We start from the raw sequence: 279,360 nt of genomic DNA, 5'->3' as shown, positions 1-279,360 counted from the left end.
CACACCCGGCCGGGGGAAGAGCGACCACGTGCCCTGCGCAAGGCCCGAGCACCCAGTCTTGTCGAGGGCCTTTCCCTGCACTGTCCCTTTAAAAGCCTTTTGGCTGCTTAGCCCTCCGGCCGAGTCTCACAGCCTCGAGTGAAATCACAACCCCTTCTGGGGACGCGCCAAACGGGCCACCCGGTGCCCTCTGCTGCTGTCTCCACGTCTGTCTCTCAGTGCGTTTCCCCTCAGTCTCTGTCCCCACTCAGAATGGCACCTCCAGGGCTTCGCCTCCTGAAGGCCACTTCCTCAGCCAGCCTCTCGGTCGGCTCCCTCTGAGCTCTGCCCTGCACTGACTGCCGCTCTGCCTTGCAGCTCCTTTTGTAGGCATCCCTGGCCCCTGATAGGCTGGTTCCTCTCTAGCTTCCTGGAGGACTTATTTATGGCTCTTTCTGGGCTCAGGGCCTGTCCGCCCTGTCAGAGGGCCCCTACAGGCTAGGCCTGGCTCTGGTTTACTACCATCGCCGGGAGATTTCCTAGGTCCCATTCTGCCAATGTTGTCTGTTTGGAATCCAGAGGCCAGGAATTGGTTAATTATCCGTGGACAGAGCGGTGTCAGACCCTCCCGGTAACTCTGCACACAAGGCAGATAAGCCGCCGTACAACTGTTTAGCTAACTTTTCACTGAGACCGATGCCAATGCAATGCAGGACATCACACACTGCTGGGATCCCCACAGCTACACATGGCGAAGAGGAAGGCCTGTTTTCCCCAGCCCAGCCTTCCCTAGCTCTGTAGGAGAGAGCCGAGGCAGGGGGATGCCGAACAGAAGGGTCTGTTTTAAAGGTCTGTGGACTGAAATATATGCAAAGTGAAAATTTTAGTCAGGCAGCCAACTATTCTGAAATTGCATCAGAGCCTGGAGCAGCCCCAAGTATCTTGAAGACTTTAGTGCCTTTGACCTTCCCTGGAGATGGATTGGCCTGGAATGCAGCTCAATCTCTTTGAAAATGTATGTTGCATTGTACGATTTTTCCCCATATGTTTATAACATCTTGCATCACTTAGTGTGTTTTCCGTGGAAATTTGGCGGATTCCCAGGCTGTCAAGCAGATAACGTTTGGAGGTCAGATTTTAATGGCAAACCCTTCAGACACAAGATAGTCGTGCGTCAGTGGACCTTCCACCCTGACCATACAGCAAGACTTATAGGCAGTGGGGGGAGGGAAGTGCTCAGGCTGGGGGGGGGGGGAATCGAAGGAGCAATGTTGCAAGGACAACTCTGTGCCATGGGGAACGTCTACACCTGTGGCACCAAGTCTCAGAGGCAGGGTCAGTTGACTGAGCTGCACAGCGCTTGAGCTGCGGGGATAAAAATACCAGCGTGGCACTTCCTGCTTGGGCTGGAGCCCAAGCCCTGAAACTCTGCAGTGGGCGAGAGTCTGCACAGGATCCTCTGCCTGGACACTCACAGAAATTAATAAGTTTGCTGCCTCCAAAGAGACCCAGCAAACCAGCATGTCAGGGAGCTAAAGACTCTTAGGCCATGTCTTCAGGCGGTGGAAGCTCAACACTGCTGTGATCGATCTTCAGGAGTTTGATTTAGCGGGGATGGTTGAGACTCGCTAAATCAAACTCAGAGGGTGTCTCCCACTGGCAGCCGGTAATCTAGAGCTGTGTGTCTTGATTCGACCTTCCCCTTTAGTGTAGACCTGCCCTGAATTCATTTTAATACACAGCACTTAAGTGGTTTTGTAATAAAACAAGAGGGCTGCGTCTAGATTGGCATGATTTTCCGGAAATGCTTTTAATGGAAAAGTTTTCCGTTAAAAGCATTTGCGGAAAAGAGCGTCTAGATTGGCACGGATGCTTTTCCGCAAAAGAACTTTTTGCAGAAAAGCGTCCGTGCCAATCTAGACGCGCTTTTCCACAAAAAAGCCCCGATCACCATTTTTGCGACTGGGGCTTTTTTGCGGAAAACAAATCTGAGCTGTCTACACTGGCCCTTTTGCGCAGAAGGGACTTTTGCCTGAACGGGAGCAGCATAGTATTTTCGCAAAAAGCACTGATTTCTTACAGTAGGAAGTCAGTGCTTTTGCGGAAATTCAAGCGGCCAGTGTAGACAGCTGGCAAGTTTTTCTGGAAAAGCAGCTGATTTTCCGGAAAAACTGGCCAGTCTAGACACAGCCAAGAAGTTTATTAACAAAGCACAGAGATTTCAGTGATACAAAACAAGAGAATGATTCAGGTCTGGTTGCAAACAAACAAACAAAAACCAGGCTTTCTAGAGCAGGGTTACTCAACTTCGGAAGCCTGGGGCCACAATTATACTCCCAGCACATGCCGAGGGCCGCAACTTAAGTGTGATTGTATGAACATGCAAATATATGCAAATAGCTTCTTTCACACTGACAGGCATGAATACAAAGATTAAGGCAAGACTACACAACACGCAGGCCCCATTTAAGTCTGTTCTGCTGATATAAATAAAACGCAATATTTATCCAATTTCCACCCATATGACAGCACTTTTCATGAGCAATGATAGTCCAGGATTTTAACTACTAAAACATGTCAACCCAAACTGTACCGTGGACCGCAAACAAACAGGTCGTGGGCCGCATGTTGAGTAGTCCTGTTCCAGAGACTCTTTGCTACGCTGTGGTGCAGATTCTGTCTCACAGCATGATTTTTGACCGGCCTTCTCCTGCTTGGTTTGCTGGATGACTTTGTTGCCTTACATGTAAATGTACTTTAAGGGTATGTCTAGACTACAGGGTTTTGTCAACAAAAGTGGACTTTTGTCGACAAAACTACACCTGCGTCTACACAGCCGCTGAGTTGTGTCGACGGTGGTAAACCTCATTCTACGAGGAATAACGCCTTTTGTCAACAGAGTTCTGTCAACAGGAGGCGTTATTGCATCTACATTGTCCTTTGCGTCTACACTGTCATGTTGACAAAGCGGCTTGCTTTGTCTAGATGCTCTTCGTCGACAGAAGCTTTGTTGACAGTATCTGTTGACAAAAGCCTGTCGTCTAGACGTACCCGAACTGTTTTCTGCCTGCACCGCTGCGGGTCCAAGAGGGAAATTCACGCTCCTTTGTCTAAGTTCATGCTCTACCTCCCAAAGCCATTTTACGTATATTTCTCCAGCACACATCTCTCCCTCTCAGCACACATCCCACAAGGCTGTGCAGCACCAGCATTCCCCCAGTTTGCAGACGATCCCTCGCATGGCCCCTTTGAGGTCCCCCTGAGGACAAGTGGGTTGGGGCAGTGAGTGTGTCAGGCCGGATGTGATTTGGGGCCTTCCAGGTGCAAAGGAGAAATACTGCCCTAAATGGCGGCCACTTCCCCACCAGTGGAAGGAGGCTAATAGTGCCCCGCAGACAGTGCTAGAAGGCTGAGAGAATGAACGTTTACACAGCAGCCCTTCCCGTCAAAGTGCTTGCAAGCAAGGTGGGGGTTTAAAACGGGGCATGCATTCCTCTTGCTTGTGTCTCTAAAGGTAGGTGGCCACTTGGTGTGGACTTTCCCACACTGTTTGTTTGTTGCCCTTTGAAGTTTGTATATAGCGATTCAATGAGAAATCTCTGAACCTGGGCGTTGACTGACAAATTACCTTTGGCAGAACAATGTTTCTGTTGTCATGTAGCTCTTGAAATGTGCACAGCCCTGACTCTGTCACTAAGGGTACGTCTACATTGCACGGCTATGTCAAGATACTGGAGGTATCCCAAAATAGCTACCGTGCAGCTACACAAGCTGCCCGTTATTTCAAAATAACAGGCATACTGTTTTGGTATCCCTGTAACCCTCATTCTACGAGGGCTTAGGGATGTCTCAAAATAGCACATTATTTTGGAATTTGGCATTGTGTAAATGCACCAAATTTCAAAATAAGCTATTTCAAAATAAGCTATTTTATTGTGAAGTGCAAATTGCATATCTTATTTTGAGTTTAGGGTGCTATGCAGATGCACTCTAACATGCAGAATGTAACTGGAGTGTTTCTTTATACCCAACACAGCCAGAGATTTTTTTAATTCGAGATGAAAATTGAGATTTTGGAGGACAAGGCTGCAGCCTGAAAAAAGAGATGTGGTTTCATGCTGCCATGCTCCCAGGGCCAGCCCGAGCCATTCATGCACCCTGGCGCATGCACGGCCCCACCCCAGGCACCCAGCGCATGTGTGGCGCTGCCCCAGGTGCGCAGAACATGTGTGGTGCCACCCCCACCTGGCCTGGCAGCCCCACACAACGCCCCCTACAATGGGGCACCCTGGCAGTAGCCCGGTCAGCCCGTAGCTTGGGCCGACTCTGCATGCTCCATCTGGGCGTACGGGGGGTACTTTTCTGGAATGGTCTGAGAAGGCCTGCAGGACCCAGACCTCATGGATGAGAGACCCCCCAACAATGTTCCCTCTAATTTTTTCCATCCATGTGTGGAATACATTGTGTACATGCACCGAGATGTGTGGATGTGCTCCGCCTGTAGAAACACACACTGCTGGCTGTGGGCGCTCTTCTAATCAGCTGGGCAGCATCTGACGCTCTCCTGGTGGCTCCCCAAGCGCTCAGCTTGCAGGAAAGCCTGGACCCCTGATCCCTCTGCAGTGGCATTGGGGTTGACTTCGCAATGTCCAATGCAGCCATTAGAACAATGAAGTGAACATTTTCAATCACGTCGAACTGAACAGTTGCTGTTTTTTCCAAAACAAGCTTTTGGCCTGGCATTCCCAGGGAATCTGGACATGCCAGTTTTCCATCTGGAAAAAAAGAATGGAAAGAATTGGACATGTCCTACACATGAGGGCTCTGGCCTGCATAGGGATATAGGAGCAGGTGCAGGATCTGGAAGGAAGTTGTGACCTGGGGCAAGGGGGCGGGGGAAGGAGGATGCAGAGGGTTTGGGTGGTGACCTGGGGCAGGGAATTGGGGTGCAGGGTCCGGGAGGGGGCAGGGGTGCAGCAGAGGATTCTGACCTGGGGAGGGGTGTAGGAGCAGGTGCAGGGTCTGGGAGGAAGTTGTAACTTGGGGTGGGGTGGGGGGGGAGAGAGGAGGATGCAGAGGGTTTGGGTGGTGACCTGGGGCAGGAGATTGGGGTGCAAGGTCCGGGAGGGGGGAGAGGGGCAGCAGAGGATTCTGGCCTGGGGAGGGGTATAGGAGGGGGTGCAGGGTTTAGGAGGGGCATTTTTCTGGAGACTTGTTCATGCTGGGGTCTCTGGCTCAGGCTCATTGGGGGCATCTGCAATGCACTGTGGGATTCCTGCCATGCAGGGCACGTTGTAAAAGCAGCAGGTCTGCAGCTCGGAGGTTGTTCTCCCTGAAGGTTTGGACACCTGCCACACTGTCACCCAGCACTGCTGGCGGTACCTGCTGGATCCTTTGCCACATTCCCCGAGCAAGCGGCTCTTGGCTCTCCACATTCAGAGAGCCAGTCCCTCGCTGTGTCTGCAGGGCCGCTCCTCCACTCAGGCCTTTGATAGCCCTGGCACGTCAGTTAAATCCTTGTCCCGCTCACTTGGCCCCAGTGCCAGTCCCAAGGGCAGAGCAGGTTTTGCAAGGGACCTTAATAATAATACAATATGTGGAGATATACCATCGCCTAGAGCTGGAAGGGTCATCGAGTCCAGGCCCCGGCCCTCACAGCAGGACCAAGCACCATCCCTGACAGATCTGCCCCAGACCCCTAAATGGCCCCCCCTTGATACTGACATGACCCAATGGCCATACAAAGCTTGGCCACAACCCTGCGTGCCAATATCCCCATTTTGAAAAGAAGGAACCGAGCCAGAAAGACGAGGGGCCAGGTTTGTACAAGTATTTGGTCATTGTGCTGCTCAGGATTGCAAGGGCTAAGGCCGGGTCTGTACGAGACCCGGAAGGTTGGCCTAAGGTACGTAAATAACGTAGCTGGAGTCAATGTACCATAAGCCGAGCTTGGCACTTTCTCCATGGTGGGAGGTCGATGGAAGCAAATGCTCCCATTGACTTCCCTTACTCCTTGCAAATCAAGGTGTACCAGTGCCGACAGGGGGTGCCCTCAGTGTTTGATTTAGTGGGTCCTTACTAGACCCACTCCATCAAATACCAGAAGATTGATCTGTATTAAGTACAGATGTGGCCTAAGTGTTGAAAATGGAGTGGCCTGGGTACGACATCCAACTCACGAGGCTCAGGTACTATGCTCCAGTGTCTTCTCCGCTGGGCCTTGGGTGCATGTTTCTGCAGCTGAATGTCACGAAGAGAACCCACAGGTACATGAAACACTTTCCCATGGAAGCAGTCGTTTCAGCTGCCCCAGCCACATGAATGGCAGTAGGGTTACCTGATGGCTTTCAAAAAAATACCAGACACACATGATCTCAGAACAGGAGCAGGGGGACCGGCCGGGAGGGGAGTGGGGCTAGTCGGGAGGGGGTCAGAGGAGCGGAGCTGATCAGAGAAGGGGGGGAACCGGCTGACAGGAAGCAGGGCTGACCGGGAGAGGGTTGGGGAGAGCGGAACTGTCCGGGGGCAACTGGCTGATGGGAAGCAGGGTGTGACGGACCGGGCCGTGTCTGGGCACAGCTGAGGGCGTCTGCTCAGGGCAAATTGCTCGAATCCGGGGCTCCTTACAGCCCCCCTGACTGGCGACCTCTCCAAACAGGCCACAAACCAGTCTCACAGAGCGCTTCAGCTGCCTGCCTGAAGCCTCACGAGCAAAACCCCTCCGATACCCCAGCAATATCCGTGCCCCAGATGGCCCCAGGCCTCATACACAGGTGGGGGGTCCTAGCACCCAATCCCACCTACCCCGAACAAGTTCTGTCCGGTTCCAAGAAACCAGCCACAGATCCCTGATCAATTTACCCTCTGGATCTTACCCACAAATCACGCTGGGCCAATCCTTTAGAATCTAACAACTAAAGGTTTATTATTACAAGAAAGAAAAGCCTGAGAGTAAGGTTATTAAAGTACAGTACGTTACATGCACCGAATCTCCCAGTCCTCGATGCAGGCTCTAGCAGAGGTGTACAGCTGCTGGTTTAAAAGTTCTTATTGCACATCCTAAGATCAGGATGGGTTCACAGGTCTTCCGAGCTCTTCAATCCCTGCAGTGCTGCCTCTGGGATGAAGTGCTGAGCTGAGAACAAAATGGCATCGACCGCATGGCCTCTTTATACCTCCTTCCTGGCCTCTTCTTGTATGCAGCAAGTCACCTGGTCAGAGGCCAATCTCTATGTTCCCTGCTGGCTGCCCTCAGGTGACAAATCCCATTCTTTGGGTGTGTCCATAGCCTATTGAGAGCCATTGTTCCACAGGGCTTTGCTACTCAGCCTGTCCATAGCAATGCTTAACCACATTCAGAGAAATATTCAGCTTCCACACAGATTACAGATTCCTACCTACACACACAGACATTATACACTCACATAAATAGCATACATAAGATCAACATACAATAAGCTCCCATTAAATACCCCACATGGCTCCCTTTATACCAATTTCTGGGGCCAACACCCCCACCTAGGGGTGCAGTAGCGATCTGGCTGCTTCCCTCCAATTCGGTAATGTGACACAGGGCTGGCCAGGAGAGACTGGGGGGGATGGGGACCGGCCGGTGGGGAGCGGGACTGGCCGGGAGCGGGGGGGGGAGGGAGTGGGGCTGGCCAGGGGAGATAGGGGGAAGGAACCGGACGGTGGGAAGCAGGGCTGGCCGGGAGGGAGTCGCGGGGAGTGAGGCTGGCTGGGAAGGAGTCGGGGGGAGCGGGGCTGGCCGGGGGGGAACCGGCCAATGGGGAGCTGGGCTGGCCCAGATCCCAGAATGCTGCCCAGGCCGCACACGGGTGAGTCCGGCCCTGGGGATTCCATCCTGCCCCATCTCCGCCCCCCTCCTCTCGACTGCGTAGCTGCGTACCACCTGGCTGGTAGACACAACTACATACTGATACTCATGATAACAATGAAACGTACTTAATTAGACAATACCAGACATTTCTATAGCCGGGATTTTCTCAATTTGTTTCCCGAACAAAAATACCGGAATGTGCGGTTCAAAACCGGACACCTGGCAGCCCTAAATGGCAGTAACTGCTCTGCCACATCATGCCACGGCACAGGAGGGGTTGTCACAACAGCAGGAGCACACGTTTCTGTCTGCCCCCTTGCACGCCAGTCTGGGTGGCCTTGGAGCCGGCTGGGTGGCCCGCTAGGCTAGTGACAACACTAATGGAAAACAGAATTTAGAAACGCGAGACAATAGTGTGTGATTGTGCAGACGGCAGGTGGGACCAGCTCGCGCTGCTCCCGGGAATGCCCCTTTCAGGACTCTGGGTGGGGCCTGCCCATTCATGCTTATGCCATGACTGTGCGGGGCTGTTTTGCTGGCTGGCGATGCGGGTGCCTGTGCCAAGGTGCACGGAGGGTGGAGCGACAGAGACGGTCTTTAGACCGAAGTGCAGTGGAAACTTTTGAGGCGCTGGCTCTGAGCCAGGATCCCCCGGGGCCCCGGAAAGGCTGTCTCCGTGCGCATGGGCCTTGAGGGATGTGGCTTCCAGCAGGCTAGCTTGGAAATGCGGGATTTGCCACATGGCAACATGGCCCTGTTGCTACGGCAGCGTGTGGGGGGAGCTGCGTTTGTCAGGGTGCCTTTGGGATTGAGCGTCTCCAATGCTCAGGGCAGGTGGCTGGGCCAGGGTGTATGACGGGAGGGCTGTGGCAGGCTGGCGGGAGAGTCCGAGTTCTTTCCCTCAGCCCTAGGGGGATGGATCCAGCTGCCACGCTCAGGACTCTCTGTCCCCCTCCGTCAGTGCCCCGGTGAAGGAGTGGGGTAGGCACAGGCCGCACCCACTACCCCTTTCCTGGCCTTCTGCAGGCAGGACCATGTGGGATTCAACTCCTGCGGTCCCGGCGCGACCCAGCCACGGCAGCACGGCGTTCCCATGCCCTCTGGGTCTCCCTGGCCGCTTGGGCTCCCTGAGGTTTGCAGCAAGGCACCTTTGTCTGAGCGTTCCTGGGGCCGGGAACAGTTTCCTTTTATCTCCCCTCCGGGCAGATGTGGGTGATCTGCTGCCCCCGAACGCTGCCCCATGTGCCCAGCAGAGCAGAGCTGTGTTTGTGCACAGCTGGGGCCAGCCACGTGACCGGGGGCTCGTGTGACATGGCCGAGGACACACACAGACCGAGTGAGCCCTGTTTACACAGCTTGGCAAACAGGCCTCTCTCGGTGACCCCCGCTGGCAGGGGCCCAAACCCAGCCTGAGCGGGAGGAAATTCCTCCTGGGCGTGGGAGAGGGGAGCTCCCGCCATCTCTGCAGTGCCCTGCGGGGTTTCAAAGGCTGCCCGGTGGGAGGCCAGGCACCAAGGAACCTGACCTACTTTGAGCAATTCCTGGTAATTGCCAGTGCTGTCCAAACAGCAGCAAATCCCTTAATCGCCCCCAGCTGCTCTGCCCAGCCACGGAGGAAGCCCCTCCCGGAAGGGGCTGTGCTCGGCCCAGAAAGGCCAGTGGAAGAGGCACAGGCAGGAACGCAGTCGGGGCATGTCCAGCACAGGGCCGGAGGCGGGTGGGCGGGCTGGCGAGATGCCCCGGGGCTGCTGGAGAGGCGTGTGGGGTACATGAGGTGGGCATGGGGTTGCCAGATGGTTTTAACAAAAATACTGGACACACTTGCCATGACATCACAATCGGCATTCCATCTGAGTCAGAACACACCCCAGTTCTATTGTCTCCATGTGTTTCCCGAACAGAAAGCTCCAATGCTGGACTGCCCGGTTCACAGCCGGACACCCGGCAGCCCTAGGCGGGCAGCATGGGACGGCATCCGGCTCCAAGAACAAGCCACTTCCTGATCTGGGAGTGAGATTGTGCAGCTGGGTGCAGAACAAGGGGGTCTGGCCTCTCCCTCCAGGCCTGGAACTCAGCTCCGGGCCGCAGGCCAGGCTGGGAACCCGTCAGCTGGGAGCAGGGGCAGCCTGTGGGCATTGTTTCTGGCCTGGTAGCTCCATGGTGCCCATCCCACTTGGTCGGTGCCCCAAGCGAGCGAGCATGTTCTCATGCGGGAAGCGTGGGGGATCGTCCTGCCTCTCTGATGCTGTGCCAGGCCAGAGTCACGGGCCAATGGGGGCTGGTCCGCGGGCAAGGCCTAAAACTTGGAAACAATCAAACCGAAGGAGCATCCCCCAGCGGGTTCCTGGTGCTGCTGCGTTGCCGGAGGCGACGACTGACCTGGCTGGAAACAGCAAGACCCACTCGCCTGTCCGAGGGCTGCAGCTCCCCTGAAGCCGGCGGCCCCGAGCCGCGTTTAACTCCTAACGGGGGGGACTGACTCCACCAGGGCGCCTGAGGAGGCCTGGGCCATGGCTCTGCTCGTGCGGGAAAGCCCTTTCCACGCCCTCTCCTGGACTCCGCGTGCCAGGTGGGATCGACCTCACAGGACGAGAGCCGGCAAGGGAGGCGCTGCCAGCAATGCAGTGATCTTGCCCCTTGGCCTCTGTCAGCTGGCCTGCAGGGAGAACGAGACGGCAGGGTTGCCGCAACTCTTCAGCCGTCTCCACTAGCGGGAGACTGGGGGGCGAGTGCGGCTGGAATTCACGACTGGAGTCAGTTGACTCAAAGAGCCTTTTTCTACAAAACGATGTGTACAAAAGCCCCCCCCCCCCGGTTTTACACAGATTCCTTTTGATTGCCACACAATTTCTGGCCAATGGGAGCCGAGAGATTTTGCTGGGGCCTGGGGGAAGCAGCTCGGGGAACCACAGAGAACAGCCAGCTGCTTTGAGCAGTCTGGGGCTGCTGGGCAGGAGCTCCTTTGGTAAGCGCCTCACAGCCAGATCCTGCCCCTGGTACCCCACCCCCTCCTGCACTTCAACTCCCTCCTAGACCCTGCACTCCAATCCCCTGCCTCCTTCACCTAAACTCCCTCTCCCCCCTACCTCCAGCCTCCCTCCCAGATCCCGCACTCCCTCCATAGAAATGTGTGGCCCTTGACCACATACCAAAATCTTGGCGTGCCCCCCCCATAAAAAACATTGCCCCCCCACCCTACACTCTCCCGCCCTTTGCTGCCCGAGTGAGCCCTGGCCGCTCTGATCCCAGTGTGTGACTGGAAGGCGCGTTTGAAAGGCCAGGCTGCCAAACGCCTGCTCGCGCCGGGAGGCCGCTGATGGTTCTTGCTGCCCCCACGGTGCCCTCGGGGGGCTGGCAGGCCCAGGCGGGACTGTCCATTGCCAGCAATCAAAGCGAGGGGAGAGCCCTGCGTCAGGCCGGCGGAGGGGAACCAAAATGGCGGCCGGCAGCCCCCACGAGGCTCTCTAAGGAGGATTTTTAGCAACATGGCGGGTTTTAGTCTGTGAGCGCTGAACATTCCATGAGTCCTGTGTTTAATAAATACCGCGGGGGCGCCTAGGAAACTGAATGGGGCTGAATGAACGAGGCATGCGAGACATCTGAAACCCATTAGCCGGAGCAAACTGTTAGCGAAGCCGGAATTCTTCTCCTTTGAAAATATTTATACATTTCCCTTTCATGTCAGGCCAACCTCCTCTTTGGGGTTTTGTTCCCCTGGAAGGAAAGGTGTGTCGGGGAACTCATGGGGGAGGGGAGGCACATTTTTGGTTCCGTCCCAAAAGGTGCAGCCGGGCCATGCAGCTGCAGAAACGTGCTGTTCTTTCGTGGAGTGAGCCCAGCGCGGTGGAGTCCCTGAGCCATGCAGCCCTGGCCTCCGGCGCTGCCCATCCTGCGCCGGTTGTGGGGGAGCAGCGCCCTGAGGCCACGGCGACCTGCCTCAAGCGGGGAGTGTATGGGGCCTCCCGCTAGCAGGGCTCAAGCTGGCTCTGAGATTTGGAGGGGCAGTGTAGCAAGCAGCCAGCATCGCCTTCGGCGTATGGACAGCTCTGTGCAAACCCAGGGGAGGCCTCACCCACATCACCCAGGGGTGACAGGACCAATTTGTGGGGGAGAGGGGGGCCGCAGAGAGCAGCAGCCCCCCCAGTCCCAGCACCCACACGCTGATGTCAGGCTCTCTCAGACCTCGGGGAAACAGGCCCCTCCCCATTTGGAGTGATGCGATGGACAGAGAAGGAAAGTGGAGGGAAGTTTAAAGGAGACAGGCAGGGGTCACCGGAAGCCACCCGCCGCCCCACTGTGACCAGACGTCTCTGCCAAAGGGGTCCATGTCCCAGTGTGGCTGGGATTCAGCGTTAACGCAGCTCTGAGGGGCCCGGAGCGGTTCGCGCCTCATAGAGCCAATTTCCTCAGGACTTAGGGAGCCCAAACAACCCTGGTCACGTTCAGCAGGTTTCCCTGGCAACCAGAAGTGCTGGAATCTTTTTTTTTTTAATGGCATCTTAAATTCTGCAGGAACGTGGGGCCCCGAGGAAGCTGAGGAATGGTGCGGCGGCCGGCCTGGCTCTGCTGGCAGATGTGTTCCTGGCGCACGCTGCCAGGCGCCGGAGGGAACCGGGAACGGCCACAGATGCCCCAGACCTTGCGGTTTTCTCCTCAAGTTTCTCATCTAGGGGGAAGGCCCCAGCCGTCCTACGGGCAGCGCCCCCCTCAAGGGAACACGCCTGCCCTCTGGCCCCCGTTCCAGCTCCAGGCCGTGCCTGGAGAGCCCGGAGGGGTCTCCCAGCTCTAGAATCAACTGGGCAGTTTCCAAAGGGAGGCCTAAGCCCCGCAAGGCCCCCCTCAGCCTCATCCCAACAGACCCCTTCTGCGGCAGCAGGGCAGAGCGCGGCGGCCCCGATCCGGGAGCTGTTTCCAGCCACCCGCCGGCCGACACAGTAGGGTGGCCTCCGCTAGGGCAGCCCTTAGGCAAGTGCAACTTGTGGCCTCCTTGTGGAGCATTTGGGGGAATCATGAGTTACCTTCGACCGGCAAAGCTCTTGCCCAGCGCCCCGGGGTCTGCCCGGGGCTGGGGCCAGGCTGCACCTCCCTCTGTCTGGGGACGTGCGTGTGTAGGAGTCGGCTGGGGTATCGTTTTGGCTTTGGGCGGGGGGCTGGACTCGATGACCTCCTGAGGTCTCTGCCAGCCCTGGGATCACCCGGGGAGGCAGCCCATCGGGTGCTGCCAGCGAACAGGAAAAAGGCTTTCTTTGTTGTCTCCCTCCTGCAGGAGAGACGAATTCCTTCCTCTCCCCACCCCCGCCCCGCTCTTCAGCCTCCTCTCCCCACTCTCAGCTGTGCACGCGCTGCTGCAGACTGGCCTGCCGACACAGCACTCGTCAGTCTCCTTCGGGCCCCTTTCCCAGCCCTGCACTGGCGCAGGGCTCACAGGCCTTGTGCTGTGCAAGCTGCGTCGGGGGGCTGCTGGGCCAGCTGCCTCTGCCCACACTGCTCCCAGAGTCCTAGGCCAGGACGGCGGCAGTGCCCGAGACGCAGCGTCAAAGCCCCGGCTGCACTGCCGCTGTAGAGCGCTAGCACTAGCCCAGGGAGCTGTGCCGCTGTGGGCTGGTCCTGGAGTCCGGGACTTACCACCCACCCTTCTAGCCCATCGCTTTTCTAACATCGCTTTTCGGGTCACGGAACCCGATTTTTTTCTGAGTCCCTGAAATGGAAGTTTTGGGAACCGATAAATCGTCCAACTCTCCTGCCATGCTGCTAAGCTTGTAAAACAAACCGCATGGCAGGCCAGCTCCTCCTTGCACCTCAACGGACGTTTCTCCTGCCTTTGGCCCCTGCCAGCGCCACCCTCTTGCCAGCTGGGCATCAAGGGACGATGAAACCTCGGTGTGTCTTGCAGAGCCGTGCGTGTGCTCGTTAAAGCTGCTGCCGCCTGACACAGCTGAGGTGTCGCCTGGCTCCGTTCTTCAGCCATGATCTCCAGTCATGGGTTTTTTTGCCTTTTGGCCCCAGCACCATTGGGTGGACTGGATGGTTATTTCTGAGTAGCTCTTTGGGTGCGTCTAGACTACAGGCTTTTGTCGGCAGAGGCTTTGTCAACAGATACTGTCAACAAAGCTTCTGTCGACAAAGAGCGTCTAGACTACAGCCAGTTCTGTCGACAAAGCAAGCCACTTTGTCAACATGCGAGTGTAGACGCAAAGGACGGTGTTGATGCAATAACGCCTCCTGTTGACAGAACTCTGTTGACAAAAGGCGTTATTCCTCGTAGAATGAGGTTTACCGCCATCGACAAAACTGCCAAGTTCTGTCAACGTTATGTTAACAGAACTCGGCGGTAGTGCAGACACAGCTGTAGTTTTGTCGACAAAACCCTGTGGTCTAGCCACACCCTTTGATAACACCTGCTGGCCAGCTCAGAGGGGGCTGGGCTGGGCTCCCCTTCTGAGGAGATGTGCTGTGGGCTATTGGGCAGGCTTTTACCATGCCTCTGGAGGGACAAGGACACGGCAGAGTAACCCCGGGGCAGAGTAGGGAATACGCTGGCCCAGGGGCACCTGGGGCCTGCCTGGTCTGGAATTCAGAGGAGCAGACAGCCCACGTCCCCCTGCTGCCAGCTGCTGGGCTGGAATTGCTAGGCTCTGCTGCCCACCCCAGATGTGAGCCCACAAGGTGCTATGGCTCGTCAGTGCTCTGACCACTAGGAGATGTAGTCTGGGGGAAGGACTCCTGACACAGGCTGCTCTTCCTTTTCAATAAGGAAACTTTGGTTTAGTCTGCACATCTGGGAAGTCTACAAATGTATTTAACCCTGTCAGGAGTGGCCACGGCTGGACCCATTTTAAGACCCAGAAGCCCACCTGGGTGGTGAAAGTTCTTACATCGTCCTCTGCAGCACAAAGAGATGCAAGATTAGCTTCGTTGCCTGTTGGGTCTGATCCAACCTGTCACTCTCAGGGTATGTCTACACTACAAAGTTAATTCGAACTAACAGACGTTAGTTCGAATTAACTTTCATAGGCGCTACACTAGCGCTCCGCTAGTTCGAATTTAAATCGAACTAGCGGAGCGCTTAGTTTGAACTAGGAAAACCTCATTTTACGAGGATTAAGCCTAGTTCGAACTAGCTAGTTCGAATTAAGGGCTGTGTAGCCCCTTAATTCGAACTAGTGGGAGGCTAGCCCTCCCCAGGTTTCCCTGGTGGCCACTCTGCTTCCTTCCTTCCCCCTCCCCCGCCTGCATCCCCCTCCTGTTCTGAAATGTGATTTGTCCTTTTCATATGTGTTCATTTTTTTTAATTGTATCCTTTGGTATATATGGTTGTGACTATTTTCTTCCACTATTTGATCTGAGGAAGTGGGTCTGGCCCACGAAAGCTCATCATCTAATAAACCATCTTGTTAGTCTTTAAAGTACTACATTGTCCTGCATTTTGCTTCAGCTACCCCAGACTAACACGGCTACATTTCTATCACTATCCTGCAGCAAGGAGTTCCACAGGTTGACTCTTTGCTTTGGGAAGAACAACTTTCTCTTACTAGTTTGAAGCCTGCTACCCATTCCTTTCCTTTGGTGTCCTCTAGTCCTTCTTTATGGGAACTAATGAAGAACTTTTCTGTATGCACCCTCTCCACCCAACTCCTGCTTTTAGAGACCTCTATCCTGTCCCCCCTCCGTCTCCTCTTTTCTAAGCTGAAAAGTCCCAGTCTCTTTAGCCTTTCTTCATATGGGACCTGTTCCCAACCCCTGATCATTTTAGTTGCCCTCCCCTCTCCCAGCCTCCCAGTCTCCCCCAGTTTTGTTCAATAAAGACAGATTCCATTTCGGCCAGTTTTCTGGAAAATCAGCAGCTTTTCCAGAAAAACTTGCTAGCTGTCTACACTGGCCGCTTGAATTTCCGCAAAAGCACTGACTTCTTACTGTAAGAAATCAGTGCTCTTTGCGGAAATACTATGCTGCTCCCGTTCGGGCAAAAGTCTTTTTCCGAAAGACTTGCACAAAAGGGCCAGTGTAGACAGCAGAGATTTCTTTTCCGCAAAAAAGCCCCAATCGCGAAAATGGCGATCGGGGCTTTTTTGCGGAAAAGCGCGTCTAGATCGGCCATGGATGCTTTTCCGCAAAAAGTGCTTTTGTGGAAAAGCATCCTGCTAATCTAGACGCTCTTTTCCGAAAATGCTTTTAACGGAAATCTTTTCCGTTAAAAGCATTTCCGGAAAATCATGCCAGTGTAGACGTAGCCACACTGTATATCGAGACAGAAAATTTGTAGTTATCCATATATTAATAAGTTAATCAGAAAAAAATGTGAATGATAATTGATAATTGTTTAGGAATGAGTCGATATATCCCCAAAAAGCCACAATCACACAATTTGATGAAGATTGTCATACTGGTTAAAAGACTAACCTGGTTTATCAAAATAATAATATATAACAAAAGCAAGCAAGAAAGAAAAAAACAAGAAAGCAAGAAAAAAAGAGGAAGCTGAGAGCAACTAATATAAATGAGAAGCTAGAAATTGAAGACAATTGATAAGGGAAGCAAAAGGACACAAGAGAACTATTTGTCCATGTTGTCCTTAACTCTGTTGACCACAGATTTCTCGTGTGTCCTTTTGCTTCCCTTATTAATAACAATAATGCAGAAAATGCAGAAGTGTTCAATACGTCTGTATTTGGGAAAATAGATGATGTAATCATATTATACAATATCATTCTTTCCATTCCACTTGTATCTCAGGAAGATGTTAAAAAGCAGCTACTAAAGTTAAACATCTTTAAATCACCAGGTCCAGAGAACTTGTATCCAAGAGTTTTTAAAGAACCGGCCAAGGATCACACTAACGTGTCGATATTGATTTTCAATAAGTCTTGGCGCATTGGGGAAGACCCAGAAGAAGTCTGATGTTTTGCCAATATTTTAAAAGGTTAAGTGGAATGATGTTATCAGAAGACTTTCGGTCTGATATTAATGATGAGCAGGATAATGAAGTGGCTGATGCAGGAATCCATCAAAACAGGTTTATGTAAAATGGACCCTGTGTGACAGGGCGCCTGCCCTGCACTGGCCCTTTAAGGGCAAAACTCAGGCCTGGAGCAGGGGCTGGAAGCAAAGACCCAGCTGAGGCCCTTAGGGCTAATGAGAGCCCAGCTGGGGGATATATAAAGAAGCACAGTTTGCTTTGGAGGGGGGGCAGTGAAGAGCTGGCAGCAGAGGAAGCAGGAGGCTCCCAGGAGGGAGGACTGTATTGGGGCAGCTAAGGCACTCCCTGGCTGGGGGCCTGAGGTAAGGCCCGGGGCTTGGAGGGTGGTAGCAACACAGGTAAGCAGGGCAGCAGATATACCCCAGTGCCGGTGATGAGTGGCCTGTACAGACTGTAGCTTGCCCAGAGATGGGTTAGGTGAAGACAGTCAGTGGGTCTCTGAGGCATGGTGGGGAGCGCACACCCTGTCAAACAAAACTGCTAGCTCTTTGATGGGATGACAGCCAAGCCCTTACCTTGCTGTAAGTTAGGATCAGAGGAAGCCGTATCCCAGATTTGGTGGTCCTAGCGCTTCCTGTTTAGGAGGAGTTCTTAAACAGATGGATGGACAGACGGGCTTGCTGGTGTGCTCACAAACAAACTCTCTCAAACATAAATTTGGTCAAATTGGAGTTCAATCTTTGGAAGAATCTGGGCTACAGTTTGAGTGGAAATCTTTGAAGACATACATCATCTTAGGCAGTCTATTTATTTTTATAAATGCTCATTAGAAGCTAGGGGCTTATGCAAGCTCTCCATGTCTAGCGTTAAGTATTGGCTTGGCCTTACGCCCATTAACTTTTCTTGGTTTATGGGTACTCAGCCGACCAGGGATCTGGCCATTAGTGATATGGAAAAGACTAGCTATGTATGTAGCTTTTTATATGTTTCAAGAGAAGAAAGCGCTTCAATAACCATGCTTCAATAACCTTCCAAGGATATGAGCCTCTCCCACTGGAATAAGTGATGCGCTGGATCAGAACTGGTCTGTAAATTGCAAGCCACCTGCATACAGAACAGCTGCCCCAGAATGTCTCTGTGTTTACGGGACAGATTTCCCGGGAGCTCAGTGCACTGGGCACCTGCTGACTGCAGAACAGAGCTGGGTGAACAATTCTGGTTGAAAGTTAAATTTGCTGAAAAGTGCGTTTTCTGGGGGAACCAAAAGCATTTGCAAATTCAAGGCAGTTCAGCAAATGGTCTGAGATGACTAAAAATGGGAGGGGAAGAAAACTTTGCCACTTTTTGTCTCCGAATGACCAGTTAAGAAGTGCAAGTTGATTTGCCTTAAACAAATGACCCCTTCTCCCCCCCCCCCCCCCCCCCAGGAAGCCCCCCTCAAGAAAGAGTTGTGTGGAGCAAAACAAAATGTTTAGTTTAATGAAAATGAATATTTTGTTTTGATTTTTATCTCAGCAGGAAAATCAATTCTGTTTTAGTTTGAAACAAACCTCGCCCATCCACCCCACCGACCCTCCCCGTTTGGCCACCAGACCAAAACCCACTTTGTTCAGCTCTCAGGCCGAGCACGTTTGGAAATCAGGCTTTGAATCTCCATTTCTTGATTTCTGCCCATTTCCTCCAAGGTATCTGACTGCACTGACCCTGAATCCTGTTCCTGAGTATTCCCGAACCCTGCCTGATCTGGATCAACCCTGGATTTGATTCCACTCCATCTTTCCCATCCTTCTAAAAACATTTTATCCTATCAGAAGTAGAGCTGGGATGGATGGCGGGGATCAGACACAAGGTCAGGCTCAAAAGACAGCCTGGACCTCAGTCTGAAATGCACCTTTCCTGGCTCTCTGAAAAGCCCCACTTGCTTTGCTATGCAGATGTTCACGGGTTGCTGGGCTGTTTGTGTCTGGGCTTGGGAGCTGGACTAGCACAGGGACGCTCGAGGCACTTACTGTATTTCCAGCCTGGATGGGAACCAGAAAGCCCCGACACATTTCCAAGCCAGACTCCAAACCAAAGCACGTGGAACATGCTGGATTTTGGAGGCTTTATCAGGGTCAGATCTGAGAATCTTGAGGTTCCTGGTGTCTTCCTGCAGTGCGAGTGTCCCAGGTCCCTGACACTGACCCATTCTCCCTGGCACGGCGTTGGGCTTTTCAGTCTCTTTTGTCTCTGTTTTACTGGCGCTCTGGTTTCTCCCCATGGCTCTGCTTTCCCTGAGACGGATCTCCAGAGAGTCTGCACCAGACACACACTGCCCCGGGCAGGCAGGGATTTCTGATGGGGCATGCCAGGATTTTGGTAAGTGGGGCAGGGCTGCACGCTCTGTCTCACTGTCACACACAGCCAGTCTGTGCGGGTACGTCTACACTACAGCGCTAGTTCGAACTAACGCATCTAGAACTAAAAACTAGTTCGAACTAGCGTTTTGCTAGTTCGAACTAGCGCGTCCACACTGATTGGACGCAGGGGGGCATTTAAGGGCAGCTGAAACCAGTTCTGGCAGGGCATCAGGTCAGCAGTTGCTTTGTGTGGCTGCTGTCTGAGGCTATCTGAGGCTCGAGCTTAAAGGGACCCCCCTGGACAGCCGGTTCTCAGCTTTTCCTGCTTGCTTGCCAACCTCGCCGAGGGACAGCAAAGCGTCGGTCTCTGTGCCCGTCTGTGTCGGTGCTTCCCTTCGGGGGGGCCGCCGCAGGTGGCAACATGGAGCCACAGCTCGCCCTGCACCTTCTGGTGCACATTCTGGACTTGCTGCTGCAAGCCTGCCAGCAATGGCTCGAGGCTGCCTGGCACCACCTGGGGAACGTCAGCCCCCTGCCTCTCCACCTGGCCGCCCTGGGGGCCATGGAGGAGCCGCGGCGGCGCCCCGGCACTGGCGTGCCCCGCCGCGTCTGGCGTCTGGACACCAGCAGCGACTGGTGGGACCGCATAGTCCTGGAGTGCTGGGACGACCGACAGTGGACCCAGAACTTTAGGATGAGGAGGGACACCTTCCTGGAGCTCTGCGAGTGGCTCGCCCCTGCCCTGCAAAGAAGGGACACTCGCATGAGGCCCGCCATCGCCCTCCAGAAGCGGGTGGCCATCGCCCTCTGGAAGCTCTCCACGCCGGACAGCTACAGATCCGTCGGGAACCAGTTCGGCGTGGGGAGATCCACTGTCGGAGCAGTGCTCATGCAGGTACGGCGCTCGTCGGCCACCGAGCCGGGGGGGAGGGGGGCTGCGAGGAGGGGATGGGCCGCCCCAGGGACAAAGGGGGGGGGGGGCGGGAGGAGGCGAAGGCGCCCCGCACCGGAGGGGTCGGGCTGTCCCGGCCGTACTACACGCCGCCAGGGGGGTTGCTTCCGGGAGTGGGGCGCGGGGCACTGCCAGGGCACGCACGCTCCCAGCCACCCGTGCGCCCCACTGATTGGCGCTTTGCTGTGTCTCTCTCCGCAGGTGGTCAAGGCCATCAACCGGGTGCTGCTCTGCAGGGTGGTCCGCCTCGCCGACCCGGACGCCGTCATCCGGGGATTCGGCGCCCTCGGCTTCCCCAACTGCGGGGGGGCCATCGACGGGACGCACATCCCCATCCGTGCCCCGGAACACCAGGCGTCCCGGTACGTGAACCGCAAGGGGTACTTCTCCGTCATCCTGCAGGCCGTGTGTGACCACTGGGGACAGTTCACGGACATAAATGTGGGCTGGTCCGGCAAAGCACACGACGCACGGGTGTACCGGAACTCCTCCGTGTGCCAGCGGCTGCAGGACGGGACCTTCTTCCCCGACCGCCACATCAGGGTCGGGGACGTGGACATGCCCGTCTGCCTGGTGGGGGATGCCGCCTACCCACTGCAGCCGTGGCTCATGAAGCCCTACACGGGGCACCTCAATCCCTCCTGCCAGGCCTTCAATAACAGGCTGAGCAGGGCCCGCATCGTGTTGGAGGGGGCCTTCGGGTGACTGAAAGCCCGCTTTCGATGCCTCCTCACCCGTCTGGACCTGGCCGAGCACAACATCCCTCCCGTGGTGGCGGCATGTTGTGTGCTCCACAATTTGTGTGAGCGGAAGGGGGAGGCTTTCCTGCCAGCCTGGATGGCTGAGGCTGACCGCATGGCTGGACACTACGGTCAGCCCCGCACCGCCGCCGTCCGGGAAGCCCAGCGGGGGGCCATCCGGATCCGGGAAGCCCTGCGGGAGAGCTTCCAGGTGGAGGAGGAGGAGGACTGACCTCTCCCTGCATGCCCCACCGGGGCCTTCTTCCACCCTACCCCTGCCCTTCCCCTTTCCCCTCCCTACCTACTGTCAAATAAAGACACCTGTTTTTCAAACAAAAACGTCTGTTTATTTCACAGAACTGGGGTGGGGGAGGGAGGAATGAAGGTGGGAGAAGGGAGGGGGAAACCTGGGACGAGGGAGCTGGAAGGGGAGGGGAGGGAAGGGAGGAAGGGAAAGGAAAGCTCAGGGGTGGGAGTCCGGCTGCCTCTCCCATCTCGCCACACTGCGGGTCCAGGGGCGTCGGTGGGGAATGGTTGTGGAGGGGGGGGCAGAGGGGACAGGGGGTGTGGAGGAAGCAGGAGCGGAAGCAAGAGGAGCAGGGGGAGCAAGAGGGGGAGCAAGAGGGGGAGCAGGGGGAGGAGGAAATGGAAAGCGGTCGAGCAGGCTCTGGAGGTGGCCTCGCAGGGCACGGCCCTGCTCCTCCAGGGCCTCCAGACTCCTCCGGCGCAGCCTGAGGTCCTCCTGGACCCAGTGGTCCTGGAGACGGAGCTGTCGGTCCAGGAACCGGAGATGCCGCCTCTGGTAGTCCTCCTGGTTCCTGGCTGTCCTGCTTGCCCGGGCGCGGGCGGCTGCTGCAGGCAGTGTGGTGTGCCCTGCAGGCCCCGGTGCTGCAGCTGTGGTGCAAGAAGACCAGCGGTCAATTACCCCAGGGGCCCAGGTGTGTGAAACCCAGCTCCGCTCTGCAAGGCTAGGGCCCCTGCAGGATCCCCAGCTGCTGCTCCGTGGTGGGCAAGGCCCAGGCGCACGGTCCCGGGGCTCCCTCTCGCCCCAGCCCCCTGTACACATAAGGGGAACACAAAGGTACTCACAGGTGGACGCCTCCCCGGCCTCTGACGATGCAGGCGAGCAGGTCTGTGGCGTGCCTCGGGGGTCCCGGGTCCTGGGCAGGCTGGCGGCAGGCTCCTGGCTCTCAGAGCCCTCTTCCTCCTCCTCCGTGTCCAGGAGCGGTCCCTCTGCCCCGGGGTCAATCACGTCCCGGGGGGCAGGGATGGCATGAGGCCCCAGGATGCGGTCCAGGGCATGGAAGTGGGGGCAGGCCTCCGGGTCGGCCCCTGGCAGGCAAGCCCGGGAGTAGGACTGCCGCAAGTCTTTAATCTTGCAGCGCACCTGCTCCCGGCTGCGCTGGTGGCCCCTGGCGGCCAGGCTGGCAGCCATGCGTCCGTAGACGGCCGCGTTCCGGTGGCTAGTGCGGAGATCGTGGACATTGGAGGCTTCCCCCCAAACCTCGATGAGGTCCACGATCTCCGCACTTGACCAGGCGGGCACCCGCCTTTTGCGCCCCCGGGCAGGCTCCCGGGAGCCGCCAGGCTGGTCCTGGGGAGCAGTGGAGGGCTGGGAGCCCTTGGATGGCTGGCTCATTGTGTGGCAGGTGCAGGCTGTGCAGGCACGGGTGCTTGCAGCCTTGCAATTGGCACAAAGTGAGTAGCCAGCCCGTGGCCCTTTAAGGGCTCCGGGGCTGGGAGGGGGGCAATAGAGTTTCCCTGGTGTTGGCCAGAGTGGCCACCAGGGAAACCTGGGAAGCCTTAGCCTCCCACTAGTTCGAACTAAAGGGCTACACAGCCCTTAGTTCGAACTAGCTATTTCGAACTAGGCGTTAGTCCTCGTAAAATGAGGTTTACCTAGTTCGAACTAAGCGCTCCGTTAGTTCGAATTAAGTTCAAACTAACGGAGCGCTAGTGTAGCGCCTAGGAAAGTTAGTTCGAACTAACTTTCTAGTGTAGACATACCCTGCCACACTGTGCCCCCAGCCCCTGTCACAAACTGTCTCTTGTTCACACTCACACACTCCTTCTTTCTCCCTGTAGTCCCAGGCCCACCCCTTCCACCCGAGGCCTCACCCCTTCTGGGAGGCCTGGAGCTGGCCCGTCACCACTTACCAACATTTGTGAAGTGCCCCCCGCCCGCGCTCTAGTCCTGCAGCCCTCAGGAAATTGTCTCTGAGCACAAAGCAACCCTCCCTGACGTCTCAGAAGGCCATGGCCATCGGGGCTGAAATTGCTTGGAAACAAAGAGCCGGTACACTGCCAGTGGGGCGTCCCGAGCGGCTCTGGGGGGTGTAACTGGTGTAACTTTCACCCCTGGCTGGCCCCAGACTCCCTGGCAGCTTTGCTAGGCAGACCAGGGAGAAGCGAAAGTGAGAGAGGGTGAACCTCCCCCGCAGAACGGCTGCGGTCTGTGGCCATCAGCAAACACAAGGGCCCTGCTCTTCGCAGCTCAGAAAGGAGCCCCCCAAAGTGATGGGAATGCAGGAAACAGGCGCTAAGCATTCCTGTGCTTGCTTATCTCCCCCCCACCCTGCGCGAGGGCTCTGCTGTGATGACAAGGAGGAGCCAGGCAGAGCCGGCGTGACTCATGTCTGCAGTGAGCGGGGCTGGAAACCCCTCCGCACGCCACACCATGGGAGACTGGCCTGGAGGCAGGGGTGAGATGGCTTCATCGTGCTCATCGGCACCCTGGGGAATACGACCCTAGAGAGTGCTCATTTAGAACATGCAGCAACCCGTCGTGCTGGGCTTTCCGTAGCCAACCCGGCCTGGTGCGTTTGCCCCAGTACAACAGTGCTCCTGAGTGTAACACACACAGACGAGGGTTCACGGATGCCGGGGACGTCCACCACACCACTTCGGTGCCCCCCATTCACATTGGCTACGTCTACACTGGCATGATTTTCCAGAAATGCTTTTAACAGAAAAGTTTTCCGTTAAAAGCATTTTCGGAAAAGTGCATCTAGATTGGCAGGATGCTTTTCCGCTAAAGCACTTTTTGTGGAAAAGCGTCCATGGCCAATCTAAACATGCTTTTCCGCAAAGAAGCCCCGATCGCCATTTTCGTGATCGGGGCTTTTTTGCGGAAAACAGTACTGTGCTGTTTACACTGGCCCTCTTGCGCAAATGATTTTGCCCAAACAGAAGCAGCACAGTATTTCCGCAAGAACACTGACAATCTTACATGAGATCGTCAGTGTTCTTGCAGAAATTCAAGCGGCCAGTGTAGACAGCTGGCAAGTTTTTCTGCAAAAGCAGATGATTTTGCGGAAAAACTTGCCAGTCTAGACACAGCCATTGTGTTGGCAGATTTCAGAGCCAGGCACCCAGCACGTTCTGCATTTCCTGACTCACCCTGCACTAAATGTCAGTTCCCTGCTTCTGGGGCAGGGCTCTAGGGCGCGTGTCACTTTTGCTCATGGGGGTTGGAGCAGCCAGGGTTTCCCAGGTCAGCACGGTCTTTGCTCCATGGCAGGTTTGGCCCATGATCTGTTCTGACCTCTGTGTTATCTAATCTGCTTGGGAATGTTTCCATTCAAGAGCCAGGAGCTGCTTCTGTTGGTGTTTTCCTTCCTTAGCTGAACACTCCCCCTTCTCTGGGATAAAGCCCTTGCACCTGATCCCTGAGTCATTTACACTAACTAAGGGCTTGTTTTCATTTACCATGAGATCCACCTTGCAGAGATCAATCTCCTGGGGGTTTGATTGAGTGGGTCTAGTAAGGACCCGCTAAATGGACCATTGATCGCACTGTTAACTCTGCTTCTCCACTGGGTGGTGAGGAGGAAGGGAAGTGGCAGGGAGGGTGTCCCTGGCCGTTGTCAAAAGCTGGGAATGGGCGATAGGGGAGGGATTACTGGATGGTTCCCGGTTCTGTTCACTCCCTCTGGGGCGTCTGGCACTGGCTGCTGCCGGCCGACCGGACACTGGGCTGGATGGGCCTTGGTCTGACCCCGCCTGGCCGCTCTGATGTTCTTACTCACCATGACCAGAGAAGGCGCTGTCAGTTCTTCATCTTCCCATGGCAGGAGTGCTGCCTCTATTAGTGTCACTGCAGTGACAAAAGCTGATTGATCGAAGGCCTTTGGACCCAGGACGTTATTCTGCCTCCAGGGTCTGCAGCATTAGGGAGAGAGGGATGGAGGGGAAAGATTTAAATCAGGACGAGAGCACAGATATACCCTGTTCTATTGTGTCACGGGGTGTCTGGTCCGCGCACCCTGCTTTCGCAGGCCCCTCTGGGCAATGCAGGGTGCCACTAAATTCTGAGCCTCCTGGGCGGAGTGGGGGGTGCGCGGTCTATGCCCACCCTCTTTCCAAACCCCAACCCAGGGCCCTAACACCAAGAGTGCGACTCTCAGTGGTCGCAGGGGGGCATAGACCCCAAACATGCCTGCTCTTGGGGTTCACGGCCCGCCCTGGGTCTGGTCCACTCCGCTGCCGGTTAACGCCCAGCGTACTTACCCTCCGCTCCTGTCGTCCCTTCGCCTTCCGTGCTTCCCCTCCACTGACTTCCCTCGCAGCCCCCTCCGGGTTCGCGCCGCCTTTCCCCTTCCGCATTCCACCCCCTCTCCCTTGGTGCCTCCGTGCCCTTTATACTGCTCGCCCTGCGGTGGTTCTCCTCACCCCCGCACTTCCGGGTTACCGCCCCGGCACTCTCCGTCACGCCTGTGACGTCATCAGCGCGCTCGGGCGCTTGGTGATGATGCGCTCCCTCCCCGTCTCTGGGCGTTCCCGGGGCCGCTTGGCTCGTGTCGCTAGCTCCCCCTTCACCGGCCGCATCCTGCGGTGTCGGTGAGTGACGGGGTTGCTCCACCCCGACACACATCTCCCCCCTTTCCCCAGTTCTTACACTCCCTGTTTGCTTGTTACCCAGCATCCGTGAGAGGCAGTCTGCATTCAGGTTGTCTTTACCTGGTTTATGTTTTACTTCAAAACAAAATGGCTGCATGCTTAGATACCATCGGAGGATTCGCGCATTAGTGTCCTTCATATTCTGCATCCACTTCAAGGGCGCGTGGTTGGTCACCAACGTGAAGGGGTTACCTATAAGGAAATAGCGCAGAGAGTCTACTGCCCACTTAATGGCTTGCGCTTCCTTCTCTATTACGGCATATAATAGCCGCAAAATGGCTTCCAGCTGCTGTAGGTGGTCTTCTCAGGAGTTGCTGAAGACGACAATATCGTCTATGTATGTGGTTGCGTAGTCCTGGTGGTCCTCCAAGACTTCGTCCATCAGTCTTTGAAATGTGGCAGTTGCTCCATGCAATCCGAACGGCATGGTGACGAAATGGAATAGTCCGAACGGGGTAGCGAATGCCATCTTTTCTTTTGACGCCGGTGACAGGGGTATCTGCCAATAGCCCTTGGTAAGGTCGATTGTCGACAAATACTTGGCACGTCCTAAGCGCTCTAAAAGTTCGTCCACCCTGGGCATGGGGTACGCGTCGAATTTGGACACCGCGTTCACTTTGCGAAAGTCGATGCAAAATCGTATGGCTCCATCCTCCTTTGGGACTAATACGATCGGGCTCCGCCACTCGCTTCATGATTTTTCCACCACTCCCCACCGTATCATATCTTGCAGCTCTTGCTGGACGGTGTCCCATAGCTTTCTGGGGACGGGGAGTACCGGGTCTCTTATCTTCTGAACATGGTCCATATTGCTCTCATGGCATACTAGTGTTGTCTTCCCGGGTCAGCTCATCAGGCTGGCTGCCGATTGTCGCAACACTGCTTGGAGTTGTTCCTGTTGGTCACAATTTAGTTCCGTACCCATGGGGCTAGCCGCCCAGGTGACCTCTTCCTCTCCCCATGGCCCAAACTCGATCTCAGTATTGAGGGCCTCTGCCAGGGGGCCTCCCGGGGTATCCATCGTTTTAACAGGTTGACGTGGTAAACCTGGCTCTGCCGTCGTTTACCCCCCACTTGGACTTCGTAGTCCACCTCCCCAATCCTTTTGGTTACCCGGTAGGGCCCTTGCCATTTGGCCAATAGTTTAGACTCTCCTGTTGGCAATAATACTAATACTGGGTCGCCTGGTCTAAAGGTCCTCGTTCGCGTTCCCACATCGTAATGGCAGGCTTGTGCTTCCTGTGCCTTTTTCAAATTCTCGTGGGCCCACCTTCCTATCGTTTGCATTCTGTCCCGCAATTTAATTACATATTGGACCGCCCCTAATGCGGTCGAAGCTTGCTCTTCCCACCCTTCTCGTACCAGGTCTAGTATTCCCCGAGGCCGCCGACCATACAACAGTTCAAACAGGGAAAACCCCACCGAGGCCTGTGATACCTCCCGTATCGCGAAGAGTAGGGGTGGTAATAACTTATCCCAGTCCCGTGGATCGTCCTGTACCAGCTTCCGCAGCATTGCCTTTAGGGTCTGGTTGAAACGCTCAACTAATCCATCCGTTTGGGGGTGGTAGGCCACTGTGCGAATCTTCTTCACCTGTAGCCACTTACATAACTCCTGCATTAGGCGGGACACCAGGTTTGTGCACTGGTCGGTCAAGATCTCTTTAGGAAGACCGACCCGTGCGAACATCTTCACTAACTCGTCCGCTATGGTGGCGGCATTGGTCTTACGCAAGGGGACAGCCTCTGGGTAACAGGTCGCATAATCAACTACCACCAATATATACTGGTGCCCCCTTCGAGTTCGTTCGAGGGGTCCTACAAGGTCCATGCCCACCCGTGCGAAGGGCTCTGTCACCAGTGGCATGGGCACCAGGGCTGCTCGGGGCACCCGGGCTCCGGCGGTCCGCTGACATTGCGTGCAAGACATACAAAAATTCTTAATGTCTTGGTACAACCCGGGCCAATAAAACCGCTGGAGCACCCGCTGCTGGGTTTTCTCCGTTCCCAGGTGCCCGGCCCAGTGGTTATTGTGGGCCAACTCCATCACTTGCCACCTATACGCCTTAGGCACGATCAGCTGGGTTTCTCTGTTCTCCGCCCCCGTGATCCGATATAATCTATCCTCCTGGATCTCGAAGTAGGGGCCCTGTCCATGTCGCTTGCCTACCCCTTCGCCACCTTCCCTGGGTACTAGTGCATTTTCCCACGCGTGTTGCAGCGTCGGGTCCTCCCGTTGCAGGACCAGGAAATCTCCCGTATTGACCTCCAGGGCCATCACCGGCCCCTGGGGTTCCTCCATGCCCGCCCCTCGCTGGGGTGGCCGCGTCTTGTCCCCTTCCTGGGTTACCCATACTTCCCTTACGTCCCCCCGGCCATCGGGGTCTCTCTCTCCTAGGAGTCGCCTCAGCTCGGGCCAGTCCGGGCCCAGCAAAACGGGGCAGGGCAGCCGCGGCGTCACCGCCACCCGTAGCTCTCCACCCTGTTGTCCGTCATGCAACCTAACTTGGGTTGTCGGGTACGGCTGGATGTCGCCGTGTACACACTTGATCCATACCTGAGGCAGTGTGGGCACTACCCCTCCTAGGGCATCCCTTCTCACCAATGTCTGTCCACACCCTGAATCCAACACGGCCTCTACCATTTCCCCGTTCAAACGCACTCGCCTCGTTATACGGGCTCGGCTTACCTCTTGCCGCGGGCCCCTCCTGGGGGTAGGCTGTCCTTACATGCAGCCCATCATGGGGCACTCCCTGCGAAAGTGGCCTTCCTGACCGCACTGGAAGCATGTTGGCCTTGGTGATGGGCCCGTCTTGCCTTCCGGACTCCTCTCGTCGTGGTTCCAGGTCTCCCTCCTTTCGTGACTCTCGGGGCTACGCCACACAGGGGCCAGCCGTAGATCTAGGCCTCATCCCGGGGGGTTTCTTGCGCTCGTTCCCTCGCTGTCCCGCCCCTCTTTCCCTCGTGGGCTAGGGCCTCCACGTCCCACCGGGTTGGTTCCCGTTCCTACCTTGCCGCGGTCTTCTAGTCCTTCCGCCGCCAGGAAATGCTCCATTAGGGTTACTGCCTCTTCCAGGGTCCCTGGCAAATGTCGGCGAACCCACCGTTGACCTTCTGAGGGGAGCACCTGCAAATACTGATCCAGTACTACCAGCTTGGCCACCTGAGCCGCGGTTTTGGTGGTGGGTTCCAGCCACCACAACCCCGCTTTCCTAATCCATTGGGCCACCGCCCAGGGTCATTCCCCCACTATGTACTTGGCCGCCCGGAACCTTTGCCTATAGGTCTCCGGTGAAATACCTAACTGGTCGAGTATTGCCTCCTTGACCTTGTAGTAACACAGGGAGGCCCGGTCGGACAGGCCCCTATAGGCTAGCTGTGCCGGGCCGGAGAGATAGGGGGCGAGTATAGTGGCCCAGTGTTCCGGGGGCCAGCAAGCCGCCGCTGCCACCCGCTCGAAAGTTACCAGAAACGCTTCCGCGTCGTCCTCCGGCCCCAACTTGGCGAGCCTAATGGGGAGTCGTGAGTGCGCCGTCATATCATCGTCCCCTTCGGCGATGGGCCCGGCTACCCTCGTTCCATCCTTCAACTCCCGTACCAGCTGTCTTTGCTGCTCCCGAAATTCGGAGGTTAGTTGCTGTAACGCCTCCGTTTGTTGTTTCTGCAGCTGGCATTGGCTATCCACCAGCCACTCCACAATCTTGTCTGCATCCATGGCGCCTGTATCTTCTCGCGAGTGAAGAGACAGAAAACGAAAACAAAGCTACCCTGCTTTACGTGCCCTATGTCACAGGGCCCCAATCACTGCCCACATTCTCCACCACGTGTCACGGGGTGTCTGTTCCGCGCACCCCACTTTCTCAGGCCCCTCTGGGCAATGCAGGGTGCCACTAAATTCTGGGCCTCCTGGGCGGAGTGGAGGGTCCGGGCCCACCCTCTCTCCGAACCCCGACCTTGGGCCCTAACACCAAGAGTGCGACTCTCAGTGGTCACAGGGGGGCATAGACCCCAAACACACCTGCTCTCGGGGTACACAGCCCGCCCTGGGTCTGGTCCACTCCGCCGCCGATTAACGCCCGGCGTAGTTACCCTCCGCTCCTGTCGTCCCTTCGCCTTCCGTGCTTCCCCTCCACTCGCTTCCCTCGCGGCCCCCTCCGGGTTCGCGCCGCCTTTCCCCTTCCGCGTTCCACCCCCTCTCCCTTGGTGCCTCCGTGCCCTTTATACTGCTTCCCCTGCGGTGGTTCTCCTCACCCCCGCACTTCCGGGCTCCTGCCCTGGCACTCTCCATCACGCCTGTGACGTGACGTCATCAGCGCACTCGGGCGCTTGGTGATGACGCGCTCCCTCCCCGTCTCTGGGCGTTCGTGTCGCTAGCTCTCCCTTCACCGGCCGCATCCTGCGGCGTCGGTGAGTGACGGGGTTGCCTCACCCCGTGTCATATTGCCTTAGACAAGAGCTTGGAATCAGCTCCTCCACCAGCTAAAACTTGACTGGTCTACACTAGGCAGGTGGCCAAAGTTAGCCATGTTAGATTGATTTTATAATGAATGGGTCTGCACCCCCCCACACACTGATTTTAAGGACTTTTAAAATCAGTGTTGATATTCTACCTACCGCTAAATTCGACCCACTAATTTTGTCCCTTAATCCACTTAACGTGTTCTATTGATATTGGGTTGTGCTCATTTTCTTGGCAGAATGGTATGTGTCTTACACAATATGCAGCACATATAATGTTGGTATAGCCCATTATCAACCCAACATGTCATCTCCTCAGAGAAGGACAGCAGGTTTGTCTGACAAGGCCCATTTCCGTAAGGGCGCTAATTATATTCCTCTCCTTTACGTCTGTGTCCATTGAACACTACATACAAAGAACACAGAACTAGCGCGGCCCTGCCATTCGCTCTCGGTTACTCAGGAGGTCAGAAAGATCATCATAATGGTCCCTTCTAGGGACCGTGACTCCATGGGATGAACTTGGAGCATACTAGCTGTGTCACCAATAGAACAGAGCTTCTCATGGTGCTTTTCCATGGACCACTTGCAGGTCTGGCCTTACCATGAGGTGAACTGAGGTGGCCGCCTCAGGTGCCAGACTGTGGTGGTGGGAGGGAGGGGGCACCACTAGGACCCAGAGTGTGGAAAATTGTGTCTGCTGCTGGTGCGTGTGTATTCTCTCTGCAGTCCCATGAGAGGCGAGAACAGGAAGGAGGCAGAATCGAGACCTTTCAAAGTTTTGGCCCAAGCGAGAGGGCGTGGGGGCGTCATTTGAACTTCCCACCTTGGGTGCCAAAATGTTGTGGGCCGGCCCTGCCCACTTGAATATTGCTGAGGGTCTCAGCAGTCCGGGTAATGATCTCTCCAAATGTTCATCCCTTAGCCAACTGTTGTAAAGCGCTTTGGAGAAAAGTGCTCTATTTAAAACCCCCTTCATAATTCATGCGTGTTTGTTCTAGAACTAACAGCGCCCAACTCTTATTTTAATATGAGGAGGGATCTCTCCGCAGCCTTGCTGGACATGGGAAAGTCACTTCTTGCTCAGGCCACTGCAGCCCTGCACATCCCAAATCACCCCCATCCCTCCCCACCACCCACTCCAGCCTACCTCTTATTCTGCCCAAGGCCACTGCCTCACCTTACATGCCCAGGATCCAGGCACCTAATTCATGCAGCCATGCCTGCAAGCCACTGATTAGGTGGGTGGCCCTTCATTCCTAGGTGTGCACCTTCCACGGACCTATCCACGGACCACCTGAATGGCGCTCGTGGATCCGGTCTGAGCACCTCTGATGCAGAGCTTTCCGCCACCGCGCTGCTAGCTTGGCTTGCACCCTGCCGTGCCCCTCGCACCATCTCACATGCATTGAGCAAGTAGCGTCACGTGCCGTAAGCGCTGTCAGAGTCCAGGGCAATGAAGGATGAATGAGAGACAGACACCTGGGAGAGGCAGGGAGCTATGAAGTAAGAGCCCATTACCCAAGGCCCTTACACATTCAGGGGAGACAGATTTGCTGCTGGCACTAGGTCTATTCCCTCATTAAATCAAACAGGAAAAGAGAGACCCTGGAGGTGCCGGGCTACAGACAGGCAAGTCACTCCTGGCCAAATAGTGACATCAGCCGACGGACAAACTCACAGCTGAGCGGAGCGGTGGCGGCAGCTTGCGCCCAACCTCAGCCAAGAGAATAACAGGAGAAGCCCGTTTCCAGCAGAACACAAATAGGAACAATAATCCCAGGAGGTCACGATAATGATGCAGATCCCTGCAGGCGGGGAGGGAGCTCCAGCCAGACAGCCTGAGTCTTGGAGACATCCTCTCTGTGTGTCTCTCCCAAGCAAGCCGCAAACTGGACGGTTTTCCTGTCCCGCCGCGGGCCAGCCAAGAGCCCTGCCTCCCTGCACGGCCTGGGAATTTGGAAGTGGCTGCTGGCATCCAGTGCCCTGCTGGACATGGCTCTGCTCTCACCACAGCTGACCTCTGCATGTTTGGCAGGAGTATTTCAGACCAGGCACTGCTTCCCCGGGAGACGCCTGCTCTGAGACAAGGCCCTTTGCTTTCCGTTTTCATTTCCCATGTTTCTTGGGAGTTCATCAGTGTTTATTACCACCCCAAGAGAAACAGGGGAAAGTCCCTGCAAACACTATGACTCCTTTCTCTGGGTAAATGTCAGGCTCCATTCTGGTGGCCAAAAGGATGGGGAAATAAAGTATTCGGTAGATTAATGCTTTGAATTTTGTTCATCACTGGGGTCTGCTGCTGAATTAAAACCTCTCAACGCACAATGCCACAATCTCTCTCGAATCCTCCAATGAGACTTTTCAAGTCAATTAACAGTGCACTGCTGTAGACTTAGAACTACTAGCCTATAATTCCATTTCACAATTGGGCCACACCCTTTGCAGAACATACACTCAACTTCACCCTTTGCTTCTGTTTGTGTGTGTTTGTTTTTTAAAACTTTTGAATCCTTCCTCACGGAGCAGGAGAGGGACTACATTTCCAAGCTCTCCCTTGGCAGCTAGGGGCAGGAAAGAGGGGGAGGAAAGGGAGAAGCTGTGGGACCTGTGCACAGCAGCTTGCTGTGAGTGGGGAGCTGGCTGCTAGAAGGGGTGTCCCTGTGAATGGGGAAGGTGTGTGCTTAGGGAGTGGGAAGCTCTCACCCCCTCAAGCCTTCCCCAGGCTGGCTTAGGTCTGGTGGCCTCCGGACTTTCCAGGGGACTAGGGCAGTAGAGCGAGACCTTGGTCAGTTGCCAGCCCCTAGGAGACAGGTAGCATGTCTCCCCTCATTTGTCCTGCTCTGTAATCTAAACAGGCTAACGCTGGTCGACCCTCAGAATTTCCATTCCAGGAAGAATTCTGGCCTCTCAACATTTATTTTCATCCTAAATCAGAACAGAGTCAGAATTACAAAATTTGCAGTGAAATGAAATTTCTGGGGAACCCGCCCCCCCCCCCCAGGTAGTTTTCAGTCAAGTTGAAGTGCTTCGTTTCACCCACAGTTTCGTCTGGTCTAAAGCTAAAAATGATCAAATTGAACCAAAATTCTTCAGTCATATCGGTGTGTCAACCTAATTGAACTGTTTGGATAACATTTAATCAAAAATCTAACCAACATGCATACATTCACCTGGGACAGTTCAGTTTTGTCGAATCAACATTTTCTAAGAGAAAACTGGTGGGCCTGGATCCAGCCCACGACCAAAATTGGTGAAATGGCCCCCTGGTTAAAATTATTGCCTACCCCGATCTAGACCATCCCTGACAGGTGATCTTAAAAATCTCTGACGATGGAGATTCCACAGCCTCCCGAGGCAATTTATTCCAGGTTTAACCACCCTGACAGGAAGTTTTTCCTAATGTCCAACCTAAACTGCCCTTGCTGTACTTGCAGCCTGTTGTTTCTTATCCTATCCAAGGAGAACAATTTCCCCTCTCCTCCTCGTAAGAACCTTTTAGGTACTTGAAAGTTGTTATCCTATCCTCTCTCACCTGTCTTCTCTCCTCTAGATGAAATAAACCCATTTTTTTTTCAATCTTCTTACATAGGCCATGTTTCCTAGACTTTCAATCATTTTTTTTTTACTCTTCTCTGGACTTTCTTCAATTTATCCACCTCTTTTACAAAATGTGGCACCCAGAAATGGATGCAATTCTCCAGCTGAGGCCTAATCAGCGCAAAGTTGAGCAGAATTATTTCTCATGCCTTGCTAACCACACTCCTGCTAATACATTTCAGAATTATATTTTCTTTGTTTTTGTTTTGTTTTGTTTTTTGCAACACCGTCACACTGTTGACTCATATTTAGCTTGTGGTCCACTATGACCCCTCGATCCCTTTGTACAGTACTCCTTCCTAGAAGGTCGCTTCCCATGCCATATGCGTGAAACGGATTGTTCCTTCCTAAGTGGAGCACTTTCCATTTGTCCTTATTAAACTTCATCCTGTTGACCTCAAACCATTTCTCCAGTTTAGCCAGATCATTCTGAATTATGACCCAGTCCTCTAAAGCACTCCCAGCCTCTCCCAGCTTGGAATCATCTGCTAACTAAATAAGCGTCCTCCCTATGGCAGTATCTAAACTAAAGGAAAGATCCAGAATGGATCCCTGCAGAACCCACCTCGTTATGCCCTTCCAGCATGACTATAAACTATTGATAAATATCTTCTGGGAACAGTTTTCCAACTGGTTTTGCTTCCACCTTGTAGCAGCCCCAGCTAGGTTGGAGTTCCTTCCTTGGTTTATGAGAAGGTCATGCAAGACAGTCTCGAAAGCTTCACTAAAGTCATGACTCCCCCATCCACAAGGTTGCTGGACTAGAGGTTCAACCTGGAGTGACGCATGAGTAGCCGGGGGGACTGTGCGCAGGGCCCAGAGGCAAGACCACACGGCAGAGGGTCAGTCCCAGGACGCGGCTGGCTGTTCTTTGCCTTGCCGGCTGGCCTCTGACCTGGCAGACGCTTGCTCTGCGGTGATAGTGAAGAAGTGTCTGCAGAGACGAGCTAGTCGCGTGAGCCGTTCTCTGGGCCGTGGGGAGGGAGGCTACAGCGAGTCTGACATTTCCCAGGAAACGGCGGGATTGCCTTACCGCTGGCAGCACAAAGAGGCAATTTTCCTTCTAAATCAGGCAGCAGCTGCAGCCAAGGTTCCACTGTGAAATCCCACGGCACTAGCAGCGTGGCTTTTTATGAATCAACTCTTAATAAACGTCCAGCGCCTGCATCTTTGCAGCAGCCCCTCTTGGCTTTGATCTGGATTTGCCCGCGCTCAGCACGGCTGCTGCCGCCTGCCAAGCTACAGAAGAAAAAAAGGTTGTTTTCCTTAGGTTGGAAATAAAAGGTTGTTTTTTTTTTTCAGGGTTGGCTGCGACGCTGCGTGTTATTCATCACTGCCTCAGCCCCGTGCCTTTGCTCCCATCCAGAGCGCACACGGAAACACTTTCCCTGTGGTTTCCCTCCTCTGTGGAGTCAGATTCCTAGAAAACAAAAGGAATGTCGCAACAGTGCACACCAGCGTGGAGGCCTGGGGGTTTTGGCTCCCGCACCAGGAAGGCAACTGTCTGCTAAGCATGGCGGCCTGACGGCACCCGCTGCTGCCCTGCGCTGGGATTCGATGCTGTGACTGGCGTAAGCCATTGGATTCTTCTCCCCGGGAGATGCTCTCTGCTCAGCCTGCTCCACTGGAATCCCCACGTGCTCCGTGCTGCCTTGGCCACATGGACAGCAATTGGGAACAGCCCTGACACCGTAGGAGGCTGAAAATACTCAGCATAGCAGAGGTAGCTACCGATCCCCCAGCTTACCTGTGCATCTTCTGTAGCTTCCTTCTTCACTGCCTCATCGCCTGCCCCCAGAGCCAGACTGGGGCCCTTTGATGTCATAGAACTCTAGAACTGGAAGGGCCCTTGAGAGACATCGAGTCCAGTCCCCTGCCCTCAGGGCAGGACCCAGCACCAGCTAGAGCAGCCCTGGCAGGCGTCTGTCCAACCTGCTCTTCAATATTCCCAGTGCTGGAGATCCCACAACCCCCCTCGGCACTCTTGCTCCGGCTGGGGAGCAGGAGGGACCTGGCTGCAAGGGATGCTGGAGGTGTCCTGAGACAGAGCAAGGCTGGGAAAAGGCAGGCAGAGCTGGGGAGCCTAGGAGAGCTCCCAGGCTGCAGAACCTGAGGCAAGGCCTGAGGGCACTAGGGCTGCAGGGAGGCAGCCAGGACAGGCAAAGACAGTGGGCCCACACCCCCTTCCCAAAGAGGAGTGGCTCGTTTCAGGCTGCAGTCTGCTCTGGAGGCAGGGGCTGGATGACGAATGGCCGTGGGTCACTGAGGCAAGGTGGGGGCAGGGGGTTCCCTGGGAGGGGAGGACCCCAGAGTGCAGGGACATGGAGCTGAGCCAGCAGAAGACTGCACCAGTGGCTGGGGCACTGACCGGCTTGCCGAGCGGCAGGGGGGACTGGTCTGGCTGCAGCAGGGGGGCACCTGGTCTCCGTGGGAAACCGGGCACCAATGGCTGGAAGCTGGTGCCTGGACCTAGACACTGGGACACCTGAGGAGGCAGGAGCAGGGAGTTTGTCTGTGTGTGTCCGTTTGTTCAAGAACTCCTAAGTGCTAAGAGCGAGGGCCACCAAGTTTGCTAGGTAGCTTCCTCTTCTCCTCATTTAAAGCCGCGTCAGGGTTTGGCTGTGCCAGGACAGGCGATGGCCACCACGGGAGTTCAGAGGGTATCACTGCATAGCTTGGGGGTGTGGATTTTCTACCCCCCGAGTGCCGCAGTGGTATGGACCCATGTTTATAGTGCAGACCGGGGCTCAGGATATGAGTTGCATGATCGGAGGCTGGTCATGGGGGGCTGATAGACTTGCTGGGCCCCTGAGCAATATGGGAGGTGTGGCTCTGCATCCCTGGAAGAAGTGGGGCCTTTGGCAAAAGGGGTGGGGTCAGGGCAGGGCCTGGAGCACACCTCCCCCACTCCAGCCAGCCCGGCGTGTCCCCCCCCCCCCCCCAGAGTGTGCCAACTGATGCTCCGGTGGTGATTTAAAGGCTTGGGTTCCAGGTGCTGCTGCTGTAGTAGCACCAGAGGCCCCAGGCCCTGGGGCAGTTGCCCTTCAGTCGGCAGGCCTGGCTGGTTACGAGCCGCTCAGGCTGGGACTCACAGCAGCAAAGTGGTGTTTCAACCTCTCCCTGGTCCGGATTGCAGCCTGCGCCCCAATGCCACGTGACGTCCACGTGGACGACTCCTGCAGCCCTCTGCCTACATGCGTCACGTGGAGAGTCAGTGATCAGCCACTTGCCGGCTTTCCCATGACTCCCGAGGTGCGTTCTGGATAAAGATTAGCACCTGCTCTGTGCAGGGTGAGAACAGAAGGGAGCTAGCGCTGCACCATTTCACTTAGACGCCGTGTGTGCGACACCGTGAGTACAGACTAGCTAGAAATTAGCACCACGTCATTACATGGATTAAAAGCTGGTTCTCAATGTCACTGTGAATGGGGACTCCAACCTCAAATGGGAATATTTCCAGTGGGGTCCCACAGGGATCCTTCTTGGCCCTACCTTATTGAGTGTCCCAATTAGAAGAAGACCTAAAATCATCACTGGTGAAGTCTGCCGTTGAGCGAGTGGAAACACTGACGAGGCCAGGTCAGACCCAGCGCGGTCCGGCTCAGTGGATAAGACGGGTGCAAGCAAGCACTAGGCGGTTGAAAGAGGTGAAATGGAAAGTTCTCAGTGACTGGAGGAAGCTGCTGGACCTGGCTCTTACTGTCGAGTTCTTGCACAAACGGACTCGCGGACGGGACGGACAGGCAGACGCACGCTGTAAGAGAAAGGGCCATCGAAGGCTGACCTGACTAGTCTGTAAGTACCACCGGGCGGGACACCTCAGTATGAACGGGCTCTTGGGGCTAGCGGGCACAGGCTGGGCCTGGAAGCTAGACAAATGCAGGCTGGAAATAAGGTGAGAATGTTTGGCAGCGAGACTGAGGAACCAGGATGGATTTTTCCCATTGCTGAATCAAGACTGGCTGCTTCTCTCCAAGGTCTGGCCTGGGAATCGCTTGGGGGCAAGTGTCTGGGCTGTGGCTAATGGGAGGTGCTGATCACAGTGGACCCTTCTGGCCTTGGAATCCAGGCCTCTGGGCAGTTCCTTTGTGCTGAGCTCTCTGGGAGGCTTCGGAGTAACCCTTCCCACCCGGCACACGTGCAAGTGGGCCCCTTCTGGAGTTCACTCCGCCGGGCTTCCCCAGGGCGGGAATTCCTCACGGGGCCCTGGAGAACTGATCAGTCACCTCCTTTCCTGGGACGTCGCAGGGACTGTAGTCCCTCAGGGCCTTGGCAGGGCAAGGGGATGCTGGGAGAGCCGCGCTCCCAGCTGGGAAGAGAGGGGAGAAAGTTGGTGCCACTCATCTGTCCCCTCCCCCACTCCCCCGCGCCTCTCCTGCTATGAATGCCAACATCCCAGGCAGAGAACCTGGCTTTGTTTGCCTGCTGGGCTGGGTCTGCTTGGAGTTGCGATTCTGGGCTGTAACTTACTGCAAACAACCTCCCAGCTGCTGAGCTGTGATTCTGCAAACGGCTCCCACCCAAAGGCACCAAACAACCCATCGTCGGAGAAGGGGGGACAAATGGGGATTCTGAAAAATATACACAAATGGCAGCAATTCCTTGCTGCCGGTAAGAAACTTTGGGTGACCAGCCCTGTGATGGATGGTGGGAGGGTGAAGAAGGTTTTGCTGTCTTGCTGGGATGCCGAGGTTCTTGTGTTTACTGGGCTGAAAAGTGTGAATGTAGAAAAACAAGGAACAAGCTAAGCCAAAAGGGTACAGGGAGATGTGCAGATGTTAGGTAGAATAATAAACTTCTTAACCATCAGGCTATGTCTAGACTGCAAGCCTCTTTCGAAAGCGTCTAGACTACAACCAGTACTTTCAAAAAAGCAAGCCGTTTTTTCGAAAGAGAGCACCTAGGCAGTCTGGACTAATTTGCATTGCATAGCGTCTTTTTTCGAAAGAGCACTTTCAAAAAAGGGCGTTATTCCTCGTAAAACAAGGTTTTCCGCGGTTGAAAAACCTGCTGCGTTCTTTTGATTTACTTTTGAAAGAATGCGGCTGCAGTCTAGATGCAGGGGACGTTTTTTCAAAAAACCCTGTAGTCTAGACACTCCCTCAGAGTGAAATGTAAGGAAAAGCCCTGTCTTCCCTTCCCTTGCTATAAAGGGGGCTGCATCTCATTGTATGGCACCAGCAGAGATTCCTCAAACAGAAAATTGTCAGTTTAACATGCTGGGTTTTGCGGGTCAGCAAAATAGACATTAACAGAGCCGGCGTGTGGGGTCGGATTCTAGCATAGGTGGCATGCTGGAGTGACCACTTTCCATTGCAAGGCAGATTTAAAACAAACCAAAGGAAGTTCTTCACACAATATGCAGTCAACCTGTGGAACTCCTTGCTGTGAAGCCCAGGACTTTAACAGGTTCAGAAAAGACCTAGATAAATTCATGGAGGCTAGTCCATCAATGGCTATTAGCCAGGATGGGCAGGAATAGTGTCCCTAGGCTCTGTGGCTACGTCTACACTGGCATGATTTTCCAAAAATGCTTTTAACGGAAAACTTTTCCGTTAAAAGCATTTTCAGAAAAGCACTTCTAGATTGGCAGGATGCTTTTCCACAAAAGCTCTTTTTGCGGAAAAGTGTCTGTGGCCAATCTAGACGCGGTTTTCTGCAAAAAAAGTCCCGATCGCCATTTTCACGATCGGGGCTTTTTTGCGGAAAACAGTACTGTGCTGTTTACACTGGCCCTCTTGCGCAAATGATTTGCACAAGAGGGCTTTTGCCCAAACGGGAGCAGCACAGTATTTCCGCAAGAACACCGACAATCTTACATGAGATCATCAGTGTTCTTGTGGAAATTCAAGCGGCCAGTGTAGACAGCTGGCAAGTTTTTCCGCAAAAGCAGATGATTTTGCGGAAAAACTGGCCAGTCTAGACACAGCCTATGTGTGTCAGAGGCTGGGAACAGGTAATAGGGGAGGGATCACGTGATGACTCCCAGTTCTGTTCACTCCCTCTGGGCATCTGGCATTAGCTGCTGTTGGCAGACAGGGTACTGGGCTAGATGGACCTTTGGTCTGACCCAGTGTGGCCGTTCTCATGTTCTTAATCCTTCACTTGCCTGCTCTACTCCAAGAGCATAGCACAGCAGGCAGGAGTAAAAGCCTAAGCAATGTAGAAAGGGGATTTAATGAATTACAACTCCACAGGAATTTCTCCCTGGGAGAGGAAGGGAAGGAAGCAAAACAACCCATCACAGATTTTCAAGGGTATTTAAGTGTCTGAAGCGGCCAATGGTCACCCAAGGGGCTTCCAGAAGTGCCCTTGGTGTCTAAGGGTATGTCTACACTACAAAGTTAGTTCGAACTAACGGACGTTAGTTCGAACTAACTTTAATAGGTGCTACACTAGCGCTCCGCTAGTTCGAATTTGAATCGAACTAGCGGAGCGCTTAGTTCGAACTAGGTAAACCTCATTTTACGAGGACTAACGCCTAGTTCGAACTAGCTAGTTCGAACTAAGGGCTGTGTAGCCCTTTAGTTCGAACTAGTGGGAGGCTAGCCCTCCCCAGGTTTCCCTGGTGGCCACTCTGGCCAACACCAGGGAAACTCTATGCCCCCCTCCCGGCCCCGGACCCCTTAAAGGGGCACGGGCTGGCTACGGTGCCCGTGCCAGGTGCAAGCCTGCCAGCACCCAGCTAGCAGACCCTGCACCTGGCACGGCACAGAGCCACCCACCCGATGCCCCCCAGCCCACCCCCTCTTGCCGGGACCAGGCTGGCGGCTCCCGGGAGCTTCCCCTGGACTGCAAGAGGCGGGCACCTTCCTGGGCTAGTGCGGACATCGTGGACCTCATCCACAATCTCCGCACTAGGCACAGGAAAGTGGCCGTCTAGGGCAGGAGAGCTGCCAGCCTGGCCACCCAGGACCAGGTGTGCATGAAAATCAAGGGAGTCCACTGAGACCCCCGACACTGAGCCCTGAGCTTACAATGGCCGTACTGGGTCAGACCAAAGGTCCATCTAGCCCAGTAGCCTGTCTGCCAACAGCGGCCAACCCTAGGGACCCTGGAGGGGATGGACCGAAGACAATGACCAAGCCATTTGTCTCGTGCCATCCCTCTCCAGCCTTCCACAAACTTTGGGCAGGGACACCACTCCTACCCCCTGGCTAATACCACTCCATGGACCCAACCTCCATGACTTGATCTCACTTCCCTTTAAACTCTGTTCTAGTTGTAGCCTTCACAGCCTCCTGCAGCAAGGAGTTCCACAGGTTAACTATTTGCTTTGTCAACAACAACAACAACTTTCTCTTACTAGTTTCAAGCCTGCTACCCAGTCCTTTCCTTTGGTGTCCTCTAGTCCTTCTTTATGGGAACTCAGGAAGAACTTTTCTGAATGCACCCTCTCCATCCAACCTCTGCTTTTAGAGACCTCTATCCTGTCCCCCCTCCATCTCCTCTTGTCTAAGCTGAACAGTCCCAGTCTCTGTAGCCTCTCTTCATATGAGACCTGTTCCCAACCCCTGATCATGTTAGTTGCCCTCCCCTCTCCCAGCCTCTCTCTTCCCCTCTCCCACCTCCTTTTCCCAGTCTCCCCCAGTTTTGTTCATTAAAGACAGAGTCAATGTTGGAAGAAACGTTATCTTTATTTTGTACATCAATAAGAAGGGGGGCTAGGGAAGGAGGTGAGGGAGGAATGGGGTACGAGCCCCCGATGGGGAGGACTGGGCTGGCTCTGCGGGCTTCTGGGGGTGGAAGCTCTCCTGCAGCCCCCCAATTACTCCCTCTCCCCAGATGGCAGGCTGCGGCAAGTGCAGCCGGGCTGATGGCCGAGTGGTGTGATGTGCCCAGTGTGGGCACTCAGGGCACTCCAAGCCAGAACTTCTTTGGAAGCGGGGCACCCCTTAGAACTGTGTGTCCGGGGTGGGGGTCGGGACCCTTTAAGCGCAGCCCTCGGCTAGCCTGAGACAGCATCTCCATGCTCTAAGTCCTCCTTTTATGCCCTGCCGGCACTGCTTCCGGCCATCCTTAAGCCCTGTTCAGAGTCCACTCAATGTGGACTTACTAGTTCGAACTAGCAAAACGCTAGTTCGAACTAGTTTTTAGTTCTAGACGCGTTAGTTCGAACTATCTTAGTTCGAATTAACTAATTCGAACTAAGTTAGTTCGAACTAGCACTGTAGTGTAGACGTACCCCCACTCACACAGATTTCTCATCTTTGAGCATCTAGGCATCTATCTGCATCTTCAAGTGCTTGTGCCTTTACGAATCTGGCCCCTTGACACCTTGGGGATGGGCACCCTGGAAATACCAGACTAGAACAGAGTTTCCTGTGGCTGCCATTCGCCCTAATTTGCTTAGCCCTTGAGAAAGCAACATTTAATCTCTCGTCACTCCACTATTGCACAGCATGGCATAAGGGCCCAATCCTGCTGCTCTTGCTCAAGCGAAAGGCGTATTCAGTTCAGTGGGAGTAAAGCTTGCAGGATTGGGCCCCCAACCAGACCCTGTAAAGCACAAAAAACTGCCTGCCCTCTGGAGCACTGTCTGTCCCCTCTCTCCTAGCTTGCTGTTAATTAGGCCAAGCATGGTTTGACTTCTGTAAAGCTAGCAGGGGGCTGATTGCTGGGAGAGAAAAGAACAAAGGGGACAGCGAGGACCTTGCAAAGAGGCAGGAGAAGGCTGAAGAAGCTGCTGTTGCGGAGCAGGCCTGGGGTTTGTCAGAGGATTTCGACACCTCTGTGCATTGATCCCTGGGTTGCATGTGGACTCTGAGTGGGGGAGGGGGAGTGTAAAAGGGTAGCAGAGCAGGGGCAGATATGCTCTTAGGACAATAGAAAGCCCCAATCCTATCACTGGGCGCTTTGCATGCAAATTTTCCGGCTCCTTTTGGTTCTGTTCAGTTACCCGTCCCACACTTCGCTGCTTTTCAGGAGTTCATGGGCGCTCCTTTGGCCTATTAGCGGGTCTGCACTGGATTTTCTGGGGAGAGTTCTGGTATTTCCTTGCTGCACAGCACTGGTGGCGTTTAGTTCCTGCACAAACCAAGGGTGTGCAGAGACACACGTGAAAAGAGTCCGAGGTGTGTGTGTGTCTGTGCACACGTGCTTTTTATTGTGCAAGAGAAGGCATCAATAATCATTATTGAAACAAGATGGAGAGGAAACCTGCCTTGTGCACCGCCAGCAAATCCAGGCCAGGAAGGGATGTGTGAGGAGAAGAAAGAGCGAATCTAAAGCTATCAGCAGCCGACTGTGGAGAGTTAATAACACATTTTGAAATCTCAAAAATTGGGGTTTGGGGACGGGGGAGGGGTTAATGTGGCGTTTGTCTGATATCTCTGAGCTGGATCATTTCGCTCCAACCTCCCTTGATTATCCCTGATCAATTGCAGTAAAACATCTGGCAGGAAATGTCTTTTACTTTCTCCTTTCCATTGCTCTAATAGGGGATCATTTTTCCCTCCTTCCAAAAAAGAGCAACCAATCACCCCCCCCCCGAGAGTGGATTCTCCCCCCCCCCCCCAGTCTTTTGATGTGAAATCATTGTTACTAATTTTCTTCTGCTGCCTAAAGCTGGGACCAGCAGCCAGTCAATGGAGTTGAAGCGGGTGTTCAGCATGAGGTGAACCAGATGGGTCTCCAACACACAAGGAAGGGTTTGGTGGGAACTATGTCCGCATTCAAAAGTCTCTTGCTAAACTCAACCTCTCCCCCCATCCCCCCTCCTTGGAGTGAAAAACTTTTGGCTCAAGAATGCAGTAGAGTTGTTCTCCTGTTCCTCCCACTCCTCCTGCACCCCTTCTCCCGCGACAAGGCCCTCCCCCTCTCCAAGCTGGATTCGGCTGCACCTTTTTTCTTTTCTTCAGGGGTGAGGGCTTTACTCCCTGCTTCTCTGCCCAGATCTCCACTAAACAAAGGAGCTCTGGGCGCATCACCGGCTCCAGGACAACAAGGTATTTAAAGACTAAATCCAGCCCTCTGGAAGTGGCTAAGGGGATGCTTCTCTCTCCTCCTCCCGCTCTCCAAGCTAGCTTGCAATGCGCTGCATTTTCTCTCTTTCAGTTTTCCCTCTTTAGGTCTGACACCCCGCTTGAAATCTCTTTCCTCTTCCCCTCCAGCCTGTCCCAGCTCCCCGAGTCCTCCCCGCCTTGGGCACTGTGCGTGTCTTCCAAAGAGCGCTGGGCCGTCTCCGCGCTGCAGAGCACTTGGGAGCTTTTCTGACTCTGGCGAGGCTGGAAACGACTTTTCCATTCGCTCGTTTGAACGCTTCCAGGGGAGCGCGCCTCGACTGAGGCTCAGGGGTGCGCCTCTGCTCGCGCGGCGGAGCGCGGGGGTCGCTCCCGGCCCCTGGGACCCGGCTTGCGCGCGTGTGGGGCTCGGAGATCCCCCTTTGTCTCGCGGGAGCGAACCCCCTCGCCCCGCGGAGGAGCAGGCTGGTGCCGGGAGGGCAGGTCCTTTGTCTCGCCCTTTGCTCTGCGTCCCGGCTCGCTCCTCGCGCGGTGGGACTAGGGCGCCGGAGCGCGTGGCCTCGGGAGCCCGGCGGCTCTGGCCGGGGCGTGCTCTGGAGCCGGGAGTTTGCAGGCACCTTTCGGCCTCGGCGGGGCTGCTGGGGGCTGGCTGGAGCGGGAAGGCGCGGGGGGGGGGGGGGGGCTTTCCTGTGGGGAGGGGGCCCGGGGGTGCGCGATGCTCTGCGGTGGGCGGGGGGCCAGCCCCAGGGAGTGAGGGCGGGGGGCAGAGCTGCTGAGTGTTTGCACATGCCAGGGCGGGGCTGGAGGACGAGGGAGGGGGCGCTCGGCGGGGGGGGGATTAAGCATCTCGAGTTTCCCACACTGCCTGCCCCTCTCAGCGCAGCCCCACTGCCCGGCTCCGGCCCTGCCTCCCCACATGCATCCTGAGCTCAGGACACAGGGCCTCAGCCCAAGGCCCCCGCCGGCCCGGCCCTGGCACCCGCCTGGTGTCCACAGCCCCAGCCCTGGGGTGGCGCCTTTCTCCCCTCTGCTCACCCTGCCCCTTTGCCTGGGCCCTGCGGGCATGGGGCTGGAGGGGGCGAGGGCTGCCAGATGGTTCCAACAGAAATCCCGGACACGCTTGACACGACACCACAATCTGCATCCCCCTGAGTTCGAACACACCCCGGTTCTAGTGTCTCCATGTGTTTCCCGCACAGAAAGCTCCAACACCGACCGGACTGTCGGGTTCAGAACCTAGAAGGGGCGGACAGGCACAGAAGCTGAGCCACTGAAATAAAGCCGCTGGAGGTGTCTGTGGGCTCCAAATCCCTGGCTTCTTGGCTCCCAGTAACATGGGCCAAATCCCTCCCCCCACGCCCTCCCCCAGCCACGGCCCCCAGTGACACGGGCCAAGTCCCAACCTCCAGGCCCTCCCCCGGCCACGGCCCCCAGTGACACGGGCCAAGTCCCAACCCCCACGCCCTCCCCCAGCCACGATCCCCAGTGACATGGGCCGAGTCCCAACCCCCAGACCCTCCCCCAGCCACGACCCCCAGTGACACGGGCCAAGTCCCAACCCCCAGGCCCTCCCCCAGCCACGGCTCCCAGTGACACGAGCCGAATCCATCTCCTCAGGGCCTCCCCTGGCCACGGCTCCCAGTGACACGAGCCAAATCCATCTCCTCAGGGCCTCCCCTGGCCACGGCTCCCAGTGACACGAGCCGAATCCATCTCCTCAGGGCCTCCCCTGGCCACGGCTCCCAGTGACACGAGCCGAATCCCTCTCCTCAGGGCCTCCCCTGGCCACGGCTCCCAGTGACACGAGCCGAATCCCTCTCCTCAGGGCCTCCCCTGGCCATGACCCCCAGTGACACGGGCTGAGTCCCTCCCCGTACGCAAGCGCCCCGGTGTTGAGGCGCCTCCTCCGGGTGGCTGTCCAGGCAGTCTGGGCTCAGTGACCCAGGCCGTGGCAAAGTGACTGGAGCTGTGGCCTGGGACCCGGGCGTGGGCTGTGTCTGGGGACATGCCCAGGCCTTGTCTCCCACAGGCCACAGCACAGGTTGATGCCAGGCAGACGCTCCGGACTGAGGGCAGATGCTCTGACGCTGGCCTGTTTGCAGACCCAGGTGCCCTGTGCCCACCCTGGGCTGCCCACCCTGGGCTACTCCCCTTGCTGGTGCTAAGGGACACCCCAGGCCTGCTACTGCTGGACCCCACCATCGGCATTACAATCGCCCCCCCCCCCAGCTTTCATGCTGAGTCAGGCTGACACCCCCTCCCCCCCGCACCTGGTCTGGCCCCGCTCACGCACGGGCTCTTCCCTGCCACTCTGTTCGCTGCTCGGCCTAGAGCTCACGCCAGCCCCTGTATGGCCCAGACGCCTGCTGCTCTCACTGAGGCCCTGCAAATGCCAGCCCAGCCCTAGCCCGTGACATGGACCCTCATCTCCCTGGCCCAGGGACGTGCCTGCCATTCCAGCTCATGCAGACCCTCCACGCTCACCCCCTCTCCCCACCAGTCCCCGTCAGCCCTGGGGAGAGGAAGGGGATTTCAGGTGGAAGACGAGGCGCTGGGAACATGGCTTTCAGGGCAATGTACTGCCCATGCCTCTCTCCATCCCAGCCCCTGCCCCTCCCGGTCGGACGGGCACGTGGAGCTGGGAGGATGGAGCTGGGGAATTTGGCAAGCCGGAGTGGCCCCAAAATACGAGGCTACTTCTCCTGGGAAACCCCTGAATTCTGGGGGCCTGCAGCAACCAAACCTCCGGCCATGCTGCAGAAATTGGGTGCCCCTGTAGGTGGGCCCAGGGGGCGCAGAGGGAAGAAAGTATCTGCTCTCCGCAATGCTCCAGAGGGAGCTGCCTCTGTCCGTGCCCAGCTCTTGGGAAAGGAATTCTCTGGCAGCGGCTGTGTGCGCGAGCGTGTTAGCTGGAACCTGAACAAGAGAGCCAAAGTCAGTGCAATGTTATGACCTCATGCTATGAATGCGGGGGAGGGGGTCGGGCGCTGAATGATCATTTTAAAACTGTGAAAGCCCTGAAACACGTGTGTCTCCTCTGCCCTGTCTCTGCTTTAGGCTCAGAAGGGGCCCTCGGTGTTTGCTGCCAGAGTCCTTCCTCCAACAGCAACTGGAAGAGGCTTTCAGGGCAGCAGAGGGAACCAAAGACTCGGTGCCATCATGGGGGTGTTGTGGCTGGCCAAGTTCATGCTGGGATGTTCAGCGCTGTTGTACATGGAGCAAGCCCAGGGCCAATATGAAGGAGACTTGCAGGCAGAGAGATTTGCCGGCTATGAGGAAAGGCAGCCAGCAAACCGCGTGCGGAGAAGAGGCCAAGACACTTTACGAGGGTATGTTGAACCTTCATTTCTTTTTATGGTCGAGAACTTGGGCTGTCGATGCAGCATGCGGGGTCTGCAGAGCGGGCCGGCTCCGGGCTGTCGATGCAGCACGCGGGGTCTGCAGAGCGGGCCGGCTCCGGGCTGTCGATGCAGCACGCGGGGTCTGCAGAGCGGGCCGGCTCCGGGCTGTCGATGCAGCACGCGGGGTCTGCAGAGCGGGCCGGCTCCGGGCTGTCGATGCAGCACGCGGGGTCTGCAGAGCGAGCCGGCTCTGGGCTGTCGATGCAGCACGCGGGGTCTGCAGAGCGAGCCGGCTCCGGGCTGTCGATGCAGCACGCGGGGTCTGCAGAGCGAGCCGGCTCCGGGCTGTCGATGCAGCACGCGGGGTCTGCAGAGCGAGCCGGCTCCGGGCTGTCGATGCAGCACGCGGGGTCTGCAGAGCGGGCTGGCTCTGGGCTGTCGATGCAGCACGCGGGGTCTGCAGAGCGGGCTGGCTCTGGGCTGTCGATGCAGCACGCGGGGTCTGCAGAGCGAGCCGGCTCCGGGCTGTCGATGCAGCACGCGGGGACTGCAGAGCGAGCCGGCTCCGGGCTGTCGATGCAGCACGCGGGGTCTGCAGAGCGGGCTGGCTCTGGGCTGTCGATGCAGCATGCAGAATCAGCAGAGCGGGCCGGCCACTCCCACCTGCGGCAAACCCGAGAGGGGCACAGGAATCAGGCGAGGGAGAGCGGACACAGCTGCTCTCCCTTGGGTCAGAGTGTCCCTGTGGCAGGGTCTGGAGATTTTCACACCCAGCACTCCAGCGCCAGTCCGGATCTGGGCTGTGCGGTTGCAAGATCTCAGTGTCTGGTGGCTGCTCTGGTCTGGTGGCCGCGCCCAACAGATGGTGGTTCTCAGAGGACCCAGGTCACAAAGCCCAGCCTGGTAATGGGCTCTTACTGGCAGCCAGGGCAGCGGTGCCACGGGAGGTTGGGGCGCAGTGGCAGACCCCTATGAGGAGCAGGCACTGCCACTGCCCGCGCTGCAGCTGGGGGGTCAGCCTGGCACCTCCCCCCATCACTACGAAGCTGCCTGGCTGGGAAAGCTTTTGTGTGTCATCGTGCGGAATGGGAGCAGCCCCAGGGCTGTTCTGAAGGCAAGTTCCTCTCCCGCTTGCCTGGGAACACTGCTGTCACGGGTTCATGTTTCCTGGACGCAGGCCCTCTGCACAGACACGGTCACACAAGCAGCACCTGAACCACAGGGAGCTGGAGCCCAGAGGCTGGCCAGGGGAGGGACCCACTCACCACCAGGAGGGGAGCCCTAGGGCCAGCTCTACCCCTTCCTAGAGTTTAGGCATCGGTTGCCACTTGCTTATGCCGCCGTGTGATTCCGGACGGATGGACAGCGGCTGCGGTGGCGGCATTTGGCTTGGAGCCTTTTCGGAGGGGAGCGGGAACTCGAGGCACCCGAGGGCTTTGGCAAACGTGGCGGTGTGTGTGTTAGAGCCCCACGCACTGGAGGGGCTCGCTGTTCCTCTTGTGTGCAAATATAAACAGCTGGCCCTGTTTTTCAGTGGTTTAACCTGTTCAGGCCACACAGTGAGTTTGAGGCAGCATGAGGGACGGAGAGGAGGGCTGCTGGCTCCCAGTTCCTTGCTGGGAGCATTGGTGCACACAGCCACCTCTTTGCATTTCTGTTCTGTTTGCTTAATAGCCTTTGAAGCTCTCAGCGGGATGAGAGGCCCTGGGGGGGAAGTGCCAGCTCTGATTAGAAAAGCCTGTGGAACTGCAAACGGAGGTGCCCATCTTCGGGGATTACTCCTTGGTTTGGAGGCGAAATGCAGGAATAGCGTTGTAGAAGACAAGGAGGGAACTAGAACACGTGGAACGTCTTCCCAGAGATTCTTGGATTCAGACTTCTAACCCTCTGGTCATTGGAAGAAGTGGGCCGTGCCCACGAAAGCTCATGATCCCACCTCCATGTTTTGTTGGTCTCTAAGGGTACGTCTAGATGACAAGCCTCTTTCGAAAGAGAGCGTCTAGACTGCAAGCAGATTTTTCTAAAAAGCGAGGCGCTTTGTCGAAAGGGAGTTTGGACGCTCTCTTTCGAAAAAGTACATTTTGCATTCAATAGCGCCTTTTTTCAAAAGAGTAATTGTGAAAAAAGACGTCATTCCTCATAAAATGGAGTTTACGACTGGGCGACATGACAGCATAGAGGAACATCCCTCTCTTCCCCAACTTCCAATCAAAATATATCCTGACGCATCAGGATTGAGATCTGTTGCCATTTCTTACTGGAGATGATCCTCTTATTCACAAGAATAAAATCTAGTTGTGAATCATACTGAGAACATGCAAGTGGCCGTACTGGGTCAGAACAAAGGTCCATCTAGCGCAATGTCCTGTCTTCAGTGGCTAATGCCTGGTGCCCCAGAGGGAATGAACAGAACAAGTGATCATCATGTGACCTATTCCCAGCTCCTGGCAGAAGTTTAGGGACATCCAGAGGAAGGAGTTGCATCCCTGACCATCCTGACTAATGAACCTATCTGGCAGGAACTTACTTCTCTTTTGAATCCAGTTAGGCTGGGTCTACATTGGTGTGATCTTGTGCAAAAGCGGCCACTTTTGCGCAAAAACATGCTGCCTGTCTACACTGGCGGGGAGTTCTAGTGCAAGAACACTGACATTCTAATGTATGAAATCAGTGCTTCTTGCACAAGAACTATGATGCTCACAGTTGCTTTTGTGGAAAAACTTGCCAGCTGTCTACACTGGCCGCTTGAATTTCCGCAAGAACACTGATGATCTCATGTAAGATTGTCAGTGTTCTTGCGGAAATACTATGCTGCTCCCATTCGGGCAAAAGCCCTCTTGCGCAAATGCTTTTGCACAAGAGAGCCAGTGTAGACGCAGTATTGTTTTGTGCAAAAAAGCCCCAATCGCAAAAATGGCGATCGGGGCTTTCTTGCGCAAAACCGTGCTTTGGTGGAAAAGCATCCATGCCAATCTAGACGCTCTTTTCCACAAATGCTTTTAACGGAAAAACGTTTCCGTTAAAAGCATTTGCGGAAAATCATGCCAGTCTAGACATAGCCTATTTGCGCAAGATTATGCCAACGTAGAAGTAGCCTTACAGTTTTGGCCTTCAGAACTTCTCCTACCACATAACGAGCATGTGAAGGCACTCAGATGCCTATTCCCTTGCTCTGGTCTGCAGACACACCTGCACCAAAATAACTAAACTAAACTAACTTCATTCATTTCTTTTGTTGTTTTGGGGCAGGTTTCTCTAGCATTGATTCCTTGTACCCTGTATCCACTAATTCTTCTTCTTGCCAGACTAAGGGTACGTCTACACTACAACATTAATTCGAACTAAGCTAATTCGAACTAACGGATCCAGACTAAAAAACTAGTTCGAATTAGCGTTTTGCTTATTCAAACTAGCATGTCCACATTAAGTGGACCCTGAAGCGGGGTTAAGGCTGGCCAGAAGCAGTGCTGGCAGGGCATCAGAGGAGGACTTAGAGCATGGAGATGCTGTCTCAGACTAGCTGAGGGCTGTGCTTAAAGGGTCCCGACCCCCACCCCGGACAGACAGTTCTCAGGGGTTCCCCGCTTGCAAAGCAGTCCTGGCTTGGAGTGCCCTGAGTGTCCACACTGGGCACATCACAGCACTTGGCCATCAGCCCGGCTGCACTTGCCGCAGGCTGCCATCTGGGGAGGGGGGGAAATTGGGGGGCTGCAGGAGAGCTTCCACCCCCAGAAGCCCGCAGAGCCATCCCAGTCCTCCCCATCGGGGGCTCGTACCCCATTCCTCCCTCACCTCCTTCCACTTACCCTTCCCTAGCCCCTCTTCTTGATGTACAAAATAAAGATAACGTGTCTTCCAAAATGGAATCTGTCTTTATTGAACAAAACTGGGGGAGACTGGGAAAAGGAGGTGGGAGAGGGGAAGAGAGAGGCTGGGAGAGGGGAGGGCAACTAAAATGATCAGGGGTTGGGAACAGGTCCCATATGAAGAGAGGCTAAAGAGACTGGGACTTTTCAGCTTAGAAAAGAGGAGACGGAGGGGGGACAGGATAGAGGTCTCTAAAAGCAGGAGTTGGGTGGAGAGGGTGCATACAGAAAAGTTCTTCATGAGTTCCCCTAAAGAAGGACTAGAGGACACCAAAGGAAAGGAATGGGTAGCAGGCTTCAAACTAGTAAGAGAAAGTTGTTCTTCACAAAGCAAAGAGTCAACCTGTGGAACTCCTTGCTGCAGGAGGCTGTGAAGGCTAGAACTGGAACAGAGTTTAAAGGGAAGTGAGATCAAGTCATGGAGGTTGGGTCCATGGAGTGGTATTAGCCAGGGGGTAGGAGTGGTGTCCCTGCCCAAGGTTTGTGGAAGGCTGGAGAGGGATGGCACGAGACAAATGGCTTGGTCACTGTCTTCGGTCCATTCCCTCCAGGGTCCCTAGTGTTGGCCGCTGTCGGCAGACAGGCTACTGGGCTAGATGGACCTTTGGTCTGACCCAGGACGGCCATTGTAAGCTCAGGGCTCAGGGCTCAGGGTCGGGGGTCTCATTGGACCCCGTTGATTCTCTTGCACACCTGCTCTTGGGTGGCCAGGCTGGCAGCTCTCCTGCCCAAGCCAGCCACTTTCCTGTGCCTAGTGCGGAGATCGTGGACGAGGTCCATGATGTCTGCACTAGCCCAAGCGGGTGCCCGCCTCTTGCGGTCCTGGGCAAGCTTCCGGGAGCAGCCAGCCTGGTCCTGGGAAGAGGGGGAGGGCTGGGGGGCATCGGGTGGGTGGCTCGATCCATGCCAGGTGCAGGGTCTGCTGGCTGGGTGCTGGCAGGCTTGCACCTGGCACGGGCACTGTAGCCAGCCCGTGCCCCTTTAAGGGGTCCGGGGCCAGGAGGGGGGCAGTAGAGTTTCCCTAGTGTTGGCCAGAGTGGCCACCAGGGAAAGCTGGGGAGGGCTAGCCTCCCACTAGTTCGAATGAAGGGGCTACACAGCCCTTAATTCGAACTAGCTAGTTCGAACTAGGCTTAATCCTCTTGGAATGAGGATTACCTAGTTCGAACTAAGCTCTTGAACACTTTCACACATGAGTAACTTTACTCATGTTAAAGAACTTCAGCAGGGTAGCTGAGTTAGTCTGTACCAGGAAAAACTTAAAAAACAACAAATAGTCTAGTAGCACCTTAAAGACTAACAAAACATGTAAATGGTATCATGAGCTTTCCTGGGCAAAACCCACTTCTTCAGATGTTAGAAGTTCCTGTGCAGGGCTATTCTGTTTACGCTCTCCTTTTATGGAAGTTGCCTGCCTAGAGCTGGTTTGAAAATGAAGAAAATGCAGAACAAATTATTTTTTGGCAAACATTTTAATGTCCAGATATTTTGCTGATAAATTAAATATTTTGATTCAGCTACAGTGCATCATAGCAATTGTTCTTTAGGGCTGTGTCTAGACTGCAGGATTTTTTCGAAAAAAGTAGCCTTTTTTTGAAAAAACTTCACCTGCGTCTAGACTACAGCCGAAATTAAATCGAAAGAACGCGGCTTTTCTTTCGACGGCGGTACTCCTCATTTCACGAGGAAAAACGCCTTTTTTCGAAAGTGCTTTTTTGAAAAAAGGCGTTCTTGAATGCAAACAGGGCTTTTTCGAAAGAGAACATCCAGACTGCCTGGGTGCTCTCTTTCGAAAAAGTGGCTTGCTTTTTGAAAAGTACTGCTTGCAGTCTAGACGCTTTTTCGAAAGAGGCTTGCAGTCTAGACGTAGCCTAGGTGACACATGCTCCCTGTCTTCTCTATAAACCAGCCATCCTGGTTGGACTGCATTTCCCATGATGCACCAGACTATCTCCTTGGAGAGGGTTCAATACATTGTATGAATCCCTGTCCATAGTGCCTCATGGGAGATGTAGTCCTGCTGTGGAATCCAGCCCATTAAGGAGTGTGGAGACAAGAGGAAATGACTTTCAGCCCCCTTGAGGCACCATGGCAACATCTCCAGAACAAAATATTTTGTTTTTCAGCTAAAAATACGGCAGTTTTCAAGTATTTGGGTATTTTTAATGAAAATTCAGAGTTTACTAGAGAAAGTGGATACTTCTTGGGGGAAAAGTTTTGTGAAAAAAGCCACACTTTTTTCTCAGAAAATAATTTTGTCAATGGAAATTTTTTGAGCAATTTTTTGGTACTAGTACTGCACCATCAGAGCACTCCAGCCATTTTGATAGTATGAATTTTATTTAGAAACCCCCCTTTTTACATTACATTTTGCACCGTCCATCCTGAAGAATTGCAAAATATTTTGTAAAGTTGAAACATTGTTCGCGGGCAGTGCCGCACCGAGCCATAGTTGCACCCTGGGCAACGGGCGCGCGGTGCATGCGCGGCCCTGCCCCCGGGTGTGCGGCGCCCCTTACCACTTCAATCAGGCGGCCCCCATAGGTTGGCACCCCGGGCAGCTGCCCGGCTAGCCCCCCCCTATAATCCAGCCCTGTTTGCAGGGGTCAGTTCACCCATCTGAAATGAACATCAGAACATAAGAACGGCCACACTGGGTCAGACCAGAGGTCCATCCAGACTCCCAGGCTGTGTCTACACTGGGCCACTTATTCCAGAAAATCAGCCACTTTTCCGGAATAAGCTGCGAGCTGTCTACACTGGCCCTTGAATTTCCGGAAAAGCAATGATGCTCTACTGTACAAAATCAACTGCTATTCCGGAAAAACTGTTCTCCTCCCGCTTGGGCATAAGTCCTTATTCCGGAACACTGTTCCGGAAAAGGGCCAGTATAGACAGCCCTGTAGTCTTTTCCGGAAAAAAGCCCTGATCGCGAAAATGGTGATCAGGGCTCTTTTCCGGAAAAGCGCGTCTACATTGGCCACAGACACTTTTCCAGAAAAAGGGTTTTTCCGGAAAAGCAGCCTGCCAATGTAGACGCTCCTTTTCTGGAAAAACTGAAAACGGAATAGTATTCCGTTTTAAGCATTTCCGGAAATTCATGCCAGTGTAGACACAGCCCCAGTGTCCTGTCTGCTGACAGTGGCCAATACCAGATGCTCCAGAGGGAGGGATCACAACAGGTAATCCAGACAAACTGAGGCTAGAGACACCATTCCTACCCATCCTGGCTAATAGCCAACGGTGGACTCTCACCTCCATGAATCTATCTAGCTCTTTTTTGAACCCTGTTATAGTCCTAGTCTTCACCACATCCTCTGGCAAAGGAGTTCTGCTTCTGGGGTGGAACACTACAGGCATGTCTACACTATAGAGGGTTTTTTTTTGAAAAACAGCCGTTTTTCCGAGAAAAAAAACCCCTTCAGTTACATCCACACTGCAATCAGGTTCTTTCGAAAGAAAATCAAAAGCACAGGGGTTTTTCTGGCATTGGTAATCCTCTTTTTACGAGGAAGAAGCCTTTTCCAAAAGAACTCTTTCAGAAAAGGGTGCGTGTGGTCGGGGGAGAGGCAGTTCTTTTGGAAGAAGAGGAAAGAGGAAAAAGCACAGGTTTCCCTGGTGACCATTCCAGCCATAGTAATCACAGCTTAAATGCGAGATAGTGTCCATTCAGTGTGGATGCTCTCTTTCAAAAAGGCAGGTCGCTTTTTCGATGTGCTTTGGCAGTGTGGACGCTCTGTCAGAAGAAGTTTTTTCCGAAGATCTGTTCTGGAAAAGCTTCTTCTCAAAGAAGCCTGCAGTCTAGACGTAGCCAGGTGACCGTATACGACAAAAAAGGAAGCAACATCCTTTATCCCACGGAGTTTTGGGAAACTGGGTGTAATGATCCTGGACTGTCAGGGAGAGGTCTTCTCCAGCTCTGACTTCAATGAGTTGGAATCTGAACATGATATAAGGATTCTACTCCAATTCCTCTGAAAAGTGCTCTGGCAACTTCAAATGTATTTGGGCAGAAGCTTCCGTGGGCTGTGTGATGACGCATTGGGGTTTTCCCGTCTCCTGCACCCCCGAAATGGCACGGACAGATTTCACCAGCCAGTAGAATAGAGGGAGTTTATTGCTTCTCCAGGATACAGCACAGCACAGATGCAATCTGGTTACAGGAACTGGGGCTAAGAGGCCTCAGTGCCCCCCCTTGAGATGGGGGGTGTCTGGGCCTTACAATCCCAGCCCCCCTCCCCAGCTCCTTCTCTCCTGCTTCCCAGACCGAAACTACCACTCTCTTCCAGCCCTGCCCCCCAGCCAGGGCAGCATTCCACCTTTCTTTGTTTCTCTCCCTGGGGGGTAGCTGGTCAGACAAGTTTGGAGCCCCCTTTGCATAATGACTCCCCCTGCCCTGCTGGGTCATGCTACAGACAGCAGAGGTCGCCCACAGCCCCAGCAAGGTACCCACACTACGTCACAGGCTGCAGCCCACTTCATCAGATGCATGAAGTGGAAACTTCAGTTTGGCAGGGATCTAGACCTGTGCAAAGACGGGAGCGTTACATTATTATGTGGAGGGCCAGTGCTAATGGGGCCAGTTCAGTCCGGGTGGACGTTGCCACTCCCAGCAGTTGATGAGAAGGTGAGAATAGCAAAAGGAGAAAAATTACTTTCTGTAGTGAGCCAGCCACGGCCAGTCTGATGCTGTCAGGTTGGCCGTGAATTCCAGCTCTGCCGTTTCGCACAGCAGTCTGTTTTAGAAGGTATTTTGCTAAAATGTGGCAAGTTTCTAGTCTGTTGAGTCTCTCGCTGAGTCTCCAGGGAGGGTGAAGTGCTCTCCTACTGGTTTTTGAATGTTACCATCCTTGATGTCTGATGCGTGTCCATTTATTCTTTTGCATCGAGACAGTCCGGTTTGGCTGATGTACGGTGCATTGCTGGCACATGGTGGCATAGATCACGTTAGTCGATGTGCAGTTGCATGAGCCCCTGTGGCAGTTCTGGGTTGGAGCAGTGGGGTGGGGAATGGGCTGTGGGCAGTGCTTACCAGGGGGCCTCTGTCAGCTCCTAGGCAGAGGGGCCAGGTGGCTCTGTGCTGTGTGCACTGCCTCTGCCCGCAGGTGCTGTCCCCACAGCTCCCATTGGCTCCCATTTCCAACCAATGGGAGCTGCAGAGCCAGCACTCAGAGCAGGAGTAGCGCAAGGAGCCTCCCTGGCCATCTCTTGACCTCGGAGTGTTGCTGCTTCTGGGAGCTGTTTGGAGCCAAGTAGGGACCCTGCCATTTCCACCCAACTGGGCTTGTGATGACCCTATGACAGGTTGGGTCCCAGGGATCCCCTTGTGACTATCACCCAGTGTGCTGATCACGCCACTGAGCTTGCCTACCTGTCCTCTGTGGCTCGGCACCACCCTGTCCTGCTGCTCTGGTCTCCCCCAGCAAAGGCACTGAGCTGAGGTCACAGCCCCCCAGCAGAGCAACACAGTTGCTGACAATAGCCCTCAGTTATAAGCATAGTCCCCAAATAGGGAAAGGGGGGGAGGTTAACCCCCCGGATAAATCCGTCTTACTGTGGATAAAAGTTTTACACGGAGAAAGCTCAGAAGGTTCACCTTCTTTACCAGTGAAAGAGAGAGATGCCTAGTGGTTGTCTCCCTCCCCTGTAGTAATTATTCACACTGATTAAAACAGATCAAAGCAAGCTAGTAATCTAAAATAACTAGAACACATCAGCTAATCCTAGTATACTACGGCTATGTCTAGACTTCACTGTTAAATCGGAAATAGATATGCAACTTGCAGTACGCAAATTGCATCTCTTTTTTATTTACTTTTGAAAGAGGTTCTTTCGAAATTTGGTACATCTACATAGCACCAAATTGCACAAGAAAGTGCTCTTTTGAGCCATCTCTCATTCTTCATAGAATGAGGTTTACAGGGATGGCGAAAGAGCGCGTCTGTTCTCTTCGAAAAATGTTTCAAGAAGACGTGTTCCTTGGACGCAGCGTTGCTTTTTTGGGATACTTCTGGCTCCATCCTGCCCCACACCCAGCCCCTCCTGCTGGCTCCCATCCTGTCCCATGGCCCAGCCCCTCCTGCTGGCCCCCAACCTGCCCCACATCAGCCCCTCCCCGGCAGACTAGGGGGCAGCCAGAGGGAGATGGGCGCAGTTCTTTGATTTAGGGCTGCTTGGCCCCCACACAAGGCAGGGCAGGAGGAGTCATGATGCCAGCGAAGAGTTGGGTGCAGCGGTGCTCAGCTCCACCATACCCCCGGCTCACCCTGGTGTATTCCCAGCCCACCCCAACACCCTTCTTACATTGGTGGAGGAAGAAAAAAGAAAATCATAATCGGTAAAGTCTTCAAATGATATAAAACCAGGGGCTGGGATGCGGGGGCTCAGAGCTGGGGTTAGGGTGTGGGGGGCTCAGGGCTGGGATTGGGGTGCGGGGGGCTCAGGGCTGGGGCTGGGATGCGGGGGGCTCAGGGCTGGGATTGGGGTACAAAGAGCTCAGGGCTGGGGCTGGGGTATGGGGGGCTTAGAGCTGGGGTTGGGGTGCAAGGGGCTCAGGGCTGGGGCTGGGGTGCCAGGGCAGTGTGGGGACTAGGGTGCGGGCAGAGCTTGTCTCTGGGACGCCCTGGAAGTGGTGACCTGTCTCTCGGTTCCTAGCAGGGGTGCGGCCAGGCTGCGCTGCCCAGTATGCACTGTCTCCGCCTTCCGGCCCCGCCCTCACAGCCCATTGGCTGTGGTTTCCTGCGCACCCCAGTTCCCCCCCCCCCATGCTCAAGCCCTCCAAAACCCACCAGCCTCTCCGGCCTTCGCCCTGCTTCACAGGCAAACAGTGCCTCCTGCTGATCCCCCATTGGGAGCTGTGGCATCGGCCATTGTCTATATGCAGGCAGCTAAGCAGCCTCCCCTGCCCTGAGGGCTTCAGCAAAAGTCTCACCCCCATTCCCACCACTAGGCACTGGGGCATTTTCTGGGAAACCGAGGCACACACCGTTTTCATCTAGGGCAGTAAGACTCACATGCAACACCCCAAGGTGAATAGGAAGCCTAGTTCCTAGGAATAGGAAGCCTAGTTCGAACTACCTAGTTCGAGCCCCATGTAGCCGCGCTGCACGGGGTTCGAACCAGCGGGGTTTTAAAAATGGCGGAGCCCCACTTATGCAAATGAAGCCCGGGAAATTCAAATCCCGGGCTTCATTTGCAAGTGCGGTATGCATACATTACCCCGCTAGTTCGAACTAGAGAGAAGCTTGAAACCAGGATCCCCAAAGAATTGAAAGAAGCAAATGAAAAGCACCTGCCATGAATTATTTTTTAAAGCCTCCTCATTTTATAACTCCTCTGAAGCCTGATCATTGCACATGTGGGATGGGCCAGGCTGCCTTCCACATCTTGAGATGTGGCGTGGCATGAAGGTCAAACCAGAGACACAGTCTCTGGCCAGTGAACCCCTGAAGTTTTTAACCACCGGGAAAGGGCGGCCATGCCAGGGCAAACTGGAACCAGACATCAGAAGGTTTTTGGAACTGTTGCCTGGCTGTGGCAGAAGCCTCACAGTAGCCCAGACTTTGTTTAAAACAAATTAAAGATTTAGAACAAACCAAAGGCAGGAGTTCGTCACACAACGCATAGTCAACCTGTGGAACTTTTACAGGGTTCAGAAGAAGAACTGGATAAATTCATGGAGGTTAGGTTCATCAATGGCTGTGAGCCAGAGTGGGGTCCCTGGCCTGTTTGTCAGGGGCTGAGAATGGGCAACAGGGGAGGGATCACTGGATGATTCCTGGTTCTGTTCACTCCCTCTGGAGCACCTGGCAGGCAGGACACTGGGCTGGACGGGCCTTCGGTCTGACCCAGTCTGGCCGTTCTGATGTTCTTATGTTATTCTTTTGTTACACGTTACCTCCAAGTATATCAGGCCTTGAACCCCAGGCGGAAGTGGAGTTGTGCCTGGCTCGTTTTCTCTCTTCTCTCACCACAATTAACAAGTCTCAAAGGGGTAGCCATGTTAGTCTGTAACTTTAAAAATGAATGGTTCTGTGGCACCTTAGGATGTGTCTACACAGCAAAGTTATTCTGAAATAACTGCGAGTGTCTACACAGCAATTCCATTATTTCAAAATAATTTCAAAATAATGGCTGGCTTATTCCGACTTCTGTAAACCTCATTCTATGAAGAATAACAGCAATTCCAAAATAGCTATTTCAAAATAAACGCTCCACTTCTGCTATTTCAAAATAGCACTGCACCAGGGCCATTCTAAGTTATTCCTGCTGGGGATCTGAATAGAGATGGCATGTCTACATTAGGGGAGCCTGCATTGGACTCATTTTTGAGGCTTTCCTGCAGTGTAGACGGGCTATTTCGAAATAACTATTCCAGAACAGCTTATTCCGAAATAACTGAGCAGTGTAGACGTACCCTTAGGCTGTGTCTAGACTACATGCCTCTGTCGTCAGAGGCATGTAGATTAGACACATAGGCAAAGTCAAATGAAGCCGCGATTTAATTGATCGTGGCTTCATTTACATTTACATTTACATGGCTGCCGCGCTGAGCCGACAAACAGCTGATCAGCTGTTTGTCCGCTCAGCACGCTAGTCTGGATGCTCCCCTGCTGACATCAAAGCCCTTTGTCGGCAGCCCCGTTATTCCTCGTGGGATGAGGTTTACCGGGGCTGCCGACAAAGGGCTTTGATGTCGGCAGGGGAGCGTCCAGACTAGCGCGCTGAGCGGACAAACAGCTGATCAGCTGTTTGTCGGCTCAGCGCGGCAGCCATGTAAATTTAAATGAAGCCGCGATCATTTAAATCACGGCTTTCATTTGACTTTGCCAAAACAACAAATCTACATGGCTCCGTCGACGGAGCCATGTAGTTTAGACGTACCCTTAGAGACTAACTGAAATCTGGAGTATCATGGGCTTTTGTGGGCAAACTCCGCTTCCCCAGATGAGGAGCCTGAGTAGAAATAACAGCAACCAAGTTATTTATAACAGAAACAAAAAAGGTACCTGTCTATTGTACGACTGGTGCTAATGAGGCTAATTAAGTGGGCTGGAAGTGTCCCATAATGTATTCATCTGCAAATTAGACACTGTTTCCCTGAGTGGACCAAAGCCATTAACTTTTTGTCGCATTATAAAACTGGTCTCCACCCTGCGTTTTTACATCTAAAGCTCAGCGTGCTTGTGATACCGTCGACATGTTTGTGTTAGTCGCTAGGGTGCACAGGACTGCTCATTGTTTTCACAATTAACACGACACGTGCTGGTAGCGAAGAGCAGGGCCAAAGATTTCCCATCCTCTCCTCTCCTCCCCTGCCATCCCCATTCGTGCCTGGCCCAGATGTCGCAGCAACCAGAGTCTATTAAAGCCAGGAGTCTGGAGTGAGGGCACATCATCTGTGGACTCGGTGCATGAAAGAGCCATTCTGAGCTGTGTTCAGTGCAGTCAGATGGGCCTGAAGCTCCTTAGCTCCTTGGCTCATGTGCACCTCACCCATCACCCCTATTGCAAAGACCGAGATCAAAGTATTAACAACAGTAGAAACAAATGTGAGGCAGCAAACGGAGGCTTTTCACGTGGGGCTCTTATTCCCCAGCCGTTCTTTGGAGCCTTGATTTAGTGTGTGTAGGCCATTGATTTTGGACCTCTCAGCTAAACTGGCCTATCTTGTTACCGGTCGCTAATGTGGAAGGCAAGATTCTGTACGGCAGCCCCTTCTCTGGAATGGACGTTAGTAGGTTTTGGGGGTTTTGTTCCGACATGGGAACTGGTTTGGAAGTTTTGATTTGTTTCAGAGGTTTAAGAACAAATGGATGGAGGAGTTGGTGGTACTGCTTTCCAGATGATGCTGTTGTGAAATTCCTGGAAACACATTATATATTTAGTCTGTTTTCAAAGAAATGTCTTCTTTGTGGTTGATTCCTTTGTTTATATAGTGGCTTTTAATACAGTTTTGCCCAAATCAAATTTAACTTTACTTACCATTAATTGAAAAAGCTCCGCAAATGTACAAATAAGCAGCTTAAAGGAAGAGGGGTGGCAAAGAGAGGTGCGTAGACAGAGCTTTTGTAGAAACTCCCCACTAAAAAAGCTGCAAACATGACTGTTTTGCGTACTAGGCAAAGGAGCCTGAATCCAAAAGTGAATAGGGGTTTAAAAAAAGATTTTTCTCTGCATTTTTCCTCATTCCTTTTATGAGATTAAAATATTTCCCGTCTCTTTAATCTTGATTTGCTGTTTGACTAGTGCAGGAGACAGACTTGGCTTTCTGAGACCCTGTCTGTAATAATGAGAATGTTATCAAATGTTACAAATGGTAGCAAACAGAGGGGCTCCTTGTGATGTAACAAAGAGAATGTTATTAAATGTTACAAATGGCATTAAATGGAAGGGCTTGTTGAGATGAGGCCTAGCGATCAGTCCTACAAACCCTTACTGTGTGCCGTAGCCCTGCTGAGAAAGGCAGGACTAGTCCTGGCCAGAGGAGTGAGTGGTCCTGGTGACTGATTACTGCTCTATCGGTTTGTTCTAAACTCTTTTCTGCTCTCACCCTTCAGTGTGGGACGGGTTTCAATTTGTCACCTAAAAAGGAAAGCTCTGGTTGGGGGGTGGGGGGGTAGAATGTGTTAGAGGATAGACAGAGAAATTCTTGCTGCCTCTGTATGAATGCATGGAATCCCTAGATCTTGAATGTGGTCGCTTCATCTCAAAAAAGATACCTTAGCCTTGGAAAAGGTTTAGAAAAGGACAACAAAAGTGAGGAGGGGTTTGGAACAGCTCCCATATGAGGAGAGATTAATAAGCCTCTGAATGTTCAGCCTGGAAAAGAGGAGCCTAAGGGGGGAAATGATAGAGGGCTCTAAAGTTATGACTGGTGTGGAGAAAGTAAATAAGGAAGAGTTATTTACTGGCTCCCAGAATACAGCAGGTGAAATGTCATCGGTAGCAGGTTTCAGACAAACAAAAGGACGTTTCTCTTCACATAATACAGTCACCCCATGGAACTTCTTGCCAGCGGATGTTGTGAAGACTGGGACTTTAACAGGGTTCAAGAAAGAATTAGATACATTCATGGAGGTTGGGTCCATCAATGACAGTGAGCCAGTTTGGGCAGGAAGGGTGTCCCTGGCCTGTCTGTCTGACTGGGTGATCACTTAGGGGCTCGTCTAGATGACATTCCTCTGTCGAAAGAGGAATGTAAATGAGCCCGATCGAAAGTGCAAGTGAAGTGCAGATTTAAATATCCCGCGCTTCCTTTGCATAGTCACGTCCGATCGCTGTTTCGAAACAGGGTTTTTCGAAAGTGACAGTACAGTCTAGACGCGGTTCTTTCGAAAAAACCCACCCCTTTTTCGATAGAGCCTGTACTCCTCATTTTTTCAGGAGTACGGCTTCTTTTGAAAAAGAGTTTTTTTCCCAAAAGAACCGCGTCTAGACTGCGCTTTCACTTTTGAAAAATCCCTTTTCAAAACAGCGATCGGATGCGAATATGCAAATGAAGCGCGGGATATTTAAATCCGTGCTTCATTTGCACTTTCGATCGGGCTCATTTACATTCCTCTTTCGACTGAGGAATGTCGTCTAGATGAGCCCTTAGAATCCTAGAACGCCAGGGCGGGCAGAGACCTCAGGAGTCATCGATCCAACCCCCTGCCTGTAGCAGGACCAGCCCCAACTCAACCATCCCAGCCAGGGCTGTGTCAAGCCGGGACTTAAAAACCTCTAGGGATGGAGATGTCCCCCTCCCCAGGGATCCCATCCCAGTGCTTCCCCACCCTCCTCGGGAAATACTTCAGGATTCCCTGTTCTGTTCATTCCCTGTGGAGCACCTGGCATTGGCCTGTGTCTCAAGACAGGGTGCTGACTAGACAGACCTCTGTTGCAAACACCGAGATCAAAGTATGAACAACAGTAGAAACAAATGTGAGGCAGCAAACGGAGGCTTTTCACATGGGGCTCTTACTCCCCCAGCCGTTCTTTGGAGCCTCGATTTAGCGTGTAGGCCATTGACTTTGGACCTCTCAGCTAAACTGGCCTATCTTGTTACCGGTCGCTAATGCGGAAGGCAAGATTCTGTACGGCAGCCCCTTCTCTGGAATGGACGTTAGTAGATTTTGGGGGTTTAGGTTTTAATCTGACCCAGTATGATGGTTCTTACATTCCTATGCTATCCCCCTGTTCTCCCAAGACCCCCCACCCCCGAGGGCACATCCCCCACCCCCAGGCTCTGCCAAGGAGTGATAGGATAGTATCTGTAAGAAATGTAAGTTACTTTCCTCCTGGTTTCATGTTGAAATGCTTCTAAATTTGTAGCACATGGGAATAGAGATTTGGTGTGGAGAGGACACGTGTGGCCTCCTGCAGATCATGTCTCACATCCAGCCACGTGCTTTTGGGAATCTCACGAGGCCTCTACCCATCTCTGTAGGGGTACGTCTACACTACAAAGTTAGTTCGAACTAACTTAGTTCGAATTAGTTAATTCGAACTAAGCTAATTCGAACTAACGCGTCTAGAACTAAAAACTAGTTCGAATTAGCGTTTTGCTAATTCGAACTAGCAAGTCCACATTGAGTGGACTCTGAACAGGGCTTAAGGATGGCCGGAAGCAGTGCCGGCAAGGCATAAGAGGAGGACTTAGAGCATGGAGATGCTGTCTCAGGCTAGCCGAGGGCTGCGCTTAAAGGGTCCCGACCCCCCCCCCCGGACACACAGTTCTAAGGGGTGCCCCGCTTGCAAAGAAGTTCTGGCTTGGAGTGCCCGGAGTACCCACACTGGGCACATCACACCACTCGGCCATCAGCCCGGCTGCACTTGCCGTAGGCTGCCATCTGGGGAGAGGGGGCAATCGGGGGGCTGCAGGAGAGCTTCCACCCCCAGAAGCCTGGAGAGCCAGCCCAGTCCTCCCCATCGGGGGCTCGTACCCCATTCCTCCCTCACCTCCTTCCACTTACCCTTCCCTAGCCCCCCTTCTTATTGATGTACAAAATAAAGATAACATTTCTTCCAACATTGACTCTGTCTTTATTGAACAAAACTGGGGGAGACTGGGAAAAGGAGGTGGGAGAGGGGAAGAGAAAGGCTGGGAGAGGGGAGGGCAACTAACATGATCAGGGGTTGGGAACAGGTCCCAGATGAAGAAAGGCTACAGAGACTGGGACTGTTCAGCTTAGAAAAGAGGAGACGGAGGGGGGACAGGATAGAGGTCTCTAAAAGCAGGGGTTGGGTGGAGAGGGTGCATTCAGAAAAGTTCTTCCTGAGTTCCCATAAAGAAGGACTAGAGGACACCAAAGGAAAGGAATGGGTATCAGGCTTCAAACTAGTAAGAGAAAGTTGTTCTTCTTCCCAAAGCAAATAGTTAACCTGTGGAACTCCTTGCTGCAGGAGGCTGTGAAGGCTACAACTAGAACAGAGTTTAAAGGGAAGTGAGATCAAGTCATGGAGGTTGGGTCCATGGAGTAGTCTTAGCCAGGGGGTAGGAGTGGTGTCCCTGCCCAAAGTTTGTGGAAGGCTGGAGAGGGATGGCACGAGACAAATGGCTTGGTCACTGTCTTCGGTCCATCCCCTCCAGGGTCCCTAGGGTTGGCCGCTGTCGGCAGACAGGCTACTGGGCTAGATGGACCTTTGGTCTGACCCAGGACGGCCATTGTAAGCTCAGGGCTCAGGGTCGGGGGTCTCAGTGGACCCCCTTGATTTTCATGCACACCTGCTCTTGGGTGGCCAGGCTGGCAGCTCTCCTGCCCTAAACGGCCACTTTCCTGTGCCTAGTGCGGAGATCGTGGATGAGGTCCACGATGTCCGCACTAGCCCAGGAAGGTGCCTGCCTCTTGCGGTCCAGGGCAAGCTCCCGGGAGCCGCCAGCCTGGTCCCGGGAAGAGGGGGTGGGCTGGGGGACATCGGGTGGGTGGCTCTGTGCCGTGCCAGGTGCAGGGTCTGCTGGCTGGGTGCTGGCAGGCTTGCACCTGGCACGGGCACCGTAGCCAGCCCGTGCCCCTTTAAGGGGTCCGGGGCCAGGAGGGGGGCATAGAGTTTCCCTGGTGTTGGCCAGAGTGGCCACCAGGGAAACCTGGGGAGGGCTAGCCTCCCACTAGTTCGAATTAAGGGGCTACACACCCCTTAATTCGAACTAGCTAGTTCGAACTAGGCTTAATCCTCGTAAAATGAGGTTTACCTAGTTCGAACTAAGCGCTCCGCTAGTTCGATTCAAATTCGAACTAGCGGAGCGCTAGTGTAGCGCCTATTAAAGTTAGTTCGAACTAACTTTGTAGTGTAGACATACCCTAGGTGTCTAACGATGGTTACAGATCAGGCCCTGGGCTCCCCAGTAGTTTGTCATTTGACCTGCTAACAAAATTCCGAGCTGTCTTATCTTCCCGAGGGTGGGGCCTCAAGGGTATCCCTGGCCGGCTAAGGGATACCTCAGAAAAGATATTTTGGCCTTGGAAGGGGTTCCGAAAAGGGCCAATAAAATGATCGGGGATTTGGAACGGGTTGCATATGAGGAGAGGCTAAAGCGACTGGGACTTTTCAGTTTGGAAAAGAGGAGACTGAAGGGGGATATGATAGAGGTCTATAAAATGATGAGTGGTGTGGAGAGGGTGAATAAAGAAAAGTTCTTCATTAGTTCCCATAATATAAGGACTAGAGGACACCAAATGAAATTAATGGGTAGCAGGTTTAAAACTAATAAAAGAAAGGGTCTGTCTACACTACCACCCTAGTTCGAACTAGCGGGGTAATGTAGGCATACCGCACTTGCAAATGAAGCCCGGGATTTGAATTTCTCGGGCTTCATTTGCATAAGCCAGCCAGCGCCATTTTTAAATGCCGGCTTGTTCAAACCCCGTGCCGCGCGGCTACACGCGGCACGGGCTAGATAGTTCGAACTAGCAAGCCATTCCGTTCCACGAGGCGTACAGATAGTGCGGAATGGCTTGCTAGTTCGAACTATCTAGCCCGTGCCGCGTGTAGCCGCGCAGCACGGGGTTCAAACAAGCCAGCATTTAAAAATGGCGCTGGCTGGCTTATGCAAATGAAGCCCAGGAAATTCAAATCCCGGGCTTCATTTGCAAGTGCGGTATGCCTACATTACCACCCTAGTTCGAACTAGCGGGGTAGTGTAGACATACCCAAAGTTCTTCTTCACATAGCACATAGTCAACCTGTGGAACTCCTTGCCAGAGGAGGCTGGGAAGGCTAGGAAGGCTAGGACTATAACAGAGTTTAAAGAGAAGCTTGATAAATTCATGGAGATTAGGTCCATAAAAAGCTATTAGCCCGGGGTGTCCCTGGCCTCTGTTTGTCAGAGGCTGGAGAGGGATGGCAGGAGACAAATCACTTGATCATTGTCTTCAGTTCACCCTCTCTGGGGCACCTGGTGCTGGCCACTGTCAGCAGACAGGCTACTGGGCTGAGTGGACCTTTGGTCTGACCCAGTACGGCCGTTCTTATGTCCTAAGGGAGCTCAGTTTCTGTAGCAAGGCTGAGAAGCCCAGGGATAACTTGATTCTGGCATATTTCTGATAGCAGAGGGCTCTTCAATCTAGCAGACAAAGGCAGAACTGGTCTCACAGCTGGAAGTTGCAGCCTGAAAAATTCAATTGACAGGAAGGGCATGTTTGTAAGACTGATGGCAATTGGCCATTGAAACAGCTTTCCAAGAGGTGCGGGGGATTTTCCGTTGCCTGGCATCTCTACAGCAAGATTGGATTTCTGTCTCAGAAGTTTGTTCTCAGTCAAGTACAGTTTCTGTTGCCCTTCCCTACTAGGGCTCTAGTTCGTAGCATGGCAGCTCTAGCACCGGAGCTTGGATTTTTAGATGGTCATAGTTAATGACTGGCTGTGCAAGATCCCTTTCTCTCCTCGCTGCACGCTGCAATTTACAACAGCTGGACGGGTGAGCTGAGCTCTCCTGCTCAGGCTGGGCATAGCTTCATCTGCCATGCCTGTGCAACTGCAGCAGTCTGGCTTTCCTGCAAAATCAAGACTAAGATGTTCATACTTGGGTGCCTACGTGGAGGGACCAACCTGTATTCCAGGGGTGAGAAGCCTTCTTGGGCCGGGGCCGCAGAGCCACAGAATTCAGTCGGGAGCTGCACACATGGGAGAAACTAACAAGCAAAATTTCAGCCCTCACTGACGTGGCCCCGACTAAGAAGGAGAAAGACCCTCCCCACATTCCCCGCGCACACCAGAGCCTAGGAGGGCCCAGCTAGTGGATTTTGTGAGCCCCAGCCCCACAGGGGGGCAGTGGGAGGGCTGGAGCGCCAGCGCAGGCTCCCCAGTTCTAGGGGGTAGGGAAGCCCTGAGCGCCGGGGGCCGGATATAGGCAAGCAGAGGGCCTTAGATTTCCCATCCCTGCTGTATTCAGACAAGTGGTTTCATTTCCATCATGGTCATTAGTGGCAGCTAAAAGAGATTTGGTCCCTAGAGAGAGGTTTAAGGTGCCAAGTGTGAAACCATCGGCCAGGGGAGCTGGGGTGATTGTACCGAGGCAGGGGCAGCGGCTCAAAGTCTCCTCCCCCCACAAGGGGCGCACGGTACAGAGACACATGGCCTGAGCCGCCAGCTGCTTTGAGCTCAGGGGCTGAGGGTCATGGTGAGCTGCAGGCTGGCTCCAAAGGCTTGGCGGGCCGAATCCACGGGCCATATTGTGCCCACTCCTGGTCTAGACTGAACGAAGAGCTTCCAAGTTCAGTTGAAGAGTCATTGGAAAGAACAAAACATGGGACCCTGCCTGCCCCAGGTTAGAAGTCTGGAGCTCCCAGGTTGCCAGTAAATGTGCGTACGGTGCCTAGACGTGTCCTGGCCGGGTCATTGCTCCAGGGGATTCGACCGAATGACTTCTTGTTGCACAGCAGCAAGAAGCTCTACGATTTGCCATGGGTTTATCAGAGGGCATGTCCTGCATCTGAGCTGGCAGCAAACACACTCAACCTGGCTCTGTTAGCCTGTCGCCTCTTGCAGGATCCAGGGCCCAGAATGGACACCTCGTGGAACGAGGTATACTGGTAGTTCGAATTAGAAAGCCTAATCCGAACTACCTACTCCGTGCCGCGTGTAGCCACGGGCATGGAGTCCACACTAAGGGGGATTTAAAAATGGCGGCGCCCGGCAAGATGCAAATGAAGCTCGGGATATTTAAATCCCTGGCTTCATTTGCAACTTCGAATGCCTACATTAGCCTCCCTAGTTCGAAGTAGGGTGGCAGTGTGGACATACCCTAACAGACTAACTCGGCTACCCCCTGAAGCTTCTTATTTATTCTTGGATCTGGACTTTTAATACTCCGGTCATCTGAAGAAGTGGGCTGTGCCCACAGAAGCTCATGATCCCATCTCCATGTTTGTTAGTCTTTAAGGTGCTGCTAGACTATTTGTTGTTTTTTAAGTTTTTCCAGTTACAGACTAACTCGGCTACCCCCTGAAACTTCTAATGAACAGGCTTGATGCAGGAATTTTTGGGCGAGTTTTCTGGTCTGTGTGATCCAGGAGGTGATTAGGATTGTGAAGATCTAGGACTGGTCTCTTCTGGCCTTAAAAATCTATTAACCTGTGATCTTTTCATAATGCATATGAATCATGTACATGTATGCTGATGTATACAAATGACAGGAAGTTTATCCGCTTCTTGCTTTTGATGGGCCAGGGGCATGTCATCACAGCATCCTCTGCTCACTGTGGTGACTCTGGGCTGCGGTGCCAGGAGTTTGCCAGGTGAAATGAATAACTGTATGACATAGGGCTCCGGTCACGGCTGCCCCACACACTGTGACATTCCAGCCGGCACTAGGGTGACAGGCTAGTGGGAAAAGGAGGGAAATGTTTGTTCACTGGAATGTGAGAAGATCTTGCTAGTGGAAATGAAGCCCAGGGGAACATCAGCAGGTTTGCAGTGTCAAAAAGGACACCTCTGCAGTGCTTCTGAGCTAGATGTTACCTTTGATGTATCCTCAAGGCATCATTGCCCCCCCTCCCCCCCCCCCCCGCACACACACAACTGCTCTCAAAGAATCCTAGAGCTGGAAGAGACCTCAGGAGGTCATCAAGTCCAGCCCCCTGCCCAAAGCAGGACCAACCCCAACTAAATCAACCCGGCCAGGGCTCTGTCAAGCCAGGACTTAACAACCTTTAGGGATGGAGATTCCACCCCTCCCTAGGGACCCCAGCCCAGTGCTTCACCACCCTCCTAGTGGAATAGTTTTTCCTAATATCCAACCTAGCCCTCCCCCACTGCAACTTGAGCCCATTGCTCCTCGTTCTGCCATCTGCCCCCACTGTGAACAGCCTCTCTCCAGCCTCTCTGGAACCTCCCTTCAGGGAGCTGCAGGCTGCTCTCAAATCCCCCCTCCCTCTTCTCTTCTGCAGACTGAACAAACCCAAATCCCTCAGTCTCTCCTCACAGGTCATGTACTCCAGCCCCCTAATCATTTTGGTCGCTGTCCCCTGGATCCTGTCCAATGCATCCACATCCTTTCTGTCGTGGGGGGCCCAGAACTGGACACAATACTCCAGATGTGGCCTCACTAGAGTCAAATAAAGGGGAATAATCACTTCTCTGGATCTGCTGGCAATGCTCCTCCTAATGCAGCCCAGTATGCCATTAGCCATCTGGGCTACAAGGGCACCCTGCTGACTCATCTCCAGCTTTCTCATCCACTGGAATCCCCAGGTCCTTTTCTGCAGAACTGCTACTTAGCCAGTTGGTCCCCAGCCTGTAACAATGCCTGGGATTCTTCCGTCTCAGGTGCAGGACTCTGCCTTTGTCCTTGTTGAACCTCATCAGATTTCTTTTGGTCCAATCCTCTAATCTGTCCAGGTCACTCTGGATCCTATCTCTGCTCTCAAGCATATCTACCTCTCCCCCTAGCTTAGTGTCATCTGCAAACTTGCTGAGGGTGCAATCCATCCCCTCACCCAGGTCATTAATAAAGACGTTGAACAAAACTGGTCCTAGAACAGATCCTTGGGGCACTCTGCTAGAAACCGACCGCTAGCCTGACATCGAGCTGTTGATCACTATCAATTGGGCCTGACAGTCTAGCCAGCTTTCTATCCATCTTAGGGTACGTCTAAACTACATGCCTCTGTCGGCAGAGGCATGTAGATTTGTTTGTTCAGCAAAGGTAAATGAAGCCGCGATTTAAATGATCGCAGCTTCATTTACATTTACATGGCTGCCGCGCTGAGCCGACAAACAGCTGATCAGCTGTTTGTCAGCTCGCCGCTAGTCTGGACATTCCCCCTGTCGACATCAAAGCCCTTTGTCGGCAGCCCCGGTAAACCTCATTCCACGAGGAATAACGGGGCTGCCGACAAAGGGCTTTGATGTCGACAGGGGGAACGTCCAGACTAGCGGCGAGCCGACAAACAGCTGATCAGCTGTTTGTCGGCTCAGCGGGGCAGCCATGTAAATGTAAATGAAGCCCGATCATTTAAATCACGGCTTCATTTGCCTTTGCTGATCTGTCTAATCTACATGCCTCTGCCAACAGAGGCATGTAGTCTAGATACAGCCTTACAGTCCATTTATCCAATCCATACTTCCTTAACTTGCTGGCAAGAATACTGTGGGAGACCGTATCAAAAGCTTTGCTAAAGGTTATATCACATCCACTGACTTTCCCAAATCCACAGAGCCAGTTACCTCATCATAGAAGCTAATCAGGTTGGTCAGGCATGACCTACCCTTTGTGAATCCATATTGACTATCCACTTTCCCCTCTTCCAAGTGCTTCAAAATGGATTCCTTGAGGATCCCCTCCATGATTTTTCCGGGGACTGAGGTAAGGCTGACTGGTCTGTAGTTCCCTGGATTGTCCTTTCCTTTTTTAAAGATGGGTACTACATTTGCCTTTTTCCAGTCATCCGGGATCTCTCCCGATTTCCATGAGTTTTCAAAGAGAATGGCCAAAGGCTCTGCAATGACATTTACCAACTCCCTCAGTACCCTCGGATGCATTAAATCCGGGCCCATGGATTTGTGTATGTTTAGCTTTTCTAAATAGTTCCTAACTTGTTCTTTCCCCATCAAGGGCTGTGCACTTCTTTTCCCTACTGTGTTGCCTAGTGCATTTGTCTGGGAGCTGACCTTGTCCATGAAGACAAAGGCAAAGAAAGCCTTGAGTTCTTCAGCTTTTCCCACATCCTCTGTCATTAGGGGTATGTCTACACTACATGGCTCCGTCGACGGAGCCATGTAGATTTGTTTATTGGGCAAAGGGAAATGAAGCGGCGATTTAAATAATCGCAGCTTCATTTAAATTTACATGGCTGCCGCGCTGAGCCGACAAACAGCTGATCAGCTGTTTGCCGGCTCAGCGCGCTAGTCTGGACGCTCACCTGCTGACATCAAAGCCCTTTGTCGGCAGCCCCGGTAAGCCTCATCCCATGAGGAATAACGGGGCTGCCGACAAAGGGCTTTGATGTCGGCAGGGGAGCGTCCAGACTAGTGTGCTGAGCCGACAAACAGCTGATCAGCTGTTTGTCGGCTCAGTGCGGCAGCCATGTAAATGTAAATGAAGCTGCGATTATTTAAATCGCCGCTTCGTTTCCCTTTGCCTACAACCCTCATCTACATGGCTCCGTCGATGGAGCCATGTAGTCTAGACACACTGTCGCAGTTCCCCTCTCCCCCGGCTCGACCGAATCGCCAATCACACCACAAAACAAAGCAAAGCCGGGGAGGCCTTGGGTTTAAAGTGCCAGCCGCCGCCAGCCGGGTGGGGTCCGGGCCCTCCCTCGCTCCCAAACCCCGGCCCAGGGCCCTAACACTGGGAGCTGTAACTCCCAGTGGAAGCAGGTGGGGCTTGCCCCTAAACTCGCCTGCTCACGGGCTCCGTGACCCTCCCTGGGCCTCTCAACCCCGCCGGCGGCGGACTCAGTCCTTCCTGCTCCACCCCGGGGTGAACCGCTCGAGCCCTCCGCCCTCCGGTTCTTCTCCCCACCCAATACCTACCCCTACATTCCTCCCCTGTTTCCCTTCCCCCCCTTGCTGGTGCCTCCGGCCTCTTTTATGCTCCCCTTGGGCGGTTCCCCCGCCTTCCGGGTTCCCGGCGGCCATTTTGTTCGTCGCGCCGGTGATGTCAGCCGACGTCATCACTGGGCGCTGCGACACGCCATCTTCCCCGCCCTCGGACCGGCCGGCCGTAGTCTTCCCCGGCCCCTGCCTGCCTCTAGTCCAGACCGGGGGGGGGGGGGGGGGTTCTCCGGGGCTGCCGCAGCAGACCCAGTGATTCTCATAGCCCCGGGCAGTCCTTCCGCCCGTGGCTGGTGACGGGGTTACTCCACCCCATCACACACACCCTAGGTTACCTCCCTCTTCCAGTAAGGGCCCCACACCCTCTCTGATCACCCTCTTATTACTAACATGCCTGTAGAAACCTTTCTTGTTATCCTTCACATCCCTTGCCAGCTGCAATTCCAATTGCGCTTTCGCCTTCCTGATAACTCCCCTGCATTCTCAAGCAACATATTTATACTCCTCCCTCGTCATCTGTCCAAGTTTCCACTTCTTGTCAGCTTCCTTTTTGTGTTTAAGCTCACCAAGGATGTCCGCGGAAAGCCAATCTGGTCGCCTGCCATATTTGTTTTTCTTGCTGCACATTGGGATGGTTTCTTCCTGTACCTTTAATAAGGCTTTGGAAGACTCTCGGTCACATCCTGAATATGAGCTCCCGGTAAGCAGCACACGTCTCAAGATTGCAGGTCTGGTGGGCAGATGGATGACTCAGTCCCTCTTAGGAGGGAGTCCCCGACCACGACCACCCATCTTCTTCTTTTGGGGGTTGTGCTTGTGGAACCCCCATCTCCAGGACTGCGCATCCCATGCCTTCCAGTAGATGGTGTTCCCTTCGGATTTCTTCCCTGGGAGGTCCCTGACACAGCATTCTCCACCACAGTGCCTGTGGAGAGAGCCTGAAAGCGGTTACTTACCTCTACAGGAATGGGGGATACCTGAGTTGGCCTTTTTCTCCTTCTAGAGGTTACATGCTGCCAGTTTTCTTCCTTGTCCTGTACTGCCCTCACTGACTCTTCAGCCTGCCATGCCTGCAGGATTAAACGCTGCCTTCTATTGAAGAAGTCTTCGTCCTCTCTGATGGAATGTAGGGTCGATACTTGGGCCTCAAGTCCTCTAATTTTTTCTTCCAAAATGGCGACCAGCTTGCACTTAGTGCGGATGAAATCCCTTGTTTCTTCTGGGAGGAAGACAAACATGGCACATGCTGTGCAGGTATCAACAGCAGAGCTATCACCATCCATCCCTGCTTTCCTTCAGCGAGATTCCTTAGTTATTAAATGCCTCCTTGAAGGGCAGGAGTGTAGCGAAAAGATGCTAAAGAATGGCCAGTGTATCTTGCCCCCTTCCCAACCCCCTCGCCAGACTCCCTGTTAGCAACCCCTGGTCGCAAGCTCCCTAGTCACTGACTCACTCCTTTATAAAGCCCTGCACTGCCTGATAGCCCCTCCCCCTGATTAAGGCTCAACCAATGAGCAGAGGCTTCTAGATTTCAATCCCCGATTAGAAGCTCACAGCTTCCACCTGCCAGCCACAGCACACACACGGGGGGGGGGGGGGGGAGAGAACCAAACAAAACCAAGCAGCCAGGCGCAGGCTCAGCACACAGCAAGAAAACCCCAAATACAAACACACACTACAGACAGACCACTTCCCTCAAGGGTCCTGTATTAGCTTCCTCCTTTACCTGGAGAACTCCTTCTCCAAACTCCGTTAGCAACCCCTGTTCGCAAGCTCTCATGAAGAGGCACATTGTATGTTGTGATAAAAGCAAAGGGCGAGAACTTTCCCCTTGTGGGGTGAAGGAAATGCCAAAACGAGGGTTATTCGTGCAGCCTGTCTTCATTCCGCTTGTGTGTGGGCGATCTGGTAATCTTGAATTACAGCCTGACATCTGCCCTGGGTAACCTCATGGAGCAACCAATGCAGAACTCAGCTAATAAAGAATTAAGAAGGGCAACAGAATGAAATGCCGATCGACGAGGGTTCCTAGGAAATAGAGCCTGTCCAACTAACGCTGGGTCTGCTTTGAACAGATTACAAGTTTGCTTGATCACATGTTACTACAGTTTGCTTGGGCTCTTGTAAAGCGTGTGATTTTTTTACCACATGACATGTTGATTAGGAAACTAGGGTAATGCACATTCCACATGGCACCCATGAAATAGATCTAGTACGGGCTAACTGAAGGCTCTCAGATTGTAACTAAATGGGAAAACAACACAGCACCTTTGGGTGTCTAGGGGGCCCCTCAGGGATCCATGCTTGGCCCTACACTAACGTTTTTACTAGGGAGGGGAACGTAAATCCCCAGGGATGAAGTTTGCAGACAGCACAAAGATTGTGGGAGTGGCACATGCTGAATGGGACCCAACGCGACATGGGTGCCTGGTGTGTAAGCAAACAGTCCATGCTTTAATGCAGCCAATTGGAAAGTTGTCCATGTAGGGAAGGGGAACACGAGCCATGCTCTCAGAACGCAGGCTCTGTCCAGGGGAGGCTTTGATAGGACTTGAGGGTCATGGAGGATGAGCAGCTGAACATGAGCGCCCAGTGAAACATAGTGGCCCAAAGCGCCAGGGCGGCCCTGGGAGGTGTAAACGGGAGATGGCAACGCTGCCTTTAGCGCTAGTGCAAGCCCTGCTGCAGTACTGGGCCCTGTTCTGGTTTCCATGAGTCAAGAAGGACGGTGATAAATTGGAGAGGGTTCCGAGAGCCAGCAGGACGGTGAAAGGTCTCAACACCGTTCCTGAGAGCGACCGGCTTGAGGAGCTGATTCCATGTCGTTTAATCGGGTGATCAGCGTCTAGACTCCTCATTCTAGCAGACAAAGGTGTAACGAGGACTAATGGCTGAGAGCCGGCACTGCACAAATTCAGGCTTGAAACGAAGTGTGCATGCTTGGTACTGAGGGTAAGTAACCCAGGGCGGCGGCGATGGATGCTCCATCTGTGGCAACTTTTCAGCCAAGTTTGGCTGTAAGATCTGCCCTCATTCCACCAGGGACTCATTCAGGGAAGTGCTCAGGCCACGTGATCACATGCTCCCTGATGAGTCAGGAATCCGGGAATGACTCTCAGGCTGTTCCTCCGCAGAGAGCCATACGGAGATGTTGTAACATCCTAGAAATGCGCTTGTCTTCTGGGCCATGTTTCCCGTTCTTCGCTTGCCCCGTGCTCCACCGCGGTTGACTGAGGGTGGATCCTGTGGAAGCATCCTTGGTGCGACCCACGTTCAAGGTCTGCTGTTGAGAATGACCTTACCTGGGCATGGGGGGAGGGGGGAGTTTCCTGCATCCCTTCCCTCGTGGCGGATGCTCCCAGGCCGCGCATCTCAGCAGCTGTTGCTCAGAAGAATGCTTGGTAGGCTTGTGTAGGCGGCACATTCTCCGCATCTCTCACGTGAGTGCCTGGGGTGGTTTGATGTCTCCTGTTTTCTGTCCGCAGTTTGCTTGGTGTGAGAAGTGGCTTGTCTAGCTAGGAATGAGTGAAGTGCGGCAATGACACAGAAATGATTCAGGCTTTGGAACAGCTGCCCTGAGGGAAGATTAACAAGACTGGGACTTTTCAGTCTGGGAAACAGATGACGGCGGTGGGGGGGGATGTGACAGAAGTCTATAAAATGATGACTGATGTGAAAAGGTGACTAAAGAAAAGTTACTTACTCCTTTCCAGAACTCAAGAACTAGGGCTCAGGAAATGAAATGAATAGGTAGCAGATTTAAAACAAACAAAAGGAAGTATTTTTTCACACAATGCAGTGTCAACCTGTGGAACTCCTTGCCAGAGGACATTGTGAAGGCCAAGAATATAACAGGGTGTGAGTCAACAAGAATTCTCAGGGAGTCATGCTGGCGCAAGTGGGATCAGCTCTGACCCTGTGACCAACGCTGCTGAGTTATGAACATAAAGACCCACTGTGCTGGAGAGAGCAGGGAGATTTTCAGTGCGGCATTCTTTGTCAGACAATGCTGGCTAATTGAAACCAAAACTTTTCCTGGGCCTGTAACGGTTTCCATAAAACGTCCATGGAGACAGTTTCTCAGATCCAAGAGATGAAATTTCTGGTCAAAACCAGGGAGTGAGTAACCACCACCCCAGAATAGCCAAGAGCCAGGGCTTAAGAGACTCCTTAGGAGTGAGGAAAACCCAAGTGTGAGACCCTTCTCTGCTTGAATCCAAAGAGGGACTAGAGCCCGTGTCTCCACATCCCGGGCAGGTGACCTCGTTATCTGGTTCTTCCTATGGGGAGGGTCTCTCTTGCCCTTGAGGTTTCCATTAAAAGTTTTGAAAAGTCTCATTTTCCTTCTGATGCAGAACAAATGTCAAAACCTCAGAATTGTTTGGAAAATGAAATTTTTGTTTTCTGGCCAGCTCTGGTGCTGAGCCCACGGCGCTGCCTCTCGTGTGTGGCACAGGGAATGTGTCTCGGGGGCAGCTCGGTGTCCAGTCTCTCCCAGGTGTTTATGCAGCCCCCATCAGTGGCTCAGTCGCACTTTGTTTCCCTAGCCAGTAACCCCAACCAGGCAGGCAGTGCGGTCTCCCCGTTTTCCAGAGACAGCGTGGGGCACAGGGCGACAAGGTGAACTGCCAAGATAGCGCTCGCAGGGAATTCTGGATCCCTTGCTGATCCTGTCTCTAGCGCTCTGGCGACAGCAGAAAGCCAGGAGGGAGACACAGATCAGTCCCATGTTTGAGAATCTGGAAATAGGCCGTTGCTGAGGCAGCTTGCCAGAGAGCCACCAAGTGCCAGTGACTACGGCCATTTTGTGCCCAGGCGGCTTTGTGCCAGGTGCAAGCGGGAGACAACAACTCATGTCACACAAGCCACTGAGACGCCTTTGGGCAGCAGCATCTTCCCTTCACCCGGCTGCATCTGAGACCAGAGACTGAGGGTATGTCTACACTGCATCCCGAGTTCGAACTAGGGATGCAAATGGAGACAATCGAAGTAGTTAATGAAGCGGGGATTTAAATATCCCGCGCTCCATTAACATGATCTCGCCGGCGCGCTAGTTCGAATCACAGCTGATTCGAACCAGGAAGTGCGCGCCGGGACGCGTTAGTTCGGACTAAAGCCCTTAGTCCGAACTAATGTTACCAGAACGGGGCCCAGTACTGCAGCCGGCCACCAAAAGGTGAAAGGGGCAGGCTAGAGGGCAGCCCCCTGGTCTGGGACTGCCCCAGTCCCATGCCTCTCCCCTCCCCTCCACATTTAGGTGCCTGGCATAAGCTCTCTCCCCCAAGCCTCCCCCCCCTCATTTAGGGAAGGGTGGAGTGGGCTGAAGTCCTGGCTGTTCTCCTTTGTTAGGGAGCCAGGGGAAAGTGCAGAGTTTGCTGCATTCCCCACTCTGCCTGGATGAACCTGGACCTGCCCCGGTTGGAGGACATGCCCCCCTCCTCCGGCTGTGCCTGCTGAAGCTGCAGTGGCCATGGAGAGGCGCATCTCACCAGGCCCCAAGCTGCAGCAGTGAGACAGGGCGGGGTTGTCCTCTCTCCCCAGGGCAGACTGCACCCTGAACCCTCCTCCCCTGCCCCTCCCCAGAACAATGATTCAAATGAAGCCTGGACATTTGCATTTTATTTTACAAAAACCAAAAATGAATCAAGTTTGTTTTCTGAATTACAGACCTAACGTTTGTGGCTCGAGGTTCCACTCTTACTGCTGCCCTGGATGGAAAACGCTGCCAGGAGGAAATCAGTGCATTGTTCGTGAGTATCCGCTTCCCTTTTAATGACCTCCCAGGGCATCTCCGGGGAGCTAGCTACCTTGCAGTGATGAAGGACACAATCCACCCTTGCTGTAGAGGAAATGAACATTCCTAATCTGCTTTCAGTGGGCAGGAGCACTGAGAGCGGGAACGGGTGATCTCCACAGGCTGGCGGGAGATGAGTGGATCTAACCTGCACCATTTCCTAGAACTTGGACATGGCTCTTAGGACCCTGCGGCATTGTCTGTGGCCTTTAAATTTTAGGCCCCTGCTATAGCACATTAGTCCCCAAAGGACCATTGATAGTGACTCCAATTTAAAACTGCTTGCTTGGAGGAAGACGTTTTTATAAGAGACATTTAACTAGGTGCCTGGATCTAAAGACACATCTGACTACAAATTGTCTGATCACAAATTTCCATCTTCCTTTGAATCATCTGGTGCTAGTCACTGTCAGTCAGGGGCTGGACTAGATAAAGTAGTTGATGTGGTACAGGAACCTGTGTTCCTACGAGACTATCAAGAAGCCCTCGGGAAAGACCCTTGCTAAAAACTAATAAGAAGACTAATCAGAGCTTGTTGAAAATATTTTTTCTGGTAAAAAAAAATTAAAACAAGACTTTTTTTCAACATTTTTTATTTTTTAGAAGTTACTAAGTGGCATAATTACAGTCCAGGTCCAATCTTTCTCATCCGGCACTCTCTGGTCAACAATAGCCATGGTCCGGCATGATTGTGGTGAGCTGGATGTGTGCTTACAGGTGCGGTCAGGTTTCCCATGGCCCCACAGAGTTTGTTTGCAGCCATCAGTGCTTGGCTCCCTGTGTTCTGCGCTGTTATTTAGCTCTAATTTACCTGTAAATGTCTCCTAAAAGCCCATCAAGCAAAGGCAGTGTTGGCAACGCTGCTAGACAACATTGTCCTCCCGGGGTCTGGCAAGTTCTCTGGTTCAGCACCGGTCAGGTCCTGAGGGTGCTGGTGTAGAGCGGTTCAACCTGGACTCCCTGTTTCTTTTGCCCCACCCTGCTATTTTGAATGATTTGGGGTTTTACAACACCAAATTGAAACACACATTTCAATTTAAACACGATGGATACTTGTCTTCCCTTCATTGCCACCAGAAACAAACATTGTATCAACAGAACCCCAGTTTCCATCAGTTCTAGTAATTAATCCTGGATCGTAGATCACAAACCAGCTAAAGACAGAGAACAAAGATTAGGAATTAATGGTCAATGTTCTTCATGGCAGAAATATCACAAAAGTGTCTGCAGTAGGGTTGTATTGTCTGAGGGTAGGAGGTGCCAAAAGGCATAAGGATAAGGTGGCAAAATGGGCTGACAGCTTGCAGTCTTTAGACTAGTGACAGGAAGACAGAAATTCCACAAGGTTCCAGGTGCTGGGTGTAGCCAGCGATTCAGTAAGAAACAGTCTTCTCCCTGTGAACACTGAATTGATATCGACTAAGGAAGCAGAATAACTCTTAGGCCACATCTTCACGCTGCAGAGATCGACTCTGCCGCGACTGATCTTTCGGAGTTCGATTTAGTGAGTCTAATTAAGCCTTGCTAAATCAAACTCAGAGGGTGCCCCCACCGGTGACCAGAACACCTGCTCTAGCCAGGAGTAAGGGAAGCCGATGGGAGTGTTTGCCCCTGTTGGCCTTCTGCTGTGGGGCAGCTGCCAAGCTCGGGTTAAGGTAAGCTGCCTCCAGCTACATGTTCTGTGTAGGTGGAGTTGTGTACCTTAAGCCAAGCTGCCGGGGCTAGTGTAGATCTGACCTCAGTGTCCCATGGGGCAGTGAGACTGGAAGAGCCATACCAGAATAACTCTCCTTCGGTGTGTGTGTTTGATACACCCTACATTGACATGAGTACACGTTGTTTTCCCCCCCTGCTCTGGGGATGAGTCAGGGTTGTGGAATGAAGGAGGCTGTGGCCAGGAGAACTCGATTTCATTTGTTGCCCAAGTCGGAAGTCATGCAGTAAAAGCGGCAGGGGGCGCAGGAAGAAAAGGCTGCTCTCACAGCTAAGGAAGTCAAATGCTGCCCTAGAGAACTGTATTCTAGCCCCTCCTCTGCCACAGAGCTCCTGATTGGCGTAGGGAAAGTCACTTCAACCAGCATTTCTGTGTGCTGCATAACCGTGTGCTCCTCATTTTCTGGGTGCCATGGGATCAGAGCTGGATTCAGACGTGTCGAGGCTCTAAACTGTCAAGTTGAAGAGGCCCCGTGGCATTACCCAAAATGTGTGTTGTTCTGACAGAAAGCACAATGAACATAGAAAGAATCCAGTTTTATATTTGCATGTGGGCTGGTACGTAGGTGAGGATGCAGCTAAACACTAGGCATAGTCTTGTATGCAGAGGTCCCTTATGCTCGGAGGCCCTATGCTGTAGCTTACTGAGCTTGAGTATCAGCCTGGCATTGCACAGGATCTGATTTGCAGTAGGGATGTGAAAGAGTGTTGATTAGTCGACTACCTGATAAGCCTGGGCTTACTGGGTACTCGCATCTCCCCCCCATGCTGCCTGCGCGCACAGCTCTTACTAGCACAGGGGGGTCAGGAGCTCGTGCTGGGGGGAGCTGTCTTAAAAGCTGGTTCCCCCAGCACCGTCTCTGCGGTGCCACTTGCTACTTGCCCCTCCCCCCTGCACTGCTGCCTGCGCGCCCGGCTCTTACTACTTTAAATAGCAAAGCCACAGCTGGGGTAGCACCTTCTGAGCGCCTTCCCGTATCGCCTAAGTGTGTCGTCCAGTGTTTCTCAATTGGGGTACTCGAGAGACGGCTGGGGGACATCAACACAACTGAAATTTGGAGAAAACTGAATTTGTGTTTTAAGTTTTACCGTGCTTTTGTTGATTTTTACACCCAAAAATTTCATCGCCCACCCGGCCACGATTAAATTGTTAAAACAAATGTGTTGAAATGGTAGAAAAAAAATGTGTGTGTCTGAAAACTGTTGGTACTGGGGGTATATATTTTATTTATTTTTAAAAGGGGTGCTTTATAAAAAAAGGTTGAGAAACACTGGTGTAGTTGATATAGATTGTATGTTTGCCCAGTTACCTGCCTCTTAACATCCTTAATTTGCGGAAGCGCTTTTGACTTTAATCCCTCTGCACCTCAGTTCCCCATCTGTGAAATGGCCACGTTCCCTTCCCCTCACAGGAGTGTTGTGAAAATAAATCCATGTGTCATGATAAGCACCATAGCAAAGCCCGCGAATTATTCCCTGTTCACAGTAGGGTTTGGATGGGGGCAGCAAATAAGGTGGAGGCTACATATTTACCAATGGAAATCTGACAAAACATTGCCTAGCTGTTCAGAAAGTGAACACTGAGCCAGGCAGCAGTCCCGTAGGAAACAGGCGGAACAGTCGCCTTTAATGTTGTTCTCCTGAATGCTACTCACCAAAGACATAAAGCGGAAACAGAGGCTCAGTCAAGGGTTAAAATGGAAGACGGAGACGTCTCACCCGAGGGCTGGATGCAGGTGGGCTTAAGGCAAACCAGAGAACCCGCAGTTCTCAGCACAGGAAACCCTGCTGGGTCCTTTGCTTTGGAAAAAAACTGCTGCTGATCCCAGTCGATTCCAAGCGGGGGCTGGGGAGCTCCCAGCCAAATAGCGGTTTCCTGGCATGTGAGGTTAGTGACACTGAGCACGGCCTCCTGACTCCCTCCGGGTTGGACCACATGCCCTCTGGGTTCCTGACCCGTGGGAACTACATTTTGTCATTGTGTTTTATAACACATACAGAGATGAGAGCTTCTCGCTGGGCTCTGATCAGTCTCTGCTGATGCAGGTGAAACAACACTGCCGGGTCGTTGGCTTCCCTGGTCTGAGGCCTAGCAGCCCTTTCACAGGGGGCCAGGTGTGGAAAACAGCACACCACATGGACAGAGCTCCAGTTGACACTGGCCAGGTCCCCGACATCGTCTCATCATATTGTGGTGGGAAAAGTCTTGCCATTCCACTTGCTTCATTGGAAGATGCTAAATGGGAGCCAATTTAGGCATTTTTAAATTGGCAGGTTCTGGTACCTCCCTTCCAAGAGTTTTAAAAGAGCTGGCTGAGGAACCACCAAACTATTGATGCTGATTTTCAAGAAGTCTGAGAGCACGGGGGAAGTTCTGGAAGGCTAATGTGCTATTTGTAGGAAGGATAAACAGAACGACTTGAGTAAATATCAGCTTGTCGGCCTGACATGGATCTGGACATGGTGATGAGGCAGGTGATGTGGGACTCAATAAAACATTAAAAGAAATAAAGCCAGTCAACAGGCTTATGGAAAATAGACTCTGTCAGACTAACCTGGTACCTTTTTGGATAATATTGTAAGTTTGGGTGCTAATAGACATAATGTACTATGACAAACATCTGTCAGGGATGGTCTTACTTAGGTAATACTTAGTTCTGCCTTGAGGGCAGGGGCCTGGAGTAGATGAGCTCTCAAGGTCCCTTCCAGTTCTGTGAATCTGTAATTCCAGGATTCGCTAAGACTTGGTACCGTGTGGCAGTTTGCTTAGGAAGCTAGACAGATCTCAAATGAACAAGATGCGCTTTAAATGGATTACAGATTGGCTAACTGAGGTCTCAACATTTTACTGCAAATGGGGAAATGCCTTTGACCAGGGATATGTCCAGTGGGGGGTGGGCAGTGTTCCTGCCCCTCCTCTCCTTACCATTTCTATCAGTGACCCGCAAGAAAAAATCAAATCATCACAGCTAACGTTTCAGATGACACAAAACTGGCGCAAGTAGTAAATCCTGGAGAGGACAGTTCACTGATACAGAGCAATCTGGACCACTCGGGAAACAGGGCAGGAGCAAACAATACCGATTTTAATACGGGGTGAGCCTCTCCAGTCCAGAACTCTCTGGTCTGGCAACATTCCTAGTCCGGCAGGATTTTAGTTGCCTGGATGTCCACTTATCGGGGTGGCCAAGTTTCCTGCGGTCCCATAAAGTTTGTTTGCAGCCCCCAGTCCTGGCTCTCAGTGTTCTGTGCTCTAATGTGTCTCTAAGATGTCTCCCGTGTATGTCTACACGTGCACCCTATTTCGAAATAGGGATGCAAATGAAGACATTCGAAATTGCAAATGAAGCCGGGATTTAAATATCCTGCGCTTCATTTGCATATTCACATTATGGCGCTATTTCGAAATAAAACGCGCTGTGTAGACACGTTATTTTGAGAGAAAACCCTCCTCTCGAAATAATCCTGGAGCAGAACCAGGGTCCTCCCTTTGAGCGGGTTCGTGCTCCCACAGGCCAGGCCTTCGCCGGAAGCTAAGGGCCTTGTCTGCGTGTCTAAACGCGCTGCCCTCCGGGGCTCAGGCGCGGGGCTGTGCTCCGAAGGCGGCCACACCTGGCGCCCATAGGCCCTCCTGGCCGTGGAAGCTCTGAGAGCGGGCCACATGTGCGGGGGGGGAGCGGCACCGGGCGCACAGGGCAGCACCGCGAGTCGTGTTCCTCTTGTCTCTCTCCAGCAATTTGCCGGAACTCTTGTGGCGAAGGGTTTTGTTCCCGGCCCAACATGTGCACGTGCTCCAACGGGCAGCTGTCCCCCAACTGTGGCTCCGGAGGAGGTAAGAGCATGTCATGATTGCCAGGCCATCCCTGATGCTGATTGGCGGGGGCGGGAGGGGGGAAGCGGCCGTTTCCAAACAAACAAACAAAAAACCAGCAAGCAAATGGTCTCGTAGCACTTTATAGACTAACAAAACATGTCGAGCAGCGGTTCCCAAACTTTTTGTCATCACGCCCCCTTTTTGATTTTTGAGAAACCCTCACGACCCCCCTCCCCAAAAAATAGCAGCAAAACTTGAGGTGGGATTGACCGGGGGTGTGTGTGGCTGGGTCGCCTCGCACCCCCCTGGATTTTCTTCGCGCCCCCCAGTTTGGGAACCCACGATGCAGATGGTATCATGAGCTTTCATGGGCACAGCCCACTTCTTCAGATGAGCGGCTACATGTTTTGTTCGTCTGTAAAGTGCTACCAGACCATTTGCTTGCTGGTTTTTTTCTGTAACAGACGAAGTTGGCTACCCCCTGTGTCTCCAAACGGTGTGTGTTCCCGGGAGCCAGCTGTGCAGAACTTGTGGGATGATTTTTTTTCCAGTGAAAAATGTAGGTCGAAAAACACCTGAAAACATTTCCCGTTTTTGAAACAAAATGTTTTGATCTTTCAATTTGAAATGACTTTTTATTTCAAAATGTCCTTAAATTTGACATTTTAAACATTAAAATAGGTAAAAAAAATGCTCACCTCCAAATGAAATATTCCTCTTTGGGTTGAACAAAATGTGTGACCCAAAATGAATATTTTTAAACTTCTGATTCGTCAAAACATCTAAGCCCTTTGGTTTCAGTTCAACCTGACCCTCCCACATCCCTGTTTTGTGGTTTTTTAATTACCAGTGAACCAAAAAAAGTGTCATTTTCCCAGCTGTGGTTCTGGTCTAAACGTAGCAGGAAATTGCAAAGACCATAAACCCAGCCGTGTGCTCAGGGAGGCCCCTCGCTGTCCCTCTGATGAAGGAAATTGAATTGCTTGCTGCGCGCCAGGGAGCCACTTTGGTGAAGTGGGTTCCAGCGGGACACGTCTCTGAGCCAGTCTCCAGCATTCACAACATGGCTTGCCTGGCCTCCATGTTACCCGTTTGTGTGGAGATAAGAGGGCTGCCTGTCCACAGCAAGGGCGGAAGCATTTGCGCAGGCCACCACTTGGGTGTCAGCGAGAAGTGTCCGGCTGCCTCTGCCCCGCTCTCATGTAACCCACAGGTCAAACCCCGGGGAGTCAGGAATCCCAGAAATGCCTCCCCTGTTCTCTGACCCCAGCGACCTCTCCCTGGGAGCCGCCAATCACCCACTCAGGGAAGGCCACAGAGAATTAGTGGAGCTCGAAAAGGCCAAAGGCCTTGGCTCAGCTCGGTGTGCAGGGAATGGGTCCCTAGGGCCACGAGGGGCCAGGAGGCCGGGAAGTGATGGGCCACGAGGCTTCTCTTCACTGCCATGGCTGTTGCTTCCTGCACGCAGACGGCCCTGCGGGGAGCTGGGAGACACTGGCCTGGTGCATGGCCCTGGCAGACCTGGGCAAAGGGGTGAGTTGGCGAGAGCTTGGCAGCTTTGCCCGGCCGAGCGCTCATGGTAACCTCGGCCTGGCGCGTTCGGGGCGCCGACACTGCAGCCCTCCCCCGCTGCGCAGCCAGTGCCCCTCCGCAGAGCACCCACCCCATCCGGAACCAGGGGGAGAGGGCCCGTTGGGCGGGGGCCTCCCCCCTCCAGCCCCACGCCAGCTTTGGGCGGCTTGGCCAGGCCTGGGCATCTGCTGCAGCGTGTGTCCCGGCACATGCTGGTTTGACCATTGGGGCTGGGGGTGGGCAGTGAGCCCCCCGGGGGCTGCCTCTTTCCTGTCTGCAGCTCGTCCCATGACATGCCCGCTCCTGAATAGCTGGGGCGGAAAGGGAAGGGAAGTGGTGCCATGGGTCATGCTCCCTGTAAGGTGAGTGCCTGGATTCAAATGCCGCCCGCTGATTAGCCGGCCTGCTGATGGTGCACATCTGCACAAGCCCCGGTGCACAGAATAAAATGTATTCTGCTCATGGATGGAAAAACGTAGAGAGAATATTGGCTCCCGGCCCTGCAGGAAAGCTGGCAGTTCTGTCTCCTGAGATGGCAGGGGAGGGTTGCTTTGCCATCTCCTCAGTGGGATCAGATACATCTGCCCCAAGTTCCACAAATACATGCGCAGCCTCTGCAAAGGGGCTGGAGCACATGACCTATGAGGAGAAGCTGAGGGATTTGGGCTTGTTCAGTCTGCAGAAGAGAAGAGTGAGGGGGGGGGTTGAGAGCAGCCTGCAGCTCCCTGAAGGGGGGTTCCAAAGAGGCTGGAGAGAGGCTGGTCTCAGTGGGGGCAGGTGGCAGAACAGGAGCAATGGGCTCAGGTTGCAGTGGGGGGGGGGGGGGCTAGGTTGGATATTAGGAAAAACGATTTCCCTGGGTGGGCGGGAAGCGCTGGGCTGGGTTCCCTAGGGAGGAGGGGGAATCTCCATCCCTTGAGGTTTTTAAGTCCCAGTTTGACAGAGCCCTGGCTGGGATGATTGAGTTGGGCTGGTCCTGCCTTGGGCAGGGGCTGGACTCGATGGCTCCTGAGGTCTCTGCCACCCTGGGGTTCTAGGACTCTGACTGGCTACTGAGCCGGTCGTGCGGAAACAGCCCCCCCTCCCCCCATCCCCCACGTGGGAGGTGCTCGTGTAACTCAGGGAAGGGAGCCCGGGAGCTGACTGGAAGGTGGCACATTGTGTTGTGTCCCCAAAAAGGCAGCGCACAGGCAAGTTTGAGCCCCTTGGTCCCCTGCCCAGGACAGTAGTTCCATGTGTTAGCAATCTGGCAGGAATGCAGGGAATGTGTAGACAGCATCTAGGGCTGGGCACATGCCTAGCATTCCTGGGGGAGGGGGTTTCACAATGCAGGCTGGCAGGTTACCCCCCCCCCCCCCCGGAGTATGCCTGGGGTCTGGCCTTGGGATTGCGGTGCCCATCAATCGGTAATGCTGCAGGATGGGAAAGTGTCCAGCGCCCTGCCGAAGGCCACTTGGATCTAGGGATGTTACATTTTGATTAACTGGCTAATCAAACAGTCGATGCAATTTGCTTCCACTATTCGACTAGTCGATGAGGGCGCTGCCGCCTTTGAAGTGCAGCAACAGCCCCGGGGGTGAAAACAGCAAAGGCGAAAGCGCTGCGGGAGCACGGGGCCAGCGGGGGACTCAAGCAAGAGGCAGCAAGGGGGGCGGGAAGCGACGAGCTGACTAGGCAACTAGTCATCCACATCCCTACGTGGCTCTTTTCTGTCGTGGCCAAAGGGCCCTTGTGTGGCTTGAGGAAGACTCACGTTGCAAGGGACGGCTGGGTTGTGATAAACCTAAAGGACTTTGCCGATTACCGTTGTCAGTCTGCTCTAACCACTTCGCTGTGCTGCGACTTCCTGGCTCAGGGGTTTGAAAAATCTCTCACGCACGTGCACACGCATGCACAGATACACGTGTGCACACATGCACGCACAGACACACATGTGCACACACCTGCACACGCACACTCAGAGCAAGTTACAGTGCTGTGAAGTGCCAGTGCAAATGAGTGCAGCACTGGGAGCCGCTGGCTTTCTCTCGGAGGTGGTTTGCCTGGCGCATTGCTCCTGTTCTGCCACTGCTAGAAATGGATTTTCTACCCTGGGGGCTAAACAGTCAAACATTCTTGTAAAGCAAAATTTAAAAGGAAAAAGAATCATTCTGGGCCAATGAAATGTTTTGGGGAAATTTTGGCTTTTTTATATTTTTTTAAAATTTTTTCTACTTCAACAACTCATTTCAAAATGAAAAATCCAAACTTTTCATCCTGAGAATGGTGAAGTGAGATGCTTTTGAAGGATTTTTCCAATGTTATTTTCTAACTAAAACCAATACCATTTCCCCCACGCACTCAGGGTGTGTCTAGACTACAGGGTTTTTTCGAAAAAACTTCCCTTGCGTCTAGACTGCTGCCACGTTCTTTCGAAAGTAAATTGAAAGAGTGCGGCAGTTTTTTCGACCGCGGAAAACCTGGTTTTACGAGGAAGACGCCTTTTTTCAAAAGTGCTCTTTCGGACAAAGGCGCTATGTGATGCAAATGGGCTTTTTCGAAAGAGCATCCAGACTGCCTGGGGGCTCTCTTTGAAAAGCGGCTTGCTTCTTCAAAAGTATCGGTTGTTGTCCAGACGCTCTTCTTCGAAAGAGGCTTCCAGTCTAGACATAGCCCCAGATCCAGTTTGTCAGAACATCATCCTGGATGAAATGCTACTTGGATGAAAATGCTCTAAGCCGGTCTGCTGGTGGGGGCTGACCCGTGCCGGTTGTCCTTCCGCCATGTGTTGTACACACCCATTCACTACCACGCAGCATGAACTCCAGTGTCCATGCCAAGTGGACCCAAGCGGGAAGTGTAGCCCCCCTTTGAAGATGTGATTTCTCTTTTGGATTGCTCAGGGACAGAGAACAGTGTTTAACAAACGACTCCTTGGATGTGTCCTGCCTTCCTGCAGCTTGGTAGCGTACAACCCAAGGAGACGTTTCCTTCTTTTCAAAGAAATCCACCCCCCAAATGCTCTCTTAAAAGGAGGGCGTCTATGGCCGAGTGCTGGGCGCTTTGTAGCTGAGGATGCTGGGGTGCAGACCGTGTGTTGGTTTGTGGAGGGAGCGCAATGAAAAGCAGGCGAGACTGAAGTGTGTGCAGACACGGAGGGGAGGAGATGCTGAAGGGAGAGAGAGGAATTGCTCGGGGATGTAAAGGTGGTGGAACTCAGGTTTTGTCTACACTTCATAGCCTGCTCCACACTGGCGCTGTACAGCGCTGTCACTTGCTGCGCTCAGGAAGGTGTTTTTTCACACCCCTGATCCAGACAGTTACAGCGCTGGAAAGTGCCAGCGTAGACTTGGCCTGAGAGACACGGAATTAAACTGAAAGTGGAACCAACTGGGCTAAATCTCAGGCAGTGAGTCCAAACAATGAGTCCTGGGCCGGATCCTCCGGTGGATTGCCAGGGTGTAGCTACATGATGTCTCGGGATGTTGCCTACTTCCACCTGCGAGGCTCTGGGCCTTTGCTGGGACCAATCCTGCACCGCCCTCGTGAGCTGGCCGAGTCCAAACCGGCGTCTCCCTGGGGAGGCACTGGCCGTAGTGCTCTTGTTTCTGGTTTTTCCCAGCTCATGGGTTCGTTGTGGGCATGGACGTGACGACCAGAACAGCGCCGAGTGCCTGGCACAAAGGCAGTGGGACTTACGGGGGCTAGTCCATAGACTGTCCGCAGGAGCTAGCCAGCCCCGTAGGCTCAGCTCCAGTGGGGGGCCCACGGGGGCTGCCCGCTGGATTTTATGGGAGATGGGACGGAGTCGTGGGTTCTACCCTGAGCTGATGTCACGCGAAGAAGCAGCGTCCCGGTTGGCCTGGCGCAGGGATTTGCAGCTTGCCAGGGAGACGGGGCCTCTGATCCCATTTTCTTGCCTCCCTCCACAGTCCAGTCCTGCAATGTCCGGTGCATGAACGGGGGCAGCTGCAATGAGGAATCCTGCCTCTGCCAGAAAGGATACACTGGAACTTACTGTGGGCAGCGTGAGTACCTGCGTGTCCCCCCACCCCCGGCTTAGTCGTCCCCACTAGCCAGTGACTGACTCTCCCGTTGGGCTCCCCCCAGACAGCGGCAATGCCTGCGAGCAGCTGGGGCGGCCAACAGGCGAACCCCGTACCCACAGACAGGCCCCGGGGACGCTGTGTGCTCCCTTCGCTGCGTGAGACGTGGCCCCTCCGCCCGCCTCACCGGGCTCGTCCCAAAGGAGCAGTCTCCTACCCCAGGCAGGTCTCCCGCAAAACTCCGCTCCTGTGGCCAATCCTATAACACTGACCAACGATTTAGTGCCTCCAAAAAGAAACAAGAGTTATTTCCAAGGTTAAACCAAACAGCTCCCCCCTCCTCCCTCTCTCTCACACACACTCACACACAGAGACACATACACACACACAGACACACAGAGACAGACACACACACACACATACACCCACATTCATACACACATAGACACACACACAGAGACACACACAGAGACAGACACACACACACAGACAGAAACACACATACACACACTCTCACACAGACACACACACACACACTCTCACACACACAGACACACACACACACACACACAGAGACACACACACTCACACATAGAGACACACACATACACACACAGACACACTCACACACGCACACACACACATAGACACACACAGACACATACACACACATACACATACACACACTCACACACACAGACACATACACACACACACACAGAGACACATACACACACACACACACACACATAGACACACACACACACACACACACGAGATCCAATCAAAAAGGTAGTAGACACTGCTATAATATGAAAGTGCTGAATGGCCTTTTGGGCTAAGTCAAGGCAAACAGCCTGGGGACCCCTTGCTTATGCGTAGGGATGTGGCCCTCTCTGAGGGACGTAAAATCCCGTTTAGTCAGTTAACTGGTCAAACCTTAGTTTAACTGGTTAACTGATTAAGCAGGATGGAGGGAGGCGGCTCCAGCCCAGCTGGAGCAGCCCCCAGCTCATAAGGCTACCGCTGCCCCCATAGTCCCTCTGTGGGGCTGCCACCATCTCTGCCGGTCCCGACCGAGGCTCCTGGCTCCGTGTGGGGCTGCCGGCTCCCACCCTGGGCCACAGCGTGGTGGGCCCAGCCCGGCTGGAGCAGTGCTCTGCCCACGGCAGGCTGCAGGCGGGGCGGCTGCTCCTGGGCACCAGTTAACTGTTACCCAGTAAGGGTTATGCTTACAGGCAACTGGTTAACCAGTTACCCATTCACAGCCCTGCTCTGAATTCCAAGCAGCACAGTGATAATAATTCTTACTGGACCAGGATTTTTGTGCCCTTGCGAGGATGGGACAAGGGCTTGTGCATATCCCTTCTTCCTACATGCGGGGGAAGCCACCAAGGAAAGTCTTTTATCCTCGGATGTCCCACAGCAGCTTGTCCGGGTCCTTTCTTTGTTGGACAGGACACGACACCTCTTGTGATGAACTAGCGTTTCACAGCTGGGGATGCTCCCTCTTGACTGGGGGGGCTACAGTCTTAGTGAACATTTTTATAGTTACAGAGCAAACACTTACATCTTACCTGGTACCATGGGGTGTGTTTATCACAGGTAAGATCAATACCCAAAGCATCCTACAAGCATTTCTTAAAAGCTAAATACTGAACACATTCTTATAACCTTCATAGCCATTTTACCAGTGCTCACACACAGGTGACTCAGGCCATGTCTATACTTACTGCACCGGAGATTGATCTCCTGGTGTTTGATTTAGAGGGTCTAATAAAGACCTGCTAAATTGAACACTGAGAGTGACCCCAATCAGTTCATGAGGAGTAAGGGAAGTCAACCTCCTGCTATGGAAACAACGCTAGCTCAGCTTAAGGTACTTTGACTCCAGCTATGTTATTTACATACCTGGACTTGCATACCGTAAGCCGACCTTGCTGTTGTAGTATTGATCTGCCCCAGGCAGGTTTTCAGCTACACCTTTGTTGGCCTTCAGTGAGTCTTATTGCTAGCGTACCGTGGCCTGTCATATGCCCTTTGTCAAATTCTGCCCCTGTGTGACAGACAGAGAGCTATGTTAGAGTTAGTTTTCCCTTTTCACAGTTTTTAATTTTATACTTCTTCAGTATTGGATCACAGAGCTAAGTGTGTTACCCAAGATTCTCGCCCCCAGCAAAACCTCTCTGCTCACAGACCTATTGGTTTCCAGACCACTTATATAGGATTTCTTTATAAGCAGGAAAAAACAAAGTTGCCTTGCTGAAAAAAACATACCATACCTTTCACTTTGGGATTGGTACATGGAGAAGTCCCCTGAATTACAAATAGTATAGCACATAAAATGGGATGCTCCAAATTCTGCAGGTGTCCATGGGGTAGAACTTCCTGGTGCCGTCTGGTTGATGACCATCTAGTGTATCTTTCTTTTTGTGAATAGCTGTCTGTGAAAATGGCTGCCAGAACGGAGGTCGGTGCATTGGACCAAACCGCTGTGCTTGTGTCTACGGGTTCACTGGGCCCCAGTGTGAGAGGGGTAAGAAGCAGTTTGCTATATTACTCTCACAAATGTTACTACAAAAAAGATCATAAAGGTTGCAAATTCAAGCCCTCAAAACTCATAGGGGGGAGGGATAGCTCAGTGATTTGAGCATTGGCCTGCTAAACCCAGGGTTGTGAGTTCAATCCTTGCAGAGGCCATTTAGGGATTTGGGGCAAAAATTCATCACAGAATGGTACTTGGTCCTTCTGGGAAGGCAGGGGGCTGGACTCAATGATTGTTTAAGGTCCCTTCCAGTTCTAGGAGATAGGCCATCTCAATTAATTTAATTTTAAAAAGGAAATGCCAGGTTTGCCCATGCAGAGCTAATTTGGCCCCTGGGCGTGCATGCATTATGACAGAGTCTTTGATGATGTGATCACATACTCTTTTTTTCCATAGGACTCTTGCTTTATTCAGTGCATGCGTGGATAGTAGGTAGCTGTTCACTATTTCTTTATAAGCTTACCTGTCAGTGAATATAGAAATATCAATTCTTCCTGGAGCACTCCAGTGATTTGCTCTTTTTTTGTTCTCTAAAAGGAAGCAGCTCACTCAGCTGTCAGATATTTCCCAGAACTTTGAAAGGGGTTGGGCGCATGCCTGCAAGGCAACAGAGATCACAAAACACTGAGAACAGCCATCAGGGCAGCCATTGTGGGTTACTGACGGAGTCAGTTCTCTTGACAAAACAAACAGCAGAGTCCACACTGGCTCTTTCTCGACAATTGAGGGTACATCTAGACATCACCCTCCTGTTGGAATACGCTACGCAATTTGCACTACATAAATTGTGTTGCTTATTCCGAGTCTAGGTCGAAAGAGCTTATTTTGAAATTTGGCGCTGTGTAGACAGCGTACATTTTCAAAATAAGGCCCTATTCTGACAAATCCCTTGACCCTCGTGGAATGAGGGTTACAGGGACGCTGGAATAGTGCACCTGCTATTTTGGGAAATAGCGGGCACATTCAAAGACGAGGCACTGCTATTTCGGGTTGCTTCTGGTACCCTGAAATAGTGCCACAGTCTAGACATACCCAAAGGGAGGGGAAAAGGCAAAAAGTCTTTTTTTTGTTTGTTACCAAAACTGGGTGTTTTTCCGCTGACAAAAGTTGCATCATAGTGTAAGCGCTTTCACTCTTTTGTCACCAAAAGGCAGATTTTGGCAACAACACATGCCAGTGCAGACAAGGCTTAGGAATGCAAGATGTTTCTTCATTCCCATATTGAAGTGGTTGGCTGCTGACAGGCTAACACAAAGGAGAATAAGGGGCAGATGTTCAGAACACTTATTGTCTGATCAGAACCTGGGCTCTCAGCCTAAACAAGAAAAGGTTACTTCTCGTTTCATCTCAAGAGTTGCTTCATAGGGGCAATTTTCAGTTCTGCCGCAGGACGGGCCTTTCTTCCTAAGAGCGGGTTTTTACGTGATGGATCCTGCACATTTGCTGACCACGCGGCTGGTTCACACAACCAGGTTTTTTTCTGAAGCTACTAGGAGGATCCATGTAAGCCCCGAGCCAGATTCAGCATTGTGTTCTGGAGAGTCAGCCCTAGCCCAGGCTGAAGAGAGTTGCAGAACTGCCTGAAACTATTTCATTCTCAAACACGGTGGCTACCCGCGTAGGTAAGACTCCGTGGAATATTATTCCTCATCCGAAGCGAACAGAAAGCAGGCGTGCAGCTGAGACAGGACGAGGGGACATCGCCACGCGTGGGTCGTTGGAGTCTCACAGAGTCCTGGTGTCAGCTAAATGGATGGGATCTCCAGGCATCCGTTTGTCCACAGAGGGGCAAACCAGTTACCCAGTTTGCCCTGGGCAGCATGGCTGCCGTGTATGATGCCAATAGACCAGGAAAGACTCGTTCAACCCACTGTAACATGAAGCTGTGGAAACACCCCTGGGTTTACAATTTACGTCTTTTCTGCTAAGAACTAGAAACGTTTGATCCAAAGGAAAGTTTTCTGCAATGTTAGTTAATTTGGGGCAATTTCCTGTTGAAAAAGGTTCCCGTGTAAAATTGTCTCTCGACTATTGTGGGAGACAACGAAACCCTGGGCCAGTGCCTCAGCCGCGGCAGGTCTGGGCAGCGCGTTGAGGTCAGTGGCGGCTGCTGCTTTGCGTTAGCTTCCCCAGCGAGACAGGCTTTGTGTCTGAGCACAGCTGGAATGAGTGAGGCTCTGCTAGGAGGGCTGGAATTTCCTCCTTTCCCCTTGGCTTGGAGGCGCGCCCCCGGATGCTGTCTGCCGAGGGGTGCCTGGCGAGGGCTAGTGCTGCACACAGCTAAAGTGAAACCGAAACACGCCCCAGAGCAGATGTACAAACTCAAAGGATTCACATCAAAGACCTCTGGAAACTTTCCCCCCTCCCAGCCAACTTGCCTTGAGACTGGGAGTGCACGTCTCGTCCCCTGCTCCTGGATTGGCTGGTGCCTGTCTCTAGTGGCTTTTTCCAAGTCCTGAATTCTTGGCAGTCTGATGGAGAGGGTGAGAGCGGAATAACAGTTGGTTTCCGGGAGCCCAGGCAGGCAGGCAGTCCTGCTTGAACCGCAGCCAGGCAAAATACACAGCACTCCCAATAGCCGGGCGGTGTTCTGGGGTCTACAAAAGCATCTGCTGAACACTGCGGGGCAAGTGCCCCGTCAAAGGCCTGCGTGGTTTGTGCCTCGCTTTTACTGGTGGCAAAGAAGTGAAAGCTCTTTAGCAGCCTCGGTTCCTCTCCCTCGTGCTTTGTTACAGAAGCAAAGATTGGTAAGGCTCAGACACACACGCGCACGTACACACAGTATGTAGGAAGGAGCAGTGACGACAGACAGTCCTTATGCAACACCCTGAAAGTTTTCTGCTCCCAGTAACCCAGAAGTGACTTACGTGGGATCTTCCTGTGTGGCGGGGGGCTCAGACTGGGCCCGGAGTGCAGAGGGGGCCGGTTTCCCCTGCTGGCTGAGCAGGGAGCGGGTTACGCAGGTTTGCGTGTGTAGAAGAGGAAGGGTTGTGTTCCGGGAGGAATCTGGCAGACGTGTAAAGAAAGCAATTTCTGGGTATGCCAGTGCCAGGGAAGACTGTAAACTCCAGTTGCCTTCATGTTGTGTGTGTGTGTGGGGGGGGGGGGGGGGGGGATTTGTGTGTGTGTGGGATTTGTTCTATGGATATTGTAATGGACCACATTCCTTAAACACAGAGCGCATTTGTGCAGAGCCTTTGGAGAAGTGCCTTGGCCCACCCCTGCATGAGGAGACAAAACAAGCGCTCCAGCTGTGTACACACAGGCTCTCCCCGCCAAGGCAAACACAGGTTCTCCCCGGCTTTGCTCTGGCCTGGTAGAAGTTGCACTTTTTTGAGAGGTTCCTGCAGCAATCCCAGGAGGTGTGAGGCTGCGTCGGGGCTGCTGGCATGCACTGCGCTGGCGCTTTCCTCATGGAGCAGGAATCTGGTCTCTCATGGAGTGTGTGTTAAGGGCCAGTCACCGGGGGGGGGGGCGGGGGAGGCATGGCCCTCTCAGCTCTCCACTGGGGAATCAGCGGGGGATTTCTGGTCAGCCCAAGCCACACCAACCCTAGTCGCCCATCGGGGAGAGCCGGGAATTGCAGATTTCTAGGCGTGGGGCTGACTGAGAGGACCCGTCCCCAGTACCAGGTTCACCCCGAAGAATGTCTGTGGATCCAGAATGACCTTCTGTGGCATGGCTGGTGGGGGGGCTGATGTCTCTTCACCTTGCTGCTTGACTTCCTGGAGGTGCAGCTTCCCCAAGGGTGGGGGGGGACAATAATTTTGCTGGGGTGGCACTCCCAAGAATGTGGAAAGTGGCCAAGGGCTGTACTCTTCCATGATATCAATGGAAGGGGTGCAGGCTCTGGGACGGGATGTCAGGTGCAGAAGGGAGTTTGGGATAAGAGAGTGGGGTGCAGGAGGGAGTTTGGGTGAGAGAGGTGGTTGTGACCTAGGGCAGGAGACTGGGGTGCAGGGTCTGGGAGGGGATATGAGTGCAGGAAGGAGGCAGAGGGCTTGGGTTATGGGGAGTAGGGAGCAGGAGAGGGGGCAGAGGGTTGAGGGACAGTGGGGGCTGGGATGCCAGATGCAGGTTCTGGCCGGGAGACTTACCTGGGCAACTCCTGGCCGGCAGCCCAGCAGCTTTCTCAGGCAGGCTCCCTGCCTGCCCCGCCCCAGTGTCAATAGCTGGGTCTGTGAATAGCTATGAGCCTGAGGGGAAGCGGGAGGGGTGCCTTGTGCACTGCCTGTTCTTTAAATAGGCAGCTCCCATTGGCCAGAAACCAGCCAATGGGATTGTGCTGGGGAGGGGGCAGCTCCCGAAGCCCCTCCCTCCCTCTCCCCTGGGTTCTCAGCTGTTCAAAGACAATCAGTACCTACCAGCCGCATGCGGGGATGGAGCAAGCAAGGAGCCTGCCTGAGGCTCCCCTGTGAGTCCGAGGGCTGGATCCAGTGGCTTGGCGGGAAGGATCCGGCCCGTGGGCCATATTGCCCAGCCCTAGGGCTACGGCTGCCAGGTGGCCACTCGTCTTCCTCTTCCCCTCTCCCTTGGCTCCCAGAACAGCTTGGGTCCCCCCGGGATGGCACGGGCAGTAGGGATGTAATAGTGGAGTCCGTTATCCCAGTAACCAATACACAAAAGCTTGTAGGTTAATGCTACAGACAACGTGCACTCCCCCCCACACCCCCGCCAGTACATTCGTTAGCAGGCTGGCCAGCAGCCTGGCTCAGTCCCGACTCGTACCGGCTCCTGGACCTGCCCCCGCTGCAGCTCTGCATGTAAAGTGTATTAGGAGTTGGGGGGCAGGCACCAGCTCACGCCGGGCCCAGGAGCTCAGACCCCCCCCAGACAGGGGATGCTGCCGCCCCACACTACCCCCTCTTTATCAGAGGCAGCAACACTGGGCGACAGGCAGCCGGACCACAAGGGGGCCGGTTTTTAAACTGGCTCCCCTCATGGACCAGCTCCCGCCTGGCCCCCTGTGCTGCTGCCTCTGATACAGAGGGAGCAGCGTGGAGTGGCATGGAGCTCCTCAGGAGCGAGGCTGGGGCGCACTGGCTGCCGGCCCCGCCCCGGGACTATAGACAAATCGATTGGCCAATAAGAATTGATGAGGTTACTCGACTATTCCATTAACCGACATTTAACATCCCTGACGTGCAGGTGGCTGGTCACTGCAGCGCCAGCTGGTGCTGGGCCCGCGTGGCTGCAGCTTGGGGGGGCCCCGGTGCGAGGCCCAGTGTGGCCATGGCACGGAAGAGGAGCCGATGCGAAACCTCGTCCTTGCTCAGCGCAGACCCTGCTGGCAGGACGAATCATCACGTCAGCTGAGTGTGGGCAGGGCCTGTCCCCCCGTCAAACCGCTCCCACGTCCTGGAGACCAGAGCTCCAGGCTGACCCTCTCTAGCCCGGCACCCTCGGGACCTGGCCGGTGCCAACACAGAGACTTTGCCGAACCGAGGGAGGCCAATGGTGCCTAGCGGCGCTGCCAGCCCTGCCACAGTGGGCTGGACACGAGGAAAAACTTCCCACCTCTCAGGGTGGCTAAACACTGGAATAAATTGCCTGGGGCGGTTGTGAATCTCCGTGACTGGAGACATTTCAGAGCAGGATGGACACACACCTCGCAGGGAGGATCTAGGTGGTGCTTGGTGCTGCCATGAGGGCAGGGGACTGGACTTGATGCCTCTCGAGGTCCCTTCGGGTGCGTCTAGACAGCACCCTTCCCTCGGAATAAGCTTCGCACATTGCATAGCTTATTCCAAAAGAAGGTATTTTGAAATGTGGTGCTATGTAGACAGCCCCAGATCTCAAAATAAGGCCCTGTTCCAACAAACCCCTGAACCCTCGTGGAGTGAGGGTTACAGGGGCGCCGGAATAGCGCACCTGCTGCTTTGGGAAAGAGCAGGCGCATTTAAAGACGCGGCGTTGCTATTTCGGGAGACTTCCGGTATCCTGAAATAGCGCCGCAGTCTAGACGTGCCCGTCCAGTTCTAGGATTCAGTGACTCACATCTGAGCCCGTGGGGTTTGCTGGCCAACAGATGTGCAGCTGCTTGTCTTGGGCTTGGATAACTCCAGAAAGGTTTCTTTTTGACACTTCAGTCTTGTCGAGAATGAGCCCTCCACGAAGAGCTGGAAGGAGCGTGACTCAGAGCTGCCACAGGAGCAGCATTGGCGTGTTGTGCACGGCACGAGTCTGGGAAGCCCCGCGGGTTGGTAATGAACTTGCCAAGGCACAGAGCTCCCGAGAGCGACCGGGGCACAGGTGTCAGTGAGTAACGGCTCCAACGCCAGGCTGCGTGATCCAGACGAACACGAGAACCTTCCTGTGACGAGGTGACGTGCTCCGAGCCGGATGGAAGGCAAGGAGATGAATTGTGCATGGAGGTTCGCCAGCTGACCGGGGTCGGCTCAGACAGGCTGCACCCACAGAGGAAGGCAAAGGCGTGTGGGGCGCGGGGGGGGGGGGAGGGGCGTTTTATTGCTTGTCCCTGTCCCCAGTTCCCTCCCACCCTTGGGCACTGCTGCCTGGGAATGGGGGTGAACTAGGGTTTTGTGAGGCTCTTTGGCCAAAGCAAGCGGGGGGACCTGCCCCGTCCCTTCCACCCTCAGTCCCTCCCCCTCCTTACACTTCTGCTGGTGAGTGCCAGCCACATGGGGCGGGGCAGGCCCTGTGCCCCACCCCACTTCTCGGCTGGAGCGCTGGAGGGCAGAGCAGTATGCGGATCCCCCTCCCGGGCCTGGCTAATCGGCCGCTGTTTGGGACAGAGCTGCTGCCAGTTGCCACCCTGCGGGGTGAGCTCCGTAGCAGGAAGGGGCCTGGGCCTAGGTGTGCGAGGAGCTGTGCGCTGGAGGGCGCAAGGCCAGGCAGGGACTGGCTGCGCGCACCTGATTGGCTGAGCGTGATCATTGTCACCGGGGTTCCGTGGCTGCACGTGTAAAATCCCTTTCACTGGGAGTCTCCTGCCAAGGCTCCAGGACCCTGCTGGCCTTGGCCAGGATGTACCCCAGGGGGGAATCTTCCCGGTTTTGCTGGCCAAGCGGGAGTCAGGACTGGAGACCTGCTCTCTGGAGACTCTGGCTGAGTCTCTGCCCCCGCTCTGTGTTGCCATCTCCTTGCCTTCCATCCAGCTCGGAGCACGCTCGGGCTGCGGAGGCGGCTTCACAGTTCCTCCAGGAGCCTGGGCGAACCTTTCCAGAGGCTTGCGCTGTGCAGAGGCCGGGGCTGGTCTCCTCTCACTAATAACAGCACTTACAGCTTCTAGAGCCTTGTGGCGGGGGCGCTCATGGCCTTTCCGAAGGGGAGTATTTGCATTTTAAAGGCAGGGAAACTGAGGCACAGATTGGTGAAATGACCTGCTCAAGATCACACAGCAAGTCATAGAATCTTAGAGTCTGAGCACTGGAAGGGACCTCGTGAGTCCTGTCCCCGGCCCTCGCGGCAGGACCAGGCACCATCCAGACCATCCCTGAGGATCAGCAGGAAAGGACCCAGGAGTCCTGACACCCACCGCCTGCTCTAAACAAACTTCCTCCTTTTGACCTGCTGTTTATAGTAACTGGCCGTGTGCCCTGCCCATGTATCTGGGCTGTCCAGCTCCGCTTTCACCGGCCCAAGGATTTGCCAGGAAACCGTAAATCTAGGACAGGAAACGTTTTACAACCTCTATCTGGCATGTCCCAATGGAGCAATTTCTCAGAACGGCGAGTGCGGCGTTTGCACTGTGCAGACGGAACGGGGCGGTGTCTGCCTGTGGGAGGAAAATGGCCAGGTGGAGACGGTGTTCTGTTCGACAGGCGGCCACGGCCAAGACCCTGTGGGATTTTGACACCCTCTCCCCCGGAGTGAGGTCACCATGCCAGCCCACCAGAGACAGATAGGAGGGGGCTTCCCGTGGGATCACATGTCAATAGAGTTCTATTATCTGCAGGCACGTTCCAGCAAGTCCGGTGACTTAGGCCAACTTGCCTCACTTCCCCCTGCCTGAGTTGGCGGATGGGCGTTGGCTGTTGGGCGTGTTGGCGGCTGGGCGTATTGGCATTTCAAAGGGGAAGCCCTGGAGCCCAGGGTCAGCTGGGGACTCCCTGATCCTGGGCTCTGCGTGGCATTTCCCCAGAACCTGCGATGAGTTGGGGACTCCCCAGCTGACCCCAGGCTCCGCTGCCACAGGGATCCCAGAACAAGCTGTGCAGTCCCCGGCTGACCCCGGGCTCCAGGGCAGCTGCCCCTTTGAAACGCCAGAGGCAGTGTTTTAGAGGGGCAGCCGTGGAGCCAGGGGTCAGCTGGGGACTCCCTGATCCTGGGCTCTGCGTGGCATTTCCCCAGAACCTGCGATGAGTTGGGGACTCCCCAGCTGACCCCGGGCTCCGCTGCCACAGGGATCCCAGAACAAGCTGTGCAGTCCCCGGCTGACCCCGGGCTCCAGGGCAGCTGCCCCTTTGAAACGCCAGAGGCAGTGTTTTAGAGGGGCAGCAGTGGAGCCTGGGGTCAGCTGGGGAGTCCCCAGCTGACCCTGGGCTCCACGGCTGCCCTTTGAAATGCTGTGCAGGTCTGCCCCTTTGAAGTGCCCCTCCCCCCCCTTTGCGGCCTGATAGAGGCAGCAAAGGTGGAGGGGAATGGACTAGTCCACTGGTGGACTGACTGTCTGAAAAGCATTTGCTTATCGGACAGTCGACTCGTCTTTCCCTTCCCTGCCGGGGGTCAGCTGGAGGGCCCAGCTGATGCCGGGCTCCTGACGCGCTGCCCCTTTGAGGCGCTGGGGCGGCGTTTCTAAGGGGCAGCGCAGCATGGAGCCTGCGCGAAAGCAGCATTTGCACGGGCAGGGAAGCGGAGTCTCTTTTGGGCGGTGGCCTGGGCGCGTCCCACTGCTGGGGCTGATGTGCCAGCGCGTGGCTGCCCAGCGGGCGCTGGGGCTCGTTCGCCCCATTTGAGGTTTCTTTCTAATTGTGGGACTGAGCGGGGCCCTGGTCCGCAGGTTTCTCCCCCAGCCCGAGCACTCGGAAGCCCATGGGGGAGGCAGACAGGAAGGCCCGATGCCAGGCCTGTGGCGAGTTCGAGCCTCGGGCAAAGGAGGCTGAAATCCCTGCTGTGGAGGGGCCTCGGGCCACCCTCAGGGCTGGCTGGCGTGAGAAGGGCGGAGAGCCAGCCCGCACCGAAGGGGCAATGCCAGGCTCCCCGCAGGTCTCCGCCTTGCAAGCCCGGCAAGAGGGCCAAGAGGTGGAGGAGAGGGCAGCGGAAACGTAAACCGGGGCCTAATTCAGCACAGCTGGCTTCAGTGCCACAAGCCACCGGCTGCTTCTTGGACACCACCACAAAACCCCATCGCCAGGCCGGAGGTGTGGGCGGTGCCAAGGTGCCTACGCCGGGGACGCAACCTCCGGTCCCAGGGCGCCAGCGCCAGGAGAGGCAGCTCCTCCGTACCGCCAGGGGGAGCAGGCTAAGTTGGTGCCTCGCCGGCCTTTCGGCATCATTCCCGGCACCGAATGGGAATCCTGCTCATCAGACATTACGGATCCCAGAGCAGGGCCCGCGGGTCTCCGTGATCCTCCGACTCTGCAATGGGATCAAGACAGGGGGCCCTGCCCTATCTCCATGCCCATTATGGGCCCTGCAGGGGTTGCAGATCACACCGAAGCACCAAGCAGCCCGCCCGCAGCCTGGCCGCGGCGCGAGACTCCCGCCAGGAGAAGAGATTCTGCCCCTTGGTCTCCAGACGCGGCCGTTTCCTTGGCGCCCCCTCGCCGTGAGCTGAACGTGGATCAGGACGCGGGAAGGCGAGTGGCTGGATCCTCGGGGTCCGACGGGAGCTGATCCCTTGGCTCGGCGGGATCCTCTCCAGGTTCCTTCTCCCGGCCCCGCCCCCACGGAGCTGCCGTGAACAAGCCGATGATGTCGGGCCTGACTGGCCCCGAACAAGGGGGGGTCCGCGGTCACAGGCCCCAAGCCCAGTAGGCCCCCTGCCTTGCTTGCCCAGCCCCAGCCCCACCCTCCTGGGGGCTGCCGTGGGGCTCCGTCCCTGGCTCCGTGCTTTAGGGGGCTGCCAGGAGACTCTGGCCTCTGCCCCGTTTGCCACAGGGCTCCAGCCCAGGTCCCGCGCTCCAGGGGCTGTTGTGGGGCTCTGGCCCCAACTCTGCACTGCCCCCGGCCCCACCTGGCCCTTCTGTCTTAGGCTCCCGGGCTCTGTGGTCCAGGAGCATCCACGGTCCTCCTCGACCACAGGAGATGCCGGGCCAGAGAGCGCTAGCTGCCGGCGGTGCAGCCTGGAGGGCCAGCGAAGGCTTGATGCAGACGGCCGCCTCTTTTCTCCCTCCTCTAAAGTGGCACCTGGGCAGGCGCCCGTTCTCCAGCCCACCCCCTCCCCTTCCTCACGGGAGTGGCAGCAGGAAGGGACGGGGAGGGGGCGAAGGGCAGCTCTGCCCGTTATCCCTGTCAGCAGGGGGCGCTCAAGCCACCCACTGGGTACCACTGGGAGGAAACGTTTCCACAGGCCATGTGCTGTGGGCACCGGGAGCCGACGGGCACACACAGCCCATCTCCAGGAACAGCTGTTCCGGCTCAGGTCAGTAACCAGCTTTTCTGCAAAAACGTGTCCTCCACGGGGAGGGCTTTCCACATGGGGAACGTCATCCAACTTGGCAGCCACGCTCACCATTGGGTAAACTGAGGCATGGGCTGCCATGGTCAGGCAATGGCCTTGCCAGCAGCCCCGTAGCTGACTAGCTCTAGGGGAAGGGTTGGTAGGAATCTGGCAGCAGCCTGGTTTGCCACCATCCTCATTGGCCATGGACTGGGGTCAGACACAGTTCTCCGTGACAGGTTGTGGTGGCCCATTGGCAGATTGACCAGGGGGGCCCCTCTGCTCTGAGCCAATTCGCCTGCCTGGCGCTCCTGTCAGGGAGCAGGGTCAGGCGGTGGGGGCTTGCCCCAGCCCTACTCTCCAGCATGAGTGGGAGGGGTCAAGGCAAGCCCCCGGCAGGAGCGCCCAGGGCATGGGGAGCTGCCGGTGTAAGGGGGATGGGCCCCTCCGGCTGTGGCCCAGGGCTGCACGAAGTGGGGTGTCGCCACAGGCTGTGGGAGGTGCCTAATGCAGCAGCCGGGGCCCCTGGAGTCTTGGTGCCTGTGTGGCCCGGCCAGGCTGGAAGGAACCGGCAGAGCAGACAGCCGCCGAGGGAAGGCCATGGCACAGGGACACAGCTGCTTCCAGACTGGACAGAGCGGGCACAGCGAGAGCCGCGTGGCCTGGAGCGGTGTCTGCGGCTCTCCAGCACCGGGGCAATCTCTGCTCTCCCTAGGCCCGCCAGCCAACCGGGCAAGGCCCTTTCCTGCCCCTCCATCTTCTGAGCTGCCCCAAGTGGCGTGAACGCAGCTGGGCGGGGGCAGGGCGAGTGAGGCCCAGAGGCAAGAGAGGAGCAGTTGGGTGGCCGGAGCAAGGTGGCACGAGAGAGGGCAGATCAGGCCTGCCTGGCAGTGGCACTGATGCTCTTGGCAGCCCTGGGTTGCGACGGGATCTACAGCTGCACCCGGAGTTCCAGCCATAGGCCCAGCTGGTCGCAGTCTCTGCCCTGCGCAAGTCGGGCTTGGGGCTGAACTCCCTCTCCCTGGCATGGCGCTGGGGAAGCTGCCAGTCCTGGGGGAGCCCTTTGGGTGCGGGGGGCTCAGCCCCTTGCTCAGGCAGTTCCCCCACGTGGCTCTCTTGGGAGCGATGGGAGACGGTCCAGGGAGGGTGCGGAGCGATGGAGGAACGAAGCTCCGCTTGGCTCCGCCGAAGAATGTGGCAGAGGACGAATTATCCGAGGCCAGCGCATGTGGAGGGCAGGGACCCGCAGAGACTCCCGGGGCCCCAGCCTCTCGGAAGTGCCTAGAGGTTTGATTAGTGTCTCATTGAAGATTTAATCATTTGACCCATTAAAATGAGCGCCAGATGGGACCTGGCACGTTGCCAGCACACGCTGGGCTCCAGACCGCAAGACCCAGCTTGCTTTGGCTGCTTTCCCGCCCAGAACCAAGTCTAAATATGAAACTCTATTTTTGTCCATGTATGTGAAAGTGTTTCCTTTTCCCGTTTTAATGGCCCCATGTCTGCCGGCAAGGAATTCCTCCAGGGCCCTCTCAGCGGCACAGTCCGCGGCTTGGTTTGACTTTTCCCTCACTTTGCGCTGCAGACGTAGTTGTGGTGCCTGGGTTGCCTCTTGTGTAGTTATAGGCTCCAACTTAGTACGTGACTCCGGAGCCTTTTCCAGCGGCAGTGGGGCTCCCGGCATGCACAGGGAGAGGTGGGAGTCGGTCGCTCTGACCGAGAATGCACAGTACTCAAAACCAGAGAGAGAAAACCGGCTGCTCCTCAGGGTATGTCCACACGCCGACAAAACTCAAGGAACGTCCACACTGTAATTACGGTCTTCTGCAAGAAAATCGAAAGAACGGAGGGGTGGGGGTGGTTTCCAGCATTGGTGATCCTCACTCTACCAGGAAGGAGCATTTTTGCGAAAGAGTTCTTCCACAGATAGGCGTGTGTGGACGGGGAAGGGGGAATTCCTTCGGAAGAAGAGGGAAGAGGACAAAGCACAGGTGCCCTGGTGGTCCCCTCGCCCATAGCAGTCACAGCGCCCATGCGAGAGCCTCCATTCAGTCTGGACGCTCTCTGCCGAAAAGCAGATCGCTTTTTCCATGCGCTTTGGCAGCGTGGACGCGCTCTGTCGGAAAACGTCTTTTTGGAAGATCTCTTCCGAAAAAAGCTTCTTCCGAAAGACGCCTGCAGTCTAGACATAGCCTCAGAGAAGCTTCTTCCGAAAGACGCCTGCAGTCTAGACATAGCCTCAGAGACACAGCTCCGCGCCTTGTGCGAGCCTGCCTCTGCAGGCTGCCTGTGGCCAGACACTGCCCTGCAGAGCCCTTTGCCTGCAGGCTGCCTGTGGCCAGACACTGCCCTGCAGAGCCCTTTGCCTGCAGGCTGGCCCCCGACGCTGCAGACCTGGGTGCACGCATCAGGCACAGTTAGGGCCATCGGGAAAGCAGGCGAAAGGAGCCGCATTTATGAGGTGTTCTGCATCATCCGAGATCCAGTTCTCAAATACATGAAATGTTGTTGCATCCGCCACAGCCTTGGCGGCCCCCACATGTCCCAGGTGGTCAGGCGTGGCTTTGGGACACCCTGCCTCGGTTTCCCCTCTTTGGTTCACAGTAAACTCAAACAGTGGGTTTCACAAGTCCTGTCGCAGCCATTACCAGAACGCTCCCAAGCAGACGCAAATCGTTCCCCAGCCGCTCGCGGGGCTGCATCGTGGCCCAGGGGTCTCGGATCTGGCCCTGCAAGGTTTGCGGGAGCAGCCACATTCCCGCGCTTGTGAAACCCAACCCGGGGTGAGGCTCCACCCGTCCATCCCGTGGGGGGCCCTGGAGGCTGCTCTGTCTCCAGCTGCCCCTGAGGCTGCTGCTCCGGCCCGAGCCCCCACCACCTCCAGATCCAGAGTGGCCTCTGGGGCTGTCGCTGCCCCGGGATTGCTTCCTTGGTGCTCCCTGGCCTCAGGGCCACCCTGGCCAGCTACTGCAGGGGGATGGTGTGTGTGAGGGGGGGGGTCGGCTGCATTGGCTGCTGTGCCCTGGGCTCCGTCAGAGGTTTAATGCGGGAGTTTTCCCTCTGGCTCGAGAGGTCTTTGCAGGAAGGGCTGGAACATTTGCATGGAGCGTGGCTCCCCGCTGGAGCGAAAGGCCCTTCGTGCTTTAGAAGGGAGTTTCTTGCTGGAGCCCGGTTGTGCTAAGATCCCCGCCCAGGGCTCGGGGGAGCAGCAGCCCCCCCACTTGGCTGGGCGCAGGGGAATGGCCCTGCTGTTGCTGTAGCGTCGACGTGGTGAAGAGCCACTAAATGGCCTTGGGCCCTTGGGCAGTTACCCAGGAGCATGAACCCTGCGGCCGGCTCTCCTTGTGCGCTGCTGGCCAGGAGGCTCTGGGCACAGCACCTGGCACGGGAGGCTCTGTCATTTCTCGGCTTCCGGGGAGTCTGGAGCCGATTTCCTGTGCGAGCCAGGAGCTCACTCCTGAGCAGCGATTCTTGACACCCCACGTGCTGGGGCTGCAAACACCTGTCACTAGCCAAGGGGACAGGCCGCGGGGGAGCTCGGCTGCTCTGGGGAAGCCGAGGCAGCAGGCAGGGACTTGGAAGCGCAAACCCTCCTGGAAAGTGCTCAAGGGAAATGCAGTGTCCAGAGCATCCGTCCCCTCCCCCTGCAGAGCCCCGGGGCCGTGCATCGCAGGAGAGGCAGGGAACCTGGCTGATTAGCAGGGCGAGAGCCTGGGCCAGCCAGCCCCGAGCGCCTGGGGCGTGTGCTCAGTCCCCAGTAATACTCTGGGGAGGCGTCGGCCGAAGGGTGGAGTAGGAAGCAGCCAGCCCGAGGTGCTTCCCAGGCCACGCCGGGCCTCCTCCTGCCAGTCCTTCGGTGCCGTCCCCCTCTGGCGGCAAGTCCAAGGGCCCGGCCAGGAGTCCCAGGCGAATCGCTGGGCCCCGGGGCTCTGCCTCTGTTGCCCTCCCCTCCCCGGCAGGCCTTTGGCAGAGAGCAGACCTCGCAGCCGCGCTGAGCTAGGCCGCTCCAGGGGGGAGGCGTTAGAAATGGCGGCCGAGGCCCCGGTCCAGTCGGAGCCCTCGGGCCTGTGACGGGGTCAGGGCCGAGCTGTGGGTGGTGCTGCCTGGAGCCCGGGAGAGCAGGCCCTGTTTGCGGGGGCACCAGGCCTGGGTCTCCTTCTAACCTCCCGGCCTTTGGCTCCTCCTCAGACTATCGCACCGGCCCCTGCTTCAGCCAAGTCAACAACCAGATGTGCCAGGGCCAGCTCAGCGGCATCGTCTGCACCAAGACCATGTGCTGCGCCACCATTGGCCGGGCCTGGGGCCACCCCTGTGAGATGTGCCCGGCCCAGCCCCACCCCTGCCGCCGGGGCTTCATCCCCAACGTGCGCACCGGGGCCTGCCAAGGTGAGTGCCGGGAACGGCGCGGACGGGCTCCCGCCAGGCCCGGGCTGGAAACGCCTCCTGGAAAGGAGCCGGGGGCAGGGCCGGAGCCCCGGATGCTGCTCTAAGTACATCCAAGCAGCCAGGCTGGGTCAGACCACGGCCCATCCAGCCCAGCGTCCTGTCGGCCGGCACTGGCCCTGCCGGGCACCCCAGAGGGAGTGAACAGAACCGGGAATTGTCTAGTGATCCCTGTCTAGTGTATCTAGCTCTTTTTTGGACCCTGGTCTTGACCACATCCTCTGGCAAGGAGTTCCACAGGTTGACTGTGCGCTGCTCTGATCCAGAACTAAGCCAAAATCAAAAAGTTGAAATTCTCACAAGCCCACATTTCAACCAGCTCTAAATGGAACCCCCATGGGGAGCGTGGCCCGTTCCCTGCGCTGGGGGGCAGATGCCTGCACCGGCCCTGTGAACTTGCCAAACTGGGCTACGAGTAGCCCGATGCTGCATGACGGGCTCCTTGGCACTGCTGGTAATGATCACAAGGATCCCCAGGCAGGAGAGGCTTGGAACCACGGTGCAGGGGGGCAGAGCGTAGCCCCTCGGGAGCCCAGTGCCCCCTTGCAGCCTAGGAGAGGAAGCGAACATGCTCCTGTTCTCCCTGCCCCCTTTGGCTCCTGGCTCCTGGGCCATGCGGCCTCCTTGCTCGCTGCCTGACCCCTTGTCCTCCCTGCAGACGTGGACGAATGCCAGGCCATCCCCGGCCTCTGCCAGGGTGGGAACTGCATCAACACCGTGGGCTCCTACGAGTGCAAGTGTCCCGCGGGGCACAGGCAGAGTGAGACCAGCCACAAGTGTGACGGTAAGGCGAGGCGCCGGGGCCAGGTTGCTCATGAGGAAGAACTTCCCATGCGCCCGGGTGGGGAAGCACTGGGGGGGGGGGGTCTCCCCCGCTGGAGATACTGACGGGCGGTTAGACAGACAGTCGGGGGATCTGGACGGCGCTTGGTCCTGCCGTGGGGCAGGGACGGGACCTGATGCCTCTCAAGGGCCCTTCCAGTGCGAGTGCTTTAGGAAGTCCCAGCGCCTCTCCTGGGAAGCAGCTCTGTGTCTCTCCTCACCAACCCCCTCCGAGCTGCGCTGAGGGGCCGGCAGACGCCTCCTGCTGTCGGTGAACGCCCCCGTCTCGGGGGGCTAGCCGCGCTCCGAAGGGCAGAGAAGCGAGGCTCAGTCACGGAGCTCTGAGGCAGCAGGAGGGAGCCCTCTGAGCAGAGACGCTGAGGCGCCAGGAGAGCAGGAGTCAGCCGGACGCTCACGAGGGCCCTGCCGTGGAGGTGTCACCTCACCCTGCAGGCACGTGGCCGGCGCCCACGAGAAGGGTCCCCAAGCGGCCAGGCAAGCTCCGGGCTGCTCCGGGCAGGGTTTGGACTGCACATTTGGAAGGCTGAAGGGCCCGGAGGGTCAGCGGGGAGACCGATCTCACTCCGGCTGTGGCTGCATGCCCTGGAAGGGGCGCGAGGGGCCTGGTGGGGAGGCTGCACAGCCCTACGGAGGAGCCCCTGGGCCCTCCACGGGCAGGCTCTTCCCCTCGCGGCTGGATGAAAAGGGCCATTGGGAGGCTGGGGGCCAATGGCTTGGACCCCGCCCATGCTGGTAGCCACCCTGTCCAGAAGCCATCGCTGTGGTACGAGGCAGGTGGGCCAGGCAGGTGAGTGGCTACTCAGGCCTCTTCCTTCCCAAAGCCGCTGGTTGGCTTCTTGTTTGTCAGGCAAGGCTGGGGCGGCGAGGCCGTGCAGCCTGAGCCCTTCCCCCGCCGGGGTCCTGCCAGGGCAGCGTGAAGGGCACTCACTGTGCACTGCTCCGGGCGGCTGCTCTCCAGGGCCTACGCTCAGCTGGAGAGGCGCCCGAGCCCTGGGAAGCGTGCCGTGAGAACTGCGCCCCGGGATGGAGCGGGTCCTTGTTCAGAGGAGAGGCCCTGGGGCTGTGGCCGCTGGGGGAGGCCAGGGAAACCCTGAACGCTGCTCTGGGGGCAGACAGGAGGGAAATGACCTCCCAGCAGCCCCCACGGGCCGGTGGCCTCCCCGGTGCGGGGGGAGCTTCTGCAGCGCTGCTCCCATCCGGGCTGTGTTGGAACCGCACGTCACTATGGCGACCATCGGCGGCGGGAAATGGGGGGCACAAAGGAGGCAAAAGCTCCTCTCCTCCGGCCCCCTGCCTGCCCCAAGGGCAGGAGCAGAGCAGCTGCGAGCGGGGGAGCTAGGGCAGCCAGGCCCCTGGGGCGTGCCCCTGGCAGACCCAGCTCTGTGACGCCAGGTAAATGTAGAGTGACCCTCCTGAGCACTGCGGGGCCCACGGGGCAGGCTGAACCGAGGGGAGGGTGCCTCGCCCGTCGGCAGCAAAGCGAGGTGGTTCCCCCCGCCGGCTGCAGGGAGGTGCCTCCCCTGTCTCCGCTTGCAGCTGGCAAAGCCTCGTCCACCATCGCCGCAGCCCCGCTCTCCAGGGGCAGCAGGCGTAACTCACAGCCGCGGGCCCGGCGAGCAGTCTCCATCCCCTGTAGAGCTGCCTCCCTCAGCTCCTGGGAAGGGTCTTTCCAGCAGCTCCAGCTGTGCAGAGGAAGGGCGGGGGAGAGTCACAAGTTCTGTGCTCCGGGTGCAGCTGGGGTCGGTCCGGGGGGGAGGGGTACCCCTTTCGTGGGGTTCCCATCGGTTACAAGGGAGGTGCTTTGTGGACAGACCGGAACCACGATTTCGAATGGCCCGAGTGGCTCTGGGACCGGAGGGTCCATTTCCCTTCGCAGCGAGGGGTGTGACGAAGCCACGTCCGTCGGGGAGGAAAGGGGGATGTTGCCCCCTTCTGAAAGCCCCCCCTCCAGCTGCTGTCTGCGGCGTGAGCCGCTGCTAACAGCCAGCCTGGGGCGCAAGGCCCAGTTCTGGGGGTGCAAGGAGCGAGCCCCGTGGGCAGCGGTTGGGCGCGGTTCTTGTGGTGCAGCAGAGCTATTCACCGTCGCCTGGCTGCTTCTCCTCGCATGCGTGCCGGAGCCCCGGGCACACACCACTGGGGGGGGGGCTCTCCCCCAGGCTCCCCGAAATGCCAGAGGGCTGGCTGGGGAGCTCTGCGAACATCAGGCCGGCGCAAAGGGCACCGGGCGAAAGCTGCCCTGCCCGTGGCTATTGAACCTCCCTCCCTCGGACCCTGCTGGCCTCAGACCTGCGTCCTGGGCCATTTTGGCGAGCAAATGGGCTGGTTCCGCCCCGCACCAGGAGCCCGGGTCAGAGCGGAGGAATGTGCTGGAAGCCAGAGGGCTGTCGGCAATCACAGACCCCCAGGCGGCTGGCCATTAATAGCAAGGTAAGGGAGGGGCCGGGCATGCTGACGTCCCGCCGCGGCAGGCCAGCAGGGTGAGTGGCTGGGGCCATGGCTGGGGCTCCAGGGCACCCAGAACCCGGTGAGTCGCCACAGGCCTGTTGTGCAAGGGGGGAGCGCGGCCCCCACACCGGCCCTGACTCCCCCGCCGGGGCTTTGTCAGGCTGGGTATGTCTGCACTACAGCGCTAATTCGAACTGACGCATCCAGACTAAAAAATTAGTTTGAATTAGCGTTTTGCTAATTCGAACTAGCATGTCCACACAGAGTGGACCCTGACGCGGGGCTAAGGATGGCCGGAAGCAGTGCCGGCAGGGCATCAGAGGAGGACTTAGAGCATGGAGATGCTGTCTCAGGCTAGCCGAGGGCTGTGCTTAAAGGGACCCGACCCCCACCCCGGACAGACAGTTCTCAGGGTTCCCCGCTTGCAAACCAGTCCTGGCTTGGAGTGCCCTGAGTACCCACACGCGGAACATCACAGCACTCGGCCATCAGACCAGCTGCACTTGCCACAGGCTGCCATCCGGGGGGAGGGGGGGAAATTGGGGGGCTGCAGGAGAGCTTCCACCCCCAGAAGCCCGCAGAGCCAGCCCAGTCCTCCCCATCGGGGGCGCATACCCCATTCCTCCCTCACCTCCTTCCACTTACCCTTCCCTAGCCCCCCTTCCTGATGTACAAAATAAAGAAAACATGTGTTTAAAAATAGAATCTTTCTTTAATGAACAAAACTGGGGGAGACTGGGAAAAGGAGGTGGGAGAGGGGAAGAGAGAGGCTGGGAGAGGGGAGGACAACTAAAATGATCAGGGGTTTGGAACAGGTCCCATATGAAGAGAGGCTAAAGAGACTGGGACTTTTCAGCTTAGAGAAGAGGAGACGGAGGGAGGATGTGATAGAGGTCTATAAAAGCAAGAGTGGTGTGGAGAGGGTGCATAAAGAAAAGTTCTCCATGAGTTCCCATAATAGAAGGACTAGAGGACACCAAAGGAAAGGAATGGGTAGCAGGCTTCAAACTAGTAACAGAAAGTTATTCTTCACAAAGCAAAGAGTCAACCTGTAGAACTCCTCGCTGCAGGAGGCAGTGAAGGCTAGAACTAGAACAGAGTTTAAAGAGAAGTTAGATCAAGTCATGGAGGTTGGGTCCATGGAGTGGTATTAGCCAGGGGGTAGGAGTGGTGTCCCTGCCCAAAGTTTGTGGAAGGCTGGAGATGGATGGCACGAGACAAATGGCTTGGTCACTGTCTTCGGTCCATCCCCTCCAGGGTCCCTAGGGTTGGCTGCTGTCGGCAGACAGGCTAGTGGGCTAGATGGACCTTTGGTCTGACCCAATACGGCCATTCTAAGCTCAGGGCTCAGGGTCGGGGGTCTCAGCGGACCACCCTGATTTTCATGCAAACCTGCTCCTGGGTGGCCAGGCTGGCAGCTCTCCTGCCTAGCCGGCCACTTTCCTGTGCCTAGTGCGGAGTTCATAGATGAGGTCCACGATGTCTGCACTAGACCAGGCGGGTGCCCGCCTCTTGCAGTCCTGGCCAGGCTCCCGAGAGCCGCCAGCCTGGTCCCGGGAAGAGGGGGAGGGCTGGGGGGGCATCGGGTGGCTGGCTCATGGCGTGCCAGGTGCAGGGTCTGCCGGCTGGGTGCTGGCAGGCTTGCACCTGGCACGGGCACCGTAGCCAGCCCGTGCCCCTTTAAAGGGTCCGGGGCCGGGAGGGGGGCATAGAGTTTCCCTGGTGGTGCCCAGAGTGGCCACCAGGGCAAGCTGGGGAGGGCTAGCCTCCCACTAGCTCAAATTAAGTGGCTACACACCCCTTAATTCGAACTAGTAAATTCGAACTAGGCTTAATCCTCGTGGAATGAGGATTACCTAGTTCGAACTAAGCGCTCTGCTAGTTCAAATTAAGTTTGAACTAAGCGGCGCGCTAGTGTAGCGCCTATGAAAGTTAATTCGAACTAACGTTTGTTAGTTCGAATTAACTTTGTAGTGTAGACAGACCCGCTGGGACTTCCCACCCCCGCCCGAGTTGGGTCGGTCCCGCTTGGAGCAGGGGGTTGGACTCGAATACCCCGAGGTCTCTTCGCACCTTGTGATTCGCTGGGTCTGGGAAAGGGGCGGGCTGTCCCACTATCTGCCCCTCCCTGCGGGGTGGAGTCAGGCGCAGGGACAGCGAGCGCGGCCCCTGCCCCGGACCCAAGAACCCTCTGACCTAGAGAGAGCGGCTCCGAGTTCTAGCACGTCTGTCCTAGGGCCAGGGCTGAGGGGCTGTGTTCAGAGATGTACAGGGCAGGGGCAGGCTGTCGGTGAGGGCAGGGGCAGAGGCAAGCTGTCGGCGGGGGCAGGGGCAGGGGCAGGCTGTCGGGCAGGCTGTCGGCGAGGGCAGGGGCAGGCTGTCGGCAGGGGCAGGGGCAGGCTTTCGGCGGGGACAGGGGCAGGCTGTCGGCGGGGGCAGGGGCAGGCTTTCGGCGGGGGCAGGGGGGCAGGGGCAGGCTGTCGGCGGGGGCAGGGGGGCAGAGGCAGGGGCAGGCTGTCGGCGGGGGCACGGGGGCAGAGGCAGGGGCAGGCTGTCGGCGCGGGCGGGGGGGTAGGGGCAGGCTGTCTGCAGGAGTAGGGGGGCAGGGGCAGGCTGTCGGCGCGGGCCGGGGGGTAGGGGCAGGCTTTCGGCGGGGGCAGGGGCAGGCTTTCGGCGGGGGCAGGGGGGCAGGGACAGGCTGTCGGCGGGGGCAGGGACAGGCTGTCGGCGGGGGCAGGGGCAGGCTGTCGGCAGGGGTAGGGGGGCAGGGGCAGGCTGTCGGCGGGGGTAGGGGCAGGCTGTCGGCGGGGGCAGGGGCAGGCTGTCGGTGGGGGCAGGGGCAGGCTTTCGGCGGGGGTAGGGGAGCAGGGGCAGGCTGTCGGCGGGGGCAGGGGCAGGCTGTCGGCGGAGGTAGGGGGGCAGGGGCAGGCTGTCGGCGGGGGCAGGGGCAGGCTGTCGGCGGGGGCAGGGGCAGGCTGTCGGCGGGGGTAGGGGCAGGCTGTTGGCGGAGGTAGGGGGGCAGGGGCAGGCTGTCGGCGGGGGCAGGGGCAGGCTGTCGGCGGGGGCAGGGGCAGGGGCAGGCTTTCGGCGGGGGCAGGGGCAGGCTGTCGGCGGGGGCAGGGGCAGGCTTTCGGCGGGGGCAGGGGCAGGCTGTCGGCGGGGGCAGGGGCAGGCTTTCGGCGGGGGCAGGGGCAGGCTTTCGGCGGGGGCAGGGGCAGGCTGTCGGCGGGGGTAGGGGCAGGCTGTCGGCGGGGGCAGGGGCAGGCTTTCGGCGGGGGCAGGGGCAGGCTTTCGGCGGGGGCAGGGGCAGGCTGTCGGTGGGGGTAGGGGCAGGCTGTCGGCGGAGGTAGGGGCAGGCTGTCGGCGGGGGCAGGGGCAGGCTTTCGGCGGGGGCAGGGGCAGGCTTTCGGCGGGGGCAGGGGCAGGCTGTCGGCGGGGGCAGGGGCAGGCTTTCGGCGGGGGCAGGGGCAGGCTGTCGGCGGGGGCAGGGGCAGGCTTTCGGCGGGGGCAGGGGCAGGCTTTCGGCGGGGGCAGGGGCAGGCTGTCGGCGGGGGTAGGGGCAGGCTGTCGGCGGGGGCAGGGGCAGGCTTTCGGCGGGGGCAGGGGCAGGCTTTCGGCGGGGGCAGGGGCAGGCTGTCGGTGGGGGTAGGGGCAGGCTGTCGGCGGAGGTAGGGGCAGGCTGTCGGCGGGGGCAGGGGCAGGCTTTCGGCGGGGGCAGGGGCAGGCTTTCGGCGGGGGCAGGGGCAGGCTGTCGGCGGGGGCAGGGGCAGGCTTTCGGCGGGGGCAGGGGCAGGCTGTCGGTGGGGGTAGGGGCAGGCTGTTGGCGGAGGTAGGGGCAGGCTGTCGGCGGGGGCGGGGGCTGGCCAGCCGTGTTGGCCTGGGGGGATTGGACCATGTAGAATCAGGTCCTGGCCTTGGAGCACAGAGCCGGGCGCAGCGGGCGGGGGAGGGCGGAAGGGCAGGGCAGAGCAGGCTGGTTGGTTGCTCCGGCGCCTTCCGCTGCGCTGAGTGTGGGCGGGGGCTGCCCAGCAATTGACGATTGGTCCCTTTGGAGGGTTTCTCACCCCGGGAGCAACTGGGGATCTCCAGGCTCCTCCCTGTCCCCAGGCGTCGCCTGGCCTGTGTTTTGTGCACCCTCCTGGCACGAAGGGCTGGCAGACGTCCGGTCCAGCCCCTGGTCCAAGCATGTGCCAGTTGCACCGAGGGCCGAATTGGGTCTCCGTTACTTGGCGGCATTTGCCACTGATCTGGTGGGGACATTTGCTTGGACCAGGGGCTGGACCGGACGGTCTCCTGAGGTCTCTTCCAACCCTAATCACCGATTCTCTGATTCTCAGGCCCTTGTGTTCCCAGGAGAAGGCAGGAGGTGAGACAGGGCAGCTTCCATGGCCCTTCCATGCTGCACGGCCTTCAGGCCAAAGCAGTCTCTGTTGGCATCGTCAGTCAGGGCGTGGGGCCGGAAGGCTGAGAAGCACAGCGAAGCCGCTGAACATCAGCTGTTCCCCGGGTGGCTCTGCCCGGCTGAGCGGGAGCTCCTGGGGTACGTCTAGACTACCGTGTTTTGTCGACGGAAGTTTTGTCGACAGATACTGTCTACAAAACTTCCGTCAACAAAGAGCGTCCAGACACATTGAGTTCTGTCGACAAAGCAAGCTGCTTTGTCGACAGAACTCCGTAGTCTGGATGCAATGTTACAGGCAATAACACCTTCTGTCGACAGAGGGCGTTATGCCTCGTAAAATGAGGTTTACCAGCGTCGACAAAACTGCTGAGTTCTGTCGACGTTCTGTCGACAGAACTCAGCAGTAGTGTAGACGCTGGTATAGTTTTGTCGACAAAACTAGGTAGTCTAGACACACCCCTGGTGCTGTGGGGCAGCCCAAGGTTTCTGCCGGCCGTCAGCCAGGAAATCCCCGACTAGCCTCTCTCCTGGCCTTCCTCTGGTCCGCTCTCAGGCGAGCCGTACTGACGGGCCATGCAGCACGAGGGGGATGGGGAGTAAAGGGGCCGTCCCTACGAACGCGCCAGCTCAAGAAAACCAACCGGACGGGTGGCAGAGCCAGGCCCCGAGTGCAGGCGGCAGCTGGAATCCCAGGGCTGACCGTGGGGCAGGTCAGGAGAGGCTGGTGCCAGTCGTCCCTGCTGCAGAGCTAACCCAGTGGCCTCTTCTTTTCCAGATGTGGACGAGTGCGCTGCGCTCTCCGGAGTGTGCGACGGCGGCGAGTGCACCAACACGGCAGGCAGCTACGTGTGCACGTGCCCGCGCGGCTTCATGACCAGCCCCGACGGCGCCCGCTGCATGGGTGAGCGGGCGGGGCCTGCAGCTCAGCACTGGGGTGCTGTGGGAACCTCTCGATTACGTTCAGAAGGCCGAGCGCTAGCGCCAGCTGGAAGACGTGTTGCAGTGGCGCGGGACCCTGGCTACGCAACAGTGGCACATGCAGCCACCCATCCCACCTGCCCAGCCAGTGGCACATACGTGGCTGCCAGTCGCGCACCAGCTCGTGGGACCCACTGGCCTGTGGGCAGGCAGGGAGCTGGCCCTGGCCAGGGGTGTCCACGCCATAGGGAGTGCTTGCCTTGTCCCCCCAGCAGTGCCAGACCCCCCAGGGAAGTGCCCCACACAACGGGCCAGCCCCAAAGAGGAGCCAGACGTGACACTTGCCGTTCCCCAGGTGCATTCCTGCCACAGAACTTCACGTCCTGTGCAGCTGCATTCCCTCCCCGGGCAGATTTCTGGGCACCAAATAACTCCTGGGGCGTCTGGACCCCCCCCCCCCCCCGCTACCTCTTCCCTCCCCCGTCCGCATGCAGAGCTCACGCGTGCACGGCCAGTGCCAGCGTGTGCCACTCCCTTGGAGCTCTGAGCACCAGGTGTTTAGGCAAACGGGTGCCGTGTGTGAGCGGAGGGGACGGACTGGGACAGACAGGCAGACAGTCCGCGAGTCGTGTAAGGCAACGGGAGCCGCTAGCGTTTGGGGTGGAATCGAGATTTGGGTTTCTTGGGGGGTCGATCAGGTTGCCCCGGGCCCTGTCTCACATCCCATTAATTCTAGTTGGTTGAACTCAGTCCCCCAGCGGCGTGCGCTAGAGGCCGCACGACCGTTTCCTGGTAGCCATCCCGAGTGCTTTTTAGCGGGGCTGGGAGGGAGACAGGTCTTACCCGGACGTAAATCGGGCGAGATTCTGGCCGAGGTGATTCACAATCAGCTCATGTCCCGGGGATCGGAACTGCTCGCTGGAGCTGCTTTACTTAGACAATGTCTCCCGCGGTACAAACGGTTTTTGAATTGCCTTTGCTGGGCTGATCCTGTTTGGAGTGAACGGGGATGGATGGTTTTTCTAATTCTTGAGGGCAGGAGTTATTAATCATCCAAGGCATAGCTGCTCCCTGTGCCCCTTTTACAGCATAACTGATGAATTCAGGGAGATTTTCCGACACTTAGGTCCTGTCCCACATCCAACTCCCAGGGTCTGGAGTGAATCCTGGTTGTTGAACAGATGGAAATTCTGTCCTGACCCGTGTAAATAGAGGATGGTCCATTTCTCTCCGGAACAGACAATAGTTTCCTGGATAAACACATCAGCTCTCCAATTACCGCGTCGCTGTAGGGCGGCTTCCTGGACGGGAGATGAAGTGCGTAATCTGTCTCCCAGCGCTGGAAGTTCATTCACCCTGAGCCCAGCAAAGCCGCCGGGGTTTGAAATGAAGACAAATGAGGCAGAGCTGGGGTCACTGTTGGGGGCATGGAAACGACACAGTCGAGTTCACTGCGGGAGAGCCTGGGAAATGCTACTGAGCTCACTTCATTTCCTCGGGTTTAGAGCCACAGAACCTGGACAAAGAATCCCAGGGTATGTCTACACTACCCCCCTAGTTCGAACTAGGGGGGGTAATGTAGTCATACGGCGTTGCAAATGAAGCCCGGGATTTGAATTTCCCGGGCTTCATTTGCATAAAGCCGGCTGGCGCCATTTTTAAATGCCGGCTAGGTTGGACCCCGTGCCGCGTGTAGCCTGTTCCACGAGGCGTACAGCTAGTTCGGATAGGAAGCCTTATCCGAACTAGCTAGTCTGTGCCGCGTGTAGCTGCGCGGCACGGGGTCCGACCTAGCCGGCATTTAAAAATGGCGCCGGCCGGCTTTATGCAAATGAAGCCCGGGAAATTCAAATCCCGGGCTTCATTTGCAACTCCGTATGACAACATTACCCCCGCTAGTTCGAACTAGGGGGGTAGTGTAGACATACCCCTAGAACCCCAGGGCGGCAGAGACCTCAGGAGGCACTGAGTCCAGCCCCCAGCCCAAGGCAGGACCAACCCAACTCAATCAGCCCAGCCAGGGCTTGGTCAGGCTGGGACTTAAACACCTCTAGGGATGTAGATTCCACCCCCTCCCTAGGGAACCCAGCCCAGCGCTTCCCACCTGCCTGGGGAAATCGTTTTCCCTAATATCCAACCTAGCCCTCCCCCGCTGCATCTTGAGCCCATTGCTCCTTGTTCTGCCACCTGCCCCCACTGAGAACAGCCTCTCTCCAGCCTCTTGGGAACCCCCCTTCAGGGAGCTGCAGGCTGCTCTCAAATCCCCTCTCAACGTTCTCTTCTGCAGTCTAAATAGCCCAAATCCCTCAGCCTTGCCTTGTAGGTCATGTGCTCCAGCCCCCTCAGCATTCGTGTTTTCCTCTGCTGGACTCTCTCCAATGCGTCCACATCCTTTCTGTAGTGGGGGGCCCAGCGCCGGACACAGCACTCCAGCTATGGCTTCACCAGAGCCGAATAAAGGGGAATAATCACTTCTCTGGATCTGCTGGCAACGCTCCTCTGAATGCAGCCCAAACTGCCGTGAGCCTTCCCCATTCACCTCCCATGGTGTTCTTGCTGCTATCAGAAGTGTAGCCTTGTTGTCACCCTGTACAGGGCGACGTCTGAGTCACAGCAAAGCAACCATTATGGAAAGTACCCTGGAATCGCCTTGCAAGAGGGGCCAACAGGTTCTGAGGAGAATGAAATTCCTTTCTGCCTTAGCTCCCACGTGTGGCCTGTGCGTGTCTGTGCGTGTCCGTGTGTTGCATGCTTTCTAGATGAGATGTATAGACATGCCCTGCCTTTCCCACTTGTCAGACGCTTCATGAAATGCTGCACAAATAGAGCCAGGATCCCCCAGGGTTAAAAATAGCGTCAGGCTTAATTGGGTCTGGTGGCTTGTGACTGGATCGAGCCATTTCCTTGACTGACAGGCCCTGGGACAGACAGTATTTTTTCTGGCAACTTCTGCAGACGCCCGTGTGGGGTCCTTCTCGCATTCCAGACGGGAAAGCTCTGTTTATTTGATTTGGAGAGTTTCATTCATTCGGCAGCGTGTGGGAAGATGGGGCCCCGGGGCCGGCGTCAGCGAGAGTTTGCGAGGATGGATAGATAACGTGGCCCCCATGAAAGAGTCCCATGGATCCAGAGTCAAGCGCGAGTGTCTGAGACCCCGCTCCGACTTCTGCCGCGATTTGCCAGCGCTCCGAGCGGGAACTGGCTGTAGTATTTCGTGCCCACTGAGCAGAACTGCTGGGTACACGGGAGCCTTTTCAATCACAGAGGCTCCTTCTGCCCTTGGGATCTGGGACTCTTGGCTGCTGAGGGCTGGGTATCTGCAGTGGGGGTTCTGTTTTTCACGAAGGTAAATCGTTTTCAGGCAGGATTTAAATGCGCTGCTGCAGGCAGCAGTGTTGCGCTAGGCAGGGCAGCCAGGGTGAGGGCGGCTCGGCTTTCTCCGTTGTCTTGCCTGGGCAAGGCGAGGTGGCTAGGGTCGCCAGGTGTCCCGTTTTGAACCTCACAGTCCAGTATTTGAGCTTTGTGTTCGGGAAACAAATTGAGGAAAAAGAAATGAGCTAATAGAACTGTCGGGTGTTTTCTAATAAGCCGGAATGTCGATTGTGATGGAATGTCACGTGTGTCCGGCATTTTTGCTGAAACCATCTGGCAACCCGAGAGGCGGCGGCGAGCGAGCAGCCGCTGTCCTTTGGAAAGGCCGTGCGACACTGGCTGTGAAGGGGAGCGGCCGCTCGGCTGTGTTAGATGGAAGAATCCAGTTCCCTCTGTGGCCACAAGGAACACAGCACAGGTTGGACCTCCCTGGTCCGGCAGCCTCAGGACCTGACTGGTCCCAGGTGAGGGATTTTGCCGGACCAGGGGAGGTCGTTTCTGACCCCCCCCCCTCCTGCTGCTGGCCACACCCCCTGCCTGGTCTCCCCTCTCCAGGCAACCCAGCCATGTCGTGCACCGGGCTCCTCCCCACCCACAGCACAGCTGAGCCGTGTATCAGCTCCCGCCTCCTGCTGCCCAGCCGAGCCATGCGCCGGTTATGCCGGGGCCTTGCCCCCAGGGCTGGGACGCGCTGATCCTGGAACCGAACCACGGCTGTTGCGAGACCAGAGTTCCGGTTTCTAGAGGTTCAACGTGTCACACAATTCTCTGGGGCGCTGTGGCTCACCAACATTCCGCTTCGAGGGTCTCTTGCCAGTGCCTCCAGAACTCTTCTGCCGGCCCGTGTGTGCTGCAAACAGACTTTCCAAAGAACAGTTTTCAAACTAATCTCTCCTTGGGGGGCACTTGGGACGTGGCCGTGCTCTGATCTCCCCCTGCGTTCAGAGGCAGCTCTGTAGTTCGTTGGCTGGCGCTAGGGAGAAATTGCTGGACTGTTTCTCCTTGGGCATCAGGACAGAATTCCTGCCCGAAGTTCCATTTCAGCCAAGGGTGCCGGAGCCTTCCCAAAAGTGGAGGGGTCCCGAGGCCCCCCCCCGCTACCCTTCCTCTCCCCCCCGGCCCACCCAGAGCCATGCAGGCAGCTGTGGGGAGGGCTGGAGGAGGTGGGGTCCCAGGCAAAGACAGCTCTCAACCCCTCTGTGCAGCTCCAGCTCTGGCCTCGGGGAGGAGGAGGGGAAGGGGCTGTCTGCTTTGGGGAAAGTGGGTGGGCGGTGGGCCCTGCCCCACTCTGCTCCGGCGCCACTGCTCACAGTCACTGCGCAGACTCCCGGGAGCTAGGGGAGGTGGGGAAGGATCGTGGGGGCTGGGGTGAGAGACCCAGCCCCAGGCCACATCCCTGCACTCAGTTGAGCTGGCAGCCCACACGGGCCCCTGGAGAAGGTGTGGGGGGCAACTCTGTGCTCCCAGAAAGGGCGGGGCCAAGGGAGTAAGGGGCGGGGCCAGGCTGTCAGCCCTCGCTGCTGCCCGGAGTATGGCACATCCCCTCCCCCCAGCCCTTAGCACTGCCCGGAGCAAACCATGCAGTGCTCCAGCTGCAACTGAAAGAGCCCAGAGCTCAGGCCACCGCCACGGCTACTTGCTGGGCCCCGGGGCAACTGGCCCCTTTGCCTCCCCCCGTTGGCAGGCCTGCCCGCTTCGGCTCTGACGTGAGCTACCTGCACAGAACGTAGCCAGGGTGGGACAGGCCAACTGCCCGAACCTGCAGGAATCTGCCCCCCCCATCCTCCTCCCTGGCCCAGCCCCCTCTGGTGGGGTGCCCATAGGGGCATCAGATTTCACAGGGAAGGACTCAGTTCACCCTAGTCGGCCGGAGGGGTTTTGCTTTGGTTAGCGCAGCGCAGGCTGGTGATGTGCCCAGCACTGCAGCGAGACTTACAGGTCTGTAATTGCCAGGCTCACCTCCAGAGCCCTGTCTAAAGACTGGCGTGCCAGTAGTCATTCGGTACAGAAACTGCTTTGAAGGCCAGGGTGCCCCTCCCAGAACAGCTCTGCCTGAACTCGGTGAATGCCACAGGGGCCCGGTGCCTAATGGCTATTGCATGTGTCAGATTGTTCCACAGTCGCCTCTACTGACACCTGTCTGGGACACCTGAAAAGAACGGCTCGGTGTGGGACTCTCCCTCTCTGTCTCCTGCAGTGAAGCCCAGTGCAAAGAATTTGTTCAGTTTCTCCGCAATGGGCCTGAGGGCTCCTTTAGCATCTTGAGCATCCGCGGCCACACGGGTGGTTTAGCAGCCTTCTGCTTGTGACATGCCTCTTTTTCTTCTTTTTTTTTGCTCTTTGAGTCTTTGGGTGCATCTACGCACAGGGCTTAACTTGAAATAAGCTACGCAAACTGAGCAATGTCAATTGCGTATCGTATTTCGAAATAGGGAGTGTCTACACAGCGCTTCCTCCTCCTCCGACTTCCCTTCCTCCTCGCACAATGGGGGTTACAGGAGCTGGAGGAAGAAGTCCTCCAGCTTGACAGTATTTTGACACTATTTGCAGTGTAGACATACCCTTTGACTAGCTGCTTTCAAATCCTTTGTTGGGCTTCCTAATTGTATTGCTACACAGTGCTGGCCACAGTTTATGCTCCTTTCTATTTTCTTCACTAGGCTTTAACATCCATTTTTTAAAGGATGCTTTTACGCCTCTCACTGCTTCTCGTACTGTGCCACGGAGCCACCGGGGCATGCTTCCGGGCCTCGGACTGATTTTTAATTTGGAGCAGACATTGCCGTTGGCCTCTCTTGATGGCATATCGATAAAGTTTCCGCGGCTTGCAGGGATTTCCCCTTTGGCACTGCACCTTCTCACTTCTGTTTAACTAAACTCCTCGTTTTCGTGTATTTCCTCTTTCTGAAATTAAATGCTGTAGGGTGAGGCTTCCCTGGGGTTTTCCTCACCACAGGGATGTTAAATGTAATTATACCGTGGTCACTATTCCCAAGCAGTCCAGCTACATTCACCTTTGGATCACATCCTGCATTCCACTTAGGGCTAAGTCAAGACTTGCCTCTCCTCTTGTGGGTCCCGGAACCAGCTGCTCCAAGAAGCAGCCATTTAATGTGTCAAGGAACTTTGTCCCTGTATCCCGTCCTGAGGTGACGTGTGCCCAGGCTATCGGGAGAGTTGAAATCCCCCATTATTATCCAGTGGTTTAGTTTTGTAGCCTCTCTCGTCTCCCTTAGCAATTCACAGTCACTGTCACCATCCTGCTCAGGGAGTGGGTAATGTAGCCCCACTGCCATGTTCCTATTATTCCAGCATGGAATTCCAGGCCAGACAGACTCCATGGTTCATTTAAGATTTGTACTTCATTTGATTCTCCACTTTCACATATCGTGCCCTCCCCTGGCACCACCTGTTCTGTCCTTCCGATGGGTTTGCATCTTGTGTGACTGTGACCCATGGATTGTCCTCGTTTCACCAAGCTTCTGCGGAGCCTTTTGTAGCAATATCCTCCTTGGATACGAGATGCTCCAGTTCACCTCCTTAGTATTTAGCTTTACAGCATTTGCGTAGAGGCACTTAACAGATTGTCACTACTTAGCTGCCTGCTGTGACATGATTGAGCTGAGCGGGATTCTTAGTCACTGGGCCGTTTCTCATGAGATTGTCCCTGTATAGGATGTAGAGAATCTCCAGAAGTCAACCAGAGCCCTGTCTGAGCCCGGCGGCTCTCCCGAGCCCTTAGCCCTGCTCCCTCGGCCGCCTCCTTTGCCAGAGGAAGTGCCAGGGCAAGGGAGCCAATAGCCAGGTGGGGCCCCCTGGCAAGGTGGGCACAGGGGCGACTTGACTTCTGGAAGGGGCGGGGCTGGGTCACTCAGTGTGCCATGCCAGCTCCCCCACCACCCAGAGTGTGCCCCCCGGAGCCGCCAGGAGCATGCCATGCGGTGCTGCAGTGGTGACTTACAGGGCCTGGGGCTCCAGGCCCTTTGGAATCGCCGGGACCCAGGGCAATTGCCCCCTTCCCGCCCCCCATGGCGGGTCTGTGCCCCGTGCCCAAGAAGCCGGTGCAGTGCAACCGCTAAGAGAACGTGCCACTCAAAAGGCCCGGTTGGCTCCGCCGCTTTGGCCTTAAGAAGTGGTCGCTGGTCCCAGAGCTGCGCTTAGAGACGCCGGTTCCATGGAGGCCACAGATCAAACACCCCGGCGCCGCTACACGCCTGCTGGCCAGCCCCGCACGCCCGACCTGAGGGGACTGGCCCCTCATTAGTGCGCGTCGTAAGACCGGCAAAGGGGCAGACACACTGAACTGTGCCTGAGAGGGCATGTTCTCACTGCAGGCCAGTCCAGGCAGGCACAGCCCTGAGCCCCACATCCCCGGGCCCATGGGCAGAGCTTTCACAGGGCTCATAGAACCCGCCCGGGAGCCTCTGGCAGACTTTTCCCCACGCCCCCCCCCCCCCCCGTGACTGCGAGGGCAGGAGCACAGTCCCCATTGGCTGAGGGGTTGTGATGTCATTGTGCAGCAGCAGCAGCCCATGCAGGGTTAGCCCCCAGGGCAGCCAGGCTGAACCCGGCGCTGCCTTGGCCCCCACGCAGGCGCCATCCACCTTAGCTTGGGTGCAGTGTCAGTGCCTGCTCCGCTGAAGGCCAGGGACCGGTCCACTCGGAGGAGCGCCCGGAGGCCAGCAGGGGCGAGAGATCTGCTGGGCCCGTTCCCACCGCCTGGCGAGCTTCGCTCATTGACCGACACGCTTCTTCCTTGGAGAGGGAAACGGCTCCGGGGAGTGGGCAGGTTTTCGGAGACGCTGTTACGGGCGCAGGAGCGAGCTCTCCCACGGGGGAGGGGTGGAGGGCGCATGGCTGGATCTAAGCGCCAGAAGGGAGCGGTGCAAAAGGGGGAAACCGGATCCAAGTGCAGAGGTGAACGAGCAGAGAGCAGAGGCGCGTAGGGTGAAGTTCGAAAGGCCGAGGCACAGAATGAGCTCAGTCCAGCTAGAGACGCAAAGGGGACCGAGGAAACACTCCACAGAGGGAGACCAGGGCGGGGGACGCAGTACCAGATAGCATGGACATGGCAGAGGTGCTTACCGAGTTCTCTGTGCCGCTCGTTGCAGACCAGCGGATTGGCACGTGTTTCTCGGCGCTGATCGGCGGGCGCTGCGCCGGGGAGCTCCTGGGCCAGTACACCAAGATGCAGTGCTGCTGCGACTCCGGGCGCTGCTGGGCCATCGGGCAGACCCCCGAAATGTGCCCCGTCAGGGGATCCGGTAAGCGCAACCTGCTCTGCATCCCTGAGCTGTGCCAGGGGTTTGGGGGGGGGCAAACGTTGGCGAGGGGCACGTTGCAGCGCCCTAAGCCAGGGAGTTCGGGGGTGAGGGTCCCCAGCAGCAGGAACCCCTCCTGCCCTCCCGCTGCCAGGCTTCCTGGGCTGGGAAAGAGGGCCGAGCGAGCAAGGGCTGGGAAGCGGGTCTCTGGCCTTGCTGTGTGACCGCACATCCTGAGCGGTCCTTGGTTCTTCCTGCACCCCTCACCTTCTCCTCTCCAGCTCTGGGCTGCAACAGAGCTACCGCTAGTCCTGCAGCTACTGATATAGTCCCTCCTGGCTCCTGATTGGCTGGTTCCTCCACAGCCACTCTAGCCTGCTGGGAGGGCGTCTCTTTGGCCTTTCGCCCCATCACAGGCTGCCACTGGCGAGCCAACATCAGTAGCTGCATAGCCCAGTCCTGCTGTGCAGAGCACATGGCTCTTCCTGTCTCTGTGGGGGGGGCCACTGGCCACGTGCGGCACAAGACTCACCTCTCCAGGCCTCAGTGATGAAGGGGAGTGGAGCTCTCTCCAGAGCCCCCTGCTTCCCACAGGCTGTCATGCCGGGCTGGGCCCCTCGGCCGGCAGCGGGCGTGACGCTCACGCGTCGGTTTCGTTTCAGATGAGTACCGCAGGCTCTGCACTGAAGGGCTCCCGGCCATGCCAGGCTTCTCCGGCACCTTCCCCGGCGTTCCTGGGTTTGGGCCGAACGGAGTCGGGCCGGGAATCAGCGGACCCGGAGGCATTGGACCCAATGGGGCAAACGGCCAAGGCGGGATCCCGGGGCTGCCTGGGATGGGCCCTGGAAGTTCCAGCATCGGTACATGACTCCTCCTGTCTGCTAGAGCTGGCCCAGCAGGGCTGCCCCTTTTCTGGGCTGCAGTCCAGCCACGGGGGCTGCTGGGACGTGACACCCACGCTGCGCACGGCTCACCCGGCTGGCACAGCGTGCCACAGGGCAGGCTGCCCGTCCACCAATGCCCTTCAGCTACAGCCCCTTCTCCCTCCTGTCCCCGCACTGCTTCGGCAGCCGGAGGGCACGGGCAGAGGTGGAGACTCAGGACACCCTGGGTGCTAAACCCAGCCCTGCTACTGACGTGCTGGGTGCCCTTGGGCCAGTCACTTGCAGTCTGTTCTAACGACTGGCAGAGGGCCTGGGGGCAGGTGCTGGATCTCTGCAGCCAGGCCAAGGTGGGCAGCCCTGCACCTCTCTGTGCTCCCTGGCTCCGAGAGAGGCTGTGCCGCCCTGTGTGCAGTGAACGGACGTGGCCGGTTTCTGAGCAGCACCCCGGGAGACGTCAAGTGGGCAGGAGCCCCTGGCAGGCGGGCAGTGCCCAGGGACAGAGCGGGGGGCTTTGTGCTCCCTGAGCCCGGCCCCTGGGTGGAGCAGGGTGGGTTTGAGGCCACGCCAGCGGCCCCTGCCAGGAACCTCAGCTCCGGGAGCCTGAGGTCCAGCAGCCCCCCGCTAGCTGCAGAGAGACGCTTGAGCCAAGGGCTGGTGGTTGGCAAGGGCCTGGCCTGGCAGTTCTCTGGCTTTGGGCCTGGCATTACCCCGGCCAGGCTGCTGGAGGGGCGCCCCCAAGTCCTGCCCCGGTTGCCAGGCTTGGGCCCAGGGCCAGCAATTTGCCCAAGGACCCGCTTTGCAGCCTGTTCCATCTGACGGCTCCTCCCAGGGCCCCTGCCACCGGGGCCGTGCTGGCTCCTTGGCCTGCGTCCAGACGAGCCCTCGTTGCCTGTAGCCGGGCCTGGTGTGCTGGGGGGTGGCAGATGGGCAGTGAGTGGCGGGTGATGCTGGCGGCCTATGGGGGAGGCGAGGCCTGTGGGTGTTCCCCTCCCCCCCCGGAAGGAAGGGGGCTCGGGCGGCCGGTCCAGGCTCTTGTCTCTCTGGGGTTCCCAGGAACCGCCACCTTGAACCAGACCATCGACATCTGCAAGCACTTCACCAACCTATGTCTGAACGGGCGCTGCATCCCCACCCCCTCCAGCTACCGCTGCGAGTGCAACATGGGCTACAAGCAGGACGTGCGGGGAGAGTGCATTGGTGAGACCCCGGGCCGGGGCCAGCTGTCCCGTGGCCCCGCCCTGCCCTGGCCACGCCCCTGCCCTGCAGCCCTGCCTCACGGCCCCGCCCCTGCCCTGCGGCCCCTCCCTGTCCCCGCCCCTGCCCTGCAGCCCTGCCTTACGGCCCCGCCCCTGCCCTGTGGCCCCTCCCTGTCCCCGCCCCTGCCCTGCGGTCCCTCCCTGTCCCCGCCCCTGCCCTGCAGCCCTGCCTCACGGCCCCGCCCCTGCCCTGCGGCCCCTCCCTGTCCCCGCCCCTGCCCTGCGGTCCCTCCCTGTCCCCGCCCCTGCCCTGCAGCCCTGCCTTACGGCCCCGCCCCTGCCCTGTGGCCCCTCCCTGTCCCCGCCCCTGGCCCCTTCCGTGCCCCCACAACTCTGCCCTCACCGCCCCATCCCTGTGGCCCCACCCCCCCGGCCTTGTCCCTGCCCCCGTGGCCCTGCCCTTGTGGCCCTACCCTGGCCTCTGGCCCTGCCCTCACCCCCATGGCCCCACCCTTGCCCCTCCCATGCACCCTGGCATTGTCTGGGGTGAGAGACCCTCAGGCCAGGTGCCAGATGCCCCCGCTGCCCCACCCTTATCCTTATGGTGCCGCCCAAGCCCCACATCTCTGGCCCCGCCCCTGCCCTGCGGCCCCGCCCTGCCCCCATGGCCCTGCCCCACAGCCCCGCCCTGGCCCCACCCGTGCCCCCACACCCCTGCTCCCCACAGCCCAGTCCCTGTGGCCCCACCCCTCCCCTGTGGCCTTGTCCCTGCCCCCGCTGCCCCACCCTTTCCCCTATGGTGCCTCCCACATCTCTGGCCCTGCCCCCATTCCTCCCGGACGCCCTGGCAGTGTTGGGGGTGAGACCTCCCTGGCCGGATGCCAGCTGCTCCCACTCCATCTTGGTGCCCTGAGGGGCTGCGCGGGGCGGAGGGAGTCGGCTCAGCACGTGGCAGGATCGGGCCCTGGCCGTTCCTGAGCCGGGCGGCGCGGCGGGGGCCTGGCCCGCGGCCGCCAAGCAGCCCCGAGCTCTGGCACGGCCCTCCCAGGCGTGGGGGCTGCCGGCTTCATGCCCCTTTCTGTGCAGATGTGGACGAATGCTCCAGCAGCCCCTGCGTGCATGGCGACTGCGTGAACACGCCCGGCTCCTACCACTGCAAGTGCCACGAGGGCTTCCAGAGCACCTCCACCAAGCAGGCCTGTGTCGGTGCGTGGGCCGGGCGGGGGCGGGCAGAGTCCTGCCCAGGGCTGGGGGAGGAGGCTCTGACTGACCCTTGTCTTCCTCCCTGATCTCCCCTCCCTGCTCCCGCCGGCTGCCCTGCCCCCAGCCCCTGCCTGTCCCGTCCCTGCCTGTTCCACCCCGCTCCTGCCCATCCCACCCCACCCCACCCCTGCCCTTCTCCCACTCCACCCCTACCCATCCCACCCTGCTCCTGTCCTTTCCCCTCCCTGCTCCTGCCCTTCTCCCTCCTGCCCATCCCACCCCGCTCCTGCCCATCCTGCCCTTTCCCCTCCCCGCTCCTGCCCTGTCCCCTTCCCGCTCCTGCCCTGTCCCCTTCCTGCTCCTGCCCGTCCTCCCCTTTCCCCTCCCGGCTCCTGCCCTTCTCCCTCCCCACCCCTACCCATTCCACCCCGCTCCTGCCCTGTCCCCTCTCTCCTCCTGCCCGTCCTTCCCTTTCCCCTCCCGGCTCCTGCCCTTTTCCCTCCCCGCTCTTGCCCTGCCCCCTCCCTGCTCCTGCCCTGCCCTGAGAGCTGGTCACGACAAAGAGGGGCTACATGGGGGGCCCCAGGATGCACACCCAGGCCCTAGGGCCCATCCCAGCTGCTAGGCACCCCCCAGCATGTTACCCCGGGGCCTCAGCAGCCTCGCCTCACTCAGTCCCTGGTCGGGCGTTTCAGCTCCCAGCGAGCAGGGGCCTGTCTCACTGCAGTGCAAATCCAGCAGCGGGCCCCCTGCCGGCTCCCTGGGGCTCACCGACCATGGGCACAGCCACTGCCCTGGTCCAGCGCGCTGGGGCCTGCCCCGGTGTGGGGCCTGGGCCGCGGGAGCCAGGCCGCAGCGGAGCAGAGTAAGGCCGGGGCTGGGCAGTGGGGCTCGCTGGTGGGTCTAAGGGACAGGTCCAAAGTGCACCACAATTGGAAAAAAGCAGCGAGACCCACAGCCCCCGGGGGCATGGTGGGGGGGCTGGCTCTGTGCCCCAGAAGGGGCGGGGCCTAGAGCAGAAGGGGCGGGGCCTAGAGCAGAAGGGGCGGGGCCTAGGACAATCGGCCCTTCACTCTGTCTGGAGCAGGTGCTGCAGCAGTTGCAAGTAGGGATGCAATAGTGGAGTCCGCGAACTGACTAACCGATATGCAAAAGCCTGTCGGTTAACGCTACAGACGACGCGCATCCCTCCCCCCTCCCCCTCCCCCTCCCCCTCCCGTAACCTTTTTAGCACATTTTTTAGCCCGCCTCAGTCCTGGCTGCTGCTGGGTCCTGGCCCTGGCCCTGCCGCGGCTCTGCATGTAAAGAGTATTAGGAGCCGGGCAGCCCGGCTCAGTTCCGGCGGGCCCCGAGACCCCTCCCCACTGTATCAGAGGCAGCAGCGCAGGGGGCAGAGGGCTCCCCACGAGTGGGGCTAGAGCGCTCTGGCTGCCGGCCCCGCCCTCGGGGACCAGAGACTAGTCGACTAACCCATAAGAATTCCTGAGGTTCCTCGACTGTTCCATTAACCGATATTTAGCATCTCTGGTCCAAAGGGGCCCCAGGCTCCAGTGGTGGCCTCTACCCAAGTAGCAGGGGCGATGTCCGTGAGCTCCGGGTTCCGTCGAAATGCCAGGCCCTGTGCAGCTGCCCCAGTTGCCCCCGGCGGCGTGGAAGACGAGTCAGTGCTACGGAGCAGCTACGGGCAGGGGGCTGGCCGGGGCGTTCACGGGGGGCCGGGGTCCTGTGGCTGGCGCGTTGGGTTCAGGGCTGCGGCCGGGGCACAGAGCAGAGAGGGAGAACGGGCTGTCGGAGCCGGGGCCTGCTGCCCAGAGCGGAGAGAGGGGTCCTGCCCTCCGAGGAGCCCGCCGTGGCCACGCTGCGTGGAGGGGCCTTGGGGGCTCTCCAGGCTCACGCTGCTCCTGGCTCTGCTGCTACCGGGTGCGTGTTTCCCTGCAGACATTGACGAGTGCATCATGAACGGCGTGATGTGCAGGAATGGCCGCTGCGTGAACACTGATGGCAGCTTCCAGTGCATCTGCAACGCGGGCTTTGAAATCACCCCCGACGGCAAGAACTGCGTGGGTGAGCAGCCGCCCCAGCGCGGGCCCAGCGGGGCTCCAGACAGGGCCCGTCGCGCCTGGCTGCTGCGCTGGGCAGGGGGCAGCCTGGGACACACAGGCAGCTGCAATCCCATGCAGGGGGAGAGCAGGCTCAGCCAGACAAGGGCTTCCCAGAGCTCCCTCGCTGCAGGAATGCGGCCACCTCTGGGGTGGTGCTGTTAGCAACACCAAAACTGCCCCGAGTTTGCCAAGCTGTGGTGAGCCCTGCCCTGAGATGAATAGTAGGGCTTTGCACCCGCCGTGACTGGTCAGCTCTGGCCGCGTGGCCGGGGGGCTTATTCCTGCAGGGCCTGGGCATTTTCTTAAGGCCCTCACTGTCTGGGAAAGGCCTTGCCAGCCCACCCTGTTCTAGCCAGGCCTGGCCTCTGCTGAGGGGCGCGGGCGTTCGCCTTGGGACAGCGCTGCCGGAGGTGGGTTCCCTCTCGCCACGGCCCTTGGGTGCCACGGGAGGAATCTGCAGCAGCTTTTAAACTTTCCTGGAAACAGCTGGGTTCACGCCCTGCTGGGTGTGGCGTGAAAGCGGAGGCCGAGCTGGCAGCCTGCGGGGGGACCGAGGCGGAAGCTGGATTTTCATGGTGGGGAGGTGTTGCGGGAAGCCCCAGGAGGGCCCGTTACATCAGCCATGCTAACGATTTCTTCCTGGGCTGCTGTGGTGAAAATACCCAACTCACCAGCTTCCCCTGCTGTTCCCAGCAGCCTCCCCCCCCCCCCCCCCGCAGGGGCCGAAAGGCCCCCAGAAGCTAAGCAAAGACCAGAAGAAACTCCAGGGCCGGGGGCCTGATCCTGTACCTGAGGGAAAGGGCTGGAAACCGTCCTCCCCACTTTCCCCCCGGTCCTGCCCTTGCTGCCAAACCTGGGCCCCATGCCTAAGGCAAGCTGGGGGAACCTTGCTGTCCCTACAGGGCCCCTCCGGAACAGGACCACTGTAAGGGGTGTGTGTGCAGACCTGGCTGGATAACTGTTCCCAGAGAGTAGTTACCAATGGTTCCAGTCCTCTGGAAGGGCAGAACAAGTGGGGTTCCATGGGGGTCTGTTTTGGGACCGGTTCTGTTCAGTATCTTCATCCATGATTTAGAAGCAGCATAGAGAGGATGCTTATTAAGTTTGCAGATGGTACCAAGCTGGGAGGGGCTGCGACTGCTTTGGAGGACTGGGTCATAATTCGAAATGATCTGGACAAACTGGAGAAATGGTCTGAGGTAAATAGGATGAAGTTTAATAAGGACAAATGCAAAGTGCTCCACTTAGGAAGGAACAATCGGTTTCACACACACAGAATGGGAAGCGACCGACTAGGAAGGAGTCCTTCAGAAGGGGATCTAGGGGTCATAGAGGACCACAAGCTAAGTATGAGTCAACAGTGCGACGAAAGCAAACATCCGTCTGGGATGTATTAGCAGGAGTGTTAGGAGCAAGACACAAGAAGTTGTTCTTCCGCTCTACATTCTTCCTATTGATCAGGCCTCAGCTGGCGTCTTGTGTCCAGTTCTGGGCACCACATTTCAGGGAAGATGTGGAGAAATTGGAGAGGGTCCAGAGAAGAGAAACAAAAATGATTAAAGGTCTAGAGAACGTGAGCTATGAGGGAAGACTGAAAGAACTGGGCTTGTTTAGTTTGGAAAGGAGAAGACAGAGAGGGGACATGAGAGCAGTTTTCAAGTATCTAAAAGGGTGTCACAAGGAGGAGGGAGAAAACTTGTTCTCCTTGGCCTCTGAGGACAGGACAAGCAGCAATGGGTTTATACTGCAGCAAGGGAGGTTTAGGTTGGACATTAGGAAAACCTTCCTGTCTGTCGGGTGGTTACACACTGAGATAAATTGCCTAGGGAGGTTGTGGAGTCTCCATCTCTGGAGAGCAGGTTAGACAGACACCTGTCAGGGATGACCTAGATCAGGGCGACTCAACTTTGGAAGTCCCAGGGGCCACAATGATGCTCACAGCACATGCCGAGGGCTGCAACTTAAGTGTAATTGTGTATTCATGCAAATACATATGCAAATATATGCAAATAGATTTTTTCACACTGATGGGCATGAATACACAATGCCCCAGCGCTCCTAGCACCTCATCCCCCGGGCTAGAAACGCCGACACCCTGTGCCTGTCCACTTGCATCTTTCAGTGCCTCACCGTTGGGGAGTGTGTTCCCCATGGAAGCCACGTTCAAAGGATCCCGCCCGCCGGCCGCGTGCTGGGTCCCACGTAAACCCAAACTGCACCGCGGGCCACAAACAAAAGGGCCATGGGCCGCGTTTGGAGTAGCCCTGGTGTAGACGGTGCTGGGTCCTGCCGTGGGGGCCCTTCCAGTTCTAGGCTTGGGCCCCAGAAGCTCCCCCTCCCACCTCGAGGGGAAGGGCAGCCCCCCATGAGCAGGGAATCATGGGTTCAGGTCCCTCCTCACCCACAGACACGCCGTGTGGCCCTGAGCCAGGCGCTTGCCTTCCGTGGGCCCCACTGCCCGGAGATTAGCACCAGCCTGCTGAGGTGACGCGCTCCGGTCTGACGGGCCGGGCCTCACCCACAGGACACGCTGGGCCCGTCCTTTGGACCCCAAAATCGAGGGTTATTGGTGAAAAGAGAGGAAGCAAAAGTGGAGAGTAAAACTGTTGGAGGAAGCAACTGACACAGGCCAGCGCAGTAGTCCCTGGGCCCGCCTGTACCAGAGATGGAACAAAGCTCCCGGGAACACCCCGTCCTGGGACAGGTCCCTGGCCCGGCGCCAAGGCGCTCCTGAGGGCTGAGCTGGAGAGACGACCGAGAGGGAGGCCCCCCAGGTCCCTCACACCCTCACCCCCGGGTCCTGGTGTGAACGCAGAGCCCCAGAGGGAGTTTGTCCCGGGGAGGCGCCCTGTCCAGGCCCTGGCTCCATGCTGCTCTCAGCGTTCCCAGCCAGTTGCTCGGCTGTGGGCGGCCCCACGTGGGGCCCGTCAGTGAGGTGCTGCTGGTCGCTCGAGCGGCCGCCCTGCCGCAGGGGGCTGGCCCAGCCTGTCGCTCTGCCCAGGAGCACACGTGAAATACGAGTGCAGAGCCGGTTCCCGTCACTGCCCGTGCAAACGGCCCCGCAAGCAGACCCAGCGAGTCAGCGGCTCTCAAGCGGCTCCCTCGCCCCTGCACAAGACGGGGGCCCGCCCAGAGCGGGGGCTGCAGGGGGTTCGGTGTGTTCCCCTCGGCAGCCGGTAGCGGCGCCCCCCCCCCCCCCCCCCCCCGCGGATGCAGTTCAAAGGGGCAGCGCTTGGCTCTGCAGTGGGGTACAAAGGGGCTTTCTCTGGCTCCCGAGAGGTGCGGAGCCCAGGCCTGGCGTGCTCGGCTTGTGGGCGTCCCTGGGGGCGTCCCTGGGGGCTTGTGGGCGTCCCTGGACCGACAGCCCTTCTCCCTGCCCTGCCTTCCCCGGGGGGGCGAACACCCCGCCCGGCTGCTCCTTGCGGGCTCTGCTCACGCGTCTTCTCCCCCCAGATCACGACGAATGCGCCACGACCAACATGTGCCTCAACGGGATGTGCATCAATGAAGACGGCAGCTTCAAATGCATCTGCAAACCCGGCTTCGTGCTGGCTCCCAACGGGCGCTACTGCGTGGGTGCGCAGACGGCCGGGGCTCCAGCCTGGGGGCAGCCAGTGTCGGGGGACGGGGCGCGGCGGTCGGTGAGGGCTGGGGGGGCCAGAGGGCTGGGACCTGACTCCATAATCCTGTGGCAAAGATTGAATCCCCTGCCCTCTCGCCAGGCTAAGCAGCAGAGCCAGAAGTGCCAGTCTGCTGGGGGGGGGGGCGGGGGATGGTTCGTCTCTCAGCAGGCAAGGGGGAGGAATGGGCCGGCTCTGAGCGGGCAGGGGGTACTGGGGGGGGGGGGATGGGCTGGCTTTGAGCGGGCAGGGGGTGCTGGGGGGGGGGAATGGGCTGGCTTTGAGCGGGCTGGGCTGGGGGGGAGTGGGCTGGTTCTCAGAGGGCTGGGGTGCTGGGGGGGGAATGGGCCGACTCTGAGTGGGCTGGGGGGGAGTGGGCTGGCTCTGAGCGGGCTGGCGGGGAGTGGGCCGGCTCTGAGCGGGCTGGGGGGGAATGGGCCAGCTCTCAGCATGCTGTGGGGGAATGGGACGGCTCTCAGCGTGCTGGGGGGGAGTGGGCCGGCTCTGAGCAGGCTGGGGGGGAGTGGGCCGGCTCTGAGCGGGCTGGGGGGGAGTGGGCCGGCTCTGAGCAGGCTGGGGGGGAGTGGGCCGGCTCCGAGCGGGCTGGGGGGGAGTGGGCCGGCTCTGAGCAGGCTGGGGGGGAGTGGGCCGGCTCCGAGCGGGCTGGGGGGGAGTGGGCCGGCTCTGAGCGGGCTGGGGGGAAGTGGACCAGCTCTCAGCGTGCTGGGGGGGAGTGGGCCGGCTCCGAGCAGGCTGGGGGGGAGTGGGCCGGCTCTGAGCGGGCTGGGGGGAAGTGGACCAGCTCTCAGCGTGCTGGGGGGGAGTGGGCCGGCTCTGAGCAGGCTGGGGGGGAGTGGGCTGGCTCTGAGCGGGCTGGAGGGAAGTGGACCAGCTCTCAGCGTGCTGGGGGGGAGGGCCGGTCCTCAGCAGGCAGGGAAGTCCACTCTTCGGTTTCACACTGAATGTGGTGACGAGCTGCAGCCGCGTCTGCCGGGGCCCCTTCCCTGAGCTACGGAGCCTCCCAGAGCCCCCCCGCTGGGGACCGGGCCCCTGCCCCGCCCGCCCCGCCCTGCCCCCACTAGCAGCTCATGCTCCTTGCACTTCCCTCTCAGACGTGGACGAGTGCGAGACGCCCGGCATCTGCATGAACGGCTGGTGCATTAACACGGAGGGCTCCTTCCGCTGCGAGTGCCTGGGCGGGCTGGCCATCGGCGTGGACGGGCGGGTGTGCGTGGACACCCACGTGCGCAGCACCTGCTACGGCGCCATCAAAAAGGGCACCTGCGCCCGCCCCTTCCCGGGCGCGGTCACCAAGTCGGAATGCTGCTGCGCCAACGCCGACCACGGCTTCGGGGAGCCCTGCCAGCCCTGCCCCGCCAAGGCCTCGGGTGAGCACCAGGGCCGGGGCCACGTGCCCGCTGGGTGCCCCCTGCCCACCCATGGAGTGGCCACGGGGCTCCGCGTCCCAGGCTGGCTGCCCCACAATGGCCATGCTGCGCTGACAGTCATGGGCAAGGTGGGGGTGTGGCTCCCGGAAGGGGCGGGGCCAGGGCAGCCAGCCCTTCGTGCCACCCACACTGGTGCATGCTCAGAGCTGCCTGTAGCGCACGATGCAGCGCTCCGGTGTCCATTTAAAGGACCCAGGCTCTGGCCACTGGCACCACCGTGGCACCCCCAGCCCTTTGGAATCGCCAGGCCCTGGGGCGTTACCCCCTTTGCTCCCCCGTCAGCATTGAATGTTACTTCTCTTTGGGCGGGGCTCTGCCCTGAGGCCACGCCTCCTGCACCCCTTCTCCCCAGGGCCTCTGCCTACCCCTGGCCCCAGGACCCACCCCCGGTCCAGCCCATCCACTGTCAAACAGCCGCTCCAGCCCCAGAGCACCCACATGGGGCCGGCTCCTCTAGTGCCAGCTGCCCAGCCCCACAGAAAGTCTCTAAAGTCCGTTCCCTGGGGGTGGCTGCTGTACTGGGGGCACGAGGAGTGTGGGTGCCCAGAACCCCTCTCTCCATTGCACGACCCTGACAGAAGCGGTGTGGCTGGACCCGTGACCAGCGTCGGGCCGAGTGCTAGGCACCGCGAGACCCCCTGGAACCAGCCCCTGCGTGCCCAGTCCCGTGGCTTGGGGAGGTGTGGGGCTCGGCAGTCCTGCGTGCACGGGGCGTGCGCTGCCGGTGCAGGCTGGGTTCCCGTCGCAGACCCCTTCCCTGCTCGCTTTGGCCTGGCATTGCGGTGTCCCAGAGCTGGGCTGTGGAAAGCGCAACCCGCTGTACAGGCCGCCACGCTCCCGGGACAAAGGGCTCCCCGATGGCAACCGCTGCTCAGACGAGCTAACGGATCTGTCCCCTTCTCTCCACAGCCGAGTTCCAGGCGCTCTGCAGCAGCGGCATCGGGATCACGGCCGACGGCAGAGGTAAGGGCTGCCCCCCGCACCGGATCGTCCGTCTCGCTGGGCGGGGGCTGGACTCGGGGACCTCCCCTGCTCTGGTTCTGCATTCTCTGGTTCTCCAGGGAAATGGCTGTAGTGACGGGCGCCTGTTACGTCCCACTGTAAGCCCCGGTGTTCAGCTGCTTCCGGTGCAGTGGGGGGTATCGACACGAGCGTCAGCTGGCGAAGAACGTGTGTGTGCAGCGACCCAGCTGGGCTACGCTCACTGAGCAGGTGTATCAGCTCACATTTGTGTGGGCGTGCGCGCGTGTGAGAGTTCACCTTTGTGTAGGTGTGCATGTGAGCAGATACGAGACTGTGTTTCCGGGCGGCAGGAGCGGGCGACAGGGGTGGGCGGCAGGGGCCTGGTGGCAGCGGCCGGGTGGCCAGGAGTGGGCGTCAGGGGCTGGGTGGGCAGGGCCGGGTGGGCAGGAGTGGGCGTCAGGGGCTGGGTGGGCAGGGCCGGGTGGCAGGGCCGGGTGGGCAGGGCTGGGTGGGCAGGGCCAGGTGGCAGGGGCCGGGTGGGCAGGGCTGGGTGGGCAGGGCCGGGTGGGCAGGAGTGGGCGTCAGGGGCCGGGCGGGCAGGGCTGGGTGGGCAGGGCTGGGTGGGCAGGGCCGGGTGGCAGGGGCCGGGTGGGCAGGGCCGGGCGGGCAGGGCCGGGTGGCAGGGGCCGGGCGGGCAGGGCCGGGCGGGCAGGGCCGGGTGGCAGGGGCCGGGCGGGCAGGGCCGGGCGGGCAGGGGCCGGGCGGGCAGGGGCCGGGCGGGCAGGGCCGGGTGGCAGGGGCCGGGCGGGCAGGGGCCGGGCGGGCAGGGCCGGGTGGCAGGGGCCGGGCGGGCAGGGCCGGGTGGCAGGGGCCGGGCGGGCAGGGCCGGGTGGCAGGGGCCGGGCGGGCAGGGGCCGGGCGGGCAGGGCCGGGCGGGCAGGGCCGGGCGGGCAGGGCCGGGTGGGCAGGGGCGGGCGGCGCTCAGCAGTTCAGCTCAGCAGAGGGAGCAGCACCGCCAGACAGCTCCTGGGCCTGCCGCATGGGACCGAGCTGGAGGCCGAAGCCTGGAGGCCTCAGGGTCCTTGTGTCGCGGTGCAGCCCGTGCCAGGGGCCCGCGGGCAGCGTCACAGCCGTGCTGCAGTCGGGGAGCGGGCTCGAGGCTGCTGCACAGAGACACAGGGACGGGCAGGGCTGCGTCTGGCCGGGGGTGGGGAGCCCGGCACAGGCGTCCCTGCCTTGGCTGAGCTCTGGGCGCCGGGGCGGGGCCCTTTGGAGCCGCAGGAGGAGCTGCTGGCTCCCAGCCGAGGCAGGGTCGGGAGGCGTCCGCTCCTGGGGCACAGCTTGGCCGGACGGGCTCCGGCGGGCGGGAGCAGCTTGGCGCAGGATGGCCCGGGGCGGGCGCAGGCAACGTGCCTGGGGCTCCGGCTTCGCGGGCACCCAGCGGGCAGCCTCCTGCGTGCGGCACGGACCAAAGGCCACGCTGGGCCCTGCAGCCAGCCCAGGTCTGAGCCCGGCCTCTTGCTCCGTGCGACTGGCCTGGCGCTGAGTCCAGCCCTGCGCCGTGGGCATCCCGGCTATGGATTTGGCAGGGCTGCCCCACGGTTGCTCTCCCAGACGCCGGCAGGGCCCTTGCCTGGCTCTGGCTCAGCAGCCGGCTCCCAGCGCGTGGCAGCCCTGCCCCCTGGGAAGGGCGGGTGGTGGCGCGAGGGGATGCAGCAGGCAGTGCTGGCCGGGGCCTGCTGACCTGCCCTCACTCCTGGCCCTGGGGACAGCGCACTGGGGGCTGGGCCTCCCCCCAGCAGCCCCACACGCCTGCCCCTTGCCTGTTCTCCCGCTTCGGGACGCTGCAGGGCACCGATGCCGCGAGCCCTCCGGGGAATGGAAGGAGCAGCTGGCGGCAGGGGAGCCGGGCCGCTGCTCTGGTAGCAGCCAGCGCTGGCACCGACGCTGAGCAGGGCTTGGGGCGCGGGGGGGTCCATCAGCCGGGTGCTGCCCAGGAAGGAGGAATCGCTCTGCCCCCCCCGGCTGGGGGCTTTGTGGGCCCTGCCTTGCGTCCGCCCCACTGCTGAAGCTCAGTCCCGGGGGCTGAGGAGGGGAAGGGCTGGGAGCAGAGCAAGGCTGGGCTGGGGCCTGTGGGCAGGGGGCACTCGGGCGTCGGCCGCTGTTCCTGCTCCAGCGCATTGTCCCCTCCCCCTGCCAGATATCAACGAGTGCGCCCTCAACCCGGACATCTGCCCCAACGGGATGTGCGAGAACCTGCGCGGGAGCTACCGCTGCATCTGCAACCTGGGCTACGAGTCTGACCCCACGGGCAAGAGCTGCGTGGGTGAGCCGCGCCGGGGCTGGGCCACGCTGGGAGCCAGGGCCGGGAGCCGCGGGAGGGAGCCGTGCCAGGGCTGGGCCACACTGGGAGCCAGGGCCGGGAGCCGCGGGAGGGAGCCGTGCCAGGGCTGGGCCACACTGGGAGCCAGGGCCGGGAGCCGCGGGAGGGAGCCGCACCGGGGCTGGGCCACGCTGGGAGCCAGGGCCGGGAGCCGCGGGAGGGAGCCGCGCCGGGGCTGGGCCACGCTGGGAGCCAGGGCCGGGAGCCGCGGGAGGGAGCCGCACCGGGGCTGGGCCACGCTGGGAGCCAGGGCCGGGAGCCGCGGGAGGGAGCCGTGCCAGGGCTGGGCCACACTGGGAGCCAGGGCCGGGAGCCATGTGGAGCCGCGGGAGGGAGCCGCACCAGGGCTGGGCCACGCTGGGAGCCAGGGCCGGGAGACATGTAGAGCCGCGGGAGGGAGCCGCACCGGGGCTGGGCCACGCTGGGAGCCAGGGCCAGGAGCCGCGGGAGGGAGCCGCACCGGGGCTGGGCCACTCTGGGAGCCAGGGCCGGGAGCCGCGTGGAGCCGCGGGAGGGAGCCGCACCGGGGCTGGGCCACGCTGGGAGCCAGGGCCGGGAGCTGCGTGGAGCCGCACCGGGGCTGGGCCACGCTGGGAGCCAGGGCCAGGGCTGGGAGCCGCGTGGAGCCGCGGGAGGGAGCCGCACCAGGGCTGGGCCACGCTGGGAGCCAGGGCCGGGAGACATGTGGAGCCGCGGGAGGGAGCCGCGCCGGAGCTGGGCCACGCTGGGAGCCAGGGCCAGGAGCCGCGTGGAGCCACGGGAGGGAGCCGTACCAGGGCTGGGCCACGCTGGGAGCCAGGGCCGGGAGACATGTGGAGCCGCGGGAGGGAGCCGCACCGGGGCTGGGCCACACTGGGAGCCAGGGCCGGGAGACATGTGGAGCCGCGGGAAGGAGCCACACCGTGGCTGGGCCACACTGGCAGCCAGGGTCGGGAGCTGCGTGGAGCCGCGGGAGGGAGCCGCACCGGGGCTGGGCCACGCTGGGAGCCAGGGCCGGGAGCCGCGTGGAGCCGCGGGAGGGAGCCGCACCGGGGCTGGGCCACGCTGGGAGCCAGGGCCGGGAGCCGCGTGGAGCCGCAGGAGGGAGCCGCACCAGGGCTGGGCCACGCTGGGAGCCAGGGCCGGGAGCCGCACCGGGGCTGGGCCACGCTGGGAGCCAGGGCCGGGAGCCGCACCGGGGCTGGGCCACGCTGGGAGCCAGGGCCGGGAGCCGCGGGAGGGAGCCGTGCCAGGGCTGGGCCACACTGGGAGCTAGGGCCGGGAGACATGTAGAGCCGCGGGAGGGAGCCGCACCGGGGCTGGGCCACGCTGGGAGCCAGGGCCAGGAGCCGCGGGAGGGAGCCGCACCGGGGCTGGGCCACGCTGGGAGCCAGGGCCGGGAGCCGCGTGGAGCCGCAGGAGGGAGCCGCACCAGGGCTGGGCCACGCTGGGAGCCAGGGCCGGGAGCCGCACCGGGGCTGGGCCACGCTGGGAGCCAGGGCCGGGAGCCGCGGGAGGGAGCCGTGCCAGGGCTGGGCCACACTGGGAGCTAGGGCCGGGAGCCATGTGGAGCCGCGGGAGGGAGCCGCACCGGGGCTGGGCCACGCTGGGAGCCAGGGCCGGGAGCCGCAGGAGGGAGCCGCACCGGGGCTGGGCCACACTGGGAGCCAGGGCCGGGAGACATGTAGAGCCGCGGGAGGGAGCCGCACCGGGGCTGGGCCACGCTGGGAGCCAGGGCCAGGAGCCGCGGGAGGGAGCCGCACCGGGGCTGGGCCACGCTGGGAGCCAGGGCCGGGAGCCGCATGGAGCCGCGGGAGGGAGCCGCACCGGGGCTGGGCCACACTGGGAGCCAGGGCCGGGAGCCGCACCGGGGCTGGGCCACGCTGGGAGCCAGGGCCGGGAGCCGCGGGAGGGAGCCGTGCCAGGGCTGGACCACACTGGGAGCCAGGGCCGGGAGACATGTAGAGCCGCGGGAGGGAGCCGCACCGGGGCTGGGCCACGCTGGGAGCCAGGGCCGGGAGACATGTGGAGCCGCGGGAGGGAGCCGCACCGGGGCTGGGCCACGCTGGGAGCCAGGGCCGGGAGACATGTAGAGCCGCAGGAGGGAGCCGCACCGGGGCTGGGCCACGCTGGGAGCCAGGGCCGGGAGACATGTGGAGCCGCGGGAGGGAGCCGCACCAGGGCTGGGCCACGCTGGGAGCCAGGGCCGGGAGACATGTGGAGCCGCGGGAGGGAGCCGCACCGGGGCTGGGCCACGCTGGGAGCCAGGGCCAGGAGCCGCGTGGAGCCGCGGGAGGGAGCCGCATCGGGGCTGGGCCACGCTGGGAGCCAGGGCCGGGAGCCGCATGGAGCCGCGGGAGGGAGCCGCATCGGGGCTGGGCCACGCTGGGAGCCAGGGCCGGGAGCCGCGTGGAGCCGCGGGAGGGAGCCGCACCAGGGCTGGGCCACGCTGGGAGCCAGGGCTGGGAGCCGCGTGGAGCCGCGGGAGGGAGCCGCACCAGGGCTGGGCCACGCTGGGAGCCAGGGCCGGGAGACATGTGGAGCCGCGGGAGGGAGCCGCACCGGGGCTGGGCCACGCTGGGAGCCAGGGCCGGGAGCCGCATGGAGCCGCGGGAGGGAGCCGCATCGGGGCTGGGCCACGCTGGGAGCCAGGGCCAGGGCTGGGAGCCGCGTGGAGCCGCGGGAGGGAGCCGCATCTGGGCTGGGCCACGCTGGGAGCCAGGTCCAGGGCCGGGAGCCGCGTGGAGCCGCGCCGGGGCTGGGCCACGCTGGGAGCCAGGGCTGGGAGCCGCGTGGAGCCGCGGGAGGGAGCCGCACTGGCTGCCGTGGCCAAGAGCCACGCTGGGAACCATCTCCGGGAGCCGCGCTGCGGGCCAGGCTCTGCTGAGAGCCGGGCGTGTGGCCCGTGCAGGCGCCAGGGGCTGGGGGAGCCAGGCAGAACTCTCAGGCAGGGAGGCTGCACACTCGGCACCCAGCCAGGGGCTCTCTGGTTACCTGGGTGGGGGAATCGCCGACTGCAGCCTTGCAGCTTTCCCGCCCGCTGCGGGTCGCTTTCCCCGTCCCCTCTCAGGCGGCACCCCGGGCTCCCTCGGGTGCCCTCAGGGTGCCAGGCCCTGCTGGCCGGGGGGGGGGTGGCCTAGCCCTGCCCGTCTCTTCCCACAGACGTGGACGAGTGCGCCGTCAACCGCCTGCTGTGTGACAACGGGCTGTGCCGCAACACGCCCGGCAGCTACACCTGCACCTGCCCCAAGGGCTTCGTCTTCCGCACGGAGACGGACACCTGCGAAGGTAACGACCCCCCCCCGCCGGGCTCCTCACGCCCCGGGGAGCCTCCACAAGCACCATGGAGCAGCCCAGGGCTGGGCGGGGTGGCGGGTGGGGCCCCTTGTGCTTTGCCCGACCAGGAGGCGTGTGGGCGGCCCAGCCTGAGCCGGGTCCCTCTGCCATCGGCTGCCTGTTCTGGCCAGGCCTGTCGCCCCTCACGGTCCTCTCAGCCATGCTGCCCCTGCTCAGCCCCTTCCCAGTCCGTCCCTAACAACACGGAGCCCAGCAGACAGGCCGGGCCCCCGGCTCATGGGCTAGTCACTGCCCCCCGGGCCCTGCTCTCCACCTGGCTTCCACCCTCCGGGGCACTTAGCCAAGGCCTCTTGGCAATCCCGGCCCTCCTCCGCCCTTCCCGAGCACCAGCCCCTTGTTCCCGGAGGGCCTGGCAGGGCTGGCAGCCAGGCGGGGCTGCTCTGAGCCCGGGGGTGCTGGTTCTGCTGCTCCGGTAATGCTCGCTCCCCTGGCTCAGACATCAACGAGTGCACCTCCAACCCCTGCGTGAACGGGGTCTGCAGGAACAACGCCGGGTCCTTCGCCTGCGAGTGCTCCCCGGGCAGCAAACTGGACCCCAGCGGCACCATCTGCGTGGGTAAGGGGGCTCCTGGAGGCGGCGCATGGGGCGTGGGGGATACTAAGGGGGCTCCAGGAGCCAACGCGTGGGGGATGCTAAGGGGGCTGCTGAAGCCGGCGCGTGGGGCTTGGGGGGGTGCTAAGGGGACTCCTGGAGCCGGCGCGTGGGGTTTGGGGGGTGCTAAGGGGGCTCCTGGAGCCGGCGCGTAGGGCGTGGGGGGTGCTAAGGGGACTCCTGGAGCCGGCGCGTGGGGCGTGGGGGGTGCTAAGGGGGCTCCTGGAGCCGGCGCGTGGGGCGTGGGGGGTGCTAAGGGGACTCCTGGAGCCGGCGCGTGGGGCGTGGGGGGTGCTAAGGGGACTCCTGGAGCCGGCGCGTGGGGCGTGGGGGGTGCTAAGGGGACTCCTGGAGGGGGGCGCGTGGGGCGTGGGGGGTGCTAAGGGGACTCCTGGAGCCGGCGCGTGGGGCGTGGGGGGTGCTAAGGGGGCTCCTGGAGCCGGCGCGTGGGGCGTGGGGGGTGCTAAGGGGACTCCTGGAGCCGGCGCGTGGGGCGTGGGGGGTGCTAAGGGGACTCCTGGAGCCGGCGCGTGGGGGGGTACTAAGGGGGCTCCTGGAGGGGGCGCGTGGGGCGTGGGGGGGTACTAAGGGGGCTCCTGGAGGGGGCGCGTGGGGCGTGGGGGGGTGCTAAGGGGGCTCCAGGAGCCGGCGCGTGGGGCGTGGGGGGTGCTAAGGGGGCTCCTGGAGGGGGCGCGTGGGGCGTGGGGGGTGCTAAGGGGGTTCCTGGAGGGGGCGCGTGGGGCATGGGGGGTGCTAAGGGGGCTCCTGGAGCCGGCGCGTGGGGCGTGGGGGGTGCTAAGGGGGCTCCTGGAGGGGGCGCGTGGGGCGTGGGGGGTGCTAAGGGGGCTCCTGGAGGCGGCGCGTGGGGCGTGGGGGGGTGCTAAGGGGGCTCCTGGAGGGGGCGCGTGGGGCGTGGGGGGTGCTAAGGGGGCTCCTGGAGCCGGCGCGTGGGGCGTGGGGCGTGCTAAGGGGGCTCCTGGAGGGGGCGCGTGGGGCGTGGGGGGGGTGCTAAGGGGGCTCCTGGAGGGGGCGCGTGGGGCGTGGGGGGTGCTAAGGGGGCTCCTGGAGGGGGCGCGTGGGGCGTGGGGGGGGTGCTAAGGGGGCTCCTGGAGGGGGCGCGTGGGGCGTGGGGGGTGCTAAGGGGGCTCCTGGAGCCGGGGCGTGGGGGGTGCTAAGGGGGCTCCTGGAGCCGGGGCGTGGGGGGTGCTAAGGGGGCTCCAGGAGCCGGCGCGTGGGGTGTGGGGGGTGCTAAGGGGGCTCCTGGAGGGGGCGCGTGGGGCGTGGGGGGTGCTAAGGGGGCTCCTGGAGGGGGCGCGTGGGGCGCTAAGGGGGCTCCTGGAGGGGGCGCGTGGGGCGTGGGGGGTGCTAAGGGGGCTCCTGGAGGGGGCGCGTGGGGCGTGGGGGGTGCTAAGGGGGCTCCTGGAGGGGGCGCGTGGGACATGGGGGGGTGCTAAGGGGGCTCCTGGAGGGGGCGCGTGGGGCGTGGGGGGTGCTAAGGGGGCTCCTGGAGGCGGCGCGTGGGGCGTGGGGGGGTGCTAAGGGGGCTCCTGGAGGCGGCGCGTGGGGCGTGGGGGGTGCTAAGGGGGCTCCTGGAGGCGGCGCGTGGGGCGTGGGGGGGTGCTAAGGGGGCTCCTGGAGGCGGCGCGTGGGGCGTGGGGGGTGCTAAGGGGGCTCCTGGAGGCGGCGCGTGGGGCGTGGGGGGTGCTAAGGGGGCTCCTGGAGGGGGCGCGTGGGGGGTGCTAAGGGGGCTCCTGGAGGCGGCGCGTGGGGCGTGGGGGGTGCTAAGGGGGCTCCTGGAGGGGGCGCGTGGGGCGTGGGGGGTGCTAAGGGGGCTCCTGGAGGGGGCGCGTGGGGCGTGGGGGGTGCTAAGGGGGCTCCAGGAGCCGACACGCTGGGAGGATGGTAAGGGGGCTTCTGGAGCCGGCATGCCGTGTGTGGGGGGATACCAGCATCCTGCTTAGTGTCCGCCTGCAGCAGAGCCTGGCACGGGGCAGTCTGGGGCCCTGCCCTCGACCGGCCCGTCGGTTCCAGCGCCTGGGGCTTTTCTGGGCAGGCGGGAAGGCCCAGGAGCATCCTAGGAGCCAGCAAAGGTCCCAGCCACCGCCCGGTGCAGGCAGAGGCGCCAGGGGCTGTGTGGGGCAGCCTGCGCCTCCCTGGGACCAGGCTGCCGTGGGCCAGTGCAGGGCTGGCTCCGTGGGCGCAGGCGGGGCAGGGGCATGGCCAGCGACGAGCGCACAGGGGCTGAGGGAGCCCAGCACCCAGGCCAGGATGGGGGCGCAGAGCCCAGCTCCCTTCCCGGCGCCTTTCCCCCGCCGGCGCCTCACGGCCTTTGCCTTTGCCCCGCAGACAGCATGAAGGGGACGTGCTGGCTCAACATCCAGGAGGGGCGCTGCGAGGTGAACATCAACGGGGCCACGCTCAAGTCGGAGTGCTGCGCGACCCTGGGGGCAGCCTGGGGCAGCCCCTGCGAGCGCTGCGAGATCGGTAAGCCGGGCTCCGGGTGTGACAGACCGGGCCGTGTCTGGGCACAGCTTAGGGCGTCCGCTCAGGGCGAATTGCTCAAATCCGGGGCTCCTTACAGTCCCCCTGACTGGCGACCTCTCCACACAGGCCACAAACCAGTCTCACAGAGCGCTTCAGCTGCCTGCCTGAAGCCTCCCAAGCAAAACCCCTCCGACGCCCCAGCAATATCCGTGCCCCAGATGGCCCCGGGCCTATACACAGGTGGGGGGTCCTAGCACCCAATCCCACCTACCCCGAACAAGTTCTGTCCGGTTCCAAGAAACCAGCCACAGATCCCTGGTCAATTTACCCTCTGGACCTTACCCACAAATCACGCTGGGCCAATCCTTTAGAATCTATATCTAAAGGTTTATTATTACAAGAAAGAAAAGCATGAGAGTAAGGTTATTAAAGTACAGTACGTTACATGCACCGAATCTCCCAGTTCTCGATGCAGGCTCTAGCAGAGATGTTGCAGCTGCTGGTTTAAAAGTTCTTATTGCACATCCTACGATCAGGATGGGTTCACAGGTCTTCCGGGCTCTTCAGTCCCTGCAGTGCTGCCTCTGGGATGAAGTGCTGAGCTGAGAACAAAATGGCATCGACCACATGGCCTCTTTATACCCTTCCTGGCCTCTTCTAGTATGCAGCAGGTCACCTGGTCCTCAGCCTCTCTCTGCTGGCAGCTCTTGGGTCTCCGCCCTCCTGCTTTAGGTGTGTCTTTGGGCCATCAAGGGCCATTGTTCCACAGGGCTTCACTACTCAGCCTGTCCATAGCCATGCTCAACCATATTCACAGAAATATTCAGCTTCCACACAGATTACAGATTCCTACCTACACACATAGACATTATACACTCACAAATAGCGTACATAAGATCAACAAACAATAATCTCCATTCAATACCCCACATGGCTCCCCCCACACCAATTTCTGGGGCCAACACCCCCACCTAGGGGTGCAGCAGTGATCTGGCTGCTTCCCTCCAATTCAGCAACGTGACACCCCCAACACAAAATTGATGCAGGAAGTGATGCCAGTAACATCACTGAGGGCATCACAGGCCTCCCCCAACAAAATGGTGGCGTGCCTCAGTTTCCCTTCTTACACAGGACCTTCTGGCTGGAACCCTTTTTGTCCTGTAAGAAGTTCCAAGACCAGTTACAAGTGTTAACCACGAAATAGCAACATCACAATGTCCCCTTACATACCGTCTGTCGTTTGGTACATCTCCAGACAGATTACATGGTATTTTCATAAGCTCATGCACACTGTATACCGTTACAATTCTCTGCAACAATAATACATTGGTTACAAGAATTAACATCAGTAACAAAAACAATCCTATATCAGGTGTATATTGACATTCCCCATCATGCCCCTTCTCTGGCCCCACACCATTGCAGTTTTTTCCCTTCAGGTTCAACCTGCAAAACTTCTTTGTCAAAGCAAGTCCTGACCCTCCCCCTTGTCCTCTGGGCTCCAGGCCTGAAACCTCTGGCCTGACCAAGACAATGGGCTGGCTGGGCGTGACTCCCTGGCTCACAATGGCCCTGGAATTCTCCCGCTTCCCCCACTCAGTGGGGTAACAGCAGTGAGCTGTAGACTCCCAAGTCTCTCCTCTGTCCACCTCCAACCTCTGTTTCCACATGGAACCAGATATCAACTTCCCTGATTGAGTATGAGTGTCCACCATGTCCAGAGATGGGAGCTTAATTGCCATCTCCTGCATCCTAGGGAGAGTGACCACACAGCTGTTCTGCTCTGCATACTTAGCTACCCAGCCCTTCTCCTGAATCTGAGACACTAACTTCCCACTCTCCTCATTCACCTGGGAACAATCCTGTTCCACACACACTGACTTCCCAGCAAGCTGGTCACCCACAGTCACTGGGTTAGCAGCCTGCTCCAGTTCTCTGGATGTTCCTGCCTCATCTGGAACAACCCTCAGTCCCTCTGAGACTTCTCCACCACCATCCACCCTGGGTTTCCCTAAACCCAAGTCAGTGGAGTCACTGTTAACAGACAAATTCTGTCTGTCAGGCACCAAAACAAGTGCCTCACACAAGAAGCTGCTGCCGTTTACAGGCAGAGCTTTCTCCTGAATGCCTTCTCCAAGCCAGGCATCGTCACCTCTCTCAGTTACTGCAAACTAGGTAGGGTCAGAGGCATCTTCACTCCCTGTGCAGCTCTCTAGATGGCTGCAAACGTCCACACCATCATTAGGCACCAGAGTTAACACACCCTCATTCTCTCCTTGTGCCCGGGCTAAGGGGTCTCCCTGCTCCCACCGAGTAGCTCCCCTCTCTGCCAGCAACACAGCAGCATCAGGCACAATGTCAGGGTCACCACTGTCTGGTCTCTGGGGTTCTGGTAAAACACTGACTGTCTCTACCTGAGTCACCTCATCCCTCTCCCCAGCAGACACAAACCTTGGGCCACCCCCTTCCTGGGCCTTAGCCATATCCAGACCCAACTCTGGGACAACCACACTGCTCTCAGCCTTCACAGGCTGTGGGGCACCTTCCTCAGACACAGGAAGAAACTCTTCCCCACACACAGCCAGACAACCAGAGACAGCTTCTCCCTTGTCCCAACACCCCTGGCTAATCTCAGGCATACAGCTAGCCACTGAGACAGCTTCCTTTACTGCCCCACTGCTACTTCCACCAGCCAAATTGCCAGCTTGCACACACTGTGCTTCTTCACACAAATCACTTTCAGCTTGTGCAGGTTCAATTCCACAAACCTCACCAGCCACCAGCTCCTCAACTAAAACTTCACTCTGGCCAGCCACTCCAGGCTGCCCCAGAGAAACATTTCCCTGATTTCTGGGCTCTTCTTGCCCTGGTTCTGATTCCAGCCTCACCTCTGAGGCATCAGACGGGCCCTCACCCACAGGCTCACATATAGAGACACTTTCCCCTTGGTTACAGGGAGTCTGACCAGCTCCAGGAAACTTTCCATACCCACATGCACCCCCTTCCCAAACCTCCCTGTTAGCTACAGGTAACACAAAAGGTTTGCATTCACACATGCTTTGGGGTTGGGTCATCACATCAGGTGGGTAAAATACGTCTGCCATATCATAAGCATACCCCATACCCACAGAGTTATACATTGAACCTTCAGGAGGATACAGTCTCTCTTGTTCTTTTAGTCTCTTAAGCTGGAGGTCAAGTCTAGCATTTTCCTCCTTGGCTAGGGCCATCTTCTTTGCATGCTCTGCCATTCTCTCTGCATGTTCTGCTTTTCTCATCTCAAGTTCCCGATCCATCTCCTGCTTTCTCTTAGCAATTTCTTCATCTGCCTTCCGCCTTCTTTCAGCAGCCTCCTTGGCTTGCTTCTGCTCCTTTTCATCCACATCTCTGGTTAATAACAGCACTACCAGATCTAGTTTAGAGGCCCTTTTCCTAAAGGCAATGCCTCTCCCCAAGCACAAATCCTTCAGAGCACTTTTGCTCAGACTCTCATATAGTTCCGGGATCATCGCAGCGGCTCTTTAATCAACCAAACTCTCAACACCAAAAATCAAATTTAGACAGCGTGGGGTCCTGATCCCAAAGCTCAATTGACCAAGATCTGTGGATCCTGCCGACTACGCCACTGTGACAGACCGGGCCGTGTCTGGGCACAGCTTAGGGCGTCCGCTCAGGGCGAATTGCTCAAATCCGGGGCTCCTTACAGTCCCCCTGACTGGCGACCTCTCCACACAGGCCACAAACCAGTCCCACAGAGCGCTTCAGCTGCCTGCCTGAAGCCTCCCGAGCAAAACCCCTCCGACACCCCAGCAATATCCATGCCCCAGATGGCCCCGGGCCTATACACAGGTGGGGGGTCCTAGCACCCAATCCCACCTACCCCGAACAAGTTCTGTCCGGTTCCAAGAAACCAGCCACAGATCCCTGGTCAATTTACCCTCTGGACCTTACCCACAAATCACGCTGGGCCAATCCTTTAGAATCTATATCTAAAGGTTTATTATTACAAGAAAGAAAAGCATGAGAGTAAGGTTATTAAAGTACAGTACGTTACATGCACCGAATCTCCCAGTTCTCGATGCAGGCTCTAGCAGAGATGTTGCAGCTGCTGGTTTAAAAGTTCTTATTGCACATCCTACGATCAGGATGGGTTCACAGGTCTTCCGGGCTCTTCAATCCCTGCAGTGCTGCCTCTGGGATGAAGTGCTGAGCTGAGAACAAAATGGCATCGACCACATGGCCTCTTTATACCCTTCCTGGCCTCTTCTAGTATGCAGCAGGTCACCTGGTCCTCAGCCTCTCTCTGCTGGCAGCTCTTGGGTCTCTGCCCTCCTGCTTTAGGTGTGTCTTTGGGCCATCAAGGGCCATTGTTCCACAGGGCTTCACTACTCAGCCTGTCCATAGCAATGCTCAACCACATTCACAGAAATATTCAGCTTCCACACAGATTAAAGATTCCTACTTACACACACAGACATTATACACTCACAAATAGCGTACATAAGATCAACAAACAATAATCTCCATTCAATACCCCACATGGCTCCCCCCACACCAATTTCTGGGGCCAACACCCCCACCTAGGGGTGCAGCAGCGATCTGGCTGCTTCCCTCCAATTCAGCAACGTGACACCGGGGCCCCCCCCCCGAGAGCACAGACCCCCCCTGACGCTGCCTGTCTTCTCTTGCAGACCCCGCCTGCCCCCGCGGCTTTGCCAGGATGAAGGGGGTCACGTGCGAAGGTAACGCCCGAGGCTGCCGCCCCTTTGCCCCACGGCCTGCCCCCTCCCTCCTGCCCCGAGCACCCAGCCCTGGGCCTCGCCCCCTCCCTCCTGCCCCCTCCCTTCTGCCCCCTCCCTCCGGCCCCGAGCACCCAGCCCTGGGCCTCGCCCCCTCCCTCCTGCCCCCTCCCTGCCCCCTCCTTTCTGCCCCCTCCCTCCTGCCCCGAGCACCCAGCCCTGGGCCTCGCCCCCTCCCTCCTGCCCCGAGCACCCAGCCCTGGGCCTCTCCCCCTCCCTCCTGCCCCCTCCCTTCTGCCCTGAGCACCCAGCCCTGGGCCTCGCCCCCTCCCTCCTGCCCCCTCCCTTCTGCCCCGAGCACCCAGCCCTGGGCCTCGCCCCCTCCCTCCTGCCCCCTCCCTTCTGCCCCGAGCACCCAGCCCTGGGCCTCGCCCCCTCCCTCCTGCCCCCTCCTTTCTGCCCCGAGCACCCAGCCCTGGGCCTCGCCCCCTCCCTCCTGCCCCCTCCCTGTCCCCTCCCTTCTGCCCCGAGCACCCAGCCCTGGGCCTCGCCCCCTCCCTCCTGCCCCCTCCCTGCCCCCTCCCTCCTGCCCCGAGCACCCAGCCCTGGGCCTCGCCCCCTCCCTCCTGCCCCCTCCCTGCACCCTCCCTCCTGCCCTGAGCACCCAGCCCTGGGCCTCGCCCCCTCCCTCCTGCCCCCTCCCTGCCCCCTCCCTCCTGCCCCCTCCCTCCTGCCCCGAGCACCCAGCCCTGGGCCTCGCCCCCTCCCTCCTGCCCCGAGCACCCAGCCCTGGGCCTCGCCCCCTCCCTCCTGCCCCCTCCTTTCTGCCCCGAGCACCCAGCCCTGGGCCTCGCCCCCTCCCTCCTGCCCCCTCCCTGTCCCCTCCCTTCTGCCCCGAGCACCCAGCCCTGGGCCTCGCCCCCTCCCTCCTGCCCCCTCCCTCCTGCCCCAAGCACCCAGCCCTGGGCCTCGCCCCCTCCCTCCTGCCCCCTCCCTGCACCCTCCCTCCTGCCCTGAGCACCCAGCCCTGGGCCTCGCCCCCTCCCTCCTGCCCCCTCCCTGCCCCCTCCCTTCTGCCCCAAGCACCCAGCCCTGGGCCTCGCCCCCTCCCTCCTGCCCCGAGCACCCAGCCCTGGGCCTCGCCCCCTCCCTCCTGCCCCCTCCTTTCTGCCCCGAGCACCCAGCCCTGGGCCTCGCCCCCTCCCTCCTGCCCCCTCCCTGTCCCCTCCCTTCTGCCCCGAGCACCCAGCCCTGGGCCTCGCCCCCTCCCTCCTGCCCCGAGCACCCAGCCCTGGGCCTCGCCCCCTCCCTCCTGCCCCCTCCCTGCACCCTCCCTCCTGCCCTGAGCACCCAGCCCTGGGCCTCGCCCCCTCCCTCCTGCCCCCTCCCTGCCCCCTCCCTTCTGCCCCAAGCACCCAGCCCTGGGCCTCGCCCCCTCCCTCCTGCCCCGAGCACCCAGCCCTGGGCCTCGCCCCCTCCCTCCTGCCCCCTCCTTTCTGCCCCCTCCCTCCTGCCCCGAGCACCCAGCCCTGGGCCTCGCCCCGAGCACCCAGCCCTGGGCCTCGCCCCCTCCCTCCTGCCCCCTCCCTGCCCCCTCCCTTCTGCCCCGAGCACCCAGCCCTGGGCCTCGCCCCCTCCCTCCTGCCCCCTCTCTTCTGCCCCCTCCCTCCTGCCCCTGCCCTGAGCACCCAGCCCTGGGCCTCGCCCCCTCCCTCCTGCCCCCTCCCTGCCCCCTCCTTTCTGCCCCCTCCCTCCTGCCCCGAGCACCCAGCCCTGGGCCTCGCCCCCTCCCTCCTGCCCCCTCCCTTCTGCCCCGAGCACCCAGCCCTGGGCCTCGCCCCCTCCCTCCTGCCCCCTCTCTTCTGCCCCCTCCCTCCTGCCCCTGCCCTGAGCACCCAGCCCTGGGCCTCGCCCGGCGGGGGGCTTCCGTGCTGCCTGAGGACAGACCTGGACAGACCTGGGGCTGGTGCTACTCACAGGGAGCCTTTCACACTGAGCCCGGGCATGTGAGTGGGACCCTCCCGCCCAAGGAGCCCAGTGACTGGGGGTGCATGTGTCACTCACCGTGGCCCCCTGCTGCCCAGCTGGGACACTGGCGGGGCAGCGGCTGCTTGTGGGGTTATCTGTGGGGCAGGGACCCCCGAGGTTCCCCGGCATGGCTGGCCCTCACCCCCAAGATCTGCCTAGGGCGGCCGTGCTGGGCCGCTAAGTGCACCACACTGGGCTGTTTTTCACTTCCCCCAGGCAGGCTGGTGCCCCATGATCCCTGGCCTGGCTGCAGCCACCAGGGCTCTATTTAGGGAGATCGAGGGGGGCTCTAACCCCCCAATTGATTTCCTCACCCTAGCCCCACACAGAGCCCTGAACCAGAACGCAGCCTGAGGCCAGGCCTGCACTGCCACTCTGGCTCCGGGGAGCACTGAAAAGCACCAGTGTAACTGGGCTCCCTGCACCGCCAGCTGCTCCCCTTGTGGGGGTGGGGTCCCCAGGCTCCTGCGTTGTCATTCTGGAAGCGCAGACCAAGGGGGCGCAGACACAGCCCCAGCCGGCAAGGAGGCACGCCAGGTGCGCATCTCCGAAGGAACGCGCTGTTTCCAGACACCCCTTAGCCCTCGCCGAGGGGCTACAGGGAGGCCAGCACAGCGCTGCCACGGCACGTGTCAGAGGCAGGGGTGGCTCTTGCCAGACAGCACCGTGTCCCGGGATAGCCCCGCTGCCTGGGGGACTGGGGGCACCAGGAGGCTGGGAGCAGCAGGGAGTTGGTTTCTCAGCAGAGCAGGGTGAGAAGATGCCAAACGGCCGGTCGGGCGCTGAAGTGAGCTAGGGGCCCTGGGCAGAGCTGTTAGACAGGAAACAAGGGGCAGGACTAGCCGGTGAGACTGGGGAGAGGGAGCTCGTGGGGTCTGCTCTGGGCAGGGCTGCCCCGCACATTCCCCATGGGCTGGGCGAAGGGCAAAGAGCGAGGTGGCGAAAGCTGCAGAGGAGACAAAACGGATCCGAGAGCGTCAAGTGCAGAGCCGGCTGCAAAGAGCGACAAAGGGATCTCCCCCAACTGGTGACTGGCTGCAGGCAGCAGGCAGCAGGGCTATTAGGCGGAGCACAGACTGGTCCGCCCAGAGCCAGGACGGGGTTGCCAGGTGTCCGGTGTCGGCCTCTGGCCAGTCAAACCCCAGAAGTGTCAAACGTTCGCTATTTTCTGGTTTCTCGGAGGGAAGCCGCGCGGGACGTTCTTCCCCTGCTGCGTCGGGCGGGGGCGGGGAGCGTTTGGTCCTTTTTTTTCTTGGTTCAACCAATTTTTTCCCCACCAATTTGTTCAGTATTTTTGGGAAAGTATCTGGCAACCCTAGCCAGGACCCTGCCCCCCCTCCCCCTAAGCCAGCTGAGACTCACCCCCACACCCAGGGTATGTCTACACTACCCTCCTAGTTCGAACTAGGAGGGTAATGTATGCATACCGCACTTGCTAATGAAGCCCGGGATTTGAATTTCCCGGGCTTCATTAGCATAAGCGGGGAGCCGCCATTTTTAAATCCCCGCTGCTTCGAACCCCGTGTAGCGCGGCTACACGGGGCTCGAACTAGGTAGTTCGGACTAGGGTGCCTATTCCGAACTACCGGTACACCTCGTTTCACGAGGAGTACCGGTAGTTCGGAATAGGACCCTAGTCCGAACTACCTAGTTCGAGCCCCGTGTAGCCGCGCTACACGGGGTTCGAAGCAGCGGGGATTTAAAAATGGCGGCTCCCCGCTTATGCTAATGAAGCCCGGGAAATTCAAATCCCGGGCTTCATTAGCAAGTGCGGTATGCATACATTACCCCGCTAGTTCGAACTAGCGGGGTAGTGTAGACATACCCCCAGCAATCGGCCCCAGCCTGCAGGCAGCCTCCCCCCCCGGTCACCCCTCAGGCTCAGGTCCGAGAGCATCGCCTCTGTTTGCCAGGGGCTGGGATTGGATGCGGGATGGGAGGGGGTCACATGATGGTTCCCGGTTCTGTTCACCCCCTCTGGGCACCTGGCATTGGCTGCTGTCAGCAGACAGGTCCCTGGGCTAGACTGGCCGCTCTGATGGCCTTACATAGAACCCAGATGTATCCGCCCCGGCTGTGACCACTAGCCCCCTCTCCCCTCCCAGAGCTGAGGCAAACCCGGCGGTCGGACGGGGTCTCCCCGCAGGGTCAGTAACAACGTGAGAAGAGACAGCCCAGTCCTGCACCGAAGAGCGGCCGAGCGCCCTGCCCCAGGATGTCCGACCGCGCTGCTGAGAGCCGAGGGGCTCCTGTATTTGCTTGTGGGTCTTTTACCCGGGAATTAGCTACAGGGCTCCAGCCCGCTCGCTGCCTCTGTTAAAGTGGCCACCCCTGGCTCCCCCTTAGGCCCTGTGTCTCCTTCTGCAGATGTGAATGAGTGCGAGGTCTTCCCTGGCGTCTGCCCCAACGGGCGCTGTGTGAACTCGGCCGGCTCCTTCCGCTGCGAGTGCCCAGAGGGGCTCACCCTGGATGGGACCGGCAGGACGTGTGTGGGTGAGGACAGCCCAGCGCACTGCCCCTCCCCCAGCCACCCGCTGCACGGCTGGGACATGCGGAGGGCAGAGGCCTGGTTCCCTAGCAAACGCCCCACCGCTCAGCAAGGGCCGGCAGGGGAGCACAGGGGCTGGGGGGGCAGAGGAGTGCTGGGGAGAGCAGGCCGGCAGGGGCGTACGTGGGGGGGCAGGGGAGGGCAGGAGAGCGCGGGGGACAGAAGAGAGTGAGGGAGCTGGGTAGAGCAGGCCGGCAGAGGAGATGGGGGGTTTGGGAGGCAGGCGGGCCAGAAGAGCGGGGGGCAGGGGAGAGCAGGCCAGCAGGGGAGTAGGAGAACGGGGGGGGCAGGAGAGTGTGGGGGCCAGGGGGGCAGGGGAGGGCAGGCCGGCAGGGGAGTACGAGAACGGGGGGGGCAGGAGAGTGTGGGGGTCAGGGGGGTCAGGGGAGAGCAGGCCAGCAGGGGAGTACGAGAACGGGGGGGCAGGAGAGTGTGGGGGCCAGGGGGGCAGGGGAGGGCAGGCCGGCAGGGGAGTACGAGAACGGGGGGGCAGGAGAGTGTGGGGGTCAGGGGGGCAGGGGAGGGCAGGCCGGCAGGGGAGTACGAGAACGGGGGGGCAGGAGAGTGTGGGGGTCAGGGGGTCAGGGGAGGGCAGGCCGGCAGGGGAGTACGAGAACGGGGGGGCAGGAGAGTGTGGAGGTCAGGGGGTCAGGGGAGAGCAGGCCAGCAGGGGAGTACGAGAACGGGGGGGCAGGAGAGTGTGGGGGCCAGGGGGGCAGGGGAGGGCAGGCCGGCAGGGGAGAACGGCAGAGCAGGGGAGCACGGGGTGGGGACAGTATCCCAAGCTCCCGCCTGGGGTGGGGCTGTTCTGGAGTGGGCGGCCGTGGGTTCTCCGTGCCCACCGGAGGCAGGAGGAACCAGGGCTTCCCTGCAGCCAGGCACTCAGAGAGAAGAAGCTCTAACTCGGGGAGGAAGCCAGCCCGGGGCTGCAGGACTGAGGGGTGCTGGCCCCTGGGAAGGTGCCTCTAGTGGTGGGGGAGGCTCCTTCAGCGGGACTGTCGGGCTGGGGGGTGCCCCAGGAAGGGAGAGGCCCCAGGCAGCCCCGCCCCCGGGCACTGAGCCGGGCTCCCCCTGCAGATGTGCGTGCAGAGCAGTGCTACATCAAGTGGGAGGAGGACGAGTGCACCGCGCCCCTGCCCGGGAAGTACCGGATCGACATGTGCTGCTGCTCCGTGGGCTCAGCCTGGGGCAGGGACTGCGAGGAATGCCCCCGAGCCGGCAGCCCCGAGTACAAGGCCATCTGCCCCCGGGGCCCCGGCTTTGCCAACAGAGGGGACGTGCTCTCGGGCAGGCCCTTCTACAAAGGTGAGTGCCCAGGGCGCGAGTGGCCCTTCCTGGCTGCAGCCAGCGCCCGGGGAGCAGGAGATTCCCCCCGGCTGCAGCCGGCGCCCAGGGAGCAGGAGATTTCCCCGGCTGCAGCCGGCACCCGGGGAGCAGGAGATTCCCCCCGGCTGCAGCCGGCGCCCGGGGAGCAGGAGATTCCCCCCGGCTGCAGCCAGCGCCCGGGGAGCAGGAGATTCCCCCGGCTGCAGCCGTCGCCCAGGGAGCAGGAGATTCCCCACGGCTGCAGCCAGCGCCCGGGGAGCAGGAGATTCCCCCTGGCTGCAGCCAGCGCCTGGGGAGCAGGAGATTCCCCCCGGCTGCAGCCAGCGCCCGGGGAGCAGGAGATTCCCCCCGGCTGCAGCCAGCGCCCGGGGAGCAGGAGATTCCCCCCAGCTGCAGCCAGCGCCTGGGGAGCAGGAGATTCCCCCCAGCTGCAGCCAGCGCCCGGGGAGCAGGAGATTCCCCCGGCTGCAGCCAGCACCCGGGGAGCAGGAGATTCCCCCCAGCTGCAGCCAGCGCCCAGGGAGCAGGAGATTCCCCACGGCTGCAGCCAGCGCCCAGGGAGCAGGAGATTCCCCCCGGCTGCAGCCGTCGCCCAGGGAACAGGAGATTCCCCACGGCTGCAGCCAGCGCCCAGGGAGCAGGAGATTCCCCCCGGCTGCAGCCAGCGCCCGGGGAGCAGGAGATTCCCCCCAGCTGCAGCCGTCGCCCAGGGAACAGGAGATTCCCCACGGCTGCAGCCAGCGCCCAGGGAGCAGGAGATTCCCCCCGGCTGCAGCCAGCGCCCGGGGAGCAGGAGATTCCCCCGGCTGCAGCCAGCGCCCGGGGAGCAGGAGATTCCCCCGGCTGCAGCCAGCGCCCGGGGAGCAGGAGATTTCCCCGGCTGCAGCTGGCGCCCAGGGAGCAGGAGATTTCCCCGGCTGCAGCACTGACTTCTCCACCTGCCCCCCAGATGTGAACGAGTGCAAGGTCTTCCCCGGGCTGTGCGCGCACGGGACCTGCCGGAACACCGTGGGCAGCTTCCGGTGTCTGTGCGGCAGCGGCTTCGCCTTGGACGCCGAGGAAAGGAACTGCACGGGTAAGGGAGAGGAGCCCACCCCTCTGCGGCTGCCCCGACTGTTCCCCGGTCTCCTGGGCACTCCTGGGGCAGGGCGCTGGCCCCCGGGAGACCCTCTGCGGCACACCCAGCCTGCCCCCCAGGCTGCAGGGTCTCCTCCTGGCCGCACACGCAAGCCAGCCCTGGCCAGGCTGGGTTCCCGGGGCAGGCAGCGCCCTGGCTACAGGGGCTGGGGGCTGAGACTCTGCTGCGCCCACAGATATCGACGAGTGCCGCATCTCGCCCGACCTGTGCGGCCACGGCGCCTGCGTCAACACGCCGGGCAGCTTCGAGTGCGAGTGCTTCGAGGGCTACGAGAGCGGCTTCCTGATGATGAAGAACTGCATGGGTGAGAGCGCCCCGCCCCCCTCCCGCCCCCCAGCACTGCCGGGTGAGAGCGCCCCGCCCCCCTCCCGCCCCCCGGCACTGCCGGGTGAGAGCGCCCCGCCCCCCTCCCGCCCCCCGGCACTGCCGGGTGAGAGCGCCCCGCCCCCCTCCCGCCCCCCGGCACTGCCGGGTGAGAGCGCCCCGCCCCCCTCCCGCCCCCCGGCACTGCCGGGTGAGAGCGCCCCGCCCCCCTCCCGCCCCCCGGCACTGCTGGGTGAGAGCGCCCCGCCCCCCTCCCGCCCCCCGGCACTGCCGGGTGAGAGCGCCCCGCCCCCCTCCCGCCCCCCGGCACTGCCGGGTGAGAGCGCCCCGCCCCCCTCCCGCCCCCCGGCACTGCCGGGTGAGAGCGCCCCGCCCCCCTCCCGCCCCCCGGCACTGCCGGGTGAGAGCGCCCCGCCCCCCTCCCGCCCCCCGGCACTGCCGAGTGAGAGCGCTCAGGGCCCCGCCCCCTTCCTGCCCCCCAGCACTGCCGAGTGAGAGTGCCCCGGGCCCCGCCTCCCCTCCTGCCCCCCAGCACAGCTGGGTGAGAGCACCCCGGGCCCCACCCCCTTCCTGCCGAGCGAGAGCGCCCCGGGCCCCACCCCCCCTTCCTCCGCCTGGCACCGCTCAGGGAGGGCGCAGCCCCGACCTGGCCTGCAGTCTGGGGCGGGCGCTGCTCCTCTGCTGGGCAGGGCCTCCCTCAGCCTGGGCGCCTCCCCGGGCTCCATTCAGCCGAGCGCGTGGAGCAGGGCCCGAGGGGGTTGCCTGGGATAGCACAGAGCCTGCAAGCGTCCAGGGTGGGGGGTGGGAGAGTCTGGAGGGCCAAGGGGGGCTGGCAGAGGCGGGGTGCCAGGGGGGAGAGCCCAGCCTGCATCGGGGAGCATTGGGCAACCTCTGGACCCTGCAGTGGGGCCATGGTGGGAGTGGCTTAGCGTTGTCACCACACCTCAGACCCCACTAGCCTTCCCTGTGGGCAGGGAGGCCACGGCCAGGCCCCTGTGTTCCCCCCACCCCCTCCAACTGCACAGGTGGCTTTGGGGGCAGGAAAGAGCAAAATTCCCCTGGAACGTCCTGGGAGCTTAATCCCGGGGGAGCAGCCAGGGACTCGGCCCAGGGCTGCTGGGAGCAGGCCCTCAATGACCCTCAGCAGGGCCGGTTGGCACCAAGTCCTTGTGCCCTGCCTCCCAGACATCGACGAGTGCGAGCGGGACCCGCTGCTGTGCCGCGGAGGGATCTGTGTCAACACCGAGGGCAGCTTCGAGTGCGTCTGCCCCCCGGGCCACGAGCTGACGGGGGAAGGCAATGCCTGCGTGGGTGAGTGCTTGGGGAGGGTACTGCCGCACAGCCAGCGCGGGGAGCGCACTGGGTGAGACCCGTCAGAGGGAGCAGTCCTGAGCCCCCTGAGCCCGTGCAGAGCCTGGCCCGGGCAGTGGGGAGCTGGGGGCCTGGTCAGGGGCCCGCTGGGCCCGTGCAGAGCCAGTGGGGAGCTGGGGGCCTGGTCAGGAGCCCGCTGGGCCCGTGCAGAGCCAGTGGGGAGCTGGGGGCCTGGTCAGGAGCCCGCTGGGCCCGTGCAGAGCCAGTGGGGAGCTGGGGGCCTGGTCAGGGGCCCGCTGGGCCCGTGCAGAGCCAGTGGGGAGCTGGGGGCCTGGTCAGGGGCCCGCTGGGCCCGTGCAGAGCCAGTGGGGAGCTGGGGGCCTGGTCAGGAGCCCGCTGGGCCCGTGCAGAGCCAGTGGGGAGCTGGGGGCCTGGTCAGGAGCCCGCTGGGCCCGTGCAGAGCCAGTGGGGAGCTGGGGGCCTGGTCAGGAGCCCGCTGGGCCCGTGCAGAGCCAGTGGGGAGCTGGGGGCCTGGTCAGGGGCCCGCTGGGCCCGTGCAGAGCCAGTGGGGAGCTGGGGGCCTGGTCAGGGGCCCGCTGGGCCCGTGCAGAGCCAGTGGGGAGCTGGGGGCCTGGTCAGGGGCCCGCTGGGCCCGTGCAGAGCCAGTGGGGAGCTGGGGGCCTGGTCAGGAGCCCGCTGGGCCCGTGCAGAGCCAGTGGGGAGCTGGGGGCCTGGTCAGGAGCCCGCTGGGCCCGTGCAGAGCCAGTGGGGAGCTGGGGGCCTGGTCAGGAGCCCGCTGGGCCCGTGCAGAGCCAGTGGGGAGCTGGGGGCCTGGTCAGGGGCCCGCTGGGCCCGTGCAGAGCCAGTGGGGAGCTGGGGGCCTGGTCAGGGGCCCGCTGGGCCCGTGCAGAGCCAGTGGGGAGCTGGGGGCCTGGTCAGGAGCCCGCTGGGCCCGTGCAGAGCCAGTGGGGAGCTGGGGGCCTGGTCAGGAGCCCGCTGGGCCCGTGCAGAGCCAGTGGGGAGCTGGGGGCCTGGTCAGGAGCCCGCTGGGCCCGTGCAGAGCCAGTGGGGAGCTGGGGGCCTGGTCAGGAGCCCGCTGGGCCCGTGCAGAGCCAGTGGGGAGCTGGGGGCCTGGTCAGGAGCCCGCTGGGCCCGTGCAGAGCCAGTGGGGAGCTGGGGGCCTGGTCAGGGGCCCGCTGGGCCCGTGCAGAGCCCACTCCGGGCTGTGGGGAGCTCAGGGCAGGCTGCATTTCCCAGATTCGGACCCAGAGCCTGGAGGGACTGGCCAACACGGTGATGGGCCGGGGGCTGCCCGGTTTCACTAGTGAGAGGGAGGCGGGCGGGGCAGAGGCCTGTGGCGAGGGCCCCTCAAATTCATTTTGGTCAGTTAGCCACGGGGTTTGGAAACGGCCCATGTCGTGGCTTCGGCGATTTAACTGCGACATTTCCTGGTGCTGGGGCCCCGTCCCCAAAAGGAGCTGTGGGGGGGTCACAGAGTTGTTGGGGGTGCAGCACGGCTACCCTCACTTCTGCCCTGCTGCTGGCAGTGCTGTGCCCTAGCTGGGCCGCTGGAGAGCGGCAGCTGCTGGCCAGGAGCCCAGCTCAGAAGGCAGAGCCACCGCCAGCAGCGCAGAGGTGAGACTGGCCTGGGCCGGCGTCCCCCTGACGTCTGCGCTGCTGCTGGCGGGCGCTGCCTTCCGAGCCGGGCTCCCGGCCAGCCTTCCACCCCGCGCTCCCGACGTCTGCGCTGCTCCTGCGGGCGCTGCCTTCCGAGCCGGGCTCCCGGCCAGCCTTCCACCCCGCGCTCCCGACGTCTGCGCTGCTCCTGCGGGCGCTGCCTTCCGAGCCGGGCTCCCGGCCAGCCTTCCACCCCGCGCTCCCGACGTCTGCGCTGCTGCTGGCGGGCGCTGCCTTCCGAGCCGGGCTCCCGGCCAGCCTTCCACCCCGCGCTCCCGACGTCTGCGCTGCTCCTGCGGGCGCTGCCTTCCGAGCCGGGCTCCCGGCCAGCCTTCCACCCTGCGCTCCCGACGTCTGCGCTGCTCCTGCGGGCGCTGCCTTCCGAGCCGGGCTCCTGGCCAGCCTTCCACCCTGCGCTCCCGACGTCTGCGCTGCTCCTGCGGGCGCTGCCTTCCGAGCCGGGCTCCCGGCCAGCCTTCCACCCTGCGCTCCCGACGTCTGCGCTGCTCCTGCGGGCGCTGCCTTCCGAGCCGGGCTCCCGGCCAGCCTTCCACCCTGCGCTCCCGACGTCTGCGCTGCTGCTGGCGGGCGCTGCCTTCCGAGCCGGGCTCCTGGCCAGCCTTCCACCCTGCGCTCCCGACGTCTGCGCTGCTGCTGGCGGGCGCTGCCTTCCGAGCCGGGCTCCCCGCCAGCCTTCCACCCTGCGCTCCCGACGTCTGCGCTGCTCCTGCGGGCGCTGCCTTCTGAGCCGGGCTCCCGGCCAGCCTTCCACCCCGCGCTCCCGACGTCTGCGCTGCTCCTGCGGGCGCTGCCTTCCGAGCCGGGCTCCCGGCCAGCCTTCCACCCCGCGCTCCCGACGTCTGCGCTGCTCCTGCGGGCGCTGCCTTCCGAGCCGGGCTCCTGGCCAGCCTTCCACCCTGCGCTCCCGACGTCTGCGCTGCTGCTGCGGGCGCTGCCTTCCGAGCCGGGCTCCCGGCCAGCCTTCCACCCTGCGCTCCCGACGTCTGCGCTGCTGCTGCGGGCGCTGCCTTCCGAGCCGGGCTCCCGGCCAGCCTTCCACCCTGCGCTCCCGACGTCTGCGCTGCTCCTGCGGGCGCTGCCTTCCGAGCCGGGCTCCTGGCCAGCCTTCCACCCTGCGCTCCCGACGTCTGCGCTGCTGCTGGCGGGCGCTGCCTTCCGAGCCGGGCTCCTGGCCAGCCTTCCAACCCTGCACTCCTGTGCCAGCTCTGAAGGCAGCACAGACGTGAGGGTGGCAACCCCGTGACCCTCCTAAAAGAACCTCAAGATCCCCCTGCAGCTCCCTTCTGGGTCTGGCCCCCAGTCTGAGGGCGCTGGTCCCTCCTGAGCAGCCTGCACAGTCTAGGGCAGAGCGCACGAGGTCAGGGCTCACGGGTGGGCACCAGGCTTCGTGGCCCCTGGCACGTTTTCCTGGCTGTGGGCATGTGCCCCTGGCAGCTGCAGCATCTGGGGCGGAGGCGGGAGCTGGTTCTGCCCCTCGTGCAGTCAGGCTCTGGGAGGGCCGGGATGGGGAGCCAGGGGGCAGCCCCGGCCATGGCTGGGCCCAGCGGCCCGTTCACCCTCTCGCTCTCGGCCAGATACCAACGAGTGCTCGCTCAGTGCCAGCCTGTGCCGCAACGGGCACTGCGTCAACGTCATCGGCACCTACCAGTGCGCCTGCGACGCCGGCTTCCAGGGCACTCCCGACCGGCAGGGCTGCGTGGGTGAGTGGGGGCCCCGCGGGCCGACGCTCAGCCTGGGTGTGAAACGCCTCCCTATGCCCCACCCAGCCATGCGTCCCCCTAGGCCCCGCCCAGCTGCACGTCCCCATATAACCCACCACGCCCCCTAGGCCCCGCCCAGCCACACCTCCCCCCTATGTCCCACCCAGCCACGCGTCCCCATATAACCCACCACACCCCCTAGGCCCCGCCCAGCCACACCTCCCCCCTATGTCCCACCCAGCCACGCGTCCCCGTATAACCCACCACGCCCCCATGCTCCTCCCAGTTCACCCCCCATGCCACGCCCCCAATGCCCCTCTTGTCACATCCCCTATGCCCCGCTCAGCCACGTATCCCCCTATGCCCCACCCAGCCATGCGTCGCCCTAGGCCCCCCATGCCTCCATGCCCTGCCCCAGCCACACCTCCCCCTATGCTCTGCCTAGCCACACCAGGACCCTATGCCCCACCAGGACCCTATGCCCCACCCACCCACAGCACCCCCCTTTGCTCCGCCCAGCCATGCCTCCCCCTACGGCCCACCCAGCCATGTGTCCCCCTACGCCCCGCCCAACCACGCCCCAGCTAGCACCAGGCACCCTGGCACAGGTTGGATGGCAAGGAGCCTGGAGGGCAGCAAGACGTCCCCCCCTGTCCCCCCGCCCCCCCAGTGGCATGGCAGCGCCAGGAGCCATCTTCCCCCCCGGGCCGGTGTCCTATCCGGGGGCTCCCTGATCTCAGGCTGGGGGTGCAGGCGCCACCGGGGGCTCCCCTGGGGCTGACTGGGTCGCCCGTTCCCACGCAGACATTGACGAGTGCACCATCCTGAACGGCGGCTGCGACACGCACTGCGCCAACGCCGAGGGCAGCTACCAGTGCAGCTGCGGAGCAGGGTACGCGCTGCTGCCGGACCAGCGCTCCTGTGCTGGTGAGTGGGGACTGGCACCAGATGGCCCTGGGCACTGACGGGCCTCACCCCCGCCCCCTTCCCTCTCCCACTGCCCTGGGCACTGATGGCCCCCCCTGCTCACCGGGTCCTGGGCCCTGGCCAGGACACGGATGCCCATGGCGGCCAAGGGGGCGTATCCTGTGCCCAGTGACTCCCCCCCCCCCCCCCCCCGGCTGCAGCCCCTGGGCCCAGGCCCTGCCCTGACCGGTTCTCCCTGGTCAGATATCGACGAGTGTGAGGACAGCCCGGAGATCTGCGACGGCGGCCAGTGCACCAACGTCCCCGGGGAGTATCGCTGCCTCTGCTTCGACGGCTTCATGGCCTCGCTGGACATGCGGACCTGCGTGGGTGAGCAGGCCGAGCCGGCGCCAGCAGGGGGGTGGGAGCGGCCGTGGGCAGGGGGTGGGAGTGGCCAGTTGTGGAAGTGGCTGTTGACGGGGGCGGGAGCAGCCGGAGCAGGGGGGTCGGGAGCAAGGGGATCGGGAGCGGCCGGAGCAGGGGGGTCGGGAGCGGCCAGGTGCAGGGGGGGTCGGGAGCGGCCGGGTGCAGGGGGGGTTGGGAGCGGCCGGGTGCAGGGGGGGTCGGGAGCGGCCGGGTGCAGGGGGGTCGGGAGCGGCCGGGTGCAGGGGGGTCGGGAGCGGCCGGAGCAGGGGGGTCGGGAGCGGCCGGAGCAGGGGGATCGGGAGCGGCCGTGGGCAGGGGGGTCAGGAGCAAGGGGATCGGGAGCGGCCGGGTGCAGGGGGATCGGGAGCGGCCGGGTGCAGGGGGGTCGGGAGCGGCCGGAGCAGGGGGGTCGGGAGCGGCCGGAGCAGGGGGGGTTGGGAGCGGCCGGAGCAGGGGGGTCGGGAGCGGCCGGAGCAGGGGGGGTTGGGAGCGGCCGGAGCAGGGGGGTCGGGAGCGGCCGGAGCAGGGGGGGTTGGGAGCGGCCGGAGCAGGGGGGGTCGGGAGCGGCCGGAGCAGGGGGGTCGGGAGTGGCCGGGTGCAGAGGGGTCGGGAGCGGCCGGAGCAGGGGGGTCGGGAGCGGCGCGGGCCCAAGGTCCAGGGGACTGAGCCTTGTTTCCTGCAGACGTGAATGAGTGTGACCTGAACCCCAACATCTGCCTGCACGGCGAGTGCGAGAACACCAAGGGCTCTTTCATCTGCCACTGCCAGCTCGGCTACTTCGTCCGCAAGGGCACCACGGGCTGCACAGGTGGGCACCGTGCCAGCCTGGGCGGGGGGCTGGGTCTGCGCAGGAATTGGAGCCAAGTGATTTATATCCCGCCTCTCCTCTTGCCATACACTGGTCACCCCGCTGTGCGCCCCCACTCCCCGGGGTCACCCCGCTGTGTGCCCCCACTGCCCTGAGGGTCACCCCACTGTGCGCCCCCACTGCCCGGGGGTCACCCCACCGTGCACCTCCACTGCCCGGGGGGTCACCCCGCTGTGCACCCCCACTGCCCTGAGGGTCACCCCACCGTGCACCTCCATTCCCCGGGGGTCACCCCACCGTGCACCTCCACTCCCCTGAGGGTCACCCCACCATGCACCTCCACTGCCCTGGGGGTCACCCCGCTGTGCGCCCCCACTCCGCTGAGGGTCACCCCACCATGCACCTCCACTGCCCTGGGGGTCACCCCGCTGTGCGCCCCCACTCCGCTGAGGGTCACCCCACCATGCACCTCCACTGCCCTGGGGGTCATCCCGCTGTGCGCCCCCACTCCGCTGAGGGTCACCCCACCGTGCACCTCCACTGCCTCAGGGGGTCCTGGGAGGGCCTGGCTGGCTCAGGGCTCCTGTCCTTCCTCTGGGCAGATATTGACGAGTGTGAGATCGGGGCTCACAACTGCGACGCGCACGCCTCCTGCATCAACGTGCCCGGAAGCTTCAAGTGCAAGTGCCGCACTGGCTGGCTCGGGGACGGGCTCAAATGCAACGGTGAGTTGGAGCAGCTCCCCGCACCCGGCCGTGTGCAGCCCTAGAGACGTTCCAGGACCACGGGGCCGAGTGTGCACATGTGTGTCAGTGTCAGCATCTCCCGGCAGTGCAGGTCTGTGCCAGCCTGTTGGTGTCTCACAGGCAGCGGGTGGGTCTGTGCACACGTCTCATTGTCTGATGGGCAGTGCTTGTGTGTCAGTGCCTCAGGAAACACTTCTGTGTGCACACGCATCAGTATCTCACCAGTGGTGTGTGTCTGTTCGCACGTGTCAGTGTCTCACCAGTGGTGTGTGTCTGTGCACACACGTCCACGTCTCACCAACGGTGTGTGTCCATGCACACGTGTCCACGTCTCACCAACGGTGTGTGTCCATGCACACGCGTCCGCGTCTCACTAGTGGTGTGCGTCCGTGCACACGTGTCCGCATCTCACCAGTGGTGTGTGTCCGTGCACACGTGTCCGCGTCTCACCAGTGGTGTGTCCGTGCACACACGTCCACGTCTCACCAACGGTGTGTGTCCATGCACACGCGTCCGCGTCTCACCAACGGTGTGTGTCCGTGCACACGCGTCCGCGTCTCACCAACGGTGTGTGTCCGTGCACACGTGTCCGCGTCTCACCAGTGGTGTGTCCGTGCACACGCGTCTGCGTCTCACCAACGGTGTGTGTCCATGCACACGCGTCCGCGTCTCACCAACGGTGTGTGTCCGTGCACACGCGTCCGCGTCTCACCAACGGTGTGTGTCCGTGCACACGTGTCCGCATCTCACCAGTGGTGTGTGTCCGTGCACACGCGTCCGCATCTCACCAGTGGTGTGTGTCCGTGTACATGCGTCTGCGTCTCACCAACGGTGTGTGTCCGTGCACACGCGTCTGCGTCTCACCAGTGGTGTGTGTCCATGCACACGCGTCCGCGTCTCACCAACGGTGTGTGTCCGTGTACACGCGTCCGTGTCTCACCAGTGGTGTGTGTCCGTGCACACGCGTCCGTGTCTCACCAGTGGTGTGTGTCCGTGCACACGCGTCCACGTCTCACCAGCAGGTGAGCGTGGCTGAGTGTCTCGCAGCTGTGGCGCTGTGCTTGCTAGCTGTCACCATGCCAGCAAGCAGAGGAAGGAGCCTGGGGGCTGCAGCCCAGCCTGTGACCCCCGTGCTGCCCTGGGCTCTCCCCACAGACCTGGATGAATGTGCCACTGAGGAGCACAAGTGCAACCTGAACGCCAACTGTGTGAACACGCCCGGCTCCTATCGCTGCGCCTGCCGCGAGGGCTTCTCTGGCGACGGCTCCTCCTGCTCAGGTACCGGCTGCCGGCTCCCATCGGTCCCAGCCGGCTCCCCGTCCCCACCTGCCAGGCAAACTGGGACGGTCCCCAAGCACCACCCATCCCCCCCCCCCCCGCTCGCTTCCCCCCAGGGATCTCCCCATTCCCCCCCCCCCACTTGCTTCCCCCCAGGGATCTCCTCATTCCCCTCCTCCCTGCTCACTTCCCCCTGGGATCTCCCCAGCCTCCCACCCCATTCCCCCGGGGATCTCCCCAGCCTCCTGTTACTCAAAAAATTCCCACTGAAGAGCACCCAGGGTTACACTAGTATGGATTTCTTGACTGAGGAATTAACACTCCACTATATGGTGAAGCTAAAGGGGACAGAACTACCACTAAAGGGGAACCAGCCATTTCTCACTCTCAGCCTCTCTCACACACACCCCTTCATTCATTCACACACATTCATCCCTGCCCTCAAATAAACCATCTTGTTAGTCTTTAAAGTGCTACATTGTCCTGCATTTTGCTTCAACTATCCCTGCCCTCAGGCACTCACACACTTACACAGGCATATGGGTTGCAGAAGGAGCCAAGGTATGTTGGTTCTGGAGGGTCTGTCTGCTGATCATGGCTGGGAAGCTGGTCAAGAAACAAAGAGAGCTTCTGGCTGCAGGAAGAGGAACTTCTCAGAAAAAGAACTTCTCCTCATTTCACAAGGTCCTAGTTCGAACTACCTAGTTCGTGCCGCGTGTAGCCGCGCTGCACGGGGTTCGAACCAGCGGGGTTTTAAAAATGGCGGCTCCCCGCTTATGCAAATGAAGCCCGGGAAATTCAAATCCCAGGCTTCATTTGCAAGTGCGGTATGCATACATTACCCCGCTAGTTCGAACTAGGAGGGTAGTGTAGACAGACCCACACATTCCTATCCCAGGGGAGAATGCAGTTTAGAGCAAATTACAAGCAAAGTGGCTGAGAGTTACAAAGTTGCGAGGTTTAACAAAGATGACAAGGCGTTGCAGCGTTTAACCGGCAATGGAGCTGAAACAATTACAAAGCCTCGGAGAATCATTTACAAATCATCAGTAATGAAGTGATTTAGAAGACAACTGCCCGCACCCCAGCAATGCAGTGGGCAGGAGGTTTTTGTCCGTCTCTCAGTCATGTGTTGGCAGGGCCTTGCAGCTTAGTGTCTTTCCAGAAAGGCCAGGTGTGAAATCAAGTAATAGCTCGGGCGGAGGCTTTTATGCAGCACCCCCCACCCCTTCACCCCTGGGATCTCCCCAACCCCCCACCCCTTCACCCCTGGGATCTCCCCAACCCAGCACCCCTTCACCCCTGGGATCTCCCCAACCCCCCACCCCTTCACCCCTGGGATCTCCCCAACCCAGCACCCCTTCACCCCTGGGATCTCCCCAACCCCCCACCCCTTCACCCCTGGGATCTCCCCAACCCACCACCCCTTCACCCCTGGGATCTCCCCCACCCCTTCACCCCTGGGATCTCCCCAGCCCCCCACCCCTTCACCCCTGGGATCTCCCCAACCCCCCACCCCTTCACCCCTGGGATCTCCCCAACCCAGCACCCCTTCACCCCTGGGATCTCCCCAACCCCCCACCCCTTCACCCCTGGGATCTCCCCCACCCCTTCACCCCTGGGATCTCCCCAACCCCCCACCCCTTCACCCCTGGGATCTCCCCAACCCCCCACCCCTTCACCCCTGGGATCTCCCCAACCCACCACCCCTTCACCCCTGGGATCTCCCCCACCCCTTCACCCCTGGGATCTCCCCAGCCCCCCACCCCTTCACCCCTGTGATCTCCCCAACCCCCCACCCCTTCACCCCTGGGATCTCCCCAGCCCCCTCAGGGTTACCCCAGCCCCACCTGCTTGCGTACCGTGAGCCGGAGGCCAGGGAGCGCTGTGATGTGGCAGCTCCTGGGAGTTTCCTGGGGGGGAGGGGGCTCCAGCCTGGTGCCCACGGCTGCCTTGACGTGCCGGGGCTTCTGCTGCAGACGTAGACGAGTGTGCGGACAACGTGAACCTGTGCGAGAATGGGCAGTGCCTGAACGCGCCCGGGGGCTACCGCTGCGAGTGCGAGATGGGCTTCAACCCCACGGAGGACAGCAGGGCCTGCCAGGGTAAGAGCCCCCCACGCTGCCCAGCCAGCCGGGCCCTGGTGCCTCACTGCGGCAGTGCTGGGCCCTGCCCCCCACGCTGGCCCTGGCCCCCCCACGCCGGCCCTGGCCCCCCCACGCTGGCCCTGGCCCCCCCACGCTGCCCGGCCAGCCGGGCCCTGGTGCCTCACTGCGGCAGTGCTGGGCCCTGCCCCCCCCCCACGCTGGCCCTGGCCCCCCCACACTGCCCCAGCCAGCCGGGCCCTGGTGCCTCACTGCGGCAGTGCTGGGCCCTGGCCCCCACGCCGGCCCTGGCCCCCCCACGCTGGCCCTGGCCCCCCCACGCTGGCCCTGGCCCCCCCACGCTGGCCCTGGCCCCCCCACACTGCCCCAGCCAGCCGGGCCCTGGTGCCTCACTGCAGCAGTGCTGGGCCCTGGCCCCCACGCCGGCCCTGGCCCCCCCACGCTGGCCCTGGCCCCCCCACGCTGGCCCTGGCCCCCCCACGCTGGCCCTGGCCCCCCCACACTGCCCCAGCCAGCCGGGCCCTTGTGCCTCACTGCAGCAGTGCTGGGCCCTGCCCCCCCCCACGCTGGCCCTGGCCCCCCCACGCTGCCCAGCCAGCCGGGCCCTGGTGCCTCACTGCGGCAGTGCTGGGCCCTGGCCCCCCCACGCTGGCCCTGGCCCCCCCACGCTGCCCGGCCAGCCGGGCCCTGGTGCCTCACTGCAGCAGTGCTGGGCCCTGGCCCCCCCCCACGCTGGCCCTGGCCCCCCCACACTGCCCCGGCCAGCCGGGCCCTTGTGCCTCACTGCTGCAGTGCTGGGCCCTGGCCCCCCCACGCTGCCCTGGCCAGCCGGGCCCTTGTGCCTCACTGCTGCAGTGCTGGGCCCTGGCCCCCCCACGCTGGCCCTGGCCCCCCCACGCTGCCCCAGCCAGCCGGGCCCTTGTGCCTCACTGCTGCAGTGCTGGGCCCTGGCCCCCCCACGCTGGCCCTGGCCCCCCCACGCTGCCCGGCCAGCCGGGCCCTTGTGCCTCACTGCGGCAGTGCTGGGCCCTGGCCCCCCCACGCTGGCCCTGGCCCCCCCACGCTGGCCCAGCCAGCCGGGCCCTTGTGCCTCACTGCTGCAGTGCTGGGCCCTGGCCCCCCCACACTGCCCTGGCCAGCCGGGCCCTTGTGCCTCACTGCTGCAGTGCTGGGCCCTGGCCCCCCCACGCTGGCCCTGGCCCCCCCACGCTGGCCCTGGCCCCCCCACGCTGCCCCGGCCAGCCGGGCCCTTGTGCCTCACTGCTGCAGTGCTGGGCCCTGGCCCCCCCACGCTGGCCCTGGCCCCCCCACGCTGGCCCTGGCCCCCCCACGCTGCCCCGGCCAGCCGGGCCCTTGTGCCTCACTGCGGCAGTGCTGGGCCCTGGCCCCCCCACGCTGCCCTGGCCAGCCGGGCCCTTGTGCCTCACTGCTGCAGTGCTGGGCCCTGGCCCCCCCACGCTGCCCTGGCCAGCCGGGCCCTTGTGCCTCACTGCTGCAGTGCTGGGCCCTGGCCCCCCCACGCTGGCCCTGGCCCCCCCACGCTGGCCCTGGCCCCCCCACGCTGCCCTGGCCAGCCGGGCCCTTGTGCCTCACTGCTGCAGTGCTGGGCCCTGGCCCCCCCCACGCTGGCCCTGGCCCCCCCACACTGCCCCAGCCAGCCGGGCCCTTGTGCCTCACTGCAGCAGTGCTGGGCCCTGGCCCCCCCATGCTGGCCCTGGCCCCCCCACGCTGCCCCAGCCAGCCGGGCCCTTGTGCCTCACTGCTGCAGTGCTGGGCCCTGGCCCCGTGCCCCCCACTGAGCTCGCTGGGGCTTCAGTCATGTAAGAACATGAGAACGGCCGGGTGGGGTCAGAACAAAGGTCCATCCAGTGCAGGGTCCTGTCTGCCCACAGTGGCCAATGCCAGGTGCCCGGAGGGAGGGAAGAGAAGAGGCTGCGTTAGGAGGGGCATTGCCAGCAGATCCAGAGAAGTGATTATTCCCCTTTATTCAGCTCTGGTGAGGCCACATCTGGAGTATTGTGTCCAGTTCTGGGCCCCCCACTGTAGAAAGGTTGTGGACGCATTGGAGAGGGGCCAGTGGAGGGCACCAAAATGCTGAGGGGGCTGGAGCACATGACCTACGAGGAGCGGCTGAGGGATTTGGGTTTGTTCAGTCTGCAGAAGAGAAGAGGGAGGGGGGATTTGAGAGCAGCCTGCAACGTCCTGAAGGGAGGTTCCAAAGAGGATGGAGAGAGGCTGTTCTCAGTGGGGGCAGGTGGCAGAACAAGGAGCAATGGGCTCAAGTTGCAGTGGGGGAGGGCTAGGTTGGAGATTAGGAAAAACTATTCCACTAGGTGGGTGGTGAAGCACTGGGCTGGGTTCCTGGGGGCTGGGGAAATCTCCGTCCCTAGAGGTGCTTAAGTCCTTGCTTGACACAACCCTGGCTGGGCTGACTGAGTTGGATTGGTCCTGCCTTGGGCAGGGGGCTGGACTCCATGGCTCCTGAGGTCTCTCCCAGCCCTATGATTCTATGAATCACCATGTGATCCCTCCCCTGTTCCCAGCCTCAGACAGAGACGCCCTCCCTGGTTAACAATTGTTGATGAACCTGTCCTCAGGGAATATATCTAACTCTTTATTGAAAAGTGTTTCTGGCAGCGGTGGGATTCAAACCCATGACCCTAAGGAGGCTGAAGCCTAAAGCCAGGCTGCTTGACCATGCTGCCACAGCGGCCCCTGTAGGCTGCAGAGCGGTGTCAGGTGTTGAGGATGGGGGCTTGCTGCAGGAGGGCCGCACTGAGCCCAGGACAGCGTCTCCTCCCTGGCGAGCTGACTGGGGGTCGTGCTCTCACGGGGGAGCGAGGAAGCTGCTCGCTGCTCCCTCAGCCTGGCTGCCTCTCCCCGCAGACATCGACGAATGCACCTTCCAGAACATCTGCGTCTTCGGGAGCTGCCAGAACCTGCCGGGCATGTTCCGCTGCGCCTGCGACGATGGCTACGAGCTCGACCGCAGCGGGGGCAACTGCACAGGTAGCTGGGGCGGCGCAGCCAGGCAGGAGCCCGCCAGCGCGGGCACAGGGCTGCTCCGAGAAGGCCCCTCGCTCGCGGGATGGGGTGGGCCTGGGCTCCCCGTCGTCCCCGGGGCGGGAATCCTCCCCCTCCCCTGGAGCGCAGGGCGGTGGCACGTGTCCCTGGTGAGCCCGACCCCAAGCCCCTCCCTCCCGTCCCTGCAGACGTGAACGAGTGCGCGGACCCGGTGAACTGCATCAACGGGCTGTGTGTGAACACGCCGGGCAGCTACCTGTGCAACTGCCCCCAGGACTTCGAGCTGAACCCCACCGGAGTGGGGTGTGTGGGTGAGTGCGGCCCCACCAGGGTCCGGCCGCCACGCTCCCCGGCTGCCCAGGCTGGGGACACCGGAACACGGCCCCTCCGTTAGCAGCCCCGAGGGGTCTCTCTAGCCCCACACTAGGGCAGGTGGCTCATGCCTTGTCTAACGGAACCGGGGGACTGGGCATGGGGCTAGGCCAGGGGAGCTGGCTGGGGGCTGGGACGGGCTGGACGGGGGAGCTGGCCGGGGGCTGGGATGGGGGAGCTGGCCGGGGGCTTGGACAGGGGGGCTGGGACAGGGGAGCTGGCCGGGGGCTGGGCCGGGGGAGCTGGCTGGGCTGGGCTGGGCTGGGCTGGGCCGGGGAGGCGGAGAGATGCTCTGCCCTGGGCGATGGCGGCCGATGAGGGAACCTGCTGCCATCGGGGGGGACGTTGTCCATGGCCAGCAGCCCCCCCCTTGCTGCCCAGGCCCTGCCGTGCCCCCCTCGGCGGGTGGGCCAGGGCGGGTCGGGCTTTGCTCCCTGAGGCTCCTGGTCTCCCACCTGCCCGCGCAGACACCCGCGTCGGGAACTGCTTCCTGGACACGCAGGACCGCGGCGACGGCGGGATCTCGTGCAGCGCGGAGATCGGGGTCGGCGTCACTCGGGCCTCCTGCTGCTGCTCGCTGGGCCGTGCCTGGGGGAACCCCTGTGAGCTCTGCCCGCCAGCCAACACCAGTGAGTGCGGGGCTGAGGCTCAGCTCCCACAGGCTAGCGGGGTGGGGGGCTCCGGGCTGCAGGCCACAGGGCTGGGCGGGGGCATCGCTCTGTAGCACGGAGGGGATCTGCAAGTCATTTAGCACCCAGCCCCCCACGTGGCTAGTGTCCCTGGGGCCCCCCCCACATGGCTAGTGTCCCTGGGCCCCCCCCACGTGGCTAGTGTCCCTGGGCCCCCCCACGTGGCTAGTGTCCCTGGGGCCCCCCCCACGTGGTTAGTGTCCCTGGGCCCCCCCCACATGGCTAGTGTCCCTGGGGCCCCCCCACATGGCTAGTGTCCCTGGGGCCCCCCCACGTGGCTAGTGTCCCTGGGCCCCCCCCACGTGGCTAGTGTCCTTTGACACCCAGTCCCTGCACATGACTAGTGTCCCTGGGCACCCGCCCCCCCGCGTGGCTAGTGTCCCTGGGCACCCCCCCCCCGCGTGGCTAGTGTCCCTGGGCACCCCCCCCCGCGTGGCTAGTGTCCCTGGGCACCCGCCCCCCCGCGTGGCTAGTGTCCCTGGGCACCCCCCCCCCCCGCGTGGCTAGTGTCCCTGGGCACCCGCCCCCCCACGTGGCTAGTGTCCCTGGGCACCCCCCCCCGCGTGGCTAGTGTCCCTGGGCACCCCCCCCACGTGGCTAGTGTCCTTTGACACCCAGTCCCTGCACATGACTAGTGTCCCTGGGCACCCCCCCCCCACGTGGCTAGTGTCCCTGGGCACACCCCCCCCCCCCCGCGTGGCTAGTGTCCCTAGGCACCCAGCCCCCGCGCGTGGCTCGTGGCTCTGGTGACTCAAACCGAACTGGCCCCTACCTCTCCTCTCAGCCCTGCCTGCAAGCTGGCTGGTCCAGGGATGCTCCGCTCCCCCCTTACTCGAGCACGTGTCCCGCCAGCAGATCTCCCGCCACGTTTCCCCTCGTTATCCCTTCTCCCGGACCAGGCCGTGGGGAGCTGGGCTGGGGGCAAGGCGGGCGCAAGAGGCAGTTGGGCTGCTCCGGGCTGGCTCTGGGGCACTTGGGGCCCCGCTGGCTGTTTGCCCGAGTTCTGGCAGGTTTCTCCCGGGAGCCGCGGAGCCGGACTCGCTGCCGCCAGTAACTGACTCTCTCCCTAGCCGAGTACAAGACCCTGTGCCCCGGAGGAGAAGGCTTCAGGCCCAACCCCATCACCGTCATCCTGGAGGGTAAGCGGAGCCCCCGGCGGGGGAACCCCCAGCTCAGGCAGCCTGGCGCCATGGCTGCAGGCCAGCAGGAGGCGCTCTGAGCCCCTCCACGGGCCCTGGCACTGCTTGGGCGCCGGCTTCTGGCCCTGCTGCACCACGTGGCATGTGATGAGTCTGTGTCCAGAGCCGGGGGGAGCCAGGCTGGCAGCACACGCCAGGGCCCTGCTGGGCGGTGGGGCGAGGGCCCAGAGCCGGGGGCGAGTGGGGGGCAAGCTGGGCTGGGTCCGTGCAGCAAGTGCCCAGAGCCGGAGGCAAGCGGGTGGAGAGCGGGGGGCGAGCAGGGGAGGAGCGGGGCTGGCAGCACACGCCAGGGCCCTGCTAGGCAGTGGGGCGAGGGCCCAGAGCCGGGGAGGAGCCGGGCTGGCAGCACACGCCAGGGCCCTGCTAGGCAGTGGGGCGAGGGCCCAGAGCCGCGGGGAGCCGGGGAGGGGCCGGGGAGGAGCGGGGCTGGCAGCACACGCCAGGGCCCTGCTAGGCAGTGGGGCGAGGGCCCAGAGCCGCGGGGAGCCGGGGAGGGGCCGGGGAGGAGCGGGGCTGGCAGCACACGCCAGGGCCCTGCTAGGCAGTGGGGCGAGGGCCCAGAGCCGCGGGGAGCCGGGGAGGGGCCAGGGAGGGGCCGGGGAGGAGCTGGGCTGGCAGCACAGGCCAGGGCCCTGCTAGGCAGTGGGGCGAGGGCCCAGAGCCGCGGGGGGCCGGGGAGGGGCCGGGCTGGCAGCACAGGCCAGGGCCCTGCTGGGTCCGTGGGGCGAGGGCTTCCCAGCCGCTCTGCGTTCACAGATATCGACGAGTGCCAGGAGCTGCCCGGCCTCTGCCAGGGAGGCAACTGTGTGAACACGTTCGGCAGCTTCCAGTGCGAGTGCCCACTGGGCTACTACCTCAACGAGGACACGCGCATCTGTGAAGGTACCGCGCTGCCGAGTGTGTGTGTGTGTGTGTACACGTGGCGGATGCATACCTCTGTGTGTGTGTGTGTGTGTGTGTGTGTGTGTGTGTACACATGGGAGGGTGAGTGGCTGGGTGTGTATATGTGAAGGGCGCATGCCCATGTGCGTGTGTGTATACAGGAGAGGGTGGATGTGCATGTGTGTGTGTGTGTGTGTGTGTGTGTGTGTGTGTGTGTGTACTCAAAGGAGGGTGGATGTGTGCATGTGTGTATACACGGGAGGGGTTGTGGGTGTCCGTGTGTGTGGGTGTGTTCATGGGAGAGGGTGTGTGCACACACAGGAGTGAGTGTGTGTGTGTGTGTGCGCGTATGCGTGTACAGCCGTGTGGGATGGTACATGCATGCGTGGAGCTGCCCTCCCGCCCTGGCCAGGCCCTACCCCCCCGTGAGAGCGGCTGTAACCGCCCCCCCCTTGCCAGGAGCGGCCCTAGACGAGCTGCCGGCAACTGGCGCCCTGGGCGAAACAGGCGATCGGCGCCCCCGCCTCCAGAGCCCTCGGGGGCCGCCTAGTTCGCCTGTATTGACGGGCGCCCCTGCCCCTTGCCTTGGCAGACATCGACGAGTGCTCCGCGCACATCGGGATCTGCGGCCCTGGGACCTGCTACAACACCCTGGGCAACTACACCTGCGTGTGCCCCCCGGAGTACATGCAGGTCAACGGCGGCAACAACTGCATGGGTAGGGGCTGCGGCCAGCTGGCAGGGACGCAGCCACCTGGTGCTCTGCCACTGACTCACTCCAGAGCCTCGGGCACATCCCTTCCCGCCTGCCTGCCCAGAGCCGCTGGCCAGGTGGGCCGGTGCCGGCAGGGCGAGGCGAGAGGCTGGGGGTCAGTCTGCCAGCCAGGGCGAGCCCCCTGCCTCACAGGCACCGTGCTCGCTCCTTGCGGGGCGCTGCCCAGACCCACTGGGGAGAAGGGGGGATGCTCAGATGGGCCCTGCAGGTGCAGCAGGGTCGCAGGCTGCTCCCAGCTCCATGCCGGGCTGCTCTCCATGCCGGAGGCCTGGCTTGCTGGGGTGGGCCTGGGGGCTCCATTCCCCCCTGCAGCTCACTGCCCTGGGCACCCCGGGCCGGTGCCAGGTCTGGCGGTCCTGTCCCCTCTTCGGGGCAGCCAAAGACTGAACTAGTGAGAAGAGGCGCGGGGCTACGGGGAATGGCCGTTCAAGGGACCCCAACCCAGGACCTGGTACTACCCCCAGCCCAGTACCCCACCCCTGCCCTGCCTCCAGCCTGGTACCCATTACTACCCCGGCCCTGCCCTGCCCCCAACCCAGTACCCCACCCCTGCCCTGCCTCCAGCCTGGTACCCGTTACTACCCCGGCCCTGCCCTGCCCTGCCCCCAACCCAGTACCCCACCCCTGCCCTGCCTCCAGCCTGGTACCCGTTACTACCCCGGCCCTGCCCTGCCCTGCCCCCAACCCAGTACCCCACCCCTGCCCTGCCTCCAGCCTGGTACCCGTTACTACCCCGGCCCTGCCCTGCCCTGCCTCCAGCCTGGTACCCGTTACTACCCCGGCCCTGCCCTGCCCTGCCCCCAACCCAGTACCCCACCCCTGCCCTGCCTCCAGCCTGGTACCCGTTACTACCCCGGCCCTGCCCTGCCCTGCCCCCAACCCAGTACCCCACCCCTGCCCTGCCTCCAGCCTGGTACCCGTTACTACCCTGGCCCTGCCCTGCCCTGCCCCCAGCCCAGTACCCCACCCCTGCCCTGCCTCCAGCCTGGTACCCGTTACTACCCCGGCCCTGCCCTGCCCTGCCCCCAACCCAGTACCCCACCCCTGCCCTGCCTCCAGCCTGGTACCCGTTACTACCCCCAGCCCGGTACCTCAGGCCCTGCCCTGCCCCCAACCCAGTACCTGGTACTACCCCCAGCCCAGTACCCCAGCCCTGCCCTGCCCCCGCCCGGTTCCCCGGCCCTGCCCTGCCCCCGCCCGGTGCCCACGGTGTGGCCTGTGCCGTTGCAGACATGCGGAAGAGCGTGTGCTACCGCAACTACAACGACACGTGTGAGAACGAGCTGTCCTTCAACATGACCAAGAAGATGTGCTGCTGCTCCTACAACATCGGCAAGGCCTGGAACAAGCCCTGCGAGCCCTGCCCAACCCCCGCCAGCCGTGAGTCACCCGCCTGGGCGAGGCTCCCTGGGCCCAGCTGCTCTCTCCTCTGGGGGGCCGTGGGGCGCAGGCTGGGCTGGCCCCTGCTGGCAGCGGGCGGAGCCCAGGGAGCGGCCCTGCACAGGGCGTGAGCAGCAGCATGGCCTCCCGAGGGCGCAGGGGGAGCTCCCTGCAGGGGCTGGGAGCGGCCGAGCCCAAGATGGAGAGATGGGTGGCCCAGAGCCATGCTGGGGGGGCAGCTTGTGGAGAGGGGCTGGACGCCCTGGCTTCAGGGGATGGGGGTGCGGCCCCGGAGTCCCAGGGCATGAGGGGAAGGAGGCAGGCGATGCGTGGCCATAGGCCTGGGAAGTGGGGGTTGGGGAGGCTGCAGCACCCCCAGGCTTTGCGCCCAGCGTGGCCCTGCACTGGGGTCCCAGCTGCCTCGGGGGGCTCTGCTGTGTCCCCGGCCTGGGGCAGTAAGAGGTGCAGACGGGTAAGGGGCGCACACATACTGTGCCAGCGTCGGTCTGGGGCCCTAAGCCCTGCGGCGGGGGGAGCCTTACGGGGGCAGACTGGGGCCAGCCCCAGCCCTGCCTTGCGCCCAAGTAACCGTGACACGGGGACAGGCGCTTCCGCTGACTCGGGGCCTAGGGTTCCACCGGGGGGTCTGTCCCCGGGCCCCGCGTGACCCTGCCCGTTCCCTTCCAGCCGAGTACCAGATCCTTTGCGGGAACCAGGCCCCCGGCTTCATCATCGACATTCACACGGGGAAGCCCATCGGTGAGTCCTGCCGGGGCCCTGGCGGAGCCACGGGGGGCCCAGTGCCTGCGGGATACAGCGGGGTCGGGGGCACCGCCCCGAGGGTCACATCACAGCCCATTGCTTAGGGACAGGACCACTGACAGAGCGGGCTCCTCCGCCGTCAGCACCAAACCAGGCACAGCGAGCTCTTGTGTCGCTGCACTGGGCACCCAGGAACCACCCGAGCAATCCCCGCAGCCCCCCCCCCACCTCAATAGGGGAGAGGTTATAACCCATCCCCCCCACCTCCCCGCAGCCCCCCCGTGCTCCCTGTGCCCCCACCCCCCACCTCAATAGGGGAGAGGTTATAACCCATCCCCCCCACCTCCCCGCAGCCCCCCCGTGCTCCCTGTGCCCCCACCCCCCACAGGGGAGAGGCTATAACCCATCCCCCACCTCCCCACAGGCCCCCCCGTGCTCCCTGTGCCCCCACCTCACACAGGGGAGAGGCTATAACCCATCCCCCACCTACCCGCAGGCCCCCCGTGCTCCCTGTGCCCCCCAACCCCCACTTCACACAGGGCAGAGGCTATAACCCATCCTCCCACCTCCCCGCAGCCCCCCCATGCTCCCTGTGCCCCCCAACCCCCACTTCACACAGGGGAGAGGCTATAACCCATCCCCCACCTCCCCACAGGCCCCCCGTGCTCCCTGTGCCCCCACCTCACACAGGGGAGAGGCTATAACCCATCCCCCACTACCCGCAGGCCCCCCGTGCTCCCTGTGCCCCCCAACCCCCACTTCACACAGGGGAGAGGCTATAACCCATCCCCCACCTCCCCGCAGGCGCCCTGTGCTCCCTGTGCCCCCCAGCCCCCCTTACACAGGGGAGAGGTTACAACTCATCTCACCAACTCCGAACAGGTTCTCCCCATCCCAAAATGCCAGCCACAGTCCCAGGGCGATTTTTACCTCAAATCTTACCCAACAGAGCTCACTGGGCCAGTCCTTTAAACCTGCAATCTCGAGGGCTATTGAAAGAAAGAAAGAGGCGTCGGGGGGCTAGGTGTTGAGGGTGAAACTGCTCAAGGAATCAAGGGGAATACACCGGTTGCGAGGTTCTTGGTACGAGAGATAAAAGAATTGGCTGTTTCCGGAGTGCTGGTAGGATGGGTCCCCGGCCCAGCGCCAAGGCGCTCCTGAGGGCTGAGCTGGAGAGACGACCGAGAGGGAGGCCCCCCAGCCCCCTCACACCCTCACCCCCGGGTCCTGGTGTGAACGCAGAGCCCCAGAGGGAGTTTGTCCCGGGGAGGCGCCCTGTCCAGGCCCTGGCTCCATGCTGCTCTCAGCGTTCCCAGCCAGTTGCTCGGCTGTGGGCGGCCCCACGTGGGGCCCGTCAGTGAGGTGCTGCTGGTCGCTCGAGCGGCCGCCCTGCCGCAGGGGGCTGGCCCAGCCTGTCGCTCTGCCCAGGAGCACACGTGAAATACGAGTGCAGAGCCGGTTCCCGTCACTGCCCGTGCAAACGGCCCCGCAAGCAGACCCAGGGTATGTCTACACTACCCTCCTAGTTCGAACTAGGAGGGTAATGTATGCATACCGCACTTGCTAATGAAGCCCGGGATTTGAATTTCCCGGGCTTCATTAGCATAAGCGGGGAGCCGCCATTTTTAAATCCCCGCTGCTTCGAACCCCGTGTAGCGCGGCTACACGGGGCTCGAACTAGGTAGTTCGGACTAGGGTGCCTATTCCGAACTACCGGTACACCTCGTTTCACGAGGAGTACCGGTAGTTCGGAATAGGACCCTAGTCCGAACTACCTAGTTCGAGCCCCGTGTAGCCGCGCTACACGGGGTTCGAAGCAGCGGGGATTTAAAAATGGCGGCTCCCCGCTTATGCTAATGAAGCCCGGGAAATTCAAATCCCGGGCTTCATTAGCAAGTGCGGTATGCATACATTACCCCGCTAGTTCGAACTAGCGGGGTAGTGTAGACATACCCCCAGCGAGTCAGCGGCTCTCAAGCGGCTCCCTCGCCCCTGCACAAGACGGGGGCCCGCCCAGAGCGGGGGCTGCAGGGGGTTCGGTGTGTTCCCCTCGGCAGCCGGTAACAGCGCCCCCTTCCTGCCGTTGTGCGGAGACGCAGGAGAGGAGCGAGAGGGGCCTGGGGACTGAGGGCAGCGCCGCGGGGCCGGGTGTGCGGGACTGAGGGCCACAGGCCACGTGGGAGCCCTGGGGTCCTGTGTGTTCCCCCTGCTGGCTCAGCTTAATTCTGTTCTTCTCCCACCCTCAGCGCCTTGTCGTGCGTCCCTCCATTCCCGCGCGGTTCTCGCTCCCTCCCTCCCACCCTCCCTCACTCTCCCAGGGCTGCAGCCTCGGGCTTTGTGTGCCATGGCCGGGCCAGTGGGAGACACACCCGGCCTGCCTCCCCGGCCCAGAGCCCGGCCCCGACACCCCCGCCCGGCCCGGCCTGCCTCCCCGGCCCAGAGCCCGGCCCCGACACCCCCGCCCGGCACGGCCTGCTTCCCCGGCCCAGAGCCCAGCCCCGACACCCCCGCCCGGCCCGGCCTGCCTCCCCGGCCCAGAGCCCGGCCCCGACACCCCCGCCCGGCCCGGCCTGCCTCCCCGGCCCAGAGCCCGACCCCGACACCCCCGCCCGGCCCGGCCTGCCTCCCCGGCCCAGAGCCCGACCCCGACACCCCCGCCCGGCCCGGCCTGCCTCCCCGGCCCAGAGCCCGGCCCCGACACCCCCGCCCGGCCCGGCCTGCCTCCCCGGCCCAGAGCCCGGCCCCGACACCCCCGCCCGGCCCGGCCTGCCTCCCCGGCCCAGAGCCCGACCCCGACACCCCCGCCCGGCCCGGCCTGCCTCCCCGGCCCAGAGCCCGACCCCGACACCCCCGCCCGGCCCGGCCTGCCTCCCCGGCCCAGAGCCCGGCCCCGACACCCCCGCCCGGCCCGGCCTGCCTCCCCGGCCCAGAGCCCGGCCCCGACACCCCCGCCCGGCCCAGCCCAGAGCCCCTGTGCTTGCCCCGACCTCGCCTCACAGCTCCCAGAGCCCCCCCTTCCCAGAGAGCCCAGGCATGGGAGGGGTCAGAGAAGAGCCTGGAAAACCTGCCCTCGGGGGGAACTTCAGGGCCCTGTCGCTTTAGCACGGCGAGGACAGGGCACGGGTGGAGCTGAGTCCGGGCGTCCGGCCTGGGGGCTCAGTCCGGCAGGGACAGGCCGAGCAGGGAGGTGGATACAGTCAGACGGGGGCGTAAGGAGCTAGTCAGAGCTTGTGACGGGCCGGGCTGGGTCTGGGCTCAGCTGAGGGCGCCGCTCAGGGCGAATTGCTCAAATTCGGGGCTCCTCACAGCCCCAGACTGAAGACCTTCCCAACTAGGCCACAAACCAGTCCCATCGAGTGCTCCAGCCGCCTGCTCGGCCAGCCAGAAGCCTCACGAGCAAAACCCTCTGACACCCCAGCTCTCTCTGCGCCCCAATCCGCCCCGGGCCGAACACACGGGTGAGGGGTTATAGGGCCCAATCTCACCCACCCCAACGGGTTCTTCCAGTCCCAAGAAACCAGCCACAAGTCCCGATCAATTGACACCCTAGACCTTACCCACAAATCACGCTGAGCCGATCCTTCAGAATCTAAAGGGTTATTACTAAGAGAAAGAAAAGCAGGAAAGTGAGGCTGTTAATGTATCGTACGTTACATGCAGCGAGTCTGCCAGTTCTCGACACAGGCTCTAGCAGAGATGTTACAGCTGCTGACTTAAAAATCTTTGGTGCACATCCTATGTCAGGATGGGTCCACAGTTCTTTCTGGCTCGCGGTTCCTTGCAAGGCTGCCTCTAGGTTCAAGAGCTGAGCTGAAGACGAAAATGGAGGCTGCCACGTGGCACTTCTATACCCCCTATGGCCTCTCCTTGGCTGCAGCAGGTCACCTGGTCAGCGGCCTATCCCTGTGTTCCCTGCTGGTAGCCCCTAGGTATCAGTCCCATTCCTGAGGTGTGTCTCTGACACTCGGAGATCATTGTCCCTGGAGTCTTGCTCATTAGCTTATCCATTGGCTGAGCATTGCTCACCCATTGCTCAGCCACGAACCGAGACATTTCCAGTATTAACACAGAGTCCATGTTCATAACTTCACACATAGACATTATACAAGTACAGGAATGGCACGTACTGAACCAGTAGAAGGGAAGCTTTCGTTTGACACCTCACATGGCCCCTTCGTATCAACTCTTGGGGCAAACACCCGCCCGTGGGGGCAACAGTAGCTGGCTGCTCCCCTAAAATCCAGTAACATGACAGAGCCGGTAACTCTTGGGACAGCAGCCAGGGCCCCGCTGGGTTCCCACCGCTGGCCGCTTGTCCAGCACGCCGGGCTGGGGCTCAGATCTGCTACAGGCATTTGTGTCAGTTCACCCCTTGGGCCCCGTAAGGTTATGCCCAGATGCGCCCTGCAACAGCCACCCAAAGCCACATGCAAAATGAAGCAAGACTCTTCCGGAGCTCGTCAGTCGACACGTGTCACAGCCCAAACGTGCTGCCTCTCTGCAGCACACACACTCTTTTCCACACACATGTGCACACCCCTGCACACACACACACGTGCTTACACACCCACATGCTTACACACACACACGTGCAAACACTCTCCTCCACCCACATGCACACACGCTTCTGCACACACCCACACGCGTGCACATGCACACACACACACTCCTCCACATATGTGCGCACACACCCCTCCACACACGTGCACACACACTCTCCTCCCCACACACACCCCTCCACACACATGCACACACACTCTCCTCCCCACACACACCCCTCCACACACATGCACACACACTCTCCTCCCCACACACACCCCTCCACACACATGCACACACACAGCCTTCACCAGGAACAGGAACCTTGAGTTCAGGGAGCAGGACCCAGGACAGAAAAGCTCAAGAGGAGCAAGGGGCAGCCTCCCGCTCTGTGTTCTGGAGGAGGCCGCGATGCTCCCGTCTGGCAGCGGGGCTCAGGCCCGAGCGGAAAGGGAGGCGCCGAGGGAGGGGAGAGGGAGCCAGTCTCTGTAGCCAGGGAGAGTCCCGCACGGTGGCTATTCACAGCTGAGCTGGGGCCCTGCCGCCGCAGGGAGAGGACGGACGTCAGGCTCCTGACTCTCCTCCCCAGTCCGCCCCCCCCCCCATCACTGATGGGCCTTGGTCATTGGGCAGATATTGACGAGTGCAGCGAGATCCCTGCCATCTGCACCAACGGCGTCTGCATCAACCAGATCGGCTCCTTCCGCTGCGAGTGCCCCATCGGCTTCAGCTACAACAACATCCTGCTCATCTGCGAAGGTAACGGCCGGGGTCGCCCGGGCTCAGTCCCAGGGGCCACGCGGGCCGGGCCGGGCCAGGCAAACCAGGGGCTCACAGTCCCAGCGGCCACGCGGGCCGGGCCGGGCAAACCAGGGGCTCACATTCCTTCGGCCACGTGGGCCGGGCCGGGCTGGGCAAACCAGGGGCTCATAGTCCCAGCGGCCACGCAGGCCGGGCAAACCAGGGGCTCACAGTCCCAGCGGCCACGCGGGCCGGGCCAGGCAAACCAGGGGCTCACAGTCCCAGCGGCCACGCGGGCCGGGCCAGGCAAACCAGGGGCTCACAGTCCCAGCGGCCGGGCAGGCCAGGGGTTGCTGTGACACTATCGGGCAAGGTGCCGGAGGTCGCTGGGGTATCTGCTCTGCAGCCCACGCCCGGACTCCAGCACGGGTCGGAGCCCATAGCCCTGCCTCTGCCCACACACAACTCAGCCCAAGAGCCCAGGGCCCGGCGGGGGGAGGCTCCAAGTCCCACGGTCACTCTGCAGTGTGGACACTGGTCAAGCTGCAGCCCCACCTCCGGAGGTCTGTGCGGTGCAGGGCGGAGGGACCTGGCTCCAGCGCCACGAGCTCCGGTTTGCAGTGCAGCGTGGACATGGATGTGGAAACCCATGTCCCAGCCAGGCTGGAACAGCCATGGGGAACCTCCCCGTCCTCCCCCCCACCTCTCGCCTGCAGGAGGCCCCATCCTCAACGCCCCGGGAGCCGCAGGCCGCTGGCTCGCAGCCTTCAGGAAGCTCGGGTAGGGGGCGGGGCGGGGCGGGAGGAGGTGAGGTGGGGGTGGAGTCGGAGCAGAGCAGGGGCTTGTGCTCTGTGGGGTCTGTAGACAGCACAGCCACAGTGCGGGAGCCCTGCCAGCAGAACCCCTGGTGGAGATGCCGCCCACAGCCAGTTTCTGTCACTGTGGAGAGGCTGCCCCTCCGAGTGACAGTAGCGGGGTTGTGGGAAGCGTTCTTCCGCCAACATAGCTGGATCTACCCCCGGGCGCCGTAGCTATGGCAACTGGAAGTTTTAAGTGTCGACCAGGCAACCGTGTTCGTTCTTGAGATCTTTCCTTTTTCACTTCCCACAATGTTTAGAAATAGCTTCTGAGCCGAATCCCACCCAAACCACATTTCTTATTTCAAACCCCAGAAATGGGGAAAATAAATTGTAAAAGGCCCATTTTGATTCAAACATTTTTGAGAAAATGAAATGAAAACAATTTTGCCATTTAAAAAAATTCTCTCTGTTTTGGGCTTTATCCAATTCTTCTATGGTGTCATTGTGATGCCAGGGTCTCGCACACCCTGCACGGTCAGTCAGTGGTTTGGTTGCTCTGGTGTTCCCGTGGTGACTGACACCAGAGTCTTGCACACCCTGCACGGTCAGTCAGTGGTTTGGTTGCTCTGGTGTTCCCGTGGTGACTGACACCAGAGTCTTGCACACCCTGCACGGTCAGTCAGTGGTTTGGTTGCTCTGGTGTTCCCGTGGTGACTGACACCAGAGTCTTGCACACCCTGCACAGTCAGTCAGTGGTTTGGCTGCTCTGGTGTTCCTGTGGTGACTGACACCAGAGTCTCGCACACCCTGCACGGTCAGTCAGTGGTTTGGCTGCTCTGGTGTTCCCGTGGTGACTGACACCAGAGTCTCGCACACCCTGCACAGTCAGTCAGTGGTTTGGCTGCTCTGGTGTTCCCGTGGTGACTGACACCAGAGTCTCGCACACCCTGCACAGTCAGTCAGTGGTTTGGTTGCTCTGGTGTTCCTGTGGTGACGTGGTGACTGACACCAGAGTCTCGCACACCCTGCACAGTCAGTCAGTGGTTTGGTTGCTCTGGTGTTCCCGTGGTGACGTGGTGACTGACACCAGAGTCTCGCACACCCTGCACGGTCAGTCAGTGGTTTGGTTGCTCTGGTGTTCCCGTGGTGACTGACACCAGAGTCTTGCACACCCTGCACAGTCAGTCAGTGGTTTGGCTGCTCTGGTGTTCCTGTGGTGACTGACACCAGAGTCTCGCACACCCTGCACGGTCAGTCAGTGGTTTGGCTGCTCTGGTGTTCCCGTGGTGACTGACACCAGAGTCTCGCACACCCTGCACAGTCAGTCAGTGGTTTGGTTGCTCTGGTGTTCCTGTGGTGACGTGGTGACTGACACCAGAGTCTCGCACACCCTGCACGGTCAGTCAGTGGTTTGGCTGCTCTGGTGTTCCCGTGGTGACTGACACCAGAGTCTCGCACACCCTGCACGGTCAGTCAGTGGTTTGGTTGCTCTGGTGTTCCCGTGGTGACGTGGTGACTGACACCAGAGTCTCGCACACCCTGCACGGTCAGTCAGTGGTTTCTTTCTCCCTGCAGACATTGATGAGTGCAGCAGCGGGGAGAACCTCTGCCAGCGTAATGCCGATTGCATCAACATCCCGGGCAGTTACAGGTGCGAATGCTCAACCGGATACAAGCTGTCACCTAGCGGAGCCTGCGTGGGTAAGAGGGGCGCTCTTGACTACCTATAGCAGAGGCAATGCACATGGGCCCAGAGCTGCCAGCAAGCGATGGGCGCTAGGACTCCTCACCCCATCTCCTGTCGCGAAGGGCTCATGCCAGGGGCTGGCGGGAGGGGAACAGGGAGCCCCCCATTGTTCTCATGGGAGACTCGGGTTCTTCTCCAATGTGCTGCCCCTCAGGGGCCCTGAGGTCAGGGGTCAAGGCAGGAATGTGGCTCGGGCACCTCAGAAAGGCGAGTGCATGTGCAGGATGACGGAACATCCCTGCCCCTGTTGCTGGGTGCATAGGGGAGCCCAACGTCCACTGCCCGTCTGCGCCACTGCTTGTCCCGGGCCGCGGAGCAGCAGACACGCCCCTTTCCTAGGCCCGCAGCGTTTCTCAGCACCACATGGACTGTGCGTGAGACCAGCTTGCCGTCTGATTCTTCTGCACGCCCTCAGGTCCACATGCTGACAAACGGCTGTATCTCCTGGGCGCTGCTGGAGCAGATTTGAGGTTGTCTGAGCAAGGGGTTCCCAAGCTACTGCTAACAAAATGTTCCAGCTCTTACTCCAGCCCTGGTCCCCTCCCAACAGGCTCGTCTGGTCGGGGGTGACTACAGGCCTGGCCCTTTGGGGGAGCGTTGTGTTTAAAATGATCCTACCTGAAAGTAGGAATAAGAGATCCTCCGGAAAAGGGCTTTATTCCGGAGGATCGCGCCAGTCTAGACGCTCTTTTCCGGCTTTTCCCCAAGCTGGAAAAAAAGCGGCGGCCATGTTTATTTAAATCCCGCAGGGGGATATTTAAATCCCCCGTGGATTTCCCTATTCTGACTGCCTGCTTTGCATGCCTCTTCCGGAATTAGGGGCCAGTCTGGACATAGCCCTAGCGAGTAGAATAGCAGGAATTGAAAGGCTCTCGAGAGCAGAAGCCTTGGGCCAAAGAGATTGTGGTGCGTGCCCCCCCTTTTCCTGAGCAATGGAACTGCTTGTGCTCAACGGTCTTGCTGAGCTTTGGGATCTGGCCCTGTTCTAAGATCCGGCCACGCCAGCCTAGGGGCCCCAGAACACTCTCCCCTGTCCAAGGGGTCCCTCATGACAAATAGCCACAGAGAACAAGCCCCCGAGAGCTCCCACCTGTCGTCTCCCCCTCCAAAGCACTGGGGTTCCTTGGAAAAGGGGCCAAAGGAAATGTCAGATAATAGGGCGCTATAATGGGGTGGCACTCACTTCCGGCCAGCACCCCCACCCTGTCTAAGTGTGCACCCCTGCACGGCCTAAGCCTTTTCGGCCACTCCGGCAGAGGCACACCCCTGTGCGAATCAGAGCCCCGTCTTGGTGCCCTCTGTTAGCGTCCCTCGTAGTGCGTTGCCCACGCTGGTCGAGAGCAGCGCCTCCAGGTCTTCTCCCTGAGGGTATGTCTACACTACAAAGTTAGTTCGAACTAACGGACGTTAGTTCGAACTAACTTTAATAGGCGCTACACTAGCGCTCCGTTAGTTCGAATTTAATGCGAACTAGCGGAGTGCTTAGTTCGAACTAGGTAAACCTCATTCCACGAGGATTAAGCCTAGTTCGAACTAGCTAGTTCGAATTAAGGGCTGTGTAGCCCCTTAATTCGAACTAGTGGGAGGCTAGCCCTCCCCAGCTTTCCCTGGTGGCCACTCTGGCCAACACCAGGGAAACTCTACTGCCCCCCTCCCGGCCCCGGACCTCTTAAAGGGGCACGGGCTGGCTACGGTGCCCGTGCCAGGTGCAAGCCTGCCAGCACCCAGCCAGCAGACCCTGCACCTGGCACGGATTGAGCCACCCACCCGATGCCCCCCAGCCCTCCCCCTCGTCCCAGGACCAGGCTGGCAGCTCCCGGGAGCTTGCCCGGGACCGCAAGAGGCGGGCACCTGCCTGGGCTAGTGCAGACATCGTGGACCTCGTCCACGATCTCTGCACTAGGCACAGGAAAGTGGCCAGCTTGGGCAGGAGAGCTGCCAGCCTGGCCACCCAGGAGCAGGTGTGCAAGAGAATCAAGGGGGTCCACTGAGACCCCCGACCCTGAGCCCTGAGCTTACAATGGCCGTACTGGGTCAGACCAAAGGTCCATCTAGCCCAGTAGCCTGTCTGCCAACAGTGGCCAACCCTAGGGACCCTGGAGAGGAAGGACCAACGACAGTGACCAAGCCATTTGTCTCGTGCCATCCCTCTCCAGCCTTCCACAAACCTTGGGCAGGGACACCACTCCTACCCCCTGGCTAATACCACTCCATGGACCCAACCTCCATGACTTGATCTCACTTCCCTTTAAACTCTGTTCTAGTTGTAGCCTTCACAGCCTCCTGCAGCAAGGAGTTCCACAGGTTGACTCTTTGCTTTGTGAAGAACTTTCTGTTACTAGTTTGAAGCCTGCTACCCATTCCTTTCCTTTGGTGTCCTCTAGTCCTTCTTTATGGGAACTAATGAAGAACTTTTCTGTATGCACCCTCTCCACCCCACTTCTGCTTTTAGAGACCTCTATCCTGTCCCCCCTCCATCTCCTCTTTTCTAAGCTGAAAAGTCCCAGTCTCTTTAGCCTCTCTTCATATGGGACCTGTTCCTAACCCCTGATCATTTTAGTTGCCCTCCCCTCTCCCAGCCTCTCTCTTCCCCTCTCCCACCTCCTTTTCCTAGTCTCCCCCAGTTTTGTTCAATAAAGACAGATTCCATTTTGGAAGACACGTTATCTTTATTTTGTACATCAAGAAGAGGGGCTAGGGAAGGGTAAGTGGAAGGAGGTGAGGGAGGAATGGGGCACAAGCCCCCGATGGGGAGGACTGGGCTGGCTCTGCGGGCTTCTGGGGGTGGAAGCTCTCCTGCAGCCCCCCAATTGCCCCCTCTCTCCTGATGGCAGCCTGCGGCAAGTGCAGCCGGGCTGATGGCCGAGTGCTGTGATGTGCCCAGTGTGGGTACTCCGGGCACTCCAAGCCAGGACTACTTTGCAAGCGGGGCACCCCTGAGAACTGTCTGTCCGGGGTGGGGATCAGGACCCTTTTAAGCGCAGCCCTCGGCTAGCCTGAGACAGCATCTCCACGCTCTAAGTCCTCCTCTGATGCCCTGCCGGCACTGCTTCCGGCCATCCTTAAGCCCGGTTCAGGGTCCACTTAATGTGGACACGCTAGTTCAAATTTGCTAATTCGAACTAGTTTTTAGTTCTAGATGCGTTAGTTCGAATTATCTTAGTTCGAATTAACTAATTCGAACTAAGTTAGTTCAAATTAGCGCTGTAGTGTAGACGTACCCTGAGACAGCTTCCTCGCTCCTACCTTAGGACTTGGATCTCCGGCCACAATAGCTCCCATGCGGAGCTCTCCATGGTGCTGCTGACTTCACCTTCCCAGGGTTCCAGAGGCACTGAGCTGATGCTGGTTCTGCAGCTTCTTATAGGTCTTCCTGGCCCCGGATTGGCTGGTTTCACTGCAGCCAGTCTAGCTTCCTTGGAAGACTTCTCTATGGTTCCTTTTTTGGGACAGGGTGTGACAAGTCCACAAGCCTCCAGCAGGGGCATCGGGGCCTGGCCCAGCCCTTTGCAGTCACATTTAATTACATGGCTCTCATTTAGACCAGTCATAGCAAACCTGAAATGATAGTGTCTCCCTCTCCTACCACAAACTGCTGTAGAGAACCCAAGCCGTCCACCGGCTATCACGGCCGTTTCAGTGAGACTCTGGCGCGGCAGACAGAATTTTAATAGGCCCTCTTTTGCCTTTTAAAATTGAAGCCCTTTTGCAACATGAACTAAACTGGTGCCAGCCGCCCCTCCCCCCACATGGCTTTACCACAAGAGGTTCCTGGGGGGCCATTTGGACAAGGGGTTCCCCCACATAGCCCCGCGGAGAAGGAGCTGATTTCGAAGTCAGATTGCTCCCGAGCTCCCCTGCCCGGCACCTTTGGGGAAGGTGGGAGAAGCGGGCACCTCGGGGTGAATTGAGCGATTGTGTCGGGGTGTGCTCCGTCCCCATGTTGACTGGTTACCTCTCGCCTCAGGACGGGCCGCAGAGACAACGTTTCTAAACACTGTCAGTGGCTCTTTCTTGGGGCGGCAGGTCCTGGGCCCACAGGGGAGAGGCAGGTCTTGACTTAGCCCTACATGGAGCACAAAATCTAGTCCAAGGAGTGACTGTAGCAGGACCTCTCAAGAACAGGGACCATAATGCACTTAAATGTAACCTCCTTAAGGAGGGAACCTCCCAAAGAAGCCTCCCGCCCCAGTACCACTTACCTTAAAAAAGGGGACTAGCACAAAAAGGAGGACGCTAGCTGAAGAGAAAAGAAAAAGAACAGCCACAGAGTGAAATGGCTGCAGGCCGCATGGAAACAGAACAGAGGCTCAGACTCCCAGAAGGTTTGAGGTGGAGAGGGTATCTGTCCCCACCTTGGCTGGTGTCTCCTCTTCACGGCTTTCTGGGTTCTTCTTGTAGGTCGCAATGAATGCCAGGAAATCCCCAACGTCTGCAGCCACGGGGACTGTGTGGACACCGTGGGCAGCTACATCTGCATCTGCCACAACGGGTTCAAGGCCACAGGAGAGCAGACCATGTGCATGGGTCAGTGCATGCCGTGGACTTAAGCCCTTTCCAAAGGGAAGGAGAGCTCTTTGGGCCCCTGGGTGGGTTTGCAGGGGGAGGACGGGCCATGGCACATCCCAGACAGAGCATCTCCTTGTCCCCTCATGGCACCAGGTGCCATCCCCTGGCCAGCCGCTGGTCTGAACCCCTCTTCCCTTCGCAGATATAGACGAATGCGACCGGCAGCCCTGTGGGAACGGCACCTGCAAGAATACAGTCGGCTCCTACAACTGCCTCTGCTTCCCAGGCTTTGAGCTGACGCACAATAATGACTGCATGGGTGAGAGACTCCGCACAATCACCGCTGTGAGATGGGTGTCACAGCCACTGCTGTTTGGGGGGTGGGTTAGCAGTCGTTCGCAGTTATGACTGTGAGGTTGTGAGGGTCAGTCAGGGTCATGGCTGTACGGATGTGTAGGTTGGCTGGAAATACAGCCACAGCTGAATGGGCATGAGGGTCAAAGGTCACATAGTCATTGCTGTGAGGGTGTAAGGGTCAGGTGGCACATTGTGATGGTTGTGTGAGTATGAGTGTTGGGTGTCACACATAATCACAGCTGTGTAGATTGGGTGTCGTAGGTACAGCTGTGGGAAGGGTGAGCGCCGGTGTCTCACAGTCACAACTGTGGGGGGTGAGGGCCGGGTGTCTTACATTCACAGCTGTAGCATGTGAGAGCTGGGTGTCTCACAGTCACAGCTGTAGGGGGTGAGCACCGGCTGTTTCACAGTCACATCTGTAGGGGGTGAGCGCTGGGTGTCTCACAGTCACAGCCGTAGGAGGTGAGCGCCGGCTGTTTCACAGTCACAGCTGTGGGAAGGGTGAGCGCCTGGTGTCTCACAGTCACCCTGTGGGTTTGTCCGACTGTGCTTCTCTCTCCTGTCCCTGCAGACATTGACGAGTGCTCGTCCCTGGGGGGGCAGGTGTGCCGGAACGGCCAGTGTATAAACAGCATCGGCTCCTTCCAGTGCCTGTGCCAGGAGGGGTACGACCTGAGCCTGGATGGGAAGAACTGTGTGGGTGAGTGCCTGGCAGCGTGTTCCCACCATGCCCGCCTCTGCTGGCCCTTCCCTGCAGCCGCTCCTCCTCCAGGCACGAGACCCTGCTTGGCTCAGCCCTGGCTGTGGGACCAGGGTCCCAGCAGGGGGAGAGCCAGGGCTGGGCTGGGCGGTGCTGACGCGAGCTGCAGACACCTGGCTCCCGGGCAGTGCCCGGCTGAGGTGATCGAGCGGGTCACTGCTGCCCACCTGGTCCAGGAACCAGCGGCGCCAACTTGAAAATATTGAAACCCAGACACTCCCCTGCTCCGCCCCTTCCCTCCCAGGTTCCCCCCAGGCCCCGCCTCTTCCCTCAAGGCCCCATCACTCGCTGCTTTTCCCTTCCCATCCACCCCCCAGCCCGGGTCAGGAGGGACTTGCCTGTGGAGCTGATTCGGGTAGCAGGTGGCCCTAACGGAGCCTCCCTGCCTCCCCTGCCCAGAGTAACCAGGCTCTGCCCAGACCCTGCCAGGCCCCTGGTCCAGTCCCGGCCCTGTGCCTTGCAGCCAGCGCTTTGCTCGAGGTGCGTCGTGCCCCAAGGGGAGCTGGGCTGGCTGCAGAATCCCCTCTTGGGCCTGATCGGAGCCAGGGCCCGGCCCTGCACCCTCAGCCATGGCTCCGCCTCTGCCTGCGCGACCCCCTCCCACCCCGGCACCTGCCCCGTTCCACCCCCCAGTCGTCCTGGCTGCACGTGGGCCTGGCGCCCACACCGGCCAGGGTCCTATTCAGCAGCAGAGACCAGGGCCCAGGAGCCCTCTGGCGGGGCAGGTCGCTTGGGGCAGAGATGAAGGTGGCTCAGGCGGTGCCCTGGGTCCCAAGGCCCAGCTAGTGGAGGTGTTGTTGCCATGGTAGCCAGCAGGCACGGGTGCTGAGCTGTTTGTGGGGCAGCAACATGCGAGGATGACATGTCCCAGCCCCTTCTGTCTGTGCCGGCGGCTCCCAGCCCCAGCCCCGGGCATTCCCACAGCAGCCGGGAGCACGAGGCCCAGGGGAGGAGCTGGGAGCACGGGGCCCAGAGGGGCCCAGGGGAGGAGCCGGGAGCACGAGGCCCAGGGGAGGAGCCGGGAGCACGGGGGTCCAAGGGAGGGCCGGGAGCACGGGGCCCAGAGGGGCCCAGGGGAGGAGCCGGGAGCACGAGGCCCAGGGGAGGAGCCGGGAGCACGGGGGTCCAAGGGAGGGCCGGGAGCACGGGGCCCAGAGGGGCCCAGGGGAGGAGCCGGGAGCACGAGGCCCAGGGGAGGAGCCGGGAGCACGGGGCCCAGGGGAGGAGCCGGGAGCACGGGGCCCAGAGGGGCCCAGGGGAGGAGCCGGGAGCACGAGGCCCCGGGGAGGAGCCAGGAGCACGGGGCCCAGGGGAGGAGCCGGGAGCACGGGGCCCAGGGGAGGAGCCGGGAGCACAGGGGTCCAGGGGAGGAGCCGGGAGCACAGGGGTCCAGGGGAGGAGCCGGGAGCACGGGGTCCAGAGGGGCCATGGGGAGGAGCCAGGAGCACGGGGCCCAGAGGGGCCCAGGGGAGGAGCCGGGAGCACGGGGTCCAGAGGGGCCATGGGGAGGAGCCAGAAGCACGGGGCCCAGAGGGGCCCAGGGGAGGAGCCGGGAGCACGAGGCCCCGGGGAGGAGCCAGGAGCACGGGGCCCAGGGGAGGAGCCGGGAGCACGGGGCCCAGGGGAGGAGCCGGGAGCACAGGGGTCCAGGGGAGGAGCCGGGAGCACGGGGTCCAGAGGGGCCATGGGGAGGAGCCAGGAGCACGGGGCCCAGAGGGGCCCAGGGGAGGAGCCGGGAGCACGGGGTCCAGGGGAGGAGCCGGGAGCACGGGGTCCAGAGGGGCCCAGGGGAGGAGCCAGGAGCACGGGGCCCAGAGGGGCCCAGGGGAGGAGCCGGGAGCACGGGGCCCAGAGGGGCCCAGGGGAGCAGTGGGGCCTTCTCAGGCGCTCCCCCTGCTACTCCTGTGGGGGCCCTGTCCAGGAAGCTTCGCAGGGCACAGCAGCCAGAGTCCAGCCCCTCTTGCGTCCTTGCAGACATCAACGAGTGTGTGAGCCTGCCGGGTACCTGCTTCCCGGGCACGTGTCAGAACCTGGAAGGCTCTTTCCGCTGCATCTGCCCCCCGGGCTACGAAGTGCAGAATGACAACTGCATCGGTAAGGCTGGGTCCTCCATCCTGCCGCCAGCTGGGCCAGGCTCCTACACATGCTCCTCTCCAAAGCAGGAGCAGCCGGCTGGCCAGGGACTGAGGCTTCGCTCCTGTCTTGTCAGTTTCACCCTTGCTAAGGGGATCTTTGTAACTGTGTAATTAACTGCCTAGCCTGTGTGGAGAGAATCAGTCCAGCCTAGCTGCGGGTCATAGGCCCCACACTGTGAACAGCTCATAGACTCATAGACTTTAAGGTCAGAAGGGACCATTATGATCATCGAGTCTGACCCCCTGCACAGTGCAGGCCACAGAATCTCACCCACCCACTGCTAGAATAATCCTCTCACCTATATCTCAGATATTGAAGTCCTTGAAACGATGGTTCAAAGACCCCAAGATGCAGAGAATCCTCCTGCTAGTGACCCGTGCCCCATGCTACATAGGAAGGCAAAAAACCTCCAGGGCCTCTGCCAATCTACCCTGGAGGAAAATTCCTTCCCGACCCCAAATATGGCGATCAGCTAAACCCTGAGCATGTGAGCAAGACTCACCAACCAGACACCCAGAAAAAGTTCTCTATAGCAACTCCTGTCTTCCCACCATTGGCCTATTTACCACTGATAGTGAAAGGTCTATTGATTGCCAAGATCATGTTACCTCATCAAACCATCCCCTTCATAAGCCCATCTAGCTTTATCTTGAAGCCAGATAGGTCTTTTGCCCCCACTGCTTCCCTTGGAAGGCTGTTCCAGAACTTCACTCCTCTGATGGTTAGAAACCTTCATCTAAGTTCTAGTCTAAATTTCCTACTAGCCAGCTTATATCCATTTGTTCTTGTGTCCACATTGGTATTGAGCTTAAATAATTCCTCTCCCCCCCCTGGCATTTATCCCTCTGATAGGGTATGTCTACAGTACCACCCTAGTTCGAACTAGGGTGGTAATGTAGGCAACCGGAGTTGCAAATGAAGCCCGGGATTTGAATTTCCCGGGCTTCATTTGCATAAAGCCGGGCGCCGCCATTTTTAAATGTCCGCTAGTGCGGACTCTGTGCCGCGCGGCTACACGCAGCACGGACTAGGTAGTTTGGACTAGGGTTCCTAGTCCGAACTATCATTACTCGGTGAAACGAGGAGTAACGGTAGTTCGAACTAGGGTGGTAGTGTAGACATACCCTCATATATTTAAAGAGAGCAATCATATCTCCCCTCAGCCTTCTTTTGGTTAAGGTAAACAAGCCAAGCTCCTTGAGTCTCCTTTCCTAAGACAGGTTTTCCATTCCTCAGATCATCCTAGTGGCCCTTCTTTGTGCCTGTTCCAGTTTGAATTCATCCTTCTTAAACATGGGAGACCAGAACTGCACACAGTATTCCAAATGGGGTCTCACCAATGCCTTGTATAACGGCACTAACACCTCCTTATCCCTACTGAAAATACCTCGCCTAATGCATCCCAAGACCGTATTAGCCTTTTTCACAGCCATATCACAAAGGCGGCTCATAGTCATCCTGTGATCAACCAGGACTCCGGGGTCCTTCTCCTCTTCCGTTACTTCTAACTGATGTCCCCCCAGCTTATAACTAAAATTCTTGTTATTAATCCCTAAATGCATAACCATACATTTCTCACTATTAAATTTCATCCTATTGCTATTACTGCAATTTACAAGATCATCCAGATCTTCCTGTATGATATCCCAATCCTTTTCTGAATTTGCCAACTTTGTGTCATCCGCAAACTTTATTAGTACACTCCCACTTTTAGTATCGAGGTCAGTAATAAAAAGATTAAATAATAATGGTCCCAGAACTGATCCCTGAGGAACTCCACTAGTAACCTCTCTCCAGCCTGACAGCTCATCTTTCAGTATGACTCGCTGTAGTCTCCCTTTAACCAGTTCCTTATCCACCTCTCCATTTTCATATTGATCCCCATCTTTTCCAATTTAACCAATAATTCCCCAAGTACTGTATCAAATGCCTTACTAAAGTCGAGGTAGATTAGATCCACTCCATTTCCTTTATCTAAAAAAATTGTTACTTTCTCAAAGAAGGAGATCAGGTTGGTTTGGCACGATCTATCTTTTGTAAAACCATGTTGTAATTTGTCCCAATTGCCATTAACTTCAATGTCCCTAACTACTTTCTCCTTCAAAAATGTTTCCAAGACCTTGCATGCTACAGATGTCAAACTAACAGGCCTGTAGTTTGGCCCGGGTCACTTTTTTTCCCTTTCTTAAAAATCGGAACTATATTAGCAATTCTCCAGTGAAATGCTACAACCCCTGAGTTTAGAGATTTAAAAAATTTTGCAAATGGACTTTCAATTTCATGCGCCAGTTCCTTTAATATTCTTGGATGAAGATTATCTGGGCCCCCTGATTTACTCCCACTAAGATGTTCAAGTTTGGCTTCTACCTCGGATATGGTAATATCTACCTCCTTATCCTCAGTCCCATTTGTTAACTTACCATTATCCCTAAGCTCTTCATTAGCCTCATTCAAGACTGAAGCAAAGTATTTGTTTAGATATTGGGCCATGCCTAGATTATCCTTAACCTCCACTCCATCCTCAGTGATTAGCGGTCCCACTTCCTCTTTTTTTGTTTTCTTCCTATTTATATGGCTATAAAACCTTTTACTATTGGTTTGAATTCCCTTTGCAAGGTCCAACTCTACCTGACTTTTAGCCTCTCTCACTTTGTCCCTACATGCTCTAACCTCAAGAAGGGAGCTTTCTTTGCTGATCCCTCCCATCTTCCACCCCTTATATGCTTTCTGCTTTTTCTTAATCACCTCCCTGAGATTCTTGCTCATGCAGCTTGGTCTAACACACCTGTCTATACATTTTTCCTCTTTCTTGGGATACAGGCTTCTGACAGCTTCTGCAACTTTAACTTAAAACAGCTAGTGGGGATTCCCTGTCAATACAAGCTGCAGGGACCTTGGCTTTGGAGGAGGCTGAGAGCTGTCGCATGCATAGGCACCTAGGGCAGCTCTGGCTTTGCTCACTGCTCTGTTCCCAGCACTGGGCCCCTGGGGCAGTGGGTGCAGCAGGGGAGATGGGCTGTGGGGCCTGACTCAAACTGAGGCGTGGGAGGTGGATGTGACCAGACCAGCATGCTCCCAGTGGAAGCCCCCAGAGACAGGCCTGCCCTCCTGCGGGATGACCCCTTGGCTCAGCAGGGCCCGGGCCCTTCCTTCTTGCCGAGATCCCTGCCTGGTCCGTGTCTAGCCCCTCTGCCCTGCTTCCAGATATCAACGAGTGTGAGGAGGAGCCCAACATCTGCCTCTTCGGCACCTGCACCAACACCCCCGGCAGCTTCCAGTGCATCTGCCCCCCGGGCTTCGTTCTGTCGGACAACGGCCGCAGGTGCTTCGGTGAGTGCCGGGGGAGGAGCTGAGGTGGGAATCCCAGGGCCCCCGCTGCCATCGGCTGCCGATGTGCCGGGAGCAGGAGAGCCCCAGAGAGCACTGACCCCAGAGCACGCCCGATGGGGCATTTGCCCGGCTCTGACCCCTCGGGGGCACATCTCTGCTGGGAGCTGCTCCCCATCCCCAGGCCGGCGTTGCTTGTCTCGCAGGGGCTGCTGCTTGCAGAGGGAGCCACATGTGCGGGGTCAGGGCCCGGCTCTGCTCCCGCTGTTGTCAGCCATCGTCACTTACACGTGTGCCACCTGTCACCGGGAGGTCTCACACCCGCCCTGGACGCCTGTAATTCTCTCCTCCTGCTGCAGACACCCGACAGAGCTTCTGCTTTACCCGCTTCGACAACGGCAAGTGCTCCGTCCCCAAGGCCTTCAACACCACCAAGGCCCGGTGCTGCTGCAGCAAGATGCCTGGAGAGGGCTGGGGGGACCCCTGCGAGCTGTGCCCCCAGGAGGGGAACGGTAGGTGCCCCAGCCCTTTGGGCCCTCAGGAAGTGGGGAGCCACCGTGCAGCCCATGGCAGGGCCCCACGGCAGCGGTTCTCATGCACAGAGCTCTTCTGGGGTGCAGCGCCCCCGGGGTTGGCCTGGTTGTACCGGGCGACGTGCGAGGCCCGAGCGACACCAGTGCAAACTGAAGAGTCGCACAAGGGCGCGTGCACAGGCCCGTGCAGGGGCTCTGGCCCAGCGATTGGTTGGCAGCGCAGGGCGCACAGAGGAAGTCAGCGCTCTCCGTAGCTGGGTATTCCTGGGTCTGCTTTTGCACACAAGGCCTTGTCCCGGGCAGCGGCCCTCGGGGGGCACATGACAGATCGGCCCGGGAAGGCTGAGCCCCGCAGGGCGTCGCAGCGTTCTTGGGTCCCAGCAGAGCGGACGCGTTCTCTGCCAGGTGCCCCGCAGCGGCCGGAGCCGGGTGCTGGGCTCCGCGACAGGCTTTGACCCGTCGCTGCAGCCCCGTGTGGCTCCGGTTCCAGAGGGGAGCAGTTCACTCTCCTGCATGCGTCCAGGCACCAACAAACCCAGCAGAAGGGGGGTGCTGTCCCTTTCCAGCCGGCTCTCCCCCGCACCCCTTCTCCAGCTGACGGGAGCTGCGGCCAGCACCTCTCATTTTCCTCCTGCTCCAGTTGCCTTCCAGGAGCTGTGCCCATACGGCCACGGGGCCATCCCCGGCCCAGGCGATACCCGCGAAGGTGAGCTCCCGCTGCAGGACACAGCATGGCCCCTGCCAGTGGTGGAGAGGGCCAGGGTGGGGTGCTGGGCCAAGGTCTCCGACCAAGCTAGTTTGGACAGTCAGTGCTGAGCTCTGGTGCCGGGTGCCCAGGGTGCTGGTGCATGAAGGAGACAGGTCCTCCAAGCACTGGTGGCTGGGGGGGAAGCTCTTAGAACATTGGCCGCCTGGGAGGACAGGCCTTAAGGTCGCTGGCCGCCTGGGGGGATGGCCCCTAAATCCCTGGCCGCCTGGGGGGGGACGGGCCCTAAGATCACTGGCCACCGGGGGGGACGGGCCCTTAGGTCGCTGGCTGCCTGGGGGGACGGGCCCTAAGATCGCTGGCCGCCTGGGGGGGACGGGCCCTAAATCACTGGCCGCCTGGGGGGGGATGGGCCCTAAGATTGCTGGCCACTGGGGGGGGGGGGGCCCTTAGGTCGCTGGCTGCCTGGGGGGATGGGCCCTAAGATTGCTGGCCGCCTGGGGGGGACGGGCCCTAAATCACTGGCCGCCTGGGGGGGACGGGCCCTAAATCACTGGCCGCCTGGGGGGGACGGGCCCTAAATCACTGGCCGCCTGGGGGGGACGGGCCCTAAGATCGCTGGCCACCGGGGGGGACGGGCCCTAAGGTTGCTGGCCGCCTGGGGGGGACGGGCCCTAAATCACTGGCCGCCTGGGGGGGGACGGGCCCTAAGATCGCTGGCCACCGGGGGGGACGGGCCCTAAGGTTGCTGGCCGCCTGGGGGGGACGGGCCCTAAGATCGCTGGCCACCGGGGGGGACGGGCCCTAAGGTTGCTGGCCGCCTGGGGGGGACGGGCCCTAAATCACTGGCCGCCTGGGGGGGGACGGGCCCTAAGATCGCTGCCCACCGGGGGGGGGGACGGGCCCTAAGGTCGCTGGCCGCCTGGGGGGGACGGGCCCTAAATCACTGGCCGCCTGGGGGGGGACGGGCCCTAAGATCGCTGCCCACCGGGGGGGGGGGGACGGGCCCTAAGGTCGCTGCCCACCGGGGGGGACGGGCCCTAAATCACTGGCCGTCGGGCGAGAACAGGCCTGCCAAGTGCTGGAGCATGGAGGGGCTCGGCGCTGGCTGGCAGAGGGGGCAGGGGAGGGTCTCAGTGCTGGCGGCTCACACCCGCAGGCCTCCCATGGACTGGGGCGGTGCCAGGCTGCCCCCTGTGGTCCTCCCTCCCTTTTCGCTCAGACCCTCCCTGGTGCCAGGGGGGCGGCCCAGCGACTGGCCCGATGGGGGCTGCGAGTGCCCCCCGGTCCCAGGGCAGGGCCCTTCTCAGCCGCTCTCGGTGTCCCCGGCAGACGTGAACGAGTGCGCCGAGAACCTGGGCATCTGCATCAACGGGGCTTGTATCAACACCGACGGCTCCTTCCGCTGCGAGTGCCCCTTCGGCTACCACCTGGACTACACCGGCGTCAACTGCGTGGGTGAGCGTCCGGCCGGGGGGCCGCGGCTCGGGGGGGTGGGCGCCAAGTCAGGCCGGGCTCTGGCTAACGCCGTTCCCGCCCGCCCAGATACCGACGAGTGCTCCATCGGCAACCCCTGTGGCAACGGGACCTGCAGCAACGTGGTGGGAGGCTTCGAGTGCACCTGCAGCGAGGGCTTCGAGCCGGGCCCCATGATGACCTGCGAAGGTAACGGGGGCCCAGGCCTGTCCGGGGGGGCCCCAGAGCCGTCCGCGCAGGAAGGGGGAGTCTGGCATCTGGGCCTCCCATTCCCCTGCCCCCCGGCGGGATGTGGGGAGACCATTGGCCTGTTGGACGCACGAAAACGTCTTTCCTGGAAGGGCAGAGCCCTGAGCCCTCTGCAGGGCCAGGGCCACGTGGGTGGGGTGCCGGGCCACCTGTTCTCGCTGAGCCCTTGGGCAGCCCCGCGGAGCCAGGGTGACGCCCGGGTAGAGGAGCTCTGCCCTCCTGGCCAGCCTGGCAGGGGTTCGGGAGACACGGGCGCCCTTCTGCCAGTGCTCAGCACCTGCCCGCCGCAGCGCGGGGGGGGCCGGGCTGGACCCGGATTCAGGGGGGTCGTCGGGCCGGGGTCCAGCCTCATCGTCCCTGTTTGCCAGACATCAACGAGTGCGCGCAAAACGCCCTGCTCTGCGCCTTCCGCTGCATCAACTCCTTCGGCTCCTACGAGTGCACCTGCCCCTCGGGATACGCCCTGCGGGACGACCGGAGGATGTGCAGAGGTAGGGACGGCCGAGCTCCCGGCCCCGCCCTGCCCAGCGGGGAGCCCCAGCCCCTGAGCCCAGGTAGCGCGGGCTGGGGCCCTCGGCTGAGCTGCACCCGTCTCCTGGAGCAGGCACCTGGGCGCTGAGCGGGGGAGCTGTCTGCACGGCGGAGCCCCCGGCTGCCCCGCCGAGGTGTGGCCGGCTGGAGGCGGAGCCCTGGGAGCCCTGCACTGGCTGAGCCGTGTCCGTGCCATTCGGCCAGGCAGGTGCCCCACCAGGGCCTGCGGGGTTGGGGCCTTGACGTTCCAGGCCCCCCGGCTCCTCTCCACACCCCTGCCCCTCCCCAAGGCTGTGCGCAGTCACAGCTCTTCCCTGTGGCTGGCTGGCAGTCCTGCCCTGTGGTTGCAGCAGGAAACTGGCATGCGATCCCTGGCTCTGCCCCATGGCAGGTCACCAATCTGGGCCTCTGCTTTGCTCCTCGTCACGCTGGGAACAGAGCCCTTCCCAATCCCTGCCAGGAAGTGCCGAGGGGCTCGTTCCCTGAGGGGCTCGTTGGCCGAGGGGCTCGTTCCCTGAGGGGCTCGTTGACCGTGGGGCTCGTTCGCTGAGGGGCTCATTGGCCGAGGGGCTCGTTCCCTGAGGGGCTCGTTGGCCGCGGGGCTCGTTCGCTGAGGGGCTCGTTGGCCGCGGGGCTCGTTCGCTGAGGGGCTCATTGGCCGAGGGGCTCGTTCCCTGAGGAGCTCGTTCGCTGAGGGGCTCGTTTGCTGAGGGGCTCATTGGCCGAGGGGCTCGTTGGCCAAGGGGCTCGTTCGCTGAGGGGCTCGTTGGCCGAGGGGCTTGTTCGCTGAGGGGCTCATTCGCCGCGGGGCTCGTTGGCCACGGTGCTCATTCCCTGAGGGGCTCGTTCCCTAAGGAGCTCGTTCCCTGAGGGGCTCGTTCGCCGCGGGGCTTGTTCACCAAGGAGCTCATTGGCTGTGGGGCTCATTATCCAAGGGGCTCGTTCCCTGAGGGGCTCATTGGCCGCGCGGCTCGTTCGCCACGGGGCTCGTTCCCTACGTGGCTCGTTCGCTGGGGGGCTCGTTCGCTGAGGGGCTCGTTCGCTGGGGGGCTCGTTCTCTGGGGGGCTCGTTCGCTGAGGTGCTCGTTTGCTGAGGGGCTCATTGGCCGAGGGGCTTGTTCCCTACAGGGCTCGTTCCCTGAGGGGCTCGTTCACTGCGGGGCTTGTTCGCCAAGGAGCTCATTGGCTGTGGGGCTCATTGGCCACGCGGCTCGTTCGCCGCGGGGCTCGTTCCCTACGTGGCTCGTTTGCTGGGGGGCTCGTTCGCTGAGGGGCTTGTTGGCCGCAGGGCTCATTCGCTGGGGGGCTCGTTCGCTGGGGGGCTCGTTTTCTGAGGGGCTCGTTGGCCGCGGGGATCGTTCCCTACAGGCCTCGTTCGCTGAGGGGCTTGTTGGCCGCGCAGTTTGTTCGCTGGGGGGCTCGTTCTCTGGGGGGCTCTTTGGCCGCGCGGTTTGTTCGCTGGTGGGCTCGTTCTCTGGGGGGCTCGTTCTCTGAGGGGCTTGTTCACTGAGGGGCTCGTTCCCTACAGGGCTTGTTCCCTGAGGGGCTCGTTTTCTGAGGGGCTCGTTGGCCGCGGGGCTCACTCCCCCTGGGCTCATTCTCTGCGGGTTGCTTGCAGATCTGGATGAGTGCACTGAAGGCCTCCATGACTGCGAGTCTCGAGGGATGATGTGCAAGAACCTCATTGGTACCTTCATGTGCATCTGCCCCCCGGGGATGCAGCGCCGGCCGGATGGAGAGGGCTGTACAGGTACACGGCGCTGCAGGGAGAGAGGGGCATTAGCCACAGGGCCAGCTCCGTCCCTGCTCCCCCCGCCTGCCAGCCCTGGCCCCGTGCTCCGGGCCTGGCTCTTCCTATTGCAGCCATGCCCAAAGGCACGCTCGGGGGCTGGGCTGCGCATGGCACCAGCCCGGGGGCAGCCCCGGCCGCGTCCCGTCGTGGCCTTTCTCCAGGCTCTCTGGTCGCCCCGCACTGAGCAGGCTGACGGGGCCGCTCTGAGTTATGCTGAAGCCCACTGGCCAGCGCCGTGCGCCTCGTGCCGACAGAGGGAGCTTGTCGCTGCCCTCCGGGGTGCGGCGGAACAGCCAGGGGGCCAGTTGGCTGCCCAGCCCCTGGGCCCAGAGCAGGAGGTGGGCGATAGAGCTAGGAGCACGGGATTTGGGGATCCCCAGTGTGAAGATGCTGGGCACCCTAGTGCCCTCCTGAGCTTTGGGGGCAGCGGACTTGTTGGGCCCCTGCGCAAGGTGGGAAGGGGCTTGGCCCTGGCAGAAAGAGGTTGGGGCGAGGCTGGGGCCCCCCCGCCCTCAAAGCCTCCTGGGGTGCACCGCACGGTGCTCCAGCGGCAACTGTAGGGCCTGAGGCTCCAGCTGCTGCCTCTTCTGCAGCAGTGGCAGCTGGGTGCCCCCGGCCCTTTCGACGCGTCGGGCCCCAGGGCAACTGCTCCCCTTGCCCCTGCCCTGCTGGGCCTGCTGGGAGGGGTCTGCTGCTTTGGCCGGGTGTGGTGGCAGCTCCACCCTGCTCAGCAGTGGCCGCCGGCTCTCGGGCCCCCAAGTCTCTAGGCGGTCGGCAGCGAGTCTCCGCTTCCCTTCCTCCTAGACGAGAACGAGTGCCGCACCAAGCCGGGCATCTGCCCCAACGGCCGCTGCGTGAACACAGTGGGCAGCTACCGGTGTGACTGCAACGAAGGCTTCCAAGCCAGCACCTCGGGCACCGAATGCATCGGTAATGAACGGCACGGCTGGGAGCGGGGGGGCCTGTCTGGCCCTGGGTTTCGCCCATTGTTACGCCATTGTTCTCCTTGCGTGAAAGTCAACCCCAGATGGAGTTTGTCACATGAGCAACTCACCTGTCCAGGCACGACTCGGTAGGAGCCCTGGCCCCCGGCAGGTCTGAACAGTCACATTTTCATGTGCTCATCAGCTGTGGGCGGCCCCCGTGAGGTGCATTGTCAGTCAAGTGCTGCCGCTCACTCGCCTGCTGCCCTTTCAAATCGGTTGGCCCAGCCTCCTGTTGAGGTCTGTCCATATAAGCACAGAGCCAGTGGTCGTAGCTTCAGATACAAAACTGATACCTGCATATGAACGGCATAACCAGAATTGGTGACTCATCGGCTTCCTAGAGACCTCCCACTTGGCCTGCTTTGCACAAGATTTGTTGAAAACATAGAACAATGGTTGCAACAGTGTTTGATATGGTCACATTAGAGTCCAGTAATGTCACAGGTGTAGGCTGGAATTCGTCCCCTTAGCCTGGGATTCTCTTCTCTCATAGACCCATAGGGAGAGAAGAGACCATGTGGCTCATCTAGTCTAACCCCCTGAAAAAATGCAGGTTTGTTATATTTGAACCATCCAATACTCAATTGTTTACAGCTTCTAAGCTAGTTTCAGGTTTTCAAATTGCTCCTGCCCTTTTCTCTGCTCAGAGTACGTTGCTGTTCGGATGGCTGTGCCAAGGGCTAACTCACTTCACATGTCACTTCCGTGAAAGGTTTTCATCTGTAAACCCAATAATCAGCCTGTCTCTGACATTTTCATGCGCTTCATTCCCCAAATCACAGTTGTCAGCCAATGCATGCAGAGCTCTTGTACAACATTCAGCATCCCTCCTGGTTCTTGAATTCTCTGGTGAAGACATGCTCTTTCGTCAGCCACGAAATCTGCATCGAACGGCCAGAACCATCCATAGTCACCTCCGGGACTGTCTTCAATACAGTCAAGAGATTTAAAGTTACGCTGTAACCTGCTTCGCCGTCCCATTCATTCACGAAAACACCTGTCCAGGCTGTTCCCCACTCTGGCACGATGAATGCAGAAGTGGAGGGCCCGCAAAAGCACCCTGAAACCTGATCTCTGCAGGCTTTGGGACAAAACCTCCCCCCAAAATCCTAATGCTCGGATTGTGGGGAATCTGCTGCCACCATCAAGTGCTTTTGAACCCACAAATGGGTGGACTCTTGAAACCAACCTCAGGGCACCCCAAGCTCTTTTCTCCTAAGAGCTTGAAAAGAAAGAGAAAATCCAAGCTGCAGTCTGTGGTACCTGGCCTCGTCAGAGGCCTGCAGATCCCACAGACAGATTGTCCAGGACACAGAAATGAACCAATACCAGGTTAATTAAAAAAAGAAAAAACTTTTATTATTAAAACAATACCCCAGTTACAAGCCTAGTTGGAGTGGCTAGATGGTATGAGCCACCAATTAATATACTCATGGGGGATCCCCATGGGCTCAGGACTTCGTTGCAAAAGAGAAGAAAACCCATTTCTAACAGCACAGACATCAGATCCAAATCCCCAAATCAGAAAGCAGTGAACCCTGAGGGATTTATCTAGACTTTACCCTACTTGCACATTATGAAGTGTCTTTTCCCTGGAGAGCAACATGTCTTCTTTCTCCCTCAGTATCTAGAGAGCAAACTGCCTCAAGAGACAAAGGAGAGAAAGCCCCCAAATTCCTTGGTCTCCCTTTGAAATCCCTATCTGCATTTCTGTTGGCTGAGCAGATACCTGGCTAGGTACAGGGACATAGTTAACCCCTTAGTCCCCAGGCTGCTGGACAACCCTCGTGGTCATGACAACCCCTGAATATCTCCAGTCTTTATGCAGCTTTGTAACAATTTGAAATCTTCCACCATATTGTCTCCAAGCTGCCCTTTGTGAAGATCGATCAAAGCTGAAGGTCTCCAACGCATTGAAGAGCAGCTCTCAGATCCTCCGACCTGCTTGTTCATGCAGATTGCTCTCCTCTGGCACTAGTTTACTTCTGGCTCCATGTCACGTGCTGCTTCTGCATGGCATGTGGCAGGGCTGCGGCTAGCAAGTCAGGCCTCTGTATCCAAGCCAGACCGACTCCCGGGCTTCCATCTCCACAGCAGGTGGCTCACTGGAAGATCCTGTAATGCGCTCCCTGGGTATGTCTGCGCCGCAGTCCTCCTTCGAGAGGGGAATGCAAATGCAGCTGAGCGAAATTGCACATGAAGCGTGGATTTGAATTTCCCATGCTTCATTTGCATAATCGCATCCAGGCACTTTTTCGAAGTACCCTATTTCGAAAGAAAAACCGCAGTCTAGACGGGGTTATTTTGATAAACCCTTCTTTCAAAATAACCCTTAAACATCATTTTTTAAGGAGGAAGGGTTGTTGCGAAAGCAGGGTTTTTCACAATAACCCCGTCTAGACTGCGTTTTTTCTTTCAAAACGGTATTTCGAAAAAGCGCCCGGATACAATTATGCAAATGAAGCGCGGGAAATTCAAATCCACTCGTCATTTGCCATTTCGCTCAGCTGCAATTGCATTCCCCTCTCGAAGGAGGAACGCGGCGCAGACATACCCAGGGACAGCTGAGCTAGCTTGACTGGTACGGTTCACATGCAGCACCATCTAGTGGCTGAATAGTGTCACACAGCTCGGCGCGCCATGGCATAGACGTTACCACCAGGACTAGCCTCCTGAGGTCAGAGCCGGGGGCCAGACCAGGCGGGTTTGGACTCACGTACCACCCTGCAATGTCCACGCTGTTATTTGTAGCGCACTAGATCGGTCTGAGCCTGTGCAAGTCTGCCTGCCCGCACTGGAAATGCCACCTCCCAGCTGCAGGGGACACACCCCAAGAGGGCACTCCAGGCAGGTGGGCCGAGCGCGCACAAGGAGGGGCTGGAGGCTAGAGTGGACAGCGCTAGCGACGTCCTGCAGAGAACGGTCCCGGCCCAGCTTCCCGAAGGGGCTGCATGGATCTGTCCCTGGGGCGGTGCCACAATGCAAGGCTGGCCTGCATCCTCCAAGCCACAGAGCAGGCGTGGACCTAACACGGGGCAGACGGCAGTGGGCCCTGAACACCGACTGCTCCGCAGCACTTCCAGGTGTCCTCCCCCACCGCTGCCGCTGGTCCCTTGTCTTGGCCAGCGCTGGCACCTCACTGCCCACCTCTCTTTCCTTGCCCAGACACCCGCCAGGGATTCTGTTTCACTGAAGTGCTGCAGACCATGTGCCAGATGTCCTCCACCAACCGCAACCCCGTCACCAAGTCGGAGTGCTGCTGCAACGGCGCCCGCGGCTGGGGCACGCAGTGTGAGCTCTGCCCGCTCCCGGGAACCACTCAGCACAAAAAGATGTGTCCCCACGGGCCCGGGTACACCACCGACGGGCGAGGTGCGTGCCAGGCGCCTCCCGATGGGGCCAGGCGGGTGTAAGAGACATGCTCTGGGGAAAAGGCTGGGAATGGCCGCAAAGGTGGCCCTGTGCCCGGCAAAGCATCCGCTAGCCCTTGGTGTCCAGGTTGGCATGGGCAGGCCCTGGCAGGGGCACGCCCGTGCAGCAGCTGCTCCCCCAGGGTCCCAAATGGCCCTGAAGGGGATGGGGGAGTCAGGTCGTGGGTTCAGGCTGCTCGGTCAGGCACTGGGGGGCAGGGTTGATCCCCTAGAAGCACCCCAGAGCTTGCCCTGGAGTGCTGCAGGGCCCACCCCCATGGGAAGGCAGAGGCAGGTGCACTGGAGCACGGCGCTGACTAGGGATGTGAAGGACTAGCCGACTGGCAAATGCTTCTCAGATAGTCGAGACGATACTCGACTAGTCGCTTCCCCGCTCTGCTGCCTCTGTCGGATACTTAGAGGGGGCACTTCAAAGTGCAGCGCCCAGCTGACCCTGGGCTTCGGCGCTTTCCCCTTGGATCAGTTACCCAATACCCAACGTCCGTAGCGTTGACATGTCCCCCCACCCCAGACATCGACGAGTGCAAAGTGCTGCCCAGCCTCTGCCAAAACGGACAGTGCGTCAACAGCATCGGCTCCTTCCGCTGCCACTGCAAGCCAGGCTACAGCGCCGACCTCACGGGCACCGCCTGCCTGGGTGAGTTCACCGGCCACGGGCCAGCCCCTCCGGGCCTTCCCCGGGCCACACCGGCCACGTCCCTGTCTGGGTCACACACACTTGTCCTGTCGTTTCCCGGACACACGCTGCTTTTGCCTTGTTTATCGCAAGCAGGAAGTGTTGCCAGATTCCAGCCCCTGTGCAGCCCGGCCCAGCCTCGCCCTTAGCTCTGAATGTGACACGTACGGCTGGGGTGTCCCCAGCAGCCATGCACTCAGATCTGGGGGCAGCTACCCGCCAGCCCTGTGGTCTGTCCTGGGAAGCCGCTCCCCAAAGGCCAGACTTGCAGTGGGAGGCGGATGCAGGTCCCAGGTTGATGTGTAAGGGCTTCTTTGTCCTCCTACTGCCTGTCACATCAGCTGCCATGTCCAGATGGTGCCCACGGGCAGCCCCAGATGCGGTGGGTCCAGGCCCCACGGCTGGGATTCGCATCTCCCAGACCCTGATGGACAGGTGCCCCTGGATCCACTCGCCAAGGGCTGGTTGCTCTTGGGATGAGAGTGGGCAAATCCCCCGATCACTGGGGTTGCCCCAGCCCCGTCGGCCTCCCGACTGGCAGCCCCAGTGTGGCAGGAGCCTGCCCAGCCTAGCCACGCCCTGGGAGGGCACGGGGGGCTCACGGGGGCGCTGCGTGGCACCTGCATAGTCCAGGCTCCCACAGCCCAGGGAGCCGCTGGGCGCGGGGGCATGAACTTCAGTGGGCACTCCGCTGCAGGGTCCCCCACCGCTCGCAGCCCCGCAAGGTGCCAGGTGAGGAGTCTCTGTCGCCCGCTGCCCACCTCTCAGTGGCTGGGCCCGTCCCAGACCCAGCCTGCGCGTCAGGTTCTCCCTCCCCCCGCCGGCCAGGCGCCGGCTGCCAGCCTGACTTCCCGGCACAGCGAGTCCTCATGTTTCGGCTCAGCCTGCCACCCCCCTTTCTGCTCATTCTAGACCTGGACGAGTGCAGCCAGTCGCCTAAGCCCTGCAACTTCATCTGCAAGAACACGGAGGGCAGCTACCAGTGCTCCTGCCCCCGGGGGTACGTCCTGCAGGAGGACGGCAAGACCTGCAAAGGTACCGGCCCCAACAGGGGAGGGCAGCAGCTGCGCAGCCGTGGCCGGGTCCCTGGCCCCTAATCCCTGCTGACACGCAGCGTCCGGCCCAGGCTGCCCCTAACGCAGGCAGTCAGCGTCCTGGCCCCAGGCAGTCAAGGGGAACGGAGCCACTGGCTTGGCCGGGTCAGGGCTCCAGCCACCCCTGGCCCCTCCGCGGTGTTCGGGAAGGGCAGCCCTCGGCTGGGCAGCGAATGGAGCCAGCGGCACTGACTGTGCTTCTGCCAGTGGGGCAGGGCACAGGTGCTGGGCAGGGCCAAGCGTGGGGCAGGCTGCCCCGGGTGCTCCTGTGCCTGCCCTGGGGGGGCAGCGCTGGACAGGCCTGGCCCAGGCCGCTCGGGGGGTCCTGTACCAGGTGTGCTGCGGTGTACACGGCCGCCGGAGTGGGCGGGGCCAACCACCGGCCCGGGCCTTGTGTTTGCTGCCCTAGACTTGGACGAATGCTCCACCAAGCAGCACAACTGCCAGTTCCTGTGTGTGAACGTCATCGGCGGGTTCAACTGCAAATGCCCCCCCGGCTTCACCCAGCACCACCACTCCTGCATCGGTGAGTAACCGCCCCTCCCGGCTGCAGGCGCTGGCCCGCCCGCGAGGGGGGGGCCCTGGGAGCTGGGGGGGCACGGAACGAGAACCTCACCCGAGGCCTGGCTGTGGGCAGCAAACTCGGTTCGAGTGACCACGAGCTGATTCGGCGGGAGTAGATCTGCAGCGAGGGGCCTTGATTTCCAAAGAGGAACAGAGAAACCTGACTTAGAGGTGTGGACTGGCCCCCAGACGGGGGGCACCTTGGAATTACAGGAGCCAGTTGCAGGGAGCCTGTGTCCCAGGCCAGGGCAAATGGGGAGGCTGGCAGAGGCAGCTGGCAGATCAAGCAGGCGCTGAGCAAGCAGGAAGCCTGCAAGGAATGGGCAGGGAAGCGCCGGCTCCTTGGAGTCTGGAAGAGCAGGGAGACTGCCAGGCCGGCGCCTGCAAAGGGAATTAAGCGGCCCAGGGTTCAAGAGGAATGAGGAAAAGGTGGGTCCGCCAAGCCCGCCGCGCTGGGCGGGGTGAGGCCCTGGGGGAGTTTCAGGGCGGCTAATGGCCGTGAGGACGTGGAAGTCGCAATTGCCACATCCGAGGTGGGAGTCCTGCTCAGGCAGTTTCGTGGAACCAGACGGGGGGCCCAGGAAACCTCCATGCAAGACCTGCCTCCCGAAATGGCCGCCCAGGCGCGAGGGTTTACTGAATCTCTAAGCATGGCGCTCGTCCTCCCTGGCTGGGGAGTGGCTGGCCCCTTCCCGTGTAGAGAGGGAACTGGTGATCCAGGAGCCTGCAGGCCTCTCTCGCCTGGGCTGAGCGCCACATGGGACAGGGCTCCGAGAGAGAGTGCAGGACGTGGCAGGACCCAGCAGTGGAAGGGGAGCTCTGGGGCTGGGGGGAGGTTACTAGTGGAATTCCTGGCGGATTGGCCTTGGGACCAATCCCGTGTCACATGTTCCTTGACGACCTGGGCACAGAAAGTGGGGCTGAGCTGTGCAGGGACGCCCTGAGGGTGGTGAGGTGGGGGGCTGTAGTACGAGTCCTAGGCGTGGGATGGAGCGTGACAGTGCCGAGTGCAGGGCCGTGCACGTGGGGACTAGCCAGGGAGCTTTGCTGCAGGCTGGGGAGGAAGGGAGAGAGGAGCAGAGCGGCCAGGGCGGGGCGTGCGGTCACTGGAGGGCTGTGGAACAGGCGGATGCAGGAGGCAGGGAAGGAGCGGTCCCGTGGGCGAGGTGCTGCTGAGAGCCCTTCCGGCGCCCTGCCTCCGCGGTGCAGACGGGGATCCCGGTGGGCTGCCAGGGCGGTCCGGGGGATGGAGAAGCTGCCTGCGTGGGCGGACTCGGGTGCAGACAGCGCCTGGGGGAGAGCCGGTCCTGCTCTGTGAGCGCCTGGGGGATCGCGATCGGCTCTCGGCGTCGCGCCAGTGGGGCCCTGCAGCTAACGGCTCTGAACTGGCCACCGGCAAGTGGGGCCGTGACACTGGCAGGTTTCTAGCCAGCGAGGGAGGGGTCTTCTGGCGCGAGGGCCGAGCTGCTCCCAGACCCTGCTGAGCCTGGCGGGGAAGGCGGCTGCCGGCCACACGCTGCACTTGTCCCCTACAGACACCAACGAGTGCACGGCCCAGCCCGCGCTGTGCGGGGCCAAAGGGCAGTGTCTGAACACGCCGGGCAGCTACAACTGCGAGTGCCAGAAAGGCTTCTCCCTGGACAGCTCCGGCAGCAACTGCGAAGGTAGGAGCCTGTCCCCGAGGGTGCCAGGGGCGGGGTTAGCACTGCCGGGGCGGGGGCTTGAGGGCTGGGACGCTCGTCCGCGTGTAGCACCCGCTGCTGCCCCGCCTCTCCCGCACCGACGCTGCGTGGCTGCCCCAGTGCCCGGCACGCTGCTGGCCGAGCAGGGTACGAGCCCTCCATGCTCCGGACACACAGCCCGCCTGCGGGGGGACAGCATGCCCAGAGGGAGCGCAGCAGCGGCTCCGGTGCCAGGACATGTCTGGCGGGCGCTCTGTGCACTGCTGGACTGCGGGCGCTGACGGGCGCTCTGTGACCGGTCGTTGCCGGGGGCGGCTGACGGGCGCTCTGTGACCGGTCGTTGCCGGGGGCGGCTGACGGGCGCTCTGTGACCGGGTGTTGCCGGGGGCGGCTGACGGGCGCTCTGTGACCAGGCGTTGCCGGGGGCGGCTGACGGGCGCTCTGTGACCAGGTGTTGCCGGGGGCGGCTGACGGGCGCTCTGTGACCGGGCGTTGCCAGGGGCGGCTGACGGGCGCTCTGTGACCGGGCGTTGCCGGGGGCGGCTGACAGCCGCTCTGTGAACAGGGGTTGCTGGGGGCGGCTGACGGGCGCTCTGTGAACGGGGGTTGCCGGGGGTGGCTGACGGGCGCTCTGTGACTGGGCGTTGCCGGGGGTGGCTGATGAGCGCTCTGCTGTGTTCCCGCCAGATGTGGACGAGTGTGACGGGAACCATCGCTGCCAGCACGGCTGCCAGAACGCGCTGGGAGGCTACCGCTGCGGCTGTCCACAGGGCTACGTGCAGCATTACCAGTGGAACCAATGTGTGGGTGAGTGTGGCGGGCGCATAGGGGCTCCCTCACGCGCTGGGCAGAGCCGCTGATTCCTTGCTCCACCTCTGGCCGGTCGGTGACATCCTGGGGTCGTTGTTCCCGGGGACCATGGGGTGGCAGGGAGCTGGGCTGGCCCCTAGGCTGCCCCCAGGGACGGAGAGACAGGCAGGTGCCAGGCCAGGGTCTGCCAGCCCAGCCCCTGAGCGTCTCTGCAACTACCCAGCCCCTGCTGCTCCCACCGCAGACACCAGCAGAGGGTCCTGCTGCTCCAGCGCCCCCTCGTCCCGCTGCCTGACGAGCTGCCAGGGCCCAGCAGCAGCACCCTCCCCCCTCGGCCCGGGAGCCTGAGCCCTGCCTGTCCGCTTGCAGATGAGAACGAGTGCTCCAGCCCCTCGGCCTGCGGCTCCGCCTCCTGCTACAACACCCTGGGCAGCTTCAAGTGCGTCTGCCCCTCCGGCTTCGACTTCGACCAGGCTTTCGGCGGGTGCCAGGACGTGGACGAGTGCTCGGCCGGCGGCAGCCCCTGCAGCTACGGCTGCTCCAACACCGATGGGGGCTACCTGTGCGCCTGCCCTGGTGGCTACTTCCGAGCCGGACAAGGGTGAGCGGGCGCGGCTGCTCCGGGCCCTCGTGAGCTCCCTGCCAGGGCCGCTGGGCGCCGCGTGCGAATCCCCCTGTCCCTCCTGTCCCCAGGCACTGTGTCTCTGGGCTCGGCTTCGGCAAAGGCTCCTATCTGCCCGCCCCCCCAGCGGAGGACGAGGAGAACCTGCTCTCCCCCGAGGCCTGCTACGAGTGCAAGATAAACGGCTACCCCAAGCGGGGCCGGCAGCGCCGCAGCGTCAACGGGACGGAGGGGCACCAGGTACCGCGCCGCCAGGCCCACGTGCTGTCCGGGAGAGAGCCGTGCAGCCCCCGGCACAGAGACGGGCCCCGGGCCCCGCCCCCGGCCCGGTGACGAGGCGCCTCAGTAAATTCGGCACCCGGGAGGCTGAGTGCCGGGTGCTGAGTCCCCACGGGCCAAACCCCCTGTCCCCTCATAGTCCTGGGAGACAGGGCCTGGATCCCCGTCACGGACACGCTGTCCCAGGGCTGTGCAAACCCTCTTGCCCTCTGCTGAGCCCCTCCCACGGGCTCCTGGGCCACATGTCTCTCAGGTCCTTCCTCCTCAACCCCGGGGGCAGCCCAGGCCCGAGCGGTTCTCCGCCCTGGTTATTGGCTCCGGGCGTGGTCTCTGTCCGGCGTGGGGCCGAGGAGTCACCAGGGGGCTCCCAGCATGGCAGGCGCGTGTCCCCTGAGTCCCGGGGTGCTGCCGAGGTGGTGCACAGCGCACCAGGAGTGCTGGCCTGGTCCGGCAGAGCAAGACAACAAGCAGTCTGAGGGGCGTTTGGGCGAGAGAAGCAGCCGGCCTGGTACCTCCAGCTCCAGAGCCGAGTTGCCGAGCTGCCATGGGTGCCCTGTGCAGGCTCCCCTCTCACACCCAGGCCTTTCAGGGCCTGCCCCGATCCGTTCCCCACGGTGCCCCCCTTCTCCTCCCCAGGAGCCTCCTCCCAGCGTGAGTCTGGCCAGCCTGGACCTCGATGCCCCCCTGCCCATGCGCCTGAACCTCTCGGGCCTGGCCCCCAAGGAGCACATCCTGGAGCTGCTGCCGGCCGTGGCGCCGCTGGAGAACCACGTGCGCTACGTGATCGCTCACGGCAACGAGGACGGCTACTTCCGCATCCACCAGGCCGAGGGACTCAGCTACCTGCACCTCGCCCGCAAGAAGGTGGCGCCGGGCACCTACCTGCTGGAGATCGCGAGCCTGCCCCTGTACCGCAAGAGGGACCTGCAGACACTGGAGGCCAAGAATGACCTGGACTACTTGGCAGGGCAGCTTGGCCAGGCGCTCAGGATGAGGGTTCAGCTCCAGCTGTTCTAGCCGCCCTGAGAGCCCGCCAGCCCGCCACAGCACAGTTCTTAGCAGCGCCACCCACACCTGGAACAAACCCCTTGGCTCGCGCCGCACCCCCGGGCCAGCACCTGGCCGGCCACGCTGTCTGCGGGAATGTGCCCCGGGCAGCCCGTGTGCGCGCCCCGCGCAACGCCCCAAAGGAGCTTGGGAAATCTCGCGCCGTCGGGGGCCGGGTCTCCCTCCGCGCTCTCCTCCCCCGCAGTGGGGGCCCTGCCCTTCTCCACTGCCTGTCTGAGCGGACTCGAGGGCCCTCTCCCTGTCTCCGTGGCCAAGAGCCACTCGCAGGGGCTGGGTGGCGGTTGGGGACAGAGCTCAGACGGGACGCCTCGCGCCGCTGCTCTATTGCTGCCGTTTCCCCTTTGCCTCTGCCTTGTCCTCATGGTGCTATTGAAACTGGTCCTTGGCCGTCCCCCTGCTCCCGTTCCTCTCACACTGGGCTCCAGCCGGCCCTCGCATGGCAGCCAAAGGGTTAACGTGGCCCCTCTGGGAGGGAAGGGCGAGTTGGAAGGGCTGACGCCTGCCCCCCACTTTGCAAGCTGCCCGGGCTGCCGGCTCCATGTGCAGTACTCGCCGCACTGCCGGCCCGGCCCGCCTCTCGGCTTGTAGGTTGTCCCTGGACCCCAGCGAGTGCTGAGCGGCGCTGGGGGGGGCATCGCTTGAGTACGCCTGAACAGTCACCACGAGCTGCAGTGTCTCAGCTCAGCACAGCTGGCTGGCCTTTCCCTCCAGCTAGGACTGGGGTTAGCTGGCTGGGGGACTGCAGGCCTACGGGGGAGAGGGCCCCACATGCCCACAATGGCTCCCGGTTGGAGCTTCCAGTGTGGAGGCGTCTGGTTGGAGTTGCCCATAGGGCCTTTGGCTGTCCACCCGCGTCAGGGGCTCCTTGCAAAGACGGGCTGCGCGCCGCGTCCGCTCTGGTCACTGCGGGCGTCAGAAACGCCCCCTGCTCAAAGGCAAGGCACTAAACCCGTCTGCGAATGGGATTGGCCTCCCTGCGGCCGCCAGTGGCCCAAGCAGACAGGTGGGGACTGGCCACCCTGGCTTCCTGCCCTCAGGGCGACTTCTCGTACGCAGCTTTCTGCAGGGCCCGGTTCCAGCACTGCGTGAAAGTCCCTTTTCCCCTTTCCCGGGTGTTTTGTTCTCCAGCGACACGGCACCAGCCAAGGGAAAGGAAGGTGCTAATCCCCTCCTGGCAACACACAACTACCTGGCCACCGGCCGAGCCTCAGCTCCAAGGTGCTCTCAGCTGGTGCTGACACAGATTGCGCTGTATCCCCCCTCTCCTGTGCCTGTGCAGCCCTCGCGGAGGTGGGGAGCGCAGCGTCCGGGCGGGGGCAGGGGGCGCCTTTCCTTTCTGTCTTTTCCTGGGAAGCTGCTGCCACCTGGCGTGCCGGGAGCGGGCGTGTGCACTGGACTTCGGCTGATCTCAAACTTGAAAACTCTTTTGCATAATGCAGCGGCAAACGCCACAAGCTGGATTCTGCAAGAGGACCAGACCTCATGGCACGGCAGGTGGCCTCTTTCTGTTTTGTTTTGTCTTTTTAACCAAAAGGTGCTTTTAAGAAGTGAATAACTGAGCAGAGGTGGGGGCTTATGTGTGTGTTGAGCCAAAGGAGAAAGCAGAAGGTTTTTATTCATTCCAGTCTAGTGTGGTGATTTGTGTCCTTTGACATTTCTTGCTAGTTGGTTTTCGGCTGGGCCCCGCAGCGCCAGCGTCTCCTTGTGGATTCCTTTTTGTATCAGAAGCAACAGCAACAATAAAATTATTTTGGGTTACATGGTTCTGCCGCTCGCTCGTTTGTAGCCGGAGGCCAGGGCAATGACACCTGCAGCAGCTGCCTAAGCAAGGCCTGTCTGGCTGTAGGCAGAAACTCCCCAAAGGCACTGCTGTGGGCTGCCAGGCAGACCCTTCCCGGGTGCAGCAGAAGGGTGCGTGGGTCAAGGAAAAGAGCCGACCCCACCCGAGTAACAGGGCCAGCACCCGCCCCCTCTGCAGAAACAGCCCCACTGGCTGGGACCATGGCAGCCTCGCTCGCGGCTTCTTGCATATGAATTAGTCCTGAAAATAATCCGCGTACTAGCATTAAGCAAGAGGGGGCAGTGTAGACAGCTCCTTCTGGCACAAGAGCCTCTTCTGCAAAAATGGCGGCTCATTAGGTATGCAAATGAGGCTCGGCGATATTCCACGCTTAGCCTCATTTGCATATTTCTCGTGCAAGAAGCCGCGAGTGTGGACGTAGCCAGACTGTTCCCTGCGCTACCAGCTGTCATGTGTTCTCAGGCTAGTTTGATGTTCCCATGACAGGCTGAATCAACACCACTGACCCACCTCACACACGCCCACACACTGGACGCCATGAGACCGTTGCCAGGGAAAAGGCAATGCGTCACTGTGACATAGTGGGGGTACTTGCTGGGCTGTGGTGACCCCTGCTGTCTGGAGCAAGACCCAGCAGGGAAAACCTCACTATGCAGAGGTGATGCCAAACTTGTTGAACCAGACACCCCCCATGGAGAGGAACAAAGGAAGGTGGATGCTGCCCTGGCTGGGGGGCAGGGCTGGAAGAGAGTTAGTGAGTTGTTGGCTGGAAGCATGGAGGAGAGCCTAGGGAAAGGGGCTGGAGTTTAGGGGCCCAGTCTCCCCCATCTCAAGGGGGCCTGAGGCATCCTAGCCCAGCTCTGTGACCAGATTACATCTGTGCTGTGCTGTAACCTGGAGAGGCAATAAACAACCTCTATTCCACCGGCTGGTGCAGTCTGTTTGTGCCATTTCAGGGTGCAGGAGACGGGGGACCCCCAACGCACCGTCACAGTCACCTCTATTGCAACACAACACGAAAAGCAACACGTGCGTCCACACACACACGCCGATCCTGCAGATGGGCCTGGCTCAAGTCAGTCTAGTGGCCAGTTAAACGGAACATGACTGAGGCGTTGGGCTCTGTGGGTTGTGAGCCGATGCTCCGGCGCTTTGCAGATTCTGCCCACCCCTGAATCTTTGCACTTAGAAGTCCCCATTTGAGGCTATGGCGTTTGCAACTTCACACCACACTCCTTGCCCCTTAAATGGGGCCAATTGCGCAGGTTTCCCGTTATCCTTGATGCGATTGTCAGGCTTCCCATGGTTATCTCGTGTGTGTTGTCTCGCCTTTGGGGGTTCCAGCCTGTCTCCGTGGTTTGTCAACTCTGCTACTTCATTGAGCGTCACACAACATGGATGCTTTCTGATTGTCTCCAGCAAGGGCAGAGGTTGTCACATCGCCAGCAAGCGCTGAGCAGCGGTTCCCACGTCTTCGGGCCTATCGGCACAGTCATGACGGCTTCGCGCCTACCCTGAGCTGTGCACACATCCTGCACTGACACCCCACGATTTCCCAGAGAATTTCCGATAGGATTCTATTTTGGAACGGGTTGCTAAGGAAATAACAAAAGAACGTCACACAGCTCCGTTTGCAATGCAGACAAGAAGCAAGATTTAATTTACAAGGTTAAAAAGACTTGAGCTGGGGGGAGGCCAGGTGGAAGGAAGCCCCCCCAATTATGGCGGTGGGGCTGAGCTTGGGGAAGTTAGGAGGCATGGAGGAGATCAACCATGAGGAGTACACAGGGGCGAGGTGTCTGAGGGACGGACGAGAGGGGCTGTCAGGGGGAGGGCAGGGGGGTTTCTGGGGGAGGGGCAGCCATTAGGCAAGCGAGAATGAAGTGAGTCTAAGTGCGGAAGGAGCTCGAGGCTGGCAGTATCTGAGGGATGAGGCTCAGGGTGTTTCAGGGGGAGGGGAGGGGTATCCTGGGGTTGGGCAGGAGGGAGGGGGAGATGGGGGTGTCTGAGCGGCAGGGGAGGGCTGGAGGTGTCTGCTGAGCTGGACAGGGAGGGGTCTGTGTTAGGGATGGTGTCAAGTCCTGGCTGATCCTCTGGCGCAGCGCGAGGTGCCTGAATGTCCCCAGGTCGGGCTGAGTGACCCTGCTCGGTTCGGGCTCGGCGGGGAGAGAGGTGACCAAGTGGGGACGCTAGTCACCTTGTTCGTGCGTCGTGCTGCATGTGCCTCCCACTGCGCTGCTCTGGTGTAACGCCCTGTGCCTCGGTTTCCCTGGGCACTGCACTGCCCAGCGGGGGATGGGAGTTTGGGGTGTGACGCTCCCTGCAGGGGCGGCTGCCCCACCTTGGCACATTCACGGCGATGGCCCAGGATCTCCAGGAGGCAGTGTGTTCCAAACGTGCAGAGAAAGGTGAGGCCTCGTCTCTCTCCCCCAAAGCCTCACTGCTGCCTAGTTTCATTCTCCCTGCCCGGTTGCTTGCCACCGTTGGTGTGTCACGCAGGCAGCGCCCTGTGCGAACTAGTGTATTCACTGTGGGGGATGCACGTCACACGCCTAGTCGTGAGTTCGTTGAAGGCCGCCTCCTGCCCCTTTACACCACCTCAGAGGGCTTGTTCTGGGGAGCGGCTGATCCCTCGTGTGTGTTTATAACACCAGAAGGGACCACGGTGAACCACTGTCCCTTTAACCTTTTCCACCCACGTGGATTTTCTCCGCCCATGTGTGGAACCGTTAGTCTGACCTCCTGCAAACTAGCCATTGGAGCCATCGCCGGGGCGTGGGGCGCTTTGCACTACTGGTGATGCTCAAGATTGGCTGGTTCTTCAAAGCCTGCTCTCGGAATGGTTTGGGGCAGGGCTCTGCTCTGTGCTCTGCCAGGGTCAGACTAGATGGTCACTGCTGGCCCGTCTGCCTTGTAATCTAGCGCTCACAGGAGACGGGCCCAAGGTCGCTGTGCGGTCACCAATACACAAGGAGAATGCGCTGCGGAGGAACACTGGCTTATTACTTGAAATGCAAGTTTCTGTTCAGGCCAACACACTCCCAGGGCAGTATTTCTTCAATCAGGCTCACAAACGATCGATCGCTTGAGGTTCTTAACCAACAGTTTATTTAATTCACCCAGAAACACAAAAGTTTACAATCAACAATTCATCAACCAAGGACAGAGACGACCGATGTTCTTAGGTGTTTACTGAACATGTAAATACAGTCTTGCAAGCAGTTGTCATAGACTAGGGTTGAGGCTCAGCAGTTATACCAAGGAACAATGCAAATCACCAAGATTTCTCATTCCATTCTTATACTCATTAACCGTGAATTCTGTGGCGTTTCGAATACATTCCGTACACGCCTAGTGCCTCTCGAGGAGTAAGGATGCACTTGTTTTAAAGGCACCTTGAAGAATGTGGTCCCTGCTATTTGGATGGTTTGGTATGAAAGGGGCACATTTAAAATATCAACAGGAATTGCTTAAAGAGCCAGTTCTCCTCACTCTTACTGCAGTCTGCTTGGGCCTAGGGGCGTGGTTAGGGTGCAGACTCAGGGTGCATCTACGCAGCACAGAGCTAAGATGCAGTTTGAGCTTGCGTATCTTCTTTTGATCTTATTCCAAATAGCTCAGTTTGTGATTTGGCCCCATCTACACAGCTTGAAATGATCGGCTTTTCCGAACTGTCCTTTGCTCCTCGTGGCAGGAGGGACATCAGAAGAGCGAGCCTGGTCTATTCGAATGGGCCCGCTGTTAGAACGCAGAATAGCTATTTCGGGCTACCCCCGGCCTCCTGCCACAGCGCTGCAGTGTAGACATAGCCTCAGAGAGCGAGCGCTAACCCGCAGGTATTGGTGTTAAGGAATAGAGGCGGAAAGACAAACTTTGAAAAGTTCCCTTGTCCCTTAGCCCTTTGACCCCCAGACGGGGGATCCTTGCCGCATGGCTTGCTCGTCAGTCACACTGCTGGGTTCTGCACCTGATTTATGGACTTGGTCACCTCTGCTTTAGCCCCATGGCCCTGGAGGAGGCGTGTCACCCCACAGGGAGGCACCTCCAACTTGGAAAACTCTTCCCAGTCCCATGAGCCCAAAAAGCAGGCTGGCTGCTGCGTTCAGCAAGGGCTGAGGTCTCCCATGGAGTCAGCAACAGGCGGCACCTGCTCTCAGGGCTAGCTAGGCAGTGTCTAGTGAATGCCTTCTACATTGCTCTCCACTGCCAGCCATGGCTCTTCCTTCCATCAGTGTCCAGTAGTTGGTGACGGCCTATAACAAATGTCTCCAATGCGCGTTTTAGGCCTGGCGGGTGTTTTTAGATTTGATCAATTTTATGGATTATATTTCAGGAGTAACCCTGACTTTGAATTGGGCCCCAGCCCATCCCCCCTTTAAGCAATTTCTCTTAATATTCCAAAGTGATACCTTGGTTCAGAGCTTGTACCGTTCAATATTTGACGAGCCAACTGGCCCCACGTAGTCGGATGCAGTACAGCGATCGCTTCTCATGCCGTACGCTTCGCTAGTGCAACAATCACTCACAAAGACAACAAACAAAATCCTTTCTAGTGTTCTACACCTGGAGGGCACAGGCTATCTGCTGGTCAATTCTATCTAACGCGGCACATCCTTTGGGGCTTTTCCCAGGACGAGACATTGCGCTGAAGGAGCCAGACGGAGCATTCACATGTAAAGATGAAGATCTGTGTCATAAGGCAAACGACTGTTGAGTTGGGGAGGGGAAGCAGTTTGGATTTCCTGGGGAAAGTTGACGTGTTCCCCACTGGACCGTCGGGTTTCACACGTTATTTCTCGTTGCTTTAGCTCCTTCCATCCCCCCGGTCCTTGATTGGCACCGAGGAAGTGTTCCGGGCTGACACCGGCTTTCCCAGTGCCTGGGATTCACCAGCTCACGCCAGCTGGGATTACAAGAAGGCACCTGAGGCCTCAAGGGAAGGGCAACCTGGTGAGTCAGCAAAGGGCAGGTGAGAGCTACCTGGGCGTGAGGCAGGCTGCCAGGGCCCAGGGGGCTGGAGAGGTGCCCGGGAAGAGAGCAGCAGGAGGGGTTTGCTGGCTGACAGCCCCAAGGCAGATGTACCTGCCAGTTCTAAGCCAGAGTTGGGAGCAGGCTGGAGGTAGGAGGACGGCAGCGGGGCTGCCCTGCTGCCCGCTCCCTGCAGGCGCGCTGGGCTCCAGGGGCGAGCACATGCCAGAGGCTGGAGGGCCAGCTGGAGGGCAGGGCAGCTGCCCTTGGAGTGGGCTCGTTCTGGGCAGGGAGGTGCCGGCGTGCGAGGACAGTGGGATTTGAAGGTTCCCGGTGCTGGGGAGCTAACTGGGCGCTGTGTTGGACTTGCCTGCCAGAGTGCGGGCACAAGCACCGCGGAGGCGGGAGAACGCCTGGAGGGGAAGTGGGGCCGGCACACCTGTCGTGCTGTGACTGTTCCGGATGAGGCTGCCCAAACATGGGAGACTAGAGGGCACAGGGAAGAGGACAATTAGTCTTGTCTGTTGCCTGGCAGGGGCCCGTTAGCTCAGGGCGAGGCAGCCAGACCCGTCCCACCCAGCTGCCCCCGGATGCTGCGGAGTCTCATGCAGGCTCCTGATTGCCCCGTCCCCGCATGCTCTCAGAAAAGCGGCTGGGGAAGGGGGAGGGGTTTTTGAGCCTGGGGGAGGGGCGAAGAGGCTTCCAAGCTGCCCCTGCCCCTGCCCAATCCCATTGGCCAATTTCTGGCAACGCGCCAAGTACCCCTCCCCCCGGTTCGCATCTATTCACAGACCCACATGGCCCCAGCAGCCGTGGCGGGGGCAGGGCAGGCAGGGAACCTGCCTGAGAAACCTGCTGGGATGCTGGCCGGGGGTCCCTCAACCCCTCCTACACCCCTATCCGCTGCTCCCAACTCCACATAAAGCAAACCCTCTGCCCCCCCCCTCCAGACCCGGCTCCCCACTCCCCTGCCCTACGTGACAATCCCCTCCTGCCCAAACCCCTGCCCCCCGTCCCGCAATCCCCTACCTCGAGATCCCTTTTGCACCCAGACCTGAGCCCCCTCCATGCAGCCCTCGACCACTTTCCAAATTCTTGGCGTGCCCCCCCCCCTCGCTCTCCCCTCACTGTAGCTAGCCAAAGAGTAGGCCGTGAGCAAGGGCCACTGTGGTGGGAATAGCTGAGAGCAGCGGGAAGGGGCCTTCTGGCTCAAGTGAGTTTTCCTTTCCTGGGATGGTGTAATGTCGCTTTAGCTTAATTTGTGCTCCCCAGACAGGGTGCGGCGCCGGCTGAGAGGGGCTAGTGCCCTTAGCTCAAGGAGGATGCTCAAGGTTTGGAAGATGCACGAGGCTGTTTGGCTGCAGGGTGGCTAGAGAGAGCAATAACCATGAACTGTTTTCAAGGCATCTCCCACCTAGCTTCTCACCTCAGCTCACATGAGGAGTCATTCGTCCGCTCTACTCTGTGCTGACCAGGCCTCGGCTGGAGTCTTGTGTCCAGTTCTGGACACCACGTGTCAGGAAGATGTGGAGAAACTGGAGAGGGTCCAGAGAAGAGCAACAAGAATGATGAAAGGTCGAGAGAACAGGAGCTGTGAGGGAGGCTGAAGGAACCGGGCTTGTTTAGTTTGGAAAGGAGAAGATCTTGGAGCTGGGGGTGTGAGGAGGGGCTGAGGCCAAGGGTTGAGGCATGTGCAAAGGGGGAGAGCAGGAAGTGCTGCAGCACCCTGGGCTCTCAGCCTAGAGCTCAGGGTCCTGGCTCGTGTCCTGGCCAGGGGCTCTGCTGCTGGTCCCATGCACCAGCTGCAGGTTTTGCTGCATCCCCTGGAGCCAGCCTCTGGTGCTGAGCCGCTGGCAGGCCTGGGAACAGCGCTGGGGGCAGGCGGCCTGAGCTCGCAGGGCTGCATTATTTCCTTCCTGTCACTGCAGCAGCCCCAAGGCAAGGAGAAGCGGGGGGCCCTGGGCCCCCCACATCCATTGCTAAGGCTGTGGAGCAGGCTGCAGGGCTGCCTTTGGGTCAGAGGCATATTTTTCCAGCCAGGGGGCCGGGGGAGGATGGACACACACGCTGCTCTTGAGTTCCCTACAGTGTAATGCAGAGCAGGGCCCATGGGGGGCGCTGTGCACTGCTGGCATGTGGGGCAGGTTCGGGCAGTGTCCAGCTCACACAGCATGGGGTACCCTGTCGGGACAAGTAAACCAAAGGGAAACTCAGTCCCCCGGACCCTCGCCCCCAACAGCTGAGCTCCGGCCGTGTGGAGTACACTGCCACCCAGACCAAAACCCCTGAGAAACCCAGCCTGCACCCCCCACGTGCCAGTAAGCCCCGCCCCTGCCCACACCGGCCCCGCCCCAGGCCTAGCCCCTTAGCACACAATGCAGCAAGAAAATGCCACTGGGAGGGCTCGAGAGACTAGTTCTGTCCCGGGCACCCTTCCCCTGACCCCCCCAAGAGCCAAGCCGCGCCTGGCACTGCAGCCTGAGGAGGAAATGGAGCTGTGCCCGGACAGGAGACAGACCCAGGCAGGCCCCATGGGTGCGGCCGGCTCACCGCTTTCTTGGGGGGCAGGCCGGGGGGCCAGGGCCCCGCTACACCAGCGCATAGTCGAACTGGCCCCTCTCCAGCCCCTCCTTGTGGTCAGTCCAGGAGGAGGCGGGCATGCGGCTGTAGGGGTCCAGCAGGATGCGGAAGCAGCGCACCATCAGCATCACCAAGAAGACAAGGAGGAAGATGACGAAGGCGAAGACGGTCTTCTGCTCGGCGTCCATGCCCAGGCCAGCGGCGGGCGGCTCCGCCAGGGAGGGGGACAGCAGTTCATAATCCATCGTCGACACATCACTCATCGCAGGGCCGTGGCACGCCCGCCAGGCCGGGAGCTGGGCCAGGGTGTGGGTCACTCGGCGCCCATCCTGCCGGCCCCAAGCAGCCGCCAGGGATGTGCGCAGAGAGCGCTGGCCGGCCCGGGGCTACTCCATGCGCGGGGCCCCAAGCTGCTCAGTGCAGCCGCACGGCTCCAGCCAGGAGCTCCTGGAAGAGAAAGAGCCGGGCATGAGGCTGCTGTCCGCAGGAAGCCCCTACGCTGACACACGCCATGTGCTGCTAACGCCCAGGGCTCTTCCCCCACCCGCTGCTCCCGCCCTGCCGAATGGTCCCCCGCCTGTGCGGCCGTGCCCGGGGAGTGCTCTGTGCCGTGCCTGGCCTGCCCCAGCAAGGCCTTTTGCAGACCCAGCGCTTCTGCCGTTTGCTCGCCTTTGCCCTGGAGGACTCCCTCGCTGGAGAACGGGCCCTCCCGTGGGTGCAGCGTGATCCGGTGCGGAGCTGCCCTGCAAGCACCAGGGGAAAGGATTTTTGCGGGACTCAGGATTCGAGTGAAAACCATTTTTTCCTTCACAAGAGAATGTTAGCAAAATAAGCTGGTTCCCAACGTTTGACCGAAGGGAAAGTGTCGCCTCCTCTCTCCCCCTTTTTTCATTGCCGGGGCGCTGCTGCTGTCACTGCGGCAGAGCCCATGGCTTGCACTGGCTTGCGCACTGGCGTGACTCCCGATCGACACTGCCGTAGCTCCGAGCGGAGTCGGGCTTGCGCCCAGGAAATGGCTGAGAAGCAAAGAGCTCAGAAAGGGCAGCTTCCGCCCGGGGCTACCCACTGGCCCAGGCTGGTGAGACACCCCAATCTAAGGCCCCGCAGGGCGTCAGGGGGATTCTGGTCATGCCCCTGCGTGTTTTGCGTCAGGTCTCAGGTGCTGGCGGCCTGAGCTGGGGGTGGGCGCAGCGCCCCGTGCCGCTAACGTGCATTTCCCGGGGAGGCTAGGACGATAGTGGACAGGTCTTCTGCCCGCCTCCTGCTCCTTGCAAGCCAGCCCTGGGCTCCACAGCGCCGCTTCTGGGCCAGCTGCTTCTCCTGGCAGCCTCTGCGCAACGCAGCAGCCCTGCGAACGCCCCAGGGGCCACAGCTCCCCATGGCACATGGGGCTGGAGGGCGCTCCCACGCCCTGCCTGCTGGAGCGGCAGCTGGGCAATGCACCCATCTGTGCAGGGGGCTGCATGCGCTATTCCCGGCTGCCGGCCCCCAGCCACCCAGGAGAGAGCAGGCCAGCCAGAGGCAGAGAAACGGGGCTGGGGGGGCAGTGTGTCTGAGGGCTGGAGACACGCACCACGTGTGGCTGGGGGGGTTGCTCCTGGTGCGTATGGAGGAGGGGCCGTGGCTGCGTCCGTTAAACGCTGGGTCCAACAGCTTAACCACTTCAATGGGCAGGCGGGGCATGACAGCCCCGCTCCCCCCCCCCCCGCAGCAACCAGTCACACCCCTAGGCGAACAGCCCGCGCCAGCTGGCCCCATGCGGGCTGAGCCTGGCCCTGAGGTTGGGGCGTCCCTCTGCCCTCAGCACCACGGCTACTGGGCGCAGGCCACCCCGAGGCAGCACAAGGGACCCCCCAGGAGGGAGGGAGTCACCCAGCAAAGCGAGCCCATATCTCCCCCCCAGTGTTTCCCCTCCCCCCGCCCACCCGACAAACACCCACCTGATGCGCACGCGCGCACACACACACCGCCCACCTGACACACACACACCTGACACGCACACCCCACACACACCTGACGCGCGCACGCACGCGCACACACCCCGCACACACACACGACGCGCGCACACCCCACACCCCCCGCCCACCCGACACACCCCGCCCACCCGACACACACCTGCCTGATGCGCGCGTGTGCACGCGCGCGCGCACACACACACACACACACACACAAACACACCCCTCCCACCCAACACACACACCACTCCCATACAACACCCCCTACCTCGCACACACACACACACCCTCCCACCCAACACACACACACCTCTCATCCGCCCCACACACACAGACACACACGATGCACACATACACACCACTCCCACTTGACACCCCCCCCCACACACACACACACACAACCGCCCAACCGACACACACCCCTCCCACCTGACACACACACACACACCTGACGCACGCACACACACAGCACTCCTACGCAACACCCCCCTACCACACACACACACACACACCCATCCCCACAGACATGGACCCCCAGCAGCGCGTTACTCCGTGCCTACAGGCGGCCGAGCAGGCACGTCACCGAGCTGTCGAGGCGGCGGACGTGATGGGAATGTCTCCCTGACAACGCGTCTCTTGGCTCTGGGCCCGATCCCTTTTCCCAGAGCCAGGACGCCGCCGCAGCTCGGCCGGGCTCCCCCGCCAGTAGAACCCGCCCGCGCCTTGCCCGGGCCAGGCCCGCAGCAGAGAGGTGCCCCGGCCGGCCTGCTCCCGCAAAGCCAGGGACGCCCCCCCCCCCCGCCGCCCCTCGGGACCCCCCAGAGCCCCAGCGAAACTCCGAGCGGCCCCGGAGGAGACGCGCACAAACCCTCTGGCCAGGCTGGGCCGCGGCTCCCAGGGCCTTCGCAGAGCTGTCCTGAGCCATGCTGGGCTCTGGCTGCTGGGCGTGGGCGCTGCTGGCCCCGGCTGCTGTGCCTCGTGCTCATTGACTGGGCCAGTTTTGCAGCAGCCCCTTCCCAGAGCCACACAGGCCCAGCCGGGCTCCGTCCCACCCGCCCTGCTCCACCATCGGCTCCTGGCTGCACGGCTCTGTGGGGGCCTCCCGGGGCGCTGAGTCCCGACTGGGCCCCCAGCAGCCTCTCCGAGGGGATGTCTACCAGGTCCATGCACCCAGCCCGCCGGAGCGCCCCCCCCGCCTCGCCTGATGCGACAATCTCAGTCTGGCTCACGCCTGGCTCCGGGCACTGGTTTGGGGGCCTCAGTGTGGCCTGGTGCGATCTCCCCCCAGCAGCAGTTTGGGGGGGCCATTCACTGCAGCCTGGCTCTGAGCACTGGTTTTGGGGGGGAGGACGCAGTGCGGCCTGTCCTGCACGTCTGCACTGGGCGCAAGGTGACTGTGGGAACCTCCGAAAGGCAATTCCAGACTTACCGGGTCCCATCAGCAGGGAGTTCCTGGGGCACTGGCTGCAGCAGCCGGGGGGGGGGGGGGCAGGGGCAGGCTGCCTTTGGCATGGGACTCTCCATGCAAGCTCCCCTGCATTGCTGCCCTCCCCCCCCTCCTCCTGTCATGTGGGGGTATTCAGCCATCGCCACCAGTGCCCTGTGCTCTCTGGGGAGGCGGGGGGGGCGGTGCCACACCCCTTGAGCCGAGGGCTTTGCCCGCAGCCCTGCCTCTGGCCTCGCCCCCCCCACCCCACGTCTGTCAGGGGTGTCGGCGAGACTGGCGTGGGGACGGCAGGGGCCATGTTCCTTAGCAGCCCAGTCACAGCAGGGCATGCCGGGGTGGTGGCTGCGAGCGCCCGGGGTGCTCCACTCACGCAGCCTCCTAGTCACGGCAGCCGCCCGCGTCGGAGGGATGCCAAGTTTTGCTGCAGAAGAAAGAAGAACTAGCAGCGCCGTTAACTCCTGCTTGCCTGGCACACACCCAGCGGGTGCAGCCCTGCCGCGGAAACCAGCCCTTTGCTGTAGGGGAGGCAGGGAAGGGCCCCCTCAGTGCCAGGGCCGGGCGTGGCGGAAGGGGCTCCTCGGGCCGGCTTTGGGGGTCGCACCCCCCACATTAGCCGGCAGTAACCTGCAGCGTGGCCAGTGTGCAGGCTAAGCCCCTGCCCGAAGCCCATCCCCCACGTGCCCCCGGGCAGAGTCTCTGCCAGGCACTCACTGTAGCTCAACTGGCCGTGGCAGAGCCCCTCAGAGGCCACCCAAAGCTAAAGCCACCGGCAGGTCCCAGGAGTGCGGGGCCCTTGCGCAGGAAGGCTGGGGAGACGGGTCCCCACCCAGGCATGGTGCCTCTGGGTGCCGCATTGTCCCGGTTCAGGCCAAAGCCTCTGAGGGAGGCAGTGTGGCCTAGTGAGTAGAGCGCTGGACAGGGAGTTTGTGCTGCCGGGTGACTTTGGGCAAGTTTCGGCCCCTTCCCATGCCTCGGTTTCCCTGCAGAGGGTCATGCCGCTGCCCTCCATGCAGCTCTCCGATGCAGAGCACAAAGCTCAGGCTGTCACAACAGAGCTGCTGACTGCTCGACAGTGGAGGCATCGCTGCGCCATCCCAGTGCAGGCTGAGCCCAGGCAGCACGAACCAGGCCCCGGCAGCAAGTGGGGGGGCTTGCACCCGGCCGCAGTGTGGATGCGCCCGTTGTGAGACAAGCCCTCTGTGCACCCGGTCTCCTGCGCTGGCAGGGGCTGGACGCAGACCCGCTGGAGTGAGGCTGAGCAAGCAGGGAATCTTACTCCTCTGGCCAAGCCCCTTCCCCCTGCTCCCACACCTCTCCCCAGGGCTGCAAACAGCTCTCCCCTCCGCCCCCCCGTACCCAGCTGCTGGGAGCCTCCCTTGCTGCACAGAGGCCAGATGGGAACTGAGAGCCATTATTCGCCTAACCCATCCCTTGCAAGCGCAACAGGCAATAGTCTCTTCCCTTGGGCATGGGGACCCTCCCCCGGCAGCTCTGCACAGCGACCGCCTCAGCCTTCCCGGCTGCTGCTCGGGAGGATCCGCTCGGACCAGCGCAGGCAACAGATGTGGCTGCTATTCACGGAATAGGCCGCAGACTTTGGAGAAGCCTCAGGCTCGGAGTAACATGCAGAATCGCGCCCTGCGAGGCAGACCGCACAGAAGCCGGGAGACTCACTGACGGGATCTTTGGAGGAGCAGAAACACGACTGTCCCGCCGGCAAGAGGGCGAGCAGTTGAAGCAAACTGCACAAGCGGCTGCCCAAGTTCAGCTCGGGCCGGGAAGCCGTGGCCACTGGAGCCAGGCAGGACAGACGCATTGCAATGTGCACGCCGAGCTCTGCAGCCCCTGACAGCCCCGGGCCGACTCCCCCGCTCTGTGCCGTGGGAGAGTCACGCATCCTGCTGTGCTGGGGACGAGCCGGATTCTGCAGAGGCCTAGCTCACTGGCAGCATGTCCCAGCCCCCTCTTGCAGAAGGGTGGGGGCTGAGGCGAGATTTCTGGGGCCAGCAGGAGGAGTTGTCCCCATGTCTAGATGGTGCCACTTTGGGCCTAAAAGGGACCATCCTGGAGCCAGGAGCCACGCAAAAAACCCAGCAGGAAGTCGACCGGACAGAGGGCTTTTGCCGGTAGTTATCTCTGCCCCCGAGGAATAACTCCTCTTTGTGCTACAGCTCTTGCGCAAAAAGGCCTGTGTGGATGCTCCACGGGGGTTTCTTACACAAAAAAGAGCCTGTCAGAAAAAGCACAGGTGCTCTGATGGCCAGTCTGTAATGGCAATCAGAGCTTTCTTGTGCAAGAGCATCCATGCAGTGTGGACACTCTCTTGTGCAAAAGCACATGGCAGTGTGGACACTCTCTTGTGCAAAAGCACATGGCAGTGTGGACACTCTCTTGTGCAAAAGCACATGGCAATGTGGACACTCTCTTGTGCAAAAGCACATGGCTTTTGTGATGCGCTTTTGAAGTCTGGACGCGCTTTTGCAGAAGATCGCTTCCGCAAAAAGCTTCTTGCGCAAAAACCCTGCCGTGGAGACAAAGCCTACGAGACTCCAGGGGCTGGGTTTGGCTCTGGCTTCGCTTTCCCTGCATTCTCCCAGCATTACTGGTAAATCTGGGGCAGTTTGTCAGCCTTTGGAACCAGGAGCCAGAACATTTACACAGGCATGCACCAGTTGTGTCCAAAGTGGAGTAAGAGTCGGGCCGTGGAAAAGCAGCTCTGGGAACAGTCACCAGGCAGACCGAGGCACGCCTCTCCGGCTATCGCGTTGCCAACAGCCGCTGGACACAAATGTCTTGGTTCGATCCCTCCCAATTCACTGGGGAGTTGCGCCCTGAAGGCGACGCGCCCGCATGCCTTTCAGCCGCAGGCAATTACCGCGAGGGGATAAGAAAGGGTCCGTGCGTCCCTCAGCTGGCCCAGCCACATAGCGGCTGTTTACACCGGAAGCCCTCGAAAGACGCATAGCGCACGGCAGTTGCGGATCCCAGGGGACAGCCTGCGTCTGGTGGCTGGGACCATCCTAAACGCCAGCGTCCAGCCGACAATCGCCAGCCAGGGAAGTGATTCGGCGCCAGGCTGGACTTTAAGGGCACTGGATGCTCGGGGGTCAGGCCCTGCGTGCCCTGGCTGTTAGCATCTGCACTCTCGTCGCAGTGGGGAGCGCACGGGTCTCTCCTGAGCGCCTTGGTGCACACACAACACCAGCCTCCCGGGAACCCACCCCGCTCAGCACGCAGGGAAACGGGCTGCTGGCTGACAGGCAGGCCCCACCAACTGGGAAGGCGGAAAAGCTTTGCTGCAAGCCCTCCCACAGCACGCCCCAAAGCCCAGCCCGTTCACTCTGCTTCTGCCCGAGCAGGCTCGCCTGGCGCCACCGCTGGCGTGTCTCTGGGCGGCCTGGCCCCGCACGTGGCTCGACTCTCGTCCCACAGCAGCAGTCACGGGCTGGATTTCTTCTGTCAGTGAATGCTGCCGCTGCGGCCAAGGAGCGAAGGAATCCCCGAGAGCATTGGGCGGCTGCCAGAGAGCTCCAGCCCCTGCCATGCCCGGGGCCCAGCCCCTGGCGAACACACAGCACACCCCTTCTCGTGGGCAGAAATCCTCATCGCCCTGCACAGAAAGTTCTGGTCCCCCCAAGGGCAGTTTGCCCAGGTGTGACCTACGGGGTGTCTGCCGCAAGACTCTCCTGCATCCCAGGCCAGCCCTGCCCGCTGGAGGGGAGGTGCCAGCTGCACTTTGCAGGTGTGACCTCCCGCCCAGGCCCCGCTGGGAGCTGGGGGGGGGCGGGTGCCTGCTTCTGCAGGAAGTTTAATTGCCACCTTTGTAACAACTGCATGTGGTTACCACTGGAGACAAGCCTCTGCTTTGCTCCGTCCAGTGCTGCCTCGCCTTCCCCCACCCGGGCCGAGCTGCCGGCTTCCCCGTCGGCAGCCACAGTTCAGTGGTGGGTGAGGAAAGTGGCACCCCCGTTACTCTGCACATGGGGTGCTGCCCGCGTGTGCGCCAGTCAGCGAGGGCTGGATCCCAGGTGGAACTAGCAGCCTCTCTCAGCGCCCCCGTTCCGCTCGCCTCGGTCGGCAGAGCTCCCCGGGATAGCGCAGAGAGTAACGCAGCCAAGATTTACGTGGGACGCTGAGGGTGCATTTGTGCCCTGTTTGCAAGGCCGTCAGGCTGAGCGATGCTGAGAGACGCGGGCCCTCGTGCCTCGCTGAGGCTGTTGGCTGCCCCAGAAGCTGGGGGGGCGAGTGACCTGACCTGAGAGCAGCACTTGGGACTCTTGCCTCCTTTCTGCCATTTTCCATCCTCACCTAGAGGCACCAGCCCTTTCCCAAGTCCAGTCAGTCACACCCCACCCACCCAAGTGCTTCCCTCCAGAGCCCACCCCGGCAGCGCCAGGCCTAGAAAGCCATCCCCCAGCTTGGTCCTGCCTCCTGCCAGATTCCCCACCTGCCCCGAGCAGCTCTCGCCCGCTCGGAGCATGGCAGAGAATTCGCCCGCTCAGCCTCCGCCTCCTCTGTGGATAAAGCGCCTTTGGCCGAGTCTGGCTACGTGCTAACAGCCCCGGCGAGACGCACTTGGCCCGGCCTCCTCGGGCAGCCTCGCCTCTGCCTCTCCGGGGTGCAGCAAGGGGCAGGGCAGGGGAGATTCGCTCTGGGATTAGTCCCCACGGGCTGGCTTGTGTGGTGCTAGTGCCAGGCCCTGGGAAAACACCCCATCTGCTGGGCAGGAACCTGGGGGGAGTGTGGCCTGCGACCCAGCCAGCAGCCTGGCCTGGCCGGGGGCAGTCAGTGGCCCCTTTGTACGCCTGCTCCCCCAGTGTCTGGCAGGGCTGGGCTCGTAGGCAGAGGGAGCCTGTGGCTGAGGGGTATCAGCCAGCTCGCTGCAGGGCTGCCCCTGTCCCCCCGCCAGCCACTCTCTTTCCCTTGCTCCCCCAGCCCCTCCTTCCCACTGCCCATGTCTCCCAGCACCCAATTATCTGGCTGTGACGTAGTGGGGGGTACCTTGCTGGTTGCTAGGCCTGGGCGGTGGGTGACCTCCGCTGTCTGCTGCCCGGCCCAGCAGGGCAGGGGATGAGTCATTATGCAAAGGGGGCTCCAAACCTGTCTGACCAGTGATCTCCCAGGGAGCGGAACAATGGGGAGAAGGGGAGTGGAGCCCTGGCTGGGGGTAGGGCTGGAAGTGAGTTGGTTGGTTTCTGGCTGGGATCATGGAGGAAGCAGCCTAGGCAACGGGCTGGGATTTAGGGGCCCAGGCTCCCCCATCTCAAGGGGGGCTGAGGCATCCTAGGCCTGCCCTGGAACCAGATGACATCTGTGCTGTATCCTGGAGAGGCAATAAACTCCCCCTATTGTACTGGCTGGGGGAGTCTGTTCGTGCCATTACGGGGGTGCAGGAGACGGGAAAACCTCAATGCACCATTATACTGGCTTCCCTCATCTCTGCACTCCAACCCCTCCCCTCCTGCCCCTCTGCCTGCCAGCCCGTTCCCTCCCTGCTGCCACGCACTGAGCTGGGGCAGGATCCGGCAGGCTGAGCAGCATAGCTGTGGCACAGAGCGCTACTCCCCCCCTCTCCCTCCAGGTGCTGCGCTGGTGCAGCCCTGGGCATGGAGCCAGGCAGGAGGGTCTAGACTCAGGCCAAAAGGAGCCAGGCCATGGGCATCTCCTCCTGTCAGAACTGCCCTTAGCACGTCTGGGGTGGGGGCTGACCCGTTCCCTCGAACCTTTTCCATCCATGTGCAGAATAAATGTTTATGTGCACCAAGGCAGGGGAGAAGGTGCACCACCAACAGAAACGCTAACCTGGCTGTGGCGCTCTGCTAACCCGACGGGCAGCACTGGAATCTCTCCTGAGCGGCTGCCCCATGTGCCCAGCATGCAGAGAGCACTTGGCCCCAGTTCTGTTACACGTCAGGCGGGGCCGGCGCTCCTGCACAGCTGGGGGCTGAGCTGGGCCCTGCAGTGCTAGGTGCTGAGGGCCGTGGCCTGTGGCTGTGAGGGGTGCTCTGCAGGCTGTGGCCGGATCCTTGGGCAGATGGCCATTTGGCCAAGGCAGAATGGCCCAGCCTTTCCGCAGAGCACCTGACCAGCCAGGGATGCCTGAGTGCCCACCGGCTGGGTGCCGCCCGGCCTGCACCAGGTGTCCTCGTTCACACCAGAGGGACAGGACACGGCCACTCGGACCCTCAGTGTTTCACACTCACTTTGCACTGGTGCAAACAGCAGCCCAACATGCCAGCCAGGGAGGAACTGGGCCTCCCTGGCATGCAGCCTGCCACCTCCCCAGGTCTCCTGCCCCTCTACGGCCTCCAGCCCTGTTTGCCCACAGCTGCTGCGCTGCATTCGCTTCCGCCCACGGCCCAGGAGGGCGTCTGACCCGTGGCAGGAGAGGGCATGAGCAGGGGCCCTGCAGCCCACCCCACACTGCCCCTCTGAGCACCGTGCAGCCCTGGCACAGACTCCACCGTCCCTCCTGCTGCCCCCGGGCTCAGGCTGCGAAGGAGCCTGCACGTGGTCCAGGCACGGGCACCATCCCGTCATCCCTGTGCACGCAGGCAGGGCCAGCTCCTCCGCCCCGGAGCTCTGCACTGCTCTGCCCTGCGGGCTGCGGCTACACGGAGAGTTCATTGCTCAGGAACAACAAAACATTGTCCCCCCCGGCCCAGCATCGCATGGCTCCCCCCAGCCCCTGCCCTCCCCCGCAGACACAGGCTCCCCCAGCTCCTGCCCTGCCCCGCCCTCCCCCGCAGACACAGGCCCCCCAGCTCCTGCCCAGCCCTGCCACGCCCTCCCCCGCAGACACAGGCCCCCTCCAGCCCCCACCGTGCCCTGCCATGCCCTCCCCCGCAGACACAGGCCCCCCAGCTCCTGCCCAGCCCTGCCTCGCCCTCCCCCGCAGACACAGGCCCCCCCAGCTCCTGCCCTGCCCTGCCCCGCCCTCCCCCGCAGACACAGGTCCCCCCAGCTCCTGCCCTGCCCTGCCCCGCCCTCCTCCGCAGACACAGGCCCCCCCAGCTCCTGCCCTGCCCTGCCCTGCCCTCCCCCGCAGACACAGGCCCCCCCAGCTCCTGCCCTGCCCTGCCCCGCCCTCCCCCGCAGACACAGGTCCCCCCAGCTCCTGCCCTGCCCTGCCCCGCCCTCCTCCGCAGACACAGGCCCCCCCAGCTCCTGCCCTGCCCTGCCCTCCCCCGCAGACACAGGCCCCCCCAGCTCCTGCCCTGCCCTGCCCCGCCCTCCCCCGCAGACACAGGTCCCCCCAGCTCCTGCCCTGCCCTGCCCCGCCCTCCCCCGCAGACACAGGCCCCCGGCCCTGGGGGGGCGCGTACCTGCTTGGCCCGGGGGCCCAGCCACTCCTGACCCTGCCGCTTGCCATGTCGGGGAAGGAGCCGCCTGGCTCCGGGGAGGGAGCGCGGGAGGCAGCGGCTGCTCGCGCTGGAGCAGGTTCCTATGGCGATGCAGAATCAATTACAATAAAAGGTGGAGTGCGGCAGCCGGAGCCAGGAGACCAGCCAGGCAGGCCCAGGGCGGCGGGGCCACGGCTCGGTCCCCGGCGGCTCAGCAGCACACGCCAGCCAGTGGCCAGTGGAAGGGTTTGCAAGTGCCCCCCGCCCACCATGGGGCAGCACCACGACCCACGGGGACACGGGCCCTGCCTGCCCCCCGCCTGCCTGCTGCCCCCCCGCCCTCCACTCGCCATGGGGCAGCACCACGCCCCACGGGGACACGGGCCCTGCCTGCCCCCCGCCCGCCCTCCACTCGCCATGGGGCAGCACCACGCCCCACGGGGACACGGGCCCTGCCTGCCCCCCGCCTGCCTGCTGCCCCCCCGCCCTCCACTCGCCATGGGGCAGCACCACGCCCCACGGGGACACGGGCCCTGCCTGCCCCCCGCCCGCCCTCCACTCGCCATGGGGCAGCACCACGCCCCACGGGGACACGGGCCCTGCCTGCCCCCCGCCTGCCTGCTGCCCCCCCGCCCTCCACTCGCCATGGGGCAGCACCACGCCCCACGGGGACACGGGCCCTGCCTGCCCCCCGCCTGCCTGCTGCCCCCCCGCCCTCCACTCGCCATGGGGCAGCACCACGCCCCACGGGGACACGGGCCCTGCCTGCCCCCCGCCTGCTTGCTGCCCCCCCGCCCTCCACTCGCCATGGGGCAGCACCACGCCCCACGGGGACACGGGCCCTGCCTGCCCCCCGCCTGCCTGCTGCCCCCCCGCCCTCCACTCGCCGTGGGGCAGCACCACGACCCACGGGGACACGGGCCCTGCCTGCCCCCCACGCCTGCCTGCTGCCCCCCCGCCCTCCACTCGCCATGGGGCAGCACCACGCCCCACGGGGACACGGGCCCTGCCTGCCCCCCGCCTGCCTGCTGCCCCCCCGCCCTCCACTCGCCATGGGGCAGCACCACGCCCCACGGGGACACGGGCCCTGCCTGCCCCCCGCCTGCCTGCTGCCCCCCCGCCCTCCACTCGCCATGGGGCAGCACCACGCCCCACGGGGACACGGGCCCTGCCTGCCCCCCGCCTGCCTGCTGCCCCCCCGCCCTCCACTCGCCGTGGGGCAGCACCACGACCCACGGGGACACGGGCCCTGCCTGCCCCCCACGCCTGCCTGCTACCCCCCCGCCCTCCGCTCACCATGGGGCAGCACCACGCCCCACGGGGACACAGGCTCTGCCTGCCCCCCACGCCTGCCTGCTGCCCCCCCGCCCTCCGCTCGCCATGGGGCAGCACCACGCCCCACGGGGACACAGGCTCTGCCTGCCCCCCACGCCTGCCTGCTGCCCCCCCACCCTCCGCTCGCCATGGGGCAGCACCACGCCCCACGGGGACACGGGCCCTGCCTACCCCCCACACCTGCCTGCTGCCCCCCCACCCTCCGCTCGCCATGGGGCAGCACCACGCCCCAGGGGGACATGGGCCCTGCCTACCCCCCATGCCTGCCTGCTGCTCCCCCGCCCTCCGCTCACCATGGGGCAGCACCACGCCCCACGGGGACACGGGCCCTGCCTACCCCCCACGCCTGCCTGCTGCCCCCCCGCCCTCCGCTCACCATGGGGCAGCACTACGCCCCACGGGGACACGGGCTCTGCCTGCCCCCATACCTGCCTGCTGCCCCCCCGCCCCCGTTCACCATGGGGCAGCACCACGCCCCACAGGGACACGGGCTCTGCCTGCCCCCATGCCTGCCTGCTGCCCCCACGCCCCCGTTCACCATGGGGCAGCACCACGCCCCACAGGGACACGGGCTCTGCCTGCCCCCATGCCTGCCTGCTGCCCTCCGCTCGCCATGGGGCAGCACCACGCCCCACGGGGACACGGGCCCTGCCTGCCTGCTGCCCCCCCGCCCTCCGCTCGCCATGGGGCAGCACCACGCCCCACGGGGACACGGGCCCTGCCTGCCCCCCACGCCTGCCTGCTGCCCCCCCCGCCCTCCGCTCGCTGTCCCAAAGCCCCCATCCCCATCCCCCGGGCTCCATCTGTCCACCACACCCCAAGGAGCTGCCTGTGTCTGTCACGGGCACAGGCCCTGCCCGGCAGGCAGCGGACGCGCCACAGCCGTGCCAGCCAGAGCAGCAAAGCTGGCCAGGCTGTCTCCGGGCTGTGCCTGCCGCGGTGCCACCCCAGGGCTCCCAGGCCAAGCCAAGGGTCACTTTGAGCTTCGGCCTCGAACAGGCACCTGCCTGAGCCTCTCCCTCCACGGGCTCCCGTGAGACAGCCCAGCAGGCAGCCCCCGCGCACGGGACAGCGGCCCGGCCTCAGGAACCCGCCAGCAGCCCGGCCCTTGAACCTAGGCAACCCCTGGGCCTGGCAGAGGGATGCCACGTGGCCATGATGCCCACTCTCCTGCAGGCCCAGCTAGGGCTCCGGGCTGGGGGTTCTGGTGTGAGCACACCGCCACACTGCCCTAACCCGGGCCCGGCTCCGGGGGCTCCAGAGCCAAGCCCCTGAGCCGGTCTGGGGGTGGGGCTGATGTCTGGGGCAAGGTAGGGTGGCAGGAAGCAGGAGGGCTCAGCATCTCTGGAGGGAAGGGACGGGAGCCGGCTGCTTCCATCAGCCCTGAGCACGGCCCCGGCTACAGGCTGGTCTCTCCCCACGTGGAGGAAGAAAGCCTGGGCCCCAGTCACACACCCGCCCTGCCCAGTCGTGACCCACCCACGCCCACAGCAGCACCCCTCGGACGGCTCTGCAGAGGGCAGGGCCTTGGTGCACATGCCACTCGGCCTGGGCGCTCCCCGGGACCTGCCTGCGCAGGCATGGGGTTTGGCACGTGGAGACCCTGGACACCACGGAAAGAAACTCCCCCAGCCCGGGGGGCGCAGCATCCCCCCTTAGTCACCCTGACCCATCCAGGGCGCCGAGGGGAGGGCCTCAGGGCTCTGCCAGGGATGTCAGCGAGTGGCCCTTCGTCTCAGTACCCAAGATGGTGTCCTGAGCTAGGGCACCTAGAATGCGCGGGCTGTGCCGAGTGAGCCGCAGCAGCGCCGTGACTGGCGGCCGAGGGGGCGCACGGCTCTCGCAGGCAGGGTGCGCGCCCCCAGCAGGCACCTCCCTCCACGTGCCCCGGCTCTGCACCCGTGCCACTTTGTAACGCCAGGAAGAAAACAAACCGCCTGGCAGAAAGCCAGCCCGATCTGCAACCCCGCACGTGGGCAACAGCAAACAAGCTTCCAACAGGCCGCACGCAGACCCCCCCCCCTCGACGGGCCGCACGCAGACACACACCCCCAACAGATCGCATGCAACCCCCCCCCATGACGGGTCGCACACACCCCCCCGAAGGGCCGCACGCAGACACCCCTCCCCCCCCGCCGATGGGCCGCACGCAGACACCCCCCTCCCCGACGGGCCGCACGCAGACACACACACCCTGACGGGCCGCACACCCCCTCCCCCCCCCGCCCCGACACCTGCTCTCTGTGCTCACAGGCCTTTTGTAAAGTAGATTCTTAAGAGGCAGCACCTCTGAGATGCTGAGCTTCGTGCTGCTGCGAAGCCCCTGCCAGGCTCGGACCAAAGGAGCCGCTGGATGTACAGGTGAATGGTGCCTTCTGGTTGCTGATTGCTGGAGTGGAGGTTCCCCCCCCCCCTCCCGTGCAGCCCTGCCCACTCACCGGCTCTAGTGAAATGGCCTTTCAGGGAACAACCCGGGACATCGACTTGTATCCCAGGTGCCATATGGAAGCAGAAGACGACTCTTTTTAAGTCCATTCGAAAATGTTCACCCCGCAAAATGAAGCAGACACCTAAAAGCAGCCAACTGCACAAATGTTCCAAGCAGTAAGAAACCCTTTAAAATCAACCCATGGTCCAGTAGCACCCTGGAGACTGACAAAATCTGCCGAGGGTATCGTGAGCTTTGGGCACAGCCCGTCACCTGGAGAAGTGGGCTGTGCCCACGAAAGCTCACGATACCCTCGGCAGGTTTTGTCAGTCTTCCAAGTGCTCCCAGACAGTTGGTTGTTTTCCTGTTACAGACTAACTCAGCCCCACTCTGTAGCTCCCAAGCAGTAAGGACGGCGCCGGGGCAGCATGTTACAGTCCAAAGCCCTCCGAGTCCTTGCACTGCTCCCTGCTCCTAAGACACGATGCCTTCCCTCCGTCAGGTGATTCATCACAACCATCTGGAAATTTCCTGAAAGATCCAGCTGATCTGTTAATTAAAATGATGATTTTGAAAGGGGCCTGTGCGAGACGTACTCAGGCTTAATTAGTACAGGCAGTGGTGACATGCCAGGCGTGCTAATGACTTCCTTACACAATTAACAAGACCCCAGTAATCATCTGCCTGCTGTAGGGACAGAATCTACAGGGAACAACATGCGCATCTATGCCAAGAGCTCCCGTCCCGCAGGGCCAGCAGCAGCGCCCATGTGAGGAAAGCCCCAGTGCTGGGGTCTGCATGGCTGCCGCTGTTTCTGCAAAGCCCTCGGGCCTCTTGCCCAACGCGAAACCAGAGTCCAGCTCAGCCACACACAGACATGGTATTGTTACAGAAAGCAGCTACAGAGACGGGCCAGCCCCTGCGTAGCCACAGTAACGCCCGGGGCACCAGGGCCCAGAGACGGGCCAGCCCCTGCGTAGCCACAGTAACGCCCCGGGCACCAGGGCCCAGAGACGGGCCAGCCCCTGCGTAGCCACAGTAACGCCCCGGGCACCAGGGCCCAGAGACGGGCCAGCCCCTGCGTAGCCACAGTAACGCCCGGGGCACCAGGGCCCAGAGACGGGCCAGTCCCTGCGTAGCCACAGTAACGCCCGGGGCACCAGGGCCCAGAGACGGGCCAGCCCCTGCGTAGCCACAGTAACGCCCGGGGCACCAGGGCCCAGAGACGGGCCAGCCCCTGCGTAGCCACAGTAACGCCCGGGGCACCAGGGCCCAGAGACGGGCCAGCCCCTGCGTAGCCACAGTAACGCCCGGGGCACCAGGGCCCAGAGACGGGCCAGCCCCTGCGTAGCCACAGTAACGCCCGGGGCACCAGGCCCCAGAGACGGGCCAGCCCCTGCGTAGCCACAGTAACGCCCGGGGCACCAGGGCCCAGAGACGGGCCAGCCCCTGCGTAGCCACAGTAACGCCCCGGGCACCAGGGCCCAGAGACGGGCCAGCCCCTGCGTAGCCACAGTAACGCCCGGGGCACAAGGGCCCAGAGACGGGCCAGTCCCTGCGTAGCCACAGTAACGCCCCGGGCACCAGGCCCCAGAGACGGGCCAGCCCCTGCGTAGCCACAGTAACGCCCCGGGCACCAGGGCCCAGAGACGGGCCAGCCCCTGCGTAGCCACAGTAACGCCCGGGGCACCAGGGCCCAGAGACGGGCCAGCCCCTGCGTAGCCACAGTAACGCCCGGGGCACCAGGGCCCAGAGACGGGCCAGCCCCTGCGTAGCCACAGTAATGCCCGGGGCACCAGGCCCCAGAGACGGGCCAGCCCCTGCGTAGCCACAGTAACGCCCCGGGCACCAGGCCCCAGAGACGGGCCAGCCCCTGCGTAGCCACAGTAACGCCCCGGGCACCAGGCCCCAGAGACGGGCCAGCCCCTGCGTAGCCACAGTAACGCCCGGGGCACCAGGGCCCAGAGACGGGCCAGCCCCTGCGTAGCCACAGTAACGCCCCGGGCACCAGGGCCCAGAGACGGGCCAGCCCCTGCGTAGCCACAGTAACGCCCGGGGCACCAGGGCCCAGAGACGGGCCAGCCCCTGCGTAGCCACAGTAACGCCCGGGGCACCAGGGCCCAGAGACGGGCCAGCCCCTGCGTAGCCACAGTAACGCCCCGGGCACCAGGGCCCAGAGACGGGCCAGCCCCTGCGTAGCCACAGTAACGCCCCGGGCACCAGGGCCCAGAGACGGGCCAGACCCTGCGTAGCCACAGTAACGCCCGGGGCACCAGGGCCCAGAGACGGGCCAGCCCCTGCGTAGCCACAGTATCGCCCGGGGCACCAGGGCCCAGAGACGGGCCAGCCCCTGCGTAGCCACAGTAACGCCCGGGGCACCAGGGCCCAGAGACGGGCCAGCCCCTGCGTAGCCACAGTATCGCCCGGGGCACCAGGGCCCAGAGACGGGCCAGCCCCTGCGTAGCCACAGTAACGCCCGGGGCACCAGGGCCGAGACGGGCCAGCCCCTGCGTAGCCACAGTAATGCCCGGGGCACCAGGGCCCAGAGACGGGCCAGCCCCTGCGTAGCCACAGTAACGCCCGGGGCACCAGGGCCGAGACGGGCCAGCCCCTGCGTAGCCACAGTAATGCCCGGGGCACCAGGGCCCAGAGACGGGCCAGTCCCTGCGTAGCCACAGTAACGCCCCGGGCACCAGGGCCCAGAGACGGGCCAGTCCCTGCGTAGCCACAGTAACGCCCCGGGCACCAGGGCCCAGAGACGGGCCAGCCCCTGCGTAGCCACAGTAACGCCCCGGGCACCAGGTCCATTCCCCATCCTGGGCTGCACAGAGCCTGACCAAGTGCAGCTGAGCCGCCCTGCCAATCTGGCGTTTTTGCCAAAGGCGCGTCCCCTCGCTGTGGCCGTCAGACAGGCCGGCCCGCAGCCTGGAGGGGGCCCCGTCTGAGCAGAGGGTGATGTGGAGGAGCAGCACTTTCCAAGCAGCCCTGGGATTTACCGCTGCTGGGCTCTCCACCCCATCTTGGCCTCTGCTGCAAAGTGCGAATGGGGGAGTGTGCAGGCTCAGATGAGGCTAATCAGCTGCTCCAGAGAGCAGAGCTGTCTGTTCTGCCTGGCCGTGAAAGGGCCAGTCAATCGCACCAGGCTCTTAGCAACCAGCCTCCGCATGAGCTCACTGCTGCCCCCAGGCCTCAGGGACACAAAGAGGGGAGTTGTTTCTGTAGCTGAAGATCTGTGTTCCTGGGCCCCTGGGCTCATTAGGAAAAGTACCACGCAGCCAGGGCCACTCCCGGGCATTGCGTCCACCAACAGCACAGGCCATGTCCTGCGCCTGTCACGTCACGGGCTGGAACTAGGGCTGCAGAGTGTGGGGGGAAGGGTGTCAGTTTCCATCACAGCCTGGTTTACAGGCTCTCAGCGCCTCGCTGTACAAACTGCTACCCACTCCCGACACCCAATCTGTGCTCCGAGTTCACTTCTACAGCCAGCTGCTCACCAGTGCAAGGCCCCGTGCTCATCAGCTGCAACCAGAGCTGACCAGTCGCTTTTCTGCTTTGCTCTCCTCTGGTAGCACAGCATCCCTCCCCTCCCCCCGCTCTGCACACCTGCGCACTAGGGACCAAGGAGCGTGATGGCAGGTGGGTAGAACTATCCCATGGCTTGTTTGCTTTCTTTGGGGCTCCAGTACCGGCCTGCGAGTATAACTCCCTACCTGTTGCTGCAGGTATCACTCATATGCCTACACCCTGGTAACTCTCCTACGTACCTCTGCCCAGGCCAGGTGTCATGGGAGCCTTCACATGTGAGAACATGGTCATAGCAGAGGGACAGGCCACATTCAGCAGTGCAATGGTCACACTCTTGAGCTGCTTCTGCTTAATGTGTCCTAATGCGGTGTAGAGAATTTCTATGGGGGGGGGGGGTGTTATAGACTGATAGATAGACGGAGGGGACAGACAGACAGATGGGGTGGATGAAGACAGACAGGCAGGCAGGCAGGCAGGCTAGCCAGCATGCATTAGTCCACACGATGAAACGCAATAAATCTGAAAATGGAATCTAAGCACTTTTTCCTAGTGCTGACAAAGGGCTATTGCAAAATACTGCAGTGATCAGACTGGAGAAGCTCCCATGGCAGGGAACATTTTTCCCTTTTAAGACAGTTACTGGCAATGCACATGGGGAGGCTTTCGCTCCAGGCGGGAGCTCTCTCTGGTGGCCGGGCTACAGCAACCCTGCATTCCTGATTTCCTGATTCTAGGTTTTAATGTATCTGCCAACGGCAACACACGGAATGAAAATTAACTCCTGATGTGTGGGGAGACAGGGCTGCAGCTCGACCTCTCGAATCCTCCCCCTGGTTACTCCCCAATACCCCCCCCCCCCACTGTTTTTTTTTTTTGCTTGACAAATTTTTCCCTGCATTTTTTTTTGTTTCTTTGGGGGTCTTTTTGCTTGAAAATTTTTTGGCAGGTATTTTTTTGACACCTTCTGGCAACCCTACGGGGGAGCCGGGCGGTTGCCTGGGGCCACCCATTGGTTAGGACCGGTCCTGAATGCCAAGAAGGGCTAAGCAAGTCCCAGCGTGCCCCCAGTCACCTCTCCTTGAAAGCGCTGGCTGAGCGCGAGTCCCGGTTTGTCCCCATGCTGCGGGACAGGAAGAACACAGGTCACGTAGGAGCGGCCGCCTCACTCCTCTGTAATAGCGTCTGACCAAGCAGAGGGCTGCCCCTCACCGCTCCCAGCCCAGCCCAGCCCTGCAAGGGCCAAGCAGCTCCTCACACGTGATCTGTCCCTTGCAGTGTGCAGCTCTCCCTGCGTGGCCCTTGGGCCAGGATTGGGCGGGGCAATAAATCCCATCACCAGGCCATAGCGAGGGCTGGTGGCCAAAGGGACGGGGCTGCCCACGGGCGGGGGGAGTTGGAAGAAGTTTCCCTAGAGCAGGCAAGCGTCCCGGCCCCAAACATTCCCGATGAACGTGCCGCTTCTGCCAGCGACGGCGACAGACGCGTCTTGGAGCAGAACCAACCAGCGGATGAGAAGCTGGAGAGGAGTCAGCAGGGCGCCCTTGTAGCCAAGAAGGCGAATGGCACAGTGGGGGGCATTCGGAGGAGCGGTCCCAGCAGATTTAGGGAAGTGATTATTCCCCTTTATTCGGCTCTGGGGAGGCCACAGCTGGAGCATTGCGTCCGGTGCTGGGCCCCTTGACCGAAGAGGCTGGAGAGAGGCTGGTGGCAGGTGACAGACCGAGGAGCAATGGTCTCAAGTAGCAGTGGGGGAGGTCTCGGTTGGCTAGTAAGAAAAACCATTTCACTAGGAGCTCCGGGTGGGGCTCTGACGGGGGCTGCAGGGCAGGGCTCTTAGTCCTCCGCAGTCCTGCCCAGGGGTCTCTGCTCTGCCTGCCAGGCCCATGGCCCTCCCTGCACCTGTGGGGTTGGGCATCACAGTCCCCGGCCATGCGGGGAGCCCTCTGCAGGCCCCTGTCACAGGCCCTCTGGAGCCAGGAGCCAGAGCCCCGCCCTGCCTCACACCATCCCCTTCCTCCTCTGGCCTGGCCTCCCCCAGAACGCCAGGGCCTGCACGGAGGTGCCAGCGGTTACCCCACTCTGGCTGGGGCAGAGCCGCCTGGAGAAGAGCAGGGTGCACAGCTCTGGGCTCATGGCCGAAGAGAGGAACAAGGCCGTGCAGTGGCTGGGGGGGCATGGGCTGCGCCGTGCCGCCTCCCATGCCCAGCCAGAGGGCCAGTCCCATGGCTGGCTGCCCACCCCTGCGTTCGCAAGGCAGGAGAGCTCTTTGCCATCATAGTGACCAGGGCTGGAATCGTCACAACCCTGCCGGAGCGCCCTCTCCCCGGGACACATCCCGCCAGCGTGGCACCTGGGCATCGCGCCAACCTCCGCACCAAGCCTGCAGGAGAAGCTGAATTCTCCATTCCCGAGCTACTTTTGTCTGGGGCCCCCGGGCACTTGATGCCGCCTGCTAATGGCTCGCAAGCCCACGGGCCGGGGCTGTCACATGGCTGCCAGCAACTAAAGCCCTCGTGTTCCACGGGGACTGGGGAAGCGCCGTGTTGGCTTCTTCACTGGGCCCATTCGTCTGGGCAGAGACACTGGCAAAAGAGAGCCAGCAGCCCGGTGCAGGCGCTTTCTGGAGTGTCGCTGTACGCTTGGGCCAGCCCTACACTGCAAAATATGGAACTCGATTGGTCCAGGTGCCCGCCCATGCCACTGCACACGATTCGTTCTGACAGCCTGTCTCCGGAAGGGCCAGCCAGCAACAGCCCAGCCCTGGGCAGGGCCCTGAGCTGCGGTACCTGCTCTTCTCCGGGGGCGTGAAGCCACGTTCTGGAAGGGCCCGCGCTGGCTGAGGAAAACCATCGGCTGGCAACATCTGGAGACCAGAGGTACATCAGAGCGGCCAGGCTGGGTCAGATCAACGGGTCTGCCCACAATGGCCAGTGCCAGGTGCCCCAGAGGGAGTGAACAGAACTGGGAATCAAGTGATCCCTCCCCTGTCGCCCATTCCCTGTGACTGACACACAGATAGGTGTGTGTGTGTGTGCGCGCGCGTGTGTGAGACAGAGCAAAGAGTGCGTACATGTGTGTGGGCACCACCCTAAAACGCACAGCCATTCATTTTAGCTGTTGTGCTTGTTCAGTTTTTAATTAGCAGACAAAGTAATTGGTAAATTCTTGTATTTAAATAGTCAGTGATTTAATTGCTGAGTAAATCAGTTCCTTGGTATGTAATTACTAGGCACGCTCCAGGCTGGTGGGCAGAATGGGCATGCTCGGGGTATGTCTACACTATGTTTTTCCGAAAAACTGCAGTTATGACCACAATGCCATTGCGTTCTTTCGAAAACAAATCAAATCAAAAGAACAGAAGGGTGTTTCCGGCATTCGTAAACTTCTTTCTATGAGGAAGAAGCCTTTTTCTGAAAGAGCTCTTCGCAAAAAGGCACGTGTGGACGGGGAAGAGGAGTTCTCTCGAAAGACAAGGAAAGAGGAAAAAGCACAGGTGCCCTGGTGACCATTCCATCCATAGCAATCACAACTGAAACGCGAGAGTGTGTCCATTCAGGGTGGAGTCTCTCTTCTGAAAAAGGAGATTGCTTTTTCGATGCGCTTTGGCAGTGTAAATGCTCTCTGTCGGGAAACTTTTTTTGGAAGAGCTCGTCTGGAAAAGCTTCTTCCGAAAGAAGCCTGCAGTCAAGACGTAGCCCCAGACTGTTCCAAAGGAACTGAATGGCTCTTGTCAAGTGATTCAAAGTCATTCATTTTGCAAGGGCCTTGCCCTGCCTGACACTATGGCTGTGTCTAGACCGCATCCCTTTTCCGTAAAAGGGATGCAAATTAGACACATCGCAATTGCAAATGAAGCGGGGATTTAAATCCCCCCCGCTTCATTTGCATAAACATGGCTGCCGCTTTTTTCCGTCTCGGAGCTTTACCGGAAAAAAAGCGCCAGTCTAGACGGGGATCTTTCGGAAAATAAAGCCTTTTCCTCTTAAAAAAAAGGAATAAGGGATCTTTCGGAAAAGGCTTTATTTTCCGAAAGATCCCCCTCTAGACTGGCGCTTTTTTCCGGCAAAGCCCCAAGCCGGAAAAAAGCGGCAGCCATGTTTATGCAAATGAAGCGGGGGGGATTTAAATCCCCGCTTCATTTGCAATTGCGATGTGTCTAATTTGCATCCCTTTTATGGAAAAGGGATGCGGTCTAGACACAGCCTATGGCTACGTCTACACTGGCACGATTTTCTGAAAATGCTTTTAACGGAAAACTTTTCCGTTAAAAGCATTTTCGGAAAAGCGCGTCTAAATTGGCAGGATGCTTTTCCGCAAAAGCACTTTTTGTGGAAAAGCGTCTGTGGCCAATCTAGACGCGGTTTTCCGCAAAAGAGCCCCGATCGCCATTTTCGCCATCGGGGCTTTTTTGCGGAAAACAGTACTGTGCTGTTTACACTGGCCCTCTTGCGCAAATGATTTGCGCAAGAGGGCTTTTGCCCGAACGGGAGCAGCACAGTATTTCTGCAAGAACACTGACGATCTACATGAGATAGTCAGTGTTCTTGCGGAAATTCAAACGGCCAGTGTAGACAGCTGGCAAGTTTTTCCGCAAAAGATTTTGCAGAAAAACTTGCCAGTCTAGACACAGCCTATGTGTGTCTGTGCATGTGGGGAAAGGGAGGGGTGTGGATGGGTGCTGGGAGCAGGGCCACCATGGACATTTCTTCTGAATCTGCCCAGTGACTCCTGCCTGGCTCCAGGTGTTACAAGGAAGAGTGGTGCGGGTCACATGCTGCTTTCACACCCATTGCACAACCACCGCTTAGCAAGGAGAGCTGTAGCCGTGTCGGTGCCCCGCTGTCAGAGACTCAAAGGGGTCAAGGGAATATGTTTTATTGGACTAACTTCTGGGGAAAGGAGACGCGCTTTAGAGCTTATGCTGGATGCAGGATATCCACGGATACAGACATGGAGGCGGATACACATTGGCTACGTCTAGACTGGCCACAAATTCCGGAAAAGGGATGCAAATCAGGTAAGTCAGCATAGGGAAATCCGCGGGGGATTTAAATATCCCCCGCGGATTTAAATAAACATGTCCGCCGCTTTTTTTCCGGCTTGGGGAAAAGCCGGAAAAAAAGCGTCTAGACTGGTGCGATCCTCCGGAATAAAGCCCTTTTCCGGAGGATCTCTTATTCCTTCAAATAGGAATAAGAGATCCTCCGGAAAAGGGCTTTATTTCGGAGGATCGCGCCAGTCTAGACGCTTTTTTTCCGGCTCTTCCCCAAGCCGGAAAAAAAGCGGCGGACATGTTTATTTAAATCCGCGGGGGATATTTAAATCCCCCGCGGATTTCCCTATGCTGACTTACCTGATTTGCATCCCTTTTCCGGAATTTGTGGCCAGTCTAGACGTAGCCATTTTGTATATAGAACCCTGCAAATTTGCAGATACCCATGAACATGGAGCGGGTATCCACATTACAAAGATCCAAGGATCATTTCTGCAGATGTTCCTGAGTCGGTAGAGGGGCCTCCATGCCATCGGGATAGAAGACCTGCGACAACCACGGCAACTCCTCTGTGGGCTGGTCAGGATACAACTCTAGCCACCAGCCCCCCATTCCACGGGGCCTGTGGCAGCCTCCCAGTCCAGGAGTAGGTAGCAGACGTCTGGCTCCTCCAGCAACTGCAGCTGAACTGGGCTCACAGACCTGCCTTTTATACTTGCTGTCCCACCCACTGACTTCTGGCGGGAGGGGTGAGCACGGTCTGGCCCCGCCCACTGGGGCCCAGGGAGAGGTTTCTCTCCCTCTGGCTCCATGAGAGCCACCCCCTTGCTGCAGCTACATGGCACAGGTCGGAGCTCTGCAGCGTCCTAGCTGGTCCCAATCACTTACTGCTGTTTACCAGCTTGTCCCAAAACCTCCTCTGGCACCTCGGTCCCGGACAGTTCCTCAGCCTCCTTGCTTGCCAGGAATGGCCGAGGGGCGGGACGCTCCTCCGGCTCTGCAGTGAGGACCGATGCGGAGAATTCGATTCGCTTCTCCCTGATGGGCCAGTGCTCCTCTAGCGACTTGGCCGTGCAGCCAGGGGCCGCTCTGAGTGCGGGGTGGGCGGCTGGGATGCACTTCACAGAAAGTGTATGTGTCTCTTGCTAGCTGCTCTTCCAGTCATTTGGGGGGCCTGCCTGCTGGACTTGGCAGAGCTCACGGCTCTTTCTGTTCCCCGCAGTAGGAAGGACGCCTACGGGTCTCTACCACCTCTTTTACTCTGCGGATTAGTCAAGATGGTGGCTTTTTGCTCCCTGCTGAGCTGGGGGGCAGATCTTCTGCCTCTCTGGCCAAAGGAGGCCGCGGTGGGGCTGGAGGCCAGGCTGACGCGCCCTGGCTCAGAGGGAAGCAGGATTTGTATTCAGGTCACTCCAGAAGGGCCGAGGGGGTGGACAGACGCACTCACAGGGGCTGGGATTGGATCATTGCTAGACGAGTCTCCTGCACAGAATATTCCAGCGCAATCGAATCCAATTTGCTTGCCAGGCAGCGCATCGAGCAGCAGCTGGGACTTAGCAGGGAACTGGATGGTACTAAACCAACACCCAGGCAGCCATACACAGCTACACTGCCCCTCTCGCCCGTGCGCCAGAGCCCGCCCATTCACTCAGGCTCCCCTGCCCCGTCAGGGAGCACAGGCTGATCCAGGGCCTCAGTTGTTCACGCCCAGTTGGCCAGGCAGCCGAGGGTGAGCTGTGGGCAGGTGCCAAGTGGCACAGAGCTTGGAGATAGCGGTGGGGCTCTGCACGGCCCTCCCTTAGCTGAGGCTGCAGGAGCTCCGGCCCCCGGGGGCCCCGCTCGACGGAGGTTCCGCGGTTAAGCCTTTGCTGAGGGCACCGGTGAGACTCACTCGCTGAGTCCCAGCCGCTCGCTGGGAAGCCCAGCGTGGGCCGCACAGAGGTGCATGCAGAAGCCAAGCGACAAATGCAAAGTCTTTACATAGAGCCAAAGCGAGAGGAACCCAGCCAGATAAGGCCGAAGCAACCTCTGGCTCCATCCGCCCTGGGCGTGGCTCATACCAAGCCAGCCGCTGGTAATAATCCTACAGAAATCACAAGCAAGATCTCATTAGCGGTGCCCAGCGGCTGCAAACTGCCGCCCTCCCGGGGCTGGGCAGGGGAGTCTGTCCTGTGATTTACGCCAGCCCGCTGACGCTCCAGCACGAGGGCTATGGGCAGGCCAGACGCACCCAGCGAGGATTACCACCCGCCTGGTATTTCACCAGCCTGCCCTGGAGTTTCCTGGATTTGCCAGTTGGCAGTAAAATAATTTAATCTGCCATATTTTATGTACCTGGGCCTAAAGGCCTGCCCCAAGGCACCGTGGGACATGGAAGGGTACAGGGTTTGCGCCCAGCTACGGGTGCTGCCGTTCTCCCACTTCTGCAATGTGAGCGAGAACAGGCCCCGCCTGCCAGAGAGGCAGCAGCTGGCTGCGAGCGCCCACGCAGACGGGGCAGGGTTCGGGCAGCGAGGGAACCTGAACGGTTCTCTCCTCTCTGTGCGACAGCCTCACTCGACATGGGGAGGAGGCTGCAGAGTGGCCTTGTGGCTGGGGCTGTGGTGGACTTGCCTTGGCAGGGAGGCGGCACTGCTGGGTTTTTGCATTTCAAAGGTAGTAACCATGCACCAGGCCCGGGGCCCCAGGCTTTACCCCTCCCCCCCCCAAAGGACTCTGACTTCCTACCCCACCTGTTCCGTGGGGGCAGGAGACAGGCGGCTGTCTGTTCATGTCTCCGTATCTCACACACCCGCTCACTGTGAACCCTTCAGGTCAGAGGCAGCAAGCGCCTGACACTCTCTGTACTTTGTTAGTCTCCAGGGTGCCACAGGACCACGGCTTATTTTAAAGTTACAGACTAACCCGGCAACCCTCTGAGGCCTGCAGTCTCCAGGTGGAGTCCATCAGGCATTTTGCTGCCAGGCGGAGCTCTGCTGATTTACACCAGTGGGGCACCTGGCCCCGGCTAGAGTTGCTAGATGGTTTAACCAAAAATACTGAACAAAAATACCGAAAAAAAAAGCCACCAGGGAAAAAATTCTGTTGAAGGAAAAAAAGAGGGGGAGACCAAAGTTGTTGAGCAAAAAAAGAAAGAAAAAAAAAAGGACCCAACAGTTGTTAAGCAAAAAAGAGAAAGAAAGAAATTTTAAAAAGCAGCATGGCCCCTTTAAGGCTTTTTGCCACTGCCCATCTTGTTTTCCTGCTCCAAGCCAGAAGATAGCTCCCCTGCAGAACCAGGTAAGTGGGGGGGAAGGAAGATCCGGGGACAGGGCCCAGTTGCTGAGTGTGTTGTAGGGTTGCCAGGTGTCCGGTATTTTCGCCTCCTGGCAGGGAAAAAGAAAAAAAAAATCAGAAAATACTGGATATTTTAGCTGTCAGTATTTTCTAATTTTTTTTTTTTTAAACCAGACAGGAGGTGAAAATACCAGACGGTCTGGGTCAATACCAGACACCTGAAAATCCTAGGCCCCACATGCCTTACAACAGGCGTGGAGCCACAGCACAAGTACAGGCTGAGCCTGTCTAATCCAGAACTCTCGTCCAGAAACATCCGTCGTCCGTTAGAATCTCAGTGAGCTGGATGTCCACTTTTCAGGGGTGTGGCCAAGTTTCCTTCAGTCCCACAAAGTTTGTTTACCGCCTCCAGTCCTGGCTCTCAGGGTTTTGTGCTGTTGTTTAGCTCTAATTTACCCCTAAATGTCTTCTAGCAGCCCAGTAAGCAGTGAAAATGTTGGTAATGCTGCCAGACAATACTGACCTCCTGTAAGCCAGAAAATTCTCTCGTTCAGAACTGGTCTGGTCTCCAGGGTGCCGGACTAGAGAGGTTCAACCTGTATTTTGCAGCCTCTCTCCACATCAGTTGCACTTTCCAGAGACAGGGCCAGGTGCTATTCAAAGTCCAATGCTAGAGCCCTGGTATTTGCAGGCCATGGATTAGCTGCAAGACTTTACCTATTGGCACCGCTATTCTGAGGACTGAGCAACACCAACTTTGCTGGCATGGTGAGGTGGGAATCTCACCCACCCCTGCCTGCTGCACTGTTTGTTTGCACCCTGCTGCCGTGCCTGTCACTCTGCCCACCTCTGGATGGGGTAGATCCCCATGCTCAGAGAACCATTTGTGTCAGGAGTGGGATCCCCTTTGGCGTGTGGCAGCCAGCTAGTACAGGCAGGTTTGCCCCCAGAATGCCATGCACACCCAAGGGACAACCCTATTGGCCTGAGAGCAGCATGCGCAGAGCGTGCAGCATTGAGCCATGAAATGCAGCCACCTCCAGTGAAGAACATTGTATGGAAGTTGTAGGACTGGAGCTAAGCCCACTTCTAAGTACCTGGAGTCTGTGCAGGACCCCGGGCTGCCCCCACTCCGTGCTCAGCAGGCTCTTTGCTGGCCACAGGATTCCTGAGCTTGGCTATGCAATTCGTGTGTGTTCGGTTAACCCAGCATGCCACAGGCTCTCCAGCTCTCCTCTTACATAGGCCACGTCCATGCTGGTCAGCACCAAGAAACCCCTGCGTCTCCACGGCAGCCACCCCAGAAACCACTGCAGAGTGGGCAAGGATGCTGGGCCGTGGCTGGAGCAGAGGGGTGAGGAGATGCTGAGTCGCTCTGGATTTTGGGGACCTCTCCTGCCAGTCAAAATTCCCTTCAGCCACCAGACGGCTGGGAGTTCGGGGAGCTAGCCAGCTGAACGTCCTGGCATTCAAAATGCTGCATCCCACCGTGCTACTGGCAGGCTGGTGGGAGCTGACGGACTCACTGGAGTCCAGGGATCATGCAGCACCTGGAACAAGGCAAGAGTAACAGAAAGGGGATCGCTGGCTCTACCGGCCCCCAGCTCCTTTGGGGAAAAGGACAGTGCCTGAGATATGGCTGCAGAAGCAGCCACCCCACCTCAACAGCTCTGACCTTCAGCTCCTTCCCTGGCAGTTGGAGCAACCCCCGCCTCATAGCCAAGAAGGCGAATGGCACATTGGGCTGCATTAGGAGGAGCATGGCCAGCAGATCCAGAGAAGTGATTATTCCCCTTTATTCAGCTCTGGTGAGGCCACATCTGGAGTATTGCGTCCACATCTGGGCCCCCCACTATAGAAGGGACGTGGACACATTGGAGAGGGTCCAGCGGAGGGCACCAAAATGCTGAGGGGGCTGGAGCACATGGCCTACGAGGAGAGGCTGAGGGATTTGGGTCTGTTCAGTTTGCAGAAGAGAAGAGCGAGGGGGGATTTGGGAGCAGCCTGCAACTCCCTGCAGGGGGTTCCAAAGAGGCTGGCGAGAGGCTGGTCTCAGTGGGGGCAGAACAAGGAGCAATGGGCTCCAGGTGCGGCGGGGGAGGGCTAGGTTGGATATTAGGAAAAACGATTTCCCCAGGCGGGTGGGAAGAGCTGGGCTGGGTTCCCTAGGGAGGGGGGAATCTCCATCCCTAGGGGTGTTTAAGTCCTGGCTTGGCCCAGCCCTGGCTGGGATGGTTGAGTTGGGCTGGTCCTGCCTTGGGCGGGGGGCTGGACTCGGTGGCTCCTGAGGGCTTTGCCCGCCCTGGGATTCTAGGGTTCTATGCCGGCCTGAGCACCACGAACCAGACCCTCCCAAGCTGCTGCCCTGCCAGGCTCACCGCCCAGCGCCCTCCCTGGCAGGCAGGACTCGATGCTGGGCTGCAGCCTGCGTGAAGCCACCCCAAAGCTGGGGGTTACTGGGGGCACGCCTGGGTTCAGCACACAGGGCCAGGCCGCAGCTCGGGGCCAGGGTCTCATTGCAGCTGGGTTTTGCCTTTCCTCCATTCCAGTCCATCTCCTTCCTGCCCGCTCCCCTCCCCCGGCCTCTCCAGAGCCCTTCACACTTCCCCCTGCGTGGCTGGAGCCCAGCGGTACCTTGTTAGTGACTGTGAGTCACGGTAACTACGGCAACCTGTCTGCAGGGCGATGCACGAACAGCACCAACACGCCGACACTCGGCCAGGCAGGTCTGAGCAAAACATGGATGAGCTGCTGGGGCCCGATTCGGCAGGTCAGAATCCTCCCCCCCCAGTGGTGTGTGCACAGGGCACATGTGGGGGGAAGTAGGATTTCCCCATTCGAGGCCAGGCCGCTGAGCCCCTGCTCCCCGGGCAGGTGATTATGTGGGAATTTCTGCATTTGCCACAGAAACAGAAGTTTCCAGCCTACGGGCTGTGGACAAACGCCGGGCATGTGACCTGCCAAAGGGGCAGCTGCCAGAAGGCAAAGCAAAAGACCCAACATTTGTTAGCGCTAAAAACCTCGTGATTTTTAAATCGGTCCCATGTCCTGGCAAGGGGGAAGGGCTGGCTCCTGATTTTCCCTGGGCTCAAACTGAGCCGCTTTTTCTAGACACACCCTGTTTCCCAGGAGGCCTTGTTGGGAGTGGGGCCGGCTGCCATGTTGAGCTGGGTCCTTCTGGATCTCAGACTCCTTGACTGGGAAGCGTCCAGCCCAGCCGTGGCCCTGAGGCCGGGGAAAGAAAGTCCAAGCCCAGCCTGGTCTGACAGTAGGGTTGCCAGGTGTCCGGTATCGGCCCGGACAGTCCAGTATTTGCGGCTTCTGTCCGGTGAAAAACACAGAAAATACCAGCCATGTAAAATGTTTTCCTGTTCTATTTTCTCTTTGTCTCGGATGGAAGGCCACTTGGGACATTCTTCCCCTGCTGTGTTTGTTGTGGGGGAGGGAGGGGGGGCGTGGGGATTTAAAGGCGCCATGACTCTTTTTTGTGCGGTTGGGGTTTTTTTGGGGGGTATTTTTGCTCAACCAATTTCCCGCCATGTTTGAAATTGTTTGTGAAACTATCTGGCAGCCCTATTCGACAGGGACTGTCTGGCACAAAGCCTGCACTTCTCCTCCCAGCACCTGCCCATCTCCGGCCCACAAGGTCTGCCTGTCCCCAGCCAGCATAGGGGAAGCAGTCCTGAGGGACCAGCCTCAGCACAGCCCCTGACGTCAATGGTGGGCTCTGAGTTTGCAGCCGTGTAGAGCCTGACTAGCTAAAGGAGGAGTGTGGTGCCGTTTCCTGCTGCACAAGCTGGGCATGAGCAGCTCCAGGGGGGAAGCTTTGGGGACAGACCTGAGTAAGGGACAGCTCTTTGGAGGCTGGAATTGTCCAGAACGTTTTAAACTGTATCATGGTAATAAACCTGACTGACACCGGTTATTTGGCGCCTTGAATATATTTAATAGGGAAATAAGAAATTAAAAGGTGGCCAAGCACTTGACTATCTACTCCCAAGGGAATTCTGCACCAAAAGGTTAGAAATTCTTCAGCAAACAATTCTGCAAATTCTTCATCTATTTTGTCAAAATGCAGTACAATCAGTCTAGTTTCAATACATCAATCCCGGAAATAAAACTACAGTGCAATGGATGGAGAATGGGAGTGGGGAGCATTGGAGGAAAAGTCTAGCCCCCCTAGCCTCACAGCAACGGAGGAAGGTTTGACCTTTTATTTCTAGTTATTAGTCAAAAAATATAGGGAGTCATATGCTCAGAGCTACATCCCAGGCAACTGACAAGCAAGTAAGGGCTGGGGAATCAAACTCACAATTTATGCTGCCTCCTGAACCTCCCCAGAAAGGTCAAACAGCTCATGGAGCCAGTCTGACGGGGAATTAGTCAAGTCCCAAAAGAGCAGGCCAGTTTGACTCACTAAAGCACAATGAGCGTTTCTAAGGCCACCCTGCCCTGGCGATGGAAAGGAGCCTTAAAACGTTCACCCCCATTTTATACGCTTTGCACTGGGAAAACTCACGGAGACAACGGGAGCAATTGACCGAGCAGGGAGGCTGCTTCATTCTGCTCTGCTTGAGGAGACAGCCTGCCCCATGCCTAGCTCCGCAGACACCCCGAAGCCCTGCCCCGCCTTGCCAAGCATGCAGCAATAGCGAGTGCGGGGAAGAGAGTCTCTCACACACGACTGCACAACCCCACGGACTTACATCTCGACTGATGCTGATCAGCTGTTTGTCGGCTCAGTGCGGCAGCCATGTAAATTTAAATGAAGCTGCGATTATTTAAATCGCCGCTTCATTTCCCTTTGCCTACAACCCTCATCTACATGGCTCCGTCGATGGAGCCATGTAGTCTAGACACAGCCCTAGAGAGCAAAACAACTGACAAGTGCATCAGTGTCCCAGGGCCTGCCCCTGCTGAAATCAGCCACCACAGTCCTCGCTGCCCACGGGTCACCAGCCCTCACTGTCACCAGGAGCTCCTGCAGCACCCACCTGGCCGGGGTGCTCCTGGGGACGTGAGCCTGCTCCCAAGGGCTGGCCACCCACCTTGCTGAGTCCCAGCCTTGTGACCCAGACTTACAATCCCTGGACAAACAGAAGTGATGCAAGTCAGGCAGGGCACCCCCTCGAGGGAGCAGCCAGGGTGACGGCCTGGCATGGGGAGGAGTCAGGATGAGACGGACAGTGCAGGAGGGCAGAGACCCCAAAATAAACCCATTCTGCACGGTGTGCTGGAAACGAGCCCCCCTTTAGCCTCCAGGGAGAAGAGCTTTAGGCCAGATGTTTGTGATGCGACACCGACAAGAGCACGGCAGCTCCTCTGGGGATCAGTCTGCAGGGGGGGGGGGGGTACCAGGGCATCTGTCCTTTCCCCCTTCAGCCCAGCCCTTCAGAACTTGCACCCATGTTAAAAGCCACATTTCCAAATGCCCTTCCCCCTGCCTCACGTCACAAATGGTGTTTGCCCAGCCTGGGGAACTCAGCTGGCCAGGGGCCCTCTCGCTCCCTGGCCTGGGCTGGCTCTCCTGGCCACGGCGTGGGACGGGCAGGGCTAGCAGCCACTCCCAGGCCAGGCTGGCAGACGCTGAGCTTCCTTTTCCCACGGGATCTGCCAGAGCCTCTTTTCAGGCTTTTGCTCTTCTTGGTCCCTCTGCCTCTGCAGCAATGGATACAGGTCTTTCCCCTGCTGTCTTCATGGGTTGAAAAATTAAACTACTTGAGAAAAAAGTTTCCTAAATTCCAGCCAGGTTCTACTGAGCCCACAGATGGGGTGTTTTGCAAAAAGCAGCGGCAGCAGCAGCCAGAAGTGGGCCAGGCCTGACACACACACCTCCCCTTACAACAGCAGGCTGCACCTCTCTAATCCGGTACAGACCCTGAGAATTTGCTGGACCACAGGAGGTCAATGCTGTCTAGCAGCTTTGCCAGCACTTCCACTGCCCACTGGACTGTAAGAGGACATTTAGGGGTAAATTGTCGCTAAATAACACTGGGAGCCAGGACTGGTGGCTGAAAACAAAGTTCATGGGCCCACAGTGAACCTGGCCACCCCCAGGATCAGTGGGCATCTGGCTAACTAGCATCATGCCGGACCAACGATGTTGCTGACCCAGAGTGCCGGACTAGAGAGGGTCAGCCTGTAACACCTGCTCCAAATGGCACCTTTTGCCTTCTTTCCAGCAGCCTGAGAGCTGAGAGCGCCTGAGGACTCTTCCGGCCTGCAGCTCCGCATTTTGGAGAGTGTCTCAGAGAAACGTTCAAAGCGCAGGAACCCTCCGCGGGACTTAAATAAGAGCGATCGCTCCCGGCTGGCTGCCCGGACCCGGGTCGGTTTGTGAGCACGTTACATGAGGCTGCGCACCCGCCCTGCGATCGGTCCATTACAGAGATGGAGCCAAAGCAGCGGCCGATACCCAGCACCCCAGCCAGGGGCGCGCTGTAGCGCGGCGGGGGAAGGAAGGCGGAGAGCCCGGGAATGCACCTGACAACGGATCCCACCCCCGCGGCTCCCGCTGCGCAAGGCGGGCGGCGAGCGGCCACCGCCCCGAGCCCCCGGGACTGGATCGAACCGAGCCTCCCTGCGGCCCCCGGCGGAGCCGCCCGAGGAGGGGGCAGCTCAGCGCCGCGGGGAGCTCCCTGCCCCGGCCAGACCCGGCCGCCCCGCGAGCTGCCCTTACCGGCCCGGGTACCGCGGCTCGGCTCCGAACGCGCGTCTCCTCCTGGCGCACCGCGCCCGGCCCGGCGCTTTGAATTGCAGCCGCCGCTGCTCATTGGCTGCGGGGCCCGGCCCGGGGGCGCGGCGCTGCCGGTGCTGGCTGAGCCCGGGGCGCGCTTCGTTTCCAAACAGTCGCCGCCCTCCCCGGGCCGGGCTGGTCCCCGGGCATCTCGCCCCGCCCCGCCCCGCCACTTGCGCCCGGGTCCTTCCGGCCGCCCCGCCCCGCCCAGCTCCCCCTCCCCCTTGGCTCCCCCAGCAGCACATGTCCCATAAGGTCCAGGCAAGGGGGGAGGAGACGGGGCAGAGGGACCCCCCAGCATGCCCTGGGCTCCGGCTCCACTGCAGGGAAATTAGGGCTTATCCCTGCATCCCTCGCCTGCCAGCACCACGCTAAGGGGCAGGACTCACATCTGGCCTGGGTTTGCCCCCCCCCCCTTCTTCCCCTCACCGCCCCTCGGAGGCAGTGAACCGGGACCTGTAGCAGATTTAAAACAAACAAAAGGAAGTTTTTCTTCACTCGGTGCATAATCAACCCGTGGAACTCCTCGCCAGAGGATTCCCTGAAGGCTAGAACTTTAACAGGGTTCAAAAAAGAGCTAGATAGATTCATGAAGGCTGGGTCCATCAGTGGCTACTAGCCAGGATGGGTAGGAATGGTGTCCCTGGCCTCTGTTTCTCTGGAGGTGGTTGACAGGGGCGGGATCACGTGAGGATTAGCTGTTGTTGGTACTGGCCACTGTCAGCAGACAGGACACCGGGCTGGACAGACCTTTGGTCTGACCCAGTCTGGCCGTTCTTAAGTTCTTATGTGTGTTGGTTTGGAACAGATGCGCTCCCCTCACTCTGTTGCTCTAGTAAATATCCTTGGGGCAGAGACCAGAGACCCCCCCCCCCGCCCCCATTTAACTTCTGAAAGGGGAGCTAAGCACCAATGTGGAAGCTAGTTAAGGGGCAGTGGATAGGAACAGGAACGAGGGAAATGCCTGCAAGCTGCTTAGCAAACACCTTAGCAGAGCCTCTCGCAAAATGCAGACCCCCTTCCCCCAGTGACAAAAGCCAAGAGGAGGGCCAAGAAGAGGCCACCCTGGCTAAGATCAGCCTAAAAGAGACAACACATGATTCCCTTTAAAAACTGGATGTCAAACCCTCCTGGGGAAAATAAAAGAACATCGCTTCTGAGCAACCACATCATCAAGCAGGCCAAAAAAATGGAATTTGAAGTGCAACTAGCAAAACACAACAAAACCTAGCTACAATTTTTCATTGCAGGGTGTCAGGGAGATCCCCACACCTGGGCCACTCTTTTGAGGTGACAAATCTGAGGAACTGTCCCAGATTGAGGTGTCGGTAGAGGACAGCTTTGGAACAACTGGCAAATTAAACAGTAAAAAGTCAGTAGGAGCAAATGGAATCACCCAAGAGTTCTGAAGAAACTCATACGTGACACGGTGGAGCAATTACCGGTGATGGTAGCCTGTCCCTTGATAGCTAACATGCGGTCCAGTTTTTAAAGGGCTCCAGAGGTGATCCCAGCGATTACAGGCTGGTAAACCCACCGTCAGCACCAGGCAAATTGGCTGAAACTCTTAAGAACAGAATGGTCAGAGCCGCGGAGGAACAGGACACATTGAGAAAGACTCAACAAGGGTTTTCTAAGCAGAAATCCTGCCTCACCAGTCTCCTACAATTGCCAACCAGCCTGTGGACAAGGGGAGCCTGTGGGTGTCGTGTAGGTGGCCCTTCGAGAGCAAGGCGCTTCGTACAGCAAGGAAAGAGTCAGGGGTGAGAGGGGAGGTCTCTCCTGCATCAGTAAGGGGCTAAACGACAGGCAACAAAGGTCAGGAATAAACGCTCCGGTGGACAGAGGGAGAGCCGCATAGGCACCGACTTCTCACCTGGCTGAGGTTACTCGCCCCTCCCTGCTCTAGGCCCAGCCCCCTCTCCACTCCTTCCCCCAATCTCTGCCCCACCCCTTCCCCGGCTCTTCCCCACTCCCCCCCCCCCCCCCCCCCCCCGAGCAGCCTGAACACTGACTCCACTGTCTGCGGCACCACATTATCCAGGGAGGGCAGGAGAGGAGTTTCTCAGTGGGGCCTCTGGCACAAGAGGCCTGCAGGGAAGGGGGGAGCTTGGTGCTGATGGGTGCTCTGCACCAATATCTTTTCCCCACATGTGCTCCAGCCCCAGGGCACCCACAGAGTTGGCTCCTATATATAAGCAGGGTCCCCCAAGGATCTGAGTGACCTGAAAAGAGGGTCACAAGCAAAGTTTGCAAATGATTCACCATTTCCCAGGCTAGTTACGTCCCACGCAGACTCAGTCAAGTGACACGGGGATCTCGCAAAACCTGAGTGACTGGGCAAGAAAACGGCAGATGAAATACAGGTCTGATAAATGCACAGTAATGCACGCTGGAAAACATAATCCCAACTATACATCTAAAATGATGGGTCTAAATTAGCTGTTACCACTCAAGAATGAGATCTTGGATAGCTCCCTGAAAGCATCTACTCAATGTGCATCCACAAGCAAAAAAGCTAAGAGAATATTAGGAACCATTAGGAAAGGGATACATAATAAGACAGAAAATATTATAATGCCACTATATAAATCCACAGCACGTCCATGCCTTGACTGCTGCATGCAGTTCTGGTCACCTCAACTCAGAAAAGTCATATTAAAACTGAAAAAGTACAGAGAAGGGCAACAGCAGCTATGGACCAGCTTCTGCAGGAGGAGAATCAGGGACCATCCAGCTTGGAAAAGAGACAGCGAAGGAGGATAGGGCAGAGGTCTATACAATCAGGATTACGGAAGAGTTGTTTGCCCCTCCACATGACACAAGAGTCAGGGGTCACCCAAAGAAATGAATAGGCAGCAGGTTTCCATAAGGAAGCAGTTCCTCACACAATATGCAGTCAACCTGTTCAATTCATGGCCAGGGGACAGGGTGAAAGCTGAGAACTATAACAGGGTTCAGAGGAACTCGATAATTTCCTGGAGGCTCAATGTGTCAGTGGTTGGTCAGGGATAACCCCATGCTCTGGGTGTCCCTGGCCTCTGGCTGCCAGAAGCCATAATGGATGCCGGGATGGATGAGTCGATACATCGCCCTGGCGTGAAGGCGGGATGCAGGACGGCTGGGCTAATCGCTGTGGCCGTGCCTACGTTCCTGTGTTGCAGTGAGCAAGGTCACGTGAGTAAATGCATCTGCCTTTTGCAATGGTTGGTGGCGGGTTTGGGATGGACTTTGGTTTCCAGGTTGTGTATTCTAGTCTGGGTCTGCCCCCAGAGACTCTTCTACCTCCAGCTTTACCCTGACTGAGCTGGAGGGACAGAGCTGTGTCCCCGTCCTGGAGCCAGGCTCCTTTGCATTCTCTGGGCCTGGGTTAGCGGCACCTCAATAAGGGCAAAGACCTTGAACTTGCTTCATAGAGTCCTTGCACACTAGCACTGTGGGGAGGGAGAGCTCAGTGGTTTAAGCAGTGGCCTGCTAACCCAGGGTTGTGAGTTCAGCCCTTGAGGGGGGGCCATTTAGGAATCCACGGGCAGCTCGGACTAAGGGGATTTAAAAATGGCGCCCAGACGGGAAGATGCAAATGAAGCTCAGGATATTTAAATCCCAGGATTCATTTGCAACTTCGAATGCCTACGTTAGCCTCCCTAGTTTGAGCTGGGGGGCTAGTGTAGACAGACCCTCGGGATGGTGCTTGGTCCTGCCGTGAGGGCGGGGGACTGGACTCAATGACCTCTCAAGGTCCCTTCCAGCTCTATGAGATAATATAAAACTGGAGGGGACCTCGAGGGGTCAGCGAGTCCAGTCCCTGCCCTCATGGCAGGACCCAGCACCGTCTAGACCATCCCCACAGGTGTCTGTCTAATTCAATAGGCCATGAGGAGCTAGCAGAGGGCAGGTGTGAGATATTCATGGGAGCCCATGTTGCTTTGCTGAGCAGACATGCCACAGAGTTCTCTGCCAGGTGACAGGCTGCCTGCCCTGGTGCTTGGCATCGCTCTTGTCCAGCTGAGAAGCAACAGGGGTGAATAAAAGAGGCTGGGCCTTGATTTGCCAGGGTGGGATGGAGAGAGCTCCAGCGGGGAGTGATGCTTTCCACCATATCCAGGCACACCAGGCACACTCCTGAGTCACCTGGGTGTGTAGGTGTGTGTGCCTGCAGGATATGTGTGTGTGTGTGTGTGTGTGTGTGCGTGTACCTGGGTGTGTGTGTGTGTGCGCCTGGGTGTGTAGGGGTGTGTGTGTGTGTGTGTGTGTGCGCGCGCGCGCACCTGGGTGTGTAGATGTGTGTGCCTGCAGGATATGCACGCGCGTGTGTGCCTGGGTGTGTGTGTGTGTGTGCGTGCGCGCGCGCGCGCACCTGGGTGTGTATATGTGTGTGCCTGCAGGACGTGCATGTGTGCCTGTGTGTGTGTGTGTGTGCCTGCAGGATATGCACGCGCGTGTGTGCCTGGGTGTGTGTGTGTGTGTGTGTGTGTGTGTATGTGTGCGTACCTGGGTGTGTGTGTGTGTGTGCGCCTGGGTGTGTAGGTGTGTGTGCCTGCAGGATATGCGATCGCGTGTGTGCCTGGGTGTGTGCGTGTGTGTGTGTGCGTGCACACCTGGGTGTGTGTGTGCGCGCACCTGGGGGTGTGTGTGTGCCTGCAGATGCATCTCTGAGCCTGAATGTGTTCCTGCAGGTGTGTGGGGGATGCTCCTGGGTCCTACTAGCCTAGACAAGGCCCCTCCCCTGCCTGGGTCTCTTCCCCCTGGCTGGGGGCTGGGGTGGGGCTCTGCTCTGGGGGGGGAGGGGAGGGGCAGACTCTCTCCCACCAGGCTGGGGAATTCTTTCTCCATAAAAATCACCTGCTTCTACAGAGGTCAGGCTCCTGCTGCCAGAACTGGCCCAGCCCTTTCCTCCAGCCCCGCAGGGTGCTCAGAGATGGGGGCCTGGCTGCCAGCTGCCTGCCCTGCTCTAAGGGGAGGCTCTGGACTTGGGAATGGGGAGGAGCGAGCTCAGTGCCCAGCACCGGAGTGGAAAATCCCAGCACCTCTGGGCAAAGCCCTGCAGAGAGGTGGAGCAGGGACAATGAATCCCTGGTGAGCTGCAACTGAGTCACCAGGACAACCCTGCGTGGAGGCCAGGAGTGCCAGCTAACGAGCCTGCCTCGCACCAGAGGAGGCACCGGTGAAAAGTATTTCAGCCCTGCCCCCCACGCCAGCAGCACCTGGCAGGCTCCCGGTGCCCCAGGTCAGCACAGGCCTTTGGGGAGGCAGCCACCACACACAGCGAGCAAGGCAGCCAGGAAAACACAGACGAGCACACACGCACCCATCAGTTACAGGCCGCTGGGCTTGAACCTGGGACCTCCAGGGCTAAAGTCACAAGCTGCCAGCACTTGAAAATCCAGCTGGCCCTTGGCTAAGGCTCTGAGTCCCTCTGGGCTCCCCCAGCAGTGCGCAGCCAGCCACTGACCGGCAGGGTCCCTCCTGTTCTTCCACCTCTGAGCAGAATGAATTTTGTTATGTGCACCAGGATGAAGGGGGAGGGGCGACACATCACCTTCATGCTGGTTCACAGAACAAAAGTCACGTGACAGCAGAACCCTCGGGATCGCGTCTTCCTCCCGTACAAGGCTTTGGATGCTGCTCCATGTTTGCAGCACTGAGAGCCATTCCATCCTGTGTGCTGGGCGGGGGGAAGGCGGGGGCACTGTAGGACTCTCGACCAGGAACCCCTCCCAGCTCAGAAACACCCCCCCGCACAGTTCCACTTGTGTATGAGCTTCAGGGCTCTGTTGAACTGGGCCGATGGGGTTGTGTAATGAACTTGTGCGTTCTAATTAGAGCTGGTCACAGGTTTTGAATGAACATTTTTTAATCTAAAAGAAAAAAGGTCTCTCCAAAACCAAAACGTGGTGTGAAAAACTCTCCCTTTTAAAGGTTTCTGTGATTTTTCTGTTAATTTGTAATGAAAATGTAAGTTTTCATTTTTCAATTTTGTAAGTTTCATTTTTAAAATGGAAACTATTCCAAAATTATTTTTTTTAACATTTTAAAATATTTTTCAATGCCACCATGTAACTCAAGCTGAGCGACTAAAAGTAACCCTGCCACAAAATGGAAACAAGAAATTCCGGTTAGAAAATGCTGTTTCAAAAATGAGAAATTCAAGTTTGAGTAAGAGGGCAATAAATCGATGGTTAGTCTCCTCACAAACGCTTAGTCTAACACTATTCAAAACTACCAAAAACCCTGCTCTCCTGTTTGAAACCCTCCGTCCTCAGCTCCTGGCATCATGCGTAGAGGCCTGGCACCCGCAATTCCTGGCTCATGTTCAGCAGGGGAGTCTCAGGCTAAGAGCATGGAAAAGTCAGAAGGCTGCGTTTGTTGCTTACCTGTAAAGTCCTACCTCCTAGACGCCAAGGCAAGATACTTGACTTTTTTTTTTTTTGGTCCCTTAGCATTACAAGAGGCTGTTTCTGGTAAAGCTGGAGCTATTTGCTCTGAAACGATGGCAGGTGAGAGGTCCTGGCAGACAGGATCAACAGCGCAGTAAGTTTAATTATAGAATGAATCCGCCCCACGAACACATGCCTCAGGACAGCCAGCAGAGTTTGTAGACTAAATCACTTTGGGTCCAGGAACTTTCAGGGTCTCCTGGACTCCGTAGCGGAAGTTGCCTGGCACAGAACAGTCTGTGGAGCAGCCGTTTGGCAGAGGGCTCCTTATGTGCTAGGAAGTCTAGAGACAGAAGTCTGCTCCAGAGAACCTGCGGAGGACAAAGGACCAGCCAGCCCCAAGCCTGCATCACTCACTTCTTGTACCATGATGTGAGATACAAACGTACCCGAGGGGCTGGTGAAGAGACACTGCCCTCAACCAGTCCCATTTGTCCGGAAGAAAACATTCTGTTCAGAAATGCACCAAAAAACAAGCACTTCCCCTCCCCCACCGCAAAAGGGTCCACGAATCAGAGTAACTTGGAGTCCATGGTCCCCCGGCCTCACCCATAGGGCAGAAACCCACAGACAGCTCCCTAGAGGTTAAGGCCAGACGGGAGCACGAGCACCTACCTAATCTGGCTACCACCTGCCCCTTGCTTTGAGCCCTGGGGCTGACTAACGCAGCCTTCCGCAAAGGCCCCAGCTTTTGACTTGAAAATGGCACACGCAGGAGAATCCAGCCCCTCTCCGGCACCGGAGCATTTGGGGCTAAGCCCCAGTGGGAATGCGTCTGGACGGCCCACAGTGGAGCAAGAGTCTCTCTCCTGTGCCGGGAGCCCCTGTTTATACTGTGCCCTGACTGGCTGTGTCTGCCTCAGCTGCTGGCTCCAGGGCCGGGTGTAACCCTTGTTCCACCTGGAGCCCTGGGACCCAGAGTTCCCGCCCCAGGGAGGGGCTGGCACCCTGTAACCAAATGGCCTGGCCTCCCTGTGGCCAAGTCTCTGGGGGCAGCGCTGTCTCAGAACAGCTGACCCGCTGTTGAGCTGGAGGACTCCGCAGCCCCCCTTGTAAGGCGTCAGGGAAGCGGGAGGAAGGGTGCTCTCCCTCGGACTTCCTGCAGTGTAGACAGCACCACCCGCACCCCGGGGCCAGGCCGGCCCGCCAGCCTTCCACTGCCCTGCGGCTCCGACCCACTGCCGGTGTCATCGGCCCCCCTGAGCCGCAGCCAGTCTGAGCGCGAGGGGCAGGAGGCACGTTGCCATCGGCCCCTCTGTGGGGCTCCTCGCCGGGGGCTGCAGGGGCCAGGACCGCATGTCGGTTCAGAAAAGAATCCGCTCATGGCAGATCGGCCCGTCGATGGCCAGTCGCCAGGCTGCTCAGGAGGCAACACCAGGCTCCCGGTGTCTCTAGGACTCAAACTGCTGGGGCTGGGCGACAGGAGGGAGCGCCTGACGAGTCCCTCCCTGGGGCACTGCCGGCAGCCAGGACGGCCCTTGCTCTGACCCAGCCTGGCCGCTCTGAGGCTCTGGGGCCGGCTTCTACCACTAATGCAAGGCCCAGAGACCAAGTGGCCACTTTGCACAGCCCCCCAGCCCCTCGGGAGCCATGGCCAGCACCCCCTGCACCTTGAGCGGGGGTGGGCAACCTAGGCCTGGCTCTCCGTGATCCAGCCCCTGGCAAGGCTCAGATCTCCCCTCGCCCGCGGCAGGGCAAGCGGGACTGGAGCCCCAGCCCCACGGCGAATCTCGGAGCCTCAGCGACCCTCCCCAGCTGGAGAACAACCACACAGGGAAGCCCCTTGACACCTTTGTCCCACGCCAAACAGCCCCTTCCCGCCCCTACGTCCCGCCCACACCCCGAACCCCCAGCCCCTTCCCGCCCACACCCCGAACCTCCAACCCCTTCCCTCCCCTACCTCCCACCTACACCCTGAACCCCCAGCCCCTTCCCGCCCACACCCCGAACCCCCAACCCCTTCCCACCACCTACCTCTCGCCCACACCCCAAACCCCAGCCCCTTCCCGCCCCTACCTCCCACCCACACCCCGAACCCCCAGCCCCTTCCCACCACCTACCTCTCGCCCACACCCCGAACCCCCAGCCCCTTCCCACCACCTACCTCTCGCCCACACCCCAAACCCCAGCCCCTTCCCACCACCTACCTCTCGCCCACACCCCGAACCCCCATCCCCTTCCTGCCCACACCCCGAACCCCCAGCCCCTTCCCGCCCACACCCCGAACCCCCAGCCCCTTCCCGCCCCTACCTCCCACCCACACCCCGAACCCCCAGCCCCTTCCCACCACCTACCTCTCGCCCACACCCCGAACCCCCAGCCCCTTCCCACCACCTACCTCTCGCCCACACCCCAAACCCCAGCCCCTTCCCACCACCTACCTCTCGCCCACACCCCGAACCCCCATCCCCTTCCCGCCCACACCCCGAACCCCCAACCCCTTCCCACCCCTACCTCCCGCCCACATCCCGAACCCCCAGCCCCTTCCCACCCCTACGTCCCGCCCACACCCCGAACCCCCAGCCCCTTCCCGCCACCTACCTCCCGCCCACACCCCGAACCCCCAGCCCCTCCCTGCCCCTACCTCCCGCCTACACCCCGAACCCCCAGCCCCTTCCCGCCCCCTACCTCCCGCCCACACCCCGAACCCCCAGCCCCTTCCTGCCCCCTACCTCCCGCCCATACCCCAAACCCTCAGCCCCTTGCTGTCCCCTACCTCCCATCTGGACCCTGCACCTCCACCTCAGGCTGCTCTCTAACACCCACTGAACCCCTCATTTTTGGCCCCACACTGGAGCCTATGGGGCACCACAAAATCCACTAGCCCCAGGCCCCCAAAATATTAATGCAACCCTGGAGGAAGCCCCGAGTGTCCCATCTCGCTTGGGGGCCAGGCCAGAGAGGGTATGGGGTTTTGAGGGGGGAGGCTGTTTCTCAGTGGCTACATCTAGACTGCAAGCCTCTTTTGAAGAAGAGTGTCTAGACTACAACGTTCTAGAGTACGTTCGAAAAAGCCCAGTTTGCGATACATAGAGGCGTGTTTCAAACGAGCACTTTCGAAAAAAGGCGTTCTTCCTCGTAAAACGAGGTTTTCCACAGTCGAAAAAACTGCCGCGTTCTTTCGCCTGCCTGGCCTACATGCCGGACCTGGGTCTGAGACCAGCCCTGGGTGGCACAAAACAGAGTCCTGCAGATCCACCAAGGTGACTTTTGGGGAGGGGGGCTAGGCCTTCACTTTCGCTGTCGCCAAGGCGTGTCCTGTGGGCAGCAGGAGGCCATACCTGGCTCCCTAGGAACTGGCTGGATGGGCGGCTGGAGCCATGGCCCCACTTGGGCGCTGCTGCTCAGGTAGGGTTGCCAGATGGTTTCAACAAAAGTACCGGACACACTTGACGTTCCAGCGCAATCGACATCCCGTCTGAGTTAGAACTCACCCGACAGTTTGATTGTCTCCGTTTGTTTCCTGAACAGAAAGCTCAAATACTGGACTGCCCAGTTGGAAACCGGACACCTGGCAACCCCATGTTTAGGGAGTACCTGGAGCTTGGGTGAGCAGTGAGGGGAACTGGAGTAATTCCTAGCACCAGTGCCTCTCCCAGCACGCTGCAAAGGACTCAGAGCCTTTATCCCTGTGTGGCATATGGGGAAACTGAGGCAGAGAGAAGCCAGTGACAGAGCTGGGACTAGAACCCAGTTCTCCACTGTGTCAGGCCAGTGCTTCAACCAGCTGCCCACACTGTTGGCTGCTGCAGGTCTCCACAGCAGCTGTCACAGCGCCCCCTGCTGGCTGCTGGAGACTTGTCACCACACTGCTTTGCTGATCCTCCGTGTCTGTCCTGACACAGGAAGCACCTTCCCAGCTCCAACGGGTTTGGCTTGGCCCTGAGTTGCACCAAGGTGTGACTCCCACGTCCCGGCACCCTTGTGACTCCCATGTCCCGGCACCCTTGTGACTCCCATGTCCCAGCACCCTTGTGACTCCCATGTCCCTGCACCCTTGGCTCAGTTGCCGTCTTCACTTTTTTCCCCCTCACTCTTGTGGCTCTGCCTGTGCGTTCACTCCCATGGGCGTCTGGCTGGGCTGGCCGGGACAAAGCGCCCCTTTCAGCCCAGCTGAGACCAGAGGGGCTAACTCTCCTGGGTCCCCATTACAATGGAGAGGAGGAGGTGCCCAAATCCCCTAGACAGTGCCAGAAATTGCAACCAACCTGGTGCCAGCTCTTTGCACTGAAGCTCTAGCCCCGCCTGGCCTTGCCCTGCTCCAGGGGGAAGTGTGTGTGACCTGCATGGATGCACCCCCAGGGCAGCAGGTGGGCATCTCACCTGTCCACAGCTGAGATGGGAGCCCAGGCCCAAGGGGTGTCTAGCCGGGGCCAGACAGGGACCACGCTCAGAGCTGTATTCAGCCCCAGCAGTGCAGCTCTCGTGACCCAATGGGGTAGGCCTGCTTGCCCCAGGGATGGGCTTGGCCCAGCTTGCGTTCGGGTGACTCCTGCCACTGTCTCCCAGCCCCACGCTGGCTGTGACTCAGCCAGTCCATGTCTGGACACGATGGGCTCCGGCTCCGTCGTGCCAGCAGGGACCAGCCAAGAACAGCTTGGCCAGGCTGTCCACAGGGCGGGGTCCACTCCATGGAGCTGGTGCGATCCAGACAGCTGGGCAGAGCCCTCCCAAGGGCAGGGAGGAAGAGCAGCCGAGGAGCATTAGGAGGCCTGGAAGCATCTCTTGGCTCCAATCTGGCTGCCAAAAACAGCTCTGTCATGAGTCAGACCCAGACAGGAGTCGGAGCGAACGCCCAGCTACGGGGCCAAGCAGGACGCTCTGCGACTGACGGCAGCGCACGGGCTGGGGCAGGGGTGAGCAATGGCCCCGATCCTATGGGGCCACCCCACGGACTCAGCACTCAGCAGAAAGCCACTGATACCCATGGGGCAGCAGTGCACCCAGCCTCTGCCAGTGACGGGGCCAGGGCTCATGCAGCACCGCCCAAGGCACAGCCAGGCTGCCGCGCCCCCCGAGCCGCCTACGCAGCCGCCAGTGGGCTCAGCAAACCTGGGCTCATTGTTCAGCTCCGGGGGAACCCCACAGGGGCCCAGCACCTGGCAGAGCCCCCTTTACACCATCACCCCAAATGCCTGTCCCAGCTCATGCCACCCTCTCCCTCGCTGGCCCCTGGAGCGCTGCAGGGAGGGGTTTGGCTCCTGGTGCATCTTCCTCCACATGTCCCATGGGGGAGGGGAGACTGGGCTACCCCCTACGCACACGGGAGGCCTGTCCAGCCCCCTCGCCTCCTTCCAAGGGCAGCTGGGCCCCACAGATGCAGGCAGCGCGATGCCCCTGGTGACTCCGGGGCAAGCAGAGAGAGGGAGCCAGATGGCGAGGGGCAAGAGAGAACAGTCAGTGCCGCATCGGGACCCCAGCGGGGCCAGCCCCATGGCCACAGCAGCATCACAACAGCTCCTGGGCACTGCGGGCATCTCCTTGGGGTCCCTGCAGAAGGGCCAAACTGCCAGCAGGACAGGCCCCCGGGAATCCTGGCCCACCTCGCGTCGGGCTGGCAGGGGCCTACGTGGACCTGGCTGGTTCAGCCAGCGTGATCCCCACAAGGCAGGCCCAGCTCCTGGGGCTGCCCTGCCACCGGCCCCTCAGAGCACCACCCTGGGACCAGCTACTGTCAGATTCCAATGGGCCCACGGGACCCTGGCCCATTGGGGAGCCCTGAAATGGGCGCCTGCCCCCCCCCCCCCCCCGCAGACATCTGCCATAGGGGGTGGAAGCCTGGAGCTCTAGTACGAGCCACAGGCAGCCCATTGCCCCACACCCACTCCCCAGTGGCAGTGCCAAGCGGGTGGGCAGGGCAGGGAAAGCCTCAGCATCTGGACCCCAGCTCGCTCCCCTGAGCCCCAGAATCCGAAGAGACCTCAGAGGTCACTGAACACTAGATCAGAGCACACTGGAACTGGAAGGGCCCTCGCGAGGTCACCGAGTCCCGTCCCCTCACGGCAGGACCAAGCCCCGTCTAGATCCTCCCTGCCAGGCGTCTGTCCAACCTGCTCTTCAATATCTCCAGGGATGGAGATTCCACAGTCTCCCTGGGCAATTTATTCCAGTGTTTGTCCCCCCTGACAGGCGGGAAGTTTTTCCTAATGTCCAACCTAAATCTCCCTTGCTGCAGTTTAACCCCACAGCTTCTTGTCCTGCCCTCAGAGGCCAAGAAGAACCAGTTTTCTCCCTCCTCCTTGTGACACCCTCTTAGGTACTTGTGCGCTGTGAGCATGTCCCCTCTCAGTCTTCTCTTTCCAAACTAAACAAGCCCAGTTCCTTCAGCCTTGCCTCATGGCTCCTGTTCTCTCGACCTTTCATCGTTCTTGTTGCTCGTCTCTGGACCTTCTCCAATTTCTCCACATCTTCCCTGAAATAGACTCCAGGGGTACGTCTAGACTACAGGCTTCTGTCGCCAAAGCGCGTCCAGACTACATTGAGTTCTGTCGACAAAGCAAGCTGCTTTTGTCGACATGGTAGTCTGGACGCAAAGGACAGTTTCCATTCAATAACACCTTCTGTCGACAGAAACTCTGTCTACAGAAGGTGTTATTCCTCATAAAATGAGGTTTACATTCGTCGACAAAACTGCTGAGTTCTGACGACGTTATGTCGACAGAACTCAGTGGTAGTGTGGACGCAGGTATAGTTTTGTCGACAAAAGTCCACTTTTGTCGACAAAACTCTGTTGTCTAGACACACTCCAGCTGAGGCCTAGTCAGCGCAGGGCAGGGCGGGAGAACGACTCCTCGTGTCTCTCACCACACTCCTGTTAATACAGCCCAGAATCGTGGTGGCAGGCCGGAGCTTGTCTAGTCTTGGAGCTGCAGGGCGGGGGGTGGGGAAGAGTGATGTGGGGACCATGGGGTGGGACAGGGCAATACTGGGAGTTTTAGGGGTTGGCAGGACCATGGTTCAGGTGCTGGGGACCCTCCCACTTGCTCTGGTCCAGGGCCACCTCTGGGACTGACAGCTGCCATAGCAGCTCATGGGCAGGACCTGGGTTCCAAACCAAGGAGTGCTTGGTTCCAGTGACCCCCACAAACACTCCCCTGAAGCGGGCAGTTTGTCCACACACAGACAGTGCGGGGTAGTAGAGCCCTCACCTCAGGCGATGCACACGCATGCCTGGGCGGGTGAAACACCGATGACAAATGGACCTGCCCCCGGGTGAGTACTACACAGCCCCCTCCCCACAGCGATGACCCACGACTCCCACCCCCACTCCCAGGGTGTGTGCTACACAGCCCCCTCCCCACAGCGATGACCCACGACTCCCACCCCCACTCCTAGGGTGAGTACTACACAGCCCCCTCCCCACAGCGATGACCCACGACTCCCACCCCCACTCCCAGGGTGTGTGCTACACAGCCCCCTCCCCACAGCGATGACCCACGACTCCCACCCCCACTCTTAGGGTGTGTGCTACACAGCCCCCTCCCCACAGCGATGACCCACGACTCCCACCCCCACTCCCAGGGTGTGTGCTACACAGCCCGCTCCCCACAGCGATGACCCACGACCCCCACCCCCACTCCTAGGGTGTGTGCTACACAGCCCCCTCCCCACAGCGATGACCCACGACTCCCACCCCCACTCCCAGGGTGTGTGCTACACAGCCCCCTCCCCACAGCGATGACCCACGACCCCCACCCCCACTCCCAGGGTGTGTGCTACACAGCCCCCTCCCCACAGCGATGACCCACGACCCCCACCCCCACTCCCAGGGTGTGTGCTACACAGCCCCCTCCCCACAGCGATGACCCATGACCCCCACCCCCACCCCCAGGGTGTGTGCTACACAGCCCCCTCCCCACAGCGATGACCCACAACCCCCACCCCCACTCCCAGGGTGTGTGCTACACAGCCCCCTCCCCACAGCGATGACCCACGGCTCCCACCCCCACTCCCAGGGTGTGTGCTACACAGCCCCCTCCCCACAGCGATGACCCACGACCCCCACCCCCACCCCCAGGGTGTGTGCTACACAGCCCCCTCCCCACAGCGATGACCCACAACCCCCACCCCCACTCCCAGGGTGTGTGCTACACAGCCCCCTCCCCACAGCGATGACCCACGGCTCCCACCCCCACTCCCAGGGTGTGTGCTACACAGCCCCCTCCCCACAGCGATGACCCACGACCCCCACCCTCACTCCCAGACCTCTCCTCACAGTGTCCCCAACATTCTCCAGACACTTCCTGGATTGCTGTTGGGAGACCAATACAGCAGCACTCAGACAATCCAGGACATTTTTGGAGAATGTTGGGGATAACTTCCTGGTCCAAGGGCTGAAGGAACCGACCAGAGACCATGCCCAGCATGACCTGCTGCTCACAAACAGGGGGAGCTAGCAGGGGAAGTAGAGGTGGGTGGCAGTCTGGGAAGCAGTGATCGTGAGATGGTAGATTTCAGGATCCTGACCAAAGGAAGAAAGGAGAGTAGCAAAATACACGCCCAGAAAAGCAGCCTTTGACTCCCTCAGGGAACTGATGGGCAGGATCCCCTGGGATGCGAACATGAAGGGGAAAGGAGCCCAGGACAGCTGGCAGTATTTTAAAGAAGCTTTATTGAAGGCACAGAAACAAACCAACCCAATGCGCAGTAAGAAAAGGAAATATGGTAGGTGACCAAAACGGGGCAATGTCCAGACTGCAGGCTTCTTTCGGAAGAAGCTTTTCCAGAAGAGATCTTCCGAAAAAACTTTTTCATAAAGAGAGCGTCTACACTGCCAAAGCACATCAAAAAAGCAATCTGCTTTTTCAAAAGATAGGCTACGTCTACACTGGCCCCTTTTCCGGAAGGGGCATGTAAATTTCAAGAGTCGTCGTAGGGAAATCCGCGGGGGATTTAAATATCCCCCGCGGCATTTAAATAAAAATGTCCGCCGCTTTTTTCCGGCTTTTAAAAAAGCCGGAAAAGAGCGTCTAGACTGGCCCCGATCCTCCGGAAAAAGTGCCCTTTTCCGGAGGCTCTTATTCTTAGCCAATAGTGTCCACCCTGAATGGACGCTCCCTGGCATTTAAGCTGTGATTACTATGGATGGAATGGCCACCAGGGCACCTGTGCTTTTTCCTCTTTCCTCTTCTTTTGAAAGAACTCCTTTTCACCATCCACACGCGCCTTTTTGCGAAGAGCTCTTTCGGAAAAAGGCTTCTTCCTCATAGAAAGAGCTTTACCAATGTTGGCAAAACTCTTCTGTTCTGTCAATTTATTTTTGAAAGAACGCAATTGTAGTGTGGACATAAGTGAAATTTTTTCAAAAAAATGGCCATTTTTCCGGAAAACCACTATAATGTAGACATAGTCTGGCTTGCCAGGGAAATCTTTGGTGAGCTTAAACACAGAACAGAAGCTCACAAGAAGTGGAAACTTGGACAGATGACTAGGGAGGAAAATAAATATATTGCTCAAGAATGCCGGGGAGTCATCAGGAAGGCGAAAAGACAATTGGAATTGCAGCTCACAAGGGATGTGAAGGGAACAAGAACTGTTTCTACAGGCATATTAGCAATAAGAGGGTGGTCAGAGAGGGTGCAGGGCCCTTACTGGATGAAGGAGGTAACCTAATGACAGTTGATGTGGGACAAGCTGAAGTACTCGATGCTTTCCTTGCCTCTGACTTCATAGACAAAGGCAGGTCCCAGATTACTGCACTAGGCAATGCAGTATGGGGAGGAGGTGGGCAGCCCTCGGTAGAGAAAGAACAGGTTAGAAATTATTTAGAAAAGCTGGACATACACAAATCCATGGGTCCGGATTTAATGCATCCAAGGGTTCTGAGGGAGTTGGTAAATGTCATTGCAGAGCCTTTGAGCATTCTCTTTGAAAACTCGTGGAGATCGGGAGAGATCCCGGATGATTGGAAAAAGGCAAATGTAGTGCCCATCTTTAAAAAAAGGGAAGAAGGACGATCCAGGGAACTACAGACCAATCAGCCTAACCTCAGTCCCTGGAAAAATCATGGAGGGGATCCTCAAGGAATCCATTTTGAAGCAGTTGGAAGAAGGGAAAGTGATCAGGAATAATCAACATGGATTCACAAAGGGCAAGTCGTGCCTGACCAATCTGATTAGCTTCTATGATGAGGTAACTGGCTCTGTGGACATGGGGAAGTCAGTGGATGTGATAGACCTTGACTAAATACGCTGGAGGGCAGGTTAGGGTCCAAAGTGACCTAGAAAAATTGGAGGATTGGGACAAAAGAAATTTGATGAGGTTCAACAAGGACAAGTGCAGAGTCCTGCCCTTGGGATGGAAGAATCCCAAACACTGTTACAGGCTGGGGACCAACTGGCTAAGTAGCAGTTCTCTAGACAAGGGCCTGGGGATTCCAGTGGATGAGAAGCTGGATCTGAGTCAGCAGGGTGCCCTTGTAGCCAAGAAGGCGAATGGCATATTGAAGAGCATTAGGAGGAGGCCACATCTGGAGTATTGCGTCCAGTTCGGGGGCCCCACTACACAAAGGATGTGGACGCATTGGAGAGGGTCCAGTGGAGGGCAACCAAAATCATGAGGGGGCTGGAGCACATGGCCTACGAGGAGAGGCTGAGGGATTTGGGCTATTTAGACTGCAGAAGAGCAGAGTGAGGGGGGATTTGAGAGCAGCCTGCAGCTCCCTGCAGGGGGGTTCCAAAGAGGCTGGAGAGAGGCTGGTCTCAGTGGGGGCAGGTGGCAGAACAAGGAGCAATGGGCTCAAGTTGCAGTGGGGGGGGCTAGGTTGGAGATTAGGAAAAACTCTTTCCCTAGGAGGGTGGGGAAGCGCTGGGCTGGGTTCCCCAGGGAGGGGGGTGGAATCTCCATCCCTTGAGGTGTTTAAGTCCCAGTTTGACAGAGCCCTGGCTGGGCTGATTGAGTTGGGTTCATCCTGCTTTGGGCAGGGGGCTGGACTCAATGGCTCCTGAGGTCTCTGCCGCCCTGGGATTCTACGACCCATGGATCACCCCCCCCCACCCCCAGGGTGGGCACAACACAGACCCCTCCCCCACAGTGGGTGACACGGACACTCCCCCAGGGGTGGGTACTCATAGATCCCCCTGAGCAGGTAGTGCACCCCACCCCCCAGCACCACTCCCCTCTCCTTGGTTCCCTTTTGACAGCGAATAGCAATTGGTGATTGGGGCCAGATGGTGCAGAGCCCCTGCCCTGCTGTCACGGACTTCGGCGCCAGAGCTGAGCTGGGCACGGGGCCTGTTCTGCCAGACGGGTTCTCTGCAAGGCCCAGTGCTGCTCACCCAGGCGTGGCGGGGCTCAGCCACACACGGTGCCACATTGTGGCTGAACAGTCCCATACATGGCTGCTCCCCACATGGGATCGGCTCATGGCTCCCCATTGAGCCTGGGCAGCAGGCTGGAGACAGGACATGCTGCACGCACAACCCCCCAGCAAGCAGGGCCACTAGGGTACAGGCCTGGGCATGGCCACTCCGGTTAGTGGCAAAATATCAGGACTGGCCCCGGTTTGGGGCTCAGGAGGAGTTGAGCACTGGGGAGAGCTGCCCTGGACTGCCCAGAGGTGCCCTCTGCCTGTGTCCCCAGGGGTCAGACGGCCGCATTCTCACAGGGGAGAATCCTCTGGCTACGTCTACGCTGGCGGCTTCTTGTGCAAGAACAGCTGTTATTGCGCAAAACCTTGCCGGGTATCTACACTGCACACGCGTTCTTGCACAAATACATTTACAGTCCAGTGTTGGAAAACGGGGCTTCTTCTGGAAGAGTTATTCCTCTCCCCATGAGGAATGAGCCCTCTTGTGCAAGAGGCCAGTGTAGACAGGCAACATGAACTTCTTGCGCAAGAGACCCCTATGGCTAAAATGGCCATCGGAGCTTTCTTGCGCAAGAGAGCGTCCACACTGCCATGGGCGCTCTTGCACAAAAGCACGTGCCAGTGTAGACACTCTTGTGAAAGACTTTTTGCACAAGAACTCTTCTGCAAGACAGTTCTTGCGCAAGAAGCTGCCATGTAGCCGTAGCCTAAAGGTTTAGTCACAGCAGAGACGGGGGCTGAGCCGGGAGAAGCGGCATCCCAGAGATGGAGGGGTGGGCCCCCAGGAGAGAATGACTCTCTGAGAAGGGGCTGTCTCACTGGAGGGGGGATCCTCCCGGGGACCGAACGGCCAAGCGTGGGCACAACCTGTGAGTCTGACACACACCTTCTGCCGCGGCTGTGCTGCTCTGGGCCCAGCTAAGCAGCATAAAGCTGAGCAGGCTAGGTCTGTGGGAGCTGCAGTCACACCCTGTGCCACATGCAGACAAACCCAGGCAGCCCGCGCTCCCCACAGGACAAGCTCAGAGCATTCACCCAGCGCAAACACAGGGGGCCTGGCTGTTCCATGCCGGCGCCACCCTGGGTCCAACTGGAGGAGGGTTTGCAGCACCCTCTCTGGCAGGGCTCTTCTCAGTGCTAGTTCCTAGCTCCTTGGACGCCGTCTGTTCACTGTGGGTGCCCCAGCTGGCAGGGGCAGGATGGGCCCGTCGTGCCGGGGCACCAGGCAAGGCCGACTGAAGAGGAGGGGCACAGGGGACACCCCGGCCATGTGACCACCTCCACACGACTCCTCCCCCCGCCTCTTCCTGCGCCACCCCACCACACCCCCGCCAGGGAGGGCTCGGCAGCAGGCAGGCTGTGCCCAGCTGATCATAGGCCACTCACCTCCTACAAGGAGACCAGACTGCGCGCCAGGCTCTGGGGGAGAGCAGCTGTCAGCAGCACCGCATCCATCTAGGCAACGTCTGCCCGGGCTTGGACACGCCAGGCTGCCGGGCCCTCATTAGCATGTAGATGAGCTGCTCTCAAGTGGCAGCTGGCGCCTTCCCAGCCAGCAGGTCCTGACTGGTCAGTTGCGTTTAACTAATGCAAAAATCAGCAGGAGTTTGCTTCTCTTCCCTGCCTGGCACTTGCCACAGACGTGGGGAACCTCTTTTGGGCTGGGGGCCGCTGACCCACAGAAAAAAGTCAGTCAGGGGCCGTGCGCAAGGGAGAAGCAAAAAGCCTTCCCCGGACTCAGAAGTAGAGGGACATTCTCCTCACACACCAGAGATTGGGGGTGGGGACAGCGGATTTTGTGGGGCCCCCCTCAGGCTCTGGAGTGGGGCCAAAAATGAGGGTTCACTGTGTGGGAGGAGGCTGCCAGGAAGCGGGTTTGGGGAGTAGGGTCTGGGCGGGAGGGAGGGTGCAGGAGTGGGCTGGGGGCTGGTGGAGCTGGGATGCTGGCAGGGTACAGGAAGGGAGTGGGGTGCAGGATCTGGTTGATGCAGGGGTGCTTATCTGGCACAGCTCCCTTGGGCCGCGCATGGCTCCGTGTCCCCACCTCACCCAGGCACCGCCCCCTGCTGCTCCTATTGGCCATGATGATGGTCAGTAGGAGCAGCAGGGGAAAGCCTCCAGTCAGCGTTTTCCCAGTCAAGGGGATGGAGCCGCTTCCTCCCCCTGCCAGGCAGAGCCCGTGGGTCAGATCAGCCCCAGCCAGAGCGGAGAGGGGTCCAGGCAGAGGCGCAGTAGCAAACACTGACTGGCACCCAGCTTGCTCTCTGCAGGGAAGGTGACTGTGCAAGACTTGGGTATGGGGTGCCCCTTCCAGGGGCCCGTCTCTGTGGCTTCTGGACATTACTGAAACACCACCCCAGTCCCATGGGACAGCGCGGGAAACCGAGGCACAGAGGGCAAAGTGACTTGGCCAAGGACTCCCGTGAGTCAGTGGCTGGCACAGAGGAAGATGCCAGGATCCTGACTCCCAATCTGTTGATCAGGGCCAAAAACTCAGGAGCAGCTTCTGTGGGAGCGGAGAGAAGAGACTCACATGCTGTCCTTAGGCTGCTGTATGGGGCGTTTGTGCCAGGTGCAGGTCCTTTCACCTCCCCTGGCAGCCAGCCGCCAGAAAGCCACGTCACAGAGCCTGCAAGCCCACTGCTGGCCCCTGGCCGTGCACATACGCAAAGAGCACACACACACACACTCAGTGCACACGCACAGAGGGCACACACACACACGCACACGCGCACACACAGCGCACATACACAGAGCGCGCGCACACACAGAGCAAACACCCACAGAGCACACACACACACAGCGCACGCACAGAGCGTGCACACGCATACAGTGCATACTCACAGAGCGCGCACATGCATACAGTGCATACTCACAGAGCGCGCACACGCACAGCGCACGCAGAGTGCGCACATGCATACAGTGCATACTCACAGAGCACACACACGCATACAGTGCATACTCACAGAGCGCGCACACGCAGACAGTGCATACTCACAGAGCGCGCACATGCATACAGTGCATACTCACAGAGCACACACACACACAGCGCACGCACAGAGCGTGCACATGCATACAGTGCATACTCACAGAGCACACACACGCATACAGTGCATACTCACAGAGCGCGCACACGCAGACAGTGCATACTCACAGAGCGCGCACACGCACAGCGCACGCAGAGCGCGCACATGCATACAGTGCATATTCACAGAGCACACACACGCACAGCAAACACCCACAGAGCACACACATCCACAGAGCGCACTCAGAGCACATACACACAATGCACACAAAGAGCACACACCCACACATACACACCCATTGCACATCCACATGCCATTACACCCAGACACACAGTAGCCACCCACCGCAGGTGTAACTGACACTGGGCGGATTTGCACCTGGGGCCTCTGGCACTTAGCGTAGGAGCCTCTACGGCAGAGTGGTCACCAACCGGTTGATCGTGGTGCCCCAGGGGTGGATTGCCATGGCCAACTGGCCAGGCCCCTCTTTCATCCAGCCCAGCTGGAGCACAGCACAGCCTCGGCTGCCTGGAGGTGAGAGACCCAGCTCAGCTGTCCCACCAGTGAGTGCGTTGGGGGCCCAGGGATGTGAGGGTTTGGGAGGGGGTGAAGGAGGATGCAGGGGCAGGATGGGAGGGGACAAGGGTTGCACTGAGGGACATGGGGCAATGCAGGGGGTCAAGTTGGGGCCAGGATGGGAGGGGCGGGGTTGCACTAAGAGGGATGGGGGCAATGCAGGGGTTCAGGTTGGGGCCAGGATGGGAGGGGTGGGGTTGCACTAAGAGGGATGGGGCAATGCAGGGGTTCAAGTGGGGGCCAGGATGGGAGTGGCGGGGTTGCACTAAGAGGGATGGGGCAATACAGGGGGTCAAGTTGGGGCCAGGATGGGAGGGGTGGGGTTGCACTAAGAGGGATGGGGCAATACAGGGGGTCAAGTTGGGGCCAGGATGGGAGGGGCGGGGTTGCACTAAGAGGGATGGGGCAATGCAGGGGGTCAAGTTGGGGCCAGGATGGGAGGGGCAGGGTTGCACTAAGAGGGATGGGGCAATGCAGGGGGTCAAGTTGGGGCCAGGATGGGAGGGGCGGGGTTGCACTAAGAGGCATGGGGCAATACAGGGGGTCAAGTTGGGGCCAGGATGGGAGGGGCGGGGTTGCACTAAGAGGGATGGGGCAATGCAGGGGTTCAGGTTGGGGCCAGGATGGGAGGGGTGGGGTTGCACTAAGAGGGATGGGGCAATGCAGGGGTTCAAGTGGGGGCCAGGATGGGAGTGGCGGGGTTGCACTAAGAGGGATGGGGCAATGCAGGGGGTCAAGTTGGGGCCAGGATGGGAGGGGTGGGGTTGCACTAAGAGGGATGGGGCAATACAGGGGGTCAAGTTGGGGCCAGGATGGGAGGGGTGGGGTTGCACTAAGAGGCATGGGGCAATACAGGGGGTCAAGTTGGGGCCAGGATGGGAGGGGTGGGGTTGCACTAAGAGGGATGGGGCAATACAGGGGGTCAAGTTGGGGCCAGGATGGGAGGGGTGGGGTTGCACTAAGAGGGATGGGGCAATACAGGGGGTCAAGTTGGGGCCAGGATGGGAGGGGTGGGGTTGCACTAAGAGGGATGGGGCAATGCAGGGGGTCAAGTTGGGGCCAGGATGGGAGGGGCAGGGTTGCACTAAGAGGGATGGGGCAATACAGGGGGTCAGGCTGGGGGAATCATGGGGCTGAGGGGAACGAGGCTGGAGCAGAGGGAAGCTGGGGGGGGGGATACAATTTTACTTTGCAGAAGCTGCACTTTCCTTTACTCCCCACTTCTTTGCCTCCCTCCCCAACTAGCCAGTTGGCTGCATTCTCCCCCTCTTACCTTTTCTGTGTTACTGCCCCAGCCCCCTCCCGCCCCCAAACGCCCTCTCGGACCCCCACCCCCACTGGCGCCTGCCGCCAAACTCCCTCCCAGACCCTGCATCCCTGTCCGGCATATTGAGCCCCTCATTTTTGTTCCCACCCCAGAGCCTAAGGGGGTCCACAAAATCCATTAATGTGTGGAACCCCCAGAAATGTAAATCTGGCCTATGGGAAGCCCTACACCTCAGTCCCCCCCCGCCCCATCCCTTCCCCTTGCCCATGGGGGCTGGACTGGAGCATCAGAGGAGTGAGGTGTCTCTTTCGGGGGCCACATCAGTGAGGGTTGGGGGTTTGGAGAGGAGTTTCTTTGCTACTCACTTGGGTGGTCCCCAGCTGATTTTTCTGTGGATCAGTGACCCCGACCCAGAAAAGGTTCCCCACACCTGCCATAAGTAAAGAAACATTGAAACCTTTTGTGCTGGACGTTACGTTTTACTTTATTTAAAATGAAGCTTGATCAACTAACATGAGAAAGTTAAAACACTTCATCTGTTTAATAATTTAAATTAAGCCGTTCTCCTCAGCTGCAGCATTGCAAAATGGCTCAGGTGTAATTATGTAATTAACGGTGAGTTTCCATTAGCCATGGGTAATCCGTGGAAAGGTTTGGAGTGGGTGGGGCCTAAATAAAGGGGTGGGGCTTTTGGGAAGGGATGGGGTAGATCCAGACATTTAGAAAGTGTGCATGGTTGTAAAAAGGCCGTGGTCCACCGCTCTACAGCTTGAACTATAAAGCCAGCTGGCTCGCAGAAGAGGCTGTAGCACTCACTTGTTCTTATCTCTAGCTGTAAGTGGTCTCAGTGCCACTGCATGGGACAGCAGTGTGTGGGTTTTACACACTGGGTGTGTGGGTTTTACACACACACACACACACACACACACACACACACACACACAGCCTGCGCTGAGTTCAGAATAGCTCCTAGGCCAGGCGCTCTGAGTCTGAACATGCAGAGGCACAAGGGGACACGCCCCCAAATGCCAAGGGGGTGTCCAGCAGCCAGCGGGGCCCGAGACCCTGGGCGTTCGGCGGGAATAGCGGGGGGCTTGGTGCTCACAGCAGGGATCTCCCCTCCATTCAGCAGCAGCAGCGTGGGAAACGAAGCAGCCCAGCTCGCTCGCTCCGTGCGGGGAAGAGGGCGAGGGCGGGGGCGGGGGTGGGGGCGGTGCAGCCAAAAGCAGAGTGATCTGGTGCCACATTGCTCTGCTTCTCCCACCACCCAGAGCATGGGGATCCTCCTGCACCTCCTCATGGGGCCTGCGGGTTCTCTCCCCCTTCCCCCTCATGCTGATTTGCCTGGGGATCCCCTCACCGCCTCCCTAGAGGTTTTTAAGTCTGTGCTTGACACAGCCCTGGCTGGGTTGGTCCTGCCTTGGGCAGGGATTCGATGACTCCTGAGGTCTCTCCCAGTCCTGGGATTCTAGGACCAAGTTCCCCTGCCCTTCCTCTGGCAGGCACTGCTAAGAGCTGTCCCAGCGTTCTCCAAGAGCTCCCCCTGCCCGGAGGGCTACCTGGTTAGCCACGGTGGCTGTCTGGGGGGGTGAGCCCTCCCCAGCCGGCTCCAAAGCGACCCCGCGATTCTATTGCCCTGCATGAAAGGCTCAAAAGCGCCTCCCGCTGCAGAGCCTCCTGCAGAGCCGCGCTGCCAGGCCAGTTGTCCTAGAAACCAGCACAAGCCTGCGTCTAATTTTAACCCGCTCTGTTGCTTGCATGACGGGAAGTGAGCTCCTTGCGGGCTGGGTTTGCGTGAGGAGCTGCTGCCTCCGGCTGGGCTGAGAGGAGAGGGTGACAGTGGGTGGGGCCGGGCCTGGAGCCAGGCAGGGAGGGCGTGGGTGCCTCTGGGCGCTGGCGATTTGGCATAGCCAGGGGAAGCAGATCCAAGCCTAGGGGATTTCAGATGCTACTAAAAAAGGGTCCATTTCTTTGTGGGGGTGAGAGGACACAGGTGGGGGGGAGAGGACTCTGGGGGGATGCAGGTGAGAGGGCTCTGGGGGGGGCACAGATGGGGAGGTGAGAGGACTCTGTGGGGGGGAAGGAGGTGTGGGGGCAGAGGACTCTGGGGGGCTGCGGATTTAGGGCTGGAGGGCGCTGAAGGCATTTGCCTACCTCCCTCGGTCACCAGGCTGCACATGGCTGCACGTGCTGCTTGCTGCCTAATGCTACACAGCGTGCAGCTCATGTGGCCTGAGTGACATGCTCTCCCCTCCCCCCTCTGGCCGCCTGGTTCCCCCCCTTCCACCGCCCTTGTGAGTGCAAAGTGCAAGAGTCACCGGTGGATCCTTCCCCGGCCTCAGAGGATGCGCGGGAGACGTCAGGGCTGCTGGAGGGGGCCTGCTGGCCTCATCCTCGGATGCACTGCTGTCTCCTTCCCCCGCCTCGGTGGTCCATGTGACGGGGGGGGGCACACAGGTGTCGACCGGCACGTCCAGGGCTTGCGGGCCTGGCTGGCCGAGGATGGCGTGCAGCCGGTCGTAGTGGGGGCAGGTGTCTGGTCCTGCCCTCCTGCCCTCGCGGGCCCACACGTAGCCCAGGCGCAGCTCTTTAACTTTAGCCCGGACCTGTTCAAGGTTCCGGGCCGGAAGTCCCTATTGGGCTAGCGGCTGGGCCATGCGGCCGAAGATGTCGGCGTTACGGCGCTGGGACCGGGTGTCGTGGAGGTCCTCCTCCTCCCTCCACAAGTCCAGGAGGGTCTCCAGCTCCCTGGGGGACCACGAGGGGGCCAGTCATTTGCGGCCCCTGGGGGCCTCCTGCGCTGGGGGTGCAGGTGGCTGAGCGCCCGGAGCTGCCATGGCTGGCTCTGATGTGGCTGCTGGGCAGGGCAGGGGCACTGGGGCAGACCTCAGGCCGGAGGTCTGAGGCACGCTCCTGCCACGTGCGCTTAGCAGCTGCGTGTGCTTTAAGAGCTCGAGTTACCAGGAAGTCCGGGGCTCCTATGGGGT

At 60.0% G+C, this 279,360-nt stretch overlaps 2 protein-coding genes across 4 annotated transcripts; one reads left to right on the top strand and one right to left on the bottom strand.

The window, feature by feature from the left end:
• The first annotated feature begins 43,512 nt into the window (after positions 1 to 43,512).
• Positions 43,513 to 213,130, top strand: FBN3 (fibrillin 3). The gene is made up of 65 exons (XM_075903143.1): positions 43,513 to 43,670; positions 46,743 to 47,014; positions 77,539 to 77,621; positions 83,112 to 83,210; positions 88,676 to 88,771; positions 91,230 to 91,325; positions 106,087 to 106,284; positions 107,000 to 107,125; positions 114,807 to 114,932; positions 123,433 to 123,585; positions 124,245 to 124,442; positions 125,520 to 125,663; positions 126,749 to 126,868; positions 128,804 to 128,929; positions 132,421 to 132,543; positions 133,700 to 133,975; positions 134,945 to 134,998; positions 137,199 to 137,324; positions 140,523 to 140,648; positions 141,154 to 141,273; positions 143,656 to 143,793; positions 148,485 to 148,535; positions 152,928 to 153,053; positions 154,186 to 154,413; positions 155,384 to 155,509; positions 155,748 to 155,876; positions 157,082 to 157,207; positions 160,480 to 160,605; positions 161,410 to 161,532; positions 161,776 to 161,901; positions 162,620 to 162,745; positions 163,348 to 163,470; positions 164,647 to 164,769; positions 166,749 to 166,874; positions 169,761 to 169,883; positions 170,087 to 170,209; positions 170,738 to 170,899; positions 172,030 to 172,098; positions 172,915 to 173,040; positions 173,633 to 173,758; positions 175,046 to 175,195; positions 175,883 to 175,954; positions 181,130 to 181,255; positions 183,613 to 183,738; positions 188,186 to 188,311; positions 188,496 to 188,612; positions 189,222 to 189,350; positions 191,385 to 191,504; positions 194,751 to 194,876; positions 195,233 to 195,385; positions 196,047 to 196,112; positions 197,445 to 197,570; positions 197,658 to 197,777; positions 198,206 to 198,328; positions 199,987 to 200,118; positions 200,965 to 201,090; positions 204,312 to 204,518; positions 205,089 to 205,214; positions 206,166 to 206,288; positions 206,757 to 206,873; positions 208,447 to 208,575; positions 209,281 to 209,400; positions 209,773 to 210,004; positions 210,097 to 210,265; positions 210,941 to 213,130. Exons 2-65 carry the CDS (start codon positions 46,845 to 46,847, stop codon positions 211,319 to 211,321), a joined length of 8,628 nt encoding a protein of 2,875 aa, XP_075759258.1. The 5' UTR covers positions 43,513 to 43,670; positions 46,743 to 46,844; the 3' UTR covers positions 211,322 to 213,130.
• A 3,127-nt stretch (positions 213,131 to 216,257) lies between these two features.
• CTXN1 (cortexin 1) lies at positions 216,258 to 253,924 on the bottom strand. 3 transcript variants are annotated; one of them, XM_075903144.1, is made up of 2 exons: positions 253,703 to 253,924; positions 216,258 to 221,168 (listed from the first exon to the last, which is right to left on the bottom strand). In XM_075903144.1, exon 2 carries the CDS (start codon positions 220,982 to 220,984, stop codon positions 220,730 to 220,732), a length of 255 nt encoding a protein of 84 aa, XP_075759259.1. In that variant the 5' UTR covers positions 220,985 to 221,168; positions 253,703 to 253,924; the 3' UTR covers positions 216,258 to 220,729. The 3 variants fall into 3 exon arrangements, with proteins under 3 accessions (XP_075759259.1, XP_075759261.1, XP_075759260.1); XM_075903146.1 differs by lacking the exon at positions 253,703 to 253,924 and adding an exon at positions 235,240 to 235,367; XM_075903145.1 differs by lacking the exon at positions 253,703 to 253,924 and adding an exon at positions 231,449 to 231,778.
• Between the last annotated feature and the right edge of the window lie 25,436 nt (positions 253,925 to 279,360).

Source organism: Pelodiscus sinensis, chromosome 19 (assembly GCF_049634645.1).
Source record: "Pelodiscus sinensis isolate JC-2024 chromosome 19, ASM4963464v1, whole genome shotgun sequence".
In the NCBI taxonomy this organism is placed as follows: Eukaryota; Metazoa; Chordata; order Testudines; family Trionychidae; genus Pelodiscus; species Pelodiscus sinensis.
The sequence above is the reverse complement of the archived record's forward strand: the minus strand, read 5'-3'. Positions and strand labels throughout refer to the sequence as shown.

Coding starts and splice junctions, on each gene's coding strand:
- FBN3 (XM_075903143.1), top strand. CDS start 46,845: ATGGGGGTGTTGTGGCTGGCCAAGTTCATGCTGGGATGTTCAGCGCTG. Junction 77,622..83,111: donor AGGAAATCAGTGCATTGTTC/GTGAGTATCCGC, acceptor GTCTCTCTCCAG/CAATTTGCCGGAACTCTTGT. Junction 194,877..195,232: donor CAACGGCCGCAGGTGCTTCG/GTGAGTGCCGGG, acceptor CTCCTGCTGCAG/ACACCCGACAGAGCTTCTGC.
- CTXN1 (XM_075903144.1), bottom strand. CDS start 220,984: ATGAGTGATGTGTCGACGATGGATTATGAACTGCTGTCCCCCTCCCTG.